General features: G+C 39.0%; 14 protein-coding genes, 2 long non-coding RNA genes and 4 other non-coding genes across 25 annotated transcripts in view; 14 read left to right on the top strand and 6 right to left on the bottom strand.

Annotated features, from left to right (window-relative positions):
* Window positions 1–23,340: 23,340 nt before the first annotated feature.
* On the bottom strand, window positions 23,341–27,772 carry rnaseh1 (ribonuclease H1). The gene is made up of 8 exons (XM_074615735.1): window positions 27,584–27,772; window positions 26,677–26,801; window positions 26,232–26,426; window positions 25,896–25,995; window positions 25,758–25,812; window positions 25,558–25,642; window positions 25,338–25,462; window positions 23,341–23,652 (listed from the first exon to the last, which is right to left on the bottom strand). The coding sequence occupies exons 1-8, from the start codon at window positions 27,646–27,648 to the stop codon at window positions 23,542–23,544; spliced, it is 861 nt and encodes a 286-aa protein (XP_074471836.1). The 5' UTR covers window positions 27,649–27,772; the 3' UTR covers window positions 23,341–23,541.
* On the top strand, window positions 27,583–28,118 carry LOC141756184 (uncharacterized). The gene is made up of 2 exons (XR_012591413.1): window positions 27,583–27,723; window positions 27,796–28,118. It is a non-coding gene; the product is annotated as an uncharacterized LOC141756184 (long non-coding RNA).
* Window positions 28,119–29,763: 1,645 nt separating this feature from the next.
* Window positions 29,764–35,747, top strand: rps7 (ribosomal protein S7). The gene is made up of 7 exons (XM_074616532.1): window positions 29,764–29,833; window positions 30,341–30,426; window positions 30,963–31,034; window positions 31,916–32,059; window positions 33,228–33,292; window positions 34,330–34,480; window positions 35,638–35,747. Exons 2-7 carry the CDS (start codon window positions 30,352–30,354, stop codon window positions 35,713–35,715), a joined length of 585 nt encoding a protein of 194 aa, XP_074472633.1. The 5' UTR covers window positions 29,764–29,833; window positions 30,341–30,351; the 3' UTR covers window positions 35,716–35,747.
* On the top strand, window positions 31,187–31,407 carry LOC141756712 (small nucleolar RNA SNORA73 family). The gene has a single exon (XR_012591518.1). It is a non-coding gene; the product is annotated as a small nucleolar RNA SNORA73 family (small nucleolar RNA).
* On the top strand, window positions 32,631–32,851 carry LOC141756711 (small nucleolar RNA SNORA73 family). Its single transcript, XR_012591517.1, has one exon. It is a non-coding gene; the product is annotated as a small nucleolar RNA SNORA73 family (small nucleolar RNA).
* LOC141756710 (small nucleolar RNA SNORA73 family) lies at window positions 33,926–34,146 on the top strand. The gene has a single exon (XR_012591516.1). It is a non-coding gene; the product is annotated as a small nucleolar RNA SNORA73 family (small nucleolar RNA).
* On the top strand, window positions 35,004–35,224 carry LOC141756709 (small nucleolar RNA SNORA73 family). The gene has a single exon (XR_012591515.1). It is a non-coding gene; the product is annotated as a small nucleolar RNA SNORA73 family (small nucleolar RNA).
* Window positions 35,748–36,257: 510 nt separating the features above from the next.
* Window positions 36,258–49,783, top strand: LOC141756617 (uncharacterized). The gene is made up of 7 exons (XM_074616477.1): window positions 36,258–36,277; window positions 38,831–38,930; window positions 41,405–41,586; window positions 48,930–49,057; window positions 49,206–49,307; window positions 49,399–49,430; window positions 49,571–49,783. Exons 1-7 carry the CDS (start codon window positions 36,258–36,260, stop codon window positions 49,781–49,783), a joined length of 777 nt encoding a protein of 258 aa, XP_074472578.1.
* On the top strand, window positions 41,860–43,042 carry LOC141756318 (uncharacterized). Its single transcript, XR_012591446.1, has 3 exons — window positions 41,860–41,961; window positions 42,053–42,084; window positions 42,225–43,042. It is a non-coding gene; the product is annotated as an uncharacterized LOC141756318 (long non-coding RNA).
* A 5,880-nt stretch (window positions 49,784–55,663) lies between the features above and the next one.
* Window positions 55,664–109,689, top strand: LOC141756615 (connector enhancer of kinase suppressor of ras 3-like). The gene is made up of 24 exons (XM_074616476.1): window positions 55,664–55,871; window positions 69,603–69,766; window positions 76,473–76,675; window positions 77,313–77,400; window positions 79,932–79,973; window positions 83,530–83,649; window positions 84,032–84,091; window positions 84,193–84,261; window positions 84,447–84,596; window positions 87,048–87,166; window positions 87,324–87,508; window positions 87,650–87,730; window positions 89,322–89,626; window positions 93,636–93,820; window positions 99,033–99,093; window positions 102,140–102,218; window positions 103,124–103,296; window positions 104,049–104,122; window positions 104,267–104,338; window positions 106,267–106,322; window positions 106,567–106,661; window positions 106,757–107,018; window positions 107,619–107,791; window positions 108,765–109,689. Exons 1-24 carry the CDS (start codon window positions 55,820–55,822, stop codon window positions 108,951–108,953), a joined length of 3,057 nt encoding a protein of 1,018 aa, XP_074472577.1. The 5' UTR covers window positions 55,664–55,819; the 3' UTR covers window positions 108,954–109,689.
* On the bottom strand, window positions 94,092–147,558 carry LOC141756696 (fatty acyl-CoA hydrolase precursor, medium chain-like). 2 transcript variants are annotated; one of them, XM_074616684.1, is made up of 14 exons: window positions 147,554–147,558; window positions 99,836–99,920; window positions 98,984–99,176; window positions 98,764–98,905; window positions 98,277–98,410; window positions 97,021–97,174; window positions 96,802–96,906; window positions 96,600–96,698; window positions 95,981–96,124; window positions 95,822–95,899; window positions 95,588–95,735; window positions 95,348–95,497; window positions 95,189–95,261; window positions 94,092–94,699 (listed from the first exon to the last, which is right to left on the bottom strand). In XM_074616684.1, the coding sequence occupies exons 2-14, from the start codon at window positions 99,909–99,911 to the stop codon at window positions 94,513–94,515; spliced, it is 1,683 nt and encodes a 560-aa protein (XP_074472785.1). In that variant the 5' UTR covers window positions 99,912–99,920; window positions 147,554–147,558; the 3' UTR covers window positions 94,092–94,512. The 2 variants fall into 2 exon arrangements, with proteins under 2 accessions (XP_074472785.1, XP_074472783.1); XM_074616682.1 differs by lacking the exon at window positions 147,554–147,558 and having other exon boundaries at window positions 99,836–99,990.
* On the top strand, window positions 112,458–154,437 carry LOC141756695 (serine/threonine-protein kinase D3-like). Its single transcript, XM_074616681.1, has 19 exons — window positions 112,458–112,780; window positions 114,977–115,632; window positions 129,907–130,045; window positions 131,980–132,111; window positions 137,944–138,101; window positions 142,777–142,966; window positions 143,086–143,163; window positions 143,335–143,500; window positions 143,878–144,001; window positions 144,607–144,684; window positions 146,055–146,328; window positions 148,814–148,866; window positions 149,235–149,307; window positions 149,540–149,646; window positions 150,573–150,734; window positions 151,723–151,821; window positions 151,910–152,177; window positions 152,269–152,354; window positions 152,691–154,437. Exons 2-19 carry the CDS (start codon window positions 115,315–115,317, stop codon window positions 152,862–152,864), a joined length of 2,679 nt encoding a protein of 892 aa, XP_074472782.1. The 5' UTR covers window positions 112,458–112,780; window positions 114,977–115,314; the 3' UTR covers window positions 152,865–154,437.
* Window positions 154,438–155,844: 1,407 nt separating this feature from the next.
* On the bottom strand, window positions 155,845–164,522 carry ndufaf7 (NADH:ubiquinone oxidoreductase complex assembly factor 7). The gene is made up of 10 exons (XM_074616686.1): window positions 164,250–164,522; window positions 163,077–163,237; window positions 162,794–162,874; window positions 162,055–162,165; window positions 161,754–161,967; window positions 161,602–161,660; window positions 160,497–160,610; window positions 158,840–158,983; window positions 156,858–157,031; window positions 155,845–156,408 (listed from the first exon to the last, which is right to left on the bottom strand). Exons 1-10 carry the CDS (start codon window positions 164,326–164,328, stop codon window positions 156,187–156,189), a joined length of 1,359 nt encoding a protein of 452 aa, XP_074472787.1. The 5' UTR covers window positions 164,329–164,522; the 3' UTR covers window positions 155,845–156,186.
* Window positions 164,523–165,504: 982 nt separating this feature from the next.
* cebpz (CCAAT enhancer binding protein zeta) lies at window positions 165,505–173,925 on the top strand. Its single transcript, XM_074616680.1, has 17 exons — window positions 165,505–165,768; window positions 166,604–168,102; window positions 168,195–168,426; window positions 168,523–168,679; window positions 169,148–169,236; window positions 169,526–169,579; window positions 169,717–169,819; window positions 170,000–170,059; window positions 170,183–170,249; window positions 170,372–170,484; window positions 170,989–171,049; window positions 171,318–171,514; window positions 171,730–171,762; window positions 172,152–172,241; window positions 172,406–172,473; window positions 172,763–172,844; window positions 173,456–173,925. Exons 1-17 carry the CDS (start codon window positions 165,550–165,552, stop codon window positions 173,617–173,619), a joined length of 3,288 nt encoding a protein of 1,095 aa, XP_074472781.1. The 5' UTR covers window positions 165,505–165,549; the 3' UTR covers window positions 173,620–173,925.
* LOC141756702 (protein CEBPZOS-like) lies at window positions 173,129–221,609 on the bottom strand. Of its 4 annotated transcripts, none has more exons than XM_074616698.1 (5): window positions 221,455–221,609; window positions 218,650–218,799; window positions 176,989–177,106; window positions 176,819–176,863; window positions 173,129–173,744 (listed from the first exon to the last, which is right to left on the bottom strand). In XM_074616698.1, exons 3-5 carry the CDS (start codon window positions 177,104–177,106, stop codon window positions 173,662–173,664), a joined length of 246 nt encoding a protein of 81 aa, XP_074472799.1. In that variant the 5' UTR covers window positions 218,650–218,799; window positions 221,455–221,609; the 3' UTR covers window positions 173,129–173,661. The 4 variants fall into 4 exon arrangements, with proteins under 4 accessions (XP_074472799.1, XP_074472801.1, XP_074472797.1 ...); XM_074616700.1 differs by lacking the exons at window positions 218,650–218,799; window positions 221,455–221,609 and adding an exon at window positions 178,561–178,720 and having other exon boundaries at window positions 173,129–173,520; window positions 173,660–173,744; XM_074616696.1 differs by lacking the exons at window positions 218,650–218,799; window positions 221,455–221,609 and adding an exon at window positions 178,561–178,720.
* LOC141756697 (hepatocyte nuclear factor 3-beta-like) lies at window positions 184,404–189,274 on the top strand. Its single transcript, XM_074616685.1, has 2 exons — window positions 184,404–184,904; window positions 187,850–189,274. Exons 1-2 carry the CDS (start codon window positions 184,824–184,826, stop codon window positions 189,146–189,148), a joined length of 1,380 nt encoding a protein of 459 aa, XP_074472786.1. The 5' UTR covers window positions 184,404–184,823; the 3' UTR covers window positions 189,149–189,274.
* Window positions 221,610–226,678: 5,069 nt separating the features above from the next.
* On the bottom strand, window positions 226,679–235,971 carry pax1b (paired box 1b). Its single transcript, XM_074615036.1, has 5 exons — window positions 235,925–235,971; window positions 231,683–232,222; window positions 231,100–231,233; window positions 229,225–229,465; window positions 226,679–228,154 (listed from the first exon to the last, which is right to left on the bottom strand). Exons 1-5 carry the CDS (start codon window positions 235,926–235,928, stop codon window positions 228,096–228,098), a joined length of 978 nt encoding a protein of 325 aa, XP_074471137.1. The 5' UTR covers window positions 235,929–235,971; the 3' UTR covers window positions 226,679–228,095.
* Window positions 235,972–245,156: 9,185 nt separating this feature from the next.
* LOC141756442 (homeobox protein Nkx-2.2a-like) lies at window positions 245,157–248,955 on the top strand. The gene is made up of 2 exons (XM_074616139.1): window positions 245,157–245,535; window positions 248,382–248,955. Exons 1-2 carry the CDS (start codon window positions 245,301–245,303, stop codon window positions 248,942–248,944), a joined length of 798 nt encoding a protein of 265 aa, XP_074472240.1. The 5' UTR covers window positions 245,157–245,300; the 3' UTR covers window positions 248,945–248,955.
* Window positions 248,956–262,791: 13,836 nt separating this feature from the next.
* nkx2.4b (NK2 homeobox 4b) lies at window positions 262,792–266,600 on the top strand. The gene is made up of 2 exons (XM_074616414.1): window positions 262,792–263,453; window positions 265,783–266,600. Exons 1-2 carry the CDS (start codon window positions 263,024–263,026, stop codon window positions 266,598–266,600), a joined length of 1,248 nt encoding a protein of 415 aa, XP_074472515.1. The 5' UTR covers window positions 262,792–263,023.
* Window positions 266,601–267,570: 970 nt separating this feature from the next.
* xrn2 (5'-3' exoribonuclease 2) overlaps window positions 267,571–288,358 on the bottom strand; it is a 45,554-nt gene continuing 24,766 nt past the window's right edge. Inside the window, exons 26-31 of one of the 2 annotated variants that reach the window (XM_074616409.1) lie at window positions 286,953–287,021; window positions 285,914–286,042; window positions 282,922–283,046; window positions 273,539–273,602; window positions 269,980–270,241; window positions 267,571–267,964 (exon numbers count right to left, since the gene is read on the bottom strand). In XM_074616409.1, the coding sequence (XP_074472510.1) occupies window positions 267,902–267,964; window positions 269,980–270,241; window positions 273,539–273,602; window positions 282,922–283,046; window positions 285,914–286,042; window positions 286,953–287,021 (712 nt within the window). In that variant the 3' untranslated portion in view covers window positions 267,571–267,901. Of the gene's footprint in view, window positions 267,965–269,979; window positions 270,242–273,534; window positions 273,603–282,921; window positions 283,047–285,913; window positions 286,043–286,952; window positions 287,022–288,358 lie in introns of those variants that run through there. The other variant, XM_074616410.1, reaches the window with a different exon arrangement.

Raw genomic sequence — 288,358 nt, 5'->3', positions numbered from 1 at the left:
TCATTTACCTCCATCATCCTTCTCCCTCCTTCACCTTGATCTTTTCTCTATTTATTTCCCTCCATTTCTCAATGTCTTACCTCCTCTCCCTCCATCCCTCCTTCTTTTCCCTACTTCCATCCTTTCATTCTCCAATCCTGTCCTCCACCTTTACCTTCCTCTCTTCCTCTGATTACTTCCTCATCCCCTTATCCTTCTATCTATATCCTTCCATACATCTGTCTCTCTACGATCTCTTCTTCCACACCTCTCTACGATCTCTTCTTCTTCTTCTTCTTCTTCTTCTTCTTCTTCTTCTTCTCCATCCCTCCGTCTCTCCGGCAGCAGACCGGAGTGAACTGAGGACACGAAGACAGAGAGAGAGAGAGAGAGCGAGGTAGAGCGAGCTTGGTTTGAACAGGCTGACCTAGTTAGACTCTGGCTTCAATAAAACATGGAGACTGAGAAAAGAAACACAGGTCTCTCTCTCTCTATCTCTCTATCTCTCTATCTCTCTATCTCTCTATCTATCTCTCTCTCCATCGGTCTCTCTATCTTTGCTTCTTCTGAAGAGTTCACTTAAATATTTAAGTCTAATAAATCTCGGATCCATTTTCAGCTCAGTCGGTTTGAGCAACAAGTGAAGGTTGAAGATAATAATTCAACTAAATATTAAATAAAGACGTTGTAAATATAAAATTAGGCATAATTGTTTACGTGTTTGATGTATATTTTAGCAGATATCTCTCCCATCTCACAGTTGGCGACCCCTAGTGGTAATATCCAAAATCACACTAATTGGCCGCTAATGCACATCGTTTCTCCAACTGAGCTGGAGAAAACATGTAAGAGACAGTTAAAGTAAAGATGCACAGTTGTGAGGAAGAACAAAATAAAGATTTAAAATGTGTAACTGACAGAATTTATCCTGTAACCCAGCCGGCTGGTGAACATGAATCTCTCCCGTACCCGTTGCTAAGGCAGTATATACATACCGTGTGTGTATTTTTAGACTGTCTTCATTTAAATCTGCAGCTCTTTCTGAGCTGTTTAGTTAGCTTATATACTTAGACTATAAACTGTGTTACCTTCATCACAATGATCAAATGTTTTGCGGCTCCACACAGATTTTTTTTTTCTTTGCCTAAAATGTCTCTTTTGATAGTAAAGGATGCTGACTCCTGGTTTAAACGAATCAGTGCACGACAAGAGAAACGGAAGTGAGGAAAGCAAGCAATCTCTTTCTCATCCCTTCTCATTTTTCATCTTCATCTCATCTGACCGTTCCAACACACAGGTGTTTTCACAACGACATGAACATCTGGAATGAAGCTAAGTGGGGAGAGAGAGTGAAAATGGTTCATGTTTGTGTCATAATAACAGCTTGTATATCCGCCGTCCTCGCTCTTCCTGTTTCCCTTTTTGAATGATGAATACAGACTACCGCCGCCTGCTGGTGTGGAGAGTTATTTCCTCTCACGCAGGAGCAGAACGTACGAGCTAACTGGCCATTGGCTGTCGTCTTTGTGGTGCGTACAAATGCAACTTGTCGGCCAGGACAAAGGAGATGTGAGGCGACGCTACAGTCGGCCTTCATCGCTGCTTGTTCTCTAATGTCGGGTTGGTGTGTCTGGGCCTTAACGCCGAATTCACACCAGGCAGCGGTGAAAAATTTAATTTTGATGCGCCAAGGAGGCGAGTTCATGTGTTTCAGGTGGGAAGAAATTCTTTGTAACACAGGGTCAACATGTTACAGGAGTCAGAGGATCTGTTTTACTGATTGGCTGTGTGAGTCCTCTCTGACTGCACTTCGCTGCTAAAAGTTAAACTTTTACCAACTTTTGTTTAACTGCGCTTCACTGCGGAATAAAAGCCGCAGCTTTTCATACGTACACATTGCATGGCAGCTCGTCGCAGGCTGCACTTCGCCGCTGCTCGGGTGTAGACACCCGCATAACCGTGTCTCTGTGTGAACACAAAGCTGAGAAAACGGTGATGAAGTTAATCTTTGGTATCTCTTCTCATTATCCAATTTAATCTATTAATCTACCTTCAGTTGTTTTTATTGTAGCATACAATATTTGTGTACAATTTAATTTGTATCAATGGCTACATAAAAAGTGTTTATTAACCAAAATAAACATTTATGTACAAACTGGAAATGTATGTCATATGTATTGAAATGCATACAAAAATATATTACTAAAATATAAATATATCCAAGACACATACGATGATCATGTCATGCAACTGCTGAATTAGGATACTGGCACCATTTTGGTCTAATTCAGACACTGGTGGAAAGTAACCCAGAACATTTACTCTAGTACATGTGATTAAGTACAATTTTAAGGTACTTTTAGTTTACTTGAGATTTAATTTCTTGAGATTTTATGCTACTTTAAAGTTAAAATGACCTCCACCTCCACCAGTTGTAACAATAATATGACATACTGTATAGATATATATTATAATATAACTCTCTGAAAGGGACCATCCTGCACAACAAGTACTTTTACTTCAACACTTGCCATTCAAGGAATCTCAGTCTGTCTCCTTATTGTTAACTCAGTTTAAATGTCTCGCCACATTCTTTATGCTCCTGTATGTATTTTTGCAGTATTATAAAGTCCTATAGTCAAGGCCGACTAGAGCCTGTACGGTGAGTTAACACAACAATAGAATATGAATAAAAAGCTCAGTTTAACCCCTCGTCTGCTGCAGGAGGCTGTAATCAGGGACTCGTTAGCCTGACGAGGTGACACCTGGTCAGGGTGAGTTTATAAAGCCGGCCCGTCCTCTCTCTGGATCTTTTTGTCTCAGAGGTTCTGGTTCAGTTCCACACTTTTGGAAACACGTCAGTTTATTTATTTCTAATGAAAACACATTTATCTGCACACTAACTGGACTTTTGAGCAGCAGAATCTCTAACAATTCAGAGAAGTTTTCCATCATTGTTCTCTAACAGTGGATTAGTCATAACGTGAGCCTCACATTGCTGCCAAAATCACATTTTGGAGGTCAAATTTCAGTTTAATTGAACTTTGGCTTCTCTCTCCATTGAAAGTAAAGGCCTCGCTCTGTGCAATGTTCAACTGGTGCTTTTGTTATGGAAAGCAAGGCGAGTTTATCTGTATAGCACCTTTCAACAAGGCCCTGATATAAAAGGAAAATGACAATACAAAAAGCCATGAACAGGATGTCTAAACCCGCTCCTCACTGAGGCCTGTAGACCAATTCATGCAATCAAACAATGCAAATGTAACAGCAGTGAAATGCAGCAATGAACCAGAGAAGTTCTGCTGTCACGTCCTCAAATAAGATGATATTCACATGAGTGTAAATTCACTGATTTGCATTTTATTTTTCCATTTTAGGGAAATTTGCACAATTCTCAAACAAGCCTAGTGACAAAGAGACACAGAGAGAACTTTATTTCTCATTTTCCCAGTTAATGCAAATTCAAAACTTCAACCATGTTTACCTTTTGTCTCAATAAATTCATCGTCATGTCCGTTTTCACAGCACTGATTCTATCAGTTGCCTTTTCCCCCCCAACAATGTTAAGCTACAGCCCAGTCACACAGCAAAATACAACGTATTGATTCGTGTACATAAACACGAATTTCACATTTTATTTCATGACGGTCAGCACAAAATCGATTTAATCCACGTAATCGTGAACAAGGAAGTATAAATAGCGCCGTGTAGGGAGGAGGTTGGGGTGGATGGGTGGGTCAAAAAACACCAGACTTTCACCAGGAGACCGCTATTGGTGCCCCGTGTTAGGCCAGGAGACCGCTATTGGTGCCCCGTGTGAGGCCAGGAGACCGCTACTGGTGCCCCGTGTGAGGCCAGGAGACCGCTACTGGTGCCCCGTGTGAGGCCAGGAGACCGCTACTGGTGCCCCGTGTGAGGCCAGGAGACCGCTATTGGTGCCCCGTGTGAGGCAAGAAGACCGCTATTGGTGCCCCGTGTGAGGCCAGGAGACCGCTATTGGTGCCCCGTGTGAGGCCAGAAGTCAACGTTGATTTATTTGTCACGTAACTTCTGTACTTAAGTTACAATACTTCTGGAGTTATTTTAACCCGAACCACCATCTTTTCCTAAACCTAACTAAGTAGTTTTGTTGCCTAAACCTAATGAAGTTGTTTCCTGTGAAGACGGAAGTTTATTTTGAAAAGACTGTATGACTGCATGTAACGTGCGGAACTTGTAATTCGTAGGAGAACACACGAAAAAAGAGGAATAACTTTTCGTGAGATATCATACGAACCGTTGTATGAGGATACGTTGCCGACACACAGTATTGATTGTGATTAGTGCAGCTTTAAGGGGGGGGAAATCACCTTTTTACTTTTTTGTGTGGTTTATAAAGTAACAAATATTGGTCACAATTAAAAAATGTATATATGTTTGTGTCAAAGTCAAAGTTTATTTATTTGTCACGTAACTTCCATAGTTAAATTATAGCAATTCCTGACCATCTTTTCCTAAACCTAACTAAGTAGTTTTATTTTGAAAAGACAGGAGCAGAAATTGACAGGAGCGTCACGTGTTGCTGGACATTCGTAGGAAAAACGCACAAAAAATGCGTTGTTGAAAATCGTGCTGAGCGTCACGATAAAAAAAAAGGGTAAATTTGTGTCTTTGAACACGAATCAAATAGATTACATTTGGTGACTATTTCATGAACTGCCGTGAGACTGAGTTGTAAAGCTACAATGAATTAAACTCCCTCCAGATTTTTCATAACAAAAGCGTACTTATTGCACGCTAAATGCCTCGTGTACACTCTCAGAAAGGTCTGTAAAAATACGGGCAAATGTACCGCGTTAATATGAAGGAATTTTCTGTCTTGATTTTTCACAGGAGTTTTTCGCGTATTTTTAAAATACGCATTGCGTTGTGGGAACAAGAGCCTCCGCTAGCGCGAAAGTTGGAAGAGGTAGAGACCATCACACATGACAAAGTTTAGTTCAAATTTGGAGAAACCTTTCTCACACTTCTGTGGTAAAAAAAAAAAATCAACAATTAATGTCTAACCAGAGTGATTTATGTGAAGGACTCAACGTTAGCTCAGTGTCGTTTCAGTTGGAAAGCTCTTTTGTTGTTTAGTTCAGCTGTTTTCGACCGTTAACGTTACCAGATAAATCAGGAATATTTTGTAACTAAAGCAAGTTTGAATTCATAATTTACGTTTTACTGATGCTTATATTTTAGACTTCAGTCGAGAGTTAGCTCCAGTTTTAGCTTCAGGCGGTCCACAAAGACCGATAGGTAACGTACGAATGCTAGCGTTAGCGTCTGTTTTCCCTCCAGAATGTAAAGGTTGGGCCAGCTATTTGGCTCGGTACAGAGGACATCCTGTAAATCAATAGAAATTTCCATTTTAGGGTTGGCAACCACCATCTTGATTTTTGGCCGTCGCCATGTTGGTTTTTGGCCATTTTAGGGTGGAAGAAAATTGCACCTTTTCGTGCAAACGGACGGGACAGAGATTGTTAAGCACCTGGAGGCAGGTTTGTGATTTTGGTCTATATAAATAAAACGGACTGGAGTATGAAAACATTATTTCTGCTGTAAAAGCAGAGTATAACACAAGTCTGTCGTTGCACTGATGGAAATGTACATTATACTAAATTTCATATGTACAAGTGATTTCGCCCCCGCCAACGTTTGTTTCACCCGGCTTTTGTTTGCTCGCGGCCACGACTCACGACCGACTCTTATATGAATTCAAACTTTTTTCGCGAGAATTTCCGACGCCAGCAGAAGGTGACCTTGTGTTCCTCCTCAGCGTGGCGCTCCTCGCTGCTGTCGGCTCTCTTCACACAGCTCAACAATAAAAGCGGCGTGATGTTTACTCTGATAGATTACACAAAGTTCAGCAAGTTTCAACCCTCTGCAGGTTGATCACATTCACACCTTCACACACACACACACACACACACACACACACACACACAGAGATCCGTCATCCTCACGCCGATTTAAGCTGGTTAGTCAGATTTCTGTGGTTCTTACTTGTTTGGATGTGAACCAACAGACGCATGCTGTCGACTGCTCTCCCCCCCTCCCTCTCTATAGGTCTGCAGTGTGTAGGTGTGCAGCAGTGTGTAATAGGTTTTTCAGTGGCGCTCTGCAGCCTGAAGCCTCCACTGGGCTCAGTGGGAGAAAGTCAATTACAGCAGGGCTGAGCCTGGCCTGCAGGGGGGCGTATGGGAGGGAGATAAGAACGTAAAGATGGCTGCCGCCGAGCGCTCCCCCGGCTGCGTGCATGGGCGGCGAGCGCTGCTCTTTGCCCTCCTGCATCTTTCCAGACGCAGAGCCGGAACGCTGCAGCACAGAAACACAGGAGATAATGTCACTGTACTCAATATCATTTATATTAATATACTTATCGATTGACTTTTTTTTTCTTCTATTGAAAGCCTCAGATAATAACTTTTTCAGTGTTTTCAAGAGCTCATGTTGAAGGATGATTCTGGTTTATTATTCAAACAAACTTAGTAGTTTTGTCCATCATTTATATCCGTCATGATATCATCGTATTAAACACGTTAATCACTGAAATCTGCCTGAATATCAGCCGGATTGTTGCTGTTTTTCGGTCAACACTAGCAGATGTTTCAGATCTTACCAGATGTGTAAAATGTGTGAGAGCCCTCAAATTGAACAGTTTAGTTCCTGTAGTGCATTGGAGAGAAACAGCAGACTACACGCTAACAGATTCATTCATCATCTGGCGTTCAAACGTGACTTTAGTGTGAACAAACATGGCCGGCGACGGGAAGGAAGAATTAGTGATTTTTACTTTGTAGTGAAAATTGAGGAAGGACGAATTGATGTCGTCACGGAGACACGTTAAATAAACACTAATTAACAAGTTGCTCCTCCGTCTCTGAGCTCCATCTTACTATAACTCTATGCTTCACGTTTAGCATTAGCTCAGCCATTATTCGGCCGCCATGAAGGCGGTGGTCGTCCTTCCTTCTTCGGTCAACTCGCTTCTGACTGCGTCATCGGCTGTCCTCGGGGTTCCCCACACACAACAGGACATCCCATCGGAAATAATCAACATGAGCAAATTAGAAATGATTGAACAGATGTTAAACTTGTTCAGTATTTAACAGATATCCTGTTGTGTCCTGTAGTGGATTTGTCATTACCGCTGATGACTGCAGTTAGATTTCTAGTTTTCTACTGTAATAATAATCTGTGTTATGTCGCGACTGTTGCTTGAAATGTTTTGATACTAGTACTAATACTTTTTTGATACGCATAAACATGTTACAGTCAAAACAATACTCTTTTGACCGTCTCCATCTTGGTTTTTGTCCGTCTCCATCCTTTCGGCTGGATTCTGGTGTAGTGTGGACCCGGAATAACTCCCTCCTGACCTGCAGTAACCCTTGTTCCCTCCATTCCCCATCATCACCTGGCTGCTTTTTCTCTGAAAACGCCACTACGAGAGCCGTGAGAGTCAAAACCGGAACAGTCAAATTTAGGGTCGGACAGATAAACAATGAGCTAAAGCTCCATAAAGCCGAGAGGAGCTGCAGATTCACATGATCATTCTCTGAGGGTTCATCGCCACCAGCGACACCTTTAACATTGTTTATATATCGTTATTATAAAAATATAAATTAGAGCTGCTTTTAATAAAGGATTTATTTAACATTGTTAGAGGCTAGAGATGTGTCCTCACAAAGACAGAAATACAATCGTGTGTGTGTGTGTGTGTGTGGTTGTGTGTGTGTGTGTGTGTGTGTGTGTGTGTGTGTGTGTGTGTGTGCGTGTGTGCGTGTGTGCGTGTGTGCGTGTGTGCGTGTGTGTGTGTGTGCAGGATTAGCAGTCTTGCGTTTCAAACAGTCGCTCTGACTGTCAGCCTGATTCTCTCTCTGCAGAAGCTAATAAGCTCCACTGGTTTCCCTCCTGCAGTGAGCTGATTACAGCGTTATACCTCATATACCCCCGTTCACCTCCCAGTACACCCATATACTCCCCAATAAACTACAATATACTGTACCTCCATACCTCAGTATACCATAACACGTACCCCAATGCACTATTACCACATGGCTCATCTAATGAGGGCTATTTCTGCTATTTAAAATGATACCTTTATGACTCCTTACATTATATTCCCACGTACACTTTTTAGTACTTTAAAAGATGAGTCAAAGAATATATCTACTAACAAGTACTGTCTTTGTGTCAAAGCCTGATATATCTTCTTCCTCTGTGCCATTATGACGGCACATAGGGGCCATTGTAGGTAAAAAAATTATTATTATTATTATCATGGAGCCGGAGGAAGGCGGGTAATCTGAGGAAAAACTCTGAATTTCAAAGATTAAAGTCGTAAATTTACGAGGAAAAAAACTTGGATATTCTTTTAGATTAAAGTGAAAAATTGACCAGAAAAAAACTGAACAATTTACAAGAAAAGAAATCTGATATTCTCTGAGATTAAAGTGGTAAATTTATGAGAAAAAAAACTCAAAAATTTAGGAGGAAAAACTTCGATATTTTCTGAGAGTAGAGAAGAAGACGGACTAACACACGGTTGGTTTTGATCTTTTTGTGTGATTTATTAACAATAAAAAATATAGAATATAATCAGCCTTATCTTTTAATAAGTTTATCTGTTCAGTAATCAGTAATGTGACGCTGCTACAGAACCTCAAAACCTTCTAATACTAGAACTAAATGTGCTGCACAAACAACCACACAGATCTCCTGTTTACATGGCAACGCTTTAAATCAAATAATTCACCATTAATTATTTGACTGGTGTTATTTTTACCACTAACCTTTGGTTGTTTAGAGCAGATGAACTTTTTGTTCTTGTGCTGGAGTAGTTTTCCATCGTGGTATTGTTACTCTAAAAATAAACAGCTAAAGGTAGAAGTTAAAGGATGCTGAATACTTTTCCCATCATTTCTACTCGTCCATGTAAAGCTCATCTGTCCATATGCTGTACCTCCGTGTACCTTTCCTCCTCCATATCCTTTATATTTCCCACATGTGCTCTTATAAACATTCATATATTCTTATATTAAACCTCGTATATATCTCTAACGTGGTTCACATTGTCACATATTCTGACGACCGTCCTGATGGTGAAGTCCTGATCGACCAAACTCTCCTTAAGTTTGAGATAATTCTTCTATAAAAGGAGCAGAGCTGTTGGACCGTCCGTGTGTTGGGACCCGAGTGTCTCAGCTCACCTGCTTTATATTCTGGTACTGACTCTCACTTTCACACATCCTGATGGTCTCTGGACGGACTGATAGGAGACAGAAAGAAGGAGACGGTGAAGACAGAGAGCTACATCCTTCTTTCCTCTGTCCTTTCCTCGGTACCTTCCCTCCTTCTTAACTTGCAGATTGTGCTCAGCTAACCAAAACCAAAGTAAAAGTCAACAATTTTATATTAAAACATCAAAACCAACCAGAGTTCGTCCGTCTCTCACTATCTGACTCCTCTGTCCTGTCTGTGGCTCACTAACATGTAAACCTGTTTGACAAAAAACAACTCTGGTCTGTTTCTATCAAACACTCAGAAACACTCAGCGTACCCTCAGACAACGCTTCCTATGATATCTTACAAAAAGTTAGTCTTCATTTTTTTTGTGTTCTACGAATGTCCAGCAACACGTGTCAATTTACGCTGTCCCTGGTCCGTCCCCGGTCCGTCCCCGGTCTGTCCCCGGTCCGTCCAACAGGAACGCTAGAGGGGAACCCCGTGCGTCGGTCTCAGATGCCGATTGCCGTTGACCAAGCGGAGCTACAGAATGTGACGAGTGGTAGTGAGAATACGTTTTATACGAGGCTGATATGAAACGTGTCGGTTTTGGTCTTTTTATGGGATTATTGACGATAATAGAAACACAATATGATTTATTGGACTTTTTGGGTCAAACATGACGATACAACGAGTCCTTCTGGAGAGTTTGTGACTCTGTTTTTAAAATGTGTTCGTCGTTCTACAGCCGTTACTGTGTGTGGTGTGTGTATATGTGTGTGTGTGTGTGTGTGTGTGCGTGCGTGTGTGTGTGTGTGTGTGTGTGCGTGTGCGTGTGCGTGTGCGTGTGCGTGTGCGTGTGTGTCCTCTCTGTAGGTCATTCAGCTCTCACACACACACAAACTTCTGCAAACACACAGTGGGTGTCTCTCACGCAGCAGTGCATCAAGAAACATCTGGATGGAATAAAAACACAAAACTGACTCCTCTCTGGCATCCTCCTCCTCTTTACCTCCTCTTCACCTCCTCTTCACCTCTCTCTCCTCTTCCTCCTTTGTTTCCTCCCCTCTTCTTGTCTCTTGTTTCCTCCTCTCCTCCTCGCCTCTTGTTTCCTTTCCTCTTGTCTCCTCTTCTCCTCTTGTTTCCTCCTCTTCTCTCCTCATCTTCCTCCTCCTATCTCCTCCTCCTAAACTTCTCTATCCTTTCCTTCTTCATCCTCTTCTCTTCTCCTCTTATTTCCTCCTCTCATCACCCCATCTTCCCCCTCTCTTCTTCTTCTGTTACTTCCTTTTCTTCCTCTCCTCCTCCTCTTCCTCCAGACAGAAAGTTTCACCTGTGGTTTCTGAGCGTTGGCACCTCAGGCACGAAGATCTCCTCTCCTCTCCTCCTCCTCCTCCTCCTCCTCCTCCTCTTCTTCATCCTCCTCCTCATCCATCACTCTCAGATCCATATTTGAGTTCAGTTATCTAACGTTATATTGAGGCCTGTCGTGTTGCGGCTGGCTGTACGTTCGATGTTCGGATGGGGGGGGGGATTTGGGAGTCGTGTGAACGTAAATTATTCATCGGCCCTTGAAATGCAAACGACAGCCGAGGCGAGGGAGCCGCCGCGCTATGTAGGTCACTTCCTATCTTCTCATGGCCGCGGCGCTGGAGGAGAGAGAGGGAGAAGTACTGAAGTGATGAATCGCCAATCAGAGACGCCGCCATCACCACCGACAGGAAGAGGAGGTGATGGCCAACTCTTCTTCTCTGGTTTTCTCTCTCAGGGCCCGACAGCTCTGTGAAGTAGAAACTTTAGTTAAAGGAGAATTTATCCATTATTATTATTATTATTATTGTCTGTTTCTAACGGCACTAACTTTTTACTTCACGTGCAAAAATATCGTCTAATAAAATAAAAATAAAATCATTCTGGCTCCAACTTACGTACCGTTTACAACCTGCTTACAACCTGTTTACAACCTGCTTACAACCTGTTTACAACCTGTTTACAACCTGTTTACAACCTGCTTATAACCTGCTTACAACCTGTTTACATCCTGTTTACAACCTGCTTACAACCTGCTTACAACCTGCTTATAACCTGTTTACAACCTGTTTATAACCTGCTTACAACCTGTTTACAACCTGTTTATAACCTGCTTACAACCTGTTTACATCCTGTTTACAACCTGCTTACAACCTGCTTATAACCTGCTTACAACCTGTTTACAACCTGCTTACAACCTGTTTACATCCTGTTTACAACCTGCTTACAACCTGCTTACAACCTGCTTACAACCCGTTTACAACCTGCTTACAACCTGTTTACAACCTGTTAACAACCTGTTTATAACCTGTTTACAACCTGCTTATAACCTGTTTACAACCTGTTTACAACCTGTTTACATCCTGTTTACAACCTGCTTATAACCTGTTTACAACCTGTTTACAACCTGCTTACAACCTGTTTACAACCTGTTTACAACCTGCTTACAACCTGTTTACAACCTGTTTACAACCTGTTTATAACCTGTTTACAACCTGTTTACAACCTGCTTATAACCTGTTTACAACCTGTTTACAACCTGTTTACAACCTGCTTACAACCTGTTTACAACCTGCTTACAACCTGTTTACAACCTGTTAACAACCTGTTTATAACCTGTTTACAACCTGTTTACAACCTGTTTATAACCTGTTTACAACCTGTTTACAACCCGTTTACAACCTGCTTACAACCTGTTTACAACCTGTTTACAACCTGCTTACAACCTGTTTACAACCTGCTTACAACCCGTTTACAACCTGCTTACAACCCGTTTACAACCTGTTAACAACCTGTTTACAACCTGTTTACAACCTGCTTACAACCTGTTTACAACCCGTTTACAACCTGCTTACAACCTGTTAACATCACATTATATATATTTATTTTACTACCTGTTATACCTATTAACATATATTAACAGCAACTTTTTGATCTTGTAATCACAAATGAACGGAAATTAATCCAAGTTTTCCACATTAAAATAATCCAGATTAATTTAAGAAGTCAAAGTCAGTGAAGAATCAAACCTCAAATTAAACAAACAAACTTTCTTGTAACTGTTTTCAGACAGAACATGAAGGCAACACGATTCTCTCTCTTCACCATGAAAACAGAATAAACCTGTGATCTCTCTCTCATGGAAGGAGGAGAATGTTCATTCATCTCCGTGGCGATGGAGGCGATGGAGGCGATGGAGGCGGTGGGGAGGAGGGGGGGACGTCTGTTGTCTCCGTGGAAACAGGCAGCCATTTTGGATTCTCACAGGGAAGCTGATGGCGTAAATGTGGCTTCCATCAATCAAACTGTGGTTCCCCGTGGTGACGGCGGCGTCTGATCTGAGCTACAGAGACACACATAGAATACAGTTTATTTAAAGGTTCAGACTCAGACAGTCATCATGTACAGATCAGTGACGGGAAATACAATGAAGCCATGTCACATACAGTTATATCCCACATACACATCTATATATATATAAATATATATATACATGAGTGTTTCCATCTTATCCTACTTTATACTTCTACTCCACTCAGCGGCAGTAGGGAGGAGGTCGGCGTGGATCGGTGGGTCTAAAAATACCAGACGTTCATCCAGGATACTGATGTTCATGTCCTCTGTGAAACCACAAATCAATGTTGATTTATTCGTCACGTAACTTCCGTACTTAAGCAACCAGATTTATTTGATCCAAAACCAAGACTTTTTATCAGCTAAAGAGACAGATATTTCCTTCGGGAGGTGGTGGAGACCAAAAACAGAGCTAAAAGAGAGAGAATATTGGATTTAACATTCATCAGGTGACACAAAGACAACTCTAATGTGATGCTATTGTTGCGTGTCTGCAGCTACTTGCTAACAAGTTCATTGGAACAACTGACATTTATTGTCCCCAGAGGATGAATCACAATCATCTTCCTCTGGCGCCACCATCAGGGCAAAGTTTCCCCCTGTATGGCAGTAATATCAACATTAATATTGATGACCTCATGACCCTTCCTCCGGTGGCACCCTGAGGACGAAGCCTATAAATAGCTCTCAGTCTGTCTGCCGTGTATTTAGGGAGCGTGGCGTGTCTCTGCAGGGTTTTGGCTTTGAAAAGGTTTTTTCTTTTCTTTTTTTAGGCTGATTTCTGCATAAAGAATGAGGAGAAGATTCAGAGCTGAATTAAGAAACACGAAGCCGGAGAGAGCAGCTGAGTCTGCAGGAGGCTGATTAACATTTAATACAGCTGAGAGACGGAGACGGCGCCGTCTGACTGAAGGAATCCAGATACGAGCTGCAATATCACAGCATTCACACGTCTGATTTCCTCACCAGGGCGGGTCTATTAGACCAAAGTGTGGTCCGGGGACCCCCAGGGGTCCGTGTCACTCTGTCAGGGGGTCCGCCAAATAATTTGCTATAAATTATAAAATTGTGCAGCATCATTAAAAAGTCCAGATCTACAGATGGAGACAAGCTGCACCAATAATACAAACATATTGTGTCCATTACTCCACGTTACTCGTTAGCTCTGGGCCAATAGAAACTCTGATATGACTCTGACTCACAGCAATGACTTCATTATTTATAAGCTGAAGCACTCACTGACAGTCAGCTTCAGACTGGTATATTTAAACATCTGGATTTATCAGGACTATTTCAGTCCTGCTGCTCTTCATTATCTGAAAGCTTTTACTTTAAATGTAGGTTATAAATGCTGTTAAGTTGAGTCCAAATGCAGTTTGAATAAAATCAACCTCCGTTTAAATGGTAAATAAATGGTATTAACATTCATTAACATTGCAAATGTCCCCGCTGTGGGACTAATAAAGGATTATCTCATGTGTTTCTGTTTCTCACTGTGAAACAGGTCTGAAGTATTTAGGATGAAAGGTTTTAGAATAGTTCATATGGCATCTAACGGTACGTGTCCACAGGGGCGTTTTTTATCGCTAGGGATCACCTCGCTCGGACGCTTGATACGCCGCCACTAGACGCCTGATTGAACGAACGCTGTCCCTCCGTGGGCTGCTGCTCCCAGCGTTCAAACAGGAACCAACATGGAGGCTCGTTTGGAAACTTTCTTCTCTTAAAGGGACTATTTATAACTTTCAGAAATGCTTGTTAACAGCTTCACCTGTGTCCGTTAAGTCAACTAAAGTCAGCGTCCTGTTGCTGGCGCTTGTGCTCGCTCTACATAGACATGAAGGAGCATCGCTCAACACAGTGAGGAGACACACGTCAGCTAAAAGCACCATATCACTCTATATTTCAGCTGCTTGGCAGTAATGTTAGCTGACCAGACCAAGGTCTCTCCATGAATCAATGCTGATCCTAGTGTTGGCTTTTCCTGCCTCAGCCTCCCGACCGCGGCCGGAGGGAACGGGGGAGACGATAACGTTTCTCTCTGCGGAGCCCCGTCACTTCACAAGACACGGGAAACCTCTGTTGGTCTGGAGGAGCTGCAGCAGTTATTTCTGCACAAACGTCCACTGAACATTCACTAGATATTCTCAGAGCTAAACTAACTCTTCTGCAGTGTGGAGTGAGCAGCATGCACGTGAGAGGTGGAGAGAGACAGCGAGAACGCGCGCAGTGTGTGAGTGAAGGCAAGCAGAGGAGCAGAGGAGCGGTCTGAACAGCATAGCCACACGCAAGCGCGCATGGGATCCCGACCCGGTAGATTTATACGTGTAAAAAGTTACAAACAGTTCCTTTAAATCACGAAAATAGTTCACCGAGATGTGTTTCTGAAAACATTTTATGTGAGAGATAATCCATGCAGGTGATGAACCTGTCTTTATTTTAGATCCATAACGGTTAGTTTAATAGTTTCTAGGGAGTTTCCGGAGGCGGCGAGTCGCGTCGGACGCCATCTGATTTGCATAAAGTAGCCTAGACCTCAACTTTATGCAAATGAGGAGCGGGCAACGTGACGCCCCGGCTCTCAAATCTGGCGACCACGCTACCAGAATGCATTGCAAGGCTGCTGACACAGACATTGAATGGGAAGCGTGGAGAGGATGGAGGCTGTGGACACGTACCTTCAGAGTACAAACGGTAGTCAGCGTTATGCTTCATCGGTGTTACCATTAAGAGGGGGTTCCTGTTTTACACGCTTTGGTGTGATATCAGGTGGAACTGTGTCGTCTGATCGTCCAGCTGCTGAACTCTAGACGAGAGAAGCTGTTGGAGGTGTCTCTAAATGTGGATCATATCTGCCTGCAGTGGTTCCTTGTGGGTAAATCCCTCTGTGCTGCTGATCAGCAGTGATTCATCTGCCTCTGGGTCTGCCCTGTGCTTCATACCACCCTGATCACCCCCCCGATCTAACCAAATTCATTTACATGTTTTTTGGTTTGCTGAAACCAAAACCTCAAACCGCTGCTCGTCGATGTTATTGAGTTTCTGAACAAAGCTTCAACACAAAAACAAATCGAAACAAAAACAATTACTGAAGCGCGGCACTGCAGGGATCTATAGAAATCTGTTCTGATAAGTGATTTCTGAGATTCTACTCATCAATACGTACAGCTCGGTAGAACCGCTGCCGCGTACAGTAAGATGGGACCGGTGGGTGTTTCTGAAGAACGACTTTATTTTTAGTTGACCAACAGAAATCCAGCATAATAAATAAAAAATCAATAGTGCTGCAAAAGTCTCCCAAAACAATCCCATGAAGCCTTTCTGGCACTAAAGACGGATTACTGCAGATAATTCTTTTATTCTCAGTCAATTACGACACACCCACGTAATAATAATTCCTCCTGTTAGCTGCGGACTGAATCACAGAGGAAGCTCCGGTTCCCCCGAAGCGAACGATGTGAAACACTTCGATACCGACTGAAGAAAACAGGCTAATTTATGTAGAAATATGCAGCTGCTCGTTGGCCTGTGGCTCATCTCAGAGGGCTTCACTTTGGCTCGCTGTAATCAAGTCATACAGCCGGAGCACACTATGTGTTGCCCGTCATTGTTTGGGTTTCGGCAAAGTAAGACTACATTTCCCATCAGCCCCTGTTTTCCCCTCAGTGATGAGGATTAAACAGCAGATTTTACATCCAAATGTGATCCAGAGTTCTGTCTTTACTTCATATGTTTGTGATGGTTTATCGATGCTAAACGTCGACCTGTAACGCCTCCGACAGCGTGGATGAGAGGATGAAGATCTGTTGAGGATGAAGATGTGTTGTGGTGAGGCAGGAATCAGGATGTGTGTTTGGGATTCAGACCGTCGGCTTCGCTGGATCTCAGCCTGCTGCTGCTGCTGCAGACCTGAACAGCATTTTAACCGCCAGCAGGCAGCTCGCAGCTCCACGCTGCTGCTCCACGCTGCTCCACGCTGTCCCATTTCTACCACATACATCACAGCACTGAGAGCACAGCAGCTACATTCACTCCAGTACTGCTGCTCCTTCGATAGGCCTCATCTCAGAGGGAGATATCGTACTCTTTAATCAATACAGGTTCATTTATCTGACATGGATTGTTAGTTTCTTTGCAGATTAAGATTTTAAATACATCCGCTTACAAGTTACGGTGCATTTTAGGATTGTAAGTCATTTTGCAATCACAACGCTTTTCTTGCTTTTGGTAGTCTGTACTGACTGCAATGTAAACGCTCAGAGCTAGAGACGTAGAATAAAAAGAGAGAAAGACTGCTGATGGTTGGGAGGTGATGTTACGTTGTCTCTGTACATATTTTACTGAGTTGATGTACTAAATTTAAGCCGAATCATGATGTTTTTCCTAAACCTAAGTGAGGGGTTTTGTTGCCTAAACCTAACCATGACCGTTTCATGTTAATGACGTGGCGTATAAATGACATGCGAAATGCCAAAAATGTGTTATCATCATGACACGTGGAAATGTCATGTCATATATACGCTTTATAGCAGCATTCACATCCCAGCTCGTCACATACTGACGCTTCGTCAGACCCCTCGGCGTCACTCTTTGCGGTTGCAGTAAACACGTGCTTAATGTTGTGAAGTAAACAGAAACACTTGCTTAGGTTCAGACAATAAAACAACTTTGTCAGGTTTATATAAAGCAACATGGTCGGGCTTAAAACTACCATCACCATCACCTGTAGCTGGACAACCACGTCATGTGACTGATTTTTGGAGCATGTTTTATTGTTTCATTTCCAACTCTTCCTCTTATTTCCGTTTTTATGTTTCATTGTCTTTCCTCACAGATGTTCCTCGTCTCACTTCCTGCTGATTCTTGTCTCCATCATTCATCTTGCCTCCATTCCCTCGACCACCTTTCCCTTCTGTTCCTCTTCTCTCTTTTGTCTTTTTCCCTCTTTCTTCCTGAAGATCCTCATCCCTCCTCCTCCTCCTCCTCTTCCTCCTCCTCCTCTTCCCTCGCCGTCTCTCTCTTTGCTCTCTCTTCCATCACGTCCATCCTCCCTTTCGTCTCCCGTTTCCTGCCTCCTGAAACATCAGCGCTCACAGCTTGCTGTCGAACCACCCGCAGATTCTACCCACAATTCACCTCTCCTCATAATGAGGACGGCGGGCGCTGGCGGTGCAGAGTTCAAACACTGAAAGCAGCAATTAAAAGAAGTTTATGAGTCAGTTTTGGTGAGGAGGTGAACGTGGTGACTGTGGTGTTTGATGCTGCCGTCAGCTGAGTGTTTTCCTCTGATGGAAAAATCTCTTTTTATGATAATCCTGTTTTTTTATTCTGCTTCTGCTGGTCAGATCTCCGCTGGACTCTCTGTCTCTAACTCACTTCCTGAACTGTGATCACATCTAATGTACAGCAAGCTGTTGTAAACCATTTAGAGCTCGTATGTTTAAAAGGTTTGAACTTTCTAAACCATCCACCTCTACAGAACCAGGAAGCATCCGCCGTGCTGTCCTGAGGTCCACTGCCTCAGATAATGACTGTAACGTACACAGAGACAGACAGACAGAGCCTCTCTCCTCTGGAGCTCCATCTGTGTAATGACATCTCACGCTTGGTTAGGACTCTGCTGCATAATTAGAGCTGAGACAGCTGACGGATGGCTCTGCAGCACCTCCACCCCGCCGACCTTGGCCTCACCTCGGGTCGGGGCGGAGGTCTGCACGGGGCCCCAAAACCTACCCGACCGGAATAAGGAACTGTAGCCGACTAAAGACCAGAAACGAGACGCTCTGACTGAAACAAGCACCAAACTCTGACTACGTTTACATGCACACTATTACTCCACTATTTGATACGGGTCGTGTAAACAGCATATTAGGCCTTATTCTGATGAAGACATGTGGGATATGCCGATATTATCCAGGTTTCAGGAGCTTTCCTTCGACGTGTTTACAGCACATTCATCTCAACTGGGCTTTTTACTGCAGTTTTCACACAGCGATACCAACGTGACAATTATTTAGCAGATCTATAGCAGAATTTAGCAGAAATACTGATCTGGCGTCAACTAAAGTTACCGCTTGGAGTCCACGCCCACGGGTTAGTAATATGCACACCTATAACGTCAAACAGGTACACCGCAGGCCCACAGAGTTGCATATAACATTTATAGATATATGCATTAACATGCTTAATCTGAAGGTTTTTTAGGGAATAAACAGGTTTTCATATCGTCACCAATTTTGGGAATTAATTAATTTACGGCCAGCTGTGCGTCGTATCTACTGTCACTTCACTGTAAAGAGTCAGTTCACTTTCCCGCCATCATTACAGGATGAGGCTGGTTCTAAACAAATCCCATGAAAAGACCAAAACCAACAACATGTTAGTCCGTCTCTCAATACAATGACATTTGGCTCCTGACAATGATCCTGATATATTTGACTTCAGGACGTCTCTGACTACAGACATGCTGAAAATCAAACATTCTTACTGGATTCATTTAGAGATTTTACAAAGTAAAAGTCTCTAGAAGTGTCTGATTCATCGTTTCCCTTCATGGTCTCGAGGTAAACAAGTAAACAAAAATCACAATAAATCGTGATATCGGATCATAATACTTAAAAATCTGAATACTTGTCGCATTAAATGTCAGTCCATCTCTCAGTACATTCTGACTTCCTGTCTGTGGCTCTCAGCTCCCATTGGTTCCTACTGAAGACATAAATCTTTAATAACACAAATGTATACTTTAATTTTTTTTTAAATCAGCTTTTCACTGTAGTTTTTATCAAACAAACAGGAAATAGAGTATTTGTTGGGAACTATTTTCAGCGGTGGATAAATCCACTTTTTTGACGAGAAGAAAAATGTCTTTCATATTATTATTATTATTTAAATGTTTCATTTTTAATTTATTATATTTTTATTTCATATAGTTTTTATTTATTTATGTATTTATTTATTTATTTATTTATTTGTTTGTTTATTTATTTATTTATTTATTTATTTAGTGCAAGGTTGAAAGGTGTTAATCTCATTTTCAACACAAGTAAAAAAAAGTTTCAGTTCTATGTGCCAATATTTTTTAAATAGTCTGATATCAGTTTACTTACTCCTATTTAAAATGTTACATTTTTAATTTATTATTTTTTTATATTTATTATTTATTTATTTATTATTATTATATTTTCTCCTCCCTTTTTTTAATAATTTGTTACTATCTATTATTATATTTACATATTATTTATTTGTTATTGTTTAGGTTGTTGTTCTCATTGATTTTTTTTTAAGGATCAATAAAAATGATGATTCAAACCCAATAATTACTGATTGATTATTGATTCACTAACTGGTTTAGGGAGTAAATACGTCACCTCTCTGTTAGAAACACAGACTCCATCCTGGAAACTGGCTCCTCGTTTGCAGGCGAATATCATGAATAGTCAATAAGTTCAATGTATTTCCATAATGACTTTTACTTTCATGCCGGTATTTGATATGTTTCTTTATTTTTGTATTTTTCATCAGAGTAGGCGTCATCATTTCCAAATGCTGTAAATCTGATTTGTGAGAGAAACTTGAGATGGCTGCAGGGATGAGGGCCGAATCGATTCATACATGTAGCCTAGGTTTGTGTCCACGATGTTAAATCAGCAGGGAGACGAGATAACGAAGCCCCAGATGACAGGAACCTGCCAAACCGCTAATATCTGATCCGCTGATCGGTCAGCAGAATGAAAGAATTGATCTGTCTGAGGCTCGTGGTGCGTTCACTGACCTCACTGACCAACAGCTTCATCCACTAAACACACAGACACTTTATCTTTATGTAGCAGGCACTGGCAGGCCGTCAGGGACAGATGATGATGATGATGATGATGTCCATGTGCTCAATACTTCAGGTTTAAAGGGTCATTTCACCAAATTAAAAAGGAACTTTGTATGAGACATAAAACACGTGAAGGAGTCGAGCTCATCCAGCTCGTCTCATACTGACGCTTCGTCACACCCCTCGGCGCCACTTTGTTCTATCGCAGTAAACACGTGTTTACACGCATTCTGAAACCTGTTTTATGATCTCTGATCTCAATTTACTTACTCTTATTTCAAATGTTTGAGTTTCAATTCATTCTATTTTTATTTATTTATTCATTTATTTATTTATTTATTTGCTGAAGCGACTCGGTTCAGTCTGGACCTGGACTGAAGCGATTCGGACTCAGTCTGGACCTGGACTGAAGCGACTCGGTTCAGTCTGGACCTGGACTGAAGCGACTCGGTTCAGTCTGGACCTGGACTGAAGCGACTCGGTCTCAGTCTGGATCTGGACTAACGCGACTCGGACTCAGTCTGGACTTGGTGGGTCTGGACCTGGACTGAAGCGACTCGGACTCGGTCTGGACTTGTTTCCTGTGGAGCTGCTGACTGTGTGCATGAAGTTTTCTTTCTTCCCCGTTAGCTCTGCGAGCACTTTAGCGAACATCCTCCGCTCGGTGTCAGACGGTTTGCGGTGTCAGAGAGTTCTTCAACCCCGGCAGAACATTCTGCTGCATCTCAGACGCTGCTGGTCTAAAAATTGACAAAAGCTCTAAGTGAAGATGCGAGCAGGATGTTTCTAATGTCTGGTTTGTTAAGTTTCTTTACAGTTTGCTCGGTCTTCTTCCCCTCCAGCGGGGCAGCGGTGGACCAATGCCAGAGCTCCGTCTGCCGAGGACGGATGTGTGTGTGTGTGCGTGCTGAGGAGGAGTGCTAACGAGGCTCAGCCAGCGAGGAGGTGAAGCTGCTGCGGGGCGACCTTTGACCTCCGAGAGGCGCTCTCTCTCTCTCAGACTGGGCTGCCTCTGGCGGGGTCGCGGCGCCCCACGCTCGCCGCGAGGCAGCGGTCGAGGTCAGAGCGAGCGAACCCCGAGCCTCCGTCCTGCCGTTTCCAACATCGACACCGACCAATCGACCGGCCGCAGGAGGACGGAGGAGGAGGAGGAGGAGGAGGAAGGGAGCGAGGGAGGGAGGAGGGGAGAGTCTGTAGTTTCTCTTTCTCTCTGTTTCCATCAGCGGAAACAAAGCTGATGATGTTTTACTAACAGTCGGTCTGCCGGAGGGACGGAGACGAGAAGCAGGAAGCTGGAAGAAGTACTCAGATACTTTACTGAAGTAAAAGTAGCAGTACAACAAAGTAAAAATGCTCCATTACAGAATACAGTCAAGTTTCAAAGCAAAAGTTACAATCGCAAAGATCTCCGTTAGTTCTCTTCGGCGCCTCCTGTGGCGATGAGCGGCAACTGCAGACATTTATTAAAATGAAAATCTTCTAGATTATCACTTTAAAGTATCAACAGTAAAAATACTCATGAAGAAAAACTGCTTGTTTGATGGTGTTGTATTATACGTATACTTTATCTATATATTGTTCACTTTTTAAAAAATATGATAAGACTTTAAGACTCAATTACAGACTAAAATTACTTGAAACACCAAATTTCATGACGACATTTCTGTACATAATTACGTCCTAAAAAACATAACTAAAAAACAACACTGATTTTTCACGATAGTGACTTAACAGACTTTTCTTGTCTTGTCTTGTCTTATCAGATGTTTTGTATGAAAATTCTTATACTGCAAAGTAACAAGTAAATATAGCTGCCAAATAAATGAAGTGGAGTAAAACGTACAATATTTGCATTTGAAGTAGTTGTAGTGAAGTAGTTTGGTTTAGAACCAAATCTGTGGAACAAACGGTATCAAACCCAAAAATTGCTGCAACAACTTATGAGACATAACAGAGCATGAGGATCACCATCATATTATTCTATCATAATGTTCTAAATCCTTCTACTTATTTAATGAATTCAATTTCTGATTTATGACTAGAACAACGTGACACACAGTGCTGAGCAGCATCTCAAATTAATCTTCAGGTTCCCAGCTTTCAGATGATGTACACCACGTCTATGTGACGTCTGTTGACCTGCTATCTCCCCCTAAAGACCCCCTGGACCCCCTAAAGAAGACTAAAACAGGTCTGGATTGGATCCCAGAGAGAATATCTTCTGTTTGATGCTGAAGGGATCCTAATACATGAAATTAAATGTTCACGTTTTGTTTTTGTCCGACGCCGTTTGAGATGATACGAGCTTTGATCTGTCAAATTCAAATCTGTATTTTCCAGAATAAATAGTTATTTTTCACTCTTTATTCCTCTCATGGAAACAAGAAGAAATGAATTAAATACCTGTTTAAGCTGCAATATCAATACAGTTTAATGGTTTGATATACCTTTCACTGTGATGAACTTTATTTAAATGTCATTTGAAAAGAATATTCCCAAGGCAGCGATGTGTATGAAACAATAAGCATCAAATGCATCAATCAGTATTCAAACAGATCATAAAATAAACCCTAAATCATCTTCATCTGGGCTCTAACAACGAGCTGGAGCTCCTCCTGCTGGACGCTTCACTGTGTTACAACTAGACCGGATCACTTCTGATCAACTATAATCAAACTAAAACCAACAGTAGTTTCCTTATCCTTCCTCCTCTCTCTTTAGATTTAATTTCTCATTCAACCTTCCTGCTCGTCTCCTTACTCGTCTTCCTCGCCTCCTTCAAATTGCTGCTTTCCATTTTGACACCTTCTCTCTCTCTCCTTCCTCCCTCCTCTCCTTCACTTTCTTCCTCCTCTAATCAACTCTTCGATTTCTCTGCTGCATCACAAAAAACACAAACAGGCGTTTGAAGCAGAAACTTTATTTAGAGCGAGAACACAGAATTCAAAATCAACATTTAAACAGAAAACCTCTCAGACTTCCCTCTCTGGGTTCCAGCTCACAAACTGAAAATAAACCTCTGTATGAAACCAGAGAAGACGTGAACAGTCCTGCAGCAGATCTCTGTAACAGTTAAAGAGTCTTTGTCTTCCTTCATGCTACTACTGCTGCTGCTGCTGCTGCTGCTGCTGCCGAGGCTTCGCGGCTCCTTCTCTCGACAGTCTGTCGGCCTCCTCGTTGCCTTTGTAGCCGGCATGACCCGGGATGTGCAGCTGGAGGAAGATGAGGAAGGAGAGAAGACAATCAGTTTCCTGACCTGTAAACTCATCTGGTGTTATAGACTCCAGTTTATTTGTCATCTCCTCCGTCTCTTCTTCATCCTAGATGTTGTTAGAGGTTGTTGCGCTCACCGGTGCCCTTTGACCTCTTTGTCTCAGCTACAGCTTCATGGTTGGACAGATTTTTGACTCGTAAAAAAGCGCTGATGTCAACATTCAAGGTTGATTTTTCTAAAAGCACCGATATATCTGACTAAATAATAAAGAAGTGCCGTATTTGGGGGCGTACAAACTAAATACTCAGTGAAGAAGCAAGAAGTTAACGAGTGTTTCCTGACGAACGCCACACACCAAACATGCAACTTCTCGATGCTGCAGAGGGATTGTGATTAACTGTAAACTCATATCAAATATTCATGGACTTTATCTCCTTTATCAATCCCTGTTAAGAACAAAGTCAAGTATTTAGAACAAATTCTGATGAGACGAAGGTTGAAAGGTTTAATATCGTGTTAACAATTTGATTCGGCTGCAAAATATTTACTCACATGTAGATTTCTAAGATCTCCTTTTAAAGAATTTAAAAACTAACTGGTGGTCTTTTTGAAATAGTAAAAAGTGATTCATTATTTTAATTCTTAATTTAAGTTATTTGCTTTTATCAGTATTTGTAGCAGTCATGAAAAAAATGTCTCAAAAGCCTCGTTGGACAGCGGGTCCCTAGTTACAAGAATTCGGAGGTGCACGACAACTTGCAGAGCCTTCGGGCTTCATGCAAAAAAATACATGATGACACACCCCTCGCGCTATAAGGACACTACGGCGAGCATAAACCCAGATTTAGTTTGTCTCAGGTCAGCAAAAAACACAGTCTTGATGGTCTGCTGGCAAAATGTGCGAGAAATATTCCTACTGAAAGGAACTAGAACTCAAAACACACTCCAGCATCACATTGACTTTACTTGTGAACTGCTGATTTATAAACTCCAAGACTTTGTGACTCTCACTGACTGTGACGTGTCTCTAGCGCCCCGTGTGGTTGAAGTGTTGTGAGATTAGTGAGACTTTTCAAATAGCAGGAGATGCTAGACTGCAAAAACAAAACAGAACTTTACATTAAGGATGACAAGTAGAACAGAATAACCCGCCAATACGTCTAAAAGAAGTAAAACAACACATTACTCTTACTTATAGTGATCACATCTCAGGTATTGATCCAACACTGTTGTCTGTCTTTGGCTCTTAAATCTATTTATTGGTGTCACATTGATTTTAAAAATCCGTATGTTTGGTTGTCTTCAGGTTATTCTGAAAATATAAGAAACACGAGCAGAACACAAGTATGAATTTAATCTGCAGGCTCTCTGCTGAATGATTTGTTTTACCTGCCAGTATATAAAAATCTGTATTATTGTGAGTTTAGGCCGAGAAAATATATATTTATTCACTCAGTGAAGGCAGAGGAACACAGAAGTTCTGGCTCGTTGACTGTAAGAAAGTGAAAGTAAGTAATGTGGTGATTTTCTTATTTTTACTTTACAGTAACAACCGAACTCTCGACTCTTCGGTGAGTCTGGAATGAATAAATGAATTGAATGTAAGAAAGTAAGCGACCGACGGACGGGGTTCAGGGTGAAGAGACTCGTCTTCACGGTGACGTGACGCAGGCTGATATTTACCCAGACGACCTCCAGTTCTGCATTCAGTCGGTCCAGCTTCACAAAGTCGTCTTTGTTGGTGATCTGACCTCCAGATTTCAGCCGCCAGCCGTTCAGCTTCCAGTTCTTCACCCAGGTGGTCACACCTGCAGCACAGACACACGCCGCAGACTTCAACTCTTCAAGGTCTACTGTGGACAAACTGACTTTGATGAGAGTTAAACGCTCTTTGACGACTCACCGTTGATCGTGAACTTGCTGTCGGTGTAGAGGACCAGCTTCTTTATGTTGTTCTCTTTGGCTTGTTCCAGCGCTTTGCAGGCAGCCTGGTTCACACACACACACAAACACACACAAACACACACAAACAGTCAAACTGGTTACAACTATTAACACGCCGTTGCGTCCGTGTTGGTGCAGGACAACTAAATGATTCTGTACCTGTACTTCTGCACGCTGGTTGGTTTGTCTTCCCTCTAGCGGCTCTGCAGCATTTCTGCAGGAAAGCAGTGATAAACGTGATAAATTAATGGATTTAAATTGAGCTAAAGTTCAGTTAAAAGTTGTGTGTTTTCTCACAGCGGGTGGTTGTGGCCCCAGTACACCCCGATGCCGGCTCGGGCGCCCTTCTGCCCGTTGCACGAGCAGCAACCGTCAGTGTAAACGACCACAGCATCACCTGGGCAGAGGGAGTGACTCTGAAGTGAGTTCAAGTTTTATTCCATCTCCCTGTTTCCTGCATTTGAACTTCTTGCACAGTAATGTGTCAACTAGCAGCTAAAAGAATCTGTTTACAGATTATGTATCCACGATTATAATCAGAAAAATGCTTTTATTTCAATTCAAGGTGGACAAAAAAACTGAGTAATAGCTCCATAAATTTATCTAATTTCCACATTCGTTCAAGCATCTTACCCATGTATGTGAATCCGTCTGTGCTCTCTGAAGACGAGCTCTCTGAAGACGAGCTCTCTGACGGTTTGACTCGTTTGGGTTGGGACTCCGCGTCCTCCTCTGAGTGACATCTCTTCTTCCCGAGGGGGATGTACTCCAGAGGCTCCGGGCCTCTTTTAGGAAGCAGAGCGTCGGCCGACTCCACACACGGAGCCACTGAAAGACAACAACATAAACTGTTTTTGCAAACTTAAAGAAATGGTTTTGCAAAGTGCCATTTGGATCTGGATCAGGGCGAGGAGGAATTGAGTCTTCCCTTAAAACTTGCTGCTGGGATCAAAACTACAAACTCTTTTTTAATGCTGTGTTGTTCTCAGATTGGACGGATCATTTACAGCCTCTAGAATTAGTTGTTTTGTGGGTTTTGTGCAGAATAAAAGCTTCATATTTGTCCGAACCAGTTTACCTTTCTTCACCTCTGGAACTGGCGAGGGTTCGACTCCTCTGAAGAACGCCCAGGCATCTTTCTCTGACGCAAACTTCTTGAAAGAGGCAGCGGGAAATTTGTCCACCTGGCTCTTACATTCATCCCTAAATCACAGTAAAACTAAAATGATCAACAATTCCAGAAGTCTGAACAGGAATCCTGCAAATTTCTTGTATTAACATTTCATAAATCTTCCTAAACTTTACATATTCTATACTTAGTAGTTTCTCTGTGAAATGCACACTGAGCTGAACATTATTCTTAGTACAGATGTTGTGATGTGATCACAGTGTGATCAGTTCCACTAATCCTCATGTTAATATCTTCCAATGAAAGCACAAACATCCTATCAAATTTGGTGGACCAAACCTCAGCTATAAATTTGTCAATTTTACATTTCCTTGTTTTTCAGCAGAACACATCTTAACACCCTTTAAAAACCATCAGGGTCTTTTGATACATTTGTGATGATGGCTCTTTTATGAAATATCATATCTTTCTGTTGTATTTGTTTTGTATGTTTATGCTTATGTAAAGCACTTTGATTTGCCTTTGTGTGAATAAACTACACTTGCCTTTCGATGTGCTTAAGGAGGCTCAGCAACGCCCACCACTGGGTGTGTGTTTTGATGTAGACAAAGTGGTTGATAATGTATTACTTCTAAGCCGAATTGAAGAGTGGACTGGTGTCATTATAAAACATCTTAAAATGATGTTTTAGCTGTTGTGTTGTTTAGCCGAATATCAAGGAGAGATTAAAACACCAGATATCTGAATGGAATCTGGCCTGCATCTCCTCTCACTAGATGAAATGCACTTTAAGAGGTCAGTGAGTTTGGATTTCTTACATGCAGATGTTCTGACAGTAAGATGTAAACAGTCTCACCATGAACTGTAGACTCCTGGTTTGAATCCTGTCTTTACTGCGTAGTAGAACTTGCCCTTCGCCATGTCGGTGCTGCTGCAGAAGCTCCTGCAGAGGATAGTGGTCCTACTGTCTGTCCTGCAGAGGATGCTCCTGCAGAGGCTCCTGTAGTCTGTCCTGCAGACTGTCCTACTGATGCTCCTGCAGAGGCTCCAGTAGTCTGTCCTGCAGAGGATGCTCCTGCAGAGGCTCCTGTAGTCTGTCCTGCAGACTGTCCTACTGATGCTCCTGCAGAGGTCTGTCCTCCTGACTGCTCTGAAAACACCAGTCAGTCTGAACATCACAGACCTTAAGTGTCTAACATAATGATGTTAACTCAAAACACTATAAAACATCACTAAATCTGACTGGTCAGAGTGTGTTTTGCTATAAAACCCTTAAACTGTGGGACAGATTCAGCATCCAGGTGACGTCAGAACAGAGGAAGCTACAGCTAGAACTAGTGACGTTACTATCTAGTTTCCTGGCTCTGAATCACACTAAAAACACACACAAAGTATTCCTAACAAATACAACAACACTATAACCTGCTGTAGTCTTGTAAATCCGGAGTTAAGCGTTTGATTAAAGCTCTAAAAGAGCAGCAACAAAGAGCTGGAAATAGAAAGTAATGTTGACAGGTTCTCTCACGCAACTCTCGCGATGTTCTTATCCCTCCAAGCGTGGACTGCAACAGCTCTCGCGATACTAAAATGGGGCGCGCTGATTGGATTAATTCTTCTTCTTCTTTGGTGTTTATTGGCGGTTGGCAAACCAGTTTATAGGTGCATTACCGCCACCTACAGGACTACTGGAGTGTGGAGCAGGAGATAGGCAGGAAAATAATAATAATAATAAAAATAAAATAAATAAATAAAAACACAAAAAAAAACAATAAAATAAAATGTATAATTATTAATAATAATTCAATTCTCTCCATTATTCCTGTTGCCCTTAAGTAATTAATTATAAGATTGTGTACTTTCTTAGATGTGTTTCCTAGCAGATTCCCCATTGTAATATTTCCATCATCTATATTCTTTTTTTAATTATTATTTCAAAATGACAGTATACGTAGTAACAGCAGAAAACATTAGAAATATTTACATACAAAAGAAGCATAAACATAGACAAAGAGCTGTGACAAACATAAAAGGACAACATAAAATTAAAAAAAACACAATAAAAAAAAAATAATAAATCATAATAATAATAAAAAGACCACGCAAGAGTATGAAAATAATTTCACTTAAAAACTTCAAAGATATTGCATACATTCATTGTTTTCATTGCTTTTTTGTTTTGTGAGGAAGAAATTGTTGACAGATATAATTCCATTTCTTTCATAAATACAAAGTTAGGCTTTTTTTGGGTAAATTTACACTTGTGAATGTGGAACTTCGCGAGAATTAAAATTAAATTAATAAGAAAGAATGCATTACTGTCTTTGTCACTGTAACCATAGCAACCAAATATAATATTTCTATAGTACAGTGCAAAATCTGAGAAAATGTTAACAAGTATAAAATTATTGACATCTTTCCACAATTCAAATGTAAATTTACAGGAGCTGAATAAATGAGAGCAAGTTTCAGGATGTGATTCGCAGAAGGAACAATTTACATCTACAGTATATGTCACTCTTTAACTTCTGTAAGAAATGTTTCACTGGATAGAATCTGTAGATCAACTTAAATAACACCTCTTTCACCTGATTTGTAAGAAGGAACTTTTGCGGTAAGGACCAAACTTTCTTTCAGTCAATATCACTAACAAGATTAATATATATATATATATATATATATATATATATATATATATATATTATATAAGTCAATATCACTAACAAGATTCATATATATATATATATATAATAATAAGTCAATATCACTAACAAGATTAATATATATATATATCACTAACAAGATTAATATATATATATATCACTAACAAGATTACTCCAATAAAATGTTGCTGCTGGAATAGAAACCATGCTTTCCTGTTGGATTAATACAACTCTCGCGATGTTCTCATCCCTCCAAGCGTGGACTCCAACAACTCTCGCGATACTAAAATGGGGCGCGCTGATTGGATGAATACAACTCTCGCGATGTTCTTATCCCTCCAATCCTGGATTCAGACAACTCTCGCGGTACTAAAACGGGGCGCGCTGATTGGATGAATACAACTCTCGCGATGTTCCGGCCTCTTCCTTGGCCGTCGTTGACAGAGGTTAGTCGTGCTACTTTTCACAGGACGGACTTTTCTACCTTAAAATGTGCTTTAATGTCGTTTAATCTTCGTGTGAACGCACCGTAAAGCTTGTTAAGGCTCTGATACGTTAGATTATGTGGTTTGTGGTGGTGGATGGCTGTTTAATAGGACTAAATGAAGCGTAGTAGAGAAGCTCCGCTGAATGGTGTTGTAGTATGTAGAGTGACGTCATCAGCAGGCCGAGCATGTGTTCTATATCATATATTATAGGCTTTACATTACTATATAAGGCTGTGTATATCTGTAGTTTCATGTGGAATGAGACTAGCTACTTGTCTTTGCCATTTAAAGCTCCTCGGCTCAGTTACCACTGAGGTAAATGACGTTATGTTAGCCAGCTAACTGTTCGCTAACATAACGTAGCTTAGATCCATGCTGGTTTGAAGGAGCTCCTCCAGGATTCAGGTCTGTCAGGATAGAGATGAATACCAGGTTATAACTCCACATGTGTATTTCTGTTCGCAGAGACAAAGGCCATGTTCAGTACCAGCGCCAAAATAGTGAAGCCGAATGGCGAAAAGCCGGACGAGTTTGAGTCTGGGATCTCCCAGGTAAGAACACCAGCTTTCACTTCAGTTCAACATTAAGCATGAGTTTACTGTGCTCTAAGTTTGTCAAGCTGCATGTAGTGTGGAGATACTCATGCTAAAAGGATCATTGTTCATGGTACATCCAGATATTTTGTGATGCAAAGCTGTAAAAGTCTGAATCACATTGACTTTTACTTGCAGGGAAAAGAGTTTTAATGTCACCCAGAGATACTAAACCCCACAGAACTAGTATTTCTGCTTCTACGTCTAGTATACAAGTGTCAGTAGATGGGGTTGGAAGTTGATTGCTGGGGGGAAACTGATTTGAAAATGATTTTGACTTCTAGATAAAAACATTAGCAACATTAACAAATAAAATCCACTGACTGTCATTGTTTTAAAGTAGAAATCAGGTTCTGCTTGGTTGCATTTAAACAGGAAAATGAACTAAATAGAAACCACTTTAGACTAAATCTTCAGGCTATTGCTTGTAAATGTGTCAGGGAGTGTTGCATAAATAAAGTTATTTCATGCTGGTTTGACTTGTCTTCCTGCAGGCTCTGCTCGAGCTGGAGATGAACTCCGACCTGAAGGCTCAGCTGAGAGAGCTGAACATCACTGCAGCAAAGGTAGGAGGACATTTCCACTCATCCGCATCTCCTCCTTCTACATTATAATAACTGTTAAAGTTCTTAAAGAGCTATTAATCTCAACCACTGTAGTGCTGTTTTTGCTGCTAGTCGCACTCTATCAGAAACCTCATTAAATGAAATGTTGTAATCCGACGTGGTCATCCAGCGAGGTTGCTCTCCTGGCTCTGTCCTGGTGGCGTTATGGGAGCGTAGCTTTCCAGCTGAGACGTACATTCCCGTTCCACAACGTCGGAGACAAAGCTCTGTCCCCGGCTTCTGGTCGGTGAGGACGGGCGTCCTGCATATTCCTACATCTTCCCAGAGTCCCTTGGGGCCGTTACTGGGGGGCTAAACCATGCAGTGCACAGACTTCATACATGTATACATTTTTGCACAAATTCTGTTTCATACAAGATTTATCATGATGCATGCACATGTTTTTATATTTTTACTAACATCATGAAACAGAAAACATGTTGTAAATAACATTTTATTAGACACAGGGTCTGAAATGAACTTTTATTAATTAATTTAAGAGTTCAAATTACAACGTAGCTTCCAGGAGCCCTGTATTTCGGGGATGGGAGGGTACTGTACACAATACTGTACTGTACTTTGCTATTGTCGTCTCTGGTGGTTATTTGCATAAAAACACAGAATTCAAATGATTATAATTATTTGAATATTTGCTAAACCATGCAGTGCACATTATTTGATATCAACTTAACTTGTTTACTAGCTAACTTTACATTTAGGACTTTTCAATGATAACTTAAGCAGACAAATATTAACTGGCATTCGCTTTGTGTTTCTAATAATAAATAGGGGATGTTATTCAGCGTTTTATCCGGTCATCATAAGTGTGTTTTTGTCTCTAGGAAATCGAGGTTGGTGGCAGCAGGAAAGCCATCATCATCTTCGTTCCCGTTCCTCAGCTGAAGTCCTTCCAGAAGATTCAGGTTCGTCTGGTGAGGGAGCTGGAGAAAAAGTTCAGCGGAAAGCACGTGGTCTTCATTGCACAGGTGAGGATGATGATGATGATGAAGATGATGATGATGATGATGAAGTGTGTCTTGGCTTTACACCCATGGATGGATGCTGCAGGGTTGTGGTGGAGGTCTTAAATAGTCAACCTGTGTTTTATGGACTAACTGGAGGCTGGTGACCTTCCTGAGGATCTGCTGAAGGGATGCAGAGACCATTGCTCCTTTTATAACTGGAGTGAGGGCTGTGTCCATACTGGAGCTCTTCAGTCTTTACTACAGCTTCACTACTTGACTAGCACCAGCTTATTTTAGGAAATTGGAACCATCTCTTAAAGCCGACCAATCTGAGAAATTTGACTTAGTTTTCATGCATAAAAATTGTTTGGCAGTAACTGAAATGCATCATCACCAAACTGAGTCTAGAATTTAGTGATTTGTGGATTTTCACCACATGCAGCAGTTCATTTAGTTTTATTTGACTTTGAATAACAACTTGCAGGATGAAGTTATCTGGTACAAATAAAACCCGACCTCTGCCACAACCTGCAACCTGAAGGATGAGTATGGATGATGTGAAATGAGTCTTTTATGTCTTTAAAGTTGTAATCCGACGTGGTCATCCAGCGAGGTTGCTCTCCTGGCTCTGTCCTGGTGGCGTTATGGGAGCGTAGCTTTCCAGCTGAGACGTACATTCCCGTTCCACAACGTCGGAGACAAAGCTCTGTCCCCGGCTTCTGGTCGGTGAGGACGGGCGTCCTGCATATTCCTACATCTTCCCAGAGTCCCTTGGGGCCGTTACTGGGGGGCTAAACCATGCAGTGCACATTACTTGTCAGGGTTTGACTGATATGGGCGTTTAAAGTCCGATATTGATGATTTATTGTTCATAATTGTCTGAAATTTGACCATTTATTTAATAGAAAATCATCACTCTTGTGTCTCATGAATGTTATTAATGTTTATGATGAAAGTCTGAAGCTGCTGATATTTTCTATTAAAATTGTTTAATGCAGAAAGAATCAGCTTTTCGACATTGAAGCTGTCGAGTAAATATTATATCCAGTATTGACCCAGAATATCAGTCTGACCCTGATTTAATTTAGTTAATGAACTATTTTTGTTCTAGAATGATTTGATTTTAAACCTGTTTAAATGTGTGTGAATCCTGATCGGAGGTTAATGAGACGATGATGTTGATTTTCAGAGGAGAATTCTGCCCAAACCCACCAGAAAAAGTCGCACAAAGAATAAGCAGAAGCGTCCCAGGAGGTGAGTAGAAACTGAGATTTATTGTTATTAGAACATGGGAATAATCATGAGTCTGTATGAGATGTTGGTCAGGATAATATTGTTAATTTAGATTTTATATTCCCTTTTTGGTCCTACTGTTATATTACACTTCAGTGATGCACATTTCAGGAACCGCTCCTGACTGATATGAACACTATGGTTACGTGATATGATGATATACACCTCTAGTTGTGTCATTAAGCCGTTGAAGCTGATCAATGTGCAAAACTGAAACTGCTTTATGAGAAATTAGTTAATTACAAAAATGACTAACCTGATGATTTAAGACATTTTTATGACAAAATATGAGCTGGTAACATATTATCTTCTCAAATGTCGTCTGTGATGGTAAACTGAACATCGTTGATGTGTTGGACTGATGAGCTGAAACAAGTCATTTAATTAAAGTCTTTGGAGGCAGATTTGTGATTTTTGTCGATTTGACTAATCAACTTTCTGCTCTGAATATAATCACTTAATTGACGGGTAAATCTAATTCAACCAGAACAGTTTGAACATTTTGAAGTTGCTAGTGCTGAAACTGATAGTTAATCAATAGACACCATTAATCAGATAATGGTGATTTATCATGTAAAGTATGAACCCTGTTATCCGACGTGGTCATCCAGCGAGGTTGCTCTCCTGGCTCTGTCCTGGTGGCGTTATGGGAGCGTAGCTTTCCAGCTGAGACGTACATTCCCGTTCCACAACGTCGGAGACAAAGCTCTGTCCCCGGCTTCTGGTCGGTGAGGACGGGCGTCCTGCATATTCCTACATCTTCCCAGAGTCCCTTGGGGCCGTTACTGGGGGGCTAAACCATGCAGTGCACAAACCCTGTTTTATTCAAGATTTGTCATGACAAAGATATTTAATTTACGATATAAAACAGAACAACAGCTAATAGTGAATGTTTGACTTGATAAATGACTCAATTAATCAGAATATTATTGGTTAATTTACTCATTTTTGTGGGGTTTGGTGTTAATGTGATTTCCTTTCCTTGATTCGTCCGTCAGCCGTACTCTGACCGCGGTCCACGACGCCATCTTGGAGGACCTTGTGTTCCCCAGCGAGATCGTTGGAAAGAGGATCAGAGTGAAACAGGACTGCAGTCGGCTCATCAAGGTCCACCTGGACAAGGCGCAGCAGAACAACGTGGAACACAAAGTAAGATGATTAGAAACAGGTGGAGTAGATGTCTGGATGTTCACATCACATGATTAGACCTGCAACGATTATTGTCTCCATCAGTTTATCTGCTGATTATTGTCTTGATTTAATCATTTGGTCTATAAAACATCAGAAAATTGGGGGAAATGCCAAATTTTTGTCTAAACAACATACTTAAACCCACAAATATTGAATTTACTATAATGTTAAACCAAGAAAAGCAGCTGATTTTCACATTTGACAACCTGGAATCATCATATACTTGTAATGTTTTGCTTGAAAAATAACATGATTAATTAAAAGTAGACAAATAGCATAATTGTTGCAGCTCCAAACATGATCATTACGGTTTGGTGGTGATGTCCAATAATAAAGTATCAATTAAACTTATTGATAGTATTGGAACCAGGAGTGATCATATCCTGAACCACAATAGAGCTGGTTTTTAAAGCTGTCACCGCCCAATCAGAAGCGAGTATTCCCCACACCTGTGCAGTCATTGGCTGGTACAGTTTGTTATCCGACGTGGTCATCCAGCGAGGTTGCTCTCCTGGCTCTGTCCTGGTGGCGTTATGGGAGCGTAGCTTTCCAGCTGAGACGTACATTCCCGTTCCACAACGTCGGAGACAAAGCTCTGTCCCCGGCTTCTGGTCGGTGAGGACGGGCGTCCTGCATATTCCTACATCTTCCCAGAGTCCCTTGGGGCCGTTACTGGGGGGCTAAACCATGCAGTGCACAAACTCTTCCTCAGAAATGTTCACCTCGCCGTCTGTGAACTTAAAACTGTTTAAATCTGAGAGCTGATACTAAAGAAGTGTAGATAACTGTTGTTTATGGTCTGAAGTTGTTTGACTGTCCAAACAAGAAATCTATTAATGAATTGTCATTTATGAGAGAATGTTTGCTGCTTTGTTTTATTTTATAAATCTGGAATCATCAGTAGAATAATCTGTAATTCAAATCCTAAACTTCAGCCTTTATTTCTGGAGCATTTCCATCATGACAAGGAAATAAAAAATAGTTATAATTCCTACCTCTTAAATCATGAAACTGAAAGTATTCAGTATGTTATTGTTCTGTTGGATCATTTTGACCCATTCAGACTATAAACTGAATATAACTGAAGTTGACGTGTTTCTGTCGGTGTCTTTCAGGTGGAGACTTTCTCTGGTGTCTACAAGAAACTCACAGGCAAAGACGTCGTGTTCGAATTCCCCGAATTCCAGCTGTAAATGCAGATGACAAAATAAATTTGTTTACTGTCTATTATTGTTGTTGGTTTGTCTTTTTACTTCTTGAAGAGAGAATCTTATGATGAAAGATGATTTTACTGCACAGACATTAACTGGTTTGTGTGGTCAAAGGTTTATTTTTGAGGGTGCTAAATCAGTTAACACGTTTTATTTAAAATATCTGGTCACATTTCAATAAGTTTTATTCCTCTGCAGAACAGCCTCTGCTTTTCATCTTGACCAAAGTTAGTCGTCTTTCCTCTGACGCCACCCTCAGGACTGATTTGAGACTTTTCCCACGACTAGACAAACCTCAATTTCATGTAACAGTTTTCTGGTGTGTAATGACGCAGGTATTTAAATGTACCTTCAATCATTTAAACCACTGTTTCTGTTCTATTTGACTCATTCTGCTCAAGACGTTTATCAAAACAAGGAAGTCAAATGCTCTTAAAATGGCATTTCTTTATAATTAAAGTGACAAAACTGCAGTTCACATAGAAGTGATGTAACTGTAACTCTGGAACTTGCAACAGGCTGAGATGGTGAAGCTGTTTCTCAAGTCAGTAAGTCAACCACAAAGAGGAATCGGCACCATCACATACAGATCTGTTAGCTGAGAAGAAAAAGCGTCGAGCGCGTGGCGGCTGCGTGGCGTGTTGTTTTTTATTTCGGCGTCCATGTTAACAGGTCAGAGTGGGCACACTGCCCGCGTGAGACGCGTCTATTTTATAGAATAGAAGGCTCGCCTATTTTAGACGCGAGCCTCTCGCGTCTCGGCTGCTTGTCTCAGCAGCAACAGACGGTGAAGGTGATCTAGTGACAGTAAATTAACATATCAGCTACATGATACAGTTTCCATGTCTAGACATCTGTAGAATATGTCACAGACAGTGAAGGTGATCTAGTGACTGTATATTAACATCATACCAGCAAGACTTTACTACAGTTTACAGGTTTATGTGTAGAATATGTTACGGAGATGAAAAAAAGTAAAGTTCAGTGAACTTGTTTTTAAATCAACACTTCCTGCTTTCATTTAAAAATAAAAGCCTTCAGGCGTTTCTTCTATAGACAGAATCCCTTCATTTGTTAACACAAGGCTTTTATTCTGAAATATGAGCAGTCAGTGCTGTGGAACACGCAGTCACTTTGAGAGCTCCATGAATTGATCAAGTTTGGGGTTTAAATCAACACTTCCTGCTTTCATTTCAAAATAAAAGCCCTAAAGCGGGTTTTCTTTGCACAGAATTCCTTCATTTGTTAACACGAGGCTTTTATTCTGAAATATGTGCCGGACAGTGATGTGGAACAAGCAGTGACTTGGAAAGCATCATAAATGAATATAGTACGGAGTTTTAATTGTGGATTATTGCTATTATTTACTAATTACCACACGTTTCTGAACCTTTCTGTCTAAAATAAATATAAATTATATTTATCATGAAGTTAAATGGCCATTAAAAGGCAAACTCTATGCAGAAAGAAAGGGCTGTCAGCAGCAGCAGGAACGCAGCCGACACGCAGCCGGCACGCGTCTAGTGTGAACACCAGACTCCTGCATCATGCAGCCACCACGCGACGCAGCCGCCACGCGCTCCTGATGCGGGTAGTGTGCCAATGGCTTAAGAGAACGGGATTGTATCTCCCAGGTGAACGGGTGAACGGGTGAACAGGTGAACGGGTGAACAGGTGAACGGGTGAACAGGTGTCCCGGAGTGCTTGTAAGCAAATAAATCCATCTTGAATAGACATCGGAGCCGTCTGCGGTTCGTTGGAGTGTTACGTTAACCGTCAGCCGTCGGTCTACAGTCAAACACAACGCAGAGACTGTCGGCTGCCACCGCTATCAGCGGTACAGAACAACGTTAACGGGGCCGTTATGAACTGTGTATAGAAGTAAACTGAAGAAAGACCTTCCGGTACGCTACGGAGTAAAGAGGGCGACCGTTGAGGGTGAGAAATGTCCAGCGTTCCTCACTCAACGTTTTGACATTGACATTTGACATTTGGAGAGATATTAGATTTTCACCTGAGAATATTGTACATCCTACATGGAAAATAAGTTATATAAACCACAAAGTGTATATTTGTGAGGAAACCTTTGTTGAGTCATTTACTTTAAATGTACATTCAATCATTTAAACCACTGAATCCGTTCTATTTGAGTCATTCTGCTCATGACGTTTATCAAAACAAGGAAGTAAAATGCTCTTAAAATGGAATTTCTTTATAATTAAAGTGACACAACTGCAGTTCACATAGAAGTGATAGCGACAGGCTGAGAGGGTGAAGCTGTTTCTCAAGTCAGTAAGTCAACCACAAAGAGGAATCAGCACCATCACATACAGATCTGTTAGCAGAGAAGAAAAAGCTCACACAACGTCCGTCTGCTGACAGAGAATGGACACGAAATGTCTCCTGGAATTAATCCTTATTTTTGTGCTTCAGTTTGAAGGTAAGCCTCTGATTTCTTATTCCTTAATCATTAACATAATTAATACTTTTTCTTTACTATTAGATAAATGTTAGTATACAGTGTATATATATATATTTATATATATATATATATACTTCAGCATATGCAAACGTCAAGGACAGAAAGGTTGACAAAAGTAATGATCAGTCTGTTCGCTCTCTGCTAATGTGATATAATATTAAAGTATTTACGTTATGAATTGATGCTGCTATAATACAGGTGCACACAAAACAAAGACAGTAACATCAGATGTGCAGATTTTATTTGATCTGAGTCTGAACCTTTATCTATTCTTAACGTCTGTGCTGCTTTTAGCTGTATTAATCTCCCAAAGAGCCCAGAATTCACTAATTAACTGAGACATAAATGAAAATGACTGTCTCCATGCAGATGATTTTTATGTGTAATTTGTCATTTCTTACAGAACATGTGTTCTTTTCTGCCAACAGGCATCAGTGGAGGAGATATCTTTCTCTATAACAGACCTGGAGAAGATGCCATTATGCCCTGTCCCACTGCATCACCCTCTGACCAAACATGCTCCATCGTTTTGTGGCTTTACAACAGAAATGGATCTCAGACTCTCACTGAGGTTCAGAATGGAAATGTGAGAGAGAGCTCAGCTTGAGCTGACAGACTGAGCGTGGACACTAACTGCTCTTTGGTCATTAACATCATCACTGCTGAGGATGTTGGTCTCTACACCTGTCGGCAGGGGGGCAGGGTTGATCAGTATGTATATCTAAGTGTTCTGACAGGTGAGTCTCATTTCCATGAAAAGTCATTTAGATCATCAAAAGGGAATTCTACTTTTGGCACCTTTTGAGTAGGGGTGGGAAAAATAATTGATTCATCTATGTGTCGCAATTTTTTTCAACGATTTCTAAATAGATGTTTTAATGCCTGAATCAATATATCTGCTTCATCTGAGTCTATGTGGAGGTAGAAGGAAGTTACCGCTTTTATTGTGGTAGTCTTGAGTAACGTTATGTGAGTATCCGTTCCGTATCCGTCAACCAAAACAAACCTCAGCGAGCCGAAACGAGAAAGTAGAAATAAATCGTAATATTGAAATGCAATTCTTGTAGAATCACAATATTTAAAAATCGTAATACATATCGAATCGGCACCAGAGTATTGTGATGGCATCGAATCAAGAGATAGGTGTACCGTCCCAGCCCCAATTCTGAGGGTAATTAACACTGTGGCCTTTTCCCAAACCGATCCCTCCTACACTCTACATAAGGAGTTAACAACAGCCATCATTCATCCAGGCATCATGGGGACACTAGCGCTGGGACGATACACCTATCCCCTGATTCAATAACATCACCATACCTGGGTGCTGATTCAATATGTACTGTGATTTTTAAGTATTGTGATTTGATATTCAGATTTATTGTGATTGTTGTTAACTTGTTTAACACTAGACCTTGGAGGGAACAAGTTGAATCATCCACTTCTCGAGACTTTAACTTTGTAAAATCTCTAAATGAATCCAGTAGAATGTTTGATTTTCAGCATGTCTGTAGTCAGAGATGTCCTGAAGTCAAATATATCAGGATCATTGGCAGGAATTATTGATTACATTTATTATCCAGCAACCCAGAAATCAAAGAATAAAGACATTTCCCTCACAGATTAGTGGGATTTTATTTTTAATTTATAATGTTTTATACTTCTGGTGAATATAATCCATCAATCTGATTTCCATAGATGTATTTAGTATCTTCAGTTCCCTTTGTTAACACCTTATTTTGAAAAGCTGACGTAGTCCCACGTGTCTACTTCCTCTAACTTCTCCAAGGTGGTCTCTAGCTCTCCCGTCAGCTCCGTTCTCTTTATCCATCCATGGTCAGCTCCATCGGGGCCGTTTCAATGCAGAGAACAGAAATGTCAGTATCTGGGTGCTCTACAGTCGTAGCATCGGCCCATTTGACCACGGAGACGAGAGCGACGGCCGGCTCAACCGCCACGTTACCGCCATACCATAACGTTACCACCATACCATAACGTTTCCTCCATACCATAACGTTACCTCCATACCATAACGTTACCACCATACCATAACGTTACCTCCATACCATAACGTTACCTCCATACCATAACGTTACCTCCATACCATAACGTTACCACCATACCATAACGTTACCACCATACCATAACGTTACCTCCATACCATAACGTTACCTCCATACCATAACGTTACCTCCATACCATAACGTTACCTCCATACCATAACGTTACCACCATACCATAACGTTACCACCATACCATAACGTTACCTCCATACCATAACGTTACCTCCATACCATAACGTTACCTCCATACCATAACGTTACCTCCATACCATAACGTTACCTCCATACCATAACGTTACCACCATACCATAACGTTACCTCCATACCATAACGTTTCCTCCATACCATAACGTTACCTCCATACCATAACGTTTCCTGTCCGTGACAGAGTTAGCATGCAGCTTTAGCTCTGCTCTGTGTAGCTCTGCTTTTCCTGTCAATGTGTGAAACCCAAAGTGTTTCCATCCTTTACTGGATGTGTAGTGTTTACCACGCTGGATTTAACATGGAAGGGTGCAGGTCGTTTCCACGACGACCCTCCAACGTTTTAGACTCTCTGAGGTTTGTTTTGGTTGACGGATACGGAACGGATATGACGTCACGTTACTCAGACTACAACAGTAAAAGCGGTAACTTTCTTTTACCTCCATATAGACTCAGATGAAGCAGATATATTGATTCTGGTGTTAAAACATCTGTTTAGAAATCGTAAAAAAAATAAAAAATGGCCATACCTACACATACACTTTGGAAGCACTATTTAGCCTCCTTCCCGACATGCAGGTTTGACATGGTTGGTACCAATGGATTCTAGTTTCAACTGAGGCCAGGACCTTCAGTTTAAGTTTAAAACCGCTACAACCTCTGAAAGACAGAATAGCAGCCGGGCTGCCGGTGGACCGTCAGATTTTTAAGAGGTTAATTAAAAATCGATACAGTATCACAAAACATAATATCGTGATTCTCGTGTATCAATATTTTCTTACACCGCTGAAAGGTCTTGTTTCCTTTTGGTTCATGTTTTAACTCAGTAAAACAATGATGACAGAAGATAGATAGAAACTTCAATACAGAGTCTTGTACTGTAGTAAAGTTACTAACTTAAAATAAAAGAAATGTTTATGCTGAGTTAACAGTTATCTCTTGTTTTCTCTCAGTCTCTCCATCTCCACCAGACGCTGATCCAAACAGGGACGATGAAGTCACATTAGAGTGCTCTCTGTTGACACACAGCGACCTCCGTCCTTGTCGACTGAACAGCATCCGCTGGTTGGATGAGACAGGAGCTGTGCTGCATGGTGATGGTGTCAAGTACAGTTCCCTCAGACAGAGGAAATGTGTCTCTAGTCTGACTGTGAAGCGTCAGAGTGGCCACAACAGGAAATACACCTGCCAGCTGGTTAATGAACAGAACAATGTAGAGATACAGGCTGACTACACACCTGACTTCACAGGTGGGATAACATACAATCCAGGTGAGATAATATACAGCCCACCAGATACAAAGCTTCTCCTCTTGGTTCCTCAAAGGTGGGAGGATTAATACTGTATTTATTAATTTATTAACAGACGTGTGTTCAACAGATCCCACAGGTTGGTTTCCTCTGAGCTACGTCATGTTGGCTCTGCGTATTGCAGGACTGATCCTAATGATCGTCATCACCGCTCTTCTCATCAGACACACATGTGAGGACATTCAGATCATAATTTGGTAAAACTGGTTTATATACGTCACAGAATGTTAATGCTATTTTTACATTTGTTATTTCTTTTCCAGGGAACAAAAAAACACTTGATAATGACAACAAAGTGAGTAAAAATAATAATCATAATAATCTGTACCTTTTTAATCTGAGTCTGTTGTTCCTTCTGTGACCACAGAGGCTGCAGTCTCTCTGGTTCGTTTCACCAAAAACATGTTTCAGAATCTCATGTGTTGTGTTTCACAGGTAGAGAACGATGGTGTCCAGTACGAAAATGTGGAAGCACGTGGAAGTCCTGCTGCTGCTGCTGCTACTACTGCTCAACTGCACTGATCAACAACTGCAGCTCATCAGAAAGTCAAATATCATCATTTCTCACTTGTGATCAAAGCTTTGAGTTAAAACGATTGCTTTATATTTTGAACTTATTGCAGTTCTGCAGATCATTTTATCCTCATTTAGCTAATAGTTTTGATTTGATGGCACATGTACTGTATACTTCAGCCTCTGCGCTCTCATCAACCCAGCAGCAGCAAACAGCTCTACGTTATTTCCCTCAATAGGTGGTGGAGACCAAAAGCAGAGCTAAAAGAGCGTGAATTCATCAGGTGGATGCAACTTGAATGGGAAGCTGGTCTGCTGCTATATTTGCTTTTTATTTGGCTCAAAGAAGTCAAATGCTTTCTGTTGAACTAAACACTTTCTTTTACTGTTTATTTTTGTCTCATATATAAATGTGTTGATCGTCTGACATCAGTCCTGGGCGTTTGACTGTATACAGTAGCTCCCCGGTGATTGGCCACTTCCTCGCTGTTATGAACATGATTGTGTAGCTATTACAGATTACAGTATAGTTAACCCATCAGCAGAGGTACTCACCAATATTCCTGAATCGCTGAATCTTTTCACAATACTCAGAGGACATATTTTATTCACTTCTGTGTAATAACACGTGGGACATACTGTATAGAGCTGAGTGTTTTGGTATGACTGTGTCCATGTGTACCTGCTGTAGGCTACAAAGATCTTCTGTTGTAATAAACTTTTATACTCTGTAAGGACAACTGAGGCTCATGTAGTTTGTTCTATTGTTCATCAAAGAAGTGAAGATTGACACACGTGTTCATTCTGTAAATACTGCCAAGACTTTCTACAGTTTAACAACACATAAAAAGCCTGTGTGACCTTATTTCAGTCTTTTGTCAAGAAGTGAGTAAAGTAAACTCCTATATGCTGTTCACATTTGTATTATGTTGCAACACAACATAATATCTCAATTTATATACCATAATATATAATAACAATATCTTATTTCACCAGTTGATGCTGTTGGTCAACTGGAGAACAAGCTGTTAAAACAACACAAAGAAGATCCACTAGATGGCAGGAGAGGACTTTACAACCACAGAGAGAGTTTCCCAGAGATTACGAGGCACACCTGAATGTATAGTGGTACCTGGTGAAAGAAAACATATTCATAACTTACATTTGTTTAATTCAGTATTTGCTGTTTCAATGCAACCGCTGCAGCTTCCTCGCCCTCCATTTACACCAGTTTGAAATAGTTTGGTGACTCCTCCCTTTCTGCTGCTGTAACATGCCTCTTACATGTCACATTAGATACAACATTTCAGCTTTAATAAATTGATAGTCGTTAGGTGTACATATTTGTGTTATTTTCATATTTTAATGTGATTCTTTTATATATAATATGTAATACTACAGTATCCAAGGTAACCATGGAGCTATAAAAGCTCATCACTGGGGGAGCAAGTCAGACCGGGTTTATATCTCCCAGGTGAACAGGTGAACGGGTGAACGGGTGAACAGGTGAACAGGTGAACAGGTGAACAGGTCAACAGGTCAACAGGTCAACAGGTCAACAGGTGAACAGGTGTCCCGGAGTGCTTGTAAGCAAATAAATCCATCTTGAATAGACATCGGAGCCGTCTGCGGTTCGTTGGAGTGTTACGTTAACCGTCAGCCGTCGGTCTACAGTCAAACACAACGCAGAGACTGTCGGCTGCCACCGCTATCAGCGGTACAGAACAACGTTAACGGGGCCGTTATGAACTGTGTATAGAAGTAAACTGAAGAAAGACCTCCCGGTACACTACGGAGCAAAGAGGGCGACCGTTGAGGGTGAGAAATGTCCAGCGTTCCTCACTCAACGTTTTGACTACAACATCCGGGTACTTTGAGTGCATACTGCATTTTACCACACATCTCAGTGTGAACACACTTGTGCACTCAAAAAAGCATGTTGTTATTCTGTGTTTGGTTTCTGACCAGACATGGAACTTCCTCTTTTGATTACATCACTGAAATGACAACATTTCTATGTTACTGTGGGGCAACGTAGAACTAAACGTTAGGTTTGATTCAGTAGAAAAACTGTTAATTAATCATGGAGTTTGTGTGTTTTGATATATTAGGCCGGGGGTTGGACCGGCCTACTGGAGGCTTTTTGAGTTCACAACGTCTTGACATTTGGAGATATTAGATTTTCACCTGAGAATATTGTACATCCTACATGGAAAATAAGTAATATAAACCGCAAAGTGTATATTTTTGAGGAAACCTTTGTTGAGTCATTTACTTTAAATGTACATTCAATCATTTAAACCACTGTATCCGTTCTATTTGAGTCATTCTGATCAAGACGTTTATCAAAACCAGGAAGTCAAATGCTCTTAAAATGGCATTTCTTTATAATTAAAGTGACAAAACTGCAGTTCACTTAGAAGTGATGTAACTGTAACTCTCTGGAACTTGCAACAGGCTGAGAGGGTGAAGCTGTTTCTCAAGTCAGTAAGTCAACCACAAAGAGGAATCAGCACCATCACATACAGATCTGTTAGCAGAGAAGAAAAAGCTCACACAACGTCCGTCTGCTGACAGAGAATGGACACGAAATGTCTCCTGGAATTAATCCTTATTTTTGTGCTTCAGTTTGAAGGTAAGCCTCTGTTTTCTTATTCCTTAATCATTAACATAATTAATACTTTTTCTTTACTATTAGATAAATGTTAGTATACAGTGTATATATATATATATATATATATATATATATAGACTTCAGCATATGCAAACGTCAAGGACAGAAAGGTTGACAAAAGTAATGATCAGTCTGTTCGCTCTCTGCTAATGTGATATAATATTAAAGTATTTACGTTATGAATTGATGCTGCTATAATACAGGTGCACACAAAACAAAGACAGTAACATCAGATGTGCAGATTTTATTTGATCTGAGTCTGAACCTTTATCTATTCTTAACGTCTGTGCTGCTTTTAGCTGTATTAATCTCCCAAAGAGCCCAGAATTCACTATTTAACTGAGACCTAAATGAAAATGACTGTCTCCATGCAGATGATTTTTATGTGTAATTTGTCATTTCTTACAGAACATGTGTTCTTTTCTTTCCAGCAGGCATCAGTGGAGGAGATATCTATCTCTATAACAGACCTGGAGAAGATGCCATTCTGCCCTGTGCCACTGCATCACCCTCTGATCCAACATGCTCCATCGTTTCATGGCTTTACGACAGAGATCTATCTCTGACTCTCATTGAGGTTCAGAATGGAAATGTTAGAGAGAGCTCAGCTTGAGCTGACAGACTGAGCGTGGACACTAACTGCTCTTTGGTCATTAACATCATCACTGCTGAGGATGCTGGTCTCTACACCTGTCGGCAGGGGGGCAGGGTTGATCAGTATGTATATCTAAGTGTTCTGACAGGTGAGTCTCATTTCCATGAAAAGTCATTTAGATCATCAAAAGGGAATTCTACTTTTGGCACCTTTTGAGTAGGGGTGGGAAAAATAATTGATTCATCTATGTGTCGCGATTTTTTTCAACGATTTCTAAATAGATGTTTTAATGCCTGAATCAATATATCTGCTTCATCTGAGTCTATGTGGTGGTAGAAGGAAGTTACCGCTTTTATTGTGGTAGTCTTGAGTAACGTTATGTGAGTATCTGTTCCGTATCCGTCAACCAAAACAAACCTCAGCGAGCCGAAACGAGAAAGTAGAAATAAATCGTAATATCGAAATGCAAGTCTTGCAGAATCACAATATTTAAAAATCGTAATACATATCGAATCGGCACCAGAGTATTGTGATGGCATCGAATCAAGAGATAGGTGTACCGTCCCAGCCCCAATTCTGAGGGTAATTAACACTGTGGCCTTTTCCCAAACCGATCCCTCCTACACTCTACATAAGGAGTTAACAACAGCCATCATTCATCCAGGCATCATGGGGACACTAGCGCTGGGACGATACACCTATCCCCTGATTCAATAACATCACCATACCTGGGTGCTGATTCAATATGTATTGTGATTTTTAAGTATTGTGATTTGATATTCAGATTTATTGTGATTGTTGTTAACTTGTTTAAAACTAGACCTTGGAGGGAACAAGTTGAATCATCCACTTCTCGAGACTTTAACTTTGTAAAATCTCTAAATGAATCCAGTAGAATGTTTGATTTTCAGCATGTCTGTAGTCAGAGATGTCCTGAAGTCAAATATATCAGGATCATTGGCAGGAATTATTGATTACATTTATTATCCAGCAACCCAGAAATCAAAGAATAAAGACATTTCCCTCACAGATTAGTGGGATTTTATTTTTAATTTATAATGTTTTATACTTCTGGTGAATATAATCCATCAATCTGATTTCCATAGATGTATTTAGTATCTTCAGTTCCCTTTGTTAACACCTTATTTTGAAAAGCTGACGTAGTCCCACGTGTCTACTTCCTCTAACTTCTCCAAGGTGGTCTCTAGCTCTCCCGTCAGCTCCGTTCTCTTTATCCATCCATGGTCAGCTCCATCGGGGCCGTTTCAATGCAGAGAACACAAATGTCAGTATCTGGGTGCTCTACAGTCGTAGCATCGGCCCATTTGACCACGGAGACGAGAGCGACGGCCGGCTCGACCGCCACGTTACCACCATACCATAACATTACCACCATACCATAACGTTACCTCCATACCATAACGTTACCGCCATACCATAACGTTACCACCATACCATAACGTTACCTCCATACCATAACGTTACCACCATACCATAACGTTACCTCCATACCATAACGTTACCGCCATACCATAACGTTACCACCATACCATAACGTTACCTCCATACCATAACGTTACCACCATACCATAACGTTACCTCCATACCATAACGTTACCTCCATACCATAACGTTACCACCATACCATAACGTTACCACCATACCATAACGTTACCGCCATACCATAACGTTACCTCCATACCATAACGTTACCACCATACCATAACGTTACCACCATACCATAACGTTACCACCATACCATAACGTTACCACCATACCATAACGTTACTTCCATACCATAACGTTACCTCCATACCATAACGTTACCTCCATACCATAACGTTACCACCATATCATAACGTTACCTCCATACCATAACGTTACCTCCATACCATAACGTTACCTCCATACCATAACGTTACCACCATACCATAACGTTACCTCCATACCATAACGTTACCGCCATACCATAACGTTGCCTCCATACCATAACGTTACCTCCACACCATAACGTTACCTCCATACCATAACGTTACCTCCACACCATAACGTTACCGCCATACCATAACGTTACCTCCATACCATAACGTTACCTCCATACCATAACGTTACCACCATACCATAACGTTACCACCATACCATAACGTTACCTCCATACCATAACGTTACCTCCATACCATAACGTTACCTCCATACCATAACGTTACCTCCATACCATAACGTTACCTCCATACCATAACGTTACCTCCATACCATAACGTTACCTCCATACCATAACGTTACCACCATACCATAACGTTACCTCCATACCATAACGTTACCTCCATACCATAACGTTACCACCATACCATAACGTTACCTCCATACCATAACGTTACCGCCATACCATAACGTTACCTCCATACAATAGCATTTCCTGTCCGTGACAGAGTTAGCATGCAGCTTTAGCTCTGCTCTGTGTAGCTCTGCTTTTCCTGTCAATGTGTGAAACCCAAAGTGTTTCCATCCTTTACTGGATGTGTAGTGTTTACCACGCTGGATTTAACATGGAAGGGTGCAGGTCGTTTCCACGACGACCCTCCAACGTTTTAGACTCTCTGAGGTTTGTTTTGGTTGACGGATACGGAAAGGATATGACGTCACGTTACTCAGACTACCACAATAAAAGCAGTAACTTCCTTCTACCTCCACATAGACTCAGATGAAGCAAATAGATCCATTCCATCTATTTAGAAATCGTAGAAAAAAAAAAAAGAATCGCGATACCTACACATACACTTTGGAAGCACTATTTAGCCTCCTTCCCGACATGCAGGTTTGACATGGTTGGTACCAATGGATTCTAGTTTCAACTGAGGCCAGGACCTTCAGTTTAAGTTTAAAACCGCTACAACCTCTGAAAGACAGAATAGCAGCCGGGCTGCCGGTGGACCGTCAGATTTTTAAGAGGTTAATTAAAAATCAATACAGTATCACAAAACATAATATCGTGATTCTCGTGTATCAATATTTTCTTACACCGCTGAAAGGTCTTGTTTCCTTTTGGTTCATGTTTTAACTCAGTAAAACAATGATGACAGAAGATAGATAGAAACTTCAATACAGAGTCTTGTACTGTAGTAAAGTTACTAACTTAAAATAAAAGAAATGTTTATGCTGAGTTAACAGTTATCTCTTGTTTTCTCTCAGTCTCTCCATCTCCACCAGACGCTGATCCAAACAGGGACGATGAAGTCACATTAGAGTGCTCTCTGTTGACACACAGCGACCTCCGTCCTTGTCGACTGAACAGCATCCGCTGGTTGGATGAGACAGGAACTGTGCTGCATGGTGATGGTGTCAAGTACAGTTCCATCAGACAGAGGAAATGTGTCTCTAGTCTGACTGTGAAGCGTCAGAGTGGCCACAACAGGAAATACACCTGGCAGCTGGTTAATGAACAGAACAATGTAGAGATACAGGCTGACTACACACCTGACTTCACAGGTGGGATAACATATAATCAGAGAGAACCATCTAATCCAGGTGAGATTATATGCAGCCCACCAGATACAAAGCTTCTCCTCTTGGTTCCTCAAAGGTGGGAGGATTAATACTGTATTTATTAATTTATTAACAGACGTGTGTTCAACAGATCCCACAGGTTGGTCTCCTCTGAGCTACGTCATGTTGGCTCTGCGTATTGCAGGACTGATCCTAATGATCGTCATCACCGCTCTTCTCATCAGACACACATGTGAGGACATTCAGATCTTAATTTGGTAAAACTGGTTTATATACGTCACAGAATGTTAATGCTATTTTTACATTTGTTATTTCTTTTCCAGGGAACAAAAAAACACTTGATAATGACAACGAAGTGAGTAAAAATAATAATCATAATAATCTGTACCTTTTTAATCTGAGTCTGTTGTTCCTTCTGTGACCACAGAGGCTGCAGTCTCTCTGGTTCGTTTCACCAAAAACATGTTTCAGAATCTCATGTGTTGTGTTTCACAGGTAGAGAACGATGGTGTCCAGTATGAAAATGTGGAAGCACGTGGAAGTCCTGCTGCTGCTGCTGCTGCTGCTGATGCTGCTGCTGCTCCTGCTGATGCTGCTGATGCTGCTCCTGCTGCTGCTGCTGCTGCTGCTGCTGCTGCTGCTGCTGCTGCTAAACACTTTCTTTTACTGTTTATTTTTGTCTCATATATAAATGTGTTGATCGTCTGACATCAGTCCTGGGCGTTTGACTGTATACAGTAGCTCCCCGGTGATTGGCCACTTCCTCGCTGTTATGAACATGATCGTAGCTATTACAGTATAGTTAACACATTCATTTCAAAATAAAAGCCCTAAAGCGGGTTTTTCTTTGCACAGAATTCCTTCATTTGTTAACACGAGGCTTATATTCTGAAATATGTGCCGGACAGTGATGTGGAACAAGCCGTGACTTGGAGAGTTCCATAAATGAATATAGTACGGAGTTTTAATTGTGGATTATTACTATTATTTACTAATTACCACACGTTTCTGAACCTTTCTCTGTCTAAAATAAATATAAATTATATTTATCATGAAGTTAAATGGCCATTAAAAGGCAAACTCTATGCAGAAAGAAAGGGCTGACAGCAGCAGCTGAAACAGCCGACACGCAGCCAACACGGGTCTAGTGTGAACACCAGACTCCTGCATCACGCAGCCGCCACGCGACGCAGCCGCCACGCGCTCCTGACGTTGGTAGTGTGCCCACAGCTTTACAGCATCAGGGGGTGAGTGTTGATCAAATTATTTTTTTAAACTTTGTAAAAATTTTAAAAGTGACATTAATATTGGTAAGGGATGTGGTGAGCTGAGAAGTGACACAATCAGTTTAAGCTATGTAAATGTTTAACTTTAGACATTTTTAATACGCAACTTAAAATCCAATTATAGAAATTATATATGAACCTGATAAAACGGATGCCACATTGCAGATTTCATCTTCTAGAAAATCCACATTTAAAAATTAAGACAAAGTACAATATTTCCCAGAGATGTAGAGGAATGTACGTAGAAAGTAGCAGAAAAATGGAAATACTCAATACAGTACTTGAGTAGATGTACTTAGTTACTTCCCAGCTCTGCAGATACTGCTCCTAAACCTGAAAGACAGCTGAATATCTTTATATATTCACACCTTTCATCTCCATCTAACAGGTGAAATAAAGATTTAAAGGAGCCTCTAACACAGGGGTGTCAAACTCATTTTAGCTCAGGGGCCACATGGAGAAAAATCTATTCTCAAGTGGGCCGGACCGGTAAAATCATGGCATAATAACTTAAAAATAACGACAACTTCAGATTGTTTTCTTTGTTTTACTTTGGTCCAAAATAGTACAAGCACATTCTGAAAATGTACACATCACAAATAATCCTCTTGACAAAACACTTCAAGTTAGTTGAAAATTCTGAGGAAAAAATTGGTGCAATTTCAAGAACACAATGCCTCAGTGATTGGAACTTAAACTTCGTCTCAGTGTATCTACAAAGCCATTAAACTTTAAGTCACAGCCTATCTGGGATTGAACAAAATACGAAATAAATAATAAATAAATAAAACAACTCTTCTAGGTATCAAATACCTCATTTGTCATTTCCACATATTAATCCTGTGCTAACTCAACAAACCATACAAACTGAGGTAGAAACTATTCAAGAGGGTTGAGTTACTCCCTGCCTTGTAGGCTAAACTATTTATTGATAGAAAAATAAAAGCTGTGCAATGCATGAACAATTTCAACAAACCAAACTTATGAATTGAAGTGACTGACATTATTACAGTAAATCACACATTGTTCACTTTCTTTAAATTTCCACAGAAGACAATCATTTTCACAGAACTATATCAGGGTGCAGTGTCTCATGCAGCATTTTAAGTGGGATTACCCATTGTTTATTTCACTCCTGAAATCTGGCATCTTTTAGCTTTCACAAGTGCATCAATATCAGGCGTCACATCCTGAGTGGCAGCCAATTTCAGGATGTTATTCAAGTGCTTGTTCGTGAGCCTTGAGCGCAGATTTGTTTTATTGATGCTCATTACAGAGAAAACTTGCTCACAAAGATATGTGGTTCCAAACATGCACAACACTTTTGCAGCAAGGGCTGTCAAGTTGGGGTAACGTGGCAAGAGATACTGATAAAATGTGTCCAAGCCAGCTGCAGCAAATTTGCCCTTCAAATCTGAGTCACACTGCAAGTCTATTATTTCAAGTTGGATGTTGACGGGCAGATCAGAGGCATTCGCGGTGAATGGCGAGCAAAACACTTTGAAGTCTTTCTCCAGTTCACCAAAAATCTGAAAACGTTGCTCAAACTCCCGCAATAGTCCCGTTATTTTATCTTTGAACCGCTTCATGTCTGCGGCATGTTGGGTCGCGCACACATCTTTCAGACGAGTTGCGTCTCCCACAATGACAGCTTCAACTTGAACGCACATATGCTGTCATAATACTGCGTGACAACTTTGTTGCGCCCTTGCAGCATTTTGTTCAAGTTATTCAAGTGCTCTGTAACATCCACCATAAATGCAAGGTCCTGCATCCATTCTGTGGACTGAAATTCTAACACTGGTTTGCCCTTTTTTTCCATGAACTGTTCAATTTCCTCTCGTAATTCAAAGAAACGCCTCAGCACAGCACCTCGGCTTAACCATCTTACCTCGGTGTGGTATGGCAGCCCATAGTTGTGGCCTTTCTCTCTGAGAAGGCTGTCAAACTGACGGTGATTCAGGCCTCTGGATCGGATGAAATTAACAGTTTGGACGACCACCTTCATGACGTTATCCATCTTTAATGACTTGCAACACAAAGCCTCCTGATGCAAAATACAGTGAAAAGTCCAAAAATCACGTTCTCCATTTGCAGTCTGCACTTTCTCTCTGAACTTTGTCACAACACCTGCTTTTTTCCCGATCATTGAGGGCGCACCATCTGTAGCCAGGCTGACAGCGCGGGACCAGTCCACTCCGGCCCTGTCCAGGGCGCCGACGAGTGCGGTGAAAATATCAGCTGCTGTTGTGGTATCCGTCATTGGCACCAACTCCACGAACTCCTCGGTGATGGTCAAAGTGTCATCAACTCCGCGGATGAATATGGCCAGTTGCGCAACATCTGTAATGTCAGTGCTTTCATCAATTGCAACTGAAAACGCAATAAATGACTTTACTTTGCGCTTCAATTGGCTGTCCAAATCCGCCGAAAGATCAGAAATCCTGTCTGCAACTGTGTTTCTTGTCAGGCTGATATTTGAAAAAGCCTGGCGCTTTTCAGGGCACATAATCTCCGCAGCCTTCAGCATGCATGTTTTCACAAATTCCCCCTCACTAAATGGCTTTGAAGCCACTGCAATTTCATTAGCAATAAGGTAGCTGGCTTTCACTGCAGCGTCACTGAATTCTCGGCTATGAGTAAACACAGACTTCTGTTTCTTCAGACCCGCCAACAATTCATTCACCTTCTCTCTTCTCTGTTGTCCTTGAACGTTGTTGTATTTGTCGGCATGAAGAGTCTCATAGTGGAACGAACGTTCTATTCTTTCAGCACTGAAACTTGCTGTAAACACAACAAACACACAGCTTTCCCATTCACTTCCGTGAAGAAATAGGAGGATGACCATTTTTCTTGGAACAGTCTGCACTCTGCGTCCACTTTTCTCTTTTTTGACAGAGACATTTTGGGGCAATGAGGGTGCCAAAGCACGTAATGTTCAAATCAGGCAGGCAGAATGACAAGCTAGCTCCGGACTAGCTGTAGCCTACTTCCTTAGCCCCGGTATAAACATTTTGCTTGCTTAACAGAATTGGGATAAAATTGGTTATTTGTCCCCCATAAAAAATTTACAAAAATCAAAATTAAAAGCTGTATTTATTCTTAATCAACTGAATTAAATCATAAAATGCATTTTTTTTAACTCTTTTTGAAATTAAATTCATCAATATATTCATCAACAAAATCGCTTATATTGGTTCCTCTACACTTGATCCATTTTTCAAGACATTCCATGTGCTTTCAATACTTTGTGTATGTACTTCTGGGTTGTTTGGATCTACAAAGTTTTTAGAGTGATTTATTGTCCTGTGTATGTACCCCATTTTTTTAAATATTGAAGTAAGATTTCCAGCAATCAGAAATGATTATTGAACCAGGAGCAATATGTTTCTCAATTAAATCCAACAAAGTTTGTTCTTTTCTATCAGGTACATGGACTAAAAATCTCTTTTTTGTTTCCCTGCAAACCCCACCAAACATCCACTCCGTTTTTAGTATTTATCCTCTGTTATACTTTCTATGCGATATAACAGTTTCATCGATCTCGATCCTTGCTGCAGCGGCCCAGGGTTCGAATCCGACCTGTGGCACTTTCCGCATTGTCATCCCCTCTATCCCCCCTTTCACCACTATCACTGTCAAATAAAGGAAAAAGACCAAAAAAAATAATCTTAAAAAAAAAAAAAAAAAAAAAAAATTTTTTTTTTTCCTTTTTATGCTTTGCAAAATCATCTCGCGGGCCGGATTAAACCCGTTCGCGGGCCTGATCCGGCCCGCGGGCCGTACGTTTGACACCCCTGCTCTAACACTTCATAATGCTGCGTTCAGGTGCTGTCAGACATATCAACTTCTTTTAAAAGACCCTTGTGAACATGGGGATGTATTTTATGTAATAACATAATGTTTTTGAAAACAAGACAAATGCCAGGGGTCCATGATTAAGGAAAGCAGAAAAGTTCTATTTCTGCTGCACCAAATCATGTTCAAATGTTTATCTTTGAAGCTTTTTGTCTTGTGTTTTACTAAATAACTGTAACATAGTCTTCAAAGGTCAGAAGTCCCAAAGCCATAAAGTTGTAAACCACACAAATATGTAATGGTGGAATATTTGTGGTTTTCACAGAAAGTCAATGTATAATTAGTATGAAAATGACATTTGTTTGCAGTGTTACTTCAATGTTTGGTAATTAAAGTAAAGTGAAATGGATGAAAGGTTTCAGTCGTGGTTTTGCTTTCTGTATCCTGTGATGTTTCCTCTAGATCCACATTCATACTTTACATTCTTATTGTGTTGTCTGTTCGGTGCAACGCTGTCAGATTGTGGAGTACAATAAATAATGTGTGTTGGTGTATTTCCTGATGTGGCTGATCTCTTCCCATGGGAAACGTCTGCAGACCCTAAAAAAGCTGAACGAGAACGAGCCAACACCCAGAACACATGAAGAGCTGCTGAGGAGCTCAGAGGATCAGAGGATCAGAGATCTGATGAGAGGCTGAAGGAGGCATTTTAATGATAATCTCCCACGAGAAGGCTTTGTTCCATTCACAGGATAAATACATACATACATACATACATTTATCTTTATCTTTGCATGCAATACAAACATGAAAAAGCTGATTTTCTCAGTCGTGCAAAAGTGCAAAAGAGATGTTACATTAGTCTGTATATTTATATTTAATGGTTTGTTTGCATAAAAACTGCAAATTCTCACATATTGGATGAAAATTGAACTCATTTTTTCAAAAAATAATCCATAAAGTGCCGTAAACCACAACACACATCAGATATCACAATGGGCCACACGCATGGGACACCGACCCCGGTGATTTATACGTTTAAGAAGTTACAAACAGTCCCTTTAAAGCTCATGATTTTTTTTTTTTGTTATGTGTGTTTTTTTGGTGTTTTTTTTGTTTGCTTTGTTGTTGTTGTTTTTTAACTCTATTCTTTCTTTTTGTCATTATTATTATTGTTATTTCTTTTCTTGGTTTTGTTTTGGTTTTGAATGTTGAGGTTGTTTCTCTAGTGTACTTGATGGGTTTGTCTGTAAGCTCATCTACTTAAAAGTTGGTTTATAAACTGTTGTACTTACAAACAGTGGATTGCATTTATGAAAACAGCCAGTGTAAAAAAAAAAATCTCATGAAGAGCTAATGTTCCGTCGTTCCCACAGCACTTGAAGGCAGCTCTTATGTGATTGGAGGAGAAGGAAGCGAGGGGGCGTGGTTAAATCCCTTGGTAACCCAACACCCGCCCCTCGCGCGTGTGTTCTGCTCTGACAGTAAACTTTCTCCTCGCGCTCAGTCAGTCAGTCAGCAGAGAGCGGAGGAGCCGTCAGACCGTCAGACCGTCGGTACCGCGTCTGTCTCTGTGTTTTAACGGAAACTCCTCCGTTAATTATGTCCGGTTAACGGTTTTATTCGGTTTTATTCGAGTTATATTTTAAATCCTGGAGAAATGGAGGCTGTGAGTAAGATGAGCCCGCAACAAGTAGTGGACTGGATGAGAGGTAAGAACACTGCCAAATAGTGAGAACTAACGTTAAACAGACTGCCAAATAGTGAGAACTAATGTTAAACAGACTGCCAAATAGTGAGAACTAACGTTAAACAGAACTAACGTTAAACAGAACTAACGTTAAACAGAACTAACGTTAAACAGAACTAATGTTAAAGATACTGTCAAATAAAAGTAAATAACTGCTAATTTAGTCTGAAGTTTTAAAGTTGTTTTTTGGCTCCAACTTGATCCAACAAATCACAGATAGTATTAAACTATTTAATGTTATAGTTTATATGATATTATCTGATGTTTGTAGCACCTGAAGGCTCAAATTAATTAATATAATTATATAATTATTAATTATTATTATTATTATTAGCTATATTATTATTATTATCATTATTATTATTATTATTATTATTAGCTATATTATTATTATTATCATTATTATTATTATCATCATTATTATTATTATCATTATTATTATTATCATCATTATTATTATTATCATTATCATTATCATTATTATTATTATCATTATCATTATTATTATTATTATTATTATTCATGTATACAGTGGTGGAAGAAGTATTCCCTAAAAGTCCTGCTTTCAAAATGTTACTAAAGTAAAAGTACGAAAATAGAGTATTAAAATATACCTAAAGTACCAAAAGTAAAAGTACTCATTATGCAGAATGGCCACTTTCAGAACAATGAATATTATTAGATTATGATTACTGATACATTAATGTGTTATTAATTTTTATGTATTTACTTTATATAGTGCTGGGTAGCTTGTGAATTTCTCCCTGTGGATAAAGGTTAATTGATATAATAATATAATTTATTTGTTGATTATATTTTTCTATTCTTAATCTGAATTTGTTATGTAACTAGTAACTAAAGTTAACAAATAAATGCAAAAAAGTACAATATTTCCCACTGAATTGTGGAGTAGAAATATAAAGTAGCAGAAAATGGAAATACTTAAGTAAAGTACAAGTATTTCAAAATTGTTCTTAAATACAGTACTTGAGTAAATGTACTTAGTTACTTTCCACCACTGTGCAAGAGTGTATATTGTGTTTTCACTAATCAGTCATTTCACTGTAGAAATTACAAGTATATTCATAAATATATGACATATTCTTGGTATTTTTTTTGGAAGCTAGTGTAACTGGTTGTGATTACCTGGTGAAATATTTTGGTTTTTACATTACTGCAGTGTTGACACAGTTTAAAAGTAATACTTGAGTTGAGAAATAAGGCCATTCTGGTTGTATTCAGGTTGTATTTTGTATTTTATTGATGTGACCCATTTGGTTTACATGTTGATATATGATTGTGCCTTTATGTCAGATTTAGGGCTGAGTACCATTCCAATACTATAACTGAGGTTTTGGTAGTGATATCTTTAACTTTGAGAAATATAAACATGTTTTTCACTAAACCATTTTACATTTAACAAAAGAAGCCAATGTTGTCAAATGTTACATGTTGTCTCAAAACAACACAAGAACTTTACTTTAATAAAATTGGTCTAAAACTTAAATCAGGAACAATTAAATAATACGATTACACAGTATTAAACATATATACTACTGTATGTAGTGATGGTCCAGGTTGATTAGGACTGTTTTGTTTGTGTGAGACATATATATAATGATGGTCCAGGTTGATTAGGACTGTGTTGTTTGTGTGAGACATATATATAATGATGGTCCAGGTTAATTAGGGCTGTGTTGTTTGTGTGAGACATATATATAATACTTTATATAATGATGGTCCAGGTTGATTAGGCTGTATTATGTGGGTGTGACATATATAATACTGTATATAATGATGGTTGATTAGGATGTATTGTGTGTGTGTTACATATATAATACTGTATATAATGATGGTCCAGGTTGATTAGGCTGTGTTGTGTTGTGTTGACTCAGTAACAGGCTGCAGGTTGTTCCCTTGTTTACCTTTGTTTTACTGACAGTCGTATTTCTGCTCGGTTGTTGAACTCGGTTGTTGAACTTGGCTCTTGAGTGGCAGCTGGATGGGATTTACACACAGCACTGAGTCAGGTATTAAAGCAGTAAACAGGCCCAACCAGTTAACAGATCAGCCATAAAATGTCAATCAGACCCACACTGTGGTTTGATAAATACCTGTTTTTAATTCCAAGAAGGTTTGAACAAGCAGCGGCACGAGGAGAATTGTTTCTGTTGCAGTGTTTGAAGCCAGTTTGTGTCTCTTACGTAATAATTGTTGTTTTTACATTTTAATATTTGAGAAAAGAACAGCTGTAATCACTGTGTTTTTTAAAAGACACCTGGAGTCCCATTCCCATTCTGGACTGGAAAACCTGGGAAAATAACAGAATAATGCCATAAATGTCCTGAGAAAATACATCAAGTCCCCTAAAATTGAATGTGTGAATAATATAGAGCTGCACAATTAATCGAAATTTCATCGAAATTGCAATATGACCTTCTGTAATTTTTAAATCTCAGGAGGTGCAATAATTGTTAAATGCCGGCCATATTGTAAGAAAATAATCTGGCACCTTAAAATATGAAATTTTCTGGAAATGTGAATTACAGTTTTGTTTCAGTTTGATGACTAAATACATTTCAGAAATGATCAAAAGTTTCAGAGACTGTTCTGTCTTCAAAATCCTCAAAATTGAAGATGCAAGGTTTTCACCTGGCAGTGCAATTAATCCAAATTTTATCGAAATCACAATATGTCCTCCAGCAATTTTCAAATCTCAGGAGGTGCAATATTTGTTAAAGGCGAAATGTGTGTCAAAATACCATTTAAATTAAATATTGTGGTTGTGCGTTCCGTAAATGCGTTAAAGAAATTAGTGATGTTAAAACGAATTAGCGTTAACGCGTAATCACGTTATCACGTTATCACGTTATCACGTTAACTTTGACAGCTGTAGTTTTTTTTTAAGACCAAAAGCGTTAAATCTAAATTCCTCATCTTTGTGGCTGCATCTTTGTCTATTCAGTCCAGCTTGTCCTCCGACAGCACAAACACACACATACCAACACACACGTCATTTAGCAGCGCAGACAATGCAGAGCTGGCGGTCAGTAAAGTCCCAGACAATACCAGCTCTCCACAAAGGTCGGCCTCCTGTCGTGTGGAGGGTCAAAAGGTCGCCGGGACACTTCACTGTGGCAGCGCCGCCATTTAACCACATCTGACTTTTGTTGTGCATGAAAAGAGTGACAAACACACCGGGGTCAGTCACATGACCCGGACGGCTCAATTAAAGCTCGTTCTCTCCCCGTGTTTCCTGTCTCTCTCTCTCTCTCTCGCTCTCTCTCAAAAACATCATTTATCTTTCTCAACACAGTCTGGTTCATATAACAGTTCATTCATTTTAGATTCTGCACTGTGATAATGTCTACTCTGTTGTCGTAGTTCATAAAGTGGAAGTTGTAGTTCTTTTCTGCATGCTGAGATAAATATACTTTTGATTAATATGATCAGTAAAATCATGATAAACAGACACTGTGAAAATGTTCTTGCAGACTTCAGGTTGCATTTAGGTTTGTTAATGTCTTTGTCATTGACCTGTTGATCATTTCATCCTGTTGGGTTATTTACAGTGTAGCTACAGAGCAGATTGCTGCCTCCGGCTATAGTGTGTGTGTGTGTGTGTGTGTGTGTGTGTGTGTGTGTGTGTGTGTGTGTGTGTGTGTGTGTGTGTGTGTGTGTGTGTGTGTGTGTGTGTGTGTGTGTGTGTGTGTGTGTGTGTGTGTGTGTGTGTGTGTGTGTGTGTGTGTGTGTGTGTGTGTGTGTGTGTGTGTGTGTGTGTGTGTGTGTGTGTGTGTGTGTGTGTGTGTGTGTGTGTGTGTGTGTGTGTGTGTGTGTGTGTGTGTGTGTGTGTGCCTCATACAACTTCAGCAACTGGTTCTTTTAATGGGAGGTTCAGTTGTTCTCGTTAAAATCTTCGTGTTTGATCTGGAGTTGGTTCCCACAGGCCGGCTGTCACCGAGCCGCTCCAGCTGACTGGAATATTACTGGAGCAGTTGGAGGGATTGTCCGGGAATTCCATGAATTCTTTGGGGGAAGTCAAGGAATATAGGTCAAATTCATAAGAAATGTACTAACATAGACTGAAAACACATTTAATTATCAAGAACATCCCTTATTATGGAAAGTCGTGTAGTAGAAGTATAGGAATTGTTTTCATATTCAGGACGTCCTGGAAAAGTCTTTTGTTTTTGGTGTTCATCTGGTGACTTCTTTCATTTTCCAGTTGTGATGCTTTACTAACTTTCTCTTCAAATTGGCATTAAAATGTTTTAAATCTTAAATTAAGCTTAATGTACAATTGACCCTTTGTTAAGTCCCACCCCTCGAACGCAGACTGGCCAATCATAGCATAGATTTTCTTTATTTTCAGGCTGGATTAGTGGATTTGGAGCTAGTCATGATTAAACGCTTAACGAAGGGGTCAGTTAAGGCCGGGTATAATTTGACAGGTTGTCAAGGCTGAGGCCAATATGAGTTAGAGGAGTATAACACGTAACAAAATATTCCAAAATAAGAACCATCTCAAATGAACTCATGTCTTGATTTTAGATGTGGTAATATTTTATGATCAGAGAATCTGACAGAGCATTCAGTGCCAGCTTTTAAATGTTTTGGACACATTGAACAAAACAGTTTGATACCATCTGAAGACAAATGTTCCACTACGTACAGTAGCTCTCAGATCAGTGACAGTCTCTGTGTGACAGTTTCTAATTGTCTGTGTTACAGCAGCAAACTGATCAGACAGCTGTAGCTCCGAGGTAAACACAGCGTGTTCAGACACATCGACATTCTTCTCCTCTGCTCGTCTGGCAGGTGTAATCACACATCACAACGTAGATGACGACAGGCTGTCAGAGAGTAAGAAGCTCAATAAATACGGTGACGCATCCAGAGAGTGTAGGAATACAGCCAATAAACAAGGAGATGGACTGGAAGAACTTACCTGCGTACTGAAGTATACATTATTGAATGGAAGCACAGAGAGTTGGGAGATATATATTGTGATATACAGATCAGATTCTGTATAGTTGGGATTGTGTTTAGTAGAAGTTGAACCAGGTAGGGACAATATTATTGGCTGATATTAGCAGTACATAAAGATATGTTTGAAGTCATTTGGAAAAAGTGTCACCATCCCACTATTTGTGATCCTTTTCAAAGATTTTTAACACCAAAAACAGTCGGTCACACATTCAGATATATTTTAAATATATTTATTGTAAACATTCCTCGTTCCTCTAACTAAATCACAAGATATTTGAAAAGACAATATTCTGAGTTGCTACTGAAAATGAAACTTCGAATTTAAGTTTTTCAAGACTCAAAAATGACTAAAAAAGACTACAGAACCAAGAACTGCAAAACTGTCATTGTTGTAAGTGGATGGATTCTCCTGATTGGCTGATATATTTTTATCTTTCTTTGGGACCAACGTTTGTGTTCTGAGTGAAACTGAGTTGACTGAAGTTGAATGAGAGGAAACATCCCGGTTCTCTCCAGCGAGCGCCTCTTCCTGCCTTTTTCCCTCCTTTGTGATCAACACTGACGTCGTTCAGGAGTGAGAGTGTCCAGAGTCACGTTCACTCAGGACTCCTGGAGAGCTGGAACTATTAGTCTATTAATGGACCGACGATTTCCATAATCGATTAATCGGTCAACTGCAAAAAATACCAACAATTATCCAGTTCCAGCTGCTCATGCTGCTTTTCTTTGTTACCTGTAACAGTAGACTGAACATCTTTGACTTCTGGACTGTTGGTTGACCACAACAAGTGAACTCTGACAGCGTTATCTTAGACTTTAGGATGTTGTGATGGCTTTTTTTTAATTCTCTGACATTTTATAGATCAATCAATGAATCTGTTAATCCAGAAAATATTTGCCAAATTAACAGATAATGAAAATATTTTTTAGTTGCAACCCATATTCACAAATTTACTAAACTGATGACAGTAATGCCATGCAAATTTACTATAATAAGAAAGTATTCAGGACTAGGGCGGCAACAGTTTCTTTTTTTTTTTAATCATTATTAGATTTATAGATATTGTTTTGTCTATAAAATACCCAACATAAAATGTTAGAGAAATAGATGTCTTCAAATAGCTTATTTTGTTAAAAAACAGTAAAAAAAAAAACTCCCAAAATGTATTAAATTATAACGATATAAAACTGTGAAAGGAGTTATTAATCCTAAATAAGCTCATAAGCTTATTAGTAAAAACAACAGCCATAAAAAGTTGCTGCTGTGAGACAGAAATATTAGTAAACTCTGTGTTAGTCAGTTCTATCACCAGGATTCATGTAACACCTCATTAATGGATCCCAGTAAAGCAGATTGGGAGATTTGTTCAGCCTGCGTCACAGCTGACGGCTCCAACAACCTGAACGTCATAAAGAACCGAATGATGATTACCTGCAGGACCGCCATCTCCATGATGGAACAGAATAGTAACTGTAGGACAGCAGCATGGGTTTATTGCTTTTGGACTCCCACAAAGTTTGGTACAGACATTCCTGAATGTCTTTGACTTTGTTGTCTTTTCATTAAATGCCACCATCAGGTCAACATTTCTACTCCTCCAACCCTTCAGTTCGTGACAGGATACCTCTAAAAATAATGAATGAACGTTAAAGAGGACATGAAACGTGCCCAAATATATTAGAAAAACCACCTTGAATAAAATCTCATATAAAAAAGTTGTTAAAACCGAAGACAATTTCTACCTTGCCTTTTTGATTATTATTTGCCACTGGACAAAAACGATGTGTATGATTCTTTTTTTAGATTTACTAGCCTGACGTGACCTTTTACTTGGTAATCCTTGCTGTTGGCACCAGGGATGTGTATTGATGCAAACAACAATGAATGTTAAGATCACAGCTCAGCTCAGCTTAACACATCGTTAACTCCCAGAATTCCTCTTTGTTTGATTTCATAAGACGTCTTAGCACAAATCTGCCAAAGGAAATCCTTTTTCCTCTTGAATAGTGTTTGTTAACCAGTGTGTGTGTGTGTGTGTTTCCCCCCCGCTGCCTCGTACCAGTGAGATGAATGGCCAGTGTGTGTGTGTGTGTGTGTGTGTGATATAGTGTAGGGTTTGACAGAGGCCCAGTGAAGCCATGAATAGCCTCAGTGCTCTTTTACCACTTCTCTCTGCTCTCCGCCCTCGTCCTGTTGTGATGGAGGTAAATATTCCTTTTGTTGCCCCCAGCTGGGGAGTGTCGGGTCCCAACTCCGGCTTTGTGCCTCGACAACACAACACGTGCCATTTGTTGTAATGAACGAGGGATTTAGAGTTCAGCCGGGACAATTTCACAATGTAGAGAAATGTTATCGAGCAGTCTGATCTTGTCTGGAGTGTTTTTATTAGAATGAAGGATGTCAGACTGCAGTACAGGGCTGATGGTTATGTTGTTACTGGACTGCCCCCTCGAAGTCCATAAGTCGACTTATCGGTCATTTTGGTCTTAGTCCACTAAGATGTCTTTACTTGATTAGTCATTTTTTAATGCGTTTTTCATGCTGAATGATTTATTTCCAAGAAACTTCTGAGCAAGTGGTGCTTTTGTGTGATTCTTTGTAGAGAAACTGTTGATTAAATCAACTAATCGATTAGTCCAAAAAATCATATGAGTGTTAGTCAACTACGAATTTCTGTGGTTGAGGACAGCCCTAGTTATTTCACTTAAATATTTAAATATAAGTTAAAACCACTCAAAGCAGCTGTTTAAAAAGACTGTATGTAAGTTTTTACAGGTTGTAAACTAACTTAAGATATGAGACCTTCCGCAACTTTCTGTTTCCTCTATCAGCCTATAGACTGCTTTTAATGTGAAGAATGTGGGGCGTTTTTCAGGGAAAACCCAACAGATGTGACGTCATGCACGCACTCTCGCCAGTGCCTTTATTTTCAGCTCTGCTACGGGGCTAACAATGTGCAACCATAGCTAACGTTTGGTTAGAAATGGAGTCACCAAACGACCAGCCGCCACCACAACTCAGACTCCAACACAAACTCCACGGAAGCACAAAAAAACAAAGTTATATCTAATGAAGCCCTTCTGCCATAAATTGGCAACTATTTTGATAATTTGAATAATGATTTTAGTCATTTTTTAAGCAAAAATTACAACAATTAACTGCTTCTCAAATGTGAGGATTAGATGCTTTTGGTTGTCGTACATGATGGTATAAAACATAAGACATCTGAAGACGTCACTCTGGGCTGTGGGAAGTTATAACGTCGTTTTACTAACAAATGACTTTCTAAATGTTCCTTTCAGTGAGAAAGATGAGTGTATTTGGAGGAGGGAGGTCTTGTCGTGGCGCTTTGTAAAATGAGGCCCAACATCGTGTTTGTTTTGATCTTTCTGACAAATGATTAACTGGACTGTTTATGAGCAGCTGGAGTTTCACCTCCAGCTCTTTTTACTGACCTCCTCACGTGTTTGACTGCAGCCGGACGGACTTACCCACTTTATCATCAGCACACCTTGTAAATACTTTAACTGAGTTACTGTCAGCCAGGAATTTATATGTAGGAGCTGGTCCACAACAGGAACCATGTCAACAAAGGCCAGGTTATTGAAAGATACGTTTATCAGTCTGTTATCTGGTTGTAGGGTTTTCTGATACCGGTTGATATCAGATATTGGTAATATTTCAGTAAACCAATTATCGGCCCATATCTAGATTTTGAAAATAACTAGGGCTGTCAATCAGTTAAAATATTTAATTGTGATTAATCACATTGTGATCACATTGTGATTATTCCATTTACATTCACATATCTGGAGGTCAGAGGTCAAGGGACCTCTTTGAAAATGGACATGACAGTTTTTCCTCGCCAAAATTTAGTGTAAGTTTGGAGCGTTATTTAGCCTCCTTCCTGACGAGCTAGTACGACATGGTTGGTACCGATGGATTCATCAGGTATTCTAGTTTCATATGATACTACTATCTCCATATCTCGTAACACCGAGGCTGCTTGTAAAGCAGTGACTGTCTGGTGGTTTTCGAGGTGACCCGGTGGTTTTGTCGCTGAAGTACGAAGTAAAACTTTCCCACCCTGAGCTGCTGCTGTCGGTACACAGAGAGTTTCCCAGCAGCAGCTGACTGACAGGAGGGCAGAGGCCCAGAGTCGTCTGCAAATATAAGACTGGTCAGAGAGCAGACCACAGATGGACAGATTAACTTCTGTTACATCTGAGACTAAAGGAAACGGTGGAAACTGGTGCTGCTGGAAATGCAAACTCCTTTCTTCTTAGTTTTCTTAAATCAAGAGACAGTTATTTTCTATGAGTATCACTATTAGTTTGTAAATATTTACTGGCTTGTATAGGAAGTGAGTGAGAAAGTTGTCGATGTTACAGAGTCACTGTGAACTTTCTTCAGTCTCCAGCGAGCTTTCATGTTCAGTCAAATGTATTCTGTCAACAAACAGTTCGGTTTCAAAGTGCTTTACAAAGAGCAAAGATTAAAACAGGCTGTTTTCTCATGTGAACTGGGCTCTGACCTCACAGCTGATTAGATTAAGATTGGTGGTGAATCAGAAAAAGTTGGGAATGGTTCTGTTAGTAGATGAACATGAGAGAGTCTTTTAGGATGTGTCGAAGTTCTGGAAAGCTTAGAAATACAGGTGGTTGACTTGATTCCCAGGTCTTAGTGATTCTGGAAATCATACAGATCTCACCTTACTGGAGGATTTGTGGTTGTTTCAAAACTCTGACTGGATTATGGCCGGCTGAGCACAACAACATTTAGCACGGCTTTTAATACCCAGAATAAAGCTTATTATTGAAGTTTATCTGAGCCGTCTTAACGTTACATAACTTATCGGTAGTTTTTGCAGTGTTCATGCAGACAGCCACAGTTTGCTGTGTTTCATTAATCTTCATGCTGCTTGAGAAGCGTCTCTGAAGCCAAAAACACAAACCGCTCAGCAGTATTTCAGAGCGGTGATGCTGCTCGTTCCTCGCCGTCTGCCAGCCGATTGAAGACGATTTCAGTTTGGGCCGAGCGCCAAACCCAACTGCAAAATGTGGAATGATGAAAATGTCTCAACTGTCACATAAATTAATGACAATTTATTTCTCACGAGAACATTGGATCCAGCTCTGGATGTTGGCACTGTGCCGGACTTGTTTTTATTTAATATTTCAGGTTATTCCACAGTGTAAATGTATGTCTTTAACCTTGATTTTAGCCTCAAAACCATATTTTAAATCAAACTGAGAACAGATCTATACCAGTGGAGAGTACGTCTTCATTTGTTTTATGAAATAAGATGAACTCCCATGACTGAACAGTTGAAGCTGGTGAATTTGGACCTGAAACCATTAATATCATCCCACGTGACCTGAATATTTCTGCATGTGTTGAAGTAATAATCATGTAAAAGCTCAACAGAAGCTCGGATTAGCTTGTGAAGGTTTCCGCTCTCTGCAGCGTGCTCTGCAGCGTGCTCTGCACAGCGGCCTGGCCCGGCGTTGTCACGCTTCCATTAGCAGGTGATTTGGCTGTGGCGTGACATTTAGCCGACCCTGCTGTGCCGCTGAGAGATTATCGGCCTCCTCGGGTGTCAGTAATGTGATCCAGGCTGTCGCCAACACATTCCTGGTGACCACAGCTTTCGCCAGCCGCCGTCCGACTCTGACACACCAGAGTTTGGTTTGAAATATGTTAGTTCACCATCAAACCTTCTGTCATGGAGAGTTCTTTAGGGGTGTGTTCCAGGCAGGGAGTGTGAATATTTATGTGAGGTAGTTTGGGAATATCATGCAAAGTTTTCATCTGGGCATGTTTCCAGGAACATGTAGCAGCAGAACACGTTTCTGTCACACGTTTGATGCAGCAGCTCCACTGGAGCAGAAAGCAAAACAAACGTAAAGAAGGAGATCTGTAGGGTAGAGGTTCAGTACTGCTTATTTTAACATGCAGTCCTTTGTTCAACTCTCATTGGCCAGTTGTCAAGTCATCTTGACTTTCTTGCATGATATGTGTCGGGCTGGGAGATATGGCAAAATCCTCTCCCCCTTTATAGGTCATTTCATATCTCAGTAATGATATATATCACAATATAGCATGTTTTCTGGTAAGTCAATAAATTAAAAAAACATATTTCCAGCCAGATTTCTTACTTCACCGTTTGATAAACTGTTAAAGACCAAAATGTCCCCAAATTAGGAGCCAAGAGTTCTTCATTAAAACAGTGAATGTGTTACCCTGCATGGCTTTAACATAAGAAGTGCTCTTTATAGTGATAATAAGTCTCCCGGTGTGCTGTTGTTATTGTTGGTGTCAGAGGTGTGAACCGGTGACAACACAGAGGTGTCACATCAGCAGTTAGTTCAACAGGAATGTTTCCTCCCTGCTGTCGACGGGAGTGTCGACCATCTGTCGTCCTGCGTGTCCGTCTGAAGACCAACAGGACTCGTGGAGTTTCTTTAATGACCACATGCAGGGACAGTTGTTTTCTTCACTGTTCACACCAGCTCAGGCATTTTGTTGGCCAGCTGATCTGGCTTCATAAAGTCTGCCATTTGGTGGACAAAAGCTTTCTCTAATAACATGTATTCATAGATCAGTAGGAGTCCAACACCGAGCCATTGTAGTTTTATTTCTTATTTTATTGTTGTTTATGTTTACATAATTTTGTCCAATTCGTACCGCAACAGATCTATAGAAACAATCTGCAAGTGTGAGGTTTATTTGTCCAGCTTTGTTGTCCTTGTGCCAGCTGTTATTTTCTATTTTCATATAAGAGAGATGCAAAAAAACAGAGTCTAATTCCTTGTATCTGCACACGTACTTTGCCAATGAAAGTGATTCTGCTAGTTAGTGAATCAGTACTTAATCAGTGATTAATTTCCATGTTTTTTTTAGCTGAAATGCTATTTTACTGTCTAAATTGAATGTCAGTTTCTCTACAGCTTTAAACTGTATTAACCTGTAATAATGTTCATTATTAACTTTTAACTGATATTTGGGTAGTTTGATTTATAAATTAGCTGCATTATGAGGTGAACGCAACAAAGGCTGCAATTTATGATTATTTTCATTATCAAATAATCTGCCAATTATTATCCTGATTGATTGTTTGGTCTGAAAAATGTCAGAAAGAAAGTGAAAGATGTCCATCAGTAGTTTCCAGAGCTCGAGGTGACATCTTCAGATTGCTTGTTTTGTTTAATCAAAACTAGATATTTAATTCACTATAACAGAAAACCAGCAAATAATCACATTGAGAACTATGATGATTGATCAACTATCCAAATTACTAGAGATGAATTTTCCGTCAGTCGACAAATCAGCCAGTCGTTTCCACTGTACACTAGACGTTGTTGTGTTTTATGAGTTCTGACTTTTAAAGTTAATAGAAAGTGAAACATTTGAATCTTTGCTCTCCTTTTGTAAAATAGTTTTTAGTTAGATGTCACTTCTTGTTATGTACAGGATCGTTCCGTTTACCTTGATTAAACTAATATTCATATTTTGTTTGTTTCTAGTTTTTCTTTTTAAGGTTTTAAAACCTTCAAATGAGAATCATTGAACCAGACTTCACTATAAATAAAGCAGATTTTACATTTAAATGTAAATAGATAACTTAAAATGAATGAGTCATGATATTAGTTAAGATGAATCCATAAAACATATTTAATGAATTTCACACATTGTTTAGTGTGTCAGTCTTTTACAAACCAAACCCATCCAGATCCTCCCCGAGGTGAGCGCTCTGCTTTCTGATGTGTGTCAGTAGAATCATGTGCTGGATGTCCGTTGATGCTCCTCCATTGATCCAGCGGTGAGAACTCTTTCATCTCGTCTCCCGCTGCTGCTGCTGCCTTTCACTGAGGGGTCAGAGGTCAGAGTTCAGGGTCGGCCACATAGTGGCGCCGTTGGAGCCGGCGGTGTCTCGCTCAAAGTCACATTAGGTCACGGGGATTGAAGGTGGGGTTCTACAGTCAGAACGGTCCAGGTCTCATCTGCTAGTCCTGCAGGACGGATTCATTAAAGGACACAAATATCTAAACATTGATGATTTTGGTGTTAATCAGGGCGGACTGGGACTGAAACTCAGCCGGGACTTTGAGATGGAGAGGCCTTTTAATGGGAGCGGCCAGAGGGCGCAAGAAAAACTTGAGCTTTTTGGCAGTCATTTCAACACTAAGACAGTTTTGTGTTTGTGTTTTGTTTCATAATAGTAACTCGTGTTTGACTGTGTGAGGAACGGATTAACCCTGACTAAACTCAAATGTTAATATTCAGCCAGAAGCTCAACTTTAATCAACAGAGGAACATTTGATGGTGCTGAATGTGAGGGCTCAAACCTTTAGACTGTCTGTGTAAACCCAGAGTGCTCCTGAGGAGAGCTGAGGTGGTGAGGTGGTGAGGTGGCAGGATGCTGTTAGCTGTGATGGATCAGCAGGAAGAGTCAATAAGTCAGTGTTGACTCTGCAGCTCTGTTTGCTGTCAAACTTGAATGGATCATAACAGAGACGACTCTCACTGAAACTCAGTCTTGGTATCGTTTACTCTGCCTCACATGTGCACTACTGATCAACAACCTCTTCTTCCTCTCTGTGCCCTGTTCATATGTTTTATTGCCTATTGAATGCCGTCTATAAAACCTTGGTCTTTCCTTGGTGTCCCCGCTCAGTGTTGTGTCTCTGTCTGTCCCCTCAGGTCTGGACGACAGCCTGCAGCAGTACATCCCGTCCTTCCAGCGGCAGCAGGTGGACGGGGAGAGGCTGCTCAGGATGTCCCACCAGGAGCTGCTGTCTCTGGGCGTGTCGCGGGTCGGACACCAGGAGCTGGTGCTGGAGGCCGTGGATCTGCTCTGTGCACTGGTCAGTCACACACAGCATCAAACTAAATGTCACAGTTCAGTATATATAATGTTGGCAGGTACTTTTACCGTCTGTCCCACGGACTATTTTACTGGTTTCATCCTTTACGTCCAAGAACGACACAGCATCCGGTTGCAAGGTCAGCCACACTGAGACAGAGACATCCAGCAGTAAAGCTCCAGTGAGGGATATACAGTACTGGAAATCCATTTATCTTTTGTTTGCTTGTGTTTATTTTGGTCGGTGAGGCCTTACTGTTAAATTACTGCAACTTCATCATCATCGTCATCGCAGCACGCAGCTTTTGGTTGCTTAGTAACGACAGGTGCGACAGGAGCGCAACCTCCCAAGTACCTTGGAAAGAAAAGAAAAAGCGGCACAGCTGGCGTTTTCCACACGTCATCAATCAGCACTAAGGGTTAATTATATTATACTTGTGTTCTCTGTAACAGCGGTCACAGATCCACAGAGATGAAAACTCCTGCGGTTGTTGGTTGTTTCTTTGTCTTTGTCTGAATCTGCAGTCAGAGATCTGCTTGTGTGTGACTCACTCTGCTAACAGACTCCTTCTGTAATGAGTCACTAATGGGTTAATATGTTTGATGTCACTGTTTACAGACAAATACTGTCTCATGACTTGGCTTCAACAGTGTTAACATACAGATTTGATCCAATCCACTGTTCTTAGTTCAGCTGTAATTAACTGGTTTCTCATCAGTGTTCGCTGTACTCTTTTTTTTTTGTTCTAAACATTTTATAGCAGTAGTACAGTAGCAGAGATATTAGAGTCACAAACATGTTTTATGACATCTCTTATGAACTCCCACTCCACCCTTATACCTGTGACATAGGTTACCACAGTTTATAGAGCTATAGGGGTTGTTTTACATGTTCAAATACAGAGCCTGTACACGTGTTCACTGTACTGATGATTCTACCTGAATGGGCTGAGCTCACCTGACGAGCAACAGTCAGCAACCAGCCAGCTGCCAAAAACCTGACAGTTGTGTTCACCACATGCTGAGACAGAAGTTATTCTCAGTCCTGTAGCAAACCCAAACATCTGTGTTCTGTTACACCCCGAATAAATATGTGAAGCAGCTCACAGCAACTTCACACTGCGGTGACCTCAAGCTGCAGCGACTTATCTCATTTATTTAGACTTCAGAGGCCACCAGAAGAAGCTGTAACATCAACCAAACTTCATAATCACAAGTCATAGTCAAGTCAGCACACTGACACACTGACAGCTGTTGGTGCCTGTTGGGCTGCAGTTTGTTATGATATGATTGGAGCATATTGTTTTATGCTAAATGCAGAACCTGTGAGGGTTTCTGGATCAATATCTGTCATTGTTTTGTGTTAATTGATTTAAAATAATAAATATATACATACATTTGGGTAAAGAAAGCATATTTGTCCACTCCCATGTTGACAAATCTCCCTTTAAGGTTCATTTTGAACAGATTAACTATTTGAATCGATTGACAGCCCTAGTTGATGTTGAATGTTTGTTGTCATGTGTTGAGAAAATCCTCGTCCTTCTGAAGTTAAATAAACTCTTTAGAAAGCCTCTTGGGTCAGCTGGAAAATGCATCGTCACAAAGCTGAAATAGACCATGATGCATTGCTGTAGATTAAACTAGCCAACAGGATATAAAGGAGTTAAAATGCAACATGCGCATCAATGCAGCCGTAATATTAATATAGAAACATCGATATAATAGGTAAACACTGACAGGGAACATTTTACTGCTCAATTTTGCTAATAATACTTTTACATAATTAAGGTTTTGAATGCAGGACTTTTACATGTAGTGGAGTATTTCACAGTGTGGTATTAGTACTAAAGGATCTGAGTACTTGTTCCATCACTGCAGAGAGCTCCAGTATCTTTGTAAGAGGAAGCTCCCTGTCTGTCCACATGTAATGAAGCTCTCCTGCTGCCAACAGCTGCAGAGCAACAACGTGTGAACACCAAGCAGCTCTACAGTATGTGTGTCCATCACATGGTGTGATACCAGTGGTTTCTGCTGGTCCTGCTGGCTCTCATGCCAGAGAATGTGCTGATGTAAATAAAATGCACTCTGTTAAATCTTTATCAGATCTGGCAACACGCCCTCACTGCTGGCTTTAATACTTCTACACTGTAAAAAAAAAAGTATTCAGCAAAGGTTTCTGCAGAGATCGGATTTGTTTATTTGTTAGAAAGAAAGTTTAACAGAAATAGTCCTAAGAAACATTTAAAATGTTTTGTTTCATTGTTCAAACTAAAACTAAGTTGGTAAAACATGAAAACATAAATAATAGACTGACACAAGTAAAACATGGCAGCCTGCTGTGAAATAACTATATTTGACTTAAGTTGCATATTATAAAACAAATGAGTAATTTCACAAAATGCCTTTTTGAAAATGTTTATTTTAAGGAACAGTATTTGACCTCAGCTGAAGGCACCGTGACGGGAGCCAAACATTTCAGAGCTGTTGTTTAAAACAGATAAAACAGTGTTGATGAGCTGCAGACAGAGAGGCCCTCAGTCAGCTGTTTATGAGCTCTGACTGTCTGTGTCACAGTGAAAAGGAGGATTTACAGTCAGTGCTGAGCTTTAATGGTTTAATGGTGTTACTGGTCTGAATGGGATCCAGCAGCCTTTTAAATGGAGCCTGACACTCTGCTGTCACCGCTGACAAACAGGGACGGTTATCAGACATACTACTGTTTAATGTTGTCTTACTGAAGCTTCATTTATTCTTATATCCATCAATATCAACTTTACTCCAAAATCAGATTATCTGACAACTGGCAGATCATGGTTATCTCTATCTATTTGTTTGTAACGAGGGGAATTAGTCTTTCAAAAGGAATGTGGACATTATGAGCAGATGTATATTACTTAAGTGAATCAGGATCCTAAAATCCCTAAAACTGCTTCAGAAACGTGGAATAGTCACTTTAATATTTCAAGAAAAGATATTTTTTGCAGTGTGGGATTTCCCCCAAAAGTTGTCAGTCATTTAATCAGGAAGTGAAACATGTGCTAATGGGGTATGAGATAAGTTTGAGTCTGATATGACTCAGCTTGGTGGATGTAGAATGGGGACATTATCTTGAAGTAAAACAAGTCCTCTGGTTCTACTGAACTGTTTGTGAAGCCAGTTCTGTACTGGGACACATGAACACAATATATATTCATGTTTGGGTTGTTTATTTCACATTTCTGTATTTGTGTTTCAGTGTAGGAGGAGGTATTGAGATATTTTAAAGGGACTGTTTATAGCTTCTTACACGTATCACCGGGTCGGTGTCCAATGCGCGCTCGCATATAATATTCTATCATTAGATTATTCTTACTCATGCATTAATGTAAAAGCAGGATTTTACTGTTGTAGTTGGTTGAGGCAAAGCTCATTTTGAACTATTGACTAATGAATATTTTCATTATGGATTAATCTGCTGATTATTTTCTCCATTAATCGATTGATTGCTTGGTTTTGTAAAAATAGTGAAAATAGTGATAAATGTTCGTCACAATGACCCAAAGCCCAAAGTCACACTTTCACTATGTTTGTTTTGTCCAACCAGCAGTCCAAACCTCAACATTATGACATTAACATTATTTAAAGGAAAAGCAGACAATCTTTTGTATAAAAAATTACAAAAAAGATGTACTTTAACTTTTTCATATATTTTGTGTGCAACATATCTTAATCTGTAAAGTAACTAAAGCTGTCAGATAAATGTAATGTAGTAAAATGTCAATATTTACCTCTGAAATGTAGTGAAGTAGAGAAGTAAAGTAAAAGTACCTTAAATGTGTACCTAACAACAGCACTTGAGTAAATGTACTTAGTTACATTCCACCACTGATTTAGTGAATATTTATGTTCAGTTTCACCTGAACTTAACTCATCTGTGAGAAAATATAAGGTTCACTTGCTGGCTTTTTCCCGGGCTTTGGACCTTCCACAGCGAATGGAACTGATTATGAGATCTAAGAGCCGAACTTGGACGTGACATCAGACCGAACAGAGTCCTGAATAGATCGTCCATCAGCAGCAGCTCCACAGTTTTTCCTGTCTGACTCAATTGAAGGTCAAGTGACGTTCTTTTGTGGATATTTTCTGCAGCACAGAGCCGAGTTTACTGCTCTCTGGTGTGGAGCAGGAAACAGATGTGACCACTCCCACCTGTCAGAGAGACCCCCCCACCCTTCCCCTGACACACACACACACACACACACACACATTGAAACAGAGGAAGAGCCGTTGCCGTTTCTGTTCCAGCAGCAGTTTTCCGTCGGCCGTCAGATGATCAGTTTTCCACCTGAGAAACTGAAACACCACAGCTTCATGAGTTAAGAGAACACAGTCGGGCTGTTCAGAGGTAACAGTGAATGTAGCTCAGTTATCTGAGGCTCTTGTGTTGTATTAAGAGATACAGAAGATAAATAAATCTCCTTGTTACCGTTACAAGCTGAATGATTCAGAACCAGAGTTCCCCAACCACATTTCAGTTCCTGCAAAGTATCAGTACATAATCAATAGGAAATATAACTCACAATATAACTCACAGATTATCTCTCCTCCTCAAAATCTGATCCCACACATATGTAAAGTTAAGAGCAATAATATAATAATTGTTTTAGTCATATTTCAAACAAAATTGACAAACAAACATTTGTTGATTCCAGATGATTCCTGCTTCAACTGTGATGATTTGATGATTTTCTTTATCATAATTGTTAGTGAAGTGAATATCTTTGTTGTTTTTTTTACTGTTGGTCGGACAAAACAAGACATTACATGTGTTTCCTTGGAAATTTTTACAGCATTTTTCATTGTTTTCTGACATTTTAGCAACAAAACGATGACTTAAATAATCAATAAAACACACATTAATCAATAATAAAAATAATTTAGTAAGTTGCAGTCCTACAAACGAGGATTTCAGATTGAAAAGCTTCTACTCTTTTCATCCTTAATGTGGTGCATTGAGCTTGAACTATTGTTTTATCTTTAATAGTAATTTTTGGAGTGTAATGACACTTCAACAAGTGTTAAAATGTGACAAACAGAGCAGTTAGATGTGTTTTTCCACCATGGTAGTCAGATTTATTGTTGATTCAATACAGATTTGGGTATGAACAGAATGGTGCTGAAATAATTAGTTGATTCATTTATTAGTTTAAGCCATTAAATTATTGTTTAAGTCATTCCTCAAGTGAAATACTAAACATTCTCTGGGTCCAGCTTCTCAAACGTCAAGATTTGCTGCTTCTTTCATTGTAAATTGAATATCTTTGTGTTTTGGATTGTTGGTCGGACATAAAACTATTTGAAGACATCCCCTTGGATTCTGGGAAACTGTGCTGGGAACATTTTATAGACTAAACAGTTAAATGATTAATCAGAAAAACAATGAAGAGGTTAATCTATAATTAAAATAACCAGTAGGTGCAGCTCTAGAGGAGAGTTTCTGTTCAGCTTCTGCATTTCTTCAGTTTTTCAACACAAAAGGTTTATATTTTTAATTATTTGTTTGGATCTATGGTGAACTGAAGTGAGACTCACATGTGTGTTTAGTCAGATATAGAGACAGATACTGTCTGTTTCACCGCAACTTCTAACTTCATTGTAGAGCTCTTTTCTGATAGACAGCTCTGATCATTTGAGCTGAAACATGACTTGAACTCTCTTGTCAGGTGTCATGTTTCATTACGGTGGATGACTGTTATTTTTTACAGTGCAGTCAGTCGACAGGTGGAACGTCAGTTTGGCTGCAGATGTTTTTGTTGGCTCTGAGTGTCGCTACGCCTCAAACATCTGGGCCGCCTCCGGCAAGCCGGCGCGTTCACACCGTCAGCTGACTGAGAGGAAACATTATAGATGTAAAACTGATTTATATCTATAGAGAATGCATTATAGAAATAAAACTGATTTATATCTATAGAGAATACATTATAGATATAAAACTGTTTTATATCTATAGAGAATACATTATAGATATAAAACTGATTTATATCTGATCTGATTTATATGACTGACCAGCGACGGGAGGTCACACACTACAAGATCTTTCACCGGAGGAATCCCAGATGAGTTCTCCAAACTACGTGTTGTCACGAAAACACACGAGAAATACCCGATAAATGACGTGATACCATACGCGGAACACATTGCTGATGTTGTTGTTGGCACATGTTTCGCGAAATAGCCCGTTTCTACACTTTATTACTATTTATTTATTCCTCTCGGTGGAACAACAATTTTGTTCCGTGTTGCGACTGCAGCACATTCAGTCAGTTCCTGTTGCTACAGGCGACCCCTCCTCCTCCAGGTTTACCCTCAATCCGTGTCTCACGCTCTCATCGGCTGGAGCTCGTGGCCGGAGTCCACGACAGGTCCAGATATTTAGCATGCTAGATATCTGGAATGGGTCTGGAATGTGTCTGCGAGGCGTCGGCGAGCGTCGGCGAACGTCTTTGAGTAGTTCACACATGACGCTCGAGTGCCGATGTGCAAGCGGCGAGCTTTTGTCGGGGACCAGAAAATCAGAGCTAAAGTGGTGTAGTGTGAACTAGACATTAGTTAATAATAATTCTGCCCACTGCAGCTTTAACATTCTGTATGTTGGTAATGTATTGTTTAAGATGTAAGCTCTATAACTGTTGTATTTGAAGCACGTCTCCATTTATTTTGGACAGAACTACGGCGTGGAGAAGGACAACCTGAAGACTCTGGTGGGGAAGATGAGAGCGGCGCACCACAACCTCAACAGTTCGGTGTCGCAGCGCAGGAAGAACCCCGCCTACCACAATAAAATCTCCCATCAGCCCTCCAACGAGTTCCTGACCGCCGTGGTCGAGCTGATCGGAGCCGCCAAGAGTATGCTGGCCTGGCTGGACAGGTACGAGTTTAGACGCATGTTATCTGACACTCATTCAGTCCTCAGTGCTGCTGGTTCTTGTTCACATGTGAGACGTCTGTCAGCTGTCCATGCGTCTCTCTGGACAGGTAGACTTTATACCAGACTCTAGTTCTCGGTGCTGCTGGTCCTTGTTAACATGTGAGACATCTGTCAGCTGTCCATGCGTCTCTCCGGCTGCTGTCAGGTTTTTCTCAGCTTGTATCAGCTTGAAGAACATTCCTGCATCGCTGCAGCTGTTACACACAAACACTGACAAGTTCCTGCACTGACGCCCAAAACACACCTGACATCTGTCGCATGTCAAGTCACGCACACACAAACACACACACCTGAGCCAAGGTTCAACCTGAATCTGGTATCAAATCCAGATCATTTAGAATCTAATTATGTTCAGATTTCTACATTTGTAAATATCAAACGAAAACTTGAGATAACGTGTGATCACCGTTTGTTGGCTGTGAAGGCACAACGTCTAATTACTGTTCACAATCTGCAATGGGATGCATTTGGTCAACTGAAACAGAACCTTCTATCAGAACCAGACCTTACAGACTCATGACAGTATCAGCATCAGGTCACCTCGCTGTAATAAAACCTATATTCTCTCTGTTTTCAGGACTCCTCTGACGAGCGCCAACGACTTCACCTCCACCAAAAGCAGAATCATCCAGCTGTGCCTGGAGCTCACCTCCACCGTCCAGAAGGTCAGTGAGGCTCAAACATCCTTAAACCTTCTCATCAGCAGCATCTAAAGGGACATCAGAGACGGAGAGAGGGTCATGACTTCTCATGTTGGACCCCCGAGACGGTTTAATCTCACTGCTTTGATGATGATGATGATGATGATGATGAACCAGATAACTTCTGTTTACATGTACAAAGTCCTTTTGGTGACGATCCTCTTTCAGATATCAGTTTTACCAAAACAAGCAAGAACAAGAAACAGTTTTTATATTTTAACTTCTTAATCTTCTGTTCATCATCATATTTGATATTTGATTAAGTCATGTGTTTGGGAGTAAACAATACAAACAGTGCAAAGAAAAAAATACTGGATGGACAAACAGTACGTGAACTGGATGATTATGTACAGTATGTCTATATACTGTATATACACCGGGGAGGATTTATATATACAGTGACAGATATTTACATATTATAATATGTACATAAAGTGACAGATATATTAAACACTCATCCTCCTCATCCTCATCCTCATCTGCAACCGCTTATCCCGTTAGGGGTCGCGGGGGGGCTGGAGCCGATCCCAGCCGACATTGGGCGAAGGCGGGGTACACCCTGGACAGGTCGCCAGTCCATCACAGGGCTGACACATAGAGACAGACAACCATTCACACTCACATTCACACCTACGGGCAATTTAGAGTCAACAATTAACCTAACCTGCATGTCTTTGGACTGTGGGAGGAAACCGGAGTACCCGGAGAAAACCCACGCTAACACGGGGAGAACATGCAAACTCCACACAGAAGGGCACCAAGCCAGATTTGAACCTGCAACCCTCTAGCTGTGAGGCGCCAGTGCTAACCACTGCACCACCGTGCAGCCATATATTAAACACTGTAAATTATAATCTAAAATGTGCATTAAACACTGTAAATTATAATCTAAAAATGTGCAGAAATGTGCATTAAAGACTAAATTATAATCTAGAAATGTGCATTAAAGACTGTAAATTATGATCTAAAAATGTGCATTAAAGACTGTAAGATTAACAACTACTAGCTGCTTTAGCCAATGAAAGTCTTAAAACTTGTGGTTAGGTTGTCTGAACATGGCCGTAAACACAACAGCTTTTATGAGACGTTCTTTACGAGTCATTTAGTGGAAAGGTGTGATTGTTTTACTGGGTTTAAAATACTTTTTTGAGTTTTAAAATAAAGCAGATGATTCCTAATAAAAAATAAAAGCCCAGGTGAAATTTGAAAAGCAGTTTTTTAGTTGGATATTTTTTGCAGCGTGTCCCCTCCCTCCATGTGACTGCAGCGTTTTGTGCAGCGTTGAGGCGTCGCCGCGCCGCGCCGTCATGCAATCATCCCGTCAGCCCGTTAGCAGGGAGCTGTTATTTAACCGACCGCAGGAGGAATCCTCTCGGTGTCTCTGGGAGGCGTTCGCCGTCCCTCCTTCTGGTTTCTCTCCTGCAGGCTGTCATTTCTCAAATATTTGTTTTCCCGCTGATTCCTTTCTCCTCTTCTTCTTCTCTGTTTACTCACTCAGTTCTTCACACAGACTGACGTCTGGAAAGGAACGCTGTCTCATTTCACACGATGGGCTTTTATAAAACAAGCTTAACATTTATTTTGTATTCAGTTTGTTTCTGGTCGGTGTCTGTATATTGAATGTGATGTAGTACAAAAAAGCCTAATTAAAGGAAAAGGCTGGCATTATTTTATATTATACAGAAACCATAAATGCGTCTCTCAATACTTTCTGACTCCAATGTTCCCAATATTCCCTTTGAATTCCCCATAAGATATCTCCAGTCACCGTCTCTATTCTCCCTGTTGTTTGTTTTTCACTATAGCTACAGTATATTTTATATTGCACCCAACTAACACACCAGTGTTTTGTTTGTAACTTACGTTAGTGACGTTTGTCCGTGACATTCGTGACGATCGTCACATGTTTTTTATTGATGTTTGTGACGTGTTTTCCGTAGTTGTGTTACGTTGTTTCCGTACGTGTTTTACTTAGTTTACGTATTTATTTTAAGCCCAAGCACGACGTCTTTCCTTACCCTGACTAAGTGGTTTTCTTTTTATTTTATCTCCCTACATTATTGTCTAAATGTCGTACACTGTCAGGTATATATAACTCTGATGGAGAAAACCAAATCTCATTTATTTTGACTTAATCTTCATGATGTAGACTCAAATCTAAAGTCTGTTAGTTTGAAACCAGAGTCTGTGGGGGTCAAAGAGTTGAATCATGTGACTTTCTTATTGTCTTGTCCTATCACTTTTCAAAATAAAAGCACAAAATCAGAGGGCAAGATCTAGAATAAATCACATCACACTATTAATTTGACTATAAAGACGAACTGAAACTAGCGGCTTAAAGTAGGAGTCGTCTTATTTCATGGGCAGAATAGTTCACATCTGGATGTAAATGCAGATGTTTGGAAGTTTTTTTTTAGGATTGAAGTGTGAGTTTTTTGCAGCGTGACGTCCATCAGTCAGTCAGTCAGTCTTTGTGTCTGTCTCTTTAATTACAGGACTGCACTGTTTATGAGATCGAGGAGAAGATTCTGGAAGTGGTGAGTACTGCTGCTCCTTTTCCCTCTGGTTTGGATGTTTGGAGATGCTGATCGGAAACACACACACACACACTCAGAGTGAGCGAGCACACGTTTCCTCTTCCTGTCTCGCACAGAGCGTCCCGTGGCGTTCACTGTTAGTGTGCGTTTGAATCTGCAGGTTTGTTTATTCAGCTCAGGACCGTCCACTTCCTGTCTTAGATAACACTTCCTGTTGGTCGTCCTGTTGTTCCCAGAATCCTGAATCGGCTGAAGTGAAATCCCGTTTCCTCCTGACCACCTTCTAGTGTGACCTCTTGACCCTCTGAGTCTCCTCTAATGAGACCTCAGGCTTTACTGTATGTGCATGAATCAACACTGTGTTGAAAACCACTAAAGCTACGTCCTGCTTCCTTGTGAGTGTTCTGCAGACGATAAGTCACATAGTGTCTTTAAAGATCATCAAAAAGCTGCCAACAAATGAGATAGAACATTTTGATTATTGAGCTTTAGAATGGTTGGCAGTGTTCAACATCATGTTTTTTAGAAATCTATATGTCCAAATTCAGTTTTTACTTCCCCCAATACATTTGTTTTATTTATTTAGGGGTTATCAAAAAACAATAGCCTTCTGTTGAAGAGCAGTCACACTGGAGTACGCAGTGAACAGCTGCGCGTGGTAATTTTGCAATTACCTGACTTGCCTCAGCGTTCATGTTTCGCACCGGCACCGGCAGGAAACAAAAATCTAAAGTTTTTGATCCCAAATCACAGCGTGGCTTTTTCTATAGTGTTCCTCAAGGTCTTGGTGTCTTAATGTGGTATTCTGGAGGGATTATTGATCATTTTTATTAATTCTCCAGTGGTAAAAAATGGTTAAATTTAGCACCAAATCTGTGAAACAAATGGTATCAACCCCAAAATTGCTGCAACAACTTCTGAGACATAATAGAGCATGGAGATAGCCATCATATACTTCTATCATCATGTTCTAAACCCTTCTACATTTTACTATTTATTTTAGTTAATCAATTAATTAATTAATTCATTCATTCATTCATGTATATTTCTGATTTATGACTAGAAGAGCTTGACACACAGTGCTGAGCTGCATCTCAAATCAACCTTTAGGTTCCAGCTTTCAGATGATGTACACCACTTCTATGTGACATCTACTGTTGACCTGCTATCTCCCCCTAAAGACCCCCTGTACCCCCCTAAAGAAGACTAAAACTGGTCTATTGTGGGTTTCAGAGGGTTAAATTTACCAATAACTGTAAAGTGCTGCTGTTAATTGAAAGCTTCACATCAGATCCACACTCCACTCCACAGATATTACACACAATACTGCAGAAACACAGGCTATAACTTCTAAATCTAATGTTGGTGTACTGTAAGAATCTACGGTGCAACTGTATTATAAAGAAAAGGGACTGGACTCAGATCAGGATCAGTAGGCCTTCTCTGTTTAACCCTTCATTTGACATGATGGTAAACACACATGAAGGTATATTTGTGTGCTTTAATATGGTGTGAGATATCTTGTTATCTTTTCTTTTCCTGTAGTTTTTTATAGTCTTTCTGTCTCCTAACGAGGCGTCTCAGTGAAGGTGAAGGTTTTGCTTCAGTTTGTTTGTCCAGGTGACAAAGAGGGAAACACTGCAACGATAGATAAAGTAGCAGGAGAGCCTGAGAACAAAACCAACAACTCACTCTCTGTGTGGTTTAAAGCTTTGACAGCTGTACAGTTTTGTGTATTCAGTTGTGTAAAAGTAGTGTTAGACTGTTCTCCACCCAAAGACGAGCTCGTCAGCTCGTCAGAAACAATCTATGGATCATCAAAATATTCAAATCAAGAGGAAAAGAAGCATGTTTTTGTATGTTTCCCATGACCTCGGCCCCCCGCGGGGCTTCAGGGTGTCTCGTCAGTATGGAGATAATATGAGTTCCAGCCTCCGGCTCCAGCTAGATCCTCCTGTCTATTTCAACATAACCAACAGTTATGTAACATGTATGTGATGCTGCTCTGATCTCTGAGGGGTTCAGAAGTCTATTTATTCTCTTCCTTTTCCACACAGAGGTCAAAGGTCAGGGACAGGCGGCTTTAGGGCCACAGCAGGTAGTGACTCAGCATTTTAGACTCATCAGAACGGACGCTTTGTCATCATATAGGAGATAGAAACTGGCACGAGGCCAAGGACTTCCTCTCCTGACTTTTAGAAATGTGTTTGATGCCTGAAGCTGTGAAACTCGCTGAGGAAGTACAAATAACGTGAAGAGTTATAGAATAAATAATGAATAATGTGAAGAGTTTCAGTACAATTAGAAGCCAAATGAACGAGGGATGCAACATTACTTTTATTATTTTTATCCTAAAAATAATAATATAATAATATTAATATTTTTTTTAATATAGCACTTTACAAAGTGCATAAATGAAGCAAAAGAAACATTAAGTTAACTCTTAAAACAGAACATCACAGAACATATCAATAATAATAAAATAGTAAAGGTGATAAAAAATATAAATAAATGTGTATAATACATGCATAAAAATTGACATTGATTCCACCACCTCATCATGAGATCTGTTCTGAGTCTGTTTGATGAGTTTTATTCAAGTAATGTCACATATGTGAGTTGTTAGGGCTGCAACTAACAATTATTTTCATTATTGATTCATCTGCAGATTTTTTTTTTATTAATTAATAAGTCTAAAAACATAACAAGAAAGTCTTCATCAGTATTCAAAATGTTTGTTTTTCTTAACGAAAAATATTATTTTTTACAGAAGACCAAGCCCATTTATCTTATTTTTCTCTCCCTCTCTCTCTTATTTGGCCTGTGGGGAAGTATATTTTTATTATTAGGCAGAATAAGAAGAACTATTATGATGATTAAATACTCTTTAGCCCCTCCTCTCTATTACTGTCTCAGCTTTCATCTACCTTTTAATTTGTTAGTATTTATTTTATCTAAATATAACATATTTCCTTTTTTGAATCATAATTATTATTATTTTAATGAATTTATTTTCTCCTCACTTGTTTTATTATTATTATTATTATTATTATTATTATTATTATTATTATTATTCTGTCTGTTTGTCCTTGCTTTTATTTCATTTTTATTTATTTTTTTCGTTTCCCCTCACATAAAAATACTGCGATTGGATTTACATGATCATGTTATGGCATGTTCTTTGTCTTATTCATTTATATTGTAAGATGGAATGAGTTTGTAAATTACATTTATGGATTAATTGAGTCAATAAATAAAATGTAAAAAAAAAGTTCACAGAAGACCAAAAAAAGTAACAAATTCTCTTTTATTAATTATATATAAATTATTTTGAGAACCTGGAAGCATCAAATATTTGGTATTTTTGATTGAAAAAATGACCTAAATGATTAATTAAATATAAAAAATACATGTTGATTAATTTTCTGTCAATCATCTAATCGATTAATCAACTAATCGTTTCAGCTCGATGTGTAACTTTATCTTCTTTTGGGGAATTAAACTGCAGTTTGAGTGAAACAGCCGTTGACCTTGAGTTGTCTGTATTTTGTTTCAGTCCCGAGCTCTGACGGGCGTCTGCGAGAACACGGTCCAGGCGACCTCTGACCCCTCAAAGAGCGAGCTGTCCTGTCTGGAGGAGGTGCACATCACCAACGTGAAGCCTGGCGAAGGACTGGTGAGCTCTGAAAACACCATAAAACAGCATGAAACTAAAGAATATTACATCATTTATGTTCAGACCGTATCAGAGGGACGTCACTGTCACGTACTGTTAGTAACAAGCTCTGTAAAAGAAGAAAACCCACAATTCAACCCGACTTCCCCGAGAAACACCAACAGGTATTTAAGTGCTGCAACATGAACCACAATCAGCACCGAGTCCAAAACAGAAACACATGTAGGTCCAAACAAATAAACCACCGCAGCAGCAGCAGTGAGGAACTGTAGAGAAACCACGTGAAGTTATTTATATAGATAAGATTCATATATATATATATATATATATATATATATACCTTCTCAAACACTGAGTTCATTACATGTGTTTTATCTTTCAGGGTATTTACATCAAGTCCACCTACGACGGGCTTCACGTCATCACAGGAACTACAGAGAATGTGAGTGTGCTGCTGTTTTCAGGACTGGAGAAGAGAAAAGACATTTAGTGTCTTCGGTTTACCTTCTAATGAGAGTAAAACTCTGTGATTCTGCTCTTCAGTCTCCTGCAGATAAAACTCAGAGGATTCACGCTGGAGACGAAGTCGTTCAGGTCAACCAACAGACCGTGGTGAGTCCAAAGTCCTCAAGACCGGAGTGTAAATTGACACGTGTGTCACCTGTTGCTGGACATTCGTAGGAAAACGCACGAAAAAATAATGAATAACTTTTTGTAAGATATCATACGAACCGTCGTGTGAGGATACGTTGCAGTGTTCAGTACCGCTCAAGAGTTCTGCTCTGTGATTGGTCCAGGTGGGCTGGCAGTTGAAGCATCTGGTGGAGAAGCTGAGGGCGGAGTCTGGAGGCGTCGTCCTGGTGGTGAAGAAGAGGCCGTCCGGAATGACCGCTGGCTTCGCGCCCGCTCCGCTGAAGAACCTGCGCTGGAGGCCGCCGCTCATACAGGTGAGCTGCCCCGACACCTGTCAGTACGACACCTGTCGGTACCACACAGTCGGAACGACACCCGTCGGTACGACACGTCTAAACATCCAAGACTCTGAAATCCAACCAGCTTCTTCTTGTCCTCCTTCCTCCTGATTCTTTTATTATCATTCTCTAAAAGACATACGAGCAGCAGGAGGTTGTTCTGTGGTTGTGGAGCAAAAAACATGAGCTGCTACGGATGTCACCTTACCAGAAATGTAGTAGTCAACCAGTAAACCCAGCAACCTCCCAGTCTGCTAGTTTCTGTAACCAGTAAACCCAGCAGCCTCCCAGTCTGCTAGTTTCTGTAACCAGTAAACCCAGCAGCCTCCCAGTCTGCTAGTTTTTGTAACCAGTAAACCCAGCAGCCTCCCAGTCTGCTAGTTTCTGTAACCAGTAAACCCAGCAACCTCCCAGTCTGCTAGTTTCTGTAACCAGTAAACCCAGCAGCCTCTCAGTCTGCTAGTTTCTGTAACCAGTAAACCCAGCAGCCTCCCAGTCTGCTAGTTTCTGTAACCAGTAAACCCAGCAGCCTCCCAGTCTGCTAGTTTCTGTAACCAGTAAACCCAGCAGCCTCCCAGTCTGCTAGTTTCTGTAACAAGTAAACCCAGCAACCTCCCAGTCTGCTAGTTTCTGTAACCAGCAAACCCAGCAGCCTCCCAGTCTGCTAGTTTCTGTAACCAGCAAACCCAGCAGCCTCCCAGTCTGCTGCTCCATTGAGGTGTGTGGGAACAATGGATCCCTTCTTGCCTTCTTCCTGGAACAATCGAGGAAAGGAAACGGCTCAACCGTCGGCTGCGTTGATGTCAGACATCTTTAGAAGGTGACTCATTCGTCGCTCCACAATGTGACGGTTCTGACTTCACCAAACGGCCTCCAGGGTTTAGTGCTGACAGGCGTCCAGGATGTGAGTGTTTGGGGAAGATAGGAGTCTTAAACGCCCCTCGACAGCCCGGTTCACTCTCTAATCTCAGTCTGTCTTTACCTCACCGTCACTCCTACTGTTCAGGTCAAAGGTCATCCTGAATCATCGCTTACGTCTCCTCTACTGGTACTCCGCTGTAAAGGAATCTCATAAACCAGCTGTTCACTGCAGATGTTATCAAACCAACGGGAGGAAATAGAGCATTCGTTGGGGACTATTTTCAGCGGCGGATTAATCCACATGTGGGGCTCTAGTGAGTGTCAGTGGCAGCAGGACTGTGTGTGTGTGTGTGTGTGTGTGTGTGTGTGTGTGTGTGTGTGTGTGTGTGTGTGTTCATGTTAATTAAATGTTTAATCAGCAGGAGAACACGTCGTTTCTTCTTTCAGTAGAAGCAGAAAAGGAGCTGAGTGAAGTTCCTGTTTATGGGAGTTCAGGAGGAAGGAAACCGAAAAGCTCCGTCGGCTGTTTCTCGTCTCCAGCTGGAACGTCTTACTTCTGTTTTATGAGAAACACCATTAACCTCACTGGGGGGGGGGCGTTTTGGGCTTGATAATGTTTTGTTTTTCAATCATTTGGCCGCGTTAATGCACATAACATGCATTAAGTTTTAGTTATTTATGTATTTCGAATTTTTTAAGTTCAATCTCAGCTCCTATAATAAGTCTATAATAAGTCTATAATATATTATATAGCCAAAATACAGACTGTGAGACCCTTAAGGACAAAAATGTCCTCAATGAAACCCATTAAAACCAAAGTTTTTGATCCTTCAGCCATTTCAGCATAAAATCACACATCCAGTCTCGAGCCCTGGCCTCAACATTGTAGTTTTTACTATTTTCCACCAGATAATCCCCCCGGCATTCAGCATACAGAGAATAATAAATATGTGGTATTTATGATCAGGACTGATGTTGGTTAAAATATTTAACTCATGAAAAGTGGAAATTAATATTAATATACAACCTGTAAGGACATCAGAGCAACTTGTTTTAAAGTGAGGCACAAGGGCTTGAGGGATCATTCCCTCCTTCAGGGCCGTCTTAATAAAGGACATACAGGCGGTCGCCTAGGGCGCCACCTTCTGGGGGGCGCTGGTCGCCCTTTAAAAAAAAGAAATGCCGGTGTCGCCCTTCCTCATTTTCTGCATTGAGGTAACAAATAAACAAATAAATAAATAAAGCAAGAAATACACCTTCCACCCTGTAACCCTGTTTCTCACACTTCATCTGCCCGGACGCTTATTCGTTAAGAAAACTGTAAATTGCAGTGAAACTAACTAAACATGTCTTAAACCATTGTGATGTGTGATGTCTGATGTGTGTTGGGGCTAGGGTTAAGGTTCCTGGAGCACCGAAAGCTGTAGAGGAATCATGACCTCCTCTGCTGTGTGACGGAGACGTTGTTAAAAGCTCCACAGAAACACCGACTAGAAGTACATACAGCTGAGAAATGTGTTCTGTTTCCATAATTAAATGAAAGATTATTTCTGTGGTTGTGTCCAGACGTCTCAGGGAGCTCCGGGTCTCTACAGATCTCGACAGCCAGAAACCTCCGACGCTCCTGGCAAGAGAGTCTTGGATTTGTACGTCCCTCCACCGCCTGCAGCACCTTACATACCGCTGTGAGTACCTCACCGATTCAGCAGCTCTCTGATTACAGTATATCATATAAATATATATATATATATATATATAATAAATAGATACAGTTTATCATAGTTATAACGTGGAACCAATAATTCAAAGTTTTAATCCTCCTCCCGTCCGGTTCCTCTGAAGAGACGGGAACATCAACGCGTCTTCGGGAGTGAAAATGAGGCCGAAGTCTCCAAACTCGTGTCTGGACGCAGACGTGCGGCGACGCTCCACTTGTACAGACGACAACAGGACGTCCATCAACGCCCCCCCACCTGACCCCCAGCAATCAATCCCTGTGTCCCTTAGACAGAGATCATCTACACGCTGTGAGTGCACACACACACACATCTATACTTCTGAGGACCTCATTAACATCAAATATTCTCTTTAACAGCCTTTCAAAACAAGATAGAGATGTTTATCTCCGCTCATATTGTAACTTGTTGTTGTGTCTGGGCGGTTTGCAGGTAAACCTCGACCTGTCTCCATGCCGGTGGAGTCGTTCTCAGTGGACCCGTCCTCCAGACCCGGGGCAAAGGGGAGGAAAGGTGAGCTCCGCCTGGTTCAGCCAGGCGTTTATCAGTAATGTGTCGTCTGTCTGCCTCGTTAACAAACAGCGACAGGACGGGCCGCGTGCTTTGAATTTTTACCTCGTGGATTATTAACCCCGAGAGCTTCACCTTGAGGAACCGACCGTGTGGATGTAAATGTGTGTTTGGCAGTTTGTCCGAGATAGCGGGCTGTTAATGGAAGTTAAACAGAGACACATTAAGAGGTGGACTGTTTCCACTGACGCTTAACAAAAGAGACTGAACTGAACTGCTGGCAGCTGTGTCATGTTGAGTCATTTACACGTGACTTCATCTTTAAAACAATCACCTTGAAACGTTCTCAATGTCAGTCTGCTTCTAGTAAGTTCTTTATTTAGTACTGCTATTTAATATGTGCATACAGACTCTTATATACGAGTGATTTCTTGAATGAAGTCACATGACGTTGTTTCCTCGTTGTTTCTTCGTTCTTTCCTCGTTGTTTCCTCATTGTTTACTCATTGTTTACTCGTTGTTTCCTCATTGTTTCTTCGTTCTTTCCTCGTTGTTTCCTCATTGTTTCCTCATTGTTTCCTCATTGTTTCCTCGTTGTTTCTTCGTTCTTTCCTCGTTGTTTCCTCATTGTTTCCTCATTGTTTCCTCATTGTTTCCTCATTGTTTCCTCATTGTTTACTCGTTGTTTCCTCGTTGTTTCTTCGTTCTTTCCTCGTTGTTTCTTCGTTCTTTCCTCGTTGTTTCCTCATTGTTTCCTCATTGTTTCCTCATTGTTTCTTCGTTCTTTCCTCGTTGTTTCCTCGTTGTTTCCTCATTGTTTCCTCATTGTTTACTCGTTGTTTCCTCATTGTTTCCTCATTGTTTCCTCATGGTTTCCTCATTGTTTCCTCGTTGTTTCCTCGTTGTTTACTCGTTGTTTCCTCATTGTTTCTTCATTGTTTACTCATGGTTTCCTCGTTGTTTCCTCGTTGTTTCCTCGTTGTTTACTCGTTGTTTCCTCATTGTTTCTTCATTGTTTACTCATGGTTTCCTCATTGTTTCCTCGTTGTTTCCTCATTGTTTCCTCATGGTTTCCTCATTGTTTCCTCGTTGTTTCCTCGTTGTTTACTCGTTGTTTCCTCATTGTTTCTTCATTGTTTACTCATGGTTTCCTCATTGTTTCCTCATTGTTTCCTCATTGTTTACTCGTTGTTTCCTCATTGTTTCTTCATTGTTTACTCATGGTTTCCTCATTGTTTCCTCGTTGTTTCCTCATTGTTTCCTCATTGTTTACTCGTTGTTTCCTCATTGTTTCCTCATTGTTTCCTCATTGTTTACTCGTTGTTTCCTCATTGTTTACTCGTTGTTTCCTCATTGTTTACTCGTTCTTTACTTGTTGTTTCCTCATTGTTTACTCGTTGTTTACTTGTTGTTTCCTCATTGTTTACTCGTTGTTTCCTCCTCGTTGTTTCCTCATTGTTTCCTCATTGTTTACTCGTTCTTTACTTGTTGTTTCCTCCTCGTTGTTTCCTCGTTTTTTCTTCATTGTTTCCTCATTGTTTCCTCGTTGTTTCCTCGTTGTTTCCTCATTGCTCCCGTCTGGTCTCCTGAACAGGTCAGGACATCCTGCACAGATATCTGAGTAACGAGGGAATCAGCACCATCACGGAGGAGGAGCCGTGTTTCCCTCTGCCGTACCGAGGACACCCGTCTGTCCGCGGCGTCGACCACATCAGAGGCAGCCAGTGCTTCATCAACGCCAACCTGCACAACAGCGCCACCATCCCTTACCAGGAAGCAGCGTCCAAGAAGCCTGCCGCCTCCTCCTCCTCTGCCGCTGTTTCTCCTCCTCTGCCTGTAACGAAACCGTCGACGTCGCTGCTCGGAGGCTGGCTGGCTCGTCTCCGGCTGCTCAGCCACTGACGGACGTCTCAACACACGTTTTATCAGACATGACACATTCTGCTCATCATGTGGCTCCTACAGGAGGTCCTCGACTCTCAGCCTGATCCTCAGGATGCTTTTTAAAAGCTCAAAGCCTTCAGCAAATAGTTTTAACAGTGAAATCCAGCAGACATGATACAAAGATTTTATGGTGGAGGAGATTTTAAAAAGTCAAAGCAAAGAAGAAAAAGACATCACAGAGCAGCAGTCAGTCGTTTTTCTGACCAGGACAGGTTAGTCACAGCTCTTCTTTTTCATGTCAGTTATCACCATGAACATCTTACTAGAGATTCCATGTTGATGCTTGTCAGTTTAATTTCCCATTAAAATAATTTATAATAGAACATTTTATTAAATTGTAGCTCTGTTTGGCCGGTGGAGCCGATCATCTCTCCCACTCTGACACCTGTTTACTCACATTTTCTACTTCTAAAGAACAAACTTTGAAGATGTTGTGTTTGCTGACCTCCAGTGGTTGAACTTGGCACCAGGTGAACTCTGTGTGGTCAGGTTACACATCCATCAGTGATGCTGAGTTTACAAAAGTAAAACATCCAAATTGTGCACTTAACTAAAAATAGTTGGTAACACTTTATTAAAATATCCAAACCAGTTCTGACTTTGAACCAGTTTCTAATATAAAAAATAAAGTTTGGACCTGCTGAGCTTCCATACAGGACGTAAGACTCAGGGAAAACAGTTGGAAAACATTCAGCTTGTTTATGGAAACAGAAAATAGTTCTACTTTTGTTATTTTGGGCCTTTTAACCCCTCAAATATACCTCATAATGTCTGTGTACGGCAGCCTGAATCTGCTGAAAATGATGCTGGTTTTTGTTTTCAACAGATTTTGCCGTCTTTAGCTCAAGTTTATACGACAAGAATCAATAAACAGAAATAGAATCAGTAAATCTAAACTATTGAAGGCCTTGACATTCACCTGACAAGTTCAGATTCACAGAGCAAATAATCAAACTTCAGTGTATTTCTAGTTTAAAAATGATGAAGCATTTCTAAACATCAGAGCTGCTGCGTCGAGTCTCAGGAGCCGCTGGTGCCTCTCGTATCTTTATCTGTAAATATGTTTTTATTTTATCACTGCAGAGATGTGCTTTTCACTTTAAGAGAAGGTAAAAATACAAGAAAGAAATACTCAACGTTGTTACTCAATATTTCTGACACTTCACAAAAGTCTTGTTACAACATTAATTACAATATAAACTTGTTTTTGAGGAGAAATGATTTAATGATAGTTTTAAAAATACAGTAACAAAATGCCTTAGCAGTCAAAGGAAGCATGGTAAATAACATCATTGATAAAATGTTTACCATCAGGGTTTTTATGACTTGCGTGCATTTTTAAGAAAGCAGTCTTAAAATTAAAGGTTGCGTCCGAAATGTCATACTAACATGCTCTTTATTAGGCTAAAACAGTATGTGAGATATTTTAGTATGTCCGAAACCTTAATATTAAACCAATAGTTCGCGAATTACATACTATTTCTGGTGAAATATTACAGTATGCAACGCTGGAGACTACGGCGGCATAAATATCCCACAATGCGATGCGGTAGTGACGACGACGTTCATAACAGACGTTGACCGACAGCTCTGTAACATCAATAACTCTTTGATTTAACTGTAAGTATAAGATTTCACATTGCTAGGCGTAATTTATATTTTAAATTAATTCAGACTTTGATTCTCACAATCCTTGTTTTGATCACATGATGTTGGCACGGGTTACCATGGTTACTTGTCTCCAACCGGCGAGGAGGCTCTCAGGAGGTGACGACGTAAATTACTGCTCAGCGCCTGTTTATTCACACAAAAGTATACTGAACAATAGTACACATATAGGGTATTTAGTACACAGTATGAGATTTCGGATGCAGCCATTGTATATAAAAAACTAAAAGATGTCCTCCTGTAACAGTTCATAGTATAAAAATTGTATAAAATCTGAGTTAAATTGTTTTGATGGACTCAAACTGAAGAACTCATGAACCCTCGCAGTTCAAGCTGAAGAGAAAATGTTCTCTGATTTTGCTGATATTTTAGTTTTAGAGTGAAATTTAAGTGTTAAATTCCAAAACGTTGTGTTGTTCTTTTAGAGATTTTACCTTAAATGTTAAATCTCAAACCTGCACTTGAGTTCGTTCTGAAAACTGCTGCTGCCGTCGTTTGACTTACAGATACTTTGATGCTGGAAGCTGCTTAAAATTTCAGGTAAAACTAACTGATGTTAAGTATTTCAGGTGAGGCTTACTGCACTCTAACACTGTGTTCACACCAAGAGCCAAGTCAATTTTCGCCTGGCTTTACTCGTGTGACTTGGATCCAGCATAATAACAACCTCAGTGGTTCCTCTAAATGTTCTCTGAAGAACTCCAGTGTGTTTGAGGTTTCTTCATGTACCATTATGAAAACCGTTCTGATGGAGTTCCTCAGGGAACCGTTTGGGATCCTCTGATGTTTACAATCCGAGGAGCTCCTTAAGTTTCCTCAAAGGTCTTTTTCTTTTGTAAAGAGTGTTTCTGGTTCATGTTCGGTGCCTTAATACTAACAAACATTATGCAAGAGCTACGAAAGCTAAAGATTATCAAGTAAGTGAAACTGTAAATATCTCAGAGGCGACCTTGCAGGTTCTTTACTGGATACAAATGTGCAAATAAGTGAAAAAAAAAACTATTTCTCTAATATCTGATTTTTGGTTTCTGAACATAACATTTCTATTTAAAGTGAGACGATGTAAGTTTTAGAAGAAATATAAAATTCTTCATTTTACAAATAAAAAGTTTAATTTATAAGCACTAAAACACCGTTACTTTACGTTACCATAACTACTCAGTTTCCTGATTTTATTTTCTGCATATGATCCCATTTGGCTTTCAGTTGGGTCACCTAAAGATGGCTGAAAGGAATCATGGGAAATGTAGGAAAATACATCATGTTATCATCCTGTAATTACCACTTGTGGCCACAATTGTCGCTGTACAGCGAAAGTTACAGTCTCACTTTAAGGGGAAAATTCATCAATTTAATGTTTTTCCAGATTTCTACATTTTTGACGATCCTGTTTGTTTTGCCAAACTACATGCAAATAAGAGTCAGTTTTGTCCTGTTAAGTATTTTGTAAGAGTCTCTTAGTTTAACTGGTTTCATTCTTCATTTGTTCCAGAGCTCTGCAGTATGATGCCTCTGTGATGCTTTGTAACTTGTGAAAAATATAAAAAATAAAGTGCAATTTATTTTGAAAGATTTCAGCTTTCCATCAAGTACACTAATGTTGATAAAGGACTAGAGAAATCTAGTGTTTACTGAAAGATGCATGTACACGACGTGTAAATATTTAACCATGACCAGCCTGAAAATGACGAACATCTGAAACGATTGAAGCAGAGCCAGTCGGAGCTGACTGATGCTACACTATCATTGGCCAGTCTGCGTACAAGGGGCGGGACTTAGCGAAGCGTCAAGGTATGCCATTCATTTATGTTTTTACTCATAGCTTGTTTAAATATTATTTGTAATAACGTATTGCACGTATCGCATAATAGGACTGAGGAATATGGTGTTGGTTTCCCGTATGATCTAGCAACAGTATGGTACGTTGGCGTGTCTTTGGGTGTTCACAACCTCAAACTTTGTTCCATTTCGCCCAATATAACTAAGTTATGGGTCCTCTGGTTTGAATTTATTCACTTTGGTATCTGTGACAGCTTCAGATTATGGCTAAGGCATTTTACAGCAGACTGCTTCACAGAGCGTACGATGGATCTTGTCTCTCTCTCCCTGACCATCAGGGCCTCTCCTACTTTAAGAGTAAGTAGCTTTAGGCTAACTTAAAAATAATGTAGGCTACTTGGCTTACATGCAATATTCAAAGGGTTTGTTGTTATAACGTTAGCAATAGCTTTCCATTATCCACCTGCCACGTGTCTTACAGTTGTGCATCTTTTATTTGTACGTTGTTTAACGTTAGCGATTCAACCTCTTGGGCTGCTCCATGAACAATGTTGGCGCCAACCCCCAACTACCATTCCTCACGTCAACCCCTGTCAAAAGGCCACGCATTGAGCACAGCAGCACCTTTGAATCCAGCACAAAGGAACCAACAGAGGAGCCTCCAGGACCTGGTCTCTGGCTGTGCACAGTTGACCCAGAGAGGTAATATCAGGGAAAGCTCATGTAGGCATCCCGGACGAGCCCCAAAATTGTCGTTTGCAACCGTGAAGAGGACTTGCTGAATATGATATACCGCTGGTGATTATAGACTAAAGAAAATATGCTCATTAATATTATGTTCCATTTCTGCCAATAGACCCCCCAATTGTTACACACTGGTTCTTTAAAGATTACAAGTTGCTATAAGATTATATTTCATACAGATAACATGCTTGTAAACCTTTAATACCACACAAGCGTTTCACACAACAGCTTCAGAGGATTTTTATTTCATATTTGAATCCAGATTATTAAGGAGATATTAAATATGTGGGCAAACACAGTAGAAGTATCATGACTTAAGGCACTGGTTCCCGACCTGGGGACCCCCCAGATTGGGAGATATTTCACAACAATGACTGGCTCGCTGTACATTATCCCTTACATGGTATTCACCCGACTCTAAGTTTTGACTCGCCACATCATACACAGATTTTTAAGTTCAGCTGTAGGATTTGAAAATCTTCTAAAGACACATTTTGAAAAGATCTCCTGCTTTGTATAGGCTACAAAAAGTATTACAAAAGTACTTCAATTTGTTAAATTATTATTATCATCATCACATACATTTTTGACTGACTTGTTTTTTGGTTAAAGATGGAATCAATAAAAAGGAGAAAGGCGAGGTGATTGTTTTACAGCTCGTTGCGCTCCGCCTTCTCCATGTGTTGTCGGCTCTTCTCCGGTAGAGTCTGAGTGACGAGGACGAACCGGTCCTTCTTCAGGTGCTGACCCGTCATCTGCTCCTTTGAATCTATAGACAGGTAGTCTCCTTCTGCTCCGTACTTTGGCCAGTGGACCAGGCTGTCCCCATTAGGACTCCTACACACACAGTTATAAATCATAACCCAGTCTTATCTCCATGTGTATAATATAAAGATGGATGACGCGTCTCCACTTCCTCCCACTAAACAAAAGTGAAACCAAAATATCCCGGATACAGGAGCTGCCATCTTGAGGCTTTGACGTCATTTTATTTTCTGCAATAATCCAAAACCCAATGGAACAATCCCATTGGGGTTTTTGTCTACAAAAATACGTCATCCCTGCAGTTCTCTATTAAAACCAAATTTATCAGAAAAATGAACACTTGAACAAACATCAGCGTGATAACAAATACCTAAAATTACAGAAACCATCTTTGGGAAAAATGTATCTGACGTGTACTTTGACTTTTTAGTTTGACCCATGTCCCATCCGCTAACATGGAGGGGCGGGGTTTATGAGCTATACTGCAGCCAGCCACCAGGGGGAGCTGTCATGTCGTCCATCTTTATATACAGCCTATGGTATAATAACTTGAGTTCCTACCCTGTGCGAGCAAAGTTGCCCCAGTAGCTCATCATGGTTCTGCCCATCTGTTCCTCCTCTTCATTGCATGCATCTAAAATAAAGGTAATCTTGTAAAACGCAGAGAAAACCCAGATCTCTGGTGGTCTGTTGAACTAGTGCTTTTTATATTGCACTTACTGCCTAATTTGACATGGGTAGTTGTGAAGCAGAGTCCTAACACTGAAAATACTTCATCTCCGTGGTCACTCCGAACAAAGCTCGGCCTTTTCTTCTGCAGTAATTTGAGAGAATGCTGGAACTCGTACAGGTACACAGGAGCACCTGCATCTAGTCGTGGACGAACAGAACTATCTCGTTACATCTCGATATAACAATGGCTCTTAAATAGATTTGTATAATGTTGTGTAAATAAGATACCTCTGTGGGCGTTAGCAGCCCTAATGGCTGGGATGAAGAACATCATGTCTCCGATCACCTCAGTGAACCCGTCTCTGTTTTTCAGACGATCCTCACCGGTTCCGATATATTCTTCTAACACCAGATCTCTGAGGATCGCATCTTCAGGCTGGAGAGGATGAGCAACACATGGTCAGATAAGTGTGAACATGATGTGGCAGAGTGATGAGTGATGTTCAGCACTGTCGGCCTTACGTTAGGGTAGAACATGTACAGCATGTTCACGACGTGCTCCCGGTCCATTCCCTCGGTCCAGTTCGCAGGAGCAAAGAACTGAAGGAAGACGATGAACAGTTCAGACATGAACAAGAACTAAACTTCAGTCACATACATTTCAGCAGTATTCACACGTACAGCAGTAAGCATCCAGCCGCCTTCATGATTATTGATGCCGGTCAGATACGGGACTTTGAGTAGTTGATGTTTGTGGAACAACTCGTTCACCGGTTTCGTCAGGAAGAGTCCGTCAATATTTACAGATATTCTCAAATATTCACCCTGAAGAGAGAAAAGTGTGAAAAGAAACGTTAAAGACAACGTAAATATATACAAGTGAGCATTTCATAGACGTGCAACAAGTCTTTGTACCAAAGTCCCAAGTCAAGTCCCAAGTCCTAAACTTTGAGTTCAAGTCCTAAACAAGTCATAATGCGCCCGTCACCAAATATAATGCCATCAGTCATTTTCGACCTGCACATTTTGCATGCTGCAATATCTTTGTTATAATTTTTTCTAATTGGCGCTCAGTAACTGCAACCTGATTGGATGCTGTCTTTGCCTCTGATTGGTTCAAACAAAGTGGATCTGGGGAATTAAGTGTCGACTTGCTAGAAATGAATAGTGTTCACGTTAGTTGATTCAGGAAATGAATTGCTTGACTTTTTAAATAAGTAAGTCTTTTTTCATTTTGTTAAGTCGAGTCTAAAGTTTGTGACTCGAGTCCACACCTCTGGTTTTGCATACAATATCTCACCTGTCCCATATCCACAATAGTGTTAATATTGACGTTTCTCATGCAGTCAGCGATCTTCTGCGTGCTCTCAAGGCTGCAGCCGGATATATTTGCTACCACCTGAGGAGAGATATGTGGGATTCATCTCAACAATTTAGAAAAACAAATATATGGTGTTGTGATACTCTCAATGTTGTGCACTGAAGAATTAAAAAGTAATAACCTGCGTTATGGGTAGAGGATCATTTACAATGAGTACATCCATTGCAGCAGTGCCACTCTCAGCAATAGCGTGGTGGAACAGGCCGTCAGACAACGGAGACAGAAGCTGTTGATTCAAGCAACACAAAGAATTAGAGCTTCTGTGGACAGCAGTGACTTTGCAGTGATATAACTGTGCAATACTTTATTTAAAGTGCTTTATCTGCAGATTGATCGTTACCAGAAGGGATACGCTCACTCCGCCAGCAGACTCCCCAAAGATGGTCACTAAACCTGGGTCTCCTCCAAAGTTGTGGATGTGCTGCTGGATCCACCTCAGAGCTTGAACCTGGTCCAGCAGGCCAAAGTTCCCCGACATGTGCTCATCTCCAGTGCTGGATGGAAGTTACCCAGTTTTACATTTTTGAACACATGTGGCACAGATCAAATCCAAAGGAGTAGAATATAATCACAGTATGTTCATTCTAACTGTGCTTAGTGATTCAGCTGATTAGACTGTTGAATATTAAATAGGTGTTTAACGTTAGCGATTCAACCTCTTGGGCTGCTCCATGAACAATATTGGCGCCAACCCCCAACTACCATTCCTCACGTCAACCCCTGTCAAAAGGCCACGCGTTGAGCACAGCAGCACCTTTGAATCCAGCACAAAGGAACCAACAGAGGAGCCTCCAGGACCTGGTCTCTGGCTGTGCACAGTTGACCCAGAGAGGTAATATCAGGGAAAGCTCATGTAGGCATCCCGGACGAGCCCTCAATTTATCTTTACAGCGCTGCCGTTGGCAAATCTGGTCCCGTTGGTTAATGTTAACTTTCTCAACTACCACTGGTGATCCTGGAGAGTGAGTGACAGCACATGTTGAGAGAAACTAGAATTTTCTTCAGCCATTGTTAAAAGATTCTGCCTCCACTCCGCCCACAAAATACGTCCTCATGTTTACTAACAGAAAAGGGGTCTATAAGCCTCATAGATGTGGGTCAGTAGGGGCCTACTACACCCAGTAGTAGGTTTTATCATCTATTCACATGGTCGATCACCGAAAGAAGGAATAAAAGAAGACGACAGCGACCTATAGTGACCGTAGTAATTATGTCAGTAGCAGAAGCGGAAGTCAGGCGCTGTGGTATAGACGGCGTGAAACTCCATATGCGGTGGAGGTCGAGGACAATGGATGGGTTGTATTCACAAGTTTCACTTTCACTTTTCAAACGTAGTTATTTTAGGCCAAAACATTTACCTAAACCTAACTAAGTGTTTTTGTTGCCTGAACCTAAAGAAGTGAAACCAAAACGTGACGTTTCATTTAGTTTTACATGTTAGAACGTGTTGCTTTTAAGTTTCGCTTTCACTTTTACAACATAGTAGGTGTAGTAGGCCCCGTAATGACCCACATCTATGGTGCTTATAGCGACAGACAACACCTATTTAATGGCCTGATAACAGCGAATGGGGTGCGTGATTTGAGTCTTTTTTACCTGAGAAAGCCCAGAAGTCCCAAGCGGTACTGGATCACAACCACAACCACATCCTGGTAAGCAGCCAGGGCGGAGCCGTCATACATCGATGCTGACCCCATCGCAAACCCTCCGCCGTGGATCCAGACCATGACCTGAGGTAATGAAAGACCTCCATCACATCTTCACTTTATTCTGTCTGAGCTCATGAAAACCTCAAACTACATAAAACATCACACAAAGACGTTCCTAATGGAAACTCCCACTCACCCGTTAGCAGAGATCAGTGACGTAGGTTAACAAAGTAAGCTAATCGGAGCTAATCAATAAGGTTATGAATAATGTGAACGCTAGCACTGGCTGAGTCAACGTTAGCTCTGCTAAGTGGAAATAAGTGAAAGAGTTAGTTCGGATTTTTTAAAGTGGGGTTGTATGTACAGTATTCTGTACATGTAGCGACGTCATCATGCAGAAACCTACGTCAGGTTTTACCGGCACTACGACTTACTGGCAGCTTGGCATCGTGAGCTCTGTTTGCAGGAGTGTGAACGTTGAGGTAAAGGCAGTCCTCTGATATGTCGGGCAGGTCTACCACCAGTTCACCGAACTGCTCCAGCATATCTATAGAAACCTGTCTGTGCTGAACACACCTGAAACAGAGACATGTTCTCTCAGTGAGTATCGGACATGGTGCGGTATATAACAGCTGGAGTATACGAAGGCCTCACATGTTTGGCTGCCGGGTGGCGTCTCTCACTCCCTTCCACGCCTCTACAGGCTGGGGGGCAGCCAGTCTCAGAGCCGGACCCACGGGGGGCTTAGCGAACGGGACGCCCAGGTAGGAGTGGACGCCGGTCTCCTTCCCCTTTACACTCACATACTGACCTCTCAGGCTGCCCAGCTTCGTGTGGACGTCAGGTGCTGTCAGGGTGGAATCAAAATCATAACGTAATGCAGTTTATCAGCTCAATTTAACGAGGACAAAATATATATTATAGCTGAGTAACAAATATAATTCCTCCGTATGTTGCAGGGAATCACCGGACGCCCTACGATACGATATTATCACGATGCTTAAGTCACGATACGTTCTTATTGCAATTTTAAACGTATTCCGATAAGATACATCGCAATTTATTACTTGTCTGCATTACTTTCTACAATATGGGACCTTTAAAGAACTGTCTGTTAAATATAAAGGAAATAGAAATAACATCACAATGCTCCATTGTAGTTTTACACCTTTGATCCTGCATCAGCATGAGGTCAGCAAAATAAATGATTAGTCTTTATAACATGTATCTGATCTTTGGGAGGAGTTTCACCTTTAGACACACTCCGGGTGATCTGAGGTGATCTTTTACCTACATACAGGCAGGAGGTAAAAGATCACCTCAGGTAACAGGTAACATCAAGTTAACAACACATTCAGTCCCATAAGAACTACATTTAAACAACATATAACTATTAAAACCTATATTACTATTCAGACTAACAGAGCTGTCAGATCTACATCTAAAACCCGTTGCATGCTGAATGTTACTGAGTAAATAAAGTAGTCGTGTCCTGGTTGAACTCACCTTTAAGGTTTTCTGCAGCAACACAGAATAATAACACAGCTGTTATAAATAAAGAGTGATGTAAACGGAGCTTCATGGTTTCTCTTTCTGTTTATTGAGACTCTGCTGCTTCTTAAAGGAGGTAGAGCGAACAGAGAAGTGACGCCTGAGACGCTTCCCTTTATATAAACTCCCTTTCTAACTTTGACCCAGGCTGGACCTGAAGCTGATATGACCGCTGTACACACGTTGCCATGACAACACCAGAAGTTAATAATGTGCAACATATTTTTTATTTTATTTTTATTTTATGCACTTATAACACATCATGTTTACTGTAGTTTCGTGTATTTTTTTGTGAGTTAAAGTCTTTAATGTTTTATTTTTGTTTTATGCATGATGATGTTTTTGTTGTTGTCGGGTGACCGTGTGACGCGTACCTAAACATTCTCCTGCTGTTCTGCCAGGCGAACACGGTAATAAGTGATTAATTGACCTTATTTAAGTACAGTTAGACTTGGTTTATAAGGAAATAAGAGACGGAGTATTTGTTCTTTGTTGTTTTGTTGTTTAAACTCTTCTGTTTGTGTGTGTTTAGTTCTAGTTTTCACGGTGTTTCAGGCGCGGTCACATATGCACGAAGTTAACGTTTCGCCTCCCGTCCACTTCCATTCTATGCGAGCGAAGAGAAGAAAAACATTCGCTTCCAGTAGCGAAGCAAATTCGCGTCTTTTTATTCGAAGTTCAGTTTAACTTTGGTGAACTTTCAGGCGAATATCGCCTCGTCAGGTGATGGTCGCTCGCCTGCATTCATGCATGTGTGACCGCTCTCTAAATGCATGAATATCAAACATGGACTCTTTATTTATTTATTTATTTTAGAAAATATAAATACATTAACAGAATATACATACAAACCCTGATCATGTCAGGGGTACATTTATAAAATAAAGAACTAAATCAAATAAATAATAAAAAAATATATATCCATCTATATAAAGAAAAAGTAATAAACATTCAGAATAAATTCTCATCGGTCCATAATAAAGTTATAAAAACACATAATAAATTTTAATTGCCTTCTTATAGTAGCGATAAAATGTTCAGATTTTGGTTTGGAGTCCGTTATCCTGGACTATTTTATGACCAGTGTAGAAACACAGCTAGGGGTCAGAGGTCACATCAGCAGAAAATTGACTTCCTGCTCCGTAATTCAAAAAAATAAAATAAGTGTTTAATAAAATAACAATAAAATAGAATACAATTTTACAACTTAAATATAATAACATGTGATTAATAAAATATAATACAATTTCATAACTTAAATACAATAAAATAAGTGATTAATAAAATAACAAAAAAAATTTATAAAATTATACAGCTTAAATACAATAAAATATGTGATTAATAAAAATAACAATAAAATAAAATCATACAACTTAAATATAATAAAATAAGTGAATAAAATAATCAAATAATAACTATTCATAATCAAAGGCCTGGCTGAATAGGAAGGTTTTAAGTTTACGATATAATAATCAATAAGAATAATCACATTTTTCTGCAGCCGTGGAGGCGTGTTCATGTGTTTCAGGTCAACACAGGTCAACATGTCACAGGAGTCACAGGATCTATTATCTACATTCATCAGGGCTGATGGCACCACCTGGAGGACAATGTCAACGACTGTAAGTAAAACAAAAAATTAACATAAGTTGTCAAAACAATAACTTTTATATTTTCAGACAAACTGATTTACATTTACTAAAATTAATTGTTCTTCTCCAGACCTGCAGTGAGATTTGAACTTAACAGTAACCTCTTAATCATTGTAATTATAGTAAAATCCCCCATGCCTTACCTAAAACTAACATATTTTAAATGAAGTCTGGTGCAGAATGTGACCATGAACCAAAAACCAAAAACCAAAGAGATTCCTTTTTTGCTGTGGCTCCAAAGTTGTGACATAAAATAGTCAAACCAATCAAATCTGCATGCAAGAACAGCTTTTAGTGCATGATATGTGAAGCTGCTGTTGGCTGCAGACAGACAGACAGAGGCAGCTTGCGTGAGATCAAACAGCCACTGAGTCGAACATACCGAAACCAAATAAAACAAAGTGTCGCATGGAACGACAGTATCTCTGCAGAAATGTTTTAATTTCTATAGAACAAAGAGGAAGCTGGTGTGCAGACGGAGAGCCTCTGAGAAACAGAAGGGTCATAGTGAAGAACATGTGAAACAGGAAGGACGGTGTGGGTATATGCTTTTATATGTGAGGGGTGATTTTCACTCTGTGGTCTGTTTCTGTATGAACTCTCACAGTCAGCAGCTTCCTCCTCTGCTGAGCGTCAATCTGCTGCGAACCAACACACCGAACGGCTGGACGTCCAGACTGCTGCAGGTAAGACCTCCTTTTTAAGGTCTATTCTCTGAGTGAATATGAAATGTCACTTTCATTATAGGTAGTACAGTTTGCATCATCCAGAGGAACAGGGGACTTGTTTCTACAAAGAAATGTTGAATGTTAATTTTATATTTTGAGCAAACAAAAGTCTATTATCCCCCTCACATCTTAGTATATTTAAAAACATGGACAAATGAAACCATAAACTAAAAGTATAGTTAGAGAAAACAGTAGTGTTTGAAGGACTTCTCAACCATGTTGGCTGACAGGCTGAGGAGGAAGATGAGATCTAATCGAAAGCTCCAGAGCAGCTACTAAATGGACCTTGACTTTGACTATTTCAGATTTACGTTTCATTTCATCCTTTTGCACGAAGCTGTCTAGTTCTTGACTAACTTTAAATACAACTGAAATTAAATTGCTTTTGGGATAAGAATCATGCTTTACGTTTCCCAACTACAGTTCCCTTGATGCTTTGGGGGATGTAAACAGGAAGTATAATGTTGCTATGGATTACACTGAGGGCTACAACTGGTTTAGACTATAGTTGTTTACATTTTGGCATCATTAAAAGTATGCCGGATAATCTATTAACAGTTTATGTTTGTAATGAAGCCATAGATGTACACACAACTATCACTGGATTACTGCGATACTGAAGAAAACTTCTAAACCTGAAGATTCTCAGGCAAGTTCTGGAGTAATAAGGAGCGTCTTTGATCTGTGATCTCTAAGTGGATTTATGGATGCTTATTGAGATAATGATATATTCAGGAAGTGTAAGTCACCCTGAATCTAAAATTATGTGTTTCATGTATGTGTGCTCAGATTTGACTGAGTTCTGACTGATTATGATACTTGATTATTACACGTGACCTTCCGTCCTCTCTCATCCCCTACAGGATCGACCGCAGCCATGAGTCGGCGGCGGGTCTCGGTCAAAGATCTGGGCGTGGTGGACTGTCAGGGCTGGCTGCTCCGCAGGAAGGAGGGACGCAGCTTCCTGGGAAGCAAATGGAAGAGATACTGGTTCGTCCTGACGAAGAGTTCTCTGTACTGGTACACCGACAAGATGGTGAGCCACAGCCAGGCTGGTTCTCCATAGAACCCCATAATCTGGAGGTCGTTATGGCAACTGATCATGTAGTAAACTTTCATATATAAGTTAAGTTAAGTTTAAATTGAGTTTAAGTTGTTTTAAGTTTAAGTAAGTTTTTTAAGTTAAGTTTATGTTGTTTTTTAAGTTACGTTTTTTTTTAAAGTTGAGTTTCATTTTTTTTCTTAAGTTTATGATTTTTAAATTTTGCATTTAATTTGTTTTTTAAGTTATGTTTAAGTTGTATTTTTAAATTTAAGATTGTTTGTTTTGGGGGTTTTTTAACGTTTTTTTTAAGTTTAAGTTTTTAGATTTTTTTAAAGTTAATTTTAAGTTGTTTTTTAAGTTAAGTTGTTGTTTATTAAAGTTCATGTTTTTTAAGTTTAAGTGCCAAGTTTAAGTTTTTAAGTTGAGTTTAAGTTTTTTCTGTTTAAGTTTTTAAGTTTAAGGTTTGTTTGTTGTTGTTTTTAAGTAACTATATGGTGTCTTGTAAATAGTTCTTATTCTCAGGTTGAATAACAGATCCTGATCTTGATTAAATTCAAGTTACAACAAAAATAACAACAATAAGACCAATGAGAAAGAAACTGTAGACCAAACATCAAAGATGAGGCTGAAACCACAGAGAGTCGACGTCGATCTCACAGGAACTGGAGCTTTAACTGTGTGTTAGACTGTTTTGTTGAACTGTTTGCGTCTCTGAGGTGTTACAGTATCTCTGTCCTCTGCAGGCGGTGAAAGCTGAAGGATTCATCAACTTGTCCGGTTTCACCATTGAACCGGCCAAACAGAGCAAGAAGAAACAGTAAGAAGAAACAGAACAACGTGTTAGTTAGTTTCTCTGAGCAGCAAATCAGAAACCAGCAGCAGTGATAGTCGTCTGTCTGAGGTCAGTCTGAAACTGCTGTTGATCTTTATCCTGGTTATTAACCTCTGTGTTGCGTTTCAGTGCCATAACAGCCAGTCATCCTCTGGTTGTGACTATCTTCATCGCTGCAGAGAGCTTCACAGACATGAACAAGTGAGTATGTTTCATTTGATCTTATTCTTAGTAACGCTGGGAGGATTTGTACCCGAGGTAGAAAAGGCCATTTTTATTATTCAAACTAATATTTTAGACTGAAATATCTCAACAACTATTGAATGGATTCCAAATTTTTAATGTACAAGTACAACGTTTTGGGCTGTTGATGGCGCTAGAGGAAAGGTCAAGGGGGTAAACACCATTGTTGGGATTGATCCTCTGAGGAACATGAACATCTATAGCTAACTGAAAGCGGCGGGTCCGTGTCACGTTTTAAAATAACTGTTTTTGTGAATGGAGTCTGGTGGCTTTGAAGACAGCGATATAACAGCTTCAGTTCCCCGCTAGAAAGGGCTCGCCGTCAGACGGCCCTTTACCTCGCCGTCAGACGGCCCTTTACCTCGCCGTCAGACGGCCCTTTACCTCGCCGTCAGACGGCCCTTTACCTCGCCGTCAGACGGCCCTTTACCTCGCCGTCAGACGGCCCTTTACCTCGCCGTCAGACGGCCCTTTACCTCGCCGTCAGACGGCCCTTTACCTCGCCGTCAGACGGCCCTTTACCTCGCCGTCAGACGGCCCTTTACCTCGCCGTCAGACGGCCCATTACCTCGCCGTCAGACGGCCCATTACCTCGCCGTCAGACGGCCCTTTACCTCGCCGTCAGACGGCCCATTACCTCGCCGTCAGACGGCCCTTTACCTCGCCGTCAGACGGCCCTTTACCTCGCCGTCAGACGGCCCTTTACCTCGCCGTCAGACGGCCCTTTACCTCGCCGTCAGACGGCCCATTACCTCGCCGTCAGACGGCCCTTTACCTCGCCGTCAGACGGCCCTTTACCTCGCCGTCAGACGGCCCTTTACCTCGCCGTCAGACGGCCCTTTACCTCGCCGTCAGACGGCCCTTTACCTCGCCGTCAGACGGCCCATTACCTCGCCGTCAGACGGCCCATTACCTCGCCGTCAGACGGCCCTTTACCTCGCCGTCAGACGGCCCATTACCTCGCCGTCAGACGGCCCTTTACCTCGCCGTCAGACGGCCCTTTACCTCGCCGTCAGACGGCCCTTTACCTCGCCGTCAGACGGCCCTTTACCTCGCCGTCAGACGGCCCTTTACCTGCGCAGACGGCCCTTTACCTCGCCGTCAGACGGCCCATTACCTCGCCGTCAGACGGCCCATTACCTCGCCGTCAGACGGCCCTTTACCTCGCCGTCAGACGGCCCTTTACCTCGCCGTCAGACGGCCCTTTACCTCGCCGTCAGACGGCCCATTACCTCGCCGTCAGACGGCCCTTTACCTCGCCGTCAGACGGCCCTTTACCTCACCGTCAGACGGCCCTTTACCTCGCCGTCAGACGGCCCTTTACCTCGCCGTCAGACGGCCCATTACCTCGCCGTCAGACGGCCCTTTACCTCGCCGTCAGACAGCCCTTTCTGACGGGGAACTGAAGCCATTATAACGCTCTCTTCAAAGTCACCAGACTCCATTCATAAAAACAGTAATTTTCCCTCTCAGAACAGGAGTAGCTGGTCTACCGCTGCATCCATCGGTTGGTTAGTTTGTGTTATTGTGTGACTTTCTGATCTGAACTAACGTGGCGTCTTAAGCAGTACATTGCTTAGCTTCCTGTCTGCTTCTCCAAACTGGGAGCACGCCGACCGCCATCTAAGTTACTGTATGTAACTTTAATATGCCGACTATGAGGATGTGTAGATACTGTACATGTAGCAGCGTCATCATGCAGAAACCCCCGTCAGCTCACCATGTGGGGAAACGTTTTTAGAAGGTTCCTCTTTCTCCTCCTCTTATCATTTCTCATTTGTTCATCTACTTCTTGTTTTGTGCTGTGAAGTGAAGATGATGAGTCACTGCTGTTATCATCATGTTGAACGTTGCTGCAGCATTAAAGTCCGTGTGTCCGTCTGCAGGTGGATCAGTCAGCTGTCAACAGCAGCAGAGCCGTGTGAACCCATCAACACGGAAGGTCAGACACATTCAGGAGTATTAATGTACACAGGAATACAACTAAATACACATTCATAAACATAAGTACATGTGCTGAAGTTTAAACTATGGTTCACTCTTCCCATCTTTCCTCTCTCCTTTCTACATCTTACTATTCTTCATCTTCTTCCCATATTTCCTCCTGAAATTTAGATGTATTTCTGACTGTAAATGATTGTTTATGTCCTCTCTCTCTGTCTGTCTGTCTGTCTGTCTGTGTTCAGAGTGCTACAGCGAGGGCAGCGATCAGGACGCTGACGAGAGCGTGTCCACTTCCTGTTCTCTGAACTCTGACCAGGAAACAGCCGATTCTGAAAATGTGAGTAACAAAGTGTGACACAAAGACGTTTATTCAGATCCTCCTCCTCCTCTCTCAGTCTGTTAAAGACGTCCCGTCGTCCTGCTCTCTCACAGGGAGAAGTCCTTCAGCCTCTCGGCGAGCCGTCGACCTGCATTGACCCCACACCGACCGGTGAGGACAGAAGAGGAATAAGCACCTCGGAGGGCGGGACGTTGAGTAGAGACAGAAGAAGAAGAAGAAGAAAAGAGTCAGACGGCGACAGTGAACGCCTGTCCTGGCTGGACATCCCCGAAGATGGAGCTGGAGCTGGAGGAGGAGTGTCCGTCCCTCTGCTGCACGTCAGCGAGGAAAGAGAAGAAGAGGAGGTCGTCCACGGTAAACATCTGGTTACTACATTAAACACATCAGTTTGTTTCCAGGTGTTGGGGAGCTCTACTGCGTAATGTTTTAATAGTAGAATAAAGTCTTTAGTGTCTAGCCTAGACCTCAACTTTATGCAAATGAGTACTGGGCGACGTGATGCCCTGTCTCTCAAACGCGCCGCCACGCTACCAGAATGCATTGCGCGGCTGCTTACATACACAATGAATGGGAAGCGTGGAAACGACGGATCCTGTGGACGTGAACTAAAATATATAACCTGTTAACACGGGCACCGAAATAAAAAGCAAGAAGTTCCGCGACATTCCCGCGCCGCTCACGTTCCCAGTGTTTCCTTGTCATAACACACCTGAATCTCCTGACTGAACTGTCAGTGGTTGAGTTGCATTGTGGGTAATGTAGGCGTCAGGTTTTCAACAAGGAAGAAGAATGTGTTGAATAAAACAGATGATATTTCTGGTTCTGCTGCATCTATTTTTATCCTTTCTTCTTCTTTTTTTAAACTGTCCAGTCCGACGGTGTTGTGAGAGTGAAATGATAGATCGGCGGGGTGTTCCTTTAACTCACTGCCTCTTCCTCTCTTTGTTTTTCCAGAGAAGCCACCTGATGAGATGGAGTGCCTCTACAACCGCCTGAAGGCAGCCAGCTTGTCTCCGATCGGACGGTCCAGTCGGAGGGACTTCAGAGCGTCGTTCGTCAGACGATGTCACAACGACGGAGTCAACGAGAAGCTTCACCTGCTCCGGATCCTCGGCAGCACGCTGAAGGTGAGCCAGGAGCTGGAAGAAGTATTCACATCCTCAGATCTGAAGTAAAAGCACAAAAGTTTTAGCATCAAAATATACTTAAAAGTATTCATTATGCAGAATGGCACATATAAGAATAATACATTTGTATTATTAGATTATAATTATTGCTGCTTTAATGTTGCAGCTGGTAAAGGTGCAGCTAACGTTACATACTGATGGGTAGCTTATGAATTCCCCCCCAGGTATCAATAAAACATGTTTATATTATTACCAAAAATCATCTTAATCGATCTTTTACTTCAGTAAATAATAGAAAAAACAGTCTAAAAATACTCCATTGCAAGTAAAAATTCTGAATTAAAAATGTTACTCTAGTAAAAGTACAGAAGTATTATCAGAAAAATGTACATGAAGTATCAAAAGTAAAATTTCTCATGATGCAGAAAGTGTTGTATTATTACAGAATATTAATTTGACTAATGAATACGTGTAAGAGTATTTTAATGTTGTAGTTCGTCATGTGGAGCCTATTTCGGATACTATACTTTATATACTACTGGGTGGATTAGTAGTATACAGTAGTACTGCATCATATCATATATACACATGTTTTATATGTATAAAGGAAGGAGTTGCTCGTCTATCGTTGCTTCCATCGGGTAGTTTCTTTGTGTTATTTTGTGACTTTAATGAATCCGAACTAACGATGTTCTGAGACGTAAAATTACTGTTTTCTTCAGTGGAGTCTGGTGGCTTTGGCGAGAGAGTATAGATAACGGCTGTTGAGAAACATAGATTGTATAGCTGTCTCACGGCAAAGATATTCTAAATGTAGCGTACATTTATGCATAAAGTGTCAAATAAATGTAGTGGAGTAAAAAGTACATTTGCCTCTGAGATGTAGCGGAGTAGAAGTAGAAAGTAGTGCTTAGTTACTTCCACCAATGATCAGAGGATCATTAACATCATTGTGTGTCCGTCCGTCCTTCAGGCCAAAGAGTCGGAGCTGCTGGCGTTGGAGCAGATCCTGACCGACCCGTCTCTCGCGGCGCCCACATACAGGAAGTGGAGACTCTCCAACGGCGTCCTGCTGCAGGAGATCGCTGAACGTAACCAGGCAGCAGGAGGCGCTGCGGAGCTGAGACCTCCGGATGCTCTCACGCCGTTAACACCAAGTTGAACTCTGTTTCACATTTTACATGTTTCCAGATGTTTCCTTCACGTCACAATGTGACCGAGCCGGTAACTAACTGGTGGAGCTCACTGGGTGAACTGGGACCAGTTAACGCTGTTAAACATGTTTCAAGTTATATTATACTTTAATGTGATTTCCATCCAGATGGTAGTGGAGCAGAGTAACTAAGTACATTTACTCAAGTATTGTTTTGTAAGTAGACGTACAGTGGGGCATTATTGTTGCTCTTATATAAACATAAATAAAGGACATGTAACATGTAAATTATGTACATAATACTGCACTATAAACACAATATATGTAACGAAATATAAGTAAGTAATAAAATTAAAAATATGTACAAATATTTGCATTAAGACGTACTTCTTCTTTACTTGAGTATTTCCATTTTCTGCTTCTTTCTACTTCTACTCCACATCTCAGAGGGAAATACTGTACTTTTTACTTCACTATATGTATTTTAAAGCTTAAGTTACTTTTCAGATGTAGATTATTTATTCAGACTATAAATAAACTAATTAATTGTGATATATTATACAGATTAAACTACCCAGCAGTATATAAAGGCATTAAAAGTAGCTCCAGCTTTACCAACTGCAACATTAATGTGATGAAGATTTTAATACATCAATAATTAAATTTAACATAATTTATTGAACAATATATTAAAATATAAAAAAATAATTAAATCTAATTTAAATAAAATAAAATAAAATAAATATTTACTTTAATATTAAATCAAATAACATAATATATATTATTCTGAAATTCTGCATAGCGAGTACTTTTATTTTGTAAATTAATGATAATACTTTTGTACTTTTACTTAAATAACATTTTGAGGACTTAAGGACTTTTCCTTGTAACATAGTATTTTGTACAGTGTGGTATTAATACTTTTACCAAAGTAAATGGTCTGAATACTGTTGCTCAGGGTTATATTTAATCAACTATGGTATTTTTACATTCATAACCATGTAAATTATGCACCATGGGAATAAAAGTCTTTTACTTTATGAAGCAGCTTAACTTCTCTCCTTCCCTCATGTGACCTTTGACCTTCAGTAGTCATTGTGCTCTGGTATAAGTGAGATGTTTTTTCTTCTCGTCGTCGTTCTGAAAACATAAAGAGCCAAATCTGTGAGCCTCAGGATTCCTGTTGCACCGCAGCAACCGAGCCTCAGTGTTTACTCTGAGCCGGCTGCAGCGCCGCGCCGGACAATAGATGCAGATAACGGCGCCTGAAACGGGAACAATATATATAATTATAATTATTATTATTATTATACATACAGCAGCTCAGGAAGAGGCCGTACTGCAGTGGTAGTGAGATAATAAAATAAAAACTCACACTTTACTGTAATGATACATCTGTTCTGTTTTTATTTTGTTTTTGTCCAGTTATACACTCTTCATAAAATGTTTATATTAAATCAGGTACATTTATTTTATTTTATTCAAGGAATTAAAAACTGTGTGTATAAATTCAGTGGTGGAAAGTAACTAAGTAGATTCATTAATTTTGAGGTATTTGAGTATTTCCGTTTTCTACGTTATACTTCTATACTACACTACATTTCAGAAGGAAATATTGTACCTTTTAATTAATTAATTAATTAATAACACAAAATATAATCAACTAATAAATTAGGATGTATTATTATAGATTAAGACTGCAGACAAAGTACATTAATGCATCAATAATTATAATCCAATAATATAATATATAATATATTCTGGTGCTTTTCTGCATAATACGTATATTTTTAAGATAATACTTCACTTTGTTATTGATACTTTTACTCAAATAAAAGATCTAAATACTTCTTCCATCTCTGGCTAAATTATTTTTAAGATTTTTTTTCGCAATATTTTGTTTGGAAAGTTCAATATTTCACAGTATAAAAAATTATATAAAAATAAAACAAATTAAACAACAAATAAAATGTAAGGAAAGAAAAAGAAAATTATTAAAAACAAAAAAAATCGATCGGGGTCTGTTAACATTTTTTAATAAATTCTAAATGTCTAATAGAATTTTTATATTTATTTAGAATTTTTTATTTTCTATTTTAAAGAAGTTAAAGAGGTCAAGTCCCCTGAAATGCACTGTGGGTAATGGAGTCTTTCCACCAGGAGATGGAGCCACAGAATTACCTGATGAAAGTCAATGGCAGGGACCAGGCAAAGATTGTCTATAGTATGACAGATGAATCACTCTGAGGTATAAAAGAGTCACCAATTTGAGGGAAAGATTTATCAGTATCTCACAGATTAATATCAGTAGAGCTATCATGTGAATAATATCCCATTCACTAAAAGGGACTGTTTGTAAGAATCAGAAATGTCTTGTTAACAGCTTCACCTGTGGTCGTTAAGTCAACTAAAGTCAGCGTCCTGTTGCTGGCGCTTGTGTTCGCTCTACATAGACATGAACGAGCATCGCTCAACACAGTGAGGAGACACACGTCAGCTAAAAGCACAATATCACTCTATATTTCAGCTGCTTGGCAGTAATGTTAGCTGACCAGACCAAGGTCTCTCCATGAATCAATGCTGATCCTAGTGTTGGCTTTTCCCGCCTCAGCCTCCCGACCGCGGCCGGAGGGAACGGGGGAGACGCCGGAGTTTTGGTCGGAGACGATAACGTTTCTCTCTGCGGAGCCCCGTCACTTCACAAGACACGGGAAACCTCTGTTGGTCTGGAGGAGCTGCAGCAGTTATTTCTGCACAAACGTCCACTGAACATTCACTAGATATTCTCAGAGCTAAACTAACTCTTCTGTAGTGTGGAGTGAGCAGCATGCACGTGAGAGGTGGAGAGAGAGAGAGAGAAGGAGCACGGTGTGTGAGTGAAGGCAGGCAGAGGAGCAGAGGAGCAGAGGAGCAGAGACTCCAGCCACACGCGAGCGCGCAAATGTCCCGACCCGGTACATTTATACGCTTAAAAAGTTACAAACAGTCCCTTTAAAAGTCCCATATTATAGAAAAGGGAGATTTTCATGTTTTTTTATTATAAAGCAGGTTTAAGTCGTATATAAATAATGTAAAAGTATCGAAACGCTCAATCCACAGGGACATTCTCAAGGGGTTGACCTACAATCTTTGAGCAGATTTTCATTTGGTGGAGCTGTTTTGAATTTAAAATAGTGGACAAACTTTTGTACCATGTAGTATAACAATACTGTAGAACACTCATAATCACAGAATTAAAAAACAAAAGAAGAATTTGTTTACTCGCCCCAAAAGACCTGAGGCGGCGTTTTATCTTTTTACAGATAAATTCAATGTGGTCTTTCCAAGATAACATGTTGAAATGTTAACATGATGAAATGTTAACATGATGAAATGACATGAACAAATGTTCACAAGGGTTGCCGTGTTTCTCTCTAGCTAGCTTGTTGGTTTCAAAGAGTTGTCTGGTCCCTATAATCTCCGTCAGAGTGAGACCTCCTCTCTCTGCTGCTCCTCTCTGCTGAGCGGTGGTGAGTTTGTGTGTTCGTCTCGCTCTGATCATCAGATCCGCCTGAAGCTGCTCCTGCTCGGTCAGCAGCTCTCCGTCTGTCCGGGGAAGTTCTGGAGAGAAGAGAAGAAACAGTCTGACGGTTCAAACTACCAAACTACCGGCTCCTCCTCCTCCCGGTGGACCCGGTGGTTCCGGTGGAACCGGTGGACCGAGTACAGCAGGACTTAAACCGTTATATTCAGCCGTTAAGCGGTAAACTACGAGTTCGCTGGATGAGAGTTTAACGAACATTCTTCTTCTCCGTCTGTTCGCCGATGGAAGAGAAAAAACCGCCCTGTTCGCTGAGGTAAAGATGACCTTTAAATACATTTAAATACCTTTAAACACCTTTAAATACCTTTAAGGTAAGATTTCATCCTTTAAATAACTTTAAATACCTTTAAATTAAGTTGTAATACCTTTAAATACCTTTAAGGTAAGTTTTCATGCCTTTTAAAAACAAGCCTGTTGCTGTATGTTCACACTGTTCACAGTTATACTGTTATTTTAACATCCAGATGTGATCAGATACAGAAGTGGACAAGAAAATCAGATTATTGTTGTTGTTGTTTTTATTGTTTTTGTGTTGCATTAGTTCTGTTGTTTCTCAGGTAAACACAGAGGAGCAACACAGTAGTTTATAGTAGTATTAAAGGTCACAAAGTCACATTTATATTCATTATAATGAGTCAAATCTGGATTTTAATGTAATGAAATAAAGTCTTAAAATGTCCTCAAAATGTGTTATACAAAAACAAGTATTATATATCTTATACTTATAGTAGTATAAGTAAATAAGTATGCTCATAATATATAATATAACATGACACTATATAGATCAACTATAGAGGCTTACAGGACACATTCATCCAAGTTAGCCTGAAACATATAAGAAAATATGTTTATTTATTTTACCTGAGCTTTTAGTTTGTTTTTGCAGAGTTTTAGTTTCAGCATAGAGAATACGACTACAACAATATACAGTAAGTTTACAGTATTAAAGGTCAAAAAAGGATAGAAAGTCACATTTATGTTCATTATAATGAGTCAAATTGATTTTAATTTGTTATCGAACTAAACATTATTTAGGATGGACTCTGGCTAGAATATGAGAATGTGTTACAGTACAGTACTTCTAGATAAGCTGCAACTAGTTTAATATACAATACAACATGACGCTCCTTCCTGTCTGTTTTATAGTCCTAATAGGTCCATTCACCGTAATTAACCAAAATAAGATATTTATTTATGTATTTCATTGGTAATTCTGGACCTGAGCTTTTAGTTTGTTGTCATTTCTTGCAGAGTTTTAGTTTGTGCAGCGGTGGAGTAAACTCTGCATGTTTACATTAATGCATTACATTAACACACACATTCTGTATTATTATCTCTGTACGTTGCACATATTCTTTATATTTCATTCTGTGAACGTTTGCATCCTCACTGTACGACTCTTTTGATTTTGAAAACAGATATATTTGATGTATTGTTAATAGATAGGTCACAGATTTTAGTAGGGCTGTGTGTCCGCAAGAATCTGGCGATACGTATCATGATACAGAGGTAACGATTTAATATATCGTGATATATTGCGATACTGTAAACAAGGCGATATATCGTAATTTTTAAAAATCTAATTTTAGGAAAACTGTCCTGCTGACAAACAAACATCACAGCTCTACTTTTTATGTAATCTGAGCAAAGGAATTCATATTTTACTACTGTATATAAACTCAGTAGTTGAGCTTAGAGACGAACACAATAAGTACTCTAAGGTAAACAACTTCAGCATTCAAAATTTAAATAAAATTAAGAAAAGAGAAAAATAATAATAATAATAATAATAATAATAATAATAATAAAAGAATAGAAAAAATGCATAATATTAATACAAAGAAAATAAAGTAATAATAATAAATTAAATAAACAAATAAGTTAATAGACAAAAATGTATATTATTATTGACTGTTGAGACAAATAGAGAACTATTTGAAAGAAATAAAAAATAAAATAGAATAAGATATTAGAGGTGAAAAAAGAAATATATACAGTATGCACATACCGTACACAATATAAGTGAATTTATATATATATATATATACAGTGTATAAATGTCTATATTTATTGACAGTTGACATGAAGTTAATATTTAATGATTGCATTTTGTTACTGACATTGTCTTTATGTACAAACAGTAGAGCAAAACTAGTTTTCTTATTTGTTTGTTTATCAGTCACTTCACAGTGGTGTTCAGATATAAGCTATATACAGGTATATATCTATAGATATCTATAGATATCTATAGATATATAGATATCTATAGATATCTATAGATTGATAGATAGATCGTGATTAGCTACGGGCAATCATGCAAATTAAATATTTTTCATCGATTGACAGCCCTAATTACAACATTTCTATTAAAACTATATATGTTTTATAGATCGGGAGAGATAAACTTCTGGGAATAATGATTTAACATCTTGTGTTTTATTCCCAACAGATGCTGCCGGTGAAACCAGTAAAGAGAAACTACAGATGTGCAGAGTTTCCTGGCGGCTCACAACACGACTCCCAGCGCCGCCCAGCAGGAGGTCTGAGGATCCAACGCTTATAAAACTCATTTAAAGTAAAATTTCCCAGGATTCATAGCATTTGAGATGCCCGTCAGCGAGAGGAAGCCGTTCTTCTTTACTGGTTTTACTGGTGAGAAATGTGAAACAAGACAGGAAACGCTCGGCTGACCAACAAACCTCGAGCAGCGGAAACTCGTCTTTTGGATGTCGTTCATTTGCGACGCCTTTCTCCCGCCCGGACGACGTCGCAGATAGCAGAGACAAAATGTCGGCCGACAACAGCCCGCCTCCGCCACCTCCACCGCCGCCGCCGCCACTGGCCTCGCCGCGGTCTTTCCCCGTCCTCCCTCAGCACGCCGCCCCGCCCACGCCGTCGCCGTCCCCGAGCCCGCCCGCCACCCTTTGCAGCCGGCTGTCCAACGGCAGCCAGACGGCGCCCAGCCCCACCAACTCACGGGGGTCCATCCTGGGAGTCTCCTTCCTGGTTCAGATCGGACTCACCCGGGAGACGGTGACCCTCGACCCCGGAGACCACTCGCTGTCGGCCGTCCGCGAGCTCGTCTGCTCCATCGTGGATCACAAGGTACGTTTAACACACTTTATCTTCTTATTCTTTATGTATAAAATCACCCACATTTTTAAAGTGTTTGAAATCGGCGATACTTTAATTCTGTAATTCTACAGTTTCTCCAAACGAGATAAAAGCTCTCGTAATGCTGAGATAGTTTTCTTGTAGCCGTGAGATTCAGCTCTCCTTTAGCTCAAAGCCTGAAGTTTCAATAGCAAAATTCATGCGTTCATCTTCTCTAAATATTTGTTTCTAGAGGTGACGCAGTGACATCATGCAGGCTACGACTGTCGCTGGCAAACTAACCACTAACACGCCAGCCAGCCGGGAATCTGTCATTTCTAGTCGGTCACAGCAGCTCTCTGAGCTTCTATCTGTTTTCTCTGTACTGAGACGTTGACTTCCTCTTTGGCATCATATTTTAATTTAGTAAAGAGTTCCTGAAAAAAGCCTTTAACCCTTTAAACTCTGCAGTAGAAATGCTCCACCAGTGCTTCCGCTGGTATTTCTGCGTATTGTGATGTCATTTCTCAGAGTATCTTCAAATTCTTCTTTTCCCTAAAATGTGTACAACCTCAGCTACAAAGTTTTGTATGTCAATAAACCATAATAATGATACCCCCGCGACAACGTAGTCGGGGTATATAGCGCTCCGCGTGTCTGTCCTTCCATCCGTCCGTCCGTCCGTCCGTCCGTCCTCGTTCCCGGAGCAGAACTCTGAAACTATTTAACTTACTGCTACTTGTGCCTTTTGGAGGTTAGAAGTCCTAAATGTTTGATAATAACAAGCTAGATTGTGCTCATTAGACGAATGCCATTAGTTCCAAAAGGGTGAAACCTTTGGCCCTACTTTAGTAGAGGTCAGAGGTCAAGCAGTGAGCGGGGGGAGGTTTTAGCTTGTTGATAATAGAACAGAAATTGTTTCATAAATAAAACAAATACAAAAATTGGACATGTGTTTTCATAAAATGTTACCAAATAAACACACAAACCGTATTGATCCACAGGATTGAACAAAATATTTCTCAACGCTCCATAAGTTATTTAAACTGTGCACATTTTTTAGTTTTTGAGACGTAACGTAACGTAACGTAATGACGTCATCACGAGCGTACGATGTGATGACGTCATCACCAGCGTACAACGTGATGACGTCATCACGAGCGTACAACGTGATGACGTCATCACGAGCGTACAACGTGACGACGCTGAAGACAGAAGCCTCGGCTTTCTGCTGCAAAAAGAATGAATGCTCCAGCTGTTAGATGGGTTTAAATAGGATCATGTAAACCAATCACTTCCCATCTACACACACTCTCCAACGCACTCATTCGCGTTTTCACGTCGGCCACCGTAGCTCTCCTACACGCTCGGCACACGAGAGAAGTTTTAATCTGCAACCTCACCGCTAGATCCTTTCACACTGTTCCTTTAAATACGAGTCTGACTGGGCCTTTTTAAATTTGTAAATGAAATGTGTTTCCATGGAGAAGTTTCCATTTTGCAGTTGTGACCAGTTATTGCAAAACCAGTGTGACTTATCATCTCGTAACTCTGAGAAAACACTTTGGGATTAAGAGATCTTAAAGTCATAATTATGAGAACAGATTGTGTTTCACATGAGTTCAGGCATCGACGCTCAGCTCCTCTTTATCTCTCGCCATCCACTGGTTTTTACCGCTCGCTCTGAACGCACCACCTGTGTTCACCGCAGCTTTATCTTTGCAGCAAACCCACATTTTTGCAGAGCATGACGACGGAGAGGAAAACCTGATGATGCTCTCATTTGAACTTCTGACTCCCACTGTTGTTAATTCTCCAACCGTTTAGTCATTGGTTGGTTGATTGATTGATTGATTGATTGGTTGTTGGGACTGCTCATCCAGTCAGTGGTTATTTAGGTATTCTTCATGCAGCTTTGTTGTCACACACACTTTCACTGGCTGAGGAGAAGTCCTTTCAGAGGGAATGCCTCTTCAGGGTTGGTGTTGCTGTGTCAACGCTCTTCACTTCCTGTTGCACAGCTGTGTGTTGTGTTGGAGGAGCAGCAGGGTGGAGCTGCGTTGACGGTCCTCTCAGTGTGATCAGTTAACCGTCAGATTGATAAACCTGGCAGGTGGAGAAATCTGTCATCGTGGCCAACACGTCTCCGTAACTCCGTAAAAAAATTCAAACACTTTAGAAGAACTGAATTTGGACCAAAATTAACCCTTTAAACTCTGACGTAGAAATGCTCCACCAGTGCTTACGCTGGTATTTCTGCTTATTGTGATGTCATTTCTCGGAGTGTCTTCAAATAACCTTAGAATCTGTACAACCGCAACTAAAAATCTGACATTTTTTTATGAAATGTTACTAAATAAACACAAAACATATTGATCCAAAATATTTCTAAATGTAGAGATTAAACGAAATATTTCTCAAAACTCCATAAGTTATTTACTTACACATTTCTTTAGTTTTTGAGATATTCTATATGATCATTTTAGTGATCAGAACAAGTGCCAAGGGCGTTTTGATATTATACTAAGGTTATACAGATGGGTTTTGGACATGATGTTATGCAGAATATGTGAATATCACAGCTAATTAAATTTTTTGATTGATATTTGTGTCCAACTTTCATAACATGAAGTTTACGAGACATTTCTTAGGACATTTTCATATTATAAGCACTCCCCCACCCAACCTATATCTCCATGACTAAATAAATAATACAGACAATAAAGACACTGAGCAGCAGTACAGCACAAAGAGGTAGCTTTGTCAGGGAATAAATAAAATAAATAAAATAAATAAAATAAATAAAATAAATAAAATAAATAAATAAAATAAATAAAATAGATAGAAAGACAATTGGCTTTATCAGTTTAAATTTAACAGCTAATTGTCTTAACTGATGTAAAGCAGAAATCCCAGCAGGAACCTCCAGTAGGAGGTCGTCGTGGTGGAACTGGTTTCCAGTTTGGTTTGCCTACAAAATGACATCATCACTGGAAGTTTCTTTTTCCTGCTTTTGTGTCGACATCACGGAGTTGTTTGTCGGTGGGTGGATGGAAGCTTCAGGTCTGATTTACTGCCGTTATATCACCTCTCTACTGTGTGAAGTAGTGGGGGGGAAGTCCCGCTGTAGGTCACCACACTGACCACGCACACATCCCATCCTTCTATCCACTGATCGTGATCATGGTGGAGCATTTAGCAGCTAAACAGACAGATATTAGCAGATGGTAGAGACCAAAACCAGAGCTAAAAGAGAGAGAATAATGGATTTAACATTCATCAGGTGGAAACAAACACAGTATGTGGAGTTCCTCTAATAAATGCAGCTTTAATATCGACTTTTGAATTTAATCTTTTGTCTTTAATTAAATGAAAATCTTAGGATACATTTCCTATTTATTTTATGTTTTTTGTGAGTTTAGTGACCTGCGTTATGAATGTTGTGGTTGTTTTTATGTAGAGCTGCAACGATTAATCGATTAGTTATCAACTATTAAATTGTTAAATCACCAACCATTTTTTTTAAAACATACTTTTTATGTGTTTCCATAAGAAAAAAGACTCCAATAAACTTAACCATAACAAATAAAATATGTACATATCACAGTAACTGTAAATTAAAAAACAATCTATTTAAAAACAAAGGAGAGAAAAAAGGTAGTAATAATAATAAAATAAAATAAATAAATAAATACAAATTCTAAAATAAAAAATTTAATAAATACAATTTTAAAATATATGAATATATAAATAAATAAATAATCACCAACTATTTTGATAATTGATTAATCGGTTTGAGTAATTTTCTCAAACTTCTCACCAATGTTAGAGAGGAGACACAAGTCTAAAAAAAAAAAAACTGGTGACATTTACAACCATTTTCCTAAAAAAAAAAAATGTATCACACTTCTGAAATAAAACAGATTATTGAATCAGAATGAAGGGAAAAAATGGATTAAGTTCAATTAATAAGAAATTAAAAAACTTTTAAGAATAAAAATACACAAATAATCATTAAAGTTACAGAAAGATGAGACCAATAAAGCAGGTAACTCAAAGATAAACAACATGGATGTGTAAATATAATATAATATAATGGTTAATGTGCTCCTGAACCATCAGTTAAACCATAAAATCAGCATCATGTCTCTCCGTCGTCACGGCGACGTGAGAGCTACCCGAGTCCTCTGCTCCTCTGGTTTCCATGGTTACCAAGGCCAGGCGGTGGTTCAGGTAGAGAAGTGAATGATGGAGAGAGAGAGAGAGAGAGAGAGAGGTCAGTGTTGATGTATTGTCTCTCGACCCGCCTACAGAACTTTTTGTAAATGTTGTTCACTGATTGTCATGATTTTAATGTTTTACACTTATATATGTTATATTTATTTATTTACATGTTTGCTTTATCAGATTATATTTATTTTATATTTAGTCATGAGTTAAATATTGCTTTTGTCAAAAGGAAATAAAGGGAAAATAATCAGTTTATTCAGTTGGTTGGTGAGCTGAGATGAAATAGTATAAATAAATATAATACATAATATATATAATAGTATAAAGAGGAAAATATTCTGAACATTATTCAGGCTGAACTTGTTGATTGTAGCCGTTGACATCCTGCTGCTGTGGGTTGTTGAGATATTAATAAATGAATTGACGTTTTATTGTGCAGCCAGTGAAAAAAACAAACAACAGTAAAGTGTCACAGGGAGGAGGTTTTAATCCCGTCATTTATTTTCTTTTATGTAAGACGTTGAATTAACGTCCATTACCGGCGTCCGTCTGACGACCGGCTTAACCTTTTTTTACCCATTTGTCGTCTCATTACGATAAAAACATTCTCAGAAAAGCAGAAAGTTTCCAGTTGATCCTGAACGTCACACACAGCTGCTGTCTGAAACTAAACCGTGTTATAAAATCACTTTTTATCCTGTTACAGCGTCGCTTTAAGTTCTGTGTCCGGCTATCATCCCTCTAAACCAGGAGTCAGAAACCTTTACTGGCTAAAGAGACGTTTTAGGCAAAAAAACAAAAACAAATCTGTCTGGAGCTGCAAAACATGTGATCATTGTGATGAAGGTAACTCAGTTTATAGTCTAAGTATATGGTATATAAATCTAATGCAGTGAGGACCAAAGAGACAATGTACTACGGAGTATTAGGACCACATTGAGGGAAACAACATCTGAGATTTACACAATAAAGTCAGAATATAACAAGAATAAAGTCATAACTTTAATAATATTCTGACTTTATTCTCGAAATCTCAGATTTATTTTTTTTCCTCAATGTGGCCCTAACACTCCGTCGTACCGTCGTACCATAGACCTACAACAATGATAAATAACAATGAAAATGTAAACATAAAACAGTTATTCATTTCCATTTTTAAACTCCACAGGGAGCCTCTGGAGAGGAGCTGAAGAGACGCTGACCCCTCGCAAATTAATAATTTTTTATCTGTTCTAAATGAACCTTAAAGGGAGATTTATCAAGTATTTAATCCTCTTATCAACATGGGAGTGAACTAATATGCTGCTTTATGCAAATGTATGTATATATTTATTTATTGGAAATCAATTAACAACACAAAACAATTACAGATATTGATCCAGAAACCCTCACAGGTACTGCATTTAGCATAAACTCATTCCCTCCAAAATGTATTGAAGTAGAAGTATAAAGTAGCAGAAAAATGGAAATACTCAAGTAAAGTACAAGTACCTCAAATTGAATGTCAGAATATAAAAGACCTCGTTCACACCTGCTCTCACCGTACCTGTAGATCTGATAAGAAACAGGAAGTGAGTTAGTTTCCGCCTCACTGACGTCACCTGATGAGAAACAGGAAGTGAGTCTGGGTTTAATGTTTACTTTACTCCGTCTGACGGGTCCAATCTAACCCGGACATCTGACGCTCATTTGCATCCAGATCATCAGGTGAGGTGACGTCATTTGAACCGGGTCACCACCAGAACTGTGTCTGCTGCGGGACGTTAAAGGAGCATTACGTCAGATTTATTACTTCTCATGATCGCAAGGAGTGATGGAGCAAAGTACTTTTTTGTTTTCTACAAGTAGAAACACGAGTTTTCTTAACAAATCACACAGTTCAGTCTGACCTCACAGGCTTCAGTCCACTTCTTCCTTTTGCATCTTATTATCACTGTTATTTAAAGGGACTATTTGTAACTTTCAGAAATGCTTGTTAACAGCGACACCTGTGGCCGTGAAATCAACGAAAGTCAGCGTCCTGTTGCTGGCGCTTGTGCTCGCTCTACATAGACATGAAGGAGCATCACTCAACACAGTGAGGAGACACACGTCAGCTAAAAGCACAATATCACTCTATAGTTCAGCTGCTTGGCAGTAATGTTAGCTGACCAGACCAAGGTCTCTCCATGAATCAATGCTGATCCTAGTGTTGGCTTTTCCTGCTCAGCGCAGGCTGAGGCAGCGGGGCTCCGCAGCGAGAAACTCGTCTCCCTCCACCCGCAGCCGGAGAGAGCAGGGAGACACCGGCACCCGGTCGGTAACGAGACGATAACGTTTCTCTCTGCGGAGCCCCGTCACTTCACAAGACACGGGAAACCTCTGTTGGTCTGGAGGAGCTGCAGCAGTTATTTCTGCACAAACGTCCACTGAACATTCACTAGATATTCTCAGAGCTACTAACTCTTCTGTAGTGTGGAGTGAGCGCGCGAGTACGCGAGAACGCGCGCGCTGTCTGAGTGAAGGCGAGCAGGCAGAGGAGGAGAGGCAGCGGCCGCACGCGAGTGCGCATGTGTAAAAAGTTACAAACAGTCCCTTTAATGCAACTTGCAATGATTTTAGGTTGCAGCGGCTCAGTTTTAAAGCATCATATGAAACTAGAAAACCTAAGAAATCCATTGGTACTAACCGTCATTTGTCATTGATTTGTGTTGTTAATTGATTTCCAATAATAAATATATACATACATTTGCATAAAGCAGCATATTAGTCCACTCCCATGTTGATAAGAGGATTAAATACTGGACTGATCTCCCTTTAAGGTTCATTTAGAACAGATAAAACATGTGCATTTTGTGATTAATCGTGATTAAATATTTTAATTGTTTAAGAACCATAAAGAAGAAATGTAAAGTCGGCACGTTTCCGTCAGCTGGTTTGGAGAGAATAAACGACAGCGGCTACTTTTATCTACTAATTGAGGAAGTTTTATCAACTTGTTCCGTTTCTGTTCAGCGTTTCTGACACGACGCTTCAAAATGTGCACAAAAATACATGAATGGAAACACGACTAGTGAGACGTCTGTGTGGTCGTGTTGCTGCTGAATGAATCCAGAGGAAACACTGAGGTCACTTTAACACACACACACACACACAGAGCTATCTGAGGAGGGAGGATGTTGTTGTGGTCACAGTGGTGTGAGTGTGTGTGTGTGTGTGTGTGTGTGTGTGTGTGTGTGTGTGTGTGTGTGCAGTGATTTATTCAGTGTGTATCCTCTGATAGTGCTGCAACAGGAGATATTATCTCTGTAGGTCAGCAGGTAGAGCAAGGCACTAACGTGGTTTGTGGTTTAATTCCCTGTGTTGTTTTATTTTAAATGTATCTCGTGTTTCTAGTGTTAAATAACAATTCAGTGAATTTATATCTAGTTATTTATTTTGTTACATTTAGTTTTACAAAGTGAGTAAAGTAATGTTTAAGTCCAGCCGGATGTCGTCTTATAACAGAATGATCCAGTCACTTCCACACAGCGAGGCACACAGCTGATTGATTAAACACTGGTATCCGATCGGTACTCGGTATCGGTCGATACAGTAAGTATCGCTATCGATATCAGGACTGAGAAAGTCGGATCGGTGCATCTCTAACGCGATTATCCTGCGAGAACGGTGAAAACAGAATGGAATCTTTTTTATTGTTTGAATATGAAGGTAAATATACGAATGTTTAATGTTTAACACAGACACAGACCTGTTTGTCTCAGGGAGCCTTTTCTTTACTTTAAAATAGTTTTTTAATCAGACAACTAAAGAGATGGTTTCTTACTGAAAGAAGCAGTAACAGATTATTTCTAACTGTCATACATAAGATAAATGGTAAATAAAAAACTACATAAATAAAAATAAATAACTATAGAGACACAAAATGACCAAAAAAAGATGCAAAACGAACACAAAGAGATGCAAAATAACCACAAAGAGACACAGAACGGCCACAAAGAGAGGCAAAGCGACAACAGACACGCAAAGCGACCACAAAGAGGCGCAAAATAACCACAAAGAGACGCAAAGCAACAACAAAGAGAGGCAAAGCGACAACAGACACGCAAAGTGACCACAAAGAGACGCAAAATAACCACAAAGAGACGCAATGCAACAACAAAGAGAGGCAAAGCGACAACAGACACGCAAAGTGACCACAAAGAGACGCAAAATAACCACAAAGAGACGCAAAGCAACAACAAAGAGAGGCAAAGCGACAACAGACACGCAAAGCGACCACAAAGAGGCGCAAAACTACCACAAAGAGGTGCAAAGCGACCACAAAGAGACGCAAAACTACCACAAAGAGGGGCAAATCGACCACAAAGAGGCGCAAAACTACCACAAAGAGGTGCAAAGCGACCACAAAGAGGCGCAAAACTACCACAAAGAGGGGCAAATCGACCACAAAGAGGCGCAAAACTACCACAAAGAGGTGCAAAGCGACCACAAAGAGACGCAAAGCGACAACAAAGACACGCAAAGCAACAACAAAGAGAGGCAAAGCGACAACAGACACGCAAAGCGACCACAAAGAGGCGCAAAACTACCACAAAGAGATGCAAAGCGACCACAAAGAGGCGCAAAACTACCACAAAGAGGTGCAAAGCGACCACAAAGACACGCAAAGCGACAACAAAGAGACGCAAAGCAACAAGAAAGACACGCAAATCAAATCGACAACAAAGAGAGGCAAAGCGACCACAAAGAGGCGCAAAACTACCACAAAGAGGTTCAAAGCGACCACAAAGAGACGCAAAGCGACAACAAAGACACGCAAAGCGACCTCAAAGACACGCAAATCGACAACAAAGAGACGCAAAGTGACAACAAAGAGACGCAAAGCGACCTCAAAGACAGGCAAAGCGACAACAAAGAGACGCAAAGCGACCTCAAAGACAGGCAAAGCGACAACAAAGAGACGCAAAGCGACCTCAAAGACACGCAAAGCGACAACAAAGAGACACAAAATGATGCAAAACGACCACATAGAGACGCTAAATAACCAAAAAGAGATGCAAAAAGACGCAAAACAACCACAAAGAAACACAAAACAACCACAAAGAGATGCAAAATCATCACGAAGAGGCGCAAAAAGATCACAAAGAGATGCAAAGCGACCTCAAAGAGACACAAGACAGCCACAAAATTATGCGAAATGACCACAAAGAGGCGTAAAACGATTGTTTGAATGATTGTTTGAATATGAAGTGAAGTAAACAAACGTTTAATCAACACCTCCGGTTGTAAAATCCCGTTTCTTTATTGATGAAACCCACGTGGACATTCAGGTGATTAGCGGCGTTCAGCACTGACTTCAGTCCTTCTACCAGCTGGATGAATGAAACTCTCCTCACACCGGACAACCTTGACCCACTCAGCGCCGCTTCCTGTTGTTTCCTGAGCGGTGACGGAGCGAGCGGATGCAGCCGGGGAAAACAGACGCACGCGGCTGTTTACCTTCATATTTCCCATCATTCCTTTTAGCGTCGTCCCTCCAGGCTGATTGCACGCGTACGTTGAAAGAGTTGAAGAGTTTTATTGGAGCTGAAAGGCTCTCAGCGTTCTGCAGTGGAAGACAACAGATGTTTTATCTGGTGGTGCTCTTCACATCGCTGCCGCTTCAGATGCTTTTATAAACTCATGTGTGAGGAAATATGAAAAGATAAGCTCCTGTGTGTCAGGCTATATATTAAAATAAATGTTCATACAATGAAATGTAGTTAAACAGAAGTGCAGAAGCAGTAAAGTGCAGAGTAATGTATAGAATAACACAGTTAAGATATATACAGTATGAACATATGCAGCAGTTAGACACAAATATACAGTACAGGTATGAGTACAGGTAACGGCAATACAGACTAAACATCTGGAGGTATGATAGGTATGTTGTTGCAGAGGTTTAAAGTTCACTTTTAAGGGAAAAAAGTTAGATTAAATGCTGCATATTTAAATTCAATATGATAATGGACTCATATCGTGATGAACTCATATATCGAGATATCATGATACACAGTTACGTCGTCTAAATTGATAATAACGAGCGCGTACTAACTCATATTTCTCAGTAAATCTGATCAAGCTCTGAGGATTTTATTGCTTCAATCGACTACATTCACCGTCAACACTGACTGAACAATCACTTAGTTAATCTGCAACTATTTTGATTATTAATTAATCATTTGAATCCTTTTTTTTAAAGCAAAAATGCCAAATACTCCCCAGATGTTCCAGCTTCTGATAGTAAACTGAATGAAAACAATCAATTTGAAGACGTCACCTTAAACCTTTAGAACTTGTGTCAGATATTTTCTGACATTTTAGAGATTAAAAAATGAATCAATTAATCAAGAGAATCATCAGCTGATGAATTCTAATCACGTGTACATTTGTTAATTAATGGAAGCAGCACGCTGCAGCGGTTGATCCCCTCCAGACATTCACTACAGTAGATATACTGTTTAGAGGGTTGGAATAGTAGTTTGTGTCTGATATAGTTTTCCTTTAGAGTCAGAACATGTAAACACTAGGGGGTGGGGAAAAAATCAATTCACCTATGTATCGCGATCTAATTTATTACCATTTCTAAACAGATGTTTTAATACCAGAATGGATCTATCTGCTTCATGTGAGTCTGTGTGGAGGTAGAAGGAAGTTACCGCTTTTATTGTGGTAGTCTGAGTAACGTGACGTCGTATCCGTTCCGTATCCGTCAACCAAAACAAACCTCAGAAAGTCTAAAACGTCGGAGGGTCAGCGTGGATACGGACCGTGATTGGCTCCGCACTACTTGTGATGTCACAAAATGATGCTACAACTGTACACGTGTTAAACTGAGATTTCAGGTGAGCTCAGAGAACGTTTCCTCGAACGCGGCTGCAGACTCGGAGTCCACAGATCTTCCCCAGAATTGTTGTAAAGTTTGGAAGCAGTTAAAGAATCTGTGCTCATGAAGTAAAAAGTATAAATGATGTTTTAAGGAGACCTTGATGAAGCAGTTGTGTTTAATGTGTTTAATGTGTTTGATGTGTTTGTAGAGCGGACGTTGAGGGTTCTGTCCTCTCGTTCAGAACCAGGATTATTGCTATCCATGAACACTTAGTCTCTCAGATTGCTGAGTGCTGCACAGATTAAGAGGTGATGGATCCCCCCCCCCCCCCGGCTTGATAAAAACACGGCCTCAAGTTAGAGACCTCGCGGCCCCGCTGCCCTTCTGCAGCGGGGTCAAAGGTCACGGCAGGACCCGGAGGTTTTGACCTGTGTGACCCTGACGACCAGAAGACGGTGGGGTCGTCAGACACGTGGCCTCAGTTTGGTGATCGAGGAGGAGGAGGAGGAGGAGGAGGAGGAGGAGGTGAAAGGGATTGTGTGTGTGTGTGTGTGTGTGTGTGGAGGTTAAGCCTGGTTAATGGAGGATTAACCATAAAGAGGGGATCAGTGTGTATTAAACACACACTCTTGTCCATTAACAGAACTCTTACTGTGTTTCTCTGCTCACTTCAGAGAACGCAGCCGCTGACGACCGGCGCTACGACGTGATTGGACGGAGCAAAAAGTGCGTCGTCACGGCAGCTGAAACAGAAGAGCTTTCACTTCTGGTTCAGACCTCGACCCGGTCCTCGTGTTCTGGTTCAGACCTCGACCCGGTCCTCGTGTTCTGGTTCAGACCTCGACCCGGTCCTCGTGTTCTGGTTCAGACCTCGACCCGGTCCTCGTGTTCTGGTTCAGACCTTTGACCTCAGAGCTGCTGCAGAATCAGAGGATGAACCCAGAACTGTTTGTCTCAGTGAACTTTCTTTATTTTTTAAAATAGTTTTTTAATCAGACGATAAAAGAGACGGTTTCATACTGAAAGAAGCAGAAACAGATTATTTCTAACTGTCATAAGATAAATGGTGAGATAATGCTTAAAGTATGCTGGAGGCAAGACGACCACAAAGAGACACTAAATAACCCAAAAGAGACGCAAAACGACCACAAAGAGGCACAAAACGACCACAGATGAAAAAAAGGACCACAAGAAGATGTCAAACGACCACAAAGAGTCAGTCTGGGCGTCTTTACATGTGTGTGCCCTGGGGGGGGGTTATCGTCTCTTTCTAGGATCAGACTGTTGCTGGTGTTCCCGTCTGTCACTCTCTGTGTGTTGGAGCGGTGGAGTGTAGCCACGAGGCTAATGACTGCTGGGTGTCGGTGACAGGACCTCAGCCATAATTCATGATGCACATTCTGACTGTGTGTGTGTGTGTGTGTGTGTGTGTGTGTGTGTGTGTGTGTGTGTGTGTGTGTGTGTGTGTTACAGTAGGTCTCATGTGATGATGTGTGCAGCTTCTGCCTCGTCACCGGTCGGTCGGTCGGTTGGGTTTCCTGCTGTCAGTGTTGCGCTGCAGGATCCATGCTGCATGCTACCTGCACGCTGCTAACATCCTGCTAACATCCTGCTAACACAGGGAGACGCTCAGGGCAGGAAGTTGCTTCACCTGTCTGTCTGTCTGTCTGTCTGTCTGTCTGTCTGTCTGTCTGTCTGTCTGTCTGTCTGTGTGTCTGCAGGCTGCAGAACCCCAAATCAAGTACAAACACTCGGCTATAACAACATCGTTCACCACACACACCGGGTATAAACTCTAGAGTTCATTTAGGCTCATTTATGCAAAACAACCACAACGAGACGCAAAGCGGCCACGATGCAAAACAACCACAAAGAGACGCGGAACAACCTCCAAGAGACACAAAACAACCACAAAGAGACACAAAACAACCATAAAGAGGCACGAAACAACCTCCAAGAGATGCAAAAACGACCACAAAAAGAGTCGCGAAACGACCACAAGGCGAGATGCAAAACAACCATAAAGAGACGCAAAGCGGCCATGATGCAAAACGACCACAGAAAGATGCAAAAGGACCGCAAAGAGACGCAAAAAACAACTGGAGAATAGATTTTACAGGCTTAACTTGTATTTCACAAACATTCTTTTCCAGTTTCATTTTCCAGGCCAGATGTTTTGTTTGTAATTTCAGCCTACAGGTCGTTTTTTCTCCCTTCTCACTTTTTAATCTGGTGTCAGTTCACCTGAGGAAGGTGTGTCTTCATTACGCCGGTGTGCAGTTAAACATTTCCTCATCGTAACCAAAAGAATATTTAAAAGAAATGATATATATATATTGCAGGATGTTCATGTTTCACGTTCTATTTGAGGTGTTATGTCCCCTGAAGAGTGGACAGTAGAGACAGACTGAATGATGGATGTAAAGATGAAACAGAAAGAGAGAGAAGGCCTGACGTCTGACCCGGACTTGAACCGTCCATCATGTGGTCTTTAAGGTTCTTTATAAAGACGATCCAGCTGCTGGGAAACGTTGGTTTTAACCAGAAAATCAGTGACTGTAAATGGTGGTTGGTTTCCTGCGGTGGAAACTGATTCAGCAGCTTCAGTCAAAATATAAATATCTATATTTCACCACAGTTTAGCTGCCGGTAGTTTCCCACTGCTGCGTTTCATCACACATCATGTGAAAAGGTTAGGTAACAGTTCACTTCAGGAACAAGGATGAAGGCATGCTCATACTTGTTATGAGGACATTAGAGGGGTCAAAGGTCAGCGGGTTGGAGCAGTGCCTTGCTCAAGAGCTGTGGATTATACTACTTACTGCAGTATAATAAGCTGTTTGTGATTTGAAATCATGAGTTGTGTCTGTAGCGCCACCTTCAGGCCAAACTTTGTACACAACATGTCTCATCTAATTTGTTTAAAGGGCGGGTCCATTATTTATTTTTATTTTTTAGGTTTTTATATCATTAGCAGCGTCTCAGTGTTCCTGATGTATTCAAATACAAACATTCATATTTTGGTATGTTTTAGCGTAAGAAAAGCTATTTTCCCTTCAAGCCCTTCTGAAAACGTTTTCCCACATGGCGTCATTAAGTGGCGTCACACTGCTGCTCGAGTAGTAACTTCACTCTGAGTCAACACATATCCCTGACCTCCTCCTCCTCCTCCTCCTCATCTTCCTCATCTTCCTCCTCTTCCTCAGTTCCCTGAATGTGGATTTTTCGGGATGTACGACAAGATCCTGCTCTTCCGCCACGACCTGAACTCGGACAACATCCTGCAGCGTCTGACCTCAGCGGAGGAGATCCACGAAGGCGACCTGGTCGAGGTGGTGCTCTCAGGTGAGAAAATAACTCATCAATCAATCCCCCCCCCCACCCCCCCGTCATGCCTCTGCAACCCCTAGTGTTGATTTGACATGTGTTTATTGGCGGTGCAGGTTGGATCCTGCGAGTCTCTCCAGTCATATATTTATTTGTGATAGTGTGTTTTGTCTCAGCTTCCCCTCCTCCAGCTCTCCTGTTAATCCCCCTCTTAGCGGCGAGCGGTGAGGTCGCCTCAGATCTCGTTTCCTCCACCGCGGCGTCGCCCCGGGTCACCCTGCACGCTCTAACCATAATATTGTGTGTAGGATCGTCGTTTCCTGAGTCGTGTCGACAGGTTGAGCTGTAAAAACTAGAACTGACACCTTAACAGCTGAACACCCCGACGCAGAGCAGCGGCAGGTTTAAATTACACGAGTCGGAGCCCGAACCGCACCGGGTTCAAACCCACGACCACTTCCTCCTCCTCCACCTCGTCTTCCTCCTCCTCGTCTTCCTCCTGCTGCTGCTGCTGCAAAACCCTGCAGCGCTCAGCTAGTTTACTGTTCATTCCTGCCTCTGTTAGTAGAACAGTTTTACAACTCACGCCTGACTCTAAGATGATGATGATCGGAGAACTGCTACAAACAGAAAACATGCTTTAGATAAAGTCTTATTTCATTGAGTCACATTTTTCCTCACAATTATAATTACCTAAACCTTTTTTTTTTTTTTTTAACTTTCTTTATTAGATTTTCAAGAAACATAAACGATACATAACTATATCAGTAAACAAGAAAAATAAATCTAAGAAATTAATAAATTAAGAAGACATGAAAAATATAAAACAGAAATAAAAATAAACAAATAAATTAATAATATCAATAATATTAATAATAACAATACATTGAAATAAATAAATAAAATATATTAATAATTTTAATAATAATATATTGAAGTAAATAAATAAATATATTAAAAGAAATAAAAGAAAAAATGCTCCAAATCCAAATCTAACAATTCTCTAATTATGGCCAAAAACGTGTTTTGTGAGGTCACAATGACCTTGACCTTTGACCACCAAAATCGAATAAGTTCATTCTCCAAGTGGACGCTTGTGCCAAAAATTTGAAGAAATTCCATCCAGGCGTTCCGGAGATATCGCGTTCACGTTAATGGGACGGAGGGACCAGTGGGCAGCTCCGGGTCTGAGAAGTGAAGCCAAGTCTGGAAAAATGTCTGAAAAAAAAGTTGGAAAATTTTTTGGGGAAAAATGTTGGAAAACAAAAGTCTGGAAAAATGTCTGAAAATTTTTTTTTTTAAATGTTGGGAAAAAAAAGTCTAAACAATGTCAGAAAAAGGTAAGAAAAAAAGTGAGAAAAAAAGTCTGAAAAATGTTGGAAAACAAAAGTCTAAGCAATGTCTGAAAAAGGTAAAAAAAAAAAAAAAAAAAGTCCGGAAAAAATGTCTGAAAAAAAGAAATTGAAAAAAAAAGTTTGAAAAATGTTGGGAAAAAATGTTTGAAAAAAAAAGGTTGAAAAATGTTGGAAAAAGGTAAGAAAAAAAGTGAGAAAAAAAGTCTGAAAAATGTTGGAAAACAAAAGTCTAATCAATGTCAGAAAAAGGTTAAAAAAAAACAAGTCCGGAAAAAATGTCTGAAAAAAAAATTGAAAAAAAAAATGAGCCTACTTCTCTCTTGATTTATTACCTCAGTAAACATTGTAAACATGAGTTTATGGTCTCAATCACTAGTTTCAAGTCTTCTTCAATACAGCATGATGTTCATTTAGTAAATGATGGTCCCATTTAGAGTCAGATAGACCATAAAGCAGGGGATGCTTTAGGGCGGGGCTACCTGCTGATTGACAGGTCGGCGTTTCTCTTAGACTCTCATAGACATTATACAATCAAAGCTGATCTGGTTTCCTAAGAACAGATTCACTGGTGAGTAATTCTGTATTTGTTGATTTCAGCTCTCGCCACAGCCGAGGACTTCCAGATCCGACCTCACGCGCTGTACGTTCACTCGTACAAGGCGCCGGCGTTCTGCGATGACTGCGGGGAGATGCTGTGGGGGCTCGTCAGACAGGGCCTCAAGTGTGAAGGTAAGAGCGTGGTAACGGGGTTTTACTGCTGGTATATAGGGGGTTATTTAAGGTAAGAGCGTGGTAACGGGGTTTTACTGCTGGTATATAGGGGGTTATTTAAGGTAAGAGCGTGGTAACGGGGTTTTACTGCTGGTATATAGGGGGTTATTTAAGGTAAGAGCGTGGTAACGGGGTTTTACTGCTGGTATATAGGGGGTTATTTAAGGTAAGAGCGTGGTAACGGGGTTTTACTGCTGGTATATAGGGGGTTATTTAAGGTAAGAGCGTGGTAACGGGGTTTTACTGCTGGTATATAGGGGGTTATTTAAGGTAAGAGCGTGGTAACGGGGTTTTACTGCTGGTATATAGGGGGTTATTTAAGGTAAGAGCGTGGTAACGGGGTTTTACTGCTGGTATATAGGGGGTTATTTAAGGTAAGAGCGTGGTAACGGGGTTTTACTGCTGGTATATAGGAGGTTATTTAAGGTAAGAGCGTGGTAACGAGGTTTTACTGCTGGTATATAGGGGGTTATTTAAGGTAAGAGCGTGGTAACGGGGTTTTACTGCTGGTATATAGGGGTTATTTAAGGTAAGAGCGTGGTAACGGGGTTTTACTGCTGGTATATAGGGGTTATTTAAGGTAAGAGCGTGGTAACGGGGTTTTACTGCTGGTATATAGGGGGTTATTTAAGGTAAGGGCGTGGTAACAGGGTTTTACTGCTGGTATATAGGGGGTTAAATAAGGTAAGAGCGTGGTAACGGGGTTTTACTGCTGGTATATAGGGGTTATTTAAGGTAAGAGCGTGGTAACGGGGTTTTACTGCTGGTATATAGGGGGTTATTTAAGGTAAGAGCGTGGTAACGGGGTTTTACTGCTGGTATATAGGGGTTATTTAAGGTAAGAGCGTGGTAACGGGGTTTTACTGCTGGTATATAGGGGGTTATTTAAGGTAAGAGCGTGGTAACGGGGTTTTACTGCTGGTATATAGGGGTTATTTAAGGTAAGAGCGTGGTAACAGGGTTTTACTGCTGGTATATAGGGGGTTATTTAAGGTAAGGGCGTGGTAACGGGGTTTTACTGCTGGTATATAGGGGGTTATTTAAGGTAAGAGCGTGGTAACGGGGTTTTACTGCTGGTATATAGGGGTTATTTAAGGTAAGAGCGTGGTAACGGGGTTTTACTGCTGGTATATAGGGGGTTATTTAAGGTAAGGGCGTGGTAACAGGGTTTTACTGCTGGTATATAGGGGGTTATTTAAGGTAAGAGCGTGGTAACAGGGTTTTACTGCTGGTATATAGGGGGTTATTTAAGGTAAGAGCGTGGTAACGGGGTTTTACTGCTGGTATATAGGGGGTTAAATAAGGTAAGAGCGTGGTAACGGGGTTTTACTGCTGGTATATAGGGGGTTATTTAAGGTAAGAGCGTGGTAACAGGGTTTTACTGCTGGTATATAGGGGGTTATTTAAGGTAAGAGCGTGGTAACGGGGTTTTACTGCTGGTATATAGGGGTTATTTAAGGTAAGAGCGTGGTAACGAGGTTTTACTGCTGGTATATAGGGGGTTAAATAAGGTAAGAGCGTGGTAACGGGGTTTTACTGCTGGTATATAGGGGGTTATTTAAGGTAAGAGCGTGGTAACGGGGTTTTACTGCTGGTATATAGGGGTTATTTAAGGTAAGAGCGTGGTAACGGGGTTTTACTGCTGGTATATAGGGGGTTAAATAAGGTAAGAGCGTGGTAACGGGGTTTTACTGCTGGTATATAGGGGGTTAAATAAGGTAAGAGCGTGGTAACAGGGTTTTACTGCTGGTATATAGGGGGTTATTTAAGGTAAGAGCGTGGTAACGGGATTTTACTGCTGGTATATAGGGGGTTATTTAAGGTAAGAGCGTGGTTACGGGGTTTTACTGCTGGTATATAGGGGGTTATTTAAGGTAAGAGCGTGGTAACGGGGTTTTACTGCTGGTATATAGGGGGTTATTTAAGGTAAGAGCGTGGTAACAGGGTTTTACTGCTGGTATATAGGGGGTTATTTAAGGTAAGAGCGTGGTAACGGGGTTTTACTGCTGGTATATAGGGGGTTATTTAAGGTAAGAGCGTGGTAACGGGGTTTTACTGCTGGTATATAGGGGGTTAAATAAGGTAAGAGCGTGGTAACGGGGTTTTACTGCTGGTATATAGGGGGTTATTTAAGGTAAGAGCGTGGTAACGGGGTTTTACTGCTGGTATATAGGGGGTTATTTAAGGTAAGGGCGTGGTAACGGGGTTTTACTGCTGGTATATAGGGGGTTATTTAAGGTAAGAGCGTGGTAACGGGGTTTTACTGCTGGTATATAGGGGGTTATTTAAGGTAAGAGCGTGGTAACGGGGTTTTACTGCTGGTATATAGGGAGTTATTTAAGGTAAGAGCGTGGTAACGGGGTTTTACTGCTGGTATATAGGGGGTTATTTAAGGTAAGAGCGTGGTAACGGGGTTTTACTGCTGGTATATAGGGAGTTATTTAAGGTAAGAGCGTGGTAACGGGGTTTTACTGCTGGTATATAGGGGGTTATTTAAGGTAAGGGCGTGGTAACGGGGTTTTACTGCTGGTATATAGGGGGTTATTTAAGGTAAGAGCGTGGTTACGGGGTTTTACTGCTGGTATATAGGGGGTTATTGAAGGTAAGAGCGTGGTAACGGGGTTTTACTGCTGGTATATAGGGAGTTATTTAAGGTAAGAGCGTGGTAACGGGGTTTTACTGCTGGTATATAGGGAGTTATTTAAGGTAAGAGCGTGGTAACGGGGTTTTACTGCTGGTATATAGGGGGTTATTTAAGGTAAGAGCGTGGTAACGGGGTTTTACTGCTGGTATATAGGGGTTATTTAAGGTAAGAGCGTGGTAACGGGGTTTTACTGCTGGTATATAGGGGGTTATTTAAGGTAAGAGCGTGGTAACGGGGTTTTACTGCTGGTATATAGGGGGTTATTTAAGGTAAGAGCGTGGTAACGGGGTTTTACTGCTGGTATATAGGGGGTTAAATAAGGTAAGAGCGTGGTAACGGGGTTTTACTGCTGGTATATAGGGGGTTATTTAAGGTAAGAGCGTGGTAACGGGGTTTTACTGCTGGTATATAGGGAGTTATTTAAGGTAAGAGCGTGGTAACGGGGTTTTACTGCTGGTATATAGGGGGTTATTTAAGGTAAGAGCGTGGTAACGGGGTTTTACTGCTGGTATATAGGGGGTTATTGAAGGTAAGAGCGTGGTTACGGGGTTTTACTGCTGGTATATAGGGGGTTATTTAAGGTAAGAGCGTGGTAACGGGGTTTTACTGCTGGTATATAGGGGGTTATTGAAGGTAAGAGCGTGGTAACGGGGTTTTACTGCTGGTATATAGGGGGTTATTGAAGGTAAGAGCGTGGTAACGGGGTTTTACTGCTGGTATATAGGGGGTTATTGAAGGTAAGAGCGTGGTAACGGGGTTTTACTGCTGGTATATAGGGGGTTATTTAAGGTAAGAGCGTGGTAACGGGGTTTTACAGCTGGTATATAGGGGGTTATTTAAGGTAAGAGTGTGGTTACGGGGTTTTACTGCTGGTATATAGGGGGTTATTTAAGGTAAGGGCGTGGTAACAGGGTTTTACTGCTGGTATATAGGGGGTTATTTAAGGTAAGGGCGTGGTAACGGGGTTTTACTGCTGGTATATAGGGGGTTATTTAAGGTAAGAGCGTGGTAACGGGGTTTTACTGCTGGTATATAGGGGGTTATTTAAGGTAAGAGCGTGGTAACGGGGTTTTACTGCTGGTATATAGGGGGTTATTTAAGGTAAGAGCGTGGTAACGGGGTTTTACTGCTGGTATATAGGGGGTTATTTAAGGTAAGAGCGTGGTAACGGGGTTTTACTGCTGGTATATAGGGGGTTATTTAAGGTAAGAGCGTGGTAACGGGGTTTTACTGCTGGTATATAGGGGGTTATTTAAGGTAAGAGCGTGGTAACAGGGTTTTACTGCTGGTATATAGGGGGTTATTTGAGGTAAGAGCGTGGTAACGGGGTTTTACTGCTGGTATATAGGGGGTTAAATAAAGTCATAAACAGATGTAAGGCAGATCAGGAATGGATCGTCAGGATATCTGGGTATTTAAAACACTTCAGATAACCTTCCTGTCAAATCAGCTTTACTAGAGGAAGTGATTTGTGTCGCCGGTGTTTGAAGAGAAATCAGATTTTAATGAGTATAACAGACTGACTGTCGCTGCTGGTGGTGAAACGTGCGATGAATGAAGTGGAAATTGATCTTTAGATATATAAAACTGGGCTGGTCTGACCTCCGTCCCGCTGAGAGACAGAAGGTTCAGCTTCCTGGACTAATTCAGCGTCATGTCATGATTGTTTTATTATATTTAATCAAGTTTTATTATCACTGAGGCGGCGGCTTCTCAGGGTTTGATTCCTGCCACGTCCGAACCAAGCGGCCCAGGCATACATCCAACACACACACACACACACACACACACACACACACACACACACACACACACACACACACACACACACACACACACACATGTTCGCTGGTGTTCAGGCTGCAGCAGCGACTGTACAGCAGGATGTCTTCATTGACTTCCTGCGACTATTCTTCACATCTTTCAAGTCCTGATCTCAGCAGCTCAGAAACCTCAGAGCGAATCTCAACTGTAGTGATGCCAAGCAGAGAAAAGAGACGCTTGATGTTGATGTCAGCGCAGAAAAATACCGCTTCCGCTTATATAACTTGTTTGGAGGTTTTGAGACGGTTAAAAAGCTTCAGTCTGCCCACTCACTCGGTGTGATGGGAGGGGAGGAGGACGAGGAATCCTTGATGGAAGGAGACTTTTGTCGTCGGAGTAAACACAGCTTTAGACGTAAACAACCTCACTAACCTCCGAACATCCTGAGCGCTTATCTACCTGCATTTTGACTGTGGTTTGTTCTTTGTCTCACGCACATCCCTTAATGAGGATATACAGACACTTTAATCAACAGCACCTTAAAGAAATAGTTCCATATATTACACCAACAGATCTGGAAATGGGATCTACTGTAGGGGATGTAGCAGGGGGAAACAGCTAGCCTGACTAATTAACACGTCGTGTCAGGATTGTTTGACCCAGACACAAATAGAAATGTAAAAATGAGAAATTGGCACGTTCATAAGGGCTGAACTAACATATTGAACATGGTAAACAACATTTAGCTCAAAGCGACGTCGCTTTGCCGCGTCTGGCCTCACTGAGCTTCTAGCCCGGCTGTAGACTCTCGTTTTATTCACATTCATCATTTAATTAATTCATTTACCCTGAAATATTTGAAAGTTTTGATAACTTCGGGGTTTGGACCGTGGGATTGAACAGATCAGATTATTATTTTTATTTTTTTTATTTAAAGGGACTGTTTGTATCTTTTTAAGCGTATAAATATACCGGGTCGGGACACATGTGTGGTTGAAGTCCCCGCTCCGCTGCCTGCTTGCCTTCACTCAGAGAGTCGGAGCTTTATAACTAGTAATGAGCCTCGAGGATGCATGGTGAGCTACATCAACTATATGAAGGCACTGAGCAGAGGCGTGCAAAACATCTCCATAATCTAATATTCTTGCACCAGGGTTGTACTTAAACTAGTACTGCATAACGGCTCAAGTGAAGTGACATAGTGGTGTGATTAGTAGCCGCAAAGTAAAGTGTACAAGGATAATATGATGCCGTCCACTATAACAGTGTACACCCTAATATGAAATATGATTAAGTAATTATACTTAGTGATTAGATTAGGAAACAACAGCACAAACCAAAAACAACAGGAGAATGAAATCAAAAGTGTTTCTCCTCTGCAGGATGTGGGCTGAACTACCACAAACGGTGTGCGTTCAAGATCCCCAACAACTGCAGCGGGGTCAAGAAGAGACGGCTGTCCAACATCTCGCTGCCGGGCTCCGTCCTGTCCGTCGCTCGTCCCCCGTCCGCTGAGATCGCCCCGACGTCACAGGAGGAGGTGAGTCTACTAACATCACAAACAACAAACACTGATGGTACGTGTCCACAGGGGCGTTTTTTATCGCGAGGGGACGCGACGCTCCCCAACATTGGACGCTTGTGCTGTCCCTAGAAACAAGGCACTCGCTTTCCTGCCGTTGGCTGCAGCTCCCAGCTTTCAAACCGGAACCAGTCCGGAGGCTCGTTTGGAAACTTTCTTCTCTTATTTCACGTAAATAGTTCACTGAGATGTGTTTCTGAAAACATTTGAGGAGAGAAATAATCCATGTTGATGAATCTGTCTTTAATTTAGATCAACAACGTTTAGTTTAAAAGATCCTCGGGAGTTTGGAGAGGCGGCGAGTCGCGTCGGACGCCCGTGATTTACATAAAGTAGACGAGCCCTCAACTTTATGCAAACGAGGAGCGGGCGTCGTGACGCTCCGTTTCTCGAATCGCAACGCCACGCTACCAGAATGCATTGCGCGGCTGCTTACATAGACAATGAATGGGGGGCGTGAAAAGCACGGAGGCTATGGAAACGTACCGTGAGTTTTTACAGTTCATCCAGAACGTGTTTTATCAGTCAGTCGAATAAATAAAAGAAAAAAAAGTTTCTCCTATGTCCAATTTCATCCCTCCATACAACCGCATAAACTGCTCCTAAATAAATGTAGTGCAGTAAAAACAGTGTTTCCCTCTGAGATGTGGTGGCGTTGAAGTATAAAGTTGCATATAATTAAACTACTCCAGTAGAAGTACTTGTGTGCAGTACTTGAGTGAATGTACTCTGCTGGTGTTCCTGTTGTCCGGTTTCCTCCAACAGTCCAAACACGGTCAGGTCGGCTGAACTGGAAACTCTCATTTAGCCTGCAGGTGTGAACGGCTGTCCTGTTCATATGTGTGTCAGAATGTACCCTGCCTCTCGCCCAGTTGCATGCTGGGATAGGCTGGATAGGCTGGATATAGGCTACACTAACGATGGTTCAGTAGTTTAGACTCTGGACGGAGTTCATTCAGAAACACAAACAGGCTCCTGATGATGAGTCGACAGTGAAGTGAAATTCAGTTTAGAGATGATGACTAATAATGAAGGACGTGAATGAAAACACACACACGCTTTCCACGCTAGCAGATCTACGTTGTGCAACCAATGAGCCATTTCCAGTAGTTACACACACGCGCACACACACACACACACACGCACACACACACACACACACACACACACACACTCTGATGGCTGGAGGCAAACCACTGGATTTTCCATCTCGTTCAAACCAGCGAACAAAGTGAGTCACAGTCGGAGCTTCACACTTAACACGAACATTATCAGCTGCATCACACTGTTTTACACACACACACACACACACACACACACACACAGCTGCTGTTATCACCCATATCACAAATACACTGGGACTGTCCGTCGATTAAAATATTTAATCACGATTAATCGCAAATTAATCACACATTTTTTAACTGTTCAAAATGAACCTTAAAGGGAGATTTGTCACGTATTTAATACTCTTATCAACATGGGAGTGGACAAACATGCTGATTTATGCAAATGCATGTATATATTTATTATTGGAAATCAATCAACAACAGCTTTCCTCGCCAAATGTAGCGTAAGTTTGGAGCGTTATTTAACCTCCTTCATGACGAGCTAGTATGACCTGGTTGGTACCGATGGATTCATCAGGTTTTATAGTTTCATATGATGCCAGTATCTTCACTCTAGCTTTAAAACTGAGCCGCTACAACCTAAAAATCACAAGTTGCGTTAATGTGTTAAAGAAATTAGTGGCGTTAAAACAAATGTGCGTCAACGTGTTATTATTAGGGGTGGGAAAAAAACCGATTCACTTATGTATCGCGATTTATTTATATTTTTACGATGTTGAAATAGATTTTTTAAAGGTCCCATATTGTAAAAAGTGAGATTGTCATGTCTGTTATAGTATAAAGCAGGTTTAAGTGATATATAAATAATGTGAAAGTATTGAAACGTTCAGTATACGGAGAAATACACACAGCCCGTATTCAGAAACTGTGTGTTTGAAACAAGCTGTCAGGATTTCTGTCCATTTGTGATGTCACAAATATACACTATTTAGACCCTTTACACGGTTTTAAACGTAAACATTCTAAATGTGTCCCAGTTTATTTCCTGTTGCAGTGGATGTGAATAACATCAGCTGACAGGAAGTACACATGGACCCAAGCTGTTGCCTAGCAACGCAATTCTGTTGAAATTAGCTAAAACAGAGCGTTTCAGACAGAGGATAAATACCGGCATATTCAGGCCGACAGTATGAAGAAAATAAAGTTTTTTTTTAACATTAACATTACAGCATGTAAACATGTTCTAGTAGAAACATAAAATACAAGTATGAACCTCACAATGAGCACGATATGGGACCTTTAATGCCAGAATCGATGCTTCATTTGAGTCTATGAGGAGGTAGAAGGAAGTTACCCCTTTTATTGTGGTAGTCTGAGTAACGTGACGTCATATCCGTTCCGTATCCGTCAACCAAAACAAACCTCAGAGAGTGTAAAACGTTGGAGGGTCAGCGTGGATACGACCTGCACCCTCACATGTTAAATCCAGCGTGGTAAACACTACACATCCAGTAAAGGATGGAAACACTTTGGGTTTCACACATTGACAGGAAAAGCAGAGCTACACAGAGCAGAGATAAAGCTGCACGCTAACTCCGGTAACGTTGCGGTCGAGCCGGCCGTCGCTCTCACCTCCGTGGTCAAATCGTCAAAAACTAAACAAAATGTCTGGATCTGAATTTAAACATATTTAATATTCTGTTTGTTTATAAGGAAGTCAGCGTGTGGACGTGTTCAGGCAGCAGTTTATAAGGTCAAAGCCATTTCATTGTCCCCTTCTGGCGTTTTAATGGATGTAAACAACAACGTCAGCGCTCCGGGAGATCTCGTCAGGTTGAGTTATCATCACACCGCTCGTGTTAAAAGCTCTTTATCGATGATTCAGACTTTGATTAGACGTCACCGGGTTCGTACGAACGTGATAAATCCGACTGCGTGATGTGAGAAGGTGGATTTAACTGTTCTAACTGAACTAATTCAGGCCCATTGTGTCACATGCTTCCTGCTCTGCTCTCACCACAGACTAAGCTGCACGCTGCACAAGGACGGCCATTGTTCTGGTGGATAGAAAAGATTTCATCTGTGCTCTGCGTTTCATGACGAGGGAACGGCTCTCTGAATGTGATGTCTCAGCTGAACCTCCTGAACCCTGATTGTTCTCTTCTTTTGCCGTCGGTACCTTTAAAGTCAACGGGGAAGAAAACATATCAGGGAATCTGCAGGTCTTGAAAAGTCTTGAATTCACTTCTCTGAAGAAATAAATGCCTTTAGAAGTTATTTAAAAGTCTTAAATCTAATTTACAGAATACTTAAATGATTTATCTTGCCTGTCGTGGTCAGTAATGTCAGTTATAAAATGTTTTTGTATGTGGATTTAGGCTGTCAGAGAAAAATTTACATGAAATAAATCATAGATTTTCTGCCACTTAGCCGCGTCCAGGTCTCATTAATTTAGTTATTATATTACAGGGAATTATTGTTATACACAGCTGGGAAGTATTGACAAAAATGTGATATAAGTGTCTATAAATTCATGTACTTAATTAATAATATCAGGCCTTATTATCACTACTGGTTTCCCATCATTCCTGTGAAAACAGGTATTAAACTGTATTCTAAGTGATATTAAAAAGTCTTAAATTTAATTTGGTAAACCCTGCAGAAACCCAGCATATTTTAAGTTTTTAAAATTGTTAATTCAGACGTACTGATAATAATAAATAATCATTTTGAATACCCTCAACTGACCTAAATTAACGCAGGACTTTCTTTATTTAGAGTTTTGGATGATGAATATTTTATATTTATTGGTTAATTTTATCAGTATTTTATGTTGTTGTCATTCATTGTTATTAATTTTTAATAGTATGTTGGAAACACACTCAGATCCTGACAAACCTAATAACTGTAACTAGAGCCAATATTATCTATAATGTAATATTTATCTTCGCCCTTCATTTTTACTGAATAGAGCATGAGCGCATCATAATGTAGCTCAATGCCACCGCCGTAGGTTAGCTGTTATCTCTATTATATAACCAAGCAGGACGTTTATTATACGCACCGGGAGCAGTATAATCCCCGGCGGGGAGAGAGGGAGCAACGAGCCCTTTGTCCACGGTGCGGCGAGGTCCGGTTGGGGAGCGCTGTAAAGTTGCAGCCGCGGGGCAACCTTCACCCCGAGCCTTTCCAAGCCGACCTAGAGCCGGTCGCGGCGCACCGCCTCGTATGCGGGACTCCCCAGCCTGCCGTGTGTCGCTCACACCCTCCAGCTGGCTGTTAACGAGGCTCTTTTGGCACAGAGAAGTACTCGTATCGGTACTCGGTATCGGAGAGTACCCAAATGTAAGCACTTGTTCAGACTCGGTCTGAAATAAAGTGGTACCGGTGCATCCCTAGTGGACGGCTGTAGCATAGGTCAAGGAAGACCCCATTCAGTTTTGGAGCAGATTGCCGTGGCGAAGGTCCCTTCTAGGTTAAAATGAGCTTGTTTTCCGTTGAACTTCTGAACACAAATGAAACAAACTCACCCTCCCTTTGTTTCTCCTCCCTCCTGGTGGAAGCAGCGCCCCCTGCTGGGCGTCGGGAAGCGTAACTCGCTGCTGTGCGGTCGTCCCATCTGGATGGAGAAGATGGTCCTGGGTCGGGTCAAAGTCCCTCACACCTTCTCCGTTCACACCTACACCCGTCCCACCATCTGCCAGTACTGCAAACGTCTGCTGAAGGGCCTCTTCCGCCAGGGCATGCAGTGCAAAGGTGATCTCTAATTCATTATTTAATTAAACTATTAGAAACATGTTTTGCATCCAACGGGACTGGAGTGGATGAATGTTTGATTTACTTTTCTTTAATTCTACGTATCTCTTCTACTGTAGATTGTAAATTTAACTGCCATAAGAGATGTGCGGCCAAAGTACCTCGAGACTGCCTCGGTGAGGTCGACTTCAACGGAGGTGAGTTTACTGTTACTGCGCACGTACAACACACCTGTTAAAACAAAGTCTAACATCATACAGCACCTAGTGGCCGTTAGAGGAACTGCAGCTTAATGACATCTTAAGAAAAGTCTTTAGCTTTAGTTTTTAGTCTGTTAGTCATAAGACTCTTTGTGCGTGTTGCTGCAGAACCAGCCAGTCCCAGTCTGGACTCCGAGGCCACGATGGAGGTGGACAACTGTGACGCCAACAGCGACAGCGGTCACAGCATGGACGAGCAGGACGACAAGCTCTTCTTCATCGAGGGTCCCTGCACGGACGGCGAGAAGGACGACGAGACGCTCAGAGCCATCAGGTACACAACTGAACCTCTTGGCAAATGAAAAGAACGGAGTATTTTCTCCTTTATTAAGAACTTTAGTGCAAAATAAACAGTTTCAATGAAATTATAGAGAAAAAATAAATCACGTGTATATTGTGTATCACGATATCTCGATATATGATTTCATCACGATACAATTCCATTGAAAGACGATAAATTATCATATTGAATTATGGCTCAGCCCTACTTATTGATGAACAACCACACAGGCAGTTTGTATTAAGGATATTGAATGTAAAGAAGCAGAATAAACCTAAGTTATAAAGATGATTTTATTCTTATTCATTTGAGTTATTGTACATCCTAACAGTGTTTGTGTCGGCGTGTGTGTTTGTTTGTGTGTCATGCAGCCCGTGCACCAGCAGCAACATCCCTCTGATGAGATTGGTTCAGTCCATCAAACACACCAAGAGGAAAAGCTCCACGATGGTTAAAGAGGGCTGGATGGTCCACTACACCAGCCACGACAACCTGGTGACGAGACGCACACTAAACACACACACACTAAATATATAGTAAATGTACAGATACAAATCAGATAAAACTTTTATATATATATATATATATATATATATATAGCCGACGGTGCGGGACAAACTGAAAAAACTAGACCACCAATGACCCCAAACTGTCCGCCGGCCGACCGTCAGCTCGTTGTGTCGGGATCTTAAAGTTATCAGAGAAACAAGCTGAGCGACCGTTAGCAGCAGCAGCTCGGCTCGCAGCCCCTCCGGGACGTCCTGCGTCCGTCAATCAGCGTCGGAGAAACACAGATTTTTTTAACGTGAAACCGGGAGAAGCTGACAATAATGAAGACAACAACTCCCATGATCCCGCGCTGCTTCACCTCGTCACCAACCTCGTCACCAACTGTTGTTGTTTTGATTGAGAGTAAATCTACTTTTCACGTCTGCGTTTTGCTCGATGGAGTCAGCAGCAAGTTGAAGTTAGTTTAAAGTTTGTACTGACCTGCTGGACTTCTATATCGTACATCTGTGAACTGTGAAAGAAGAGCTCTGTTATATGCATACAGTATATATAAGTGTTTATCCTGATGAACTTTCTTCTTGTCTCTCCAGAGGAAGAGACATTACTGGAGGCTGGACAGCAAGAGTCTGACTCTGTTTCAGAACGAAAGTGGAGCCAAGTATTACAAGGTAGGAGACCCAGATCTGGTTTCAGCCGCTCGGCCAAACAAAGCAGCGACGTGAAGAGAAGAGCGGAGAGAGTCGGGTTGAGACTCAGTGTACAGTAACATTCAGGAGACGTTAACACACGTCGTCCCTGTCTAATTATTACCACATCATTCACTGTAATTATTCCCATCAGGACAGGAAGCTGTAACCTTCCACTGAGGAACATTTAGAAAAGAGTTACATGACATTTGTGATTCACGTGGTGACATTTAAACATGTTTTTCTGCAGACTGCATGTTATGCATTTCCAACATAATGCATTTTAAAGGACTGAGCACGGTGACGCTAACAGAAGAGACATTTTTAATGTTTGTGAGGAAAAAAATGATTTTGAATTACAAAAAAACGTCACCACAGGATCCATTTAGTAGCTGTTCTGGAGCTTTTTACATTGTATTACACCTCATACAACCACACTGAGAAACACCTGAACTATCTCTTTAAAAAGGGGCAACACTTTCTCTAACTTTCCAACTTTTTTGAAATCCAAGAAGGAAAATTTGTTCTCTTGAAATATGAAATGATTTCAGGTCAGCAGCTCTTTTTGAATTCTCTGTCATGCCTCTCTCTGCTGCTCCACCTCCTTTCATCTCGTGTCCGCCTGCGACCTGTTGACCTTTAACCACAAAGCGCTGCAGAAACCCTCCTTTGAAGAGAAAGCGAGAGCGTGGTGGGTGAGGCAGACGGGAGGGAGGGGGGAGATCTGTGGTGTTTTTTGGGACCTCTGGTCGCTCCCCTCCCGTCTCTCTCTGGCTCGCCGCCACGCTGCCTCGTGCCCAACGCGGCCGAGGAACGTCCTGCCTTTTAATCAGAGCGGCAGGATGAATAGATGCTGATCGGAGTTGGTGGTTTTGGGGGTGAGGAGGAAGGGAGGAGGAGGGGAACTTGGCAAAACACAAAACGTTCAGATGACACTGAAGGGCATGAAGACACCACTGGGCCGATCGCTCTCCTTTATATGTTTGATCTGGCAGCGTTTAGGCTTTTTGGAGGGGTGGAGGTTTTTTTTGTTCCTGCACTCTGCCAGAAAAGGAAGGAAGGGAAGTTTCAAACACTGAAATTCAAAGAGAGTCTCACAGTTCAGCCGAGAGAGGAGAGGCGTTAGGATGGAGGGAGCAACCGGCTGAAACAGAGGATCATTTCACGACCCTGTGGATGATTCTTATCGGCTGAAATGACTCTTAAAATGTCCCAGAACGTGAAGAGAGGAGATGGTTTACAAGTGCAGAGGTTTGGGTTTCTAAGCTGAAAGTGGAGGTGCGTCTAACAAGAGGATAATTATTTGATTATTTCTCTTTTCTAAATCTTCTATTTATTGTACCAAACTCCAGGAGATCCCGCTGTCAGAGATCCTCCAGGTGGAGCCGGCGCAGGACTTCACCAGCCTGCCTCCGGGCAGCAACCCTCACTGCTGCGAGGTGATCACGGCCAACATGGTGTACTACGTCGGGGAGAACAACGGCGGCCCGCACAACCCCGTCCTGGCGGCGTCCGGCGTTGGGCGGGACGTGGGCCAGGGCTGGGAGAAGGCCATCCGACAGGCGATGATGCCCGTCACGCCCAAGGCCAGCGTCGGCACCGGGCCCGGCAAGGGGAAGGACCACAGTGAGTAACGGCCGCCGTAGTCCAACTTAATGTTCCTTATGGTACAAATAGAGCTGAAAATAACAAGAAAAATGAAGCATCGTATTATAAATCTTATAAAACACCTGGATTTTAAGCAAAACCCCGTGAGCAACGGTTTAGTCGACTGCATGCCTACAGTCGACTAAACGGCGCGTGTCATCAGTGTCAAGGTCCCGACACACTAAACTGGGGCGAAGGTCCTCGGTCTGAAAAACAGTGGTATCGGTGCATCCCTACTTCGGATGTGTCTTCCTCGAGGGAAGCAAATAAGAAAATAAGATCTAAAAGGGCACCCGAAATGATCCCTGAGGCACTCCACGAGCTGGAGACGCTGTCGTTAAAGGAGATGAAACAAGCGTTTTAAAACATGTTCAGTTATTAGAAAGCCTGTTGAGCTTTACGAGGAATTGCACCCACAACCCTGTTAATTAAATTCACTGCATGTCTTTTACCCTTTGACTCAGTAATGGAGTCTTTTAGATCAGATCAGACTCTGATGTGTTTTTATGTTTTAATGGATTCGTCTGTGAAGAGCTTCCGAATATTGTTTCAGGAGACGACTACTGTTATACAACCACACACACACACACACACACACACACACACACACACACACACACACACACACCGCTGACATTTTAACATGATTGAAGGGATTTCAGAGGATTTTCCGCTCCGCTTCCTCTCAGGTTAAAGTGTCTTTTTGTCTGAAAATAAGAGTTTTAAGTTTAATCCCTAAATGAGATCTCCTAAATACTAAATACCTAAATGGACCGTGAACTATTACGGTCATTGTTATAAAACAGTCAGCTGTGTTTTCCACCTGTTGAGTAATTATTAATGTCAAGCTTCACTTTCTTTCCCCAAAAATAGATGTTTTGTTTTGACATCAATAAGTTAATGGACCGATGATGTAACAAGGATTTTTGTTGTTTTTTTCAGTCCAACAGTGGACTTTTATCACTCTAGTAATAATAATAATAATAATAATAATAATGATACATAAAAACAGTAACATGAAAAAACAAATTAATATTAAAAATAAAACATTAAATATAAAAATAAATATATTAAATTGCATTATCAAACACACTAAAGCTCTAATAGAGGATATAGCGGTGTCAATAAAGTTATATAAATTCTAGGAATAGTGATCTAACAGCAGACACTAATGCTGCGTTCACTGTCAGCGTGTTTATCTGAACTCTGTTTACTACTTCAGTTTGAATCTGTTTCTGTCTGTTGAGATCAAACATGTTCAATATTTAAACATTAAAATAAAACATCTAATGTTGCCTCCAAATTGTGAAAATAATCAAATATCAATTTAAAACTCAGTGATTCATTTCAGCAGTTTTTATTTCAAAGTGTTTTTATTTAATAACAGCACCAATATTTTATTGTATGTTTAGTTTGTTTTGTCAGATTTGTACTAAAATATGATCAAATATAAAATGGGAACTAATAGCCTGTTTCAGAATAAAAGCCTTTTATGGTTGGATATGGATTCTGCTCCTCGAACTGCTGGAAGGCTTTCAATGTGAAACATTTGGAGGAAGTGTTGCGTTAACATCAAACAACACCAAACAGCAAATAAACAAAGAAAAACGATTTTTACTAAAATGGGATAAAATGGGAATTAATATCCTGTTTCAAAATAAAAGCCTTTTAGAGTATGGTATGGATTCTGCTTGTCGAACTCACAGAAGGCTTTTAATGTGAAACATTTGGAGGAAGTGTTGCATTGACAACAAACAACACCAACAGCATGTTAACAAGGAAAACTGATTTTTACTAAAATATGATCAAATATAAAATGGGAATTAATATCCTGTTTCAAAATAAAAGCCTTTTCTATTGAGGCCGATAAAGGCTGTCTAAGAGTGAACAGTTTGACTACAGATCTGGACGTCCAACAGTTTACATTTCTGTGGATGAAGTTACATAAACTCTCTGGATGACGACCGATGACGTGAACACCTACAGCAGCAGACCGTCGGTATTGATCGCAGCGAGGGATGACCTGATCACACCCCGGCCCGGGCGATCTGAAATCAATATCAGCTCATCAGTGGAAATGTTCTCTGAACAGAACGCGCCCTCGGCTTTTTAATGTCAGGCTGAATTAACGCAGCGTGCGGCGGTTTAGAGCTTCCTGTTTGTGTGCACGTACGTTAAACACAGAGACAGGAAATAGAAGCTTTAGTTTGTGTGAAATCTGGAAAAATGATTTTGTGGTTCGTCATCACAGCTGGAAACATCCTCAGCGTTCTTTCATCAGGTGTTGAACAAACAAATCTTCCTCCGTCATCTCGTTCTGTAACGAAGACGGAAACGCAGGAAATGAGACTTTAATGATTTAGAGGTTAGAATAATAAAAGCCCGAACGTCTGTACGCTGCAGGTGACGACGGTTTATGACTCATTATTATATATATTGTGTTGTTTGTCTTGTGTCTCCTCAGAGGACGTCTCTATCAGCATATCAGTGTCCAACTCACAGATACAAGAAAACGTGGTGAGTCTTCACGCATATTATTTTATTTATGAGTAAATTATTCACAACAAATGTCTTCTAATATAAACCAAACATGTTGGATTTAAGAAATGGTGAGAAAGATAGAAAGTGTTTTTATATCCTACATATTGTCTCTCCTAGAGCGACAAATAAAATAAATATAGTTGAATATAATATTATTATTATTAACGTGTCACTTCTCGGCCTCCATACGCAGTGATACATAAAACATAATCCTCATATTCTACACAGAGTTTATTGGTGTCATTAACTAATAAATAGCAAAGACACATTTTAAATATCTATTTATTAACATGTTTTTTAATTTAATGACGTTTGAAAAGCTGTGTTGTCTCTTTGTTGTTCAGGATATCAGTTCAGTGTATCAGATCTTTGCTGACGAGGTCCTCGGCTCCGGACAGTTTGGGATCGTCTACGGAGGTGAGAGGAAGACAACTTAAACACAACAGCCTGATATGATCACGTCAAACCTCCTCAATCTGCCAAAAACACAAGAGGCGTTTTATTTAAAGCTGAAAATCGCTGCATTTGTGGATCATCATTGTGTTTCCATTTCTTCCTGCTGACTCCACATCACTCCCTCTTAAAGTCAGCTGAATTACAGATTAATAGAAATACATCAGTAGAGAGCTTTTTATTTTATTCTCTGCAGGTAAACACAGAAAGACCGGCCGAGACGTGGCGATAAAAATCATCGACAAAATGAGGTTTCCCACCAAACAGGAGAGCCAGCTGAGGAACGAGGTGGCCATTCTCCAGGTACGACACGCCGACTGACAGCAGCTCAACACGGCGTAGAATAATATAGATTTAAAATCTGGATCTTAATTTAGGACTTTTAGAAGCTTAAACTCTTCTTAGGATACGTCTGTACGAACTCACATTCATATTTGACATGCTACAGGGCATTTTATTTTATTATTATTTTATTTTTCTATTTATTTGTCTTGATTTGTTAACTTTTTTAAATATACTTTTATTTCAATAAAACCATGACTTTTATTTAATAAAAAAAAAAAGTTACTTCATAGTTTTATTGTGTTTTTTTTTAAATCCCTTTTTAATTTGAACTATTTATTGATGAATTAATATTTCATTTGTAAAAAAGTAAAAAAAGTTCTTCTTTTAATTGACCATTAAAATGTTAAATAATGATTACTTTTTTTAATTTAGTCCATTTATTCATAGATTAATAAATCAATTTGCAAACAAGTGTTTTAATGCCTATTTTTATTGTACAATTAATTATTAATCAATTAAATGTTTTATTACTATTTTCGTGACTCTTGTGGTCCTCCATACCATATATACACGTATAAACAAATACACACATGTATGAAAACAAATGTATATATATATGTGCATATATACATGCATCCAGATCTACCTACATCCACATACATAAACAAACTAAAGGGGTGTTAATTGTTGTTAACTAAAGAAACAAATCTGTTTTTTTAGCTTGTAGGTTTATTTATAAAGCACATTTCAGCAACAAGGCGATTCAAAGTGTTTCACATAAAGCATCAAGACAACGTGTAAAAGAAACACGTCATAAAAGGACATTTAAATACAATTAAAAACATTAAAAGTCGAATAGAATAGAAAATAAAACTGAGTTTAAATATGTCTGAGCTGTGGTCCGTCGTTGTAGTTTTTAATGTCCCCGTCCTGTTTCCTAACAGAACCTGCACCACCCGGGGATCGTTAACCTGGAGTGCATGTTCGAGACGCCCGAGCAGGTGTTCGTCGTCATGGAGAAGCTTCACGGTGACATGTTGGAGATGATTCTATCCAGCGAGAAGAGCCGACTGCCCGAGCGCCTCACCAAGTTCCTGGTCACGCAGGTCAGTGACGACCAGGAGCGGACGGCTCTGAACGATGGCGGCCAGATTTGATCAGTGTCTCTTAAAGCAGCAGTAGGCGTGATCGGAGCAAATAGGATTAAAAAACTGTTGACAGTAGTACATGAAACAGATAACCTGAAAAAAATCATGTTCCTCGGTGTCCTCCGGTGCTCCTAACGGCATCTGCAAGATTTCACAGACCGGAGGAAAACAAGCAGTCAGAGCTGATCTGAGGTCTGCTGTCCAGCTGCCGTCTCTGAGAGCCGGCTGTCAATCACTCTGAACTCCAACCAAACGGTCAAACTAGGCAGCGCTGATCAGATATGAATCAATATTCTGTTACTGTTATGCCTATTTCTCTCCTCAGATGTTCTCAGAATCATCTTGTAGTACACGCTTTAGCTGGAAAATGAGAAGGTTTGTGACGCCGCCGCCATTGTGAAATCTGGTGAAGGAACGCCGTCACATGACCGGAGCTCAGCCAATAGGAACGCTCTCTCTCTCTGAAATGACCTGTGATTGGTCAAAGTCTCCCGTCATGGGCTAGATGTTCTAAAGCCTGAAAACAGAGCCATGAGGAGGAGCAGAAGTCTAGTTCTCTCTCTGAACACTTGAATTACAATGTGCTGAAAGGTTATTATGGGATGCCAATAATATACTGACTACTGCAGCTTTAATAGATCAACGCCCTGAGATCCGCAGGATTGACCGACTTAACTGTCTTTCAGAGGCTGTAGCAGGTTCTATAAAACTTGATGAATCCATCGGTACAACCATGTCAGACTATCACATGCAGTTTGGGGCAAGTCAGAGTATTAAATACTTGACTAATCTCCCTTTAAGGTTCATTCTGAACAGATGAAAAATGATTCATTTAAATATGGACAATCATGCGATTTGTAAATTCTGACTGAGGTGTTTTAAGATCTCAAAGATTCTTCCTGTGACTGTTGCGTGTTAAATCAGCTGGTACGTGTCGTGTCCACAGATCCTGGTGGCCCTGAGACATCTTCACTTCAAGAACGTCGTCCACTGTGACCTGAAGCCGGAGAACGTTCTCCTGGCCTCGGCAGACCCGTTCCCTCAGGTTAGAACGACTCCTCTCACCGTCTCTTTATCTTTCTGGTGCTTTAAAACATCTGGAGGAACATTCACCCCCCTCTCTCGTCCTCCAGGTGAAGCTCTGCGACTTCGGCTTCGCTCGCATCATCGGGGAGAAGTCGTTCCGGCGCTCCGTGGTCGGCACTCCGGCGTATCTGGCGCCCGAGGTGCTTCGCAGCAAAGGCTACAACCGATCGCTGGACATGTGGTCGGTCGGCGTCATCATCTACGTCAGCCTGAGCGGGACGTTTCCCTTCAACGAGGACGAGGACATCAACGACCAGATCCAGAACGCCGCCTTCATGTACCCGTCCAACCCCTGGAAGGACATCTCAGAGCAAGGTAAGACGGTTTAAATCATCAGGGAATCCACACGTCTGGAATTATAATGAAGTCACAGAGAATCTGACAAAACGTGTTTTCTTCCTCACAGCCACAGACGTCATCAACAACCTGCTGCAGGTGAAGATGAGGAAGCGCTACAGCGTGGACAAGTCGCTCAGTCACCCCTGGCTGCAGGTAACCAAACCTCAGGAGTGTCCAAGTAAAGGGAGGACGTTCCTACAGCTTTCAGAAAAGTATACTGAGTCCGAGTTCTCTTTTAAAGATTGAGAAAAAAACCAACCGTAGTTTTAAGAGTTTAACAGTCAGCTGATCTGCTTCATCACGACGGAGCGCGTCACATGTTGATTCAAATATTCACTTCAAAACATCGACTGTAGATATGAAGTGGACGTAGTCACCGTGACGTCACCCGTCGCTGTGTGGACTGACGTTTTGAAGCCTCCAGTTCCATCGTGTTTTTTTGGTCGCAGCCATCTTGGTTTAAATTGTGTTGTTGTGGTCCTCTTGCAGGACTACCAGACCTGGCTGGACCTCAGGGAGTTCGAGACGCGGCGAGGCGAGCGCTACATCACCCACGAGAGCGACGACGCCCGCTGGGAGGAGCACGCCGACGAGCAAGGCCTGCACTGCCCTTCACATTTCATCAGGTCGCCCAACCTGGACGACATGGACGAGGACCCCTAGGGGCGCCCGGAGGATAAAACATTATTAACAAGGAGGCAGCAGATCCGAGGATCCGCGGCCTCGATGGTCAACAGAGTCCGTGGAGACCGTCACCGTGTGAAGCTGCGGCGGCGGCGGTCAGGCAGCTGTGTGACGACACTGTGACGATAATTCAGGTCCAGACACTTCTTACCTTTTTCCTGTTTCACTGCGTTTTTCTACGAGCCATAACAAACTCACCCGAGAGCCAAAACCTGGAGGGAGTTTTATTCCCAGTGCAACATTCAGTAAACGTCTGCGCCGCCAGTCGAGCGCCGCCAGTCGAGCGCCGCCAGTCGAGCGTCGGAAGGGCTACCAGCTACAAAACAAATCCAGCTCAAATAGCATATTTTTATGACTTCGTGGTTCCGTTTTAGATCTTATAAATCTGTGTAGAGTTTCTATGTGACGCTAACTAGAGGAAACAAACGTCTTCATTATGTTCTAGTTCTCCTTCTTCTTCTTCTTCTTCTTCGTCGGGATGTCTTTGCACTAAATAAATCTATCTGTATCTGTATCTATTACGGAAACTTTTAAAAAGGATAATTTCACTGATTATAACTTCTGGTTTGTTCATCTGCAAAAGTGAACTTCTTCTTAAACCACAACGCTCGTTACGCACCAGAAAACTAAACTACTGGATGGATGGAAACTGGATCCGTAGGAGAAAACATCATGTTGTTACTAAAACCAAAAGGGTTTATTCTTTGTACGGTGGCCTGTTGAGGACATCTCAGACTCTCCGCTCTTTGTACTATGAATGCGAATAGTACACAACAGGATATTAACTTACAGTTATCATGTTAACATGCTCAACAACTCAACAACTACGAGATATTAAGGCAAAATTACAATCATTGTCACACGTTAAATATCAATATGTTAAAAACAAAAACAATTCAAGTATCTTTTAATCTGGGAGTTGTTTTTATAGTTGTGGATGTTCTGATTAATCATGTTAACTCACAAACTCTGTTGTAGAGATTCAGGAAAAAGCGAGCACGCTAACCTTAGAATGCTAAATGTCAGTATGTAGTATTAAGGTAGTATAAGGACAATTCAGGTGTTTTTATGTGATGCTAGCTTTGCATTTGCCACCTCCATCGTGAAAATCAGACAGACAAAAACAAACCTCTTTAAAACTTAAATCGTTTTGTATATTAGTACTCGTCATTAGTTTCAGAGGTATTGACTGAATTAAGGGGATAGTTCGTTCTATTTCAAACCGTTTTATTATTATTATTACAGGATTATTTGAAGACTCAGGACTCATTAAACTCAGATGAGATTATCCAGATTATTCTCCAAACATTACACTTTTGCAGAGAAACAAATGTCAGTTATTTCCAGTGATTCTTTAAGAAGAAGACGAGCTGAGAACCGAGCTGCTATCGTCTGCTATTGTCTTTCTGTGGAAACCGAACTGTTCGTGATCCTGATCCCACTCCAACCTGAGAATATTATTTCACACGTTTTATATTTTTGCAAGAAATGTTTGTGTCATGTGGATGAAAAATATTAAATGTTTTACTTTGGGAACATCTCAATCCTTACATCCTCTTATATTCAGTATTATTTAGAGGGTTTTATGGCAAGATGATGGAAGGAATTAAAGAAAAGAAAATACTATTTCAAGAACTGATATGAACAGAAATCAATGGAGCAATATGTTTTCTTTGAATCTCATTCAAATCTTTGTAGTTTTTTTTACCTGCAGAATCCTCCGGTTAGTAATTTACCATCTTCAATAAACAAAGAGCATTTAGAGATCATGATAATATGATAGTTAAAGTGCTTTTTATATTTTAAAACTGAGCCAGAAAGGGTGATAAATATTGTTTAAATTGTGTCTAATCCCAAACTAAAATCAGATTTAAAGGCGAGAAACCTTTTGAACATCTTCAGTTGGAGGCGTTTTAATAATAAAAGAGTCGGACTCATCCAACCTGCTCGACAACAGAAAGGAAAAGCTGATAACGATCCGAAGCAGGATGTTTGGAAACGATCATTTAATTACCAATCCTGAACATGATCGCCTCGCTCCGCCGCTCCGCCGCTCCGCCGCTCCGCCGCTCCTCTGCAGGGACGGCTGCTTGTTTTGGCAGCGCCGCCCCCCCCCCGACCTCTCACTCCCTCACACACGTGTAACTGAATCTTTTAATTGCTACCGGAGGAGCGGCGGAGCGAGTTGTGAATGGCTGCTGCACAACTGTGAGCTCAGCTAACTGCTTCAAGATGTGGACGGAGGAGGCGGAGGAGGCGGAGGAGGCGGGAGGCGGAGGAGGCGGAGGAGGCGGGAGGCTGAGCGACAGCTTAGCGGGGAGGGAAAGAGATCCTCCTGCTGCTGCTGCCGCGGGGATGACCTCTGACCTCCAGCGGTGTCACACTTTTCTCTCGGCATCAGGTGACGGTAAGAACCGCGGCTTCAAAATTATAAAAAAAAAAGTTTTTTTCACTTTGTTAGACAAACGTGTAGATCATCGGTTAAATCAGGGCTCAGAAACCTTTACTATCAAAAGAGCCGTTTTAGACAAAACAAATAAAAATAAATCTGTCTGGAGCAGCAAAACATGTGATCATTGTGATGAAGGTAACTCAGTTTATAGTCTAAGTATATAGTATATCAGTCTAATGCAGTGAGGGCCAAAGAGACAATGTACTACGGAGTATCAGGGCCACATTGAGGGAAAAAACATCTGAGACTTTATTCTCGTAATGTTACGAGAATAAAGTCAGAACTTTACGAGAAAAAAAAGAATACGTAAAATAACGACTTTATTCTCTAAATCTCAGATTATTTTTTTTCCTCGATGTGGCCCTAACACTCCGTCGTACCGTCGTACCATAGACCTACAACATGATCAATAAAAATGAAAATGTAAACAAAAAAACAGGTATTCATTTCCATGTTTATAAATCCACTGGAGAGGAGCTGAAGAGACGCAGGTGGCTGACCTCTGAGTTAAATAATACATTCACAAATTCTTTATTTTTCTTGCATCTTTAGATCAAAACATGTTTACAGTGAACTTAAAGAGAAACTGTCCTTTCAGCTCTCTTCATGTTGGACATAAAACGTCTTCTTTTCCTCTAAATCAGAGACTCTGTCCTCCTTCTGGATGAGTACTCTGCGTTTCTTTAAATGTTGGCTGTATAAACAGCGTGAGCATGATGTTGTGAAATCTCCCGTAACGTCTGTCCGAGCTCCAGAACCTCTCAGGAAAAGTCCCGATCGTCCCCAGACGTCTCCGGACGTCTCCGGACGTCTCTGGACGTCTCCGACCTGTTGATCTTCTGAAAGTGGTCAGGAGAAGATGAGCTCGGTGAATCCGGCCACGGGCAGCGGCGCCGGATTGTTCTTCTCCAGCTTCATCCCCTCTGATCTGGTGGGTTGGGCCAGCCGGCTCGGGTGCAGCAGGCCGAAGAAATGGAAGCGCTCGCCCATCTTGTCGGCGTCGGTCAGCATGTCGTAGCTGCCGATCAGCTGCTTCCTGGTGGACTCGTCGCTGCAGTTCCTCAGCAGGACCTGCGGAGAACCACAGAGGAGGTGAAAGCAGTTTGTTTCTGAGGATCTAATCTCAGTCTGAGCTTCTCTCTGCAGAACATTCTGGTAAGAAGTCAATAATGTGTCTTTAAAGCTCTGCTATACAGTCACTCTTTATATCTGTAACACTAGATATGGTTTAATGAATAACAAGAAATGTCAAAGATATGTTTGTGTCTCCGTTACAAAGTTTATTTTACCTCTGTAAAATGTCTCACTCCATTCTTTAATAACTAATTTCGATGGATCCCTATCAAAAATGTTTTTCTTATCGTGCAGAAATATCATTATTGGATTCTTTAAAACTCTAAAATATTACAATCAGCAACAAAAACCCAGTTGGGTCCTAGAATTAGACGACTTTACGGTCGACATTATTAGACGACTTTGCTCTGAATATGGTACAGAGAACCTTTAACCGCCAGACTCACCTGCATCCGGGAGTCGATGCCCATGTTCTTCAGGAACGTCCTCTGAGTGACGGGTCCCAGACAGGCCACGCCCCCTCCGGCCATCCTCCGCAGGTAGCTGAAATCCACGTCGGCGGTGAGGTCGGCCGAGCCGGGGGAGGACAGGACGTCGTGGAGCCGGTGACTTTTAAAACCCTGACGGATAAAAAACAGTTTCACATCAGCGGAGAAACCTCCAGGTACAGCGAGTCAACAGTCTGATATGTCCTACGGAGAGATAAAAACTAACGATCACTTTTATTGTTGATTAATCGATTAGTTGTTTGGTTTATAAAATACAAAACGACGTCCTCAAATGTCTCAAAGATGTTCAGTTTACTGTCACAGAGGAGGAAAGAAACCAGAAAATATTCACATTTAAGAAGCTGCACTCAGAATTACAATACAGAATTTAGACTTTTTAATCTTAAAAAAATACTCAAACCGATTAATCAATTATCAAAATAGTTGATGATTAATTTAATAGTTGATGATTAATTTAATAGTTGACGACTAATCGATTAAAGCTATGGGCTTTACATATCCACGGTTATATTTAGCATCAAACATGCAGATCTACAGGATAATCTCACTGCTATTTGGTAGAAAATGACCGTCTCTGGGAAACAGATTCAGAATAACTTCAATTAATTTAAAATGATGGTGTGAGGAGGAGGAGGAGGAGGAGGAGGAGGAGGAGGAAGAAGAGGAAGAGGAGGAGGAGGAGGAAGAAGAGGAAGAGGAGGAGGAGGAAGAGGAGGAGGAGGAAGAGGAGCGGCGACCCTGGTTTCCTCTCCGCCGGCAGCAGATGGACTTCACAGCTTCCTACATCTGTTTCCTTCAACTGTAACTGAAGAGAGGACACAATGTCCCCAACCGTCCACAGATGTCCTCACTACTTTAAGGTCTAAATCTCTAATTGGTCCTTTAGTACAAAATCTAATAAGATACATAAAGTGGATTTTATTCAGCTAAAAATGACATTTAAAAAGATCCAAAAATATAATTTCATCCTTTGTTAAAACCTGCAGCGAGTCGTCTGTTCATTCCTTCTTAGAAAACATCATGACATCCTTTAAAGAGAGACCGTCAATCTGTAGTCCATAGAAAACTACAAGGACTACAAATCCCACAGCGCTCCAGCCCGTTAACAGTCAGATGTGGGTAAATCGTGGCTGAAGACGTCGACGAGAGACGTCGTTCTCAACCGTTAAACGTTTAACGTAAAGACGGGCTGCACGATTTTAGGAAAATATGCAATAACGTGGTTGAATATCACCATAACGATATCATTTGTAATAAATACACAGATATTAAAGTGTCTTTAGTTCTGCCTTCCTGCTGCGTTCAGTGTTCTACTAAAATACAACAAACTGCTTGTTGAATTCAAAAATAAATTATTTCCATCATTCTTTTATTGAACTGAACAGAAAAGCACGAATTAAAAAAAAGATGGTTGCATTTTAGAGAGCAGCTTTTTACTGACATCTTCGTCTTTCTCCGCGGGATTACAACCCTAACGTAAAGACAATCTGAGTCTGCTGATCATCTTATTGGGGTTTTGCCTCTTTGTTTTGGTTTTAGTTGTTTTGGAACGACCTTGATTTATTTTCAAGCCGTTCAGCATCGTCACCGTTCAGCTTCAAACCGTCCCCACGAACCGAACAAGTCGACCGCCACCGTGAGTAAAGCTCGCCAAGTAACTTGAAAGATGCCGCGTTGGTAATGTCTGTAGATGTTTATAAAGTGGCTTTTAGAAAGCAATAAGAAGGAAGCAGCGACAGGCGAGGTTAAAACATACTCTATTTATCTGTAAAGTGAAACTTAAATTTAAAAATGTCAAGCATGATGATCGCTGAATGTCGCTTTATATCAATCTACATCATAATATACTACATCTTCTAAGATATATTTGTATTTTAGTGGTATTAGTGTCGACTGAGTGTAGAAAGAGTCCGTCTCACTCTGAACGTGTCCGTCTTGGTTCCGTCGTGGCCGTAGTCGGCGATCAGCGCCGCGCCGCCGACCTCCTGGATCCGTCGGGCGAGCTGCTGGACGACGACACCGCCGTCTGCACACACCTCCACGTGACCTCGCCTTTCATCCGCCTGACGCACACACGAACGCACGCACGCACGCACGCACACACACACACACACACACACACACACACACACACACACACACACACACACACACACACACACACACACACACAGTCAGTCTATGCCTCAATCAATAATAAATCAGTTCAGTCTCTGCTGGAGACGTCGACCACCGAGTCTGACTGAACCCACACAGTCTGGTTTCAGTCTGTTTAAGGTGGAACTGGGACATTTAATTCAGAATTTTAATTCATTTTGATGATTAATAAATAATTTAAGTTGTTAATCAGGTAAAAATGTCCAACCAGCTCATGATCTGGAGGATTTGTGAAGATTTTTCTCTGTTTCATCTTATTGTAAATGTGTTTTTTGGACGGTTTGTTGAACAAAAACGAGACTATTAAAGACGTCATCTTGAGCTTTAGAAACTTCTGATAAGCATTTTTTTTTCATTAATGATGAAAATAATCGTTAGTTGGAGCTTTAATTCATATTATACTGATTGAGATGCTAGATGATTATCCTTTTATATAAAAACTGAAGCGATGTTCGGTTCACTCCAGAAGTTCTTTTAGTATTTATAAAAGTCTAATTTACTCTCAGCGATCCCGTTTTCCCTTAAAGGGATAATTCACCCAGTGCTGTAACTAATGATTCATTTCATTGTTGATTATTTTCTTGATTAATCGATTAGTTGTTTGGTCGATAAAATGGTGTAAAATGTGGATCAGTGTTTCCTAAAGCTCAAGACGACGTCCTCACGTCTCAAAGACATTCAGTTTCCTGTCACAGAGGAGGAAAGAAACCAGGAAACGTTCACATTTAACAAGCAAAACACCTAGAAAGGCTCCGTGCATCATCACCAACAGCTTCTCTGAGTTTCTGAGTGAAGTTTTCACTCGTTCATCGTCTCCATCGTCTCTCTGGATCCAGAAACCGGCTCGTCGTTTACATTTTACAACTCAGACGAACCTCAACGAGGAATTAATCCTCCTTCTCCTCAGATCAGCTTTCTAAAGTTTCACGGTTTGATGATATGGAGCTGGATTTAAGAGCAGGAGCTTCATCCAAACAGACTGATGGTGGTGATGATGATGATGATGATGATGATGATGTCAGGCCTCTGGCAGGAAGTTCAAAGTGAGTGAAGCGAAGCCAGAGAGGCCAAATCAAACAGGCTGCGAACGTATAGACGGTTTAAATGTGGGCAGTAAAAACCAGATGGAGGCTATAAAACAAACCTCGGAGAGTTTATCTGAGGAGTTCATTTCCATGCTCTTTAAAAGATTAAAGACCTTCTGTACTTTAAAGTTAAATTTATCCGGCTCTTATGAGTGTTTTCCAGCTGAGCTGGAGACCTCCTGCGCTTTAAGAAGTCTTCACATTTCTGTTTCTAGTTTTTAAGAGCGAGTGCGTCCTCATGTAGATGTTCAGATATCCGTTTCTCTGTGAGCACTTTAAGGACTTCTTCTCTTCCACTTTAATAACAATCTGGTTCATTCTTTCAGGTTCTCACCTGGACGAGCGTGGACGAGGCCAGCGTGGGAGACGGCAACACGACGAACCTCAGCTGGTCCTGTTTCTCTGGGTCGATGTCCACCATCACCTCCCTCCAGCCTTTCTGAGTCCTCTACACACAACAAACACACAGTTAGATACAGAAACACCTGACACAGGTCTGGTTGGGCAGTCTGAAGGAGCTGCAGGTTTCAAAAGCATGTGATCGGACTTCTTCATTTCACTTTGGCTCCATCTAGTGGTCGAATGATATAATGTCACTATGGTAGACGGCACTGAAGGCCACTACAACCCATTCCTCTACTAATGGAGCATTCGCACCAGAGACAAAGAAAACATTTAGCCTCTCAGCGTTGAGATCGTCTTCCCGTCCTCACTGACGTTCTGACGTCGTTGAATCATAAATGGAGGATAAATAAATCTCGTATGTGTGTGTGGTCACCCGGAGCTACGATAGTCCATCATGTCTGTCCAGAGAGCAGAAACCACAGACTGTCTGTGGTAGAGACAACAACGTCTCTAGATGACGTCATGTTGAGTGTTGATGGATCAGCTGCAGAGCCTGGCGCTGATCCAACCAGACTCCATTCAGAAAACAAGCATTTTAACAGTTGTCTGCTTGTCGTCATGGTAACAGACCTGACAAAGCATGGATTCAGACTTTTTACTAATCATCATCATTATGTAGTTATTTCAGCATCATTTTGATCTGTTTATTGATATTAAATCACAGCTCAATCTGATTATTTTGGGTTCATACTGCAGTAGAGACGTGTGGCTGCTAGATACAGTCACTGTATGGGAATACAGCTCGCCGCCGGGTGACGTTATGAACCCAGACACGACGCTGTTTGTTTTGACATATCTGGGACTTCACCAACATGTACGAAACAGCAACAGAGGTTATTTCTTCCATGGTTGATGGAGGAAAGAGAAGTTGTTGGTAACCATGGAGACAAGCTCCTCCTCCTCTGGTCCAACTTGCACGAGTAAAGCGAGATGAAAATTCGCTTCCCTCTTGGTGTGAAGGCATCATAACAATACAAATACAAGAGATCTGTAATCACATTCAGAGTTCTACACACGGAGGCTTTAAAACGGACCTGAAACTTGTGGATCGGCAGCGCGTCAAAGAACTCGTGAGCGAGAAAGATGCTGAATCCTGAAAGAAGAAGAAAGAAACGTTTTACTCTCTTGTGTGGTGTGAAGAAGAAACAGAATATAAACAGGAGAAATACGTCAAGCTCTGCTGTACCTGTGGGGACGTCCTCTAAGCGGCGGTACCAGGACACCGGCAGCCCGCCGGCGGTTTCCCCGCGGCGGTACACCGGCTCATCCTCGGCGTCCGCCTCCCGGCTACGGTCCCCGGTTAGAATCTGGGCCTGAAGACGACTCAGAGCCGGACTCACCTCGACCAGGTGGAGAGACACCGAGGCTCCGCCCATCACGGACATCAGCTGACTGAACACCTGAAAAACAACACAGGAAGTTTGAACCTTTAGACGTAAACTTCCTGACTCTTCAGATCCTGCTGCTGGACTAAATAAAGTTCGTACTCGGAGGACGTCGCTGGCCAGAGATCCTTTTCCAGGTCCGAGCTCGACCAGCTGCAGCTGTTTGGGTCGACCCGCTCCCATCCACTCGCTGATGATCCACACGCCGAGCAGCTGGAGGACGCACAAACACACGTTCAGACATTTAAAACCAACAACATGAGGAGATGCTGAGAACAAATGTTCTGTTTCCTGTTAATAGACGTAAAGATGTATTTCATTTTGGTGAGATTTCAGGATGCAGTCGACTAACAGACAGACAGAATCAGAAACAATTAACCAATTAGTCAGTCTGCAGGAAAATAACCAATTAAGAAGTTTATGTTTAATTAACATTTGTTTACTTTTCTTTATTTTGTATGAATATTAAATGCTCGGGGTGTTTTTATTACTGATCAATTAAAGAAATAAATCTGGTCCTGTGATTGTTATTTATGTTAAAGAAAGTTGTTTTCAAGTGTAAATCATTGATCTTAACATTTCTTAACTTTTCAAATATATTTTCAAGTTTTTCAAAATATGGAAAACTACATTTAAAATCTAAGTTTTCCAGGGTTTCTACGTCTTTGAGGAATCTTTTTGTTGAAGCTGAAACAGCTGATATTATATTACCGTATTACAGCGAACAGTAAAGTGAAACAAACCGGCTGTTTAAAGGTATTCTTGGAGATAAAGTAGCTGTAGATGAGATACTATTATAATAAACTGAGAAACATGACTATATATTTTTTTCCAGTCTCACCTCTCCAAAGATCTGGCTGATTTCTGGAGACGTGATGAAATCTCCATCAGGTCCCAGCATGTCGTTCTTCACATAATAACCCTGAAAGAGGAAACTGATCAGTCTGGATGAAGGACGATGAGCAGCAGCAGAAGGTGAGGAACTATTTCAGGTATAAAAAAGGTAATTATAAAAAGGAAAAGTCAGATATTAAACAACCAGACTCCTTTAGTGTTATTGCTAAAAGACTGAGATCTGGTAGTGACCTGCAGACGGTCTCTGGCTGTAACTGATTATCACTCACCGTCACTGGGTTGGTGAGCACCTCTCTCATGTACTCCGCCACCGGAATCGGACCTGTGGCTTTTATTTTGGAGGTCAGGTGTCGCAGCATGGAGTGTCGGGGTTTCTCCTCACCTGTTGGAGGACTGCAGAAGAGTCTGGTCCCCGCTGCTCGCCATCGCCCTGTCAAACACAAACATTACAAATATATATTCTTAGTAATAAAGACATTTTCCTGCATGATATAATTTACAAATATAGATAGCTTATTTATTTAATTATTTTTTTATTATTAAAAAAAATGATAGAGATTCAGTATACAGGATTAGTAGTATAGAAATAAAACAATAACAAAACAGACAGGAGTATATCAAACTAGACAAAACTATATTATATTATATTATTATTATATTATATATTATATTATTATATTATAAAACATACAGATTTTAAGATTAAGCCTTTTTTGTTAGTCAAATTATAAAGTTTCACATATTGCTCTTTTTTCTTCAGGGAAACATAAAAATAAGTTGTTTTTTTATTGTTAAATTTACATTTATGAATAAAACATTTTGCAGACATCAGTATCAAATTTACTGTAAAATAAATGTCTCATAATAAAGTAAAGTCTTTAAGATAAGATTAATGACAAATCTGCAAAGGTCAGAGTTTCTTGGTGTGAGAACAAAACTTGGTGAATATTAATCACAGAAAGAGCAGTTAGTGTTTTATTAATATTAATTTATATTTAAAGTGCCTGCATGTAGTGAACATGTAAGAGCTTAAAAGTTACTTTATAAGGTTGTGTGGTCTGAGAGTTTTGCCCCTGGCACAATTAATTACAATTAATTTAAATAAATTTAAATCTAGTAAACAAAACTTATAATACATCAATTACTAAATAATAATAAGCAAATAATAAGGGATGCACTGAGGAAAAGATCAATAAAATAAGCAATACATGAAATAAAACCTTAAATTATGTCAAAATGCATCTAATATCACAGAAAACATGTAAATATCACATGACCTGCAGGTTTCACAGCACTAACAGTGAATAATAACAATAATATTTAGTCATATTTGTCTGTTAATACTTCTGAATTTAATCAGAAGTATTGATCAGTTGATCAATGAACTGATCTGCTGTTGATTGATTAATCATAAGTATTGATCAGATGATCAGTGAACTGACCTGTTGTTGATTGATTGACATGATGACTGAAGACTCTTCTGATCAGCTGCTGAGTTTTAACACCAAAACAAACCCTCATTCTGATGTTAATGTTCCTCTAAATAACACTAGACTCTGTTTTATTACATATATTATATAATATCTGGCTCTGCAGCATTATTAGATAAGAATAATGTAATAACACAGTAACTTTAACCTCATGGAGCAGCAGCTCTCCTCTCTGCTCTCTAGACAGCAGGATGCTAGCTACAGTCCTTGTGCAGAATGCTAACAGGATGCTAACAGAGTGACACGTGTTAAGTTAACTGTGATAACAGATGTAACATCCGGCCAACCTTTCACAATAAAACCTGTGTCAAACAATATAGTTTTTTTTTTATTAAATTGTAAACAAATCTGAGTAAATGTCTTTACTGTCTTTACAATTATTGGATACCATGTAAACATATTTATATCATTTTATCATCAATTTCCTTTCTGTCTTTTTAGAGTGCTCATCACATGGTCCTTTAATGATAATAATAATAATAATAATAATACGATATAAAATATATAATAATACGATTTAAGTATTCCTTCAATATTTTTACATTATATTTCATATATATAATATATTTCAGCTAAAAATCATAATGATGAATTTAGCTCTTTCCAATGTATTATTATTTCTAATCTTTAGTAGATTATTACCATATAAACATGTTAATATTCATTCATTTCTTTTCTGTCTTTTCCGAGTGCATATGGTCCTTAAATAATAATAATGATTATAATAATAATAATAATAATAATAATAATAATAATTGTTATAATTATAATATAATAATAATAATATATATATTAAAATAATAATAATAATATATAAACTATGTAGTAATACTACAATTTTTCTTTTCAGCTACAAGATAAACTGTCTCCCCTTCAGAAGCATTTATTATCTTATTTTGAAAGACAGTTTTGAGTTTTACTGTATTTCCTGTATCAGATTGGTAACTTGACACCCTGAAGGGCCGACGGCCTCTCTGATTGGACGAACGGTGGTGACGTAGTTGGTAGAAAACATTCTGATTGGCTCCTTGATCAACAGCAGGAAGTGGTATAATTTTGCATTAAAAAAATAAATAAAACGACAGTATTATTTCATGTACATTTTTCTGTTGTCATTTAATTATTATTAAAAACGTAACTTACGAGAAATTACTGAAATATTTTTCCGTTTTTCTAAGTGACGTAACGGAAACGCTGCTGTGACATCTCTCCTTCCGGTTCCGGGTCACGGTCTCCTCATGCTGTAGCAAGCATGGCGGCGAAAAACAAGCAGCGCAGGAAGCCTAGAGCGAGTTTTAAAGAGACTTTACAGACCGAAGACAGAGACATGGAGGCTGACAACAGCGGAGGAGAGGAAGAGGAGGATCAGGTAGATGATGGAGGTGAAGAAGCTGATGGAGGTGAAGAAGGAGGGAAGAGAGAAGAAGAAGAGTTCAGTCTGGACGAGGTGTTGAGGCTGGGAGGAACTCGGGTGAGTCATATAATATATATATATATATTCTATTTCATGCCTCTTTATTCTCCTTTAATACAGCTCAGAGGGAAATATTGTACTTTTTACTTCACTACATTTATTTGACAGCTTTAGTTACTTTACAGATTCAGATTTTTGCATGAAATGTGATGTTTTGCTATAAATTAAACTACCAAGCAGTTTATAAAAGTACAGCTGAAACAATAAATCAGTTAGTCTATTCACAGAGAATTAATTGGCAACTATTTTGCAAAAATAAATGCCAAATATATCTATTATATCGAGGTCAAGAAGAGACACTGGGAATTGATAACTAATTGTTTTATGATCCAGTTTAGATCAAATATATGAAATAGCCTTTTATTTAGATTTGATTTCGACCCCCCTTTATATGTTGTTTTAGGTTTCTATTGTTATTTTACTTTGTCTGTACATATGTGTATATATGTGTAGAGGATTGTATGTACTGTACAATATTAACAATTAATACAGTAAAGCTGCAACGATTGATTGATTAGTTATCAACTATTTTGATAATTAATTAATCAGTTTGAGTAATTTCATAAGAAGAGTCTAAATTCTCTGATTGCAGCTTCTTAAATGTGAATATTTTTTTAGTTCGATGTTTGAAATCTGAAGTTAATTTCAATCGATTTAGAATCAAAACTGTAACGCCCCGAAAATCAGGTATAAAAACTAAAGTATTGTTTTGGCGTCGGTATTGAAACTCTGGTTTCTTATTGGCCGTAAGTATCGCTTTGTTCTCGTAGATGAATTACAGATGTTACGTGTTTATGACGACATTTTTTTCTTCTTCTCTTGGCGTCTCCAGGCCGAGTACATCCAGCTCGCCGCCCTGAACGACACCAACGAGCTCGTCGACGGAGGAAAGAAAGGAGCGATAGACGACCTGGAGGAGGGCGAGCTCGAGAAGTTCATCGCCAAACTGGGCATCCGGGCGTTCGCCGGACTGCAGTCCATTCCGGACGAGCCCGAGGGCGACGCCGCAGTGAGCGGCGGCGAGAAGGAAAGTAAAAAGACCAAAGCAAAGAAAGCATCAGAGGAGCAAACATCCAACGCCAACGCCCCGCAGAAAGTTAACAACAAGCAGGAAGTGGAGGACAAACCGAAGGCCAAGAAGACCAAAGACGGCGGGAAAAAGAAACAGAACGTGAACGTGTTTGAGTTCCAGCAGAGGTCGGTGCTGCTGGTCAAACCCGGCGGGAAGTGGTTCGACCTGGAATACGCCGCCGAGGGCTCGTCGACGTCGCAGGATTCCTCGCTGGTGAACCAGTACAAGGCGCTCGCCCAGCAGCTGTTTGAGGCCGACGTGGCGCTCTACAAGAGCAAGAAGAACCTGCAGAAAGGAGCCAACTCCAACTGGATGAAGACGGTCGTCTCCTCCGGCGTGCTGGCTGACAGGATGGCGGCCATGACGGTCCTGATCCAGGACGCTCCGGTACACACGCTGGAGCACGTGGAGAACCTGGTGTCCATGGTGAAGAAGAAGGGCAGCCGGCGGATGGGTCTGATGGCGCTGGACACGCTGCGGGAGCTGCTGCTGTCCAACCTGCTGCCGGAGAACAGGAAGCTCCGCGCCTTCGCCCAGCACCCGTTCGACCAGCTGGAGGAGAAGGCCAGCGGCAACCGCGACGCCCGCGACCGCCGCCTCATCCTCTGGTACTTCGAGCACCACCTGAAGCACCACGTGGCCGAGTTCGTGGCGGCTCTGGACACGGTGGCTCACGACACGGTGGCCGCCACCAAGGCGAAGGCGCTGGCCACCGCCCACGAGATGCTGTGCAGCCGCCCGGAGCAGGAGAGGGCGCTGCTCATCCAGGTGGTCAACAAGCTGGGAGACCCCGAGTACAAGACGGCGGCCAAAGCGTCGTACCTGCTGGAGTCGCTGCTGCACAAACACCCCAACATGAAGGTGGTGGTGTGCTGCGAGGTGGAGCACCTCATGTTCCGGCCCAACATCAGCGCCAAGGCGCAGTACTACGCCGTCTGCTTCCTCAGCCAGGTGATGCTGAGCCACGACGAGGCCGATCTCGCCGCCAAACTCATCACCATCTACTTCTCGTTCTTCCGCGCCTGCGTCAAGAAGAAGGACATCGAGTCGAAGATGCTGAGTGTGCTGCTGTCGGGCGTGAACAGGGCGTATCCGTACGCCGGCGTCGGAGACGAGAAGGTGAAGGAGCAGCTGGACACGCTGTTCAAAGTGGTTCATCTGGTGAAGTTCAACACGGCGGTGCAGGCGCTCATGCTGCTCTTCCAGGTGATGGACTCACAGCAGAGCGTCTCTGACCGATACTACGTGGCTCTGTACAGGTAAACAACCTCACCTGTCACCTGTTCTCCCGTCTGAGGAGTCGTCATCTAGTCATGAAGTTTAACAGCAAGATTCTTCTTCTTCTTCTCAGGAAGCTGCTGGACAGCGGGCTGTCGTCGTCCTCCAGACAGAGCATGTTCCTCAACCTGCTCTACAAGTCTCTGAAGGCCGACATCATGCTGCGGCGGGTCAAAGCCTTCGTGAAGCGACTGCTGCAGGTCAGCGCCGAGCAGAACGCCAGCTTCGCCTGCGGGGCGCTCTTCCTGGTGTCGGAGGTCATGAAGGCCAAACCGGGCCTCAAGATCCTGCTGCAGGAGGGCGAGGTGAGACGGTCGACCGCGGCGCCATCAATGACTCATCACAACTCATTAATCAAGACTCTGTGATGATTTATTTAACTTCCTGTTGTGTTCACTCAGGACGGGGAGGAGGAGGAGTTCAAAGACCTCGCTGAAGAGAACGATGATGATGAAGAGGAGCGCTTTGTGGACGCCGACAAACTGGAGGACGGAGCGAGTGTAGTGACAGAGCAGGCAAAGCCCGCTGCATCATGGGTACATCACCAGAACCTGGAAGGTGAGACATTAATGATCAATATTCAACCTTTATGTGTGTTTGTGTTGTTTGTTCAGACGCAGCTCTGTTAGAGAACAGACCTGGATGGAAAAGATGATTTTAAAATGATAACAGCAGTATTTCCTTTCTGTAAAATCAAGATTTAAATCTTTCCAAGAGCCAAACAACATTCTTAAAGTTCGTATCTCCGCTGTTATTTATTACAGTTTTGGCTAATCTTGAAAATATTAAGATAAATCTGATGAAAACTTTTGTGGAAAAGAAATCAGATTCTGCATAAATACCAGTTTCATGGTAAAAGTTAATAATTATTCTCAGTCACAGTTTGGGTGTAGTTTCCTTTAAGATCTCTACATTTTAAATAGTAGATAAAGAATATTTATATATAATAGCAGATAAACTACGTCGCCATGTTCCATGTTGTTGTTGTTGTTGATTGTTAGTTGTTTCCTTCCTGTTTGCTTCCAGGAGGGAAGAGAGAGCAGAACTACAACCCGCTGCACAGAAACCCCTTATTCTGCGGCGCCGACCACACGACTCTATGGGAGCTGCAGAGGGTGAGAAACTAACTAACTGACAGACAGACAGACAGACAGACAGACAGACAGACAGACTAATCACAATGAACACAAAGGTGTCGACTCGTCAATGAAACTTTTATTCTAATAAGACATTGTATATAAATAGAACAAATAGAAATGTCCTCTTGATCATAATAAATAGTTTAGTTTGTGAATCTGTCAGCAAGAATTAAACTTTTTTAATAAAAGTTTTGTGACACATCTAAACATTTAAACTTCTAAACTTTCCTTCTCTTGAACGTTTCCTCTGTTTGTGTCTCTGCAGCTCGCCGTTCACTTTCACCCGTCCGTGTCGCTGTTTGCAAAAACCATCCTGCAGGTAAAACCTTTAATACTTGAAGTGTGACATTATTTAAATCTTTTCTCTTCCTCTCTGGTGTTTTTTTTAGGGTGAATGTTTCCTCTATAAAACCTTTAAATCCTTTATAATGGTGTTATTGTGTGTTGTGTCCTCAGGGAGGCTCCATCCAGTACTCCGGTGACCCGCTGCAGGACTTCACCCTCATCAGGTTCTTGGACCGTTTCGTCTTCAGAAACCCAAAACAGCTGAAAGGAAAACGTAATAAACACACTCTTTATTTTATTAGTTTAATCTGAGTGTGTTTGTGCTGCATCTGAGGTGGAAAACACAAACAAGTCAGATTAAAACAGACAGTATTTACAGTGTGTATAATGTGCAGCTGCAGAATAATTAAAATGTAGAAAAATCTTAATTTCTGCTTTAATATTTAATTGTTAGAAAACACGGACGCTGCAGCGCTGATGCCCAAACAGAGATTACGTCTTCACTCGATACCAGGTGAGTTTCTCTTGAAAGAAATTGATTGATTGTTGTCTGATCACATATTTCATCAACACCTAGTTTTTGTTTTTATTGAGTTTTTACATCAGTGAAGTGAACTTTTTCCTTTTTCCTTGTCAGTGAACTGTGAAGAGTTTCTGTCTAAAGAAGAGAGTCAGATCCCCGTCGAGGAAATCTTCTTCCATCGGTGAGTTTGAAACGATTTTATAGAGAAATTATTGACAAAATGTATTTTTTATTTCAGTCGTTATTTCTTTGTCTTCACACAAACACAACGACACTATTATGAAACTTTTTTTTATTCGACAGCTTCTTTAAGAAGCGTCAACAGGAGAAGCAGCTTCAGAATCGCCGGCAGCGAAAAGACGGCGATAACGAGAGCGTGGAGGACGTGGACGACGAGGAGTTTGAGAAACTGCTCGGTGAGTCGAGACGAACGGTGAAGTTTCCTTAAGAAAAAAAAGACTACAACATAAACCACAACAAATACAATAATATGTACATATAACAGATAATATCTGTAAGTAGAAGAACAAACTATTCAAAAACAAAGGAGAGAAAAAAAGGTAATAATAATAATAACATAAAAAATGTAAATAAATAAATAAAAAGTATTAAATAAAAAATTTACATTTAAAAAAAATGTATGAATAAAATTAATAAATGGTAATAATAATAAATATATATTAATTAATTAATTCAATAATTTAAAAAAATGTACTTGCATATTTGAAAATAATTAATTTACTAAAACTAGTATTTTGGTTTGTTTTAAGCTGAATAATATGATATCTTAACAGACGTTTGTGTCGTTAAACGTCTGTTATAAACCTCTTGTGTAACTGATTTAATCCAGTTTTAACTCGTTATAAATATTTAGGTGTTTCTGTGACTTCATGACGGGATCTGACTTTGTGTTTGAACAGATTCCTGTGAGGGAGACTCGTACTTCACTGAGATGGAACAACAGGATCTGGACTTTGCAGGGTGAGCAGCTCTCACATTTATTATTTATTAACGGGGTGTTTTAGTCTGGACGGACAGAAACCATTACACAGACGCCCACGTTCGCTTCTTGATTGGATATTATCATTCGTCACGCCTCATCATGTGAACCTTTTCTGGAAGAAAACAAACATCAGCCTCGACTAGCAGTTTACAGACCATCTTTGTTTCACCGTGGTCCGTTTATATGTTCAATATTCCGTATTGATTGATTAATTTCAGCAACATGTTCTCCCTCTTTGTTCGTCAGTAATGTGAAGAGTAAAGTAAAAGGAAAGAAAGCCGCGGAGGACTCGGACTCGGACGACTCGGACATGGACGACCTGGACGACGAGGAGATGTCTCTGGGCAGCATGGACGAGGAAGACTTCGGAGACGAGCTGGAGGAGGAAGGAGGGACGTTCATGGATCCTGACGGAGGAGGTGGAGATGAAGACGATGAAGAAGGTAGGCAACAACTTGTTTATCATCATGTTGTATATTTACTGAAGTTGAGATGATAGTTTAGTTCATATTCATGCATGTTCTTGTTCATGCTTTTAGTCCAGGTTGTCCGTCAGTATGTGGGATGATTTGATCTGTTTCATCACACAGTTACAGAACGCGTCTCTGACCTGAATACTAAATCAAACATCTTCATCTTTGTTTTTTTTTCGTTTCAGTTCCGGAGCTGGAGGACGACGACGCTGCATCCGGTGGTGAGTACTACAACAAACAGATCAAATATACATCAAGTACTTTATCTAATATCGTCACAAAGTGGGCCTTTAAACAGAATGTTCAGTAACTAAGTACTTTCTCAAGTACTGCACTTCAGTACAATTTAGAAACGCAAAATAATGGACCCACCCTTTAAGTATATTTTGATGACAGTACTTTTACTTAAGTAAAAGAATTAGATTTTTACGTTCTAACAGAGTATTCCTACACTATGAATATCATATAGTACATATAAAAAGAGTAACATAAGAATTATAGTAAATAAATGGAGATATTCTGTAAGACAAAATGTGTCATATCACCTCCTGTCACAGAAGATTATGAACTAAACTTTAATAATTAGATAAAATGTGTTTTTCTTCAGATGATGAGATGAAAGTTCCAGATATCACTCCTCGTACCAAGAAGGGGAAAAGGAAATCCTCCGAGGAGCTCGTCTTCTCTGGATCTTCAGGTTGGTTTAACTTATTCTTAATAAGTCATGTTTTACCAGCGTTATAATGAAGTCGTCTAAATGTTTTAACTTCATATTTTAGTGTGACTGTTGATTTCTGCTGCTGAGTTAGTGAAACGATGAAGTTTATTTAGTTGGTTTATTGTTTGTTCTCCGTCTCACAGGTGTGAAACCGGGGAAGAAGATGAAGAAAGGAAAGAAAGATGCGAAAATGTTTGCTTCTGCTGAAGAGGTGAGAAGATTTTGTTTTTATAAATTTGAATAGCTCAACTTCAAATCTGAACTTCTGCACCGAGTTTAAATTCTTCTGATAAAAATCTAAATGAAGCTTTGATGAAACCAGGAAAGACAATGTTATCTTCTTTATCTTAATATTTTACTGTTGCTATACTATGAATTTTTTCAACATACTTTACTATGACTTTTTTTTATGACTTTTTTCGACATCCTATAACTTTTTTTATGAATGTTTTCGACCGACTGATTTTTTTTTCTCATGACATACTTTACTCTGATTTCAGTTCGGCTCCATGTTGGACGAGAATTCCGGTTCCAAGTTTGACAACATCGGAATTAACGCGATGGCCAACACCGACAAAGCAGGTAGGACGCCCGAGTCGTCTTTTCTTTATAAGATGATAAAGGTTCTGATCTTAAAATTACCTTCTCATAGATTGAACTGTGGATGAATTGGAGGATCATCCTTACAACTATTAATTGAAATTGTTGTGTATAAAAACGCTAAATTCTAAGATGTGGCTTAAGGAAATTTGTTATTTTCACATTTTGCTGAAATGAAGTAATAAGAAAATTAGATTTTGAAAGTATACAACAGTTCCCTAGTATGAATCTTTAAGCTCGGAGCATCATGTTAAGAAAAGACAAGGTTTTTATTCAGTTTGCTGGATACCAGTCGGTTTATTAACTTCTCCACAGAGAGAAACAGATCAGTTAGACAACAACAGTCAACAGAATCATTTATATAAAGTGTCTAACAGCTCTCCAAAAAACTTCAGTTAAAGAGAAATCGTCTTCAACATGTCCCTCTTTCTTGTAGTTCTTGCTGTAATCTATTTCCCAAAATCTCTACAACAGGGATGGAGAATAAAATGTTATGACCATTTCCACAAATACTGGAATAAGCAACCATTATTACTTTAGTGGGAAGTGATTCAAATGTTAGCCTTTTGTAACACTTCCATTCGTCCCCACAGGCCTGAAGCAGTTGAAGTGGGAGGCGCATCGCGACGACTGGATCCAAGGCCGCGACGTGAAGACGCTGCGCAGAAAGAAGACCATGTTCAACAAGAAGAAGACGTTCGGTCGACCCAGGGCAGGAGGCAACAAGACACTTGGGAACAAGAAGAGGAAGAAGTAGCAGCCGCCGTGTGTTTGTGGATTTTTAAACTGACTGACACCTTCAATCCTGTTTGGCCGACCAGGCTTCATGGTCTCTCTCTCGGATGCCTTGGACCCCCGCCCACTCGTTGGACTGGTAGTAAACTGGGAGGAAACAGACAAACAGACTTTGGTTCATATTGCCCCTGTACATGTACTTCAACGAAGATTAAAGTTATTCACATTTTCTGATGCAGTTTATGGTTATGTTTATACAAGTAATTATGTAAACGGCAGAAAAATGTGCTCGTATTATCATTTTTGATCAATTAAACATTTAAATGGTTATTTTGTCTTTTTTCCATCTATGCAGCCGGCTCCCTGTTTTGGCACGCTTATCAAAGTTTGAAAAATGTCATATATTATGTCGAAAAAAGTAAAAAAAAAAAGTCATAATATATTATGTCGAAAAAAGTAATTTAAAAAAGTCATAATATATTATGTCGAAAAAAGTAATTTAAAAAAGTCATAATATATTATGTCGAAAAAAGTCATAGCATATTTCGCAAAAAAAGTCAGCATGTGTCGAAAAAAGTCATAGATTATGTCGAAAAAAAGTCAAAAAAAAAGTCATAGCATATTTCGCGAAAAAAGTAATTGAAAAAAGTCAGCATATTATGTCGAAAAAAATTAAAAGTCATAGCATATTATGCCGAAAAAACTCATTAAAAAAAGTCATGATATATTATGTCGAAAAAAGTAATTAAAAAAAGTCATAGTATATTATATCGAAAAAAGTAATTAAAAAAAGTCATAGTATATTATATCGAAAAAAGTAATTAAAAAAAGTCATAATATATTATGTCGAAAAAAGTAATTAAAAAAAGTCGTTATATATTATGTCGAAAAAAGTAATTAAGAAAGTCATAATATATTATATCGAAAAAAGTAATTAAAAAAAGTCGTTATATATTATGTCGAAAAAAGTAATTAAGAAAGTCATAATATATTATGTCGAAAAAAGTAATTAAAAAAAGTCATAGTATATTATGTCGAAAAAAGTAATTAAAAAAAGTCAGCATATTATGTCGAAAAAAAGTAATTAAAAAAAGTCATAGCATATTTTGCGAAAAAAGTCAGCATATTATGTCGAAAAAAAGTCATTGAAAAAAGTCATAGTATATTATGTCATAAAAAAAAGTCATAATATATTATGTCGAAAAAAGTAATTAAAAAAAGTCATAATATATTATGTCGAAAAAAAGTAATTAAAGTCATAATATATTATGTCGAAAAAGTCATAATATATGTCGAAAAAAAGTAATTAAAAAAGTCATAGCATATTATGTCGAAAAAAGTAATTAAAAGTCATAATATATTATGTCGAAAAAAGTAATTAAAAAAAGTCATAATATATTATGTCGAAAAAAGTAATTAAAAAAAGTCATAATATATTATGTCGAAAAAAGTAATTAAAAAAGTCATAATATATTATGTCGAAAAAAAGTAAAAAAAAAAAATCAGCATATGTCGAAAAAAGTAATTAAAAAAAGTCAATATATTATGCCGAAAAAAGTAATTAAAAAAAGTCATAGTATATTATATCGAAAAAAGTAATTAAAAAAAGTCATAGTATATTATGTCGAAAAAAAGTAATTAAAAAAGTTTAAAAAAAGTCATAGCATATTTCGCGAAAAATGTAATTGAAAAAAGTCAGCATATTATGTCGAAAAAAAGTAATTAAAAAAAGTCATAGCATATTTCGCGAAAAAAGTCAGCATATTATGTCGAAAAAAAGTAATTAAAAAAAGTCATAATATATTATGTCGAAAAAAAGTAATTAAAAAAGTCATAGCATATTATGTCGAAAAAAGTCATATATTAGGTCGAAAAAAGTCAAAAAAAAGTCATAGCATATTTCGCGAAAAAAGTAATTAAAAAAAGTCATAGTATATTATATCGAAAAAAGTAATTAAAAAAAGTCATAATATATTATGTCGAAAAAAGTAATTAAAAAAAGTCATAGTATATTATATCGAAAAAAGTAATTAAAAAAGTCATAGTATATTATGTCGAAAAAAAGTAATTAAAAAAGTCATAATATATTATGTCGAAAAAAGTCAAAAAAAGTCATAGCATATTTCGCGAAAAAAGTAATTAAAAAAAGTCATAGTATATTATGTCGAAAAAAGTAATTAAAAAAAGTCATAATATATTATGTCGAAAAAAGTAATTAAAAAAAGTCATAGTATATTATATCGAAAAAAGTAATTAAAAAAAGTCATAATATATTATGTCGAAAAAAGTAATTAAAAAAAGTCATAGTATATTATATCGAAAAAAGTAATTAAAAAAAGTCATAGTATATTATGTCGAAAAAAATTAAAAAAGTCATAATATATTATGTCGAAAAAAGTCAAAAAAAGTCATAGCATATTTCGCGAAAAAAGTAATTAAAAAAAGTCAGCATATTATGTCGAAAAAAGGTAATTAAGTCATATATTATGTCGAAAAAAGTCAAAAAAAAGCCATAGCATATTTCGCGAAAAAAGTAATTAAAAAAAGTCATAGTATATTATATCGAAAAAAGTAATTAAAAAAAGTAATAATATATTATGTCGAAAAAAGTAATTAAAAAAAGTCATAGTATATTATATCGAAAAAAGTAATTACGAAAAGTCATAATATATTATGTCGAAAAAAAGTAATTAAAAAAAATCATAGCATATTATGACGAAAAAAGTAATTAAAAAAAGTCATAGCATATTTCGCGAAAAAAGTCATTAAAAAAAGTCAGCATATGATGTCGAAAAAAAGTCATTAAAAAAAGTCATAGTATATTATGTCGAAAAAAGTAATTAAAAAAAGTCATAATATATTATGTCGAAAAAAAGTAATTAAAAAAAGTCATAGTATAGTATGTCGAAAAAAGTCATAAAAAAATCATAGTATATTATGTTGAAATAGTATAGTATGTCGAAAAAGTAAAAAAAAAAAGTCATAGCATATTATGTCGAAAAAAGACATTAAAAAAGTCATAGTACATTATGTTGAAAAAAATCATAAAAAAGTCCTAATATATTATGTCGAGAAATGTCATAAAAAATGTCATAGTATAGAATATTACATTAAATGTCATTAAATGTAAAACATCAACAACAACACCGTATAATCGTAAATTTAATCCAGTCCTGATACAATCCACATCCATCCATCATAAATAATAAATATCTTCTTACCTTCTAGAACTGATGGAAACCGTCTGTTCATCGTGTTTCTGAAATCTGCAGGTGGTGGAAATAAAACAGGATATTATTTCTTTGAAGATGTAAAGTCACTCAACACAGATCTAAGTGTTCTTCAGCTCGTGTCAGTAAAATACTACGATTAAATAATCGATGTCTGATACCTTGACTGGTGTTCATCATGTGAAAGAGACCGTACGCCCCAAAGACGCCCAGCAGCTCCACAGCGATCACTCCCTTCATGAGTCTCTTGGCCAGAGGCTCCAGAGGTTTGGGAGGCATCTGAGGAGACATCAACACATACAAACTACTTTATTTTGAGACCTAACCTTGTTTGTGTAATCAAAGTGAACATCAAAACACCAGAGTGGTCTTTTAATTTAAGGCGTCAGTTCACCCAAATTACTACAATACAAAAATTCAGTGGTATCTATTCCTGTAGACAGTGTTGTTTTCATTTGTCTAGGTTTAAATATATATCCGTTTCTACCTTCACGCTAACATTATGTAGGTGAATTTACCATTTAAATTTTCATTTTTAAGTTTAACAAAGTCCAGAAAAAGTGTCCCTGTTACTTTGCATAATCCACAGGTACCATAGTATCTGAGAGTCAGAGATCATTTTCACAAAGACGTTATAAAAATAAATGTTTCTGTTATTAAAGGTCCCATATCGTGCTCATTTTCAGGTTCATACTTGTATTTTGTGTTTCTATTAGAGCATTTACATGCTGTAATGTTGAAAAAAACCAGACTATTTTCCATGTACTGTCTGTCTGAATATACCTGTATTCACTCTCTGTCTGAAACGCTCTGTCTGAAACGCTCTGTTTTAGTGCATTTCAATGGAATTACAGCAGAATTGCGTTGCTAGGTAACAGTTTGGGTCCATGTTTACTTCCTGTCATCTGATGTTATTCACATACAACAGGAAATAAACTGGGACACATTTAAAATATTTACGTTTAAAACCGTGTAATGGTCTAAATATTGTATATTTGTGACATCACAAATGGACAGAAATCCTGACGGCTTGTTTCAAACGCACAATTTCTGAATACGGGCAGTGTGTGTTTCTCCGTATATTGAGCGTTTTGATACTTTAACAGTATTTATAAAGCACTTAAACCTGCTTTATAATATAAAAGACATACAAATCTCACTTTTTACAATACGGGACCTTTAGGACACATTGTCTTCAGATGTGAGAGGGTGTCAAACTTCAGTATTTCCAGTCTCCTAGTGGATGGCAAACATAAACTGACACAGATTATACCACTGACCCGCAATTGATAAGATTTTGTCCCAGGGTCACCCATCTGATACATGTTTTATTACAGATAGTGGTTTAAACACATGACCAAAACAGTCATAGATTCTGTCATTTTGTTACTTATGGATGGAATAAAAAGAAAATAAATCATTCCCTTATACTGAGTTAGGGTTAGGGTTAACCCAAATGACATTTTACTGCAAAACGTCTGTGCTGTTGCTCAAGTAAATTAACTACATATCAAATCTAATAACATGCAGAAACTCCTCCTCTTGATAAGGTCGATAAAGTAACATCAAGCAATGAATTAACACAACTCTTATACATTTTACATCATCGTTTTAGTGCACACCTGATCAACCTGAAGATAACTGCTAGCTAACACAGTTAAAGTCTTAAAGGTGAATCAACCTGAATTCACTCTTTAACTTCATGTTTTAGTCTTACTCTTAAATAAACTCACCTTCAGATTCTCGGTGGTGAAAACCAGCTGATCGAGTCTTCAGGAGTAAAGTAAAACAGTGAATGTTGTTAAAATCAGGTGAAATGTTTGAGACGTCCTTGTGCTGCATGTGTTGCACAACTGAGCGCTACTTCCGGTGTACGGAAGCTCGGTTGGTACAAACATCCGGTAGCGAGTTTTACTCTTTAACTGAAGGATTTAAAATGACAATAAAAATAATAAAACAGCAATAATAATATTAATAATAATAATAATAAGGATAAGGATAATAATAACTGTAATACAACTACAACATATAAATAAATACATAAATAAAGTGAGTGAGTGAAGTAAAAAAAAATAAAAAATAGATGTACTAAACAATACAAATAATAAAACAGCAACAGCAATAATAATAATAATAATAATAGCAACAATATTGATATTAATAATAACAATAACAATAACTGTAATACAACTACAACAAATAAATAAATAATAAAGCACTTAGAAAAACTAGATATACTGAACAAGAAAAATAATGAAACTAAACAAATAATTAGCAAAACACAATACTATATAAAAAAATCTAAAATAATAAATCAAACAATACTACTTATTATTAGTAAAACATCAACTAAATATTAACAACAATAAATAAATAGCTCTTACACAACTACTACAACTAGTGAAAGGAATCAGGGTGAGATATAAATAAATAAATAAATAAATAAATATAGTAAGTGAAGTAATAGGGAAAAGAAAAAAATGACAATAATAATTAATATATTTTTTTTTTTTTAGCTATCACATACTCAGGTAATAAATAATTTACCATTAAATAAATTCAATTATTTTGCCACACGAAAGGCTACTACAACTTTTGAAAGAAATCAGGGTGAGATATGAATAAATAAATAAATTATAAAAAATTATAAATACATAATTAATAATTACATTTTTAGCTATCACATACTCAGGTAATAAATAATTTACCATTAAATAAATTCAATTATTTTGCCATATGAAAGGCTTAGTGCTTTTTGCTCTTCTGCTTAAAGACATATTTAGTTTCATTCTCTGTGGTGATAAAAAAGACATATATGTTTATATTATAATAATATACCAGTATGTAATAATTATTTTATGTCACTAAAAATAAAGATGTAGTAGTAGCAGGAGCTCACCAGTAGGTGTCAGTGTGGTCACAATGAGCAGCAACACATATTCCCCTTTAGGTTTCAGAGGAGAAGAAAGTTCAATTAAACTTGTTTTTATCAACAAAAACTGAGAGAAAAGATGCAGATTGAGGAGGATCGTTGGTCAGTAAGAAGAAAAAGATCTTCACTAAGTAACAACCCTTAAAAATCACGAGAAAGAATCAAAATCAAATCATTAAATTAAGATATTAGCCTTTATTGATTTATTGGAATTCAAGAGTTGCAGCAGCACAAGAACATAAGTCAGTGTGTAAAATAGAGAAAAGTAAAATAATAATAATAATAATAATTCTAGATATGTTAAACCAAAATAAGAATATAAGTAAAAATAGAAACTACACAAGAGTAATTAATTAAAATTACAAGGAAAGAGTGAAAGCAAGGTATAATCTATTATTAAACAGCGTATAACAGAATAGGGTGATATGGCCAAACTCTTCTACCACGATATTCTGTAGGTCATTTCATATCTTGATAAAGATATTTATCACAATAGAGCATGTTTTCTGGTAATTCAATAAATAAATAGTCTACATGAAATAACCACATGGTAAAGCTTATTTCTGTAGATTGTATAGTGTGCAATATGTATCATCATCTTTCCCAGCCATACAGCAGTATAAAATATAATGATTGATAAGATGACACCATAATGTTTGTTTGTATTAATATAGAAATATAATATAGCAGATAAAGTCATAAACAGTATAACATAAAATAGTATAGTATACTGTAGGATGGGATATAAGATATATTATATTATATGGTGAAAGGTGGTCATACTAATTGAATTAACTCATGAAACATGCAAATGAAATGCAATTGAATGAGCTGCTGTTTCTTTGGTTTTCTGACAGAAACCACCAATTTGTGGGTGTTTGTAAATCTAATTTCCTTCATGTAGACTCAGTATTCTCTCAGGTGAGTGCACACCTGCTGCAGGTGAGATTATACAGTCTATGTGTGAATGGACTCAGAGCTGCAGGTCTCTGCAGGTCTCTGCTGGTCCCTCTGGACTCTCAGCAGCTGCACGAGTCTGAACTAAAACTCATCAGTTTGCAGGCTGAAGTTTGGTGGAGGAAGAATCTGTTTTTAAAGATAACTTCAAAGTTTCTCAACACAAACACACGACATGTCTGGAAAGTATAACAATACTGTTGGATTATTAGTGTATGACGGTTAGTTATGAATGTTTGCTTGGTATGTTGGAACACTACAGTTCCCATGAGCCTCAGCAGCCAGGAGAGAAAGCCATGTGAACCAAGTAGAGATGTCAATCGATTAAAATACTTAATCACGATTAATCGAATGATCGTCAATAGTTAATCAGGATTAATCGCAAATGAATTGCGATCTGAATACTTCTTCCACCTCTGGTTATTTGTAAATGTGGAAGTCTTCAAGTTTTGTGTATTTTTTGGGGGGAATCTATTTCAAACTGTCGTTTTTAAAGTGGACTATCAACAGAAACATTCCTGTGGTTGTTTTTTAATCAGTAACTTGTATTAATGTACAAGCTTATTTTAAAAGAGCTAGACTTTTGCACTAGAGTTATCAGAGCAGCTGATAAACTGTAATTAACACAAATAGTGAACACAATAACTGCAGGACGTTTGTGCAAAACGAGCAATTTGGATGAATTTTGAGCAGATTTATTTCCTGTGAATATCACATCAGAGTTTTTCTGACATTTTTAGGAACTTTTAATACAATTCTCTGTCTATAATATGTTTTTTTTTATTTTAAACAATCATACATATTAAATAGGCTTCATTTCTTTTGTTTTCTTCTCCCTGATGCCATTGTTCTATTACGTCTTTGGTTATTTGCATACTTTTCTAATTTTTAAGTTTATATTTTAAATAATATTCCAAACTTTTAAAATAACAATTTAATTTAGATTTCTTCACAGAAATAAATGAAATGCTGAGATAAAGGACAATTGTATTTTTTTTTTGTTAAAAGTTGTCAAACACCCGTTAAAATCAAGAAGACCTCGCGACCCCTAGTCGACCCCTCAATGCAGGACTTTTACAGTGTGGTATTAGTACTTCTACTTAAGTAAAGGATCTGAATACTTCCTCCACCTCTGCTTATGTGTAAATGTGGAAGGCTTCATGTTTTGTGTATTTTTTGGGGGTAAAATCTATTTGAAACTATTGTTTTTAAAGTGAAATATCAACAGAAACATTCCTGCGGTTGTTTTTTAATCAGTAACTTGTGTTAATGTACGAGCATATCTTAAAAGAGCTAGACTTTTGCACTAGTAGATCACCTCGTGTAGATATTTCAGCCCTCTTCCTGACAGTCTTAGTGAGCAACACTGGACACAAAAGGTGAAAATATTTGGGGTTTGTTTGACGTCCACACAGGGAGGACAGGTTGTGTGTGTGCACAGAGCACGGTGGTCCGACTTCTCTTGTTCCTTCACCTCGGCTCTGTGTGTACCGTCTGTCCTGTCCTCTTTCAGATTCATCACCAGGTAAATATGCACTCCGTCAGACCACAAACAGTAAACCCTGCAGCCGAAGAGGAGGAGGAGGAAGAGGAGGAAGATCCCACAGGCAGTCTCCACTCTGCCTGTTAACTCCTGTAGAACAGAACACAAATAAAACATAAGACATCTCAGTTTTGGGGCTGATTTTTGTCCATTTTTCATGAGTTTAAGTTCATTCAGATCACCGCAATCATAAAAGAAAGAGATCTACATGAACTAAATAATAATTTTACAAAATGCAGTACTTTCCAGGAAAAGCAGGAAATCTAACTGCAGTAAAGACCGACAAGGAATGTTAAAGGAAAGTAGGTTCACTGAAAAAGTAAAAAATAAAGAGACAATATACTGAATTATGTGATTGCTAAACTCCAGAACAGAAACTAAATCAGACTAAATGGAACGTCGGGTGAGACGGTTTGATTTACAAAGTCAAAAAAGTTATAAACCTTAAGATCTTCATGAAATCAGACAGTCTGTAACGAGCTCTCGCTATACAATAGTTATTGTTAGTGATGGAAGTAGAAGTACTCAATACTGCAGTGTAAAAATACTTTGTTCCAAGTAAAAGTCCTGCATTCAAACTTTAAGTAAAAGTACAAAAGTATTAGCATTAATATATACTTTAAGTACCAAAAGTAAAAGTACTCATTATACAGAATGGCATATTACAGGAATAATATACATTATATATTATTGGATTATAATTATTGATGCATTTATCACATTAAGATGTGACACTACAAGCAAAAACATTTTGTAACGCACTGATCAATTTTGAGATTTTGGGCTATTTTGCCTCCATAACACGTCCTCTTCTTTCAGACTAGTGGAAATCCAAAATACACATTTAGATGTTTATTTTACTACTTTGTCTATTTGCGTATGTAGATTTCTCCTAAATTCACCAAAAGTTAGCATTAGATAACGCCTCATTTGCATATTTAAACATAACATTTCAGAAAATTTGTAATACAAAAAGTAATTGTCTTAATGTCAGTAATTAACTGGAGAAGTTTCATGGTGATATCTATTAATTAAAATGTTTTACCCTATTCACAGGGTCAAAATGTATGAAAGTTAAAAAAAATTTTTTAATTTTTTTACATTTATGATTCATAACCTGATTTTTACAACATTTTATTCCTAAAAACATGTTTTTTTTTAATGGCTGTTGACAGTATTTTCTGATTTATGGAGTGATAAAAAGAGATATCCAAAATCCCCTCTGTAAAAACTTTTGACTCTAATATGTCAAGAAAATGAAACAAGAATTTTGAACCTAGCTTTATCCAAATGTTCAGATTTATGTTCTGGAAATTTATGCAAATTAGCACATATTTAATAAGATAATGTAAAATTTCAGAAAACTTCCAATACAAAAAAATAATTGTCTTAATGTCAGTAATCAACTGGGGACGTTTCATGGTGATATCTATTAGTTAAAATGTTGTATTATTATATTTCACCTGTAGTGTCTCCTCTTAATGTCGCAGCAGGTAAAGGAGGAGCTTTTAATTATTTATATAGTACTGGAGCTTTGTGTGAATTTACCACTATAGAGACCAATAAAGGTTTAGCTTAATCTTTAATAACACATCATACTTTATTAGTTGATTGTATTTTGTATTATTAATCTGAATCAAGTAACTAAAGCTTCAAAATAAAAGTAGTGCAGTAAAAAGTACAATAATTTACCCTCTAAGTAATGTAATGAAAATATAAAGTAACAGAACATAGAAATACTCGATTACAAGTAGCCTTCCTCTAAATAGTACTGAACAGTAGACTTGAGTAAAAGTACTTAGTTACTTTGGGTGTAACGTGATAAAAGTGTGAAGTTACAAAAACAAAATAAAAAAAATAAAAAATACTACTTTTTTGTCTAATAACTTATAATTTTTTAACAATCATTTCGCCAAAATACTGCTTTCTCCAAAAGGTTTTTTGTCCAGTTTCACAATTAAGGTTTCAGGAGTATTATTACTCTGAATCAAGTAACTAAAGCTTTAAAATAAAAGTAGTGCAGTAAAAAGTAGTATATTTTACCCTCTGAGTAATGTAATGAAAATATAAAGTAATATAACAGAAATACTCGAGTACAAGTAGCCTTCCTCTAAATAGTACTCAACAGTAGACTTGAGTAAAAGTACTTAGTTACTTTGGGTGTAACGTGATAACAGTGTGAAGTTACCTGAGTGACGTCACATTGCAGGTAATGACGTCATGTCCTGAGAGGTGTTGATGACAGGATATGTAAATGAGGATGTTTGAGCTCGAGGAGGGCTGGCTGGAGAGGAGACCTCTGATTGGTCGCTGGTCTCCAGCAGCAGCTCGAGCTGCAGGTGTCAGAGTCAGTCTCTCATCGAGCAGAACCCGGTCTCCTCTCCGGTCTCCGGTCACACACACGGTCGCTCTGCTCCGGTAGAGCCAGCAACCAGGAGTCTAACAGCAGCAGCAGCAGCCAGGAGTCTACCGGACCGGTACCGATACCGGTACCGGCTACACCTCTCGGTTCACCTGTTTACCTGTTGGAGCCGTTTGGATGAATCAGAGCTGGAGCGTGCACGATGCTGAGCGCCGTTAAGATGGAGGGACACGAGCACGCGGACTGGAGCAGCAGCGGCAGCGGCTACTACGGAGAGACCGAGGTCGGTGCACCTTACACCGGGGACAATCCGAGCGGAGAGCCGCTGATTATAGACCCAGATATATCAGTCCAACTGGGATTATAAATAGATTATTAATAGAGATACACGTCTAAATTAACATTTGAGGAGGTTGATAAAATAATATTGTCTATATCTATAATGTAATATATATAGTACATATATCTATTTCTGCAGTGCATTAAAATGAGGGATTAGATTTTGCATTTTATATATATATATATATATATATATATAGAGAGAGAGAGAGAGATATTAGTCCAAATGGGATTATAAATAGATTATAAATAGAGATACACATTTAAATTAACTCTATAGGGGGTTGACAAAAAAATAATCTTGTCTATATCTATAATATTATCTATAATCTATATTTTGCAATTAAAAGACACCTATTCGTTGTCAGTATTGGTCTTATTGCTATAGTTTACATAATTTCTAATTTAATTATTTTTTATAATTTATTCAACTTCTGCAGTGCATTAAAATGAGAGATTAGATTTTGCATTTTCGATGTGAATTTTGAGGTAAAATGAGAAATTATTCAGAATAAACTAAACAAAAATCAAACCTTTAAATAAAGTTTGCATTTAAGCGTATATGCATATTATCGACCCAGATTTAATAGATTATAAATAGAGATACACGTCTTAATTAATACTATAGGGGGTTGACAAATCTATATTTGTATATGACATCTATATTTTGCAATTAAAAGACACCTATTCGTTGTCAGTATTGGTCTTATTGCAATAGTTTACATCATTTCTAATTTAATTATTTCTTATAATTGATTCTACTTCTGCAACGCATTAAAATGAGGGATTAGATTTAGCAGTTTATGAATATATATATTCGATGTGAATTTTGAGGTAAAATGAGAAATAACGTCCACAATAAAGAGACTTTCAAAAAAATATTTATTATTCTTGAGGTAATCTTTCTGATATCAGTGCAACAGATATCCATAAATAGAGACTTGATTTGTTCTGTAAACAAGTTAATAAAAGGGAAATTTCACTATATCTTACATTTGTAAGGATTAAATTAAAGATTATTTTGTCTTTTGGTAGGTTACAGCACCGATAGCTATATATGAAAAGTGTAATCTGTAAAGATTATGAAATGGAGAGTAAAGACTGAGAAAATACTGAAAAAAATAAAGAAAATCTTTATAATAAAATGTATGTATTTGTCATTAATAATAGCCTAATAATAATAATAATAATAATAATATCAACTAAAAATAATGATTACAAATAATAATAACAACAATTATAATAATAATAATTTAATAATACCAAATATCTTCAATTCAAAGATTACAGGTCCGTATTTTCCCAATTATTTCCTAGGAAGTTTCCTGAAGAGAAATATGTAATTTAGTCTATTATAAAGTAATTATAGGGAAAAAGTTCTATTTATTTATTTATCATTATTGTTATTTATTTATTGTAATTTATTTTATTTGCACACACATAAGTCTTCATAAAGAAAATTAAAAAGGGGCCGGAGAGGTCAAGAAGCCACAGGCTTATATACCAAAACATAACAAACCTACAACAAGGAGAAAAACAAACAAAAACAACAACAACAACAACAACAGACATTGTTATTGTCAAAATAATCTCCTTAAATAAATGCTCATTTAAATAAACTTCAGATCATACTCCTAAAATCCTCTACCCGTTATTAATATATTAATATGTAATATAATAATAATAGGGCTAACTGATGACAGTGGATGTTGGAGGTGTAAGGTGACACAAGGAAGCCTTTATGGGAAAAATATGAAACTATATAGATCCTTATGTAAGCTATAAGTTTATTATGTGATCAACAAGCAGATATATTATGTGTGGCTCCTGTGGTGATGATCAGGCCGATCCAAAAGAGTCCAAATGTGCCATCAATTAAAAAATGATTAGCTTCATTAATTAGAGTGATAAAGTTATTAAAAACTCACTGATGTTTGCGTATACACTTATAGATATGGACTAATGAGGTGAGTTAAACTGTAAGACAGACAGGTTGTAATTAAAAAGCGTGTTCACAGTAACAGAGCTGCAACGATTCATCGGTTAGTCGACCGCTAAAGGCCTACTATACTATTAATACTATTTATGATTAATCATTAAAGTCATTATTTAAACAGAAATACAAAACATTACCTAATGAGCCAGCTGCTAAAATGACCTGAATTGTTTGTGCTATAATAAAAACTGAATATCTTTAGACTGTTAGTTGGACAAAACAAATAATATTTGGGTTTAAAGAAAGTATGGCACAATTTTCAGACATTTTTAGACCAAACAATTAATCAAATTAATTGTTTTATTCTCTAATTTATGTTTTATTGGTTAATTGACCTTGTTTTTTATTATTATTTATTATTATTTTATAATATTTATTTATTATTTTTATTTAAATAAAATTAAGCCAGTTAAAAAAATTATAATAAAAATAACAAATAATATATATAAATAATAAATTAATATGAATTAATACAAGTTACTATGAATTAATATAAATTATTTAAACCCTCATTAATAGTCCGTTTTAATAACGTGGTTCTCTGTGTTTCAGTGTTACTCTGCAGCGGGAAACATGAACTCCTGTCTGTCCATGAACAGCTACATGAGTGCTAAAGGCCTAAAGACATTTTTAGACCAATTTTTAATTCTCTAATTTATGGTGTTTTATTGGTCTATTGATTTGTGCCCTTGTTTGTTTATTTAAATAAAATTATGCCTGTTAAAAAATTAAAATAAAAAATTAAAATAAAAAAATAAATAAAATAAATAAAATAAATAAAATAAATAAAATAAATAAAATAAATAAAATAAATACAAGTTACTATTAATTTATATAAATTAATTAAATCCTCATTATAGTCCGTTTTAATAACGTGGTTCTCTGTGTTTCAGTGTTACTCTGCAGCTGGAAACATGAACTCCGGTCTGTCCATGAACAGCTACATGAGCGCGCCTGGCATGACCGGCACCGGCCACATGAACGCGCATTACGTGAACCCGTCGATGCCCGGCGGGGTGTCTCAGAGCCCCGGGTCCGGGATGCTGCAGGTGCAGACCGGGGCCGGGATGAGCTCCATCAGCCCGCCGCCCTACGGGAGCCTCCCGGTGCTGAGCCCGGTGGTGTACGGGCAGGCCTGCGGGCTCCGGTCCAGAGAACCCAAACCGTACCGGAGGAGCTACACGCACGCCAAGCCACCGTACTCTTACATCTCCCTGATCACCATGGCCATCCAGCAGTCCGGCTGCAAGATGCTGACCCTCAACGAGATCTACCAGTGGATCACCGACCTGTTCCCGTTCTACCGGCAGAACCAGCAGCGCTGGCAGAACTCCATCCGGCACTCGCTCTCCTTCAACGACTGCTTCATCAAGGTGCCCCGGTTACCGGACAAACCGGGCAAGGGGTCCTTCTGGGCTCTGCACCCGGACTCCGGGAACATGTTCGAGAACGGCTGCTACCTGCGGAGACAGAAGAGGTTCAAGACGGCGGCTGCGGCGGCTGCGGCGGGGAAAAGCCCCGGTGCAGGTGAGAAGGAGGCTGCAGCACCGGGGAAGTCTGGCTCGGAGGGCGGATCGGTGAGCACCAGCAGCACCCGGTCAGACTCACCGCACTCCACGCACTCATCCTCCAACTCACCGCAGGCCTCCGAGGCGAAACCGGTGCACCGGGGAGACCTCAAACCGGTGCACCGGAGCGACCTGCTGCACCGGGGAGACCTGGTGCACGACCTAGTGCACCGGGGCGACCTCGTGCACGACCTTGTGCACCGGAGCGACCTCGTGCACGACCTGGTGCACCGGAGCGACCTCAAACCGGTGCACCTGCAGCCCTGCAGCCCGGTGCACCTGGGCGACCCCGTGCGCGTGCCCTCCCCGCACGCGCACACGCAGCACCTGTTCTCCCATCACCACCCGCTGCTGCTGCACGAGGCCGCGCACCTGAACCCGCACCACTACTCCTTCAACCACCCGTTCTCCATCAACAACCTGATGTCCGATCCGCAGCAGCAGCACAGACTGGCGGAGCAGCAGCACAGACTGGCGGAGCAGCAGCACAGACTGGTGGAGCAGCAGCCGGTCTACGGAGCCTACGGCTGCCCGGTGAAGACCGGCCTGGATCCCGGTCACACTCACACCGACACCGGCTACTACCGGGGCGTGTACTCCAGCAGGCCCATCATGAACTCCTGAGACACAGTTTACAGTTAAAAGAAGAACGTGTAAATGTTTTGTTGAAGGCCTGCAGGATTTTACATCAGTCATTTGTGTGTTTGTATGTGCAACAGATATAAAAATCTTTATATGAAAACAGTCTTTTATGTTTTATTTAATTTATTGTAAAAGGTTTGCATTTTAAATAAATTATCAAAATTAAATATATTGAAATATTAAATTAAATGAATATAAATTAAATAAATATAAGTAAATAAATAAATAAATAAATAAAAAAATCTTGAAAACAGTCTTTTATGTTTTATTTAATTTATCATAAAACGTCTGCATTTTAAATAAATTTAAAATATTATCAAAATGAAATATATAAATTAAATTAATTGAATTATTAAATAAAATAAATAAATATAAGTAAATAAAAATTTTTTTAAACAAGACAGTCATTTTTTGTTTGAATGCAACATTGCAGCTCCACCAGATGCATCTTTAGGTCTGTACATGTTACTATGAGATAAAGTCTGTCCACATTAGCACTAAATGGTTTAATTATGAGCTGCAGGGTGACAAACAGAGAGCTGAAAGCATCAGCAGATAAGAACCAGAACAATGACACAGTGCTCTTAAATCACATTAACATCCGTCACTCGTGATGTTTCACAGCAGATAACAGACTTCAGAGGTCAGACACCACATTTATCAGCATCTTTAACGCGGTGGCGTTCAGGCCTGTCACTTTAAACCGTGTTTAAGTCCTTGACGTGACAAAAAAGACACTTAGGATAACTTATTTCTGTACAATTCTCTCCTTTATATATATATATTTATTTTTTTTCCAAATATAAACATATAAGCAAATAATGACAAAATAATATAAATATAAATAAATGGACGTAGCATTAACTAAATAAAATTAATAAAAGAAAAAAAGTAAATAGTTTGACAGTCAATTCATCATCAAACTCATTTTTAAATGCAAAAAGTGCCAAAACGTCCTCTGATTTCAGCCATCAAACATAAATACTCACTAGTAGAGCTGCAACTAATGATTATTTTCATTATCGATTATTCTGCAGATTATTATGTTGATTAATCTTTTAGTCCATAACATGCACGCAGAAGTGGAAGAAGTACTCAGATCCTTTACTTTAAGTAAAAGTAGAAATACCACAGTCTAAAAATACTCCATTACAAGTAAAAATCCTGCATTCAAAATATAAAAGTTTCTAAACAACACCGCTGGTATTCAATTAAATGTTCATGGCAGTAATATCTGATGTGCGGACTCCATTTTTTCCATCTTTTACATGTTTTTCTGTCCAGCACCTATTTACCGTCTGGATGTGCGTACTTTTATATGTACTTTTCTGCATTCAAAATATTACTTAAGTAAAAGTACAGAAGTATTATCAGAAAAATGTACTTAAAGTACCAAAAGTAAAAGTGCTCATTATGCAGAAAGTGTTATAACATTACAGGATATTAGATTATTCTGTTTTTATTAACATATGTAAGAGCATTTTACAGAGATTACAAGAACATTTGAACCTGTAGTTTGTCATTGTGGAGCCAATTTTATAGACTTTATACTGGATGGATTCGTAGTATAGTACTGCCTCATATCATGTTTTGAAAAAAAATATAAACTCAGTAACAAGTAACTAAAGCTGTCAAATAAATGTAGGCCACGTGGAGTAAAAAATTCAACATTTGTCTCCAAAATGTAGTGGAGTAGAAGTACAACTAAGGAACATTAAATGGAAATACTCAACTAAAGTACAAGTATGTCAGAATTGTACTTAAGTACAGTACTTGAGTAAATGTATTTAGTTACATTCCACCGCTGATAAAAGGTAAAAATAAAAACCTTCAGTTTCTCAGAGCCAAAGTTGACGTCTTATTTTGTCGACCAACAATCCAAAACTTCACACATTTATTAAGTTTATAATGATATAAAAATAAGGAAATCGTCACATTGGAGAAACTGGAACCAAAGAATGTTTAGAGATTAATCGATTATCAAAATAGATCCTGATTTTTGGTGATCGACTAATAAATTAATCGACTAATTGTTTCAGCTGCTGTTTTTTTTTATAAACAAGAAGAAGATGCCATCCAGGCATTTCTCACTTTACTCTCCGACCGGCTCCAACATCTTGTGGACCAAATGATTAATCAAGAAACTAATCGTCAGATTATACTGTATACAGATAACAAATAAAACAACCATTAGCTGCATGCAGCCGCAGCCCTGAAGTTGTGAGAGGCATAATTCAGCTATCAATACATTTCAACTGATTTAGTTTTGTGTTGAGTTTGTATCGTAGTCCAGGAATCACTCAGTACTGTTAATTATCGTTTGCTTTTGAAGTAGCAGTGAATCTTTTCAGTGGAAACACCATAATTATTTCACACAGTTGTGGACTTTTCTTTAATCCACTAGAGTGAAGTGAAATCTAAATCACTGATAAAAGACGTTTTGTTATCGAAGTGAACTGTAGGAGTTTAAGTCTGAACAAGCAAAACAGTCCTGATTGTGTTTGTAATTAAAAAATATCCCAACAACTATTAAACCGGTTGCCATGAAAGTTTCTACAGAAGTTCATGTTCCCCAGAAGATGAATCCTAATGACTTTGGTGATCCTCTGACTTTTCCTCTAGCGCCACCAGCAGGTCAAACTTTTCCCTCATCATGTGAAATATCTCAACATTTACTTGATTGAATGGGACAAAACTTTGCGCAGGCGTTCATGTTCCCCAGAGGATGAATCCTGAATGACTCCATGATCATCTGACTTCTGGTTATTTTGCCAGGGAACAGATATAACAGGTTGGCCGCTGTGCGGCAGTTACTTTTGATAGTAATGCACTAAAGATAAGAAGAAATCATATTTCAGTATTTAAATGGCGCCGTTTTGTTACTAATCCATTTGGTCCTCCAGCCCTGTGGGGAAATGTGGGGAGTCTATAATATTTTATCTTCTTATATTACAACAGTTTTTATGCAAGTGTGTTGTCTGTGCTGCCAAATGCAGGCCAATTAGCAATTAATATATACTGGGATACTGATACTGGATTTATTAGATTCATATTTCACAAAACATTTTAGAAAGTATTTGTTATCAAACATAAACACCTGACAAACAAATAATCTTAATGCAGATCCTGTAGATTTCTTTTTTTTTTTTTTTTTTTTTAAATTGTGATCAAGATACATACTGAGTGGAACATTTAAAGTGTAAACATAACCAGGTCAGTTCTCTCTAGTGGTGTATTTCCAAGTCAGTCTCACAGCAGGTCGTGAAATAGTCACAAAATTGTATCTATTTGATTCGTGTGCAGAGACACAAATTTCCCTTTTTTTGTGACGCTCAGCACGACTTTCAACAACGTATTTTTGTGTATTTTCCTACAAATGTCCAGCAACACGTGACGCACGTGTCAATTTCCGAACTAGTCTTTTCAAAATAAAACTACTTAGTTAGGTTTATGAAAAGATGGTGGCTTGGGTTTAAATAACTCTGGAAGTGCTGTAACTTAAGTTACGTGACAAATGAATCAACGTTAACTTCTGGTTTCACACGGGGCACCAACATTCGGTCTCCTGGTGAAAGTCTGGTGTTTTTAGACTCTCCCGTCCACACCCGACCTCCTCCCTACACGGTGTTCGGCGCTCTCTTTGCTTCCTGGTTCACAATTACGTGGATTACATATGTAATTCGTGTCTATGTACACAAATCAATACATTACATTTCGTGACTATTTCACAAACTGTTGTGCGACTCAGTTGGTCTATAATATTCTTATTACAATAATTTTTTATGCAAGTGTCTGTGCTGCCACATGCGGGCCAATTAGCAATTGATCTAATATTGATACTGGGATACTGAATTTTTTAGATTAATATTTGGGAAAGTATTTTTTTCTTAAACATATAACATAACATAAACAAATAGTCTGAACGCAGATCCTGTAGATTTGCTTTTTTTTTTTTTTTAAATTGTAACCAAGATACATAGTGAGCGGAACATTTTACAGTGTAAAACATAAACTTGTCAGTTCTCTCTAGTGTATTTCCTCCTGTTTGGGGAGTCCATTTTATTCTTATAATATAGTTTTTATGTAAGTTTCTTATGTGTGCTGCCACACAGCTTCTCAATCTTTATCGACCAATTCAGCTGTAGGCCTAAAATCCTGCAGCCTCACACACCACAGAAAGCCATCATCTTCAAAAACAAAAACAGCTCATCTCTCACAGCTTCAAACTGACTTATTTAAATGTAGTAAGTTTACATCGTTGTGCATAAGAGATAAGATACGATAAGCCTTTATTGATCCAGAGGGATAAATTTGGTTGTTGCAGCAGCAAAAGGACAGAAATAAGTAAAGATAAATAGAGGAAGTAAAAAATAAAACATAAGACGTATGTATAGACCAGGGGTCAGCAACCTGCCTCTCTTCAGCTCCTCTCCAGTGGCTCTCTGTGGATTTATAAAAATGGAAATGAACAACTGTTTTTTGTTTGCATTTGCATTTTTATTTGTCATTGTTGTAGGTCTATGGTACGACGGTACGACGGAGTGTTAGGGCCACATTGAGGGAAAGAATAAACCTGAGATTTCGAGAAAAGTCCTAATATTAGGAGAATAAAGTCATAACATTATAAAATATGAATTTTATTTTATTCTTTTCTCGTAAAGTTATGACTTTATTCTCGTAATATTATGACTTTATTCTGTAAATCTCAGATGTTTTTCCCTCAATGTGGTCCTAATACTCCGTAGTACATTGTCTCCTTGGCCCTCACTGCATTAGACTTATAAACTATATACTTAGACTATAAACTGTGTTACCTTCATCACAATGATCACATGTTTTGCGGCTCCAGACAGATTTCTATTTTATTATTATTATTATTATTATTTTTTAAATGGCTCTTTAGATAGTAAAGGTTGCTGACCCCTGGTATAGACCTAAAATAACAATACAGGTAAAAAATAGAAACTATACAAGAACAATTAAAGACAAAAGTGACAGTGGTGTGATGTGATTAGTTGCAGCAAAGTGTAGTATCATGTAAACACCATACTAATATTTAATTATATATGAGATTGTGACGGCTTGACCCATAAAATCTGAGTTTTGTGCGTTTGTCTAATTACTGGTCTGGAGGTGAGTAGAGCCGTCATCACCAGCTGACACCACAACACAGTTTGACCTGAACAGTACACGGGTCAGTTAAGTTTTAAAACACCACGCCTGTCCCAGCCGCTCAGTCTGACTCTTATCATAAAACATCACCGTTTTTACTGGAGACGGACACTTTGTCTGTTATGAAGCAGAATTAACAAGCTGAGTGTTGGACGGTTGTAGAAACGTCACCGAGCAGGTTTTCATGAGCCGTCTGGGAAGCTTTCAGAGAAATAACGTCTGCAGACACGGCAGGTTGTTCATTAACTTCACACACAGGATCAATGCATGGCGGTCAAACACACACTTCACCAGCTCACGTTGAATATTAAACATTTCTGGTGCCACAAGTTTTAGCCAGAAAATTAAACGCAAACACACCAGAGTTTTTTAAAGTTATGAAATATTTAGTTATGCATGCAGCTCAGTAAAATAAGAATAAGAATTTAAGAGAAGTATTCTTGTATTGCGTTGTCTGTGATGGATTATCTCACCCTGTTGTATTTTTTACACTGAACATAAATGACAGTAAATGGTTTCAAGCTCTAAAGCTCCTGACACACCAAGCCGACAGTCGGCCGTCAGACAGTTTGGGGTCGTCGGTGAGCGTCTGTCGGTCTAGTTTTTTGGGGTGTGTCCCGCACCGTCGGCTCTAGTCTGCCGTGTCAGAAGTTTTACGGCCGATTCAGCATGTTGAGCTCGTTGGTGAGAGAAATCACTCTGATTGGCTGTTCAGCTTAAACAAATCAGTGCACGAGAAGAGAAACGGAAGTGAGGAAAGCAAACCGACGAGTAATGTCGAGGAAAAACACAGAAGGCTCTTCTCAGTTTTCATCTTCATCTCATCTGATCATTCCAGATATTTTCACAGCGACATGAAACATCTGGAATGCACTCTGAATTTGAGTGAGAGAGAGTGGCTCGTACATCCGCCGTCCTCGCTCTTCCTGTTTCTCATTTTGAATGATGAATAGACTACCGCCGCCTGCTGGTGAGGAGAGTTATTTCCTCTCACGCAGACGCAGAATGTACAGGGTAACTGGCCGTCGGCTGTCGTCTTTGCGGTGTGTTCGAGTGCATTTTGTCGGCCAAGACAAAGGAGACTTGAGGCGACGCAATGGTCGGCCTTCATCGCCGTTAGTTCTCTGATATCGGATTGGTGTGTCTGGACCTTAATATGTGAGGTTTCATTTCTTACTCTGCTATGTACAGTGCAAGACAATAAAAACAAAATTGGATCCCATATCAGCGATATATTGGTCTAGCTCTAATGCTAACGTTAATTAGCAGTAAATAGTAAATACAGCTGAAGCTGATGGGAATGTCATTCGTTTTGCAGGTATTTGATCATAAATCAAAGGACAAAGGAAGGAACATGAATGTTTGTACCAAATGTCATGGCGATCCATCCATTAATTCTCAAGACATTTCATTCAAAACTGTAAATATCAACATGCTGGTGGTGCTAGAGGAAAAGTCAGAGGATCATCAGTGTCAGAGGGATTCATCCTCTGGGGAACATGAATGTCCGCAAAGAATTTCACAGGAATCCATCTGACAGTTGAGATATTTCAGTCTGGAGGTCGACCGAATGATATAACATTCATATAGTAGGGCTGTCAAAGTTAACGCGATAATAACACATTAACGCACATTTTTAGGTCGTAACGGCTCAGTTTTAGAGCTAGAGTGAAGATACTGGTATCATATGAAACTAGTAAACCTAAAGAATCCATCAGTACCAACCATGTCATACTAGTTGGTCATGAAGGAGGTCAAATAACGCTCCAAACTTACGCTAAATTTTGTCGAGGAAAAACTGTCATGGCCATTTTCAAAGGGGTCCCTTGACCTCTGACCTCCAGATCAGTGAATGTAAATGGGTTCTATGGGTACCCACGAGTCTCCCCTTTACAGACATGCCCACTTTATGATAATCACATGCAGTTTGGGTCAAGTCATAGTCAAGTCAGCACACTGACACACTGACAGCTGTTGTTGCCTGTTGGGCTGCAGTTTGCCATGTTATGATCTGAGCATATTGTTTTATGCTAAATGCAGTACCTGTGAGGGTTTCTGGACAATATCTGTCATTGTTTTGTGTTGTTCATTGATTTACTATAATAATTATAAAGATATATTTGAATAAAGCAGCATATTTGTCCACTCCCATGTTGATAAGAGTATTAAATACTTGACAAATCGCCCTATTAAAAACATATTTCACTCGGTGTAAACATCACATATACCTTCAGTGAAGAACTGGAACAAGAATAATGCAGAATATATGTGTTGTTTGATGGATAAATGTAACTTGTGGGGACATTTAAAAGGCAAAATGAGGTGTGATTCCCATGAACAAAAGGCTCGGCTTGGCGTTCGAAGTGTGAGCGGTTTCTCAGATACTCGCTGCCTCGCTGAGCGTCTCTGTTTGCTCACGAAGGCAATCAGCCCGTTATGAATAATAATGACGTTTTTCTGAGGGAAGGCTGCATGCCGAGCGACTCGAGGTCAGAGCTTAGCCAGCGATGCCGTGTTTGGACAAGGAGCGTTTACCACACATACACACACACACATGCATACATATGAGGGATGTCCTAACTTCAGCTTTGTATGCACCATTATTCTACAGTCCTGCTCAAACCCTCCAGGAAATAAAAATCAGAGGGCTTTTTAACACACAACTCATACAAGTCGGACAAATGTGTGTATCTGCATCTCCATATTACCAAATATTAAACTAAGTTCCAAAAATTGGTTTGTGTTTTCCATTTGAAATTAGTGTTATATGAATATAAAGAGGTATGAGAGATGAACAGAGGTAACAGATGCTTTTAAATAATGTCACTTCCACTTGTTTCCACCAATGATATTCATATTATTAACAGCACTTATATTTAGTTGTTTTAGGGCTACCTCCTCTTAGTTGATTAGTCGACTAATCGTCCATTTTGGTCTTAGTCGACTAAGATTTCTTTAGTCAATTAGTCAGGTTTTTTTAATGTTTTCTTCATGTTGAATGACTTATTTCCAAGAAACTAGTGACCACATCTCTAGTAAACACTGTCAATCAAATCAAATAATCGATTAGTCGACTAAAAATGTCTTTAGTCGAGGACAGCCCTAGATGTTTTTGGTCAATGATTGTCCATGATTAATTGTAATTAATCGCACATTTTTTTATCTCTTCAAAATGAACCTTAAAGGGAGATTTGTCAAGTATTTAATACTGTTATCAACATGAGAGTGGACAAATATGCTGCTTTATGCAAATGTATGTATATATTTATTATTGAAAATCAATTAACAACACAAAACAATGACAGATATTGATCCAGAAACCCTCACAGGTACTGCATTTAGCATAAAACAATATGCTCAAATCATAACATGGCAAACTGCAGCCCAACAGGACCCCTTTAAAAAGATTTCCTCGCAAAAGTTAGCACAAGTTTTGAGCGTAATTTCACCTCCTTCATGACAAGCTAGTCTGACATGGTTGGTACTGACAGATTCATCATGTTTTTTAGTTTCATATGATACCAGTCTTCACTCTAGCTTTTAAAACTGAGCCGCTGCAACCCTAAAAATCACAAGTTGCGTTAATGCGTTAAAGAAATTAGTGGCATTAAAACAAATTTGCGTTAACGCGTTATCGACAGCTCTAAAAGATACACTAAATGCATTTCGGTGTGGCTAAATTATTTTATTCATACTTTATTTTTTCACTTTTTTCTAGGTTGTTTTCATATATGCAATTTACAGTTCGTAAATACAATAGTTTATAAACCAATTTTTAAGTAGTTGAGCTTAGATACGAACACAATAAGTACACCAGGGAAAACAACTTCAGCATTCAAAATTGAAATAAAATTAAGAAAAAAATAATAATAATAAAAAGAAAGTATAGAATAAAAAAATATAAAAGAAAAAGAAAAAAAAATAATAATATTAATACAAAGAAAAGAAATTAATAATAATAACAATAAATTAAATAAACAAATAAGTAAATAGAAAAAATTGGATAAATTCACTTCCTTTAGCGGTTAGGATATCGACGTCTGTGTTAATGTTTAAAAAACACAAAGACTTTTTTAAGGAAGGCATCCCTATAATATATAAATATATATTTCTTCCTGTTTTTATAGTGTTTATCTTTGCTTCTTTTTATCTTGGTTTTATTGCCTTGTGAAGCACTTTGTATCAAATGTTTTGAGTTGTATAAATATATAAATAAAGATTCTTATCACAATGAAATCTCTTTATTATGCATTAAATCACTGTCCTTTGGCACGTTTTCTGACATTAGCAGTGAGCTGGCAGTAAATGGAAGGATTTGGGGCAACGTTGGGAGCCGTAATAAAATCAAGAAGTGTAACTTTAGGTGTGTCTTTCACACCTGGTCTACAACACCATTGTAGTGTAGTGTTTCTCTTCTCTTTGCCTCCCTTCCTCCTCAGACCTCTTCCTCCTCTGCAGAGCCTCTCCTGCTGCTGTCAGAGCATGTGTACACTGAGTAAACCTCCACATGCCGATGACCATCTTCCTCATATTTGCGCTTGGCTTTATCGGGCCTTCGATTTGGTTGACGGAACAAACTCACCCAGAAAAAGGGAAAAAACGCTGCTGACAGGGTGAAAAAAAAGCAGACGTGTCTCGCCTTTAAAGGGCGGGGACGGTTTCTATTTGGTTTATTTAAGGACGTCTGCCTGAGGTCGAGGTGAGGGGTCATGTGAGCCGGACAGCAATCAAAAACAGCAGGATGCAGGAAAACTGAATGGAAATGAGTGAATAACACAGTCACCTTTCTAAATGACTGCTACTCACGTGCCTTTGAGCAAGAGAAGAGGTTACTCACTAAGCGTTACTTCCAGGGTGTCAAACTACCGAGAGGCTGTCCAAATATTTAGCAGTGTTGCCAGATGGGAAAACTATCGTACCAGAGGTTTAAAATTATCACATTTTGAGGAAAATGATCATACGTGAGTCATAACACGACAAAAAATAGGTGTAATTTTACCTAAAACATATTTAAATGACTTTTGACACACCTACAACTTACCCACATCAGGGTTTTTTAAAGCAAGCTGATGAAGCTATGATGCGTGGAAGGCGGCATGTGTACATAAGTCCATCAGTCTGACAATTTTTGTAATAGTCTACTATCTTGAAATGAGCGCCAAGCGGCAGGAGAGAGAACGACAGCCGTATTCATATCCTACATCGAGCATGATTGGCTGGAAAGAGGTCACGTGAGAAGAGATGTGTAAACGCAGAACATAGGATTCATACTTTACTATCCGTAAGCAGCAGAAATATGTATTTCAGCCACCTAAAAAATCTATATCATTTTAAGTGGACGCTATATTTAGAATATTTTCACCGTTTTACCTCACCATCAGAGAGCCCTATCTGACGGGGAACTGAAGCCGTTATATTGCTGTCTTCAAAGCCACCATACTCCATTCACAAAAACAGTCATTTTACCTCTCAGAACGCTGGAGTTGCTGGTCTACCGCTGCATAGATAGTCAGTTTGTTTATGTTATTGTGCGAATAGCTTCCTGCCGGTACTCCTGTCTGCTTCTCCAAACTGGGAGCACGCCAACCGCCATCTAAGTTACTGTATGCAACGTTAATACACTGACTATAAGTAAGGGATAATGTACACTGAGCCGATGCTGCACCCTGACGCGAAGGGGATTCTGTCACAACAATGACCAGCTAGCTGCATGTTATCCCGCTTACTACACAGCTACTTACTGAAGAAATCAATATTTTTTGGCACAAAAACGGTCCTCCAGAGTCCGACATCAGAGCTGCGCCCATAGCAACGGTCTGTTATACAGAAATTACAGACCGCAGTATGCCGTGATTGACCAATCAGAATCGAGTATACAACACAGCCGTGTAATAAGGTTGTATATATACTGTACATGTAGAAACCTACGTCAGGTCACCATGTGGGGAAAAGGTTTCAGAAGGGCTTGAAGGGAAAATAGCATTTTGACGCTAAAACATACTTTGACCAAAATGTGAATGTTCAGATTTGAATACATAATGAACACCACTGGGAAGCTACGGAATTATATCAAAACTTAAAACCTCTAACTAAATTAACCAACGTGTTTTTGCCTAAACTTTTAGACTCAAGATGCAAAAACCAGGTCTCTCATGTCAGAGTCCTGAGCTTTGTGTACAAAACTGAAGAGCTTCCCTCACTTATAAAAACATTCCTTAATCCAGGCCAATTAAGTTTCCCATCAAACTGAAGTTTGATATCAGCGTTGCCCTTCAAAGTCCAACATCAATCGACCCCTCGTCTCCAGGAAGTGTTGCTGTTGTGTGTATGTTAGTGTGTGTGTGTTAGAGTGTGTTGTCCCTGACTTCCAGCCACCTGTGTTTGCTCAGCAGCTTTCCCCCCGGGCCGGGCACAGTGAGCGGCAGCAGCCAGATAACACCAAGGCTGCCTCCGTCTGCAAAAGGCAGCAGGCTTTTTTTAATACAGTTAATCATCATCTGTGCTCTGCTTTGTTCAGCGGCTCAACGCGGACGACGAGGATCTGCCGTGTTTTGTGTCGGCTTCACGAGCGACACGAGGCCACGAGTCAAAATCCAGAAGCTTTCATGTCTGACTGTGGTTTCATGTATTGTAGGATTTGACTCTAACTTATGTAAGCCCATCTCCGCCGACGTGATGAAAATAAAGAGCCTTCAAGTCACTATAATGAGACACATTCATAACTCTTTATTTTGATATACTAAGTCATTATTTAGAGATACTAAGACATTATCTAGAGATACTAAGTCATTATTTAGAGATACTAAGTCATTATTTAGAGATACTAAGTCATTATTTTGATATACTAAGTCTTTATTTAGAGATACTAAGTCTTTATTTTGATATACTAAGTCTTTATTTAGAGATACTAAGTCTTTATTTTGAGATACTAAGTCATTATTTTGAGAAACTAAGTCATTATTTTGATATACTAAGTCATTATTTAGAGATACTAAGTCATTATTTAGAGATACTAAGTCATTATTTTGATATACTAAGTCTTTATTTTGAGATACTAAGTCATTATTTTGAGAAACTAAGTCTTTATTTTGAGATACTAAGTCATTATTTAGAGATACTAAGTCATTATTTAGAGATACTAAGTCATTATTTTGATATACTAAGTCTTTATTTTGAGATACTAAGTCATTATTTAGAGATACTAAGTCTTTATTTTGAGATACTAAGTCATTATTTAGAGATACTAAGTCGTTATTTTGAGATACTAAGTCTTTATTTTGATATACTAAGTCATTATTTAGAGATACTAAGTCATTATTTTGAGAAACTAAGTCTTTATTTTGAGATACTAAGTCATTATTTAGAGATACTAAGTCATTATTTAGAGACACTAAGTCTTTATTTTGAGATACTAAGTCATTATTTAGAGATACTAAGTCGTTATTTTGAGATACTAAGTCTTTATTTTGAGAAACTAAGTCTTTATTTTGAGATACTAAGTCATTATTTAGAGATACTAAGTCATTATTTAGAGACACTAAGTCTTTATTTTGAGATACTAAGTCATTATTTAGAGATACTAAGTCGTTATTTAGAGACACTAAGTCATTATTTAGAGATACTAAGTCATTATTTAGAGATACTAAGTCGTTATTTTGATATACTAAGTCATTATTTAGAGATACTAAGTCGTTATTTTGATATACTAAGTCATTATTTAGAGATACTAAGTCATTATTTTGAGAAACTAAGTCTTTATTTTGAGATACTAAGTCATTATTTAGAGATACTAAGTCATTATTTAGAGACACTAAGTCTTTATTTTGAGATACTAAGTCATTATTTAGAGATACTAAGTCGTTATTTAGAGACACTAAGTCTTTATTTTGAGATACTAAGTCATTATTTAGAGATACTAAGTCGTTATTTTGAGATACTAAGTCATTATTTAGAGATACTAAGTCTTTATTTTGAGATACTAAGTCATTATTTAGAGATACTAAGTCGTTATTTTGAGATACTAAGTCTTTATTTTGATATACTAAGTCATTATCTAGAGACACTAAGTCATTATTTATAGATACTAAGTCATTATTTTGTGATAATAAGTCATTATTTTGAGATACTACGTCTTTATTTAGAGATACTAAGTCTTTATTTTTATATACTAAGTCATTATCTGGAGATACCAAGTCTTTATTTAGAGGCACTAAGTCATTATTTAGAGATACTAAGTCATTATTTTGTGATACTAAGTCATTATTTTGATATACTACGTCATTATTTTGAGATACTAAGTCATTATCTAGAGATACTAAGTCTTTATTTTGATATACTAAGTCATTATCTAGAGATACCAAGTCTTTATTTAGAGACACTAAGTCATTATTTAGAGACACTAAGTCATTATTTATAGATACTAAGTCATTATTTTGAGATACTAAGTCATTATTTAGAGATACTAAGTCATTATTTTGATATACTACGTCATTATTTTGCTATACTAAATCACTACTTTGTGATACTAAGTAACTTAGTATCTTGAAATAATGACTTAGTATCTCAAAATAAGTAGTCTTGAGTAGTCTTTGTGTTTGTGTCACCTGATGAATGTTAAATCCAATATTCTCTCTCTTTTAGCTCCGTTTTTGGTCTCCACCAACTCCTGAAGGAAATATCTGTCTCTTTAGTTGCTAAATGCTCCACTATGTTCACCAGGTAGCCTCTTTCTGAGCAGGTAGTGAACAGTGGAAAACAGCTGTCTGCAGCGAGGCTAATGAGAGCCGTGAGACTGAACCAAAACAGAAAAGTTGTGGGCCTAAAAACCAAAACAAAGAGCTGAAAGATGCTAAACCAATCAGAGCTGAGGGAGAGCAACAGTCTGGAGATAACTCTCTGTGGGTTCATCACTAGGGGTGCGAATCTATCGGTATCTCACGATTCGATTGAGATTCTTGGGGTTCCGATTAGATTCAAAATCAATTATTGATTCAAAATGATTCCTGATTCGAAATCAATTATATATTTGGTACGTAGGGTCGCTAATTTCAGGTTTAAAGGTAGTCAAAATCGAGCTGTGTGGAGCAGAGTAACTAAATGCTGCTGAAAATGTTATCTGAGGCTGAAAGAAAGATGACTTTTGGTCCTAAAAGATTAGATTAATACACTAAATACATAATCAAACAAACTCCAAGGATATATGTACTGATTTCTAACCTCATCTCTCTCAGATCACCGGACTTTTTAAAAGATCTTCATCTTTGATCTGAGAGTAAAAATAGTTTCCCGTCAGTGAATTCGTGGTCTCACGGCAGTGGGACGTCTTTGAACCGCAGATACTTCAAAAAAGAAGAAGAAGAAGAAAAAATCGGGTCCATCTTAGATAAACAGCAGTTTGCCATTCACGGAGATGTACAATGACGCTTTCTTAAGGTGAAAAGAGCTTAAGCGTCAATCTGGGTGCCTTTCAGACCTCCAGCCCGGCCACCCAGAGAGCTCCGGGTCTGGGGGTTTGTAGTGGGGATAAAAAAAAATTGGCGGGGCAACGGTCAACTACGGCTAAACGTCAGAGTTATTGGCCTAAATGTCATCTTCATTCTCCCACGTTTGAAGTGTGGAAACACTCGACGGATATCAGGCTGAACATTTAGCGGTTTTAAAGCTGCAGCGCCACGTGCGGCGGCGCTAAACTCAGCCAGCGGCCTCTACGTCAAAGCAGCCAAATAAAACAAGTCAGAGCAGGTCACCTGACGGTACAGTTTACAGAGAAAAGGCTTTAAATGGCGTGAAACCAGTTATATGTAGTGCTGTCTAATAGCTGGAGAAGCAGACCCGCCACAACAAACAGGCGCCTGAGACGGCGCCTTGATTCATGGGAACGCCTAGGCTCTGCCTTTGTGGCTGCTCCTCCACTGAGCAAATACTCCAAACTGTTCATTCCCCGCCGGCCCTTTCTCTCCTCCGGCACATTGTTTGTGCCCTCGCATTTCATTGAGGCTGGGGGGGAAGATTGCTCTCAGAGCCACTGAGCAAACAGTGGAGAAAAGGAGCCTGCCATCTTTACTCTGTTCCCAGGAGAACTTGCCTTTTTTATTTTTTTATTTGAGCTCCAAGCTGTCGAGCTGAGCCGAGAGTTTGATGTCAGAAAGCTGAATTAATTGCTTTAAGCCAAAGGGGCGGGCCACCCATCACCAAACGCTCCCTGAAATGTTTTATGGAGATTATTAAAGCTTTCCCGCTACACAAGGTGTACAAATATCGGGCAGTAGAAAGAGTCCAGCCTTTTTTTTTTATGGTTCTGAATCATTTCAAGGAAAATTGTGGATGTTTTTCTTTCAGTTTTTAAGCCTAAAGATTATTTTAGTTTCCTCCAGAGAGAGCCAGGTGCACAAGAAACTGAACATAGTACGACCGCACAAACGTCCATTTACTACAAATCATACACACTTTACATAACAGCATTCACCTTCAGGCAGCCAGTTTCCCTCCATTTCAGAGAGCAACCCTGTCCCCCACTAAATTACATTCCCATACAACTAAACTACATTCTCAATTACTTAGATTAGATTCAACTTTATTGTACAACGAAATGCAGTTTTCCATCTAACCAGAGTGCAAACAAGTGCTGAATAACACAATATATACAAATGAGGATATACTGTATGTGGTGTATATAAATAGACTTACTGTGTAAAAGTCCCTTGAATTGTATGATTCTACTTTTTCCAATAACCTCAATATTGACAAGCCAACCACAGGGGATGGCAAGTAACCCTACAAGTGCTGGACAACAACAGCAATGAAGGAAAAACTAATAAACATAGACCGGCGGGTCCATCCTCTCTCCCTAGGTGCTTTGATCTTCCCTTCATCCAGAGCGAGTACTCTACCTGGTGCCACCATTTTGATATTTATATATTTTTTATTAACAACCTTAAAGAGCGACTTACACTCCCATAAAGTCGAGGTGCTCAAGAGATAGTAAATAAAAGAGTGTTAATAACTGAAGCTGACGAGGCCGAGATATCCTGACTTTTAGTCCGTAAGGTGGGTAAAGCTCCAGAAGCACTGAATGCTACACTTCCCATAATACAAAGGTAAACAGGGACTGTCCTCCCAAGAAAAAGCGTTTCAGTAAATGCCCTGAAACTCAAACTACGCTGTCAGTCCTCCCTCAGGTGGACAAGGACATCAAATGCACACAAGAGCTCATTCTGCATACAAAGACCTTTCTGATGCTAAAAATCCCTGCTGCCTTGTTTCTGATCTCCACTTAACATCCACAAGCAGGGTCATTGAATGTAAAGCACACAGCGGACTGATAAACACATCTGTGCTGTGTGTTATCAGCAGATTAGTGGCTCTTTGTTAACGAGGCTGCAAACACCGAGCGAGCTATCAGAACCCCTGAACAAAGCATCTGAGAGCACCGAGGATAAAACCTGCATCCTCTGGGGTTAAATATTAAAGACATATCTTAGTTTGTCTCCTTAAAGTGAAGGATAAACACTTTACTTTCTGCCAAATTGCAAAACATTTCCAAATGTTGCCCTGTTACCTATAGATGAACTGCTTTCACTGACAAAAACGACCAATTTTTAAATGGAGCCTGGTGGTAATTTTGCATTCTGTTTTTTTAAAACAACATTTCTGAAGACCAAGTCTAACTGTTCTCACAGTGAGCTGAATGTGATGACTTTACCAAGAAAACAGACTTCCCTCAGTGCTCAAAATCAGATGGTGAACAAAGAAAAAACTAAAACAAAAAAACCTAGTGTCCAACAACTGTCCACTGTGCTGCATGAATCTTAAAATTCACCCAATTTCCATAGTTTTACAGCCAACAAGGTCTAAAGAAATAATGGTAACTAACTTGCAAATTTACCCACTGTGGGACTAATAAAGATATATCTTATCTTAACTCGTGATATGTAAACGAAAAATGAGCAGAATATGAATGGAGTCTGGTGGTAATTTTGCATCCTGGCTCTTAAAACAGCATTATTCAACACCAAGTCTGACTGTTCCTCAGTGCTCAAAACCAGGTGGTAAACGATGACAAAATGTGTTTTGAAAAATATCTATAAAAGGGTTAATTGTTGGACAAAATGGTCCAAATGATGGTGCTGAATAAGTCTTAAAATTCACGCATTTCCACAGTTTCACAGCCCTATAACGGTGTAAAGAAATACTAGTAGAATAACTCACAATACGTAGATGAAAAATGAGCCAGAATATGACTGGAGTCTGGTGGTAATTTTGTATCATGGCCATAAAAAAACAGCATTATTCAAGGCCTAATTTCACAGTGAACTGAATGCGATGACTTTACCAATAAACCAAATAATGGCAGCGTTCCCTCAGTGCCTAAAACCAGCTGGTAAATGCTGACAAAATCTGTTTGGAGAAAAAAAATATCTATAAAGGGTTAATTGTTGGACACAATTCACCCAATTACCACAGTTTTACAGCCAATATGTTCTAAAGAAATAGTAGACTAACTAACCATAACAAAAGAATGAGCCAGAATATACCAGGAGTCTGGTGGTAAGGTTGTATCATGGCTCTTAAAACAGAATAATTCAAGATCAAATTTCACAGTGAACTGAATGCAATGACTTTACCAATAAACCAAATAATGGCAGCGTTCCCTCAGTGCTCAAAACCAGCTGGTAAATGCGGACAAATCTGTTTGAAAAATATCTATAAACGGTTAATTGTTGGACAAAATTGTCGAAATGATGGTGCTGAATAAATCCTAAAATTCACCCAATGTCTTTCACAGCCTTCTAAATGTCTAAAAAAATACTGGTAGACTAACTCACTATATGTAAACGAAAAATGATCAGAATATGGATGGAGTCTGGTGGTCATTTTCCATCCTGATCAAAACTTGACGTAATTCAGCTCATATCAGATGGTGAAACTCACACAGACAGAAAATACATGATGTCAGCGAGCATCTTCTCCGATTTAACCTTGAAAATCTTAAAATCTATCCAGCTGTTTCCTTAAATTACAGGAAACCAGCTGCTTTGTGCACAACATCCCTAAAGATTTTTTTATAAATCTAGCAGGTGACACATCAGGAAGACTCCAGATGATGTTTAGTTAACTTTAAAGGTGGTGGAGGAGGAACTTTGTCAGGTGTACGTAGCCTAGCTGTGCTTTGAGATGAATGCAAACCGCAGCATGCTAACGACATCATTTAGTCACCTGAAGTACCGTTTACAGAGTACATTCACTCAAGTGCTGTACTTAAGTACAAAGTTAAGGAACTTTATTTGAGTATTTCCATTTTCTGCTGTCATACTTTTTCTCCACTACATCCCAGAGGTAAATTACTTTTACTGCACTAGGGAACATTTTACGGACATATCATTTTTACTTTTAGTAAGTATGCGGTAGTGAGCATGCTGTGGTAGTGAGGTAGTGAGCATGCTGTGGTAGTGAGCATGCTGTGGTAGTGTGGTAGTGAGCATGCTGTGGTAGTGAGGTAGTGAGCATGCTGCGGTAGTGAGCATGCTGTGGTAGTGAGGTAGTGAGCATGCTGCGGTAGGGAGCATGCTGTGGTAGTGTGGTAGTGAGCATACTGCGGTAGTGAGGTAGTGAGCATGCCGTGGTAGTGAGCATGCTGTGGTAGTGAGGTAGTGAGCATGCTGCGGTAGTGAGCATGCTGTGGTAGTGAGGTAGTGAGCATGCTGTGGTAGTGAGGTAGTGAGCATGCTGCGGTAGGGTGCATGCTGTGGTAGTGTGGTAGTGAGCATGCTGTGGTAGTGAGGTAGTGAGCATGCTGCGGTAGTGAGCATGCTGTGGTAGTGAGGTAGTGAGCATGCTGTGGTAGTGAGCATGCTGCGGTAGTGAGCATGCTGTGGTAGTGAGGTAGTGAGCATGCTGCGGTAGTGAGCATGCTGTGGTAGTGTGGTAGTGAGTATGCTGCGGTATTTAGCATGCTGCGGTAGTGAGCATGCTGTGGTAGTGAGGTAGTGAGCATGCTGTGGTAGTGAGGTAGTGAGCATGCTGCGGTAGTGAGCATGCTGTGGTAGTGTGGTAGTGAGCATGCTGCGGTAGTGAGGTAGTGAGCATGCTGCGGTAGTGAGCATGCTGTGGTAGTGAGGTAGTGAGCATGCTGTGGTAGTGAGGTAGTGAGCATGCTGCGGTAGGGAGCATGCTGTGGTAGTGTGGTAGTGAGCATACTGCGGTAGTGAGGTAGTGAGCATGCCGTGGTAGTGAGCATGCTGTGGTAGTGAGGTAGTGAGCATGCTGCGGTAGTGAGCATGCTGTGGTAGTGAGGTAGTGAGCATGCTGTGGTAGTGAGGTAGTGAGCATGCTGCGGTAGTGAGCATGCTGTGGTAGTGAGGTAGTGAGCATGCTGCGGTAGTGAGCATGCTGTGGTAGTGAGTATGCTGCGGTATTTAGCATGCTGCGGTAGTGAGCATGCTGTGGTAGTGAGGTAGTGAGCATGCTGTGGTAGTGAGGTAGTGAGCATGCTGCGGTAGTGAGCATGCTGTGGTAGTGAGGTAGTGAGCATGCTGCGGTAGTGAGCATGCTGTGGTAGTGAGGTAGTGAGCATGCTGCGGTAGGGAGCATGCTGCGGTAGGGAGCATGCTGTGGTAGTGTGGTAGTGAGCATGCTGCGGTAGTGAGGTAGTGAGCATGCTGCGGTAGTGAGCATGCTGTGGTAGTGTGGTAGTGAGCATGCTGCGGTAGTGAGCATGCTGTGGTAGTGAGGTAGTGAGCATGCTGCGGTAGTGAGCATGCTGTGGTAGTGAGGTAGTGAGCATGCTGCGGTAGTGAGCATGCTGTGGTAGTGAGGTAGTGAGCATGCTGCGGTAGAGAGCATGCTGCGGTAGGGAGCATGCTGTGGTAGTGAGGTAGTGAGCATGCTGCGGTAGTGAGCATGCTGTGGTAGTGAGGTAGTGAGCATGCTGCGGTAGGGAGCATGCTGCGGTAGGGAGCATGCTGTGGTAGTGTGGTAGTGAGCATGCTGCGGTAGTGAGGTAGTGAGCATGCTGCGGTAGTGAGCATGCTGTGGTAGTGAGGTAGTGAGCATGCTGCGGTAGTGAGCATGCTGTGGTAGTGAGGTAGTGAGCATGCTGCGGTAGGGAGCATGCTGCGGTAGGGAGCATGCTGTGGTAGTGTGGTAGTGAGCATGCTGCGGTAGTGAGCATGCTGTGGTAGTGTGGTAGTGTGGTAGTGAGCATGCTGCGGTAGTGAGCATGCTGTGGTAGTGTGGTAGTGAGTATGCTGCGGTATTTAGCATGCTGCGGTAGTGAGCATGCTGTGGTAGTTAGCATGCTGTGTTAGTTAGCATGCTGTGTTAGCGTTAGCGGTTTGGACTGAAGCCTTCCTTCTGTTTGCTGCAGACACACACAATGTGAGAGAAGAAATGTGGATTTCCAGATGAGCAGCGGCTCACTGAGCCACAACAAACAGTCTGTTTATCTGCTGCTGAAACACACACACACACACACACACACACACACACACACACACACACACACACACAAATAATAATAATTCAACAACCTCTGGCCTCCAGTGCTCAGTGATCTAGCCCCCCTTTTTAGCATTTATAAGTATGAGCAGTGCTACAAACCAGTATTTAAGTCCTTTTTTCTAGCACACTGTTTTATTTCCAACATGAATCATCTGTTTTATTTTTTGTTTATTTTTGTTGTTTTTATCTTATATTATTGTTGGATATTATTATTATTATTATTATTTTAATTACAGTATCTTGAAATGTTTTAATCCTGGTTCAACCATGTAAAGCACTTTGTTTTGAGTAGTGCTGTATGAAGTGATTATTACTATTATTATTATTATTATTATTATTATTAAGTAGTAGTAGTATGATAATAACGTGCTTATAAATGATAAATAGGGGGATTAACACTATATTCACCCTATAATTTGGTGTGGTGCCAGAATCATTGAATTATTCACAGTATATCTTCGTTCTGACTTTCTCTGGATAGTTTTTACATTTGAATTAAAAACATTTCAAACCTGATGTTCTATTCTTCTTCTACTCTCCTCCTGTATACTGTATATACTGTATATAGACATGCATATACAATACATAACCTCCCACTTTATGTATATATAAAGTAAGTCGATTACATTACCCATGCAATATTTATTCTTTTGCACTATTTGCATTTGTTTAAAATGTACAGAAACACCTGCATGGTATATAGACAGTGTATGTGGTTGTTTATTTTATGTATGCATATTACATAATAGTTATATATGTATGTTTTTTACGTCTCTTTGTTTAGCTTTGTTGTCCTTGTTTTTAGCTTTATTTCTATCTTCCTTGAATTATTCAAAACATCTTTTCTGAGAGAGAAAGGGGCTGAGATAATAATAGTGTTATCATATTCAACATTAATACAGATAATAATTATATAACTAATAGAGAGCTTCATTCAACAGGAGCAACAGGCTGAGGTACAGACGAGTGGCTCCATCTACAGGCCGCGACACAATAACACAGTTTCACAGAATACTTTTACAAATACAAGTTCTGTTTATTTTACTTCAGTATTACAAGAGACTGAAGACGTCTTTTATTCTCATGTAGATTTCTCCAGGTTAGTGCAGGTTAAGAGGATTTTAAGAGGAAGTCCTGGGTAGAAACTGGTTCCTCTTTTTTCTTTTGAAACCTTTGATTTAAAAAAGGTATTTAGCAGGAAAAAGTAAATGCATGAGTAATATCTCTAATCTAATGATATGAGCTGTGTGTCCCAACACTGCCTTTAAAAACGTCATAAAATGCTGTGGTGGTCTTTTTCCTGAATAGTTTCTAAAAGAACGAAAGGCCTTAACGCTACTAGAACAACACTCCAAGTGGATTTTGTTTGTTTGGAAATTATTTCAATATTTAAGTTATAAAATTTACACACAATTTTTTTTATTTTTGACCGTTTTTATAGTGAATGTACATACTTGACTTTAGATTCTTTTTTTGTTATCTTATTTACATTGTTATTCATCTTGTTTGTTATTATCTACTTGATCATATTTCATTATTATAATAAAACTACTCCATTTGGAGTCAAAATTGTATAATTTAGTAGTTTTTTTTATTGATGTTATACTGTGCACAATGGTAGAATGTGAATATGCTACTTCAAGTATATTTATTCTAACATTCTTTTATTTAAATAACAATTTCAATGCAGGACTTTTACTTAGCTAGTATTAGTACTGTTATTTAAGTAAAGTATCTGAATACTTCCTCCACCTCTGCACAATATAAAATCCACAGGGTTCCTTTAATAGCTGAGATGATACCTGCATGTTTCCTCTCCTTAAAGGTCTTAAAGCTGTTTAAAAATGAGGAATCATTTGAAGGGAAGCAGATCACTCCCTCAGTCTTTCCCTCTCATTCTGCATTCAGCAGCATGATGCTTCTGTCTGCCTTCCAAATGGGAATCTGGTAGAGAAATCCCTTTAAGTCGGAAAACCCTGAGAAGTGATCGCGGGGTGAGGCGGCTCGTTACGGCGACCAGCTGCTGTGTCAGACTTCCAAAAATCGAGTCTTAATGTTCGAAAGCCTGCGAGTCGTTTTTCTGCCAGAGAGAGTAAAGCTTCCGTAAAGCTCCGCTCGCCACGCTAAGCCGCCATGACCATATGTGCAATACAAGAAACGACTAAATATAATGGAGGTTGACTTCAGCAGCACCTCAGTCACCTGTGAAGAATCATTTGGGCTGAAATAAAAAAAAAAGTTCAAGAGTCTGTTGTTCCTAACTGGGACGACAGAAAAAAAACATAAAAACACCAAAGTGAAAATAAAAAGATGAATGAATGATGGATACAGTACAGGATTTTATGAGTAATATGTGAAATTTACACAAGAAACTCGACTTGTGTTACCATTAAGACCTGCTGGTCACACAGTGAAATTCCTCCACAAATCTACACAAAACAGGCGTTACTATAGATTGACGTAGTGACTACTATCAGGGCTAGTTGGTAGGGGTGGGGATGGAGGGGCCCATTTGAAATTAAAACATTAAAACATTTTTTAAATTTTAATAAATAATTCCTGACAACGACTGATATATATTTGACTTCTCTGACTACATACATGCTGAAAATCAAACATTTTTACTGTATTTTAGATATTTTTCAAATTAAAAGTCCCTAGAAGTGTATGATTCAACTTTTTCCCATGGTCTAGTGTTAAAAAAGTTAAGTTAAAAATTATAATAATTCATAATATCGAATCGCAATACTTAAAAATCACAATACATATCGAATCAGCATCCAAGTATCGTGTTAGTATTGAATCGGGAGATAGGTGTATCATCTCAGCACGAGTAGAAACATGGAGTAGCAACATGGAGGACTCTGAAGAGGACCAGCTCCCTCTGTAGATAAACGGCTCATTCTAAGGTAACGAAAACACAACAATTTTTAGTTTCAAGTGATTATACACCAATGAAAACATAGTTATTAATATTATATTACATTTCTGATAATAGATCCTCCGAAATGTTACACACTGTTCCTTTTAAGTAAAAGTACTAATACCACACTAAAATACTCTATTACAAAAATGTTACTGAATCCTTCCTCAATCACTGCGTATATAAGATGGACTCTTATGAGTCCGTTACAGCTCCTGTGTATTATAGTATGTGTAGAACATGGAGGAACTGTAAAAGCTTCCAAAGTGACTCTCTCCGTCTATCTTTGGTCCTTCAGCCCACTCAAAGTGTCTCTAACAGATGATAGATGTGAGACGTTTCCCTCTGAAACATAAACAGAGTCAGTGTTTTCAGCTGTGGAGGACGAGGACGAGCTCAGACCACTGCAGAGGGAACTTTATTCTGCTTTTCAACTATTTTTACTGTTTTCCATTTAACTCCCAGTTGGATCGTTTTGGGTCGAATGTGAAGAAAGACGAAGCTTTGGCCCTCACAAGATGTTCGCTCGCTTCTCCTGCAGGTGCAACTGCAAAAATGTTGGCGTGGAGTGTGGAGGCCAGAGACCAGAGTTAAATGTTTCGTATCAATGTCCTTTTTTTTTTTTCTATTACAGTAAGTTATGTATTAGGGCCACATTGAGGGAGAAAAAATCTGAGATTTACAGAATAAAGTCATAACTTTACGAGAAAGGAAGTCCTATTATTACGAGAAAGAAAGGCGTAACATTACAAGAATGAAGTCATAACTTTACGAGAAAAAAAAGTCGTAGTATTACGAGAATAAAGTCATAACTTTACGAGAAAGAAAGTCATAATATTACGAGAATAAAGTCATAACTCTACGAGAAAAAAAAAGTGGTAATATTAAGAGAATAAAGTCATAACTTTACGGGGGAAAAAAGTAATTTCCTCCTCAACAAAAGAGGCAATTTCCCCATCCGGTCCGTGTGGTTCTTTCTTCAGAATAAACGTAGTTTCTTGCTCAATCTTTTGCATTAATGCTTTAGTTTACAGCCCCTATATTACATTGTAATTATTTAGTATACAGGTATATGCAGTGTTGGAGGAAGTATACACATCCTTTAAATACTTAAGTACTAATACCACAATAAAAGTAAAAAATACTTAGCTATAAGTAAAAGTATGTAAGTATAATCAGGAAAATGTACTTAAAGTATTAAAACTGTGACTGTTCTACTGTTATATATATTCTATCATTAGATTATTATTCTTCATGCATTAATGTAAAAGCAGGATTTTACTGTAGTTGTTTGAGCTGGAGCTCATTTTGAACTATTAACTAATGATTATTTTCATTATGGATTAATCTGCTGATTATTTTTTTCCATTAATCGATTGATTGTTTGGTATTATTACTAATACATCAACATTATTGAAAGAAAAAGTAACTTGTAACTTAAGCTGTCAGATAAATGTGGTGCAGTAAAAGTAGAAAGTAGCATGAAAAGAAAAGACTCAATAACAGATCCCTCACATTTAGATGTAAATATGTGTTTTGGCTCTAGGTGGCAGCACTCTGCAGGTAATTCTCTATAGACACTCATCATGTCTGTCACTAGAAATAAAACCAGGTATCCATCATGCTGTTTACACACTCTCACCCTGCTGTGTGTTTATATACACAGCCTTTAGCCACTTTAAATACTGTGTATAATACTGTGTGTGTATAAATATACTTTCTTCCCCTTCCAACTACTTTAACTTCTTTTCATTCTAATATTTGTCTCAATTTAAAAAAAGAAAAGAAAAATAAGCACTGGATTAGTAAAATCAGGCTGAACTCAAATATCTGGTGAAACTCATCTGACAATGTAATTAAATTCAACATATTCAGTTAATTTGTTGTCAGGACAGAAGAATTTCACTGAGGAGGGACTCTATCAAAATATATTTTAATAATTAAAAAACGGAGAAAAAAAAACGTTGCCAGTGAATGTAATCCAGCCAGCAATTATATTTCCTCCAAATCATATTTGGCAAAATAACTAAGTAGTATATAAACAAAATTTCGCCCTCAGAGGATGAACCATTTCATTCACTCCATGAGTGAATCTCTTGTACACAAGAAATTGAAAATGAAATGCCAGATTACTCTGAAATGTGTTGCAGATGTTCAGAGTCGCCAGTAAAGAGGATTTTTTCATAATCTATTGATTTTTAATTTTGCGCCACCACCAGGACTTTCATCTTTGTCCACAACACACTCCAATAATTTTGGTAGGATTTTTGAAATTTTTTCGCTCCACTATTGATACAAACACCTAAAGCATGTTGTCAGTATGTTGTTTGATTTGTGCAGTTGTTTATAGTGCTTACAAAAAATTAAAGAATTAATCTTTTTCCAAGTCTGAGTCTGGTACGTTCTGCCTCCAGGAAATAGTCATATCCTCACACTCTGAGTCCGACACTGACAAATGCCTGTGGTCTCTCAAAGTTGTGCCTAATACTGGAGAACCTGAAAAAGTTCAATGTATTTAGATGTCTGGGTAAACCAAGGAAACATAGCACTCAGACTTTATTACACTTTTGTACTGATCTTAAGCTTCAAAATATAATAACCCCGGACATGTTTAAAACTGTGGTCAAATCTATCGAGTCCAGGATGTCGGAGTGCAAATGTTTTATCTGATAAGTTTTTATGTTACTCTGTTCTATGTGCTTTAATGTTAATTGCTGAAACTCTGTGTTGCTACTATTCTCGGCCAAGTCTCCCTTGTAAAACATATCTTTAATCTCAATGGGACGAAGCTGGTTAAATTAATTAATGAATTTTTAAAAACTGTAACAAACACTGCAGCCTGTAGGTGCAGTTAACGGAGTCTTGTTTGTATTTAGCCACGCTGCCAACGAGCCACCTCTTGAGATAACTACAACACTATCTGTTCAGCCTCTCTGGCTGCTGCACGTCTCACATTCATGTTTAAAGATTATTTCTCAAACTTCACTAAAAGCCTCTGTGTTGTTTTAGCAGCAGAGAAGAAGAAAACGATCCACCATGATGATGTCATGACGCCAGCTCCACCCGTGTATGTTATTACTTCATCCTGTTGTGTTGAAGTGAAGCCGCTCAGCCAACGATTGGTCGTGTTTGATCTCACAACGTCTCCGAGGCCTGTAACTGCACCCCCGCCCTCCGACGACCCGCCGGACCGCCGTGACTGTACACGCAGAGGACCGCAGACAAAACACAGCGCTGAGAAACCCCCCTTCACCTCTGGACATGGACCTAGCACACCCACAGGACCACAACCGCTGATGCAATAAGACCAGATTGGCAGCCATCTTGTTTTTACAGCCTTCTCCATCTGGTCTAGTTGTTAAAACACGCAGTCGAGTTTAGGCTGCCGACACATGACCGACGTTCTTCAGAGCACAATGCAAAGGCAGGTTTACAACATGACACTACGACTACAGGGAGCAGAAAAAGACACGTAATGTACAAACAATCAAACGCGCATCAGCAACAGACTGGAAACGTTGAGTTTGTTTGTGTGTTTTAGGAAATCAACTTTTTTTTATTATAAACCATGTTCATGTCAGATTTCATGACTCAAATCCATGTTGTCTGGAAAGGAACTGCAGACATGTGACTGTGTGCAGCTTTTTTTTAAATCCACACTGACTAGAAAACATCAGATGTAATAAAATCTGAATTTCTCCTCTCATGAATTCAGCCTCTCTCAGTTAAATCCTCTGCGGGACTATTTCTTTGCGTGTTTGGATATCTTCTATAAGCGACGGTGTGATTATCTTGGCTATTATACAACATGCCAGCAGCTCGACCAAAACAGCGGAGCGTCCCTGAGCTGCAGTAACTCATCACAGAGCAGATTTATGACCCTTGGCTGCCGGAGAGTTCAACCAACCTGATGAAAATGGAGGAAGATGCTGCTGTACAGCAAACGTCTTCGTCAAGCTGCTACAGTTTGAACACACACACACACGTCATCTTCCTCCTGGTTCACAAATTTAACAAGTCGGACACCAGTGACCTGAGGAAACAGAGTAACTGCTCTCTGTGGACCCTGTTTCAGCAGCAGCAGGGTGGGTGGTCCGTCCACATTTCTACACAACGACTGCAACGTGTCTGACAAATGAAGAAACATATCTGCAGATGAATCTGTCTCCGTTAAAGTTTAATGTGAAGGTAGGGTTGTTTTTATCCGTGCTGCACTCATTATCACAAAAACACAGCGAGGTGTCGTCTATGTATTATCGACTTTTACACATTTAACATTCCTCATGAATCCTGATGTTCTCACTGCAATAATCAAAGATAATAACCTTTTATTGACTCAGTCTTGAGTTATAAACCTTCACAGACCAGAGCTGCATCATGTTAGAGGAGGTAGAAAACAGTGACGTGTAGTGAACTTTTATCTCTGAATGTAAATAAACAGTAAAACTGCACTTCACATTTTATGAATATGGTACGGTGAATGCACCAATTAGATTAAAAGATTGTTTAAGTTTCGGAAAGAGTGCTTGGCGAATCTGAATATTAATTTTTTTTACAGTGATCACTGCTGACTCTGCAGCATACGCGTAACGACGGGTCTCATCAAGTCAAACTTAAACTGATCCCAGCTTAGCTGCTCACAAACCCCTAATGCCTCAACGTAATGAATGATTGACAAGGCAGCATAATGTATGTGTTTTTTTATTAGGGCTGTCAAAGTTAACACGAGATCAACGCGCTAACGCAAATTTGTTTTAACTCCACTAATTTCTTTAACGCAACTTGTGATTTTTAGGTTGTAGTGGCTCAGTTTTAAAGCTAGAGTGAAGTTACTGGTGTCATATGAAACAAGATATCCAAATGAATCCATCGGTACCAACCATCTCAAACGAATTTGTTGCAAAGAATAAATTAATAACGCTCCAAACTTACGCTAAACTGAGTCTCAACCGTTTTCAAAGGGGTCCCTTGACCTCTGACCTCCAGATCAGTGAATGTAAATGGGTTCTATGGGTACCCACGAGTCTCCCCTTTACAGACATGCCCACTTTATGATAATCACATGCAGTTTGGGGCAAGTCAGTCATTGGGTGAAGGTAAATTAAAACGTTATCATGAATGGAGTTTTTTGGTGAGAACCTTGAATATATCCAGTTGTTTGAAGGAGATGTTTTCCCATCAATATAAAGATAATAGAGAGAATTATGACCTGTTTAACTTCCTAACACAAGCTCTAAGCGCCTTGCCAAGATTTTTTTTAATCAAAGCAAATATTTAAATAATCATTTGAATTGTGTGTTCTTATACAAATAACCACAATAGATGACAATAGCACAGTACAGCACTGTACTGTGTTACAGTACCCTCCCATCCCAGAAAAATAGGGCTCCCCGGAAGCCACGATGTAATTTGAACTCTGGAATTTACCATAAATATGTTATTTATGTAAAATATATTGAATATTGAATGACATCAGATCTAAAATGTTATTCCTTAATTTAGCGCATTGATTTCAAAAGTGGCAGATAAAACACAGTGCAGCACAGTGAGGATACCGTCATTTCATACAGGAGACGAGCGAGGATCTAGCGATGTGCATTCACCCCATGGAGGTTAATATGAGACAGTATAAAACATATTTTAATAATACATATCTTTTTTTAAATTTCCATTGCAGTTAAACAGTAGGCCTACAGAATAAATGCGGTGCTGCAGCACCCTCAGCACCCCAACGAATCTCAGCAGCAGTTTGTGTTAGTATGATTGACTCTTGTTGTACGTTTGGGTCCTAGTTACAATAAACTACATACATTAGATTCCGGTCCAGTGTTTAGTTACCGTCCTGCTGATTTATGAGATCAACGGCGCCATATTTCTGAGCTTCACTCACCTTTATAAAACCAGTGACATGCAGCGTTGGATCAGAGTGCCCCCGTCCTTCATCTGCTGTTGATCAGTCGTCTCTTTTAATGTCGGACCGGAGGTTTTTACTGCTGCTCTCCACCCTGCAGAGCCTCCAGGAGTCGGGTTCACCCGGACGCTGAAAACAGGTTCAAAATGTGTTTTACGAAGATATAATGTGGGATTAAATCATCAATTACAGACAGGTTTAAAAAGACAAATTAATAATATAAATCCTCAGATCAAGAAAGAGGTAGCAACTTCATGAAATCACACCAAAAATTTAGATTTTTAATATTTGGTGCATGAGTGTAACAGTTATTTAATAGCATTTAGGGTTATCTTTAGATTAAAGCTTTTGACCTTTAAAACATAAAATATGTTCATGCTGTTTGATTTTGCATGAGGACTCATTTATTGTCATTGTTTGTATTAAATCAGTCAATTTTCTTAATTATATTTTAGTTTACGGCTACCAGAAGCAGAATTAGAAAGACGTTTATTAATGAAAATACTGTATTTTAATGAAAATTATATAACTTATTTTGAGTAACAAACCCCCGTAAAGCCATAAAGGCACTTTACCTTGTTTAAACAAGAACTGTTTCCACTTGTTAAGGGTTGATTAAAGGCACTTTTCTATCAGCAGACGTGATGTTAATGTAGTGCAGCGAGTCAAAGCGACATAAATTCACTCTCACATTTAATCTGTTTTATTTCTGCTAATGAGTGCCACTGAACCGCTTTAGTGCAGAGGAGGAATTTTTATTGTTTTTCCAGACTTTAGATCAAAACATGAATGGACCAAGGAGGGCAGGAGAGTGGTTAAATTAGATTTACTGTAACATCATACAGATATAACTTTAAAAACCCTAGATTTCCTCAAAAGCTCTGGATGAACATGTCTGATATTCTTCAGACTATCCTGATAACTGTGGCAGCTTTTCAACGCTGAATTATTTGCGTAGATTAATGTCTCAGACGGACAAACTGTGTGGTCTCCTTATTCGATCCACTGGAGAGGACGTTGCATCCAAAAGGACTTACACAGATCTTACTAGCTTGCTGCCAAGAAAGCAAGAAAAGTGACATCCATGTAATTTATTCCACTCAGCCTCATTTATTCACACATCACCGAATTTCTCACAGTGCAGCCACACAGTAGGCTATATAATGTGCCAATATTGTTTTTTATTTTCTTTGTCTTTAAATGAAAGTGGGGAAATTAAATGAATACTGCTGCTGGGCATGCATAAAGCTGATTTTACCAACCTAAATAATATACAAGGACTACCGACTGAAAACGATGACTGAACTGTAAGAAACAACCACCGTAGCAGAATGTTAACTTATTTCCTCTCAAAACAGTTAAAGCTTTAGTTACTTTACAAATTCAGATTAATAATACAAAATGTAATCAACTAATAAATTATATAAAGAGACAGATTATAAGATAAGATAAGATAAGATAAGATGAACCTTTATTAATCCCTGGAGGGAAATTCAGGTGTCAAAGCAGCAACATCAGCAAACAGAGTGAAACACAGGAGAGGTAAAGGTATACAAAAATTATAAAAACAATAATAGAGATATAAAAGACACAGAGTGAATGGGTGAACATAGTGTGTGCAGTCCTTCAATAAATAAATGTAGTATGTACAATAAATAAATGTAATATGTTCATATGTGCAGTCTATAAAGTGGTATATAGGATTATTATTATTATATTAGACTATATAAAGTAGTTAAAATTAGCTATTTAAATTAGTGCACTAATTCCTGATTATGGACACCTTTGAAGGACATTATCTCACTTATAAATAAAATATTATATAAATATTAATGTAAATATTTTATATAATATATAATATAATATTAATGTATAAATATTAGGTAAATATAATATGATAAGAAAATATATTAACACCATTAATTTAGATTTTCATGCGTTTTGTAAACAAAACCTAAAGTTTTCCACAATCCAAAACTCTGTTTCCATGGTAACACCTGAGGGCTTGACTAATACCTGGAACAACCGTTATCATCCCATCAGGTTCCTATGTAATGGAAACGATTCAACGTCAATAACACTGCCATGGTTGAATTATTATTTTAGTCTGTCTTTTCTTTTTTTTTATATGTTAAGTCTAGGATGTCTGACTTTGCACTATAACGTTTGAAAAAAGGATGAATTAAAAATAAAATAAAAATAGCTTTAATAGATAATAGATGGATTATTAATTGGATTATTTGTGTAATTAAGTGTAATCAGTTATGTTCAACTATTTTGCTTCAGGTTAAAAAAGTAAGGCATTCTTATTCCATGGTCACAATATAAACATTAATTTATATTTCCATGCCTTTGGCAGACAAAACCTTCAGTTTCCCACAATGCAAAACTCTGTTTCCATGGTAACACCTGTCTGACTAATACCTGGAACAACGTTACAATCCCATCAGGATCCTATGCAATGGAAACATTGTTCACTGCTCCAGTAAATAGGATGAACCTGAGCTACAAGTAGCTAGATATTTATAATCTGCTCAGCTCATAGAACGCTTCAGCTAGAGAGTTAACGCTATGCTAACAAGATCCAACGTCAATAACGCTGATTGCGGTTGACAAACAGTTGAATTGAATATAATTCAACAGCAGGTTTAACAACATGTTGATGGATCACTGGACACGTTTCACTCAGCGGTCGCCATGGCTACGCAGCGGAAAGCGCGGGAACACGACCACTATTCAAACATACTACATAACAGAATAAAACAAAACAATACGTAAACATACCGGTGTATTTTCAGCCAGCAGGAGGACACATCGTAGGCGACGACGTTGGAAACGTAATTTCCACTCTGCTTTTATGTTTTTCTTCAACAAAGCAGCAGATATTTTGGCGGGTAAAACCTGAAGGAGGCAGCAGAGCAACACAAAGCATGCCAGCTGCCGTAAAACCCCGAAGAAGAAGAAGAAGAAGATATTTTGGCGGGAAGCGAGCCGCGATGAAATTTTGTTGTCGTCATTTCCGGTCAGTGCGCAGCAGAGTATTCGATTTTTTTTTTTTTTTATTTCAAAATGACAGTATCCATGGTAACAGCAGAAAACATTTAAAGCATTTACATACAGAAGAAGCAAAACATAAACAAGAGCTGTGACAAACAAAAGGAGAACAGAAATTAAACAAAACCAACATAACATTTAAAAAAAAACACAATTAAAAAAATAAATAAATAAGTAGATAATAATAAATAAGACCACGCGAGAGTATGACAATAATTTCACTTAAAAACATTAAAGATATTGCATACATTCATTGTTTTCATTGCTTTTTTGTTTTGTGAGGAAGAAATTGTTGACAGATATAATTCTATTTCTTTCATAAATAACAAGAAATTAGGCCCTTTTTTTTTTAATTTACAATTGTGAATGTGGAATGTCGCAAGAATTAAAATTAAATTAATAAGGAAAAATGCATTACTGTCTTTGTCACTGTAACTGTAGCAACCAAATATGATATGTCTATAGTGCAGTGCAAAATCTGAGAAAATGTTAACAAGTATAAAATTATTGACATCTTTCCACAATTCACATGTAAATTTACAAGACCAGAATAAATGAGAGCAAGTTTCAGGATGTGATTCGCAGAAGGAACAATTTACATCTATATGTCACTCTTTAACTTTTGTAAGAAATGTTTCACTGGATAGAATCTGTGGATCACTGACACCTCTTTTACCTGATTGGTTAGAAGGAAGGGGACAGTGACATGGCTGATAGCTAGTCTTGTTGTTGAACCTACTGTCGAATTATATTTACTGGTATTCTACCATACGCAGTGTTGTTTAAGTCATAAACATTTTCCCCCCATATTCACAGAAGTGGAGGAAATAATCACATTTGTTTCAGTAACCCAGATTTTTCTGACCAGTTTTCCTCCGCTGACGTCTTAACGGCTCAGACACAGAAAAGCTTCTGAAAACAAACAGCCGATGTTAAACAGGAGCTGAGGGACTCTCCGAACATGAAGATCCTCATAAAGAAGGTCTGTGACATCTATTTCCTTCTCCTGGTGACCCCTGGGAGGTCACGGCGGGGTCGCGGGCACCAGCAGAGGTCACACGGAGGGGAAACCAACAGACCACCTACCGCTGGTAGTAATACTGTACCACAGTGGAGAAATACTCTGTCCTGTATCAAAATATATACTTTAAGTACCAAAAGTAATATAATATTTCTAAACTAAACAGTCTTGAATTCCATAAATCGTGTCTCACTGTAAAGCTGAGACTCTGGTGGATCCAATGAGCCCAACTGTATTCATGTGTGATGATGTTAGTCATTTCATTGATCTCACTGTATACAATGACCTGTGGTGACCTCTAGGATAATCACAGCCTCATGAAACTTTACAGCCACAAACTAGAGACCTAGAGCATTCAGAGGATGGAGGGATCAGACTAGAGACCTAGAGCATTCAGAGGATGGACGGATCAGACTAGAGACCTAGAGCATTCAGAGGATGGACGGATCAGACTAGAGACCTAGAGCATTCAGAGGATGGACGGATCAGACTAGAGACCTAGAGCATTCAGAGGATGGACGGATCAAACTAGAGACCTAGAGCATTCAGAGGATGGACGGATCAAACTAGAGACCTAGAGCATTCAGAGGATGGATGGATCAAACTAGAGAACTAGAGCATTCAGAGGATGGATGGATCAAACTAGAGACCTAGAGCATTCAGAGGATGGATGGATCAGACTAGAGACCTAGAGCATTCAGAGGATGGATGGATCAGACTAGAGACCTAGAGCATTCAGAGGATGGACGGATCAGACTAGAGACCTAGAGCATTCAGAGGATGGACGGATCAGACTAGAGACCTAGAGCATTCAGAGGATGGATGGATCAAACTAGAGACCTAGAGCATTCAGAGGATGGATGGATCAAACTAGAGAACTAGAGCATTCAGAGGATGGATGGATCAAACTAGAGACCTAGAGCATTCAGAGGATGGATGGATCAAACTAGAGACCTAGAGCATTCAGAGGATGGATGGATCAGACTAGAGACCTAGAGCATTCAGAGGATGGATGGATCAAACTAGAGACCTAGAGCATTCAGAGGATGGATGGATCAGACTAGAGACCTAGAGCATTCAAAGGATAGATGGATCAGACTAGAGACCTAGAGCATTCAGAGGATGGATGGATCAAACTAGAGACCTAGAGCATTCAGAGGATGGATGGATCAAACTAGAGACCTAGAGCATTCAGAGGATGGATGGATCAGACTAGAGACCTAAAGCATTCAGAGGATGGGGGGATCAGACTAGAGACCTAGAGCATTCAGAGGATGGGTGGATCAGACTAGAGACCTAGAGCATTCAGAGGATGGATGGCTTTCCTACCTAGATTGACATAAGGGGGTTTCTGAGCAGTTTACACAACAGAAGTGCTCGCCATCCAATCGCCGAAAAATGCCAATTCTTGCAGAAATCTCCAAAATGTCAAAAGTTTTTGATCCCAAATCCCAGCATGTCTTTTTCTATGGTGTTCCTCAAGGTCTTGGTGCCTTAATGTGGTATTTTGGAGGGATTATTGATCATTTTTATCAATTCTCCAGTGGTAAAATATTGTTAAATTTAGCACCAAATGTGTAACAAATGGTAACAACCCAAAAATTGCTGCAACAACTTATGAGCCATAAGGAGGGAGTAAATGTTAGTTACTTCCACTCCTCTTCATGGCGTCCCGACCAGCTGCAACATGCCTGGTGAGAAGTAGAGCACGGCGGCCGCTCGGCACGCTTCACTGGTCCTTTAAAGGAGGAAAACCTGGCAGGTGAAGAAAGTTTCATGACTTTATGTTTGTTGAAAAGAAGTGAAAGCCTGGGATAAAACACATCACAAGCGCACTGACAGTTATCTATAGAGAGATACATTAAACTGAGATACTGTATGCTGAAGGATCACAGTTTATAACACGCGTGATGCCTTCATGTACCAGGGGAAAGGTCCATCACCTCCACTTCACTGTGAAACCTGAGATTTTGACCTCCTCCCCCTCCTGCTCTGCTAAAAGCCTTCCAGTGTTAATCCTTCTGTTGATGGACTCAGATCCTCCTTTAGATCTGAAGGATCAACAGATCAACAGCAGGTAAAAGATCAGCACAGATTGGTTTATGTTCCCTGTTAACAATCAGACATGGTATAAATAAAACAACCAGTTTAACCAAACTTCTACTGGATATGAAAAATAATACGAAGACACAATGAAATGGCATCTTAAATCCCTTTAACCTCTTTTACCCAACAGACCCGGTACCGGGTTCGTCTGAGCTGTTTGTTAAAACCTTTAAAAACTTCATGAAACGCTGTGGTGTCTGTCTTTTTTTCTGAATAGTTTCTAAAAGACGAGGCCTTAACGCCACTAAAACAACACTCCAGGTGGATTTGGTCTAAACAATGTTTGTTTGATAATGATTTCAATATTTTAGTTACAAAATCAACGCATGAGAAATTGTAGTGGATATCAGGAGTATTTTAGAGCCAGATTCCATTTCAAGAGGTAGAAAACCCATTTGGCACACTTTGGGTATCCAAGTGTGCCAAATGGAGAGTCCTCCTGGTCCTATCCTGACTAAAACCTTTGTAGAATCTATGTGCTTTGTGTTATTTATCTCTGATTTGGCTCAGTTGTAGTCGAGGAGTTGCTGAATGAGTTCAGTGGCATCTCTGTGCACAGCATCACTGCTATAATGGTGTTATCCACTGGCTGATCTAGAAAACATTTTAGGCCAGGATAACAATAGTTCATCCCAGTTTACTCTGGCATAGTAACAGTCACAATGTTACTGACACTGGGGATGAATTCTCTGAGGTCTTACCTATCCATAGAGACCAGGATCATGCAGATAGACCTGCTAGTTGTGGAGCTATTACAGATTTATTTTGGGTCTGTCTGTCTAGGAGAACCTTCCAGCACCCTATAGGGCTTAAGAAGTTCTCCTTTATCGTCCCAGAAGTGACTCCAGAAGGACGTTCGCAGACAGAAGGACTAACTAAGCAACACAAAGCAGATCACAGAGAAGAGAATCAGCACTTAACCGGCTTCCTAAAAGACTCAAATGCTTCCTAAAGAGAGCGTTTTTAAACAAAGACCTGATGTTTGCTCCGTCAGTCTCAGCACCACTCAGATTGTTTCAGGTATTAACGGATGTCCTCGGTTTACTCTGAGCTGTTTGCTGACAGATCATCTCACATCTCTGTTTGTTTACCTGCAGGAAGTGAATTATTACCTGCAACAGCTAATGAGTCTGAAACTGGAGTTTATCCAGGTTTGGGTGGGTTTTTTTGTTGCTGAATTGCTATTGTAATACAACAATATTCAGACAAAACCATCATTTCACACGACAAACAGATTTCACACACGATCAATTTACATAAAGGAGCAACATATTTTCATATATTTCACATGTGACACAATTTCACACATGATATCAAATGTGAAAAATTGTTTTTTGGGACATTTAAGACATGAATTATAATATTTAACATGTGAACATACTTTAATTTGTATGGGATTCTTGTAATTTCGTTAAAATAAGTTTAAACTTTGATCAGCTGACCAGTCTGCAAACTAGCAAAAGAAATCATATAAAAAAAGATACATTTTATCTTTACGATTTACTTTGTTTGAGGTAGTTTAATAAATAATTAACATACATCTATAAAGTTAACATGGCAGTAGATTTTAGCTGGCATCAGCTTCAATGGCAGGGTAACAAAATAAGATTTATTATTTAATTCATCAACTCTGTCGTCAGAAATAACGTTGATATGGGACGATTCTACAAAACTTTGGATTTCTTTCGTTATGTATAAATACTTGATGTTCACATACAGGATCCTATAAAAGCTCTGGATATTTAATAGTGAACGTTTAGGTTAAAATCAGGCCGTTATTTTAACCATTTGTCATTCCAACATCTTGAAAGCTCAATACCACCGACGTACATTTTCTATTGCATGTTTTTATTAAGCACATTTATAGAAAAATATATTTACAGCTTTACCAAAATATTTTACAAGACGATACAACGATTCCAACACAATTTAATCGTTCCCTTTTGTGACAAAAATATGGAAAAAGATTCAAGATTCAAGCAACAGTTTGACTAATTTGGGAAATATGCTTCTTTGCTTCCTGGTGGAGAGTTAGAGGAGATGATCGACACCGTTAGTCTGGTAAATATGAATTTTGGTGTATGAGCTGCAAAAACTTGGAAAAGTTTACAAAACACATTCAAATAAAAAACAACTGTAGCTCTTGATTGTGACTGTTTTTAACATTGTTCTATTGTCGTCTGGCTGATTGCTTCTTGATATTCTTTAATTATGTTCTGTGTGTATTTATTCTGTTTTATTGTACTCTTTACATCATTGAAAATGAGGACATGCCCTCAATGATTCCTCCAGATTTAAATAAAGGTTGAATGGGGGAGAAACAGATATAGCTTGGCTCTGTAAAAAGGTAAGAGAATATGGTTACGTGCACAACTAAAGCTCACTAACTAACACATAAAAACCAAAGACTGAAAACAACAATTTGCTGTTTTATGGACGATTATGAACCAGACTATTTCTTGGATCTGAGCAGTTGCCACGCAATCAGTGAAGACTCCAGGAAGTTACTGATCCCGGACGAGCCCCCAAATATGTTACTGCCTCTCAAACAACCAAAAGCTCTTGAGAGACCGAAGCATATAAAAGGACACCAAGAGACGGTTGTGCGAAAAATAATACAATCAATTTATTTTAAATCAAGACAAAAGTAACTATCAAAAATGTAACTGAGCAAACAAAAAGGTTGGAGATCCCGATTGAATGAACAAAAGAAGAGAAGTCGCTGGGCCAGCCAGAAAAAAAGTAATCTAAGATCAAAACAACTCAACAATGGAGACGGGAGTCTCCCGAGCAGGGCTGCCAGCTGCAGCCTGAGTGCCAGAGAGTGTGCTCCATTACGCACCGTCCCTCCGACCTTTTCTTTACCCCTGTTTCCAGTCTTTATGCTACGTTATGCTATGTTACGATAAGCTATGCAGCTGCTGGCTGTGGCTTCATATTTAACAGATGAGAGTGGTGTCGATCTCGTCATCTAACTCACTAGAGCAAGATAGTGAATGAGCATATTTATTAAAGTGTAGAATTATTCCTTTAAAACTATGAGGGGAAAAAAGAGACTGTTTTGTTGTTGTGTGTATTTTTCCTTCACCACATGTCTGCTCATTCTGGGAAACATTATAAATTACATCCTGAAAGGAGTCGATCATGGAGGAGTAAAAGTCTCTTTGACTCTCCTCAGAAATAAAACCGGACTTTCAGTCTTTCAGCGTCACGTCAAACATCTTCTTGTGTTTCCTCCGAGTCGTCACGAGGCCGAAGACAATCTGTGATGTTTGTACAGAGGAGTCTGAAGTTTCCTGTCCACTGCAGAGAAAACAGCAGAAAGAAAATCATTTATCATCATTCTCATGTCTCATTTTTATTAAAAATCTTAGTAATTTCTTAAACCAGCTGCTCACTGTAGTTTTAATCAAACAAACAGGAGGAAATAGAGCATTTTTTGGGGACTATTTTCAGCGGCGGATTAATCCACATTTGGTGCTCTAGTGAGTATTTGTGGCAGCAGGACGGTGTATGGCGGATGGAAAAAAAAAAAAAGAATATATAATTAATGACTCGATAAATAAATAAATATGTCATTAAATGCAGCAAAAAATAATATTAAAAATAAATGTTGTCATTAATTAATTGAAAAAATGTGACATAAATCTATATTTCTGTTTTAATTTATTTATCTTTGTATTAATTCCCTTATTTATTTACTCTTCTGTTTAATTTTCCCTTTTATTTATTTATATATTTATTTTTATTAATTAAATATGTTTATTTATTTTTGCATTTATTATCTATTTATTTTAGATTAAAAAATAAAGACTCATGTATTAAGTATTATGTTTAAATGTGAACTTGTTGACCTCTGGTGATCATTATAGTTTGTTGAGCTTTATGAAGTTCTGGTTCTGCCTGCTGTGTGTTTATGAGTCGCTGTAATGAGGCTTGAAGCTGCTGGTTGGAAATTAGATCATTATTTTAAACTTTTCCAAATTCAATGTGGTGAATTTTCTACGACTCATTCCGCCCATCTGCAGATATGGTTTATTATATAATCTGTATTTTCTGCTTGAGCAATATACAAAGACTTTTTTTTTTCTTCCCCAAAACCAGGAGCAGTTTCTCTTCTGTGTAATTTGTGACCATTTTAATCTCAACCCTGTTTCTTAAAAACACAAACATTAGTGGCTATTGAGCAGAGAAACTCAACATTTAGCAGAAAATAAATGTGTTTTTATATCTTCAAACTCAGCATGGAAGGACTGTGGCATTTCACATGACTGTTTCTTAGATTTGTAATTCAACTTCCCAACCCGTATTGATTATCATCTAAATAATTATCAGGTTATCGTCATGGAAACACGTGTTTAAATCAGTCTCACCGTCTCTTGATGATGTTGCAGAGTGGAAATCTGCAGCCTCCTGTGGTGCTGCAGGACCAGGATGAGTCAGACTGGGAGTCAGACTGGGAGTCAGACGGGGAGTCAGACTGGGAGTGCAGGACTGGGGCTGCCAGTGGTGTCCGGTGCTGATGTAGCCGGCTGCCGGACCTCCGTACACGTCGTACTGGTTCGGTGGAGAATATGAACAAGCTGAGACATAACCAGGTAGACTGGACGGGGACTGAGGGGAAAACAATGAAATAAGAAACATGAGTGAACAAGAACAGAAACAGAACTTCAGTTTGCTGCCAGTATATTTAAAAAGCCTGAGTTTGACCCACTGCTGGCTCCAGATGAAAGGTCAGGGGAGATTCATCCTCTGGGGATCATGAATATCCTCATAAACTTTTATGGAAATCTGGCCAACAGATGAGACGCATTGAGATACGTAGATAAGAGTTGGACAGACTCACCGACTGGTTATCACCATTTTTAAGCTCCAGCATCAAATATGCTTAAACACATCTCGACTCAAATTGTTCAAAAATATCCAAAAATATCCCAACTTTCCAAAAATATATTTCCACAATGTCATTACCACAAATAATTTTCCATAAAGGTTCTCACTTTCCATAAATGTCCCAATTTTCCACAAATGTCTTCACGTTACAGAAATGTCCTCACTTTTCATAAATATCATAATTTTTCATAAATATTCTCATTTTCTAAAAAATTTCCGCACTCTTCAAAAATATTCTCAAATTCTCTGAAATTGTCCTAATTTTCCCCAAACTTCCTCACTTTCCAAAATCACCCTCACTTTCCATAGATGTCCTAATTTTCCACAAATATTCCACAAGTATTCACATTCCAAAATTGTCCAAAAATGCCCTATAATAATGATTATAGTCCAGATTGATTTTTTTTAAGATTATTTTTGGGTAATTTTATGCCTCAATTTGATAGTCTTTGAATCCCCAAAAATACCACGTTTAAAAAAAAAATAAAAAAATTTTCAAAAATATCCTGACTTTCTAAATTTCTTCAAAAATATCCTGACTTTCCACAGATGTTCTCGAATGCACAAAAAGTCCAAAATCACTTTCACATTCCATAAATGTCCCCACTTTCCAAAAGAGTAAAAAAATGTCTTTCCAAAATCCTATACTTAAAAGAAAAAATGAAAAAAAAAAATTTCTCACTTTCTAAAAGTCAACACTTTCATGGTCCAAACCTGAAACCGGTCCTCATAGACCTCCACATGTTCAAGAGCACAACAGAGTTAGGAAAAGCTCCTCACATGTATCACCATGGATACCGACAATACTCGACTCTGATTGGCTGATTGGTCAAAGGTTAAACTCAGAGGTCAGGGTGCATTAAGCTAATAAAGCCTTTATTTCACTTATTAATTATATTAATAAGAGCACATGTATCATCATCAGTGCTGCTGATTCTCTCTTTAACTCTGATGTCTGTTTGTAGTTTCCTCCTGAAGCAGCCAGAAAACAGGAAGTGGGTCTCGATGACAGCCAATCAGAGCTCTCGTTATATTAAAGGAAGGATGCCTCATGTGAGCCACAAAATAAAAACAGATGGAAAAATACCAGCTGATGAGTCAACATGCAGAGAGGAAGAATTATCCTACGTTTGATTTTCTTTTTAAAAATGCTGTTTTCTCTTTTAATAACTATATTGTATATTCTACCACTCATTTACCAATTTAATAAACAGTTGTATAGCTATTTATTTATAAATCCCTCTTTAATTTCACATTTTATTTCAATCAATATAATATTAATTATTTCTGCAGCATTAAGTAAATATTTTCTAAAACTGGAAACATAAATGAGAGTTAATGTTTATTTTATTTACCTGCTGTTGGTATTTAAGGTCCGACTCGTTGCTGGTTTTCTCCAGTCCATCGACTCCAGAGGGAAACGGTCTCATACTGCTCATACTGGTCATACTGGTCATACTGGCTGAGTGTCCATCAGATCCACACAGTGCTGAAAAAGAAAACATTAATACTGAATTAATAATTAATAATGTAACATTTTGGGATCATATCTGCAGCTGTTAGTTGGAAGAACGTATCAGAACACGTCCACCTTAAAAAGATCAGCCCATTAAACCAAATTCAATCTTCAAATATCTTTTTTAAAGGACAAGTTACCAGTTTTACTCAAGAAAATTCTCATGAGAGAAATATAAATAATAAATATATCCAAATGTTTTGTCTGTCAGACTTCAGTACTCAACACACAAAACTAAAACGCAGTTAAAACTTTCTCCACATCTTCTCAATTACAGTTTTTTGTTTGCACCGATTTATTTGAATGTATTTAGGCCTATTGTTTATTGTGAACATGACTTAGATTTATTAGTCTATATTAATGTGATGTGATATTGTGAGAACTTTAAATCAGGACTTTTTAAAGGTTATTTTTAAACCGACCTGCCGGGTCCATGAAGGCTCGGAAGCCCAGGATGTTGTGCCAGCTGCCGGTCCTGGTCCCGGTCCCGGTCCCGGTGGGGGTACCTGCGGGCCCGGTGCTGTAGGGAGAGACCGGGAACACGTGTCCGTACTGGAGCTGAGAACCAGTCCCAACTTTGTGCCTCAGTATCCGGCTGATGGAGCTCACCGACGGGACGTTGTACTTGTCGCAGACTCCGTCCCCCAGCAGCCGGTCCCGGATCTCCCAGGCGAAGATGCCCGGGTCGCCGTGCTTGTATTCCCGGATGCTCCGGACCACGGCCGGGGTGGTGACCCGGGGCTTGCTGCCGCCGATGGCTCCTGGGAGGATGGAGCCGGTGTCGTTGTAGCGCGTCAGGATCTTGGACACGCAGCCGTGAGAGACACGCAGCTGGCGGCTGATGTCACAGGGACGCATTCCGAGCTGCGCCAAATCCACGATGCGCAGCCGCACCGGGGCGGGCAGCGGCCGGCCGTTAACGAACATCCCGCCCAGCTGGTTCACCTCACCGTACCTCTGCTCTGCACAAACACACACAGGGGAGAAACACACGGGACTGAATATTTAAAGCAGCTCCATTCACTTATTAGGGTGAGTTACGTAAAGTGGGACACACACTATCTACCTTTAAACATGCACTATCTACCTTTAAACAGGCACCATCTACCTTTAAACATGCACCATCTACCTTTAAACATGCACCATCTACCTTTAAACATGCACTATCTAACTTTAAACATGCACTATCTACCTTTAAACATGCACCATCTACCTTTAAACATGCACCATCTACCTTTAAAAATGCACCATCTGCCTTTAAACATGCACCATCTACCTTTAAAAATGCACCATCTGCCTTTAAACATGCACCATCTACCTTTAAACATGCACTATCTAACTTTAAACATGCACTATCTACCTTTAAACATGCACCATCTACCTTTAAACATGCACCATCTGCCTTTAAAAATGCACCATCTGCCTTTAAACATGCACCATCTACCTTTAAACATGCACCATCTGCCTTTAAACATGCACCATCTGCCTTTAAACATGCGCTATCTAACTTTAAACATGCACTATCTACCTTTAAACATGCACCATCTGCCTTTAAAAATGCACCATCTGCCTTTAAACATGCACCATCTACCTTTAAACATGCACCATCTACCTTTAAACATGCACCATCTGCCTTTAAACATGCACCATCTACCTTTAAACATGCACCATCTGCCTTTAAACATGCACCATCTACCTTTAAACATGCACTATCTAACTTTAAACATGCACCATCTACCTTTAAACATGCACTATCTACCTTTAAACATGCACCATCTACCTTTAAACATGCACTATCTAACTTTAAACATGCACTATCTACCTTTAAACATGCACCATCTACCTTTAAACATGCACTATCTAACTTTAAACATGCACTATCTACCTTTAAACATGCACCATCTACCTTTAAACATTTAAACATACACCCACTGATGCTGAGGTAAAAATAACTGAAATAACATCAAACAAACAATAAGACTATAAATAAGAATAAAGAATAAAGACTATAATAGTTTTGAAGCAGATTAGAAAGTCAGGATATTTTTGGACATTTTTTAAAAAGTCTGTTAAATGGCCTTAAAATCACCTTAATTAATGAATGTGCAATGATCTCATGCTCAGTGAGTTTACCACTTATTGCTGTTACAAACCCGGCTTCTGTAAACAACATCAAATAAACAATAACTATAAATAATGATAATGATGGCTGCTTGAAAGATCCTCTCCCAATCAGTCGGGTTTAATCCCCTTAGAAAAATACCTGAGACGTAAAATTAAACTGAAATATAACATGGAAGGGGAAAGCAAAAAAAGGGTAAAGGTAAAACAGGCTCCAGGCGCGAGGAAGGTGAAAAAGCAGAGGAAGACTACGGAGATGAAGAAAGTCACGGGAACAACAGCGAGGCGGTAGCTCGGACCTGCAGGACATCTACAACGCTATCCGGGCGCTCAGATCTGATCGAGTGAATTCCGACGAAAATCAAGGTTTGTCTGAGAAAACTTGGCACTAAGAGTATTGATCATTTCTTTTATTAGTGTGATATCTGCATTTTCTTTTCTTGGTTTGATTAGGACACATCTTGGGGATGTCAGAGTGGCACTGGGTTTGGAGTTAATGTTTTGGCTTCATATCATAATATATTCCAGAAATCTGAAATGTAAAAAAAACGTCCCACATTAGGCTGATTCACCCTATCGATTATTATAATATCTAGTTTTTAAAAGTGATCTTCAGCGATGCAAAAACACTAAATGTTCGTTAAGAAACTGATGGTTGCTTCTCAGAAATCAAATGTTTTCTACCTGATAAATAATGGATTTTTTAGGAAGTAATTTAGAAGTTGAAGGAGATAATTAAACCATTAGATGAGAGATTTCTTTACTTTCATTATAATGAAATTAAACTGCAAAATTAAACTGCTGTTTCTTTGTTCTTCATGTAGTTTTAGTTTTAGTTTTAATAAAGAGAATCAATAAAGGAACTGGGCCTCGATGAGGAAACCTTTTTGTTCTGCTACTTTTCTGATGGTACCATAAAGATAAATTAATTATTAAATACAACAACATTTTAATGAACACAACGTGTGTTTTTCGTTTAATTATAATGAACACATTTATTATGTTACCATGATGAACAGCAACAAGGCAGTTCATTAGAACTAAATGTCTTATTAGTGTTGATCATTTTAATGTCAGGTTTATTCACATTGAAGGGTCTAATTTATAGAAGATAATTTGATTATATATCAGATTATAATTGAAAACATTCCTGTTGTGTTTACAGACATCATGTAAACAAACCTCAGAAAAAAAGAATAAATCCTATAGTCACATCAAATCAATCAATTAAAAGACCTGCCAATCAATTTGTTTTTGTTTTTAATCTGGTCCAGACTGGCACAGAGATTATTTATTTATTTATTTGGGCATTTTTGGGAAATTTAGTTTTTTCATGATAAATTAAAATTTCTAGACAATTAACATTTAAAATGTTAATCATCGTTTTAAAAATATATTTCCAGACACACAGGAATCAGCATTTTGTCTTTATTTTAATTAATTGGAAGTTCTCAACTTCAGTTTGAACCGCTAAATTTTCTATGAAAAAACATCAGAGAACCTTCACAAACATATATCAGAGTCAAAGAGTCAAATACAACTGCATGCACAATTTTTATTTTGTTCCAACTCATTTTCTGTATTCATTTGACTTTTATTTTAATATTTTAGAATAGTAAGTAAATAATAGTAGAGTAAATCTAAATTCACAATCAACTATGCAAGGGAACAATTTTTCCCAGATTAAGATTATACTTAATTTCCATTTTAAGAGGACATATTTTTCCATTAAATTACATTTGCTTCTGATTTCTGATGTTGTGGTTTTTTATTATATTTTATTTTATTTTATTTTAGTTTGTTTTGTTTTACTGCTCTTTCTGGTCGAGTTAAGGCAACGCTTTGTTATGAATTAACAATAAAGGCACAATAAACTCAGGCTTCACCTTTTTTCAGTCAGAATATTATGTTTGATTTTGTTTTATTTTTGATATAATGATTTAGTATTATTTAACCACACAAATTGTGAATCAATGACCGAAAAAATAAAATAACTAAATAACTAAAACTTTCACTAAATTTAACTTTGTTACAGAAGAATAAACCAACCTGTAGTGTTTCCTACATGAGGCTGATATTTTGAAAGACATTAATTAATCTAAAGAAATAGAATGACGTCAAAGAAGCTGTAGTAGTAATCTTAGTAGTAGTAGTAGTAGTAATAGTGGTAGTAGTAGTAGTAATATTACCAGTAGTAGTAGTACTAGTAGTAGTAGTAGTAGTAGTAGTAGTATTAGGGGTTAATTGGGACACAAAAGGCAGCTATCTTCTTTTTCATTGTCTTAATTCCTGCTGCTGAAGTCTTATTCTAATAATTAAACACAAACAAACCAACTGATCCATCAGAAAAACATCCAACATGGAGAGTAAATATCCTTCCAGTGTGACATGAATTCACTCTCTCTTCAAAAATATCCTGACTTTCCAAAATTGTCTAAAAAATATCCTGATTTTATAAAATTGTCCATAAATATCCTGACATTTCAAACATGAATTCTGTCTCTGTCTCTGTTATGTGTAAAGTTCAGGTTTTGTGGTCTCACCCATCAGCTGCCGTCCACAACGTCTCACTGCTCCGCCATCCAACACTCTGACTGCAGCCTGCTGTGATCTGAGTCACCTCTTATTCTCCCTCCTCCTCCTCCTCCTCTTCCTCCTCAGTCATGTCATGGTTTCCTGTTTGCAGAGCAGGAGGATGATCTGGCATAGAACAATGAGGGCTCCTGGAGGGCTCTTTGGTCCACATGTTGACCAGAATCAGAAACACTTCACTGATCATTGAGGGGAAACTGGGATGTTACAGTTCCTCTTATATATATGAACATAAAGAAAAACAGGAAAAATAGAAATAAAGGTCAAATGTAAATTATGTATGTAATGCTACAATATATCACAATATATGGAGAGTAATATAAATAAATAATAAAAATAAGAAATATTAGAAATGCGTACAAATATTTGACAAACACATACAATATATAACCACGGTGTAAATAAGACAATAAAAAATGCTGAGAAGTGGGTTGAATATAAATGCAAGAATTGTATAAATAAGAATTAAATAAGCACAGTATAAATGCAGTATTAATGCCAGAGTATTGCACAGTTGAATTACTGCACAAATTAACGTTAATTAATTGATTAAACTCTGTGTGATTTGACTCAGTAATGCTGCATTTCTTTAGCTGAATCTGGAGAACACAACCAGCTCCAACAAGGTTTAAATCAGTGATTCCCAGACAGGTACTTGTACACCTGTTGGGGCACTTCTGCAGCTGTTTGAGGGGTTCAGGAAAGAAGCTCAACTAATCAGAAAAAGTGGATATTAAAAAAATACTCACATTGAGTCCATCCATTGGTTTGTGGACTACGGTTTTGAAGCATTTTGGCCGTCGCCATCTTGTTTTTTTTTGCAACCAGAAGTAACACGAGTGGGAGGAGCTAAGAACAACCGAACGCTGAATGAGACGTTTTCAGGCGATCAAAAATGTTCTAATTAACTTTGATGAAGTGGAAGCACACTGTGAAAGGGTTAAAGTTGTAAGACGAAAACATGGACAACTCCCAGATCGGACAACGCCGTGGTAGCGACCTGTCAATCAGCAGGTAGCCCCGCCCTAAAGCATCCCCTGCTTTATGGTCTATCTGACTCTAAATGGGACCATCATTTACTAAATGAACATCATGCTGTACTGAAGAAGACTTGAAACTAGCGATTGAGACCATAAACTCATGTTTACAATGTTTACTGAGGTCATAAATCAAGAGAGAAGGAGACTTCTATACAACCAGAGGAGTCGCCCCCTGCTGGCTGGAAGAGAGAATGCAGGTTTAAGACTCTTCAGCGTTGGCTTCACTTCTCAGACCCGGAGGTTGACCTCTGGTTTTTTAACGAGGGTTAAAGCTCTGACGCTCTGAAAGTGAAGGAGTGTTTCTTGGCTGGGAGCAAAATTACGTTATAGATATCTGGAATAAGAATTCTGACTAGTCACAATGTGATTACGACTAGTCAAAATGCCGCCGTAGATATCTCTAATGTTTATTCTGGATTGTCAAGTTAAACGAAACGATAAACGGCCTGAAATCATGAGTCATAAACCCTCTCCCAACACTATATGAGCACATAGCATCAGTGGTTCTCCCACTCAATCTTCTTGTTTTCCTCATCAGAAACTAATCAGTGAGACGATCAGACAGTTAATTCAGATTATCTGGAGGTGAAACAGCAAGTGAACACACCTAATGCAGGTAATAATCCCTCATTATTACACAGGAGCACAGCTGTGGGTCAAAGTGGAAGCATTTCTGTGTTTCATAGACACACGGGGAGAAGTAATGGACCTGTTTTCTGTAACATTAATGCAATTAATCTGTATCATTATAATGTTATAAAATAATATAAAAGTAGAAATCTAGGTATCCAGAAGCAGCTTTAAGAGCATGAAGACAACAATAGCACACCATAAATACTCCCACACTGACTTCTTACTTGAAGGCATCATTTTTAATTCAATGGCGCCTCCTTTTGGACAATTCTCTTCATTACAGTGTTTCTTCCTCAGTGGAGAGAGGATCAGCTTTTGATGGAATATTTACAGGTCTGTAAATTACAAATGATCAATAATCCCTCCAAAATACCACATTAAGACACCAAGACCTCGAGGAACAACAGAGAAAAAAACATGCTGTGATTTGGGATCAAAAACGTTTTGACATTTGGAGATTTCTGCATTTTTCTGCGATCGGATGGCGAGCACTCAGAAACCCCCTTATTGTCAATCTAGCTAGGAAAGCCATCCATCCTCTGAATGCTCTGGGTCTCTAGTTTGATCCGTCCATCCTCTGAATGCTCTAGGTCTCTAGTTTGATCTATCCATCCTCTGAATGCTTTAGGTCTCTAGTCTGATCCGTCCATCCTCTGAATGCTCTAGGTCTCTAGTCTGATCCATCCATCCTCTGAATGCTCTAGGTCTCTAGTTTGATCCATCCATCCTCTGAATGCTCTAGGTCTCTAGTTTGATCCATCCATCCTCTGAATGCTCTAGGTCTCTAGTTTGATCTATCCATCCTCTGAATGCTTTAGGTCTCTAGTTTGATCCATCCATCCTCTGAATGCTCTAGGTCTCTAGTCTGATCCATCCATCCTCTGAATGCTCTAGGTCTCTAGTTTGATCCATCCATCCTCTGAATGCTCCAGGTCTCTAGTTTGATCTATCCATCCTCTGAATGCTTTAGGTCTCTAGTCTGATCCGTCCATCCTCTGAATGCTCTAGGTCTCTAGTCTGATCCATCCATCCTCTGAATGCTCTAGGTCTCTAGTTTGATCCATCCATCCTCTGAATGCTCTAGGTCTCTAGTTTGATCCATCCATCCTCTGAATGCTCTAGGTCTCTAGTTTGATCTATCCATCCTCTGAATGCTTTAGGTCTCTAGTCTGATCCGTCCATCCTCTGAATGCTCTAGGTCTCTAGTCTGATCCATCCATCCTCTGAATGCTCTAGGTCTCTAGTTTGATCCATCCATCCTCTGAATGCTCTAGGTCTCTAGTTTGATCCATCCATCCTCTGAATGCTCTAGGTCTCTAGTTTGATCCATCCATCCTCTGAATGCTCTAGGTCTCTAGTTTGATCCATCCATCCTCTGAATGCTCTAGGTCTCTAGCTTGATCCATCCATCCTCTGAATGCTCTAGGTCTCTAGCTTGATCCATCCATCCTCTGAATGCTCTAGGTCTCTAGTTTGTAGCTGTAAAGTTTCATGAGGCTGTGATTATCCTAGAGGTCATCACAGGTCATTTTATGCAGTGAGGTCAATGAAATGTCTCCTATGGGGACTAACATCATCACACATGAATACAGTTGGGCTCATTGGATCCAACAGAGTCTCAGCTTTACAGTGAGACACAATTTATGTAATTCAAGACTGTTTAGGGACCCCAGTGTGCAGAAATATTAACATATTTATACTGGGACCTCTTTGAAAATGGCAATGCCAGTTTTTCCTCTCTAAAGTGTCGCCCAACTTTGAAGCGTTATTTAACCTCTTTCCTGACAAGGTGCCGATGGATTCCTGAGGTTTTCTAGTTTCATATGATATCTGTGTCTTCACTCTAGCTTTAAAACTGAACCTGCTGGAGCCTCTGAAAGACAGTAGAGTCAGTCGGGATCGAGGGTCAAATGTCGAGCTGTAGTTCTTCAGCCTGCCAGCAGAGAGCAGTCTGAGCTCAGGGTTGAACAGTTGGACTCATTAATGTCTATTTAAAGCAGCAGGCAAGGATTTATGGGATGTTTGTCATTTCCTTTACATGTTTTCAGGATTACAGAACATCTGATTTTCTTCACCTATCAAAGTCTCCTCCTGACGTTTTAATCTACTGAGCATGATCAGAGGATGCTATTTGCACCCATTATTTTCAATCTGGAGTCTTAGCTGCTCATCTTATATGTGATACCTGCAGAATGTGGATGCAAGATGAATATTTTTACAATCTCAAAAGCCACTTAAAGGGGAAAAAAACAAGAAAACTTTGTACTTTTAAAGGGTTTAAATAATGAATAATAATATATAATTAAATAAGGATGTATTAGTGCTCACAGTAACAATTAAAAATGCACTTGTAAACACAACTTATAATGAAAATTAAAAGGTTACAACTGCACCTTGGTCCAATTAATAAAGCCTGTATTTTACTTTTTGAGTATTATTGTTATGTTGGGTTTTTTAGCCTATATTGTTTCTATTCATTTAATTTCTTTCTCTTTACTTTTCTTTTTTTTCTTTTATTTTTAATTTGTTTAATTGTTTTGGTGCTATTTGCATTTATTTTATATATGTTTTGCTGCTTTTATTTACTAAGATTTCGTTTATTTTGTAATATTTTCTATTATTGTTTTAATTTATTAATTTATTTATTTATTTGTATTATTCCGTTTATATGAGGCGGAAACTGAACCTAGGTCCCTTAAATAACAATTGTTTCATGTAATTGTTATGTTTATTTTTATTTATTCCATTTTGATTTTAGATTTTTTTTATTATGTTTGTTTTTATATTGTTTTCATTTTTATTGTACGTTATTATATTTGATTGATTTCCTTATTTCAATTTAGTTACATTTTTCATGTTTATTTTGTAAAGTTTTCATTTGAATTTATAATTTCATTATTACATTTTTATTTTTTATGAGAATCGCAGTTTGATTTTGTACAAAATAATTAAGAAGTCTTTTATGTTTTATTATATTATTATTATTATTATTATTATTATTATTATATGATAAATCAACTTCTTTGTTTTGTCTAATGTCGTCTTTTAGCCTATATTATTTCTATTCATTTCATTTCTTTCTTTGTTTTATTTAATTTATTTTTTCATTTTTTGCTGTTTTTTCTTCATTTGATATTTTCTTTTTTCATTTTGTGTTATTTGCATTTATTTTATTTATTTAATTGAATTTTTTGTTAGTTTTATTTGATTATATTTGTTGTATTATTTGTTTTTACACTATTAGCATTTATTTTATTTAATACTTATTTTTTTTATTCTGTTTATATGAGGCTGAAACTGAACCTGGGTCCCTTAAATAACAATTATTTCATTTAATTGTTATTTTTATTTATTAAGTTTTGATTTTACATTTTTTTTATTTATTTGTTTTTATATTTTCATTGTTATTGTACTTTACAATATTTTATTTATTTCCATATTTCAATATAATTTAATTTAATTTGTCATGTTTACGGTGTATTGTTTTCATTTGATTTTATATTTTACTTATTACATTTTTATTTTTTTTATGAGAATCGCAGTTCGATTTTGTACAAATTAATTAATAATTATTTTTTAAAGTTTTATTAAATTATTATTATTATTATTATTATTATTATTATTATTATTATTATTATTATTATTATTACTATTATATGATAAATCAACTGTGGATAGCTGCTGATGCTGGAAATGGGAACTGGTTTGTGTGTGTGTGGTCATGAATATAGAAAACAGTCTATTGAAGGCAGCAGGCTGAATACCATGACAACTCCCAGCAGCCTCACATGTATTCTCAGCAGTGTGTGTGTGTGTGTGTGTGTGTGTGTGTGTGTGTGTGTGTGTCAGTCAGCCCATTATAAAGTGTTCAGGGGGAATAAATGGGATAAATGTGGAGGCTGTGCCGTCTTTGTGGCCGCCGGCTCGTCGTGTGTTTGTTTGCAGAGTTCGACCACCCAGCAGGAACACACACACACACACACACACACACACACACTGAGAGCTTAATTCATTGTCACACACACACACACAGAAAAGTGGAAACTAAAACTTAACCAAACATACAAACTCTGCCGTAAAAGACGTCCCCTAAAAATCAGAATAGTCCTAATGAAGTCTGGTTAAGACGTGTTTCTGATACATTTCCTCCTCTTATCAAGTCATTTACTCTCATATTTAGCCTTATGCTTTATTAAAATATAAGAAAATTATGTGGATGTGTGACATTATCCCAGTCTGAGTAGTTTCCGGTCAGAAAAGAAGACAGAAGAAGGCTGATCAGATCTAGAAATACTTCTTTCTTGACACATTTGACTTCCACTGAACACATTTATAGTATGTTTTAATGACTCGTTAACAGACTAACTATCTGGAAAACATGTAGTTTCTTTTGCTATGTATCTTTTAGCTTTAATTATTGATTAATCTGTTAAGTCAATAAAACAATTTTAACTTGGGAACACCATGTAAATTAAAAAGCTGTATTTCTTTTTCTCTTGTGATGAAGCCAGGCTAACAGTTTCCCCCCGCTTCCAGTCTTTGTGCTAAGCTAGGCTAAACAAATCCTGGATAAACAACAACCCTTCTCTCCTAAAAATTAACTTTATATATTACTAAATGTTGTTTGTTTTCCACATATATTTTTAATAAACTGACCAATGGCTCCGTTCTGAAGCAGCCCAATGAAATTCAGTCGTTTTATTATGGTGCTTTTCCTGCTGTGACCCGTCAAAATGTCTTCAAAAGGATTTAGATTATAGATTAAACACTGATTAAGTATTTGTAAGAAGTCATAACGTCATGAAGAGGTGCAGACATGATGTCTCTTGAGGGACAATAAATATGTGAACTGTTTGTGTATCAGTGAGTCCATCAGCTGGTGTGTCAACACTCAGACTCTTCAGTTAATCCTCACAACAAACACTCTGAGAATCATCTGAAATGTGATGATTTCTTAATGCAGTTCTGGATACGCAGTGGTTGGATGGTCACACAAATCTGTATGAAGTGCACAAGCTTTGGTTTATTAATGTGTTTAATTTTTTAAAATGTAAATGGTTGCAGAAGACACTAAGGGCATTTATTTATTTATTCATTTTAATATGAATTTGGGGTTTTTAATAAGAGGGAAAAACTTCACATGTGGTATTATTGTATAAGCTGATTCTGACTCAGTTTGTTTAAATTTGACAAATTTTACGCCAACAAAGTAATAAATATATATATATATATATATATAGTTTTGTTTGCAAAAACATTAAGAGCTTTAATTTAGAAAATAAAAATAAAGTATAATTGAGTTAATTGAGAGACTCCAGAATTTAGTATTTCTAAAATCATATAGTCCTGTAAATAACATGAATGTTATTAAATTAGAGAATTTTTTTATTAACTTAATCTAATGTTATCCTATTTAAAGTTTTCATTTTATATTTTATTTATTTATTCACTTTTTGTATAATTTATCTTTTTTATAATAATAATAATAATAATAATAATGAATTTATTTATATAGCACTTTTCAAAACAGATGTCATATTATCCAGTAAATAATATGAATATTACTAAATTAGAGAAATTGTTTATTGACTTAATCTCATGTTATCTTATTTAAAGTTTTCATTTTATATTTGATCTATTTATTTATTTGAATAATTATTTATTTATTCACTTTTTATGTAATTTAAATTTTTTTATAATAATAATTATAATAATAATACTAAAATATGCATATATATATATATATATACATAAATGTGTATAAATATACACTAGTCTAGTCTAGTGATGGAGGAGCTGGAGGTCTAATGATGGAGGAGCTGGAGGTCTAGTGATGGAGGAGCTAGAGGTCTAATGATGGAGGAGCTGGAGGTCTAGTGATGGAGGAGCTGGAGGTCTAATGATGGAGGAGCTGGAGGTCTAATGATGGAGGAACTAGAGGTCTAATGATGGAGGAGCTTGAGGTCTAGTGATGTAGGAGCCAGAGGTCTAATGATGGAGGAGCTGGAGGTCTAATGATGGAGGAGCTGGAGGTCTAGTGATGGAGAAGCTGGAGGTTTAGTGATGGAGGAGCTGGAGGTCTACTGATGGAGGAGCTGGAGGCTGGAGGTCTAATGATGGAGGAGCTGGAGGTTTAGTGATGGAGGAGCTGGAGGCTGGAGGTCTAGTGATGGAGGAGCTGGAGGTCTAGTGATGGAGGAGCTGGAGGTCTAATGATGGAGGAGCTGGATGTCTAGTGATGGAGAAGCTGGAGGTCTAGTGATGGAGGAGCTGGAGGTCTAGTAATGGAGGAGCTGGAGGCTGGAGGTGTAGTGATGGAGGAGCTGGAGGTCTAGTGATGGAGGAGCTGGAGGTCTAGTGATGGAGGAGCTGGAGGTCTAATGATGGAGGAGCTGGAGGTCTACTGATGGAGGAGCTGGAGGTCTAGTGATGGAGGAGCTGGAGGTCTACTGATGGAGGAGCTGGAGGTCTAGTGATGGAGGAGCTGGAGGCTGGAGGTGTAGTGATGGAGGAGCTGGAGGTCTAATGATGGAGGAGCTGGAGGTCTAGTGATGGAGGAGCTGGAGGTCTAATGATGGAGGAGCTGGAGGTCTAGTGATGGAGGAGCTGGAGGTCTAGTGATGGAGGAGCTGGAGGTCTAATGATGGAGGAGCTGGAGGTCTACTGATGGAGGAGCTGGAGGTCTAGTGATGGAGGAGCTGGAGGTCTACTGATGGAGGAGCTGGAGGTCTAGTGATGGAGGAGCTGGAGGCTGGAGGTGTAGTGATGGAGGAGCTGGAGGTCTAATGATGGAGGAGCTGGAGGTCTAGTGATGGAGGAGCTGGAGGTCTAATGATGGAGGAGCTGGAGGTCTAGTGATGGAGGAGCTGGAGGTCTAATGATGGAGGAGCTGGAGGTCTAGTGATGGAGGAGCTGGAGGCTGGAGGTGTAGTGATGGAGGAGCTGGAGGTCTAATGATGGAGGAGCTGGAGGTCTAGTGATGGAGGAGCTGGAGGTCTAATGATGGAGGAGCTGGAGGTCTAGTGATGGAGGAGCTGGAGGCTGGAGGTGTAGTGATGGAGGAGCTGGAGGTCTAATGATGGAGGAGCTGGAGGTCTAATGATGGAGGAGCTGGATGTCTAGTGATGGAGGAGCTGGAGGCTGGAGGTGTAGTGATGGAGGAGCTGGAGGCTGGAGGTGTAGTGATGGAGGAGCTGGAGGTCTAGTGATGGAGGAGCTGGAGGCTGGAGGTGTAGTGATGGAGGAGCTGGAGGTCTAGTGATGGAGGAGCTGGAGGCCTAGTGATGGAGGAGCTGGAGGTCTAGTGATGGAGGAGCTGGAGGCCTCCATCATTACACCTCCAGCTCCTCCCTGAAGCTCTATCAGTGGGTCTTCACACTCTGAACCACTTGACCCTCTTGGACCCGCCTCCGTCTCTTTTACCGGCGCACACACCGTTAAAAAGACCGGAGGACGCGCTCTCAGGTCTCCTCGTGTCTTCCCTCATGTCTACTTCATGCTGTTAGATCCTCTCCGGTTCTCTCCGGTGCTCCCGCTCCGTTTGACCGGCCTTCATGGACCGGATCCCTCCTGGTTCTGCTCCTCTCTAACGGGCTGCAGAATCTGAATCATCTCTGGAACACAAACCTGGAACCTTTTCTCTCCTCTCTGCGTCATGTCTTTATGCACCAACACTAAAGCGCGCTTCTCCGTGAGGGACATCCTGGATCTACCGGACCAGACCTCCGGTACCGGGACATGCGGCTCCGGTACCGAGGAGACCGAGCTGGAGGACACCACCGAGCAGGTCCCCCGGTCGGAAACAACAACCGGGCAGAAGTGTGGATTTAGCGGCCGGAGTGGAAGCTTCAGCCGGTGGAGCCGCGGATCCGGTAACCTGCACTTCTCATGTGAGGATGCTTTTTAAACTTACATGTTTTTAACTATGTCTTTATTGTTTTTTTTGTTATACAAACATCAGCATTATTATGCAATATATTCAATACAGGATTTACTTTAACAAACATAACATCCCCCACACACCTTTTCCCTTTCTCACAGGACCAAAATCAATACACAGCTTCACAGTATCGATCAGACAATTAAACAGTTAAATGGCACCTCTAACAAAATGAAGATACACATAAACAGAAAATAAATAATAAATCAAATAAAAAGATTTTCAAAAACAAGAGTCCATTGCCTTCTGAAGGTCTTTAAACTTACATGTTAGTATATTTATATCATATGATTTATGTCTTTTATATTTATATCTCATTTCTGAGTTTAAACTCTTGAACTCTCTTGCGTAATTACCAAATCTACCTAATGTAGCTTATTAATCTTCTTAAATATCAACATCTAGGCGACTTCAAACTGGTTATTTAGTAAATCCATCTTCAGTTTTACAACTAAAATAATTTTAAAAATTAAATTTAATCCTCATTTGTGAATCTAAACTCTTGAATCTGACTCTTCTACTCGAGCATAATTACCAAATCCACTTAATTGTAGCTTATCATGGCACCTGCACTTTATGATCCATTTATTTATCTACATTTTGATTTGAATGTTTTAATGTTTGCTTTTACTGCCAAGAGCTGCTAAACTGTTTTTCGTTGTTTTCAATGACAATGACAATAAAGTCTCTATTCTATTCCATTAATTCTCTTAAATATCAACATCTAGGCGACTTTAAACAGGTTATTTATTAAATCCAGCTTCAGTTTTAATACTAAAATAATAAAAAATGACATTTAATCCTCATTTCTGCTCCACACATCAGTGCGTGACTGGAGACTCTCTCTTTGCCTCTTTTACATCTTTCATTGGTAGATTTTACATTATGTTGTTATTTTATGTCATTAATTAAATCACTGTAACCTGCACTTCTCATGTGAGGACACCAAGTTTTTAAACATACATTCCTTTTTTTAATATATATTTATATTGAATTTTACATATAGACATATATACACATACAGACAGACTAACAATATTAATATTAATAATTAAATTATACAATTAAATGTTTAGTCAGAATTTCAAAGAAAGAGAGACATGACATTTCATGTACTTCACTTATCTAACAAAGAAAACAAATTAAATTAAAGATAAGACAAAATAAATAAATACCTCAAAGAAGAAGAACAGAACAAATAATTAATGAAATAAAATAAATAAAATAAATAAAATAAATAAAATAAATAAAATAAATAAAATAAATAAAATAAATAAAATAAATAAAATAAATAAACAACAATTTCAACAACAGCACTCAACAACACACAACAGTTTCAATGTGACTCCAACAAAGGTTTCCAAACATTTCCTAATTCTGCTGTTTTTCCTCTGGTTATATATGTAAGTCTCTCCAGTACAACACTTTTAAACATACATATTCATAATTTAGTATATTTATATCATATGATTTATATCTTTTATATTTATATCTTATTTCTGAATCTAAACTCTTGAACTCTCGTGCGTAATTACCAAATCTACCTAATTGTAGCTTATTAATCTTCTTAAATATCAACATCTAATATCGACTTCAAACAGATTATTTAGTAAATCCATCTTCAGTTTTACCACTAAAATAAAAAAAATTACATTTAATCCTCATTTCTGCTCCACACATCAGTGCGTAACTGGAGAGTCTCTCTGTCTCTTTTACATCTTTCATTGTCAGATTTTACATGATATTGTCATTTTATGTCATTAATTAAATCACTGCCTCGTTATTAATGTTCATGTTAAACTCAGACATTTAGTTTAAATGGTTGCTGATGTTTAGTTTGTGTCCTTTTTAACAAGGACACTAAGAGAGGAGCTGTCCAATCGAATACAAATCGTATTTGTGTGAATGGAGTTCAACACTGAGCTGGTCAATTCAGTGTGAAAGGAAATAAAACAGAACAACTTAAACAAACATGTAAACTTTAACTGATTTATGAAGGAAATCAGAGGAACGACTTCAGTCTTTTTCAGTGTTGGCCGGCCAATAGAGGGCGTCCCTGAGTCACACACAAAAAAACATTACTACTACTACTACTACTACTACTAATAATAATAATAATAATAATAAAAATAATAATAATAATAATTATACAAAATGTCAATATTTGTGTTTTAAAATGGAATGCACCCAATAATATGTGTAATTTGATTTTTATGTGATTATATTTTGTATTAATAATCTGAATCTGTAAAGTAACTAAAGTTGTCAGATAAATGTAGTGGAGTAAAAAGTCTAATATGTCCCTCTGAGATGGAGTGGAGGTGGAGGAGAAAGTAGAAAGTAGCAGAACATGGAAATACTCAAGTAAAGTAGAAGTACCTCAAAATTGTATTTAAGTACCTAGTTATATTCCACCACTGAGTACATTTTATACTGTTGTGTTTTTTTAAAAGCATTATTAACTCTTCCTGTTGGAATAAAATAATTGATCATTATTTAACTGCAAAGTAGTAATTCGTTTTTGATTTGGTACTACTGAGAGTAATCAAGAGAGTAATCAGAGTACTACTGAGAGTAATCACTAGTACTACTGACAGTAATCAGACTACTACTGAGAGTAATCAGACTACTACTGAGAGTAATCAGATTACTACTGACAGTAATCAGAGTACAACTGACAGTAATCAGACTACTACTGAGAGTAATCAGATTACTACGGACAGTAATCAGAGTACTACTGACAGTAATCAGAGTAATCATGAGAGTAATCAGATTCCTTGTCCTGTCTCCCTGCAGTGCACGGTATTTCCGTAGAGTCCCATACGGAGTCCAGGTCTCCGGAGCTCTCCACGGACGAATCCCCGGACGCGGATCCGGAGCGGCGGGATGCGGCGAGCGACGCGGCGCAGAAGAGCCGCGGCAGGAAGCGGCGCGTCCTCTTCTCCAAAGCGCAGACCTTCGAGCTGGAGCGGCGCTTCCGGCAGCAGCGCTACCTGTCCGCCCCGGAGAGAGAACACCTGGCTGGGCTGATCCGCCTCACCCCGAACCAGGTGAAGATCTGGTTCCAGAACCACCGCTACAAGATGAAGCGCTCTGAGCAGCACTGCAGCCTGGAGGCGCTGCAGCTGCAGCTGCTGCCGTCGCACCGCGTCACCATCCCGCTGCTGAAGCCCTGCGACCGGATCACAGCGCAGGACCTGGAGGTGACGCTTCGGTCCGGGTCCGGGTCTGGGCTGAGCCTGCCTCTGTGCGCCTACAGCCAGCTGCTGCACCCCGGCTACGGCCTGGAGCACACTGGCCTGCCGCAGCAGCACCCGGGCCTGCAGCAGCTGGCGCACATGTTCCACTGGAGCTGGTGAGGCCCAACCTTTACCTGAGGGACACAGCTCCCAAAACATGAACAAGTTACGATACGATAAGATAAGTTACGATACGATACGGTACGATACGATACGATACGATAACATGAACAAGTTACGATAAGATACGATACGATACGATACGATACGATACAAATTTATTGTCAGTTTGCACTGATATTCATTTTGCATCCATAGGCAGCTAAGTTTGAGAGAAAGTAAACAACCAATAGACATCCTGTTACCATAAACAGACAGACGAGTAAGACCCATCTGAATTTAGCATAAAACAATATGCTCCAATCATAACATGGCAAACTGCAGCCCAACAGGCAACAACAGCTGTCAGTGTGTCAGTGTGCTGACTTGACTATGACTTGCCCCAAACTGCATGTGATTATCATAAAGTGGGCATGTCTGTAAAGGGGAGACTCGTGGGTACCCATAGAACCCATTTACATTCACTGATCTGGAGGTCAGAGGTCAAGGGACCCCTTTGAAAATGGCCATGACAGTTTTTCCTCGCCAACATTTAGTGTAAGTTTGGAGCGTTATTTAATCTCCTTCATGACCAGCTGGGATTTTTCAGACTTTTTATTGGACATTATTCTAGCTTTTTTTCTGACCTTTTTAAACATTGTTGGTTCTACTGGAGCTGGTGAGGCCGAACCTTTCACTGAGGGACACAGTTCCTAAAACACTAACAAGTTCACGTTATGAGCTCGTGTTCGGCCTTAAAATTATTGTTTAAATTCACAGAATAAAGCCCCTTATAAATGATAAATGCCATTACTCAAACGGTGAGAAAATTCCCTCTTTTTTGAATGGAGTTTGGTTGATGTCAGGATTAGTTTTTTTCCCAGAAAAAGTAATTTCCAGAAAGGATGAGTGTCTTGAAACAAGACAGAATAAAACATGTCACAAGAGAAAATTAGAATTTTAAAGTTAAAGCATTTTTAAAACTTTATGACAGTTTCTGATTGATTTATCTTCTAATTTAAATAACCAGTTTTTAGGGTATTTACTCGTGAAATGGAGAATTCCCCTTAAAAATGACCGTTTTCTGTCTCATAGGTTTGGAAAATTGATTCTTATCCTCATCACAGATATCAAACGTCTAAAACTCCTTCTTGATAAATATGGATGAAAAAGTCTGAACTGATCATAAAACTGATAAAACTGATAAAACTGATCAAACCAAACCTCTTGTTGTTTTTTGGGACTTTGTGTTGTTGTTGTTTTTTTTCTGTAAAGTGTCACTTTTATCTGGAAAAAATGTTTCCGTGTGTTTTATAAATCTATTTATAATGTTGACCTGTTGTTTTGTAATAAACTGGATATTTATGATGGTGAATAAAAGTTGGAGCCGATGTGAGAGAGACTGGTTTGATTTCAGATCTGAGGTTGGGGTCGCTCAGACAGGAGTATTCAGAATAATGTTCATTAACTATTTATTTCATCATGTATTTCATGCATATTCCAAAAATATAAACCAATGCTTCATTAATCAACCTATAAAAGGACTTGATTCAGTTAGGATGTAGGAAGGTTTGAAGTCAAAATTCTTAATAAATAGATTTCATTGGCTCTTAAACTGAGATTAAATGTCCCGTCATGTTGCTATAATATCTCTGTATTATTCCTGCAGAAATAAAGGTGTGTCTCTATCGTCTAAAAGTGTCTAAACTGACAGTATGACACTTTATAATATACGTGTTTCCTGTGGGGAGTTACTGCTGAATTTCAGCTAAATAACTCATTTAATATTTTACTATGAAAGAAATATAAAAATGGTCACAACTACAGGCCCCAATAAAGAGATGTTTAGTCATTAGAAAGTCATATTTTAGGATGTTATTATGGCTGAATTAATTATATTCTTCAAAACTATTTGAAAAGTAAATGGAGTTTGGTACATTAGCAGATTTGTTTTCCTCAGAAAAAAATGTATTACCGCATTTCTAGGAGCTTAACGTGTCTTCATCAGGACTGATTGTAATCATCTGAGCAAACTGCAGATCAGCAGCATTTAAGGCAGAGGTTCCCAACCTGATCTCAGGGTTACATGATGATGATTAACATAATAAAAGAAAAAAAGACAACTTTTCCTTTCATTTGTAGCATTTTTTCTTATAAAATATTGGATATTTTCATGTTTCCGGGTCTTTAAAAATCAAAAAAACTGAGTCGCGACAACCTAAAAATCTCAAGTTACGTTAATGCGTTAAAGAAATTAGTGGTGTAAAAAGAAATTTGTGTTAACGCATAATTATCGATTGCAGATAGATTTTTTCAATGAACTAAAATACATTAAAACACAATAAAATGTCACTTGTTAAAAGTGGATAACGTCCTTTATAATAAGAGTATTTATAGCAACAGATGTGATGCTGTGGGTATAAAGTTAATTTCATTTATCTTCTGTCCTGCAGTCTGTTTTATATGTTTTATTATCTTTAGACTGATTATTTTCTATTGAAACGTGTGACGGGATTAAAACATCTTCACTGCAGCCGACGACTTCATTCAGAAAGAAAACCAGCCAGTTAAACTGTGATGTGACAAAGAGAGAAAGAAAGACCCCCGTGTGTGTGTGTGTGTGTGTGTGTGTGTTGGTGGGGGGGTCTCTGTATTCAGAGGGGTCAGAGGTCAGAGGGATGATGTCACCGGAGGGGGGGTTATAATGTGTCACCTGCTGCTATAAAAGAGGAGAAGAAGAAGAGAAGAGGAAACAGATCCCAGAGTTTAAAGGACGAGTTTTTATCTTCTTTTAGCTCATTTCACCCTCAACACATTTATGTTATTAACAACAAACCTCGTAAAAATATATATTATAACTAATATAGAGTGTTTATCACAGCCTCATATCTCTTCTTCTTCCATTAAAACACACTCACTGTTGTTCCCTCATCACCATGAACACACTGTAGTTTATTCTGAATCAATCCCACACTCAACGTCCTGCTGACACTAATATAGAAAATATACATTATAAATAAATTATAGTTTTATAATTTTATGTTTTTTATTGTTTATACTTTTTTTTATTTATCATCATTATTAAAGTGTTTATTTGACTTTTTTTTTATTTAATCAACATTTTATGGCTGATCATTATTATCTCTTTTATTCTATTTTTTTAATTAAAATTTTTATTATTTTAATACAATCTGCTTATTTTGTGTAGTTTCATTTATTTATTTTTATTTTTATTTTATTTCCTTGTATTTTATTTATCTTTTATTATCTTAAATACCTATCTCTCTTATTGCTTTCTTATTCAATTAACTTCTATCTTGGTTGTTTTGGTGCATTAATCTCTAAATCCATTTATAACATTCTATATTTTTGTCGAGCACTTTGAATTACATTTGAGTTGTTTGAAAGGTGCTATATAAATAAAGTTTGATTGATTGACTAATACTCACTAGAGCACCACATGTGGATTAATCCGCTGCTGAAAATAGTCCCCAACTAATGCTCTATTTCCTGCTGTTTGTTTGATAAAAACTATAATGAGCAGCTGGTTTAGTAAATTACTTAATGTCTTTGTTAAATAAATTAAAACACGTATTAATAAGGAGCATTAATTAAACGTGAAACAAAAACATCAGCTGCATACCGTCATACTTCAGTAAACTGTTTTAGGATTAATCAGCAGAGATTTGATATTTTATTCTCTTATTTTATTTTACGCTATTTTCCTCTATAATCAGTTTGATTCCAGGTTATAGTAAATTATTAGTGTATTGTATAATTTCTTTAAGCTAATTTCTTATCTCATTTTATATCTTTTTATTCAAAGAAACCAACACTATTTCCCAGCTCTATGTCTCTAGTGTAAATACAGAGTTTCTTTGTATTTTTAATCTCTTATTCTTTTGTGTCTATTGTGCTTTTGTATTTTATTTTTATATTTTGTTGTCCTTCTCTATTTCATAATTTATTTATTTGAGGTTGGTTTATCTATACTTTTTTTTTAAATACATTTTGAACATATTTAACATATTTTCATCCTGCAGTCAGCAGGTGGCAGCAACAGCTTGATCAAAACATGCAGCGCACACACTTGTACTTGGATAATGTGAGGACCCTCATTAACATATAATATAATATAATATAATATAATATAATATAATATAATATGATAATATAATATAATATTATATAATATTATAATATAATATATTATAATAATATAATATATTATAATGTATAATATAATATAATATAATATAATATAATATTATATTATATAAAATAATAATATTAACATTGTTTTAATAATAATCAGGTTGTTCTTTGTTCAGCAGATTAAAATGTGTCTGTGGACTGAAACTGGAAACTGGAGTCATGATTTTCTTACAAAGTATATATTATATATGACTATTTATATAGTTTCATTTCTTTAAGGTTTCCTAAAACAGCTGCTCACTGTAGTTTTTACCAAACAAACAGGAGAAAATAGTTATGAATAATACACAATGAAAATTCAGAATTTACATTTTTATTATTTCTTAATTTTTTTTTTATTATTTATTTATATTTTATGTATTATTATTATTATTATTATTATGCTGGCTGCATTTAAATATTTTTTAAATCAGTTCAAAATAATAATAAAAAAGAAAATACTGTTCATATGAACTACACCAACCTAAAATAAATAAACTATTACACAGAGAGGGACGACAAAAATAAAATACTAATATTTGTATAAATAAAAATAAAATACAAAAGCCCAACAGACACTTACAGAAATAATAACAAAAAGAATAAGAGAGAGAAATAAATTCTGTATTTCCACTAAAGTATGAGACAGACGTAGACCTGGGAAATAATGTTGGTTTCATTAAATAAAAAAATGAGACAAGATTTTTAATTAGCTTAATGCAATTATACAACACACTAATAATTTAATATAAAATGGAATCAAACTGATTATAGAGGAAAATAATGTAAAAAAAAAAAAAAAGAATAATAAGAGATAAAATCTGATAAATTGTTTCGTATATGGAGAAAAAACGTTTATTAAAGAACCAAACCAGTTTTTATAGGTTTTAACTCATTTACTGCAAATCACATATAATATAAAATCTGATATATGATTAAATCCTAAAACAGTTTACTTTAGCATGACAGTATTCAGCTGATGTTTTTGTTTTACCTTTAATTAATGCTCCTTATTTTTATGTATGTTTATTTATTCAACAAAGACATTCTGTAACTGAGTTTTTATCAAGCAAACAGGAAATAGAGCTTTAGTTGGGGATTATTTTCAGTCAGAATGAACTACAGTGTGTTGATGGTGATGAAGGAAACAGTGAAGCTCAGTTATTACAGACCTTCACTGTTGGTTTTAGTTTAGTAGACAAACACTCACCTAAAGAAGAAGAAGATGATGTCATGATGAAGAGGAGGAGCTGCAGCAGCTGGTATCTGAAGTTTGACTCTTCTTGTATCTTGAAATGTTGTTTGAGCTGCAGGAACTTTCCTCCACCTGAAAACCTGAACATACACTCAAGTGTGTCACATGATGTCACAGTCAGTGCAGGACTACACCTGTTTACCGGTTTACCTGTTTGCCGCCCCCTGCTGGTCTGGAGGGGACATGACCAGATACAGATTTTGACCTGTCACAGCAGGAGGTCTCCCGTCACAGACTAGATGTTCTAAAGCCTGAAACAAACAGAGCCATGAGGAGGAGCAGAAGTCTAGTTTTCTCTCAGAACACTTGAATTACAATATGCTGAAAAGTTATTATGGGATTATTTTACGCAACAATGCCAAAAATATAAACTGCCTACTGCAGCTTTAAGGCAACAACATCATTTTTCACTCACTAGAATAGAATGATAGAATAGAATAGAATAGAATGCCTTTATTGTCATTGTATCATTAAAAACCATACAACGACATCTAGAGTGCTACTCCTGTAAGGTGCCGTAAGTTAAAAACACAACCTCCACACATCATTCATACATGTACCACACAATAATAATAATAATAATAATAATAATAATCATAATCATAATCATAATCATAATCATAATCATAATCATAATAATAAATAAATAATGAATAAAAAATATTGCACATGTAAAAAAATAAATAAAAAAAACATTAATTTTCACTGGTCAATTTTGAGATTTTGGTCTATTTCCGTTTCAGAAAACTATATATATATAAATAAATACAAAAAATAATCAGCTTTTTACCTCAATGCAGAAGATGAGGAAGGGCACCCACAGGCATTTTTATTATTTATTATTTATTATTTATTATTTATTTATTTATTTATTTATTTTAGAGGGTTACTAGCGTCCCCCCAGAAGGTGGCGCCCGAGTTAGTTACTTGTACTTTACATTCCACCACTGATGTGGTTTCAGGGTCGAAAGGGAGGAAACTGGACACACGCACACACACACACTCACACACACACACACACACACACACACACACACACACACACACACACACATCTTCATGTTTCTTAATGTGTGTTTTTCTTCTTCTTTAACAGCTAAGTGGTGCCGAGACGTCGCCTCGACCTCCATCGACCCTCCAACAGACTCACTGAGTGATTTCTGAAGGACACTTCTCCACACGTGACCTCTGACCTCTGTCTCTGCACGCCGTAACAACCAGGTCAAGATGGAGTCGTTCTTTTCTCCTGACAGCCTGATGTTACCTTCATTTAATAAATACATAAATAAATAAGACAGCCTCTCACGGTCAGTAGAAGAAAATCACTTTAATACATATTTATATTTATATATACAGTATACATATTATTATGAGCACTTTGGTGAAATGTGACTTTGGTTTAAGCTTTGGTAAAATAAAACTTAATAGATAGATAATAACTCGTCATGGGAAATAACTTAATTTAACCTTTAGTGCTTTTAATCTGTCATTTTATGGACAAACACAATGTTGGTTTTAATTGGAAATATGTGAACTGTGTTAGTGTTTGTTTTTCTTTATGACACAATAAAAGGTTATTTTGTGTAAACAAACAAACAAATTCTTTTGGGATTGAAGTTATTATTATTAAGACAGTTCAGACTGTGAAGGATCCAGCAGAGGAGAGATGCTGTTAGAGATATATATATATATATATATATATATATATATATATATATATATATATCACAGACTGCACCTTTAAGACTAAAACAACTAAACACAAAGAACTGGGACAAAGTTCACCAGTCCACACATTTTAGTTCCTAGTTGTGGTCGCTAGAGGGTTCATCTTCATCATCATCTTCATCTTCATCATCATCTTCATCTTCATCATCATCATCATCATCATCATCACCACCACCTCCTCCTCCTCCTCCTCTTCCTCCTCCTCCTCCTCCTCCTATTCCTATTCCTCCTCCTCCTTGTCCTCTTCCTCCTCCTCCTCCTCCTCCCTCTCCTATTCCTCTTCCTCCTCTTCCTCCTCCTCCTCCTATTCCTATTCCTCCTCCTCCTCTTTCTCCTCCTCCTCCTCCTCCTCTTCTACCCTCCACCCTCAGTCTGAGACACGACGGCGCCACAGGTGAAATGACCAGAAAACTCATGAAGAAGTGAAAGTACCCAGAATCTTAGAAACACATAAATCAAAGAGACAAAACAGCTACAGCCGCCATCTTGGACTGAAACCGCTTATTATATTTATAATATTTTATTATTTAACACAGGACATTTCAGTAGAATATGACCATAAAATAGAAATAAATTAGTTTTTCTTTTGTACGGCTCTTTGTAGGCAGATGTTTTACTGGCGTCCGGTCGTCGCTTTCAGTCCAAAATGGCGGAAGTGTTTCTCTGCTGCCAGGCGCTGAATGAACATTTCACTTCTTGACCTTCTTCTTCTAAATCACCAACAAATATCTTCCTCGGTGATTTCAGCTGGTAAAAAAGATGAATATTTTATCACTGGAGGAGATGAACTTAAATGTAAACATGTTTTTTTACTTTTTATTATTTTTAAAGAAAATTTTCAAACTTCCTTAAATCGTCACTTAAGTTTGTAGAAATACACTTAAAGTTAGATTTAACCATTAAACATGAACTAAAGGTCACTTTTAAACAGATTATTCTCTCACAGATACAACATTAATATCTCGATATCTCACAGCCTTGTTTCCATATTTATCATATTTAAGTATTATTCCACATCACATAGTGATAACTTTAACTCATGTTTGAGGTTTACAAGAGCAAAAAAAAGTAATTTTTAATAAAATAAAATTCAACAGTTGTATAAAAACATTTGAGGTTTTGACAGATCAGCTTGAAAACTAGGATTTAAGTTTTATTCTAAAATAAATAAATAAATAAATAGATAAATAAATAAATAAATAAATAAATAAATAAATAGATAAATAGATAAATAGATAAATAAATAAATAAATAAATAAATAAATAAATAAATACATTTTATCACAAGAAAACAAACTCTTAAAACTCAGTTTCTCTGTGAATTATTTGTGTTTCACTGGAGGGATTTTAAATAAAGTTAAATCAGTTAGTTTTATTTTGATTATTTTGAAACTGAAATATTCAAATTAAATCATAAAATCCTCTTTTTTTAGAAGTAAACATGAAGCAGTTCAGTCTTTTTTTCTTGCTGCAAATAAACTCACTTAACCACAGAGGGATTTAATCAAGTCTCTTTATTATTAATATTAATATTATAATTAAAGCATGTTATTCAGAGAGCAGCCGGAGGTCGAGGACGACGTCTCTCAGAGCTGAAAAAGATTTTCTTCTCTGACTTACAAGAAGATTTTTCTCTGATAGATGAGAAGACGAAGGTTCACTGACCTTCACTGACCTTCAATGACCTTCACAGAGGAGTTAAATGAGAGGATGGAGCCTTTTAAAGGAAGAAAGACGTGAATGTTTCTGTTCTTTCTGCCCACTCTGCTGCTTATTCACACAGATTCTCTCTCACATTAGATTTCTGCAGGAGGGAAACAGGTGGAGGTTCGTTCAGAGTTTAAATACATTAAATATAGACTTTAATAAAGCAGAATAAAGACATCTAAGTAACCAACAACTGAGTCTGATGAAGTCTGAAAAAAGACTTTATTATTACAGAGTAAGAATAAAACAATATCTCCATTTTCTGTTAATTATTGGGATTTTTTTTTCTTTATTCAGTCAACTGTAGTTTCTGTAAACTGCATTTTCTATCACAAAGGAATAAAAAGTCATTTATTTATTATTTTGTTGGCCTTAAAGTAGCTAAAAGTAGTCTAAAACTGCTGGAATCAGCTTAGAAAATAAAATAATAATAATAAAATAGTTTGTTAACTTGAACAATATAAACTCTCCCATGTTGATAAAACCTTCAAATCCACAATAAATAAATAAATAATACTAAGGACGTGATCTCAGTGGAAGCTTATATATATATAGTGTAATTATAATATCACAGTGATATTATAACATATATTTCATATTAAGAAAGTAAAAACACCCCTCAGTAGAATTAATTCACCTTAAACTGATTATAGACACATTATAAGTCGTTATGGGAACTTTATAATATCATATCATCCTTTAAGTCTCCATAAATTCATTAAGTGTGTCCGTATACTCTGATGACATTAGTAACATGTAGTCAGTATTATGGTGCTATAAAACATATTATAAGAATTAAAACGCCTTAATTAATTCACCATTAAGAGACATTAGAAGCGTATAAAACTGTATGATAACATAAGAAAGACCATAAAGTAACTTTACAGTACATGTAGTCCCTTTATATTAAGATATTATAAGATAAATGTAATAAACTCCCCTTAAACTCCCTCAGACACATTAGAGGTCCCTGATGGGAATATTATAATATTATATAACATCTTTAAAAAGCTTCTTTAAGTCGACATAAAGTCAGTAAACTGTAGCAGAGACACATTATAAATCTGTATGAAACTTTAGAGGCAACATGAACTCTTTTTAGGAAAATTATAGAGACATCAGAAGAGAAATTATAAGAGTTAAAAATATCTATTATTCTTATTCTTATTATTTAATTAATTATTATTTTAAGTAACTATAAAGTCATTATAAACTACCACAGACACATTGTAATGTAAGTCTCTATGGGATTATTATTATTTAATCATGTATTATTATTATTATTATAATTATTATTATTATCTTAAGTAACTATAAACTCACTATAAACTACGACAGACATAAAAATAATAAACTTACAGTATAATGTGTCTGTGGTAGTTTATAGTGAGTTTATAGTTTATAATAATATTTAATTAAATAAAAATAATAATAATAATAATAATAATAGACTTACAGTATAATTAATTAATTAATTATTATTATTTATTATTATTATTTAATTTATTATTATTTTAAGTAACTATAAAGTCATTAAACAATATAAATGAGTCTGTATAGTGACATCAGAAACGCCAGAGGCCCTATATATACTGTATATAGAATATTATACAGATATCATAATAATTAATTGATTAAACTCATAACAAACTTCGTATTAAACAGCTGGAACAGAAAACATCTGTAAAGATGATGAGTCCATGAAGCTGCAGCGAGTCTCTCTCTCTCTTTCTGGTGTGTTCCCGGTTCCTCCCGGTTCCTCCCGGTGGGTTACCTCTCTCTGATCCGGGAATGGAGCTCTGATCCCGGGGTGAAGCTCTGCTGAGGTCCCGGTGAGTCCCGGTGCTTCCTGCAGCTGCTCAGTTCACCGGAGAGGAAATAAAAGCGTATTTTAATCCGCAGCCTGAAAACTAGAGAGAGAGAGAAGAGCGAACATATGAAGTGACGTGAGGCAGCAGGTCAGCAGGTGATTGGCTGCTCGGACTGTTTACACCTTTTAAAGGTGCATTATATAATATCATATATTATGATATATTATGATATAATATAATACAATATAATATAATATAATATGATATATAATATAATATAATATAATATAATATAATATAATATAATATAATATGATATGATATGATATGATATGATATAATATGATATATAATATAATACAATATAATATAATACAATATAATATAATATAATATAATATAATATAATATGATATATAATATAATATAATATGATATATAATATCATATAATATCATATAATATAATATGATATGATATGATATAATATGATATATAATATAATACAATATAATATAATACAATATAATATAATATAATATAATATGATATGATATATGATATAATATAATATGATATATAATATAATATAATATGATAGGATATTATATGATAGGATATCATATAATATCCTATCATATAATATAATATAATATAATATAATATAATATAATATAATATAATATAATATAATATAATATAATATAGTTATTAATTCAAGAGTAACCTGCAGGAAACATCTGCAGAAATGCACTCAGAATATTTTATATTTTTAAAATTCTGACAAAATATTAAAGTGATTAAATTAAAAGTTAAAGTAAAAAAAACGTTGGAAATCTACTTTAGACGTTGGTTGTTCTGGTCTCCAGTTTTCTGTATTTTTTTAATAGATCTTATAAATTAATATAACGAGTTTTAAGATTTCTTTTCTCTGTGGATCAACTAACTTGTCGCCTCATCCCAAACATTTCATATAAATCAATAAATAATAATAATAATAAGAAAAAATAATTTCGAGTTTAAAATCTTTCAAAAGTCAAGAAATTCTCAAAAGTTTAACTTTTAAAAAAAATCGAAATGTTAAATTAATTTGTTAGAATTAGACAGAGAGGAAAATAAATAAGAACATTTATAACAAATGATCATAAATTAATTAAGTATCATGTGGTTAAGTAAATAAAACATTAATAGATTAATGGTGGCACAAATTAAACAGTCAAGTGTTTTGTTTTACAACTATAAAACAGGCCTATATGATAAATAAATAAATAAATAGCCTATTTATAAAGATATTCAGGTGACTTTTATGGCTGTCAGATTTTATAAAATACTCATTTGTGTGCTAAAAAATTCACAGTAAAAACTGGAATTGGAAGAAAAAGAAAATCTGAATAATAAAGTTGAATTAAAAATGTTTTAAAACATTTATCTTCACAATCAGTAAGAGAAACTTTATATTTTCAAGACAAGAAACTGTTCAATTTCTAACTGTGTTAAATTACAGAAAAGAACTGTGATTAAAGGTCTATTCGTTGATGGAGAATTAAATCAAATTAAATAAAACGTGAGGTTTTATTTACAGGAAAAAAAATGCAATAAATGAAAATTAAACTGAACAAAGAAGTGAGTTCATATCCGAGTAAGAAAATAGAACTGCAGCTTTCATTCACATCCATTCGTGCGTAAAAATGAAAAAATGAAAACAGAAGTTAGGTCAGCCAGACGGAGAAGTCGAAAAATTACAATGAAAAGTTCTGGACAGTTTGAACATAAAACAACCTGCAGCTCCAAACAATACAAGTTCCCAAAATGTAAAAAAAAATAGGCAACAAAAATATATTTTATTTTATTATAAGAGAAGCTCGTCTGTGGCTTTAAAGGAATTTGTGCGTCCGCGTTCTTGTTTGGGTCAAACCTCATTAACCATCATCATCACCATCATCATCATCATCACCATCATCAGATGAAGAAGAAAGTAGGTCCAAAGCATTTCCTCCACTTACCTCTGTAATGTGAACTGAAAAATAAAACTAAAACTAAATTAAATTAAAAAATTAATTTTTTTTTAATAATAAGTAATATTAAATGGGATAATACATGTGGTAATGTGAGTATTATAAGTTAAGCTCGTCTGAGGAATTTGTGCGTCCGCGTTCTTGTTTGGGTCAAACATCATCATCATCATCATCATCAGATGAAGAAGGTAGGTCCAAACCATTTTCTCAACTCACCTCTGTAATGTCAACTGAAAAATAAAACTAAAACTAAATACAATTAAATAAATAAACTAAATAAAATTAAAAAATTAAAAACATGTTAATAATAAGTCATATTAAATGGGATAATAAATGTGGTAATGTGAGTATTATAAGTGAAGCTCGTCATACAGGTCTGAAGCTCGGCCGTGGTGTTGCTGTATAATAACGGAGGAGATATCCGACAGAAGTGCTGCAACAATGTTGCTCTCTGCAGAGGAAGCAGAGACTGAAACGCTGCGTCCTTCACTCTGCCTCTGTTCTGTGTGCTCCAGTACCACCAACATTTACATTCCCATACTGTGTCTGTGTGTGTGTGTGATGTGATTTACAAAATACACTTTGTTCTTCATTAGCTGTGTGCAGGAAGCATGCAGCAGGTTAGTAGTTACACACAGAGGTGAATGAGACACGTAGCTGAGCAGAGAGCTGGAGCTGGGCGTCGCAGTAAAGTTACAATGTAACACACAACACTCCAAACAATGTAACACACAACACTCCATGGACTTCAGGGAGTTGTTACAATGTAACACACAACACTCCATGGACTTCAGGAAGTTGTTACAATGTAACACACAACACTCCAACATGGACTTTGTTACAATGTAACACACAACACTCCATGGACTTCAGGAAGTTGTTACAATGTAACACACAACACTCCAACATGGACTTCAGGGAGTTGTTACAATGTAACACACAACACTCCAACATGGACTTTGTTACAATGTTGCAGCCTTGAAGCTTTGAAGCTTTGAAGCCTTGAAGCGGTGCTGCGTTCACAGGTTGTCAGGAATCAGCAGTACTCTGAGAAAGATGCTACAAAAAGGTCCTGGTCATTGGCTCAGATTGAATAGCAGGATGTTTGTTTTTCATCATCATCATCATCATCATCATCATCATCATTAGATGAAGAAAGTAGGTCCAAACCATTTTACCTCTGTGATGTGAACTGTTGTCTGCTGTGCGCGTCGCTCCGCCCTCTGAGAGTCGGAGGAGTCTGAGTCCAGCTGGATAACCAGGACAGCTCGTCTCCTCCTGCAGCCGAGCAGCTGGACCTCCTCTCAGGGAGACAGACTGGAGGGAGGGAGGGGGACGCAGGCAGAACCGGACCGACCCGGACCACATCCAGAAGCAGAACCAGAGCACCATGTCCTTCAGCCCAAAGCACTCCACCCCCTTCTCAGTCACCGACATTCTGAGCCCGATGGAGGACAGCTACCGGAGGTTCGGAGGGATGGATCCCGGGTACCGGCAGCAGCAGGTCTCCCAGCAGCCCGGTACGCACCAGCACCATCAGCACCACCAGGAGCCTCATCTCCATCACCACCACCACCACCATCACCATCACCACCTGTCCTCCTCCTCTTCATCCTCATCCTCCTCCTCTTCCTCAGCCTCAGCAGCAGCCGCCTACCACCATGTGGTTCCACATCACCACGGGGTGCCACAGTTCTCCGGGTCCGCAGGAGGGTTCTGCAGCGGCGGCATCGGGACCGTGGGAGATCTTCCGTCCTACCAGGAGACGGTGAGGACCGGAGGAGCCTGGTACAGAGACCCGGAGCCCAGATACCAGACCAGTAAGACTTTACACTTCAATTATAAGTTGTAAAAAAAGAGAAAATGTGGCGCTTTTACGCACGATGGAAGAACTGTGAAATCCTCCAAAAATGTGTCCGAATTTAAGAGCAGACATCAGAATCAGAATCAGAATGGTGTTTATTGCCAGGTGTGAGAGGTATAGACTAGGAATTTGCTTTGGTTTTGTTGGTGCAAGTTAAACAGTATAATAACAAAAGAATAGATAAAACGTTAGAATAAAATAAGAATAAAAAAATACGCACGATGGAAAAAACTGTGAAATCCTCCAAAACTGTCTAGTGACTTTGAAATGCGTTAATTTTCAAAGTTTATGGTTAAATTATCTGTGGATTTAATAATAACTTAATATAATTTTTAATCATCATATAGACTTGAAACTTCAATTCAAAGTTGTGAAAAGGAGAAAATGTGACGCTTTTACGCACGATGGAAAAACGGTGAACTCCTCCAAAGATGTGTCTGAATTTAAGATCACACATTTAGATTAAAATGACTTTTTATTGTATATTTTATGGCACCTAAATTTCTACTATTATCTCCCTCTATTAGGACCTCAAACAGGCCTGAAATGCTTTAATTTTCCAAGTTTAAATATATATTTTGAAATTATCTGTGGATTTAATAATAACTTAATATAATGTCTAATCATCATATATAGTGACCACAAGTTGTTTATGATCTATCTTCAATAGTGACTTTAATTGATTTAAATATACATTTATAGGTTTGTTATAATAAAGAATATCTCATATTTGGTCTTTTACGCACGATGGAAAAACTGTGAAATGTTCCAAAAATGTGTCTGAATTTAAGAGCACAGAATCAGAATGGTGTTTATTTTCAGGTGTAAGAGGTTAAGACTAGGAATCTGCTTTGGTTATGTTGGTGCAAATAAGCAGTATAATAACAAAGAATAGATAAAAACGTTAGAATGAGATAAGAATAAAAAAACTGAATTTCTACCAATATACAAATAAGCTACAAACAAAAATAAAAAGATTAAAATGACTTTTTATTGTATATTTTATGGCACCTAAATTTCTACTATTCTCTCCCTCCATTAGGACGTCAAACAGGCCTCACACTCACTTTAGTGACTTTGAAATGCTTTAATTTTCAAAGTTGACAGTTTGTTTTTTAATTATCTGTGGATTTCATAATAACTTAATATAATTTTTAATCATCATATAGACTTTTAACTTCAATTCAAAGTTTTAAATCGGAGAAGTTGTAAAAAGGAGAAAATGTGGTGCTTTTACGCACGATGGAAAAACTGTGAAATGTTCCAAAAATGTGTCTGAATTTAAGACATTAAGATTAAAGTGACTTTTTATTCTATATTTTAAGGCACCTAAATTTCTATTATTCTCTCAGAATCAGAATGGTGTTTATATTCAGGTGTGAGACATATACACTAAGAATTTGCTTTGGTTTTGTTGGTGCAAGTTAAACAGTATAATAACAAAAGAATCGATTAAAAACCTTAGAATAAAATAAGAATTAAAAAAAAATAATTTCTACCAATATACAATATAAAAAATGAGCTATAAAGATTAAAATGACTTTTTATTGTATATTTTAAGGCACCTAGATCTCTACTATTATCTCCCTCTATTAGGACCTCAAACAGGCCTCAGAATTCACTTTAGTGACTTTGAAATGCTTTAATTTTCCAAGTTGATAATTATCTGTGGATTTAATAACTTAATATAATTTTTAATTAACATATAGTGACTTATAAGTGTTTATGGTCTTCCATAGTGACTTTAATTGCTTTAAATATACATTTATAGGTCTGCTATAATAAAGAATATCTCATATTTGTGCTTTGATGACGGGATTTAATCCTAAATGTAATTATAAGTTTATATAAATAATAGCAAGATGTTTACTTGTTTTCCACTGAACTTTTCTGCTTATTTAACTTTTAAATTAAATAGTTTTTTATTAGTAATTTAGTAATTTGTATATTCTTTTTACTTATATATCTATTTTTTGTATATATGTTTTTCCTGTTTCTGTACTGGCTTATTTTATATTAATATTTTAAGTTTCTTTGTACCGAGAATGTTATTATTGGGGACGTTTGTGAATGTTTGTTGTGTTGTTTCAAAATGAACAAAAAAACAATAAATAGTAATTTATTAGTAGTAATTAATTTAATTAGTTTGAGTGTTTTTAACAAGCCATAAAATGCATCAATGTTTGATAAATTATGTATGTGATTTAATTATTTTCTTGGTTTTAATTCAGCAGCGAGATTGTTTTTTTCTTTTAAATCCAAACGTTGATTATTTGTTGTCTAAGTCTCCAGATTCATGGGCCCGTCCGGCGGGATGAACGGGATGAACGTGTCCGGGATGATGAGCAGCCTGGCCGGGATGGACTCCAGCTCCAAGTCCTCCATGGTCTCCATGGTGACGCTGCACTCGGCGCCGAGGAGGAAGCGGCGCGTGCTCTTCTCGCAGGCTCAGGTGTACGAGCTCGAGCGGCGCTTCAAGCAGCAGAAGTACCTGTCCGCTCCGGAGAGAGAACACCTGGCCGGCCTCATCCACCTCAGCCCCAACCAGGTCAAGATCTGGTTCCAGAACCACCGATACAAGCTCAAAAGGCAGACCAAGGACAAGGTGGGGCAGCCGCTGCAGCAGGATGGGACAGGTGGAGGTGCTGGAGGTGGAGGTGGAGGTACTGGAGGTGGAGGAGGAGGAAGTGGAGGTCTGTGCACCACGACCCACCGCTCCTCCTCCGTGTCCCCGGTCCTCTCCAAGAACGGTAAGGGCATGCAGCAGCAGCAGGTGAACCAGGTGCAGCAGGTGCAGCAGGTGCAGCAGGTGCAGCAGGTGAACCAGGTGAACCAGGTGAACCAGCAGAACCAGCAGAACCAGCAGGTGAACCAGGTGCAGCAGTTGAACCAGGTGACCCGGGTGAACCAGCAGGTGAACCAGGTGAACCAGCAGGTGAACCAGGTGAACCATCTGTCCTCCACGGAGGAGCTGGACGATTTGTCCCCGAGTCCTCCGATGGGACTGCACGGTCAGATCAACCTGACCCAGACGGACGCGGCTCTAATCGAGTACACAAACAGCATGATGGGCTCCAGTTTACTGTACGGGAGGACGTGGTAGGGACACCGGGAGGACGTGGTAGGGACACCGGGAGGAGGACAGACGGCAGACGGCAGCCGGCCTGTGGGGCCTCATTCCCGGGTTGGATTTTTTGGGAGAACCGGCTGGAGGACAAAAAACTAGCACCAGACTTTTTTTTTTTTCTTTCTTTCTTTCTTTCTTTCTGTGCGTAAAGTTCTGGTTCCTTTGCGCACACAGGGACTCAAGAGACACTCAGTGGTTTTGAGCAATAAGGTGCAAAAATAAACTGTATATTATTAGAGCCTTGACTGGTCTGAATGTTCTGATTTTCTTCCTCTTTTAAAACAATATTTGTTCAGTCGTTTTTTATGTGACTGTTGCTGCTGTGTAAAAGCATCACATCAGGACGAGGCACGTTCACTGATGTGCTTCCCATTCATTCACACCACATATTAAATTATTGCAGGTTTATATATAAAGTGAATACAAAGTGAAGCAATAGAGGCTATAGAGGAGGGATACAGCACATTCTCGGTTCGGAATTAAACGAATTGAGAAATATTTTCATTGGAAGTAAATAAATCAGTAAATATTCTTTTGTCACAATTTGTTTCCAGTATTGAATAAAAATGATATTTTCAATTTGGACATTTCAATGTTTTTTTTTTTTGTGGAGTCTGAAGTGAAAATTTCTTCAGTTTTTAAAAATGGTATTTGGAGAAATGACATGTGGTGAACTCACGGTATAAACACCAGGTGTGGATATAAAACTGTCACTGCGACGCTTAAATAAACCGGAATATTCACCAGAAAATACTTCAGATAAATCTAAAAATATCACTTTTCATTTTGTTAAAATAATCTTTATTCTAGCGGGAGTTTTATTAAATATTGTGTAAATATTATTAAATAAAGTGTTTTTTCAGTTTAATTTAAGTAAAATTTAAGAATGAATAAAAAACAAAAGTCCTTTCTATATAATTCCTTTCAGACAAATATAATCCCAACATCACTGTAATTCTTTTATTTCACGTTTTTGTTACTTTTTCTAAACACATGAACCACGTTGGAGAGATTCGTCTCAAAAATAAACACAGCGGGACATTTTGTCCTCATTGACACACACTTGTATTTTACAAGTTTTACAGGCTCTTTGTCTTAAAAATCACAAGTTACATAATACACCTTTTTCTTTGTAAGTAGAATAAAAAGGAAAAAAACAACCCATTTAATTGTACAAGAAGACAATAAAATTAAAAACAAAAAAAAGAAAGATGACATGTCTCCCCTACAAATAGTCGCCCGCCCTGAAAGTCCCAAAGTCCAACGTTACTTTGAGTTTAGTTCCAGTCGTATCTCCTGGATGGAGGAGGAGGAGGGTAACCGCGGCCGGTGCTGTAGCTCTGAAACACACAGACACACATTATATAGTTAATACAAGTTAAATAAATGACTCATTTTAAATAATAAAACTGATACGATGATTACAGACATATAACCTCAAAATAATAAAAATATAAATGTAATTTAATTAATTTTATTTATCTGTAACAGTGATTTGACTGTTTTTTAAAATCTAGTTTTTCTCCTTTTTTGCTGGAAACGTCACATTTCCTTTACATGGATCAAATATTAAAATAGTTTTAAGATTTCATCTTTCAAATACACAAAATAAAAAAATAAAAAGTTTTCATGTTGGAAAAAAATATAAAAATAAAAAATAAAACAAAAAACAAATAAAAATGAAAAGAAATGAAAAATACAATAAAAAAAATAAAACTAATAAAAAAATTAAATAAAACCGAGAAGAAAACAAGAACATGAAAAAACAAAACAACCTTTCAGGAATTAAAACTTTTATCAAATTTAGCTACATATTTGAAAATGTTTTATTTTGTCCATTGGAGCAACGTTTTAATTAAAAGGGTCAATTAACAGAAATTACAACTTTTAAAAACATCTCTGGAGCAACTTTCTGATGGAGAAATATTCCACATTAACCCATTTGTGCCCAAAGACAACAGAATATTTAGTCTGATGAGGAGAAACATATGTTCTGATTGGCGAAAAGTTTAAATCTGGTACGGACAGAGTCTGGAGAAGTATCCACAGGACAACTTTCACATTTTTGCATCACATGAAAAATCACACTTTTATTGATAGTTAAAGTCGGGGTTTTTGAAAAAAGGTGAAAAATGCTAACATTGTGTTTATTAAATGTTTTCCATATGAAATTATTTTTTTACACTGTAAATATGGACATATATTTGATATTCAACTTGTTATGAGTTCATAGATACCAAATACTTGATTGATTGTGCTCCTTGTAGTTTCTGAGATAAAGACAGTTTCTTATCACACTACATCTGCTATCTGGGTTCGTGGGACTACGGTTTTTTTGTTGTTGTCCTAAACCAAAGAAATTCTTAGTCGACTAACACTTATATGATTTTGTCGACTAATCGATTGGTTGATTTAATTGACAGATCTGTGAAACTGAGTTTCTCCACAAAGAATCACACAAAGCACCACTTTAAATCTGGAGTTTACCAGAGATGAGCTCACACGTTTCTTAGAAATACATCGTCAGCATGGAAACAGCGTAAAAAACGACTAATTGACTAGAGAAATCTTAGTCGACTAATCGACTAAAGAAATCTAAGTCGACTAAGACCAAAACAACCAATTAGTCGACTAATGTGTTGACCAATCAGAAGACAGTCTGCATGTGTTGATTGAAAATGTTCAGTTTAAGATGTTTTACTGAGTTTTAGTTTTAGTGTCTCATTAAAGTGAAATGTTTTTTTGAAACATCTGGAAAAGTCAAAATTTGTTCAGATTTAAGAAAATATCATCTAGAAACAAACCCTTAATGGATAATGGAGCAGAAACAATTAGTCGATTAATCAATTACTCGATTGACAAAGTTAATCGTCAACAATTTTCTAATATTCGATGTTCTTCTCTGTTTTACATGATTGTTGTAAACGGAGTATATTTTTATTAGACTAAACAATTAACTGATTGATCCAAAAGATAAAGGACAGATAAATAAGTAACAAAAATAATATTTGGCGTAAAAAAATATGACTTATAAAAAAAAAAGTTTAAAACCAACTTTACATCAACGTCTTAATGATCTTAATGAGCCGACGCTCTTTCAGAGAATAAACGCCGAATAAAAACTGAATTAAAAGTTAAGATTACGAACAAAAATTCACACTAACGAATGACACAATCGCGTTCCATTCATTTCAAAACCAGCTGAGTTAACTGGGAGGACTGGTTCAGCATCAGCAGCCAATCAGATTTCAGCTCTTTACAACTTTTATTAAAATGATGAAGGGAAATATAAGTTTTTTAATAATAATGAAACTAGAGCTCCGCCCACAGCTCGTCAGCATTTAAAGTGCTTTACCTGATGCTGCTGTCCCCGGTTGTCCCGGCGATCGTCCCGGCGATCTTGCCAGTCATCTCTGCGGTTATCGTAGCGCTGCTGGTAGCTGCCGCCCGTCGCCGCCGCCGCCCCTCCTGCTCCTGCTCCTGCTCCTGCTCCTGCTCCCGCCCCGCGGCTCATGTTCTGCTGGTACGCTGACGGCTGCGACTGCGTGGCCCGATCCCAACCGTGACCTCCTCTGCCCCCGTACTGCTGTTGCTGTTGCTGTTGCTGCTGCTGCTGCCTGGAGACACCAACACAGCAAACCTGTCTGAGTACACTCATCAATACACAGATTATAAGAGTTGTTTCTGTCTGAAGTGGATATAAAGACCTTGGAGGAAGAAGAAGAAAAAGAAGAAGAGGTACCTGCAGCGGAAATTCAAACATCTCTGAATCTGTTAATGCAGTTAAAACACTCTGTGGTCTCTTTGGTCAGAAAGCACAAAATAGTAGGACTGGGAAAAAAATGTATCACTATGTATCGCCATTTTTTCAAAAACGATTTCTAAATAGATGTTTTAAAGCCAGAATCGATATATTTGCTTCATCTGAGTCTATGTGGAGGTAGAAGGAAGTTACCGCTTTTATTGTGGTAGTCTGAGTAACGTGACGTCATATCCTTTCCGTATCCGTCAACCAAAACAAACCTCAGAGAGTCTAAAACGTTGGAGGGTCAGCGTGGATACGACCTGCACCCTCCCATGTTAAATCCAGCGTGGTAAACACTACACATCCAGTAAAGGATGGAAACACTTTGGGTTTCACACATTGACAGGAAAAGCAGAGCTACACAGAGCAGAGCTAAAGCTGCATGCTAACTCTGTCACGGACAGGAAACGCTATGGTATGGAGGTAACGTTATGGTATGGTGGTAACGTTATGGTATGGAGGTAACGTTATGGTATGGAGGTAACGTTATGGTATGGAGGTAACGTTATGGTATGGAGGTAACGTTATGGTATGGAGGTAACGTTATGGTATGGTGGTAACGTTATGGTATGGAGGTAACGTTATGGTATGGAGGTAACGTTATGGTATGGAGGTAACGTTATGGTATGGAGGTAACGTTATGGTATGGAGGTAACGTTATGGTATGGTGGTAACGTTATGGTATGGTGGTAACGTTATGGTATGGAGGTAACGTTATGGTATGGAGGTAACGTTATGGTATGGAGGTAACGTTATGGTATGGAGGTAACGTTATGGTATGGAGGTAACGTGGAGGACGAGCCGGCCGTTGCTCTCGTCTCCGTGGTCAAATGGGCCGACGCTACGACTGTAGAGCACCCAGATACTGACATTTGTGTTCTCTGCATTGAAACGGCCCCGATGGAGCTGACCATGGATGGATAAAGAGAACGGAGCTGACGGGAGAGCTAGAGACCACCTTGGAGAAGTTACAGGAAGTAGACACGTGGGACTACATCAGCTTTTCAAAATAAGGTGTTAACAAAGGGAACTGTAGATACTAAATACATCTGTGGAAATAAGATTGATGGATTATATTCACCAGAAGTATAAAACATTACATGTCTCTTATAAATTAAAAAGAAAACACCACTAATCTGTGAGGGAAATTATATAACATTGATTATAAATAATTCCTGACAATGACTGATATATTTGACTTCAGGACATCTTTTTAATGTAGCAATTTAGATATTTTCCAAAGTAAAAGTCTCCAGGTGTGTATGATTCAACTTGTTCCCATGGTCTAGTGTTTAAAAAATTAACAAAAATCGCAATATCGATAGATATGATCGTAATTTTTCTCCATTTTCTGACATTTTATAGACCGAACAACTAATTGATTAATCGAGTAAATATTAATCAACAATGGAAATAATGGTTAGTTGCAGCTCTAGTTTCTTCTGCAGATTTATTAATAAAATAATAATCGTGAGTTGTAGCTCTAAAAATAACCTAAATAAACAAACAGAATACAGATTAAACTGAGCAAAGTTTTGATTCAGATCAGGAAATGTTAGAGAAGATCAGACATTAGGGCTGCATTTCATGATTATTTCCATTGTGGATATGTTCTTGATTAATCGGTTAGTTGTTTAGTCTATAAAATGATAAAAAATGTCAATCAGTGTTTCTCAGAGCCCAAGATGACGTCCTCAAATGTCTTGTTTTGTCGAAAACTCAAAGATATTCAGTTTATTGTCATAGAGGAGGAACGAAACCAGAAAATATTCACATTTGAGAAGCTGCAATCAGAGAATTTGGACTTGTTTCCTTTCTTAAAAAATGACTCAAACCGATTCATTTATAATCGGAATAGTCGTTGCAGCTCTATCACACATTTAATGCCAACTTTCCCAACTTGATTCTTCATATTTGTCCTCTTCTTTTCAACAATAAGGAGTCTGATTTTACTTCTTAGGAAGTTTAGAAGTAATCATGTTACGGGGGAACGTCCAGCCAACAGATACGATGCTGGAACCTTCTGATCCTAAACAGCGAGGCGGCCTTTGACTCTGCTTTGAAGTGACCTCCTAACATCCCCGTCGCCTGGCGTTTACCGAGGGGTCGGGCTCTCGAAGAGATAAAACAGCCTCTCCTCTCAGATGACTTAGCAAAGACGCACATGAAAGCAGCGAGTATGAAATGAACCATATTCCCATATGGCTCGGATCGCCCTCATCCCCGAGACGGAGGGAGGCGTCCGTGGGACTGAGTGTAGAGTCGGCACGCCACGGCCCTCCAAAAACCGCCGCTGGACAATGTGTCAATGCAACAGTGATATTAAAAGTCTCTTGACGAGAGAGGGAACTAAGAGCGGCAGCCCCCATCCCTCATTACTGAACCATGTCACACTCTGGCCGGCGCTGGACTTAACCGGTAATCCCCTCTCCTCCAAGTTCCTGCTGCATTTCATTTGGTCCGGTCCTGAGTAGTTAAAGAAACTGTTTTCAGTCGCCGCTAATAACTACTGACCCGAGGTGACACCGAGCCACAATGGGCCTGAAAAGTTGAACTAGAGAACCTGATTAGGACTTGTGAGAGGGTCTGGAGCCAGAATCAATAGCTGGACTGTGCAGCGGCGGTGGAGGCGGCGCAGGGGAGCGACGCAGCCTCCAACAGCATTAGTGATGCCTCATTAAGTTGCACAAACCTCCTCGAGAGAAATTTGTTTTGGAGCGACGGGGAGAAATCTTAATTCAGCAGCAGCAGCGACGGAGGAAGGCAGACAATAAGAACAAACCAGGGCCTTGACATGTTTAATGTGTCACATACAGAGGGAAGTTTGAGGGAAAAAAAGATGTGGAAACTTACTGCAAAATAACATTTAAAAAAAAAAAGGCCCAACTTTCTATGGAGCGGTCGATGAAGGCCTTGGCTGACAATGCAACAAAGACTAAATCCTATTTTAGAGTTAAAGAATGAAAACTAAAGTCTTCCCCTTTTATTTCTGAATCAGGAAGAGTTGAAGCGAAGAGGGAAATGCCAGCACGCTCACCGTGAACTTCCAACGACAAACCAGAAAAACAGATTTATAAGAAAAAAAACGCAGCCAAACTGGCCGACTCACCTCGGATACTGGGGCTGCTGGTAGGAGGTGGGAGGCGCTCCCAGCAAACTGTTCTGCCTGGAATCTGCGGAGAACAAAAGACGACATGTTCACAAGTGGTTCTGCTGAGCTAAGTTTGAAGTTTTTGGAAGAAGCTGAGAGGAAAAGGCCCGAGGACAAGTTGTCCTTTTAATACAGTATGGAACCAGCGATACGGAGCTTTAACATGCGATTCACTTTGAATCAGGGCTGGCAAAGTTAACGCGCTAATAACGCGTTAATGCAAATCTCTTTAAAGCTAGAGTAAAGCTGCAGGTATCATATGAAACTAGTGAATCTGATGAATCCATCAGTACCAACCATGTCATGCTAGCTAGTCGTGATGGAGGCTAAATGATGCTGCATTATTACGCTCAATTTTAGCGAGGAAAAACTGTCATGGCCATTTTCAAAGGGGTCCCTTGACCTCTGACCTCCAGATCAGTGAATGTAAATGGGTTCTATGGGTACCCACGAGTCTCCCCTTTACAGACATGCCCACTTTATGATCATCACATGCAGTTTGGGGCAAGTCATAGTCAAGTCAGCACACTGACACACTGACAGCTGTTGTTGCCTGTTGGGCTGCAGTTTGCCATGTTATGATGTGAGCATATTGTTTTATGCTAAATGCAGTACCTGTGAGGGTTTCTGGATCAATATCTGTTATTGATTTGTGTTGTTAATTGATTTACAATAATAAATATATACATACATTTGCATAAAGCAGCATATTTGCCCACTCCCATGTTGATAAAGAGTTTTATATACTTGACAAATCTCCTTTTGAACTGATAAAAAACATGCCATGGACAACCGTGATTAATTGCTAGTAAATATTTGAATTGATTGACATCCCTAGTTGGTTCACACGGCTTTCTCTCCTGGCTGCTGAGGCTCATGGGAACTGTAGCTTGTAAACGTGTCAAGCAAACATTGAAAACTAACCCTCATACACTAATAATCCAACAGTATTGTTATACTTTCCAGACATGTCGTGTGTTTGTGTTGAGAAACATTGAAGTTGTCTTTAAAAACAGATTCGTTTCTTCTTCCACCAAACTTTCAGGGTTTCTGGACAATATGTGTCGTTGTGTTGTGTTGTTAACTGATTTCCAATAAATAAATATATACATACATTTGCACAAAGCAGCATATTTCTCCGCTCCCATGTTGATAAGAGTATTAAATACTTGATAAATCTCCCTTTAAGGTACATTTTGAACAGATAAAAAATGTGTCATTAATTTGCAATTAACCACGATTAATTAATACTTCACATTCACATCATCTGAGTCGACTTTTCAGAGTTAAACTGCGGTGAAACCGGAGAAAAATCCTCCAGTTTCATCGTTTAGAAGCCAAAACTTGAACATGGATCCTAATTAACCCAATTCAAGTTAACCTTGAAGATTAAAAGAATACCAACTATTTCATTTCTGTCATGGATACAGAACGAATCAGTTGTCATGATAAAATTAAGCTCTTTCAAACGTCGAATCGCGGCGGCTCTGTCGGGGTGGAAGGGGGAGGCGAGGGGAGAGCGGGGAGCGCCACATTTGCATTTTTTGTTCAGAAAATGAAATAAGCATTCAGCCGGCAGCATTGTGGACGCCTCAAGTACCCTGGTTCCATCGCTGCAAGCCCTTCACAAAGACACACTTAAAAAAAAAAAAAAAAAAAGGAGCTCACGGCTTCTTCCAGATTCACCGTTGCCAAGGCGATGACCAGCTGCGAGCCGCGGACTTGTTTGTTTATAGGGGCAGGCCGGCTGAGTGGCTCGGCTCAGGGTGGGTGAAGGGTGCCATGAAAAGGACCCGGACGCTCACATTCACTAACAAGGAGTCGGCGTAAAAATTAGACAGATACGAGTTCGCAGAAGTCGATACCGAAGTGTAGATATTATCAGGAATATTAATATCACAATAATCTTACAGCTAATTATCCATTTATCTGTTTATAGTCGAAAGAAATACAGTAAATCGGTCAGTCGATCGCAGAAATTTTATTTTAAGCAAATATTCTGTTTACAGCTTCTCAAATGTGAATATACGCTCCGTAGTCAGGTTTCTTATCAAATTCAAAAATGTATAATAGTTAATTTCCAGAAAATCTGCTATAGAAAATGTTAATTAAAGGGATAGTTTGGATGTTTCTCAGTGTGGTTGAATGAGGTACTTCTCCATAGTCAGTGTTTTATTACAGTAGATGGAGTTTCAGACAGGAGTAAAGTAATGTACTGCTGTGGACAGAGGCAGCAGCTAACGATGCTAAACTAACATTACACCTGCTAAACATCAACATGTGAGCATGTTAGCATTAAGCTCAAAGCACCGCTGTGTCAAAGTACAGCCCATGGATGTATCTAAGAGAACTGGATCCAGCGTTGGAGGCGGGGATCCGTTCATTCCTATGAAAGTTACTCAACGGCGCATGAAGCAAAAACAAAGCTTGATTTCTCAGTATAAAGTTGCCCGGATCTTCCAGAGTAGCGTTTCCTTTAACCCCGCCTCCAAGCCCTCACTCCAGCCTCGGTCTCATTCACATGAACGGAGGAAGGGAAATAACTCTGGATTCAGCTATTAGTGCGTTTTACAACTTTTATTACCTAATGATTTAAATAAGGGCTATTAGAGTGTTCGTACTGGGGAGTTGATTCACTTAAAAATAAATGATGCGCTGAGTTACAGACGTCTCTTTCCAAATGGAAGTCTATGGGAAAAAAAGTCTTTTTGGGCCCGATGGCATCACGTGACGGACACGGAAGTTGTATAACCGCCGTTTGACCACGATGAAAATTTTGTTTCAAAGTTTGGCGCTCTTCCTGGAGGGCTTGGACAGCGTCACAGAGCTGCTAGCATGACTGTAGACTCTCACTGGGGATGCCCGACGAGAGCGAGATGAGAGCGAGACGGGAGCGGCGCAAAAGCGTCGTTATCCAATCCACACCGACTTTCATGAACGTCTCTTCCCGTCTGTGACAATGACTCGCTAACCTGCCTTCACCAAAATGTACTAAACCAAAGTAGTTTTGACGTTGTCTCCATGGGAAGAAATCAACAGTGTTTGTAGGCCGATGTGTTGATTTGATCTCCGTGCCCACAGTATGGAGTGAGGGGAATCTGCCGGTAGTGAAACAAGCGAGCTCACAGACAGACTGGGAGCCTTTATCAATTAATATACGGTAGATATGGTTAATACGTTCAAAACTCATATACAGCGGGATATTTGTGTGATTTAAACAGCTGTCTATGCAAATTACGCTTCACTAAACTTGACAAAAATAGACTTGAAGCATAAAAAGGTGTGGGTCAGTGTGGATCGATACTTTTAAAAGCGTATCTTTTCCATGAGACGCGCGAGTGACGCTTCTCAAAACGCTTTCAGCAGGGATTGGCCGCAAGTCTTGTTTTCTTTGTTATCGTCCTGCTCTCGTCGACGTTCTGCGTGTTGGAAATCGACCTCTTAAAGCTAAAACAGCTGATTTGACTTTAGTACTGACATTAAAAATCTGTAAATTCTTATTCAAATTAGTTTACTGCAGAAACACCAAGTTTTCCAACATAATGTGCTTCTTAGGACATAAAAACATCTAGAAGCATCATGGGACACAGAAATGTGCCACTGAAAGTTGTTTAGAGATTAGGTTTGATTTCCAGATGGAAAACTGGACCCCAGTCAAAGAAAAACAAATACAAATAAAATGTCACCGCAGGTTTCCAGATCTTTTGTGTGAAAGGAACCTCGATCATGTTGAACCATCTGATGATCTATACTTATCAAAGGTCCAATATCAGGAGAGTTTAAAACTACTAAGTTAAGCATATTGGAACTCATGAAAATCATTAAAATGGAAGAAAATACTGAAATAATCTGTTTTATGACCTGATAATTTAAAGAGAAGCCAATCAGGAAATATTCCAGCAGCTCTCTGCTGCATAAAGTAGGAAAACGCACAATTAGCCGCCAGCAGGCCGACTGCTGGCGGCACATTATCATTTTGTTTTTGTCATTCAGTTTTCATGTTTGATTATCTCCTCCACCAACAAACTTTAAGTGGACCACCCAGTTGGGCTCCAATTATAACTCCACAACACTCCGGTCTTCTTTTCCTCATCGCCAGCGATGACTCAAAAGAGACTTACAAGTGGACACCTGTCAATCTCCTTAATTAACAATGATCTGAAAGTGTATAGACCTCCAGTCTGCAACCGGACAAAAGCCAATAAAGGATTACGCTTTAAATCCTTAAAACGCACTGCGTCCACTGTATTAATGCGGGGGATTACAACAGCGCTAAACAACTAAACGTCTCTCTCCGCCTCTTTTCAATTAGTTCAGCGACTATTTGACTCAGCTCACGTCCAGCCGGCTGAAGCAGGACACAGTAACAGTAAGCAGTAACTTCTCAGCCGACAGACGGACTCCCAAAACTTAATCTTCCGCTGCTGCTTCACAAACCAAGATTAAAACCTCTCAATGAAAGACAGCTGAGGGCACGATGGTTAAAAACCAGAAGGTTTTTCTGGTAACAACACATCACAAAGAATCATTAGGAACATACGATACCGACTTTCAGTGCAAATAAGCCAAATTACTTCGAGGCATCAGTGTTTAATAACCTAAAACACAAGCAGCTGCACATGAAGTCTTAAATCAGGAACTTTCCCATCAAAACAAAAACACCTGAAAATGTGTCAAATAATTCGACAATATGGCCATATGAACATTTTGTTCGGTATTCACAACGTGTTGAGGTATGATGCCCTATAAATCATAAAGAATACAAAATTTGATGTGCAAAATATTTAACGCTGTTCCACTCGTACGATTTATATCCAACAAAACTATTCATACGTAAATCCTCAAACTACATGGAGATCTATTTGAGAGGTGGGAGTCGCCATTGTTATTTTTAATTAATTAATATCTTTTTTCAATTAATGTTTTGGTTTGAATTACATATTTTTTGTTAATTTCCAATGCAAATATTTAAAACCAATAAAATTTGATCACAAACACAAAAAATAATAAAAAAATAAACTTCATTTGTTAGTTATTAATTACAAAGTCGTACGAGGCCTATAAATCACGAAGAATACAACATTTTACGTGCAAAGCATTTAATGTTGATTTAAATCAAAGAAAACTAGACATGTAAAAAAACTCAAACTACATGGAGATGTATTTGGGCGTTGGGATTCGCCATTATTATGATTATTTTCTTTTTTCATATTTTTTTTGGGGGGGTCTATTATCGTTATTAGCAATAATTGTATTATTTTTATTTTATTTTATTTATTCTAATTATTGTTTTTTTATTACGTTTTTTGTTGATATTTTCCAATGCATATCTTTAAAACCAATAAAAAAAATTATAAATCAAACTTCTGAACTCATTTGTTAGTTTTTCACGACAATACATCGTTGGAGTGGATAAATAAATATTGAGTTGAGTTATTGTCGAATCCTCGAACATCTTCTAACCTCCTACAGTAAAAGCCCCTGATGCACCGTGTTGAAGCTGCAGACTTTAGATCAATGTCGGAGTATTAACACGAAGCAACAAGCAAACTGATCCTGAGGCTTCAGTAAATTAAAAACGTCTTTTGAGAAGAAATCTCCTGAACTGTTCAGAAGTTTTAAAAAGTAAATGTGATGTTTTATAAGAAGGTTTAGTGAAAATAGAGAGAAAACAAATGCTGTTAATGAGCAGGGCCACATGTACCTGGTGACTCCTTGTTACTGAAGGTGGACTAGCAGCTATTATGTGCAGTTGTTATTCTGAAGTGGTCGGGGAGTCCGGAGGCTTATCGGCCACTGTGGCCGCTGGATGAATCCGTTACTTTGCTGCCCTGGTTAAAATTTGGTGTCACTGTGTGTCAAAGACAATAATGGCCACCAGCAGAGCCTCCCCGGCTTGTTATTAAACACCAGCTGGTCCGGCTGCGGCGCACAAAGCTCCGCAGCGTGTTTCAGAGGCAGCGTGTTGACACATCACCGCAGGAGGTAGCGGCGCCGTCAAAGGGGGAAGTTAACTTTGGTTTCAACCCTCTTCAGAGCGCATCACACACCCAATCAAACGGGATCCTCCCGGATGCTTTTATCAGAGGGGGCCACTGTGTCCAGCGGAGCCACTCGACAGTCTCATTACCGGCCCGGGTCTCCCACAACGCTAATCAGCAACCAACCCCCCACCCCAAAAAAAAAATCACAAAAGCCCCGAGCAGCAAAGCCTGCAGTGATTACTGGCCAGGCAGAGGATTGGTCCTGAGAAAGTGTTATCTGGACAAAAGCAGGCCTCCGGCCTCCTGCTGCAGAATAAGGCCCACTTGTGTGGATAATCACATTCCTGGGGATGCCAATAAGTCCACATTTTACCATCAATGTGAAGCAGATATAAGAAAATACCCAGAATCATTGGTGTTATTAGAACAAGTTGAATAATTCCAGCTGCTGATAGTTAATAATCTTATTTTAGACCAAAACTGAAGCTACGTCCACACTCATAAGTTTTCCTTTTAAAACGATCTCTGTCCAGACGAGCGTTTCAGAATTAATCTCTATTACCACGCCTGAAAACGTATATCACGTCTATTCACATACACTGGGCATGTGCTCAAAGAGTATAGAAGCCGATTCACCTATCTCCCTATTCAATACTATCACGATACTTGGGTGCCGACTCAATATGTATTGCGATTTGATATTGCGATTTATGTTAACTTTTTTAACACTAGACCAGGGGTCAGCAACCTGCGGCTCCGGAGCCACACGAGGCTCTTCAGCTCCTCTCTGCGACTTTGGAGTTGATAAGTATTTGAGTTATTGTTGTGTCCTTGAACATCTTTTAGCTTTTTAACATCTTTTTAGTTTTTTAAAACTAAGACGGGGTCAGCAGCGTAGTGTGGGAGTTAGGCATAAACATAGCAAAAGTTATGCATTTTAAAACAAAAGCGTATTAGTGTGGATGTAGCCTGAGCATGTGATGGTCATCGCTCGAGAAAAAAGTCAAAGATTTACAACTTTAAACGGACAAAAACCAGCAGAAATCAAATCAGTGCTACGTTCAACAACAGCCTTTAAGCTCCAGGTGCTTGATATAATAAACCTGAGATAATAAAAATCACCAGGCTGAGAATCACAGACGTTAAAGTAATAATCTCCCACAACCATGATGGAAAAAATATAGAGATTAAAAAAAAGAATATCCTGGACGGCTAATTGGCGAGTTTAACATTAAGAACGAGCGGCAGAGGCCAGGGGAGGTGCTGCCGCAATCCGGAGGAGCCAAAAACCCCCATTTGCATCGAGTGCCACCAGAATAGCCGCGACTCCCCCGCACGCCATCAGTGGGCAGATGAGATTATTCATCTACTTGCAAATTGGCACATCAAAGTCAAACTGGAGAAGCGCTGGCGGAGGAGCGCGGGGGGGGTCGAGGCCGGGGGCCGAGCACACACGGCGTGATTAGGAAAGAGATTCTGCCTCCGTGTGTGACGACGTTCAACCGTCCCTCCGACGAGATGAACAAAAGGAAGATATTTAATCAGATGAACCAAAATTAGAGCGACAGTTTGGCAGCTGTGTATACAAAGTAAAATAATAATAACAACAGCATCTGTTTGTTTATATTATATTTTAGGCATTTAGACGATGATCCATAGAAAAATACATGCTGTGGTTTGGGATCAAAAACTTTTGACATTTTGGAGATTTCTGCAAAAATTGCATTTTTCTGCGATTGGATGGCGAGCACTTGTGTTGTGTAAACTGCTCAGAAGCCACCTTATTGTCAATCTAGCTAGGAAAGCCATCCATCCTCTGAATGCTCTAGGTCTCTAGTTTGATCCATCCATCCTCTGAATGCTCTAGGTCTCTAGTTTGATCCATCCATCCTCTGAATGCTCTAGGTCTCTAGTTTGATCCATCCATCCTCTGAATGCTCTAGGTCTCTAGTTTGATCCATCCATCCTCTGAATGCTCTAGGTCTCTAGTTTGATCCATCCATCCACTGAATGCTCTAGGTCTCTAGTCTGATTCATCCATCCTCTGAATGCTCTAGGTCTCTAGTTTGATCCATCCAGCCTTTGAAAACTATTTAAAAGGAATACAGGGAACTGACTGAAAGCATCAAATCATAATAGTTTAGTATTTTGCCATCTATCGCTCTGATTAAGGAAGCAAAAAAATGTTTTCACATGCTTCACAGTGACCTCCGATTTCAGGACGGAGAGAGGAAGATTTTCAAGAGGAAGAAACGGTGAAAAGAAAATGTTTTGGCTGAATTTAAATGGACTGGCATAATAAGTAGAGTTGTAATAATGCAGAGTATCATACTGCATTGTTCAGTACAAGGCTACAGCCGCGAATCCAACAATTCACACAATTTTTAAAGTTCTTTCACGACCTTGGAAGCAGCAGTTTCACAAGGTCCATTTAACGTTTAACTCCATCGAGTTTTTGTTGTTGTCAGATTCAACTGATGTTTGTTCAAAGCTGAGCTGATGAACAGTTTCTGTCACCACATCCGACTGCGTTTGTTTTATCGTAAAGTTTGCTGTGGTATCTGGCACCAAGCCGTCAGTAGCAGAACCTTTAAGTCCTGGAAGTTGCGAAGTGGGGCCTCCGTGGATCGGACTTGTTCGTCCAGAACATCCCACAGATGCTCGATCGGATTGAGATCTGGAGAATCTGGAGGCCGAGTCATCACCTGGAACTCGTTGCCATCCACATGATGGAAAAGAAAACGTGATTCATCAGACCGGGCCACCTTCTTCCATTGCTACGTGGTCCCGTTCTGATGCTCATGTGCCTGTTGTTTGGCGGTGGACACGGGTCAGCATGGGGAACCCTGACCGGTCCCCAGAGGCAACAAACTGCTCCTCACTGTGTGTTCTGACACCTTTCTATCTGAACCAACATTAGCTTTTTCAGCAGTTTGAGCTCCAGTAGCTCTTCTATTAGATCAGACAACACGGGCCAGCCTTCGCTCCCCACGTGCATCAATGAGCCTCGGGTCTGACCCTGTTGCCGGTTCACCTTCCTTTGACCAATTTTGGTAGGTCCTGACCCCTGCAGACCGGGAACATCCCACAAGAGCTGCAGTTCTGGAGATGCTCTGACCCGGTCGTCTAGACAGCACTATTTAGTCTTCGTCAAAGTCACTCACATCCTTACGCTGGACCATTCCAACACAAAGTTCAAAATGTTCACTTGCTGTCTAATATATCCCCCCCACTGCCAGGCGCCATGGTAACCAGATAATCAATGTTATCACTTCACCTGTCAGTGGTCTGAATGTTATGGCTGATTGGTTGGTGTGTGTGTGTGTGTGTGTGTGTGTGTGTGTGTGTGTTTCTTACGTTGGAAGGGCTGGTGGCCGCCGCCGCCGCCGCCGTGTGCAGAACGGTAGTTTCCTTGTTGGTAGGCGTTCGGCGGCGGGGTGTTGCTGTACTGTCCTCCGCCACGGTTTCTGTTCATACTGTGACTGAAGGAAGAGAGAGAAGAAGAAGACGTTGTTCTGTAAGAATCTCACTCACAACATACTACAAAAGAGTTGTCACATTCTCATCAGCTTTATATAAAAACGTGTTTATCTCTTCTCGTCAGATCTAAATCGGTTTTAATTTGCCAGCTGAAGCTTCTTTCAGGTTCAGCAGCTCCGTAACGGACACTTTAATAAACAGGTGTTCAGCCTGAAAACAGCCCACGGAGCTGTGTTGGTTGGTGCGCGTTGCTTCAAGTACAGGTGAGACATGAACTACAACCTAGGAAGTCCTGTTAATCTGATATCTAATCTATAACCTGAATCAGATGCCAAAACACCAGGGATGCACCGATACCAGTATCAGGTCCGATACTGTGCTTATGTACTTGTACTCGCAAAACGGCACCGATAACACTTTACGGCAGCGTGACGTTAACCTCTCGTCACAATCTTTCGGGTCCTATCGCATGGGGGCGAGACGGGCCGGTGGTGCGCCCTACCCCGCTGGGCCGGGATCCCACCTCAGCCGGCGGGCGCCAGCCCTCACCGCCACAGGGTTTTGCTTGCACCATCTGACTTGCGTGTGCGTTAAGACTCCTTGGTCCGTGTTTCAAGACGGGTCGGGTGGGTTGCAGATATCGCCGCAGACCCCTGGCGCCTTTTATGTGGGCGAGCCCCGATCTGGGGGTACGACACGGTTGGGGCGCACTGAGGGCAGTCCGCACAGGCACAGAGAAGTACTCCTATCGGTACTCGGTATCGGCGATAATTGGCATCGGTGCATTCCTACAAAACACTGAGAGGATTTTACAACTTTGGACAGTTATGACGGCGGCAAAGTGAGTAAACACAACGAGGCTGTAAAGGAGGACGAGTCGGCGTGATGTTTAGTAGTCTCATTTAGCCACTTGTTAGCAACCGTCTTTATTAAGACACATAAAAGCTTCAATATTCATGAGTGGGATATTTACTGACGTGTTTTATATTGTAGAACAAAATGTTTCTCTCACATAAAAGCGCTTCATGATTGCAGTCCATTCACCGCTGAGATGATACTCGATGACTAATTTATACAAAAGATACTCGTGTTGTTCTGTGTTTTTTCAGACAGTAACCTCCATCATATCAGAGGTGTCCAACACTGGCTTCATCCCTCAGACTGGACTTTAACACACCCATCAGTCAATGACTTGAAATCAAAGCAACAAAACGATCCTTTTCTTAACAACTCTCCAGGTTTTCCTGCTCGGCATCCTCCGAGCACCTGCCTGTTTGGCCCCATCGAGCCACATAAACTGCCTGAATTACTGAATTAACGACTTAGTTTAGCAAGAAAAAGAAAAAAAATTGGAATACATTCTGTTTCTTCAAATCCGTGCATAATTAATTCCCAAACACGCCACAGTCGGACCGAGCCAGATGTTCAATTATTCACATTTCCTTAATGATAATATCAACGTGTGGAGGAGAGAGCTTAGATCATAATCAAGGATGGCTGGTTAATGGGGAGCGTTAAACACATTTTCCATTTTAAAATACTGTACTCTTCTTCCCAAATCTGAATACTGAGTCACTGCGGAATCAGCCGTCATTGTTCAACACTCACGTACTATAAAATTATATCATCACAGCCTGCAGGACACAAGCAGGTGTGTGTTTTAAATGTTTATGACTGTTTATTAAGCTGCGGAAAATGGAAAAATTACAAACGGATTTTACAAACTATTGTGTTTTTCTGGGTGTATTTCATGAGTATTATCATGGGTGACGTTAAAAATGTGGAGGACAAAGGAATTACTTTAAATTCTATTTTTTTTGTGTGTTCATGATGTTTTTCCCCCCAGATGTATAACAGTTATCGACATTGCACAGGCCTGTTAGACTACAGTTTCAACTCAACTGCATTTCAATTATATATATATATATATATATTATATTAAGTTTGTCAACCTACAGTATCAGTGGCGACACTTGACAATTCCTGACTGGTAAAAATTTTTTTTATTTTCATGTGTATCTAGAAAAAACAAACACTTAAAGGGCGGGTTGTAATATCATTCTGTATCTTCCCGGTGGTGTTCCGTACGTATTCAAACCTGAATATTAAAATAAAATATTAAAAATGCTATTTTCCCTTCAAGCTCTTCTAAAAACGTTTTCCCACATGGTGACCTGACGGAGGTTTCTGCATGATGACGCTGCTACATGTACAGTATATATACATCCTTATAGTCAGTGTATAACGTTACATACAGTACTGGCATGGAAGCTAAGCTGACGTTAGTTCAGATCAGAAAGTCGATGGATGCAGTGGTAGACCAGCAACTCCCTTCTTCTTGTTCCGAGAGGTAAAATTACTGCTTTTGTGAATGGAGTCTGGTCTGGTCGTTTTTTCTGCTGCTCTCGTCCACAGCCGCTTTACCTCGCCGTCAGACGGCCCTTTACGACGGGGAACTGAAGTCGTTATATCGTGGTTTTCAAGACTAGACCAGACTTCATTCATAGAACAGTCATTTTACCTGGCAGAACACAGGAGTATACAAACAACCCCAGCTCAAAAGAGCCAAACTAACCTTTTAAGTTATTTCCAAACTTAGCACAGCTAACTCAGCTAGTGCTAGCGTTCACATTATTCATAACCTTATTGATTATCTCACTGTGCTAACCTACGTCACTGCTTTTAGCTAACGGCTGAGTGGGCGTTGCCATTTAAAACCCAGATGGACCCGCCCTTTAAAGTACCAAATTTCTGATTCATGAGTCTGAGATAGAATACAAATGTGGACTCTTTCCAACAATGATGATTTCATAGCTTCATCAGACGATGTTATTAATGGCTGTTACAGTTAATAAACAGGGGAACTTACCCCAGAGCCCGGAAGCCGGACTGGTCCACGTGAGCCTGCTGCCTGTGTTGGTTGAAGCCCAGCTGGGGTCTCCATGGTTCCCGGTTCCCCTTCTCCCAGTCCCCTGGCTTCAGGACCTTATTGGGCATCCTGACAAAAACAACAACAACAACAAACGGAGTTAAAGCTGCAATGAGAAACATTTTTATGTGAAAATACTTTAAATCACAGAGAGAAGACCGGCGTCTTCTCCAACTGAAAACTTGCAGATTATCACTTTACCAATACATTTCTAATAAATGAAACAGAAAATCGATTCCAATTAAAATAATGAATACTTTCTGATCGCTGTCCCACAGACACCAAGTGATGCTGTACTTTTGTTCTTTTTCTATCATTTTAAATAGAAAACTTTGTGTATTTTGGGTAAATAAAATCAAACTAAATGAATATTTTGAAGACATCACTGACTACGTCTACATGCAAAAAATATTTTTTGCCCTTATTCCGAAAAAGACAATATTCTTACCAAGCTGAAAATGAATATTCCTTTAATATTCCCGTTTACATGCAGCCATGCATACGCCTTTAAATATTTAAACATGTCGCCGACAAATCTTCTTAGTTTCCTTTTGTATGAAACATTACAATGTAGTTAAGAGGGCAGTAGTAACGTACTGCAGGAACTTTACTGACTTTACCTGCCACTGTGGTTTATCTTAATTCAAGAGCCTGGCAGGTTAAATAGTGTTACATTTTTTCTATGAAGAAAAGAATTCCCTAATAAAATTATGACTGACCATTTTAAAATAAAACTATATATTTGGGTTTTTAAAGATCCACGTGTTCAGTAGGAACCAACGGGGTTGGAGCTGAGCGCCAGAAAGAACTGAGAGTCTTATTAACATGTTGTTGGTTTTAGTCGTTTCATGTGATTTTTTGAAATAAGAGAACTATATAATATCACCAGCCTTTAATAAAGAAAGGTGCAAAATAAAAAGGCTTTAATATCTAGTAAAGCATTTCTGAGATAAAGTTTAACAAAGAAAAAAACCCTCACTTGGCTCCAGAAAGGAGGACCGCCTTGAACACAAAGTCATCTGCATAGTGGGGATCCTTGAACTTCACTCTGGAAAGCAGAAGAAAAATCATCTTCAACTGGGGACAAAAAGAGTTCCATTAGCTCACATTTTTAAAAAGGAAAAATCTCCCCTTCAACACCGAGATCGTGAGTTTGTGATGTTTGATGTCGAGGATTATTATCGCGATGAAGTGTTGTCATTCTCAACCTGCCTCGGCTACTTCACCCGGTCATTTTCCACATCTTCCTGAATGTCTTTTCTCCCTCAGAGAAAAGCTGCACACTCCTATTATTCTACTGAAAGGTGGGTGTACAGATACACACGGCTCTAATAATAATAATAATGTGCTCTGGAGCTGCGCTCAAAATGTCTGGGTGCAAGTGAATCAAAATATACAAGAGAGAAGTCAAAAAACATGCAGATATCTGCCTGATAAAGTATATGTGTGTGAATACATGCATAAAGTATATGTATGTGAATATGTGCATAAAGTATATGTGAATAAAGTATATGCATGTGAATATGTGCATAAAGTATATGCATGTGAATATGTGCATAAAGTATATGTATGTGAATATGTGCATAAAGTATATGTATGTGAATATGTGCATAAAGTATATGCATGTGAATATGTGCATAAAGTATATGTATGTGAATATGTGCATAAAGTATATGTGTTTGAATATGTGCATAACGTATGTGTGTGAATATGTGCATAAAGTATATGCATGTGAATATGTGCATAACGTATGTGTGTGTGAATATGTGCATAAAGTATATGCATGTGAATATGTGCATAAAGTATATGTATGTGTACATGTGCACAAAGTATACATATGTGTACATGTGCATAACGTGTATGTATATGTACACAGAATATTAAGTATTGTTAACTATCAACTGTGAGTCCTGCATTTAAAAGGTTTGTTATGTTTATTTCTAACTTTTTTTGGCAGTTTTGTTTACACAGAAGGGGTGGACAAAATAACAGGAACACCTCAGCACATATTACAATTCAATACAACAACCTCCACTGCAAACTACAGCTAGGAAATGACCACAGAGTTGAACCTATAATGACAGTCTAGAGAAGTATCTTGCTGCTTTTCTTCGTTTTATATCATTAGAATCTGAATATCTTTGACTGCTGGTCGGCATCCCCTTGACCTTAAACATTAACCGATAATGTTTAGCAGCACACATGATTATAAGCTTCAAAACGACAGGATTCGCTGCGTGGCCACTGTATCTGACTGCATTAAGTTCCTCTTATTGTGTCCACCTCCTCTCATGTTTGACATCAGCTCTGCCTTTGTTGCTTTTTCCATCATCTGAACATTTACACTCCAATCGCTCTTTATTCCAGTCAGACGAACATGTGCAG

The sequence above is a fragment of the Sebastes fasciatus genome, chromosome 18, assembly GCF_043250625.1.
Source record: "Sebastes fasciatus isolate fSebFas1 chromosome 18, fSebFas1.pri, whole genome shotgun sequence".
NCBI lineage: Eukaryota > Metazoa > Chordata > Actinopteri > Perciformes > Sebastidae > Sebastes > Sebastes fasciatus.
Note: the sequence above shows the minus strand (reverse complement) of the source record. Positions and strands in the feature narration are given on the sequence as shown.

Bases quoted from the DNA above. Each gene is read 5' to 3' on its own strand.
- rnaseh1 (XM_074615735.1), bottom strand. From the start codon at position 27,648: ATGGCGAAGGGCAAGTTCTACTACGCAGTAAAGACAGGATTCAAACCA. The intron at 26,802-27,583 runs GTGAGACTGTTT...ACTGTGATTTAG, and splicing joins CCAGGAGTCTACAGTTCATG to GGATGAATGTAAGAGCCAGG. The intron at 25,463-25,557 runs GTGAGTCGTCAA...TCTGTGCTGCAG, and splicing joins CAGCAAGTTCACGATCAACG to GTGTGACCACCTGGGTGAAG.
- rps7 (XM_074616532.1), top strand. From the start codon at position 30,352: ATGTTCAGTACCAGCGCCAAAATAGTGAAGCCGAATGGCGAAAAGCCG. The intron at 31,035-31,915 runs GTAGGAGGACAT...TTTTGTCTCTAG, and splicing joins TGAACATCACTGCAGCAAAG to GAAATCGAGGTTGGTGGCAG. The intron at 33,293-34,329 runs GTGAGTAGAAAC...TTCGTCCGTCAG, and splicing joins AAGCAGAAGCGTCCCAGGAG to CCGTACTCTGACCGCGGTCC.
- LOC141756617 (XM_074616477.1), top strand. From the start codon at position 36,258: ATGGTGAAGCTGTTTCTCAA. The intron at 41,587-48,929 runs GTACAGTTCCCT...CAGTTCCATCAG, and splicing joins CTGCATGGTGATGGTGTCAA to ACAGAGGAAATGTGTCTCTA. The intron at 49,431-49,570 runs GTGAGTAAAAAT...TGTGTTTCACAG, and splicing joins CACTTGATAATGACAACGAA to GTAGAGAACGATGGTGTCCA.
- LOC141756615 (XM_074616476.1), top strand. From the start codon at position 55,820: ATGGAGGCTGTGAGTAAGATGAGCCCGCAACAAGTAGTGGACTGGATG. The intron at 83,650-84,031 runs GTGAGCTCTGAA...TTTATCTTTCAG, and splicing joins TGAAGCCTGGCGAAGGACTG to GGTATTTACATCAAGTCCAC. The intron at 93,821-99,032 runs GTAATATCAGGG...ACGCCTCTACAG, and splicing joins TGCACAGTTGACCCAGAGAG to GCTGGGGGGCAGCCAGTCTC.
- LOC141756696 (XM_074616684.1), bottom strand. From the start codon at position 99,911: ATGAAGCTCCGTTTACATCACTCTTTATTTATAACAGCTGTGTTATTA. The intron at 98,906-98,983 runs GTGAGGCCTTCG...TCTCTGTTTCAG, and splicing joins GCCACCCGGCAGCCAAACAT to GTGTGTTCAGCACAGACAGG. The intron at 96,125-96,599 runs GTGAGATATTGT...TTCTCTCTTCAG, and splicing joins CTATTGTGGATATGGGACAG to GGTGAATATTTGAGAATATC.
- LOC141756695 (XM_074616681.1), top strand. From the start codon at position 115,315: ATGTCGGCCGACAACAGCCCGCCTCCGCCACCTCCACCGCCGCCGCCG. The intron at 143,501-143,877 runs GTACACAACTGA...TGTGTCATGCAG, and splicing joins GAGACGCTCAGAGCCATCAG to CCCGTGCACCAGCAGCAACA. The intron at 146,329-148,813 runs GTGAGTAACGGC...GTGTCTCCTCAG, and splicing joins CGGCAAGGGGAAGGACCACA to AGGACGTCTCTATCAGCATA.
- ndufaf7 (XM_074616686.1), bottom strand. From the start codon at position 164,328: ATGAGGGTTTGTTTTGGTGTTAAAACTCAGCAGCTGATCAGAAGAGTC. The intron at 162,875-163,076 runs GTGAGTGATAAT...TTCCTCTTTCAG, and splicing joins TGCTCACCAACCCAGTGACG to GGTTATTATGTGAAGAACGA. The intron at 161,661-161,753 runs GTACAGCAGAGC...TTCTTCTTTCAG, and splicing joins CTTAGAGGACGTCCCCACAG to GATTCAGCATCTTTCTCGCT.
- cebpz (XM_074616680.1), top strand. From the start codon at position 165,550: ATGGCGGCGAAAAACAAGCAGCGCAGGAAGCCTAGAGCGAGTTTTAAA. The intron at 170,060-170,182 runs GTGAGTTTCTCT...TTTCCTTGTCAG, and splicing joins ACGTCTTCACTCGATACCAG to TGAACTGTGAAGAGTTTCTG. The intron at 172,845-173,455 runs GTAGGACGCCCG...TCGTCCCCACAG, and splicing joins GGCCAACACCGACAAAGCAG to GCCTGAAGCAGTTGAAGTGG.
- LOC141756702 (XM_074616698.1), bottom strand. From the start codon at position 177,106: ATGCCTCCCAAACCTCTGGAGCCTCTGGCCAAGAGACTCATGAAGGGA. The intron at 176,864-176,988 runs GTATCAGACATC...CACCACCTGCAG, and splicing joins CATGATGAACACCAGTCAAG to ATTTCAGAAACACGATGAAC. The intron at 173,745-176,818 runs GTAAGAAGATAT...GTTTCCTCCCAG, and splicing joins GTTTCCATCAGTTCTAGAAG to TTTACTACCAGTCCAACGAG.
- LOC141756697 (XM_074616685.1), top strand. From the start codon at position 184,824: ATGCTGAGCGCCGTTAAGATGGAGGGACACGAGCACGCGGACTGGAGC. The intron at 184,905-187,849 runs GTCGGTGCACCT...TCTGTGTTTCAG, and splicing joins GCTACTACGGAGAGACCGAG to TGTTACTCTGCAGCTGGAAA.
- pax1b (XM_074615036.1), bottom strand. The intron at 231,234-231,682 runs GTCGGTTTAAAA...TTTCTTTTTCAG, and splicing joins AGCCTTCATGGACCCGGCAG to CACTGTGTGGATCTGATGGA. The intron at 228,155-229,224 runs GTGAGACTGATT...TTTTCTCTGCAG, and splicing joins TGCAACATCATCAAGAGACG to TGGACAGGAAACTTCAGACT.
- LOC141756442 (XM_074616139.1), top strand. From the start codon at position 245,301: ATGTCTTTATGCACCAACACTAAAGCGCGCTTCTCCGTGAGGGACATC. The intron at 245,536-248,381 runs GTGAGGATGCTT...GTCTCCCTGCAG, and splicing joins CGGTAACCTGCACTTCTCAT to TGCACGGTATTTCCGTAGAG.
- nkx2.4b (XM_074616414.1), top strand. From the start codon at position 263,024: ATGTCCTTCAGCCCAAAGCACTCCACCCCCTTCTCAGTCACCGACATT. The intron at 263,454-265,782 runs GTAAGACTTTAC...TTGTTGTCTAAG, and splicing joins GGAGCCCAGATACCAGACCA to TCTCCAGATTCATGGGCCCG.